This window comes from Thunnus maccoyii, chromosome 20, assembly GCF_910596095.1.
Source record: "Thunnus maccoyii chromosome 20, fThuMac1.1, whole genome shotgun sequence".
NCBI classification, from domain to species: domain Eukaryota; kingdom Metazoa; phylum Chordata; class Actinopteri; order Scombriformes; family Scombridae; genus Thunnus; species Thunnus maccoyii.
This window is the reverse complement of record NC_056552.1, coordinates 20,107,960-20,349,734: the sequence shown is the minus strand read 5'-3', so window position 1 is coordinate 20,349,734 and position 241,775 is coordinate 20,107,960. Positions and strand designations below refer to the sequence as shown.

Below are 241,775 nucleotides of genomic sequence, written 5' to 3'. Positions count from 1 at the left end.
AAACGTTGTTAGACTCATGATGGAAACTTAAATAAAAGGATAAAAAAAATCGATACAGCAGAACAAGAGATATCGTCTTTTTTAAACGTTTTTCTTCCTTGTCAAAAATCTGGTGCCTACGTTACCCACAATGGAGCGGGAGGTCTGGTAACCCCATTTATTTCTAACTCCATGCACCCAGACTTTTTAAATTTTCAAACTTGCAGCCTTCAGCCCCAACCGACACTGACTTAAGTGATTTTATCAATTTATCACATTTTGCACAGCTCCCTCTGGAGTCATATGGCTTTAACTTTACTTTTTGTGGAATCATTAGAGTTTCCCTTTACAATACATTTTACACTGCTATGTGTAGCATTTTAACATTAATCAGTCAGCAGATTAATCTTCAATTGTTAATATCATGACTGAAAAAAATTAAACCATTTCTGTGTATCTACCTCTGTTGGCCTTTAAAGGATAGGTTCACAAGTTTTTCAAGTCTTTGTTAATACTGGCCATTAAAAGATCTCCTTCAAATGTGCTTTCAATGTAAGTGATGGAGGCCAAAATCCACAGTGTGTGCACACAGTCATTTTGAGCAAAAACACATTTAAAAGTTGATGTGAAGGTTATATGAGGCTTCAGCAGTCTGAGTTAGTCATATCGAGTGGATATCTGACACATTTACAGTCTTTTTAGCATCAAATTCCCTCTTTGTGTTTCTTTGGACAGTGTTTGACTGTTGAGTTGTGGTGGAAGTATAGCAACAAAAAGACGGACTTTGGCACTAAAAAGACTGTAACGCTGAAAGATATCTACTTGATTTGACTCATTTGGATGAAGCTCCATATTAGCTTCAGATAAACTTTTAAATACATTTTTGCACAGAAGGAGGACTGTGGATTTTGCCCCTCATCACTCACATTGTAAGTGCATTATGAAGGGATCTTCCAATGGTCAGTATGAACAGGAGAATGATTATGACATGTTGGCACCTGACTGTTGTTTTAAGACAGACGTGAAAAATTGTGAACTGGTCCTTTAAGCTACATTTTTACACTGAGAGGCATAGAGTCAGATTTTAGGGGGAAACCTGCTAGATCACTTTATGGCACAAAACAAGATTTGTCCACAGTTCATACTGCAGCATTTGCAATGGCAACTCCCTTGAGGATGAAAACACAGACGTACAGTATGTACATATTAGCAGTTGCAGACAGTGCGCACATGGCCACAGAAGTTATCATGTAGACAAACACAGAGGTCACGCTGAACCCTTAAGCAGAGGCGGTTTCCAAAAGGAGAAGCTACAAAACTTACAGCAACTAGAGCTTGATGAGGCCTGACTGGCGGTACCAATACCATTAGTGTGATATAATGTCTACAAATTAACTGCCACTCAACTATGTCTCATAATTAGCCACACTAGAGGCATCGCTCTATGGACGGCATTGTTGGTTGGTATGTCGGTCCACCACTTTGGTCCAGACTAAAATATCTGCTAATGAATGGATTGTCAAGAATTCCTGGTGCCCAAAGAATGATGCCTACTAAGTGGAGACTGTATTGTAACCATGACAACAAAAGTCCCCAACCTTAAGGAGGTAGTAATTTTAACCCAAACCACAATGTTCCTTAGCTTTATCAAAACACTCATTTTAACCTAAACCATGATCTTCCCCTAAAATGTCTTTTTCAGCAGTGAATTTTAACAGTTTTGGAAGGCACTAACAAATTATGTCATCCTGATGGTTACTGGCGAGTGGATGGGTGCAAAGCTTCAAAGCGGCAGATCAGAAAACGCTTCTACGTGGCGTTCTAGAGTGCATGGACCAACAACAAATTAATTTGGAGGATTTAACTAACTTTGGTGATCCCATTGCTTTTTTCATAAGTTTTGCCTTTTTGGTTTTGAGTAAAGTATCTCTACAACTATTGGATGGATTACCTTGGAATTTGGTACATACATCCATGGTACCCAAATGATGAATGATGATAATGGTGATCCTCTGACTTAAGATTGAGAGTGAAATACCTTGACAACTGTTTGGTGGATGGATGGATGGATTACCCCTGATACTCTGACTTTTTATCTAACACCATCAGCAGGTCAAGAGTTCAGTTTGTCCAGTACTTTGGTTTATCTATCTAACAACAGAAAAAAATCTATATTGTCCTTGGAGGTAAAATGTCCTCTGATAATCCAATCATCATTAACTCTGCTGTCACACACAACACGCGCACATTGCATGTGAGTATTTTTGCACAGGTTATGTTTCTGAGTTTTAGGCAGAAGCAGCAAATCTCTCTCAGTGCTGAAATTTTTGATGGTTTTAAGGTTTCTGCTTCTACGCTCTTCCCCTCCTCGTCACAGATGTCAAAGCTTTGTACTCCTCTACTAAACCATCTCTCATTCTTCTATGTTTTCTCTCATACACCGATTTTCTCATCTTCCTCATGCAAGTTGCATTCAGTCAGTCCTGTGTGCTTCTGTATCTTCTTCTTCTTCTGTGTTTATGAGAACCAGATTTAATTTAAGACCGTCTGTTGAAACATTCACACTATTTACAGTATTGTCACCTGCATCTGTTTCAGTAGAAATCTAAGACATTTTTATATGGCTGCACCATTACATCAAAAAGAAAACTGTACCATCTCCAACAGACAAACACTCTCTGTGCTGTCTGGACACAAAACAACATTTTCCTGACAAAAAGAAGCTCTGTGATTGGCTGATTTAATGGGAAACGTTGACACCTCGACCTTTTACAGCTACAGGTTAGAAAAGTCCGCAGCTGTGTAGAAATCGATGGCTCGACTTCATCAATGGATTTTATGTCTTGTGTAGTAAGGTTGAGTTGTTCTGGGGTTTTTTTTCCCTTCCTAACAATCAAGATTAAACTTTTGTTGATTCATGTGGAGAAACTCAGTTGTTTAAGCAGCGTCATAGAATTCAAGCAAAAACAATGGAAACAAGCATAAAAAACATTAAGTAAGTATTGGAAATTTCTGCTACATGTTTAAGCTGAGAAACCAAACTCTGTATTATGTCTTCCCTTCTTGTAATCAGTCCATCCACTGATGTGTCCATCCATCTGTCAATGACCTGACACTGGATCACTCAGTACTTACTGTAAGTGTACAGCTGTATTTGTCTATGTTCATGTACCCATTATCTGTCCATCCATCTACTGTATCCATCCATGTATCCATTTGTCAATGTGTCCCATCCTCTTGCCCCATTACCATCATCCATGTTCTGTGGATTTTTATGGACATTGATCTAATAACTGTTTATATCACCACAGCAATAACTCATGACAGAGCATGTGCACTGTATATGAAACAATGATTTGCCCTCCAGGTTGTTGGCTATAAGCATTTCCTGCAGAACTGTAAAGTGCCACTGCCCCATATAAAGTGATGAAGATGTTGTTTAGTCTCTGGAAAACTTTAAACTTTAAAAGGAATGTTAAAGAGGCAGGTTAGATGGCAGGAGTATGTGCATAAAAGGTGATATTTTTTACAAAAAAACAAAAAGTCTCCCTCTGCTCAAAAATGTGTTTTTCTTTTTGTTCCTTCAGTTGGATGTTTGAGCTTCACTGTGTAGAATGATGTATGTGCAGATTTGACACTAGAAAGCTGTTTTCACATTCAGCTGCTAAAAGTGGAAAGTTTCTTGCCTTAAATCTGAGTTTAAGTCATGTACCTACAAGCATGATTTGTGACATCACAATTTGTTTGGAGCCAATCGTGGTCCAATATTCAACTTACACAAGTTTGATGTGGAAACTTGAATCCTCCAGTGCACAAACACTGAGAAGGGACTTTACAGTGATGAAGGAGACATCTTGCATCCAGCAGTTAAACTTTTGAAATGAAAAATATTTGAATAATGAGGGAGAAGGAGTAGATGTGATTTTACCAAGACAATTCTTTTTTAGTTGAGAAACCAAATCAAACACAAATATTCCACACAGAGATTTTTATATATCTTAAAACATGTCTGGGGGGGATCTTTAATGAAACAGAGGCAAAAAATAAACCCTTGGAAATTCAACAAAAATAACCTAAGCTGAAGGAAAAGAAAAAAAACAACCAAACATATAAAATCAGCAGCCTCACAGCCTGCTGCCACCATTTTACCATCACATAACTGGAACCTAACACCTGCTCAGGTAAGTATAGGGTGACCCAACCAAACAGATATATGGCCTCAAATCATACAAAATAATTAAGAAAGCATTCATTTAAGATTTCTTTGTTACTGCTGACATCACTATTCATCTATGGGCAGACACGCACAGTCCAAAATCTCCCAAAATCTTTTGGTGATGCAAGTGTCTACTCATTGGTAACTTTATGAAATTTTCTGCTACAAATAATATTTTACCTGCACTTTGCAGGTTGGTTAATTCCAAATCCTGATGGCATAATGACATTTTTTGGCTAGTGTACAGTACTAGTCAAAAGTTTGGACACACCTTCCCATTCCCTTGAATGAGAAAGTGTGTCCAAACTTTTTAAGTGGTACTGTGTTAAAAAAACATGTTACACCTTTAAAATCACAGGTTGATCTTTTAGAGTATACATTAAATAAGATGACTACTGAGGTATGAGCGGTCTTTAGGTTTGCCAGCCAAAAATGTACAAAAAACAAAAAGAACAAGATTGGACAGGGTGGTAAAGCTCTGAGGGAAGGGAGACAAAAAGACTTTGGGGAAATGAGATTCATTACAGTTCTCTCTAGAAAATGATGTCGGTAATGGACAAGGCAGCGTCAGGGCTGATTTGTATCTGTTGAGGAGAGTTTGGGGGCCGGGGCCGAGGCCCTTCAAATTGCTAATCAAAGCTGGCCAAGAAGACTGACAGCTATTCTCACTGGGTGTCTGCACAAAGCTCATTCACTTCTATAAGTGTGTGTGGAGTTGTAATAGGCCTAAATGAAGCTGGATATTTGCATCTCCTTTGATTTGGTAAAGGTCACTGCTGACAGGGAGGTCCAGGGGGGACTCAGCAAAAAGAAACACACACACACACACACACACACACACACACACACACACACACACACACACACACACACACACACACACACACACACTGCCCTGATTGGAGACAACAGTGTTACATTCTGCTTTCCCTGCCTTGTGTCGAAAATCATCCAAACTGAATCACTTAATATATTCATTCTTCTTTATTTCTCATTGTGCTTTTCAGTTTCCATTTAGCATAACGTCTGTTTAGATAGCGTTCATTTATTCACATATTATTCTTTATTTAGTCTTTATTTACTCCCGAGTCTTCCTTCTTCCCTTTTGTGAATTTGCTGCTTCATTGTGTGGCTGTTTTTCTCAATATGATGACTATTCATCTCCAAAGTTCCTCGACATCTCCCTCTCTCTGCCTCCAACTCTCCATATACTCCATAAAAACACAAAAACTTTGGCAGACAACCAATTTTTCTGTTTGTCGTGTCCCCCTGTCCTGAAACTTCTGTATAAAAGTTGTTTCCCCTCAGGTGCAAACCAATTACTATATAATAAATGAATGTGACCCACAGCAAACAGACTTTAAATGTTCCTCTGCTTATCGTTTTTAAACCATACTTTCTCTATAATATTACTCCTTGAGGAGGGGAAACCACGAAATAGGTTTACTATGCCTGAGTGAATTGAATATTTGTATTTGTGTGTGTTTGTGTGTATTTGTGTCAGGGGATGTTGTGGTCTTCCTGTGCTCTGATTCAGCCCCTCTGGGCTCTGCTGCCCTCTTTGCCTTTCCTTTTCTAATTGGCCGACTGAGTGCAGCCAAACAGTCAGAGGAACATCACTAATGATTCACCTAACCGACTCTAATAACTCTGCTGTCCCTCTCTGTCACCGTCTCTCATTCAACACCTTTGTACTGACTGTGATTTTGTAATCACCTCTGGTTGGCTTTTGATTGTTGGTTATTTGTAATATGTTCATATTAGTTTGGTGAAACTGTCCCATAGACTGTAAAAAAAATAATGGATGTAGACACTGTGACGTCACCCCAACTCCTGTTTTGAAGCCTCGAGTTCGCATTTTGACCGTTGCCATCTTGGATTTTTGGAGCCATAAGTGATGAGAAGTCACCATATTTAGATGAAAGGGTGGAGCTGACTCTAACGCCAGCTGCTAGCTTGGTTAGCACGGTGCATTTACAGTCTATGGTTAACTGTGATAATGTTAATGTTAATTTTCGCTAGCAAAACACAGGCTTAAAACCATTAAAACAAAAATGTACTCACTGTTAAAAACTGAACATCCGACTCCTCAGAGGGTCTTTTAGTACAACCAAACGCTGAGCAAGACTTTTTAAGGGGACCGAATGTTACAATTAACTTTGATGAACTGAAAACATATTGAAATAGGGACGGCTACAGCTTCGCCTATACTCTTTGAATCTGGGGTTATGCTATGGTTACATTACCTAGCCAAAGTTGTAGCTGTGGTAGCAACTTTCCTGTGATCGCATCTACCTGTCACTCAAAGCGACCACGCCCTTAATTATGCATAACGTTAAGCCTGAACGGGGAAATTAGCTATGGAGACCGAAACCGTTTTTGGTACCAAGCTGTTAACATGTTTATTTTCTGCGGGCATTTTAACATGGGGTTCCATGGGGATTGACTCACTTTTGGAGTCAGTCTCAAGTGGCTGTTCGAGGAACTGCAGTTTTTGGCACTTCTGTGTTGGCTTTATTTGTCAACCCCAGAGGTTGCCGCTTGGACTGTCCTCTCAAGAAAAAGGGCAGTATCAGTTGTTTCAGAAAATGCCAAAACAGACCTAGGTGAAAAAGCTCTCTTGTCTGTTAGTAGCAAAGAAGAGAGTAGAGTGATGTTATTATAGATCCACAAAGTAGGGAGGTGATCAGGTTGTATGAATGAGTGAACAAAATGTTGCACTTTGACACCAGAGATTGCTGTCCGCTTACCGTTTCCTACCGACAGTTGACATTTGTTTCTCTTAACCATGGACATGATATTTCCCTAACCTTAACCATGTTGTTTTTGTGCCTAAAACCAATCAAATCTTAACTATAGCAGTGTCAGATCAGACATGGTTTTATTTTTGTAACAGTGATTTGTTTTGGAAGGCACAGAGTAAATGATGTTGTCCTGCCAAAAGGGGCGCCAGATCAGAAAATGCTTCCAGAGGGCAATTACGGACAATGTACTTGACAGTTGTTTTATTTGGAGAACTTGTTGGGTTTGAAGTATAATGGCTAATCTATGTCTTTCTCCAACTAAATTTTGTGCTCAAATCTCCAGTGAGCTTGTTAAAATGAAAGATCTGGCTATGTGAGTGTAGGACATTGGCAATAAATAAAGCAATGTTCTGTTTTTTTTTCCAGGGAACTAGCAGGTTTGGTTTATTTGCTATAAACAGTCTATTACGTGACATAAGTATCTTTGACTGAACTGTAATTTAATGTATCAATGAAACCTGTTCAATCTTTTCAGTATGATTTTACTGTGTCATGCTATTCTGAAAAACTTGTTTGCATTAACATTTCTGCTGCAATAAGGTTTTCTTCTATTCTCAGTACTAACTTCAATTTAGTGCTCCATTCACTGCTCTATGGTGAGAGGCCCGACAGTCATTTAGATTATGTGTAAAGAAACCTCAGTGTTGTGGCTGAGACATTCACATATTCCAGCTACACTATTCAGCTCGCTAAAATTACAGATATGGATATGAGCTCATGCCAGCCATTGTAAACATGATACAGTTTACACGGACCAACCTTTACTTCAATATCAGGGTAAATGCACTCAGCAAAAACAATCAATGTCACAGTTGTTTTATAGATTATGTGCGGCCATTCTGTTAGTTCTGCCTGGTATTAACCAACAGCTGGTCAGCTGGTTAAGTGATAGACATACAAGCCAGTGATCAATATGGAGCTGGGTAAGCCTCAACTTAAAGGTCATTCTGGACCAATTAATATCTCAAAAGTCTGATAATAATATGTAAAGATATACATATGATAATATGTTTTTTTTGATATTATGATATGTCATACTGTGTGATGCAAAACTGCTGAATTACCACCGCACTTCGGAACACATTTACTTAAAAGGGATGTATTATGCACATTTCCAGGTCTATATTTTTATTCTGGGGCTCTACTAGTATGTCTTTGCATGATTTACAGTTTAAAAACCTCCTTATTTATTTTATACTGGCTCCTTATGCAGGCCCTCAGTTCAGCCCCTGTCTGAAACAGCTCAGTTTTAGCTCCCGTCTCTTTAAGCCCCTCTTTCTGACTAGCCCACTCTGTTCTGATTGGCCAGCTTCTGGAAGCTGCCCCTCACCATGGATGTATAATAAGATCTGGAGTTTTGGCGGAAGTCTGCCTTTGACAGACTTCCGCCAAAACTCCCAAGAAGTGCACCACGCCGTGAGCCAATTTGACATTGTGGCCAAACCATGTTATTACAACTTCCAGGTCCATCACGTGATTGCACACTGTCCCATAAAACATTTTTCTCACACACAATCATTGGAAAAGGCATGACTGTAAAAAGGTGAATAATTTTTCCTCCCTTCATTTTACTATCAGAATTTGATCCATTCGGTCTGATAACATTTGAAAAGTCTAAAAAAGCCACATGATTTGATGATTTTATCCCCATTCAAGTGAGCGGAGAGCCAACTGGAAGTTAGCTGGCTCAATCAGCAGAGGTCTGTAGTGCACATGCTCTATGGGCCCAAAAATCATTAAATGTAAGCAATATCTCTGTAATTTCTTTACATCAGGAAGCCAATTTTTTTGGCTTCATGCGTCACTGAGCAACTTTCATAGGAGTGAACATGGCACCATCTTTGTGTCCAGTATCCAGTTCTTCTTAATACATCCATGCTTCTGCCTTCTCCGTAGGCTATGGAAACCAACAGTAGTGGGTTTCATTACTTTTTCTCGTTCTATATTCAAAATGGAAACTTCCAAAATATGCAAGTGGACAACACAAACAGCCTGTGGAACAACCTTAGCAACATGAAAATCTTACCTTGTCCAGCTTCGTAAAAATGTGTCAAAGTGTCTTAATTTATTTTTTTCTGCACCACTATTAAGATAAAGAATCTTCTGCAGAAATCAAATTCATATATGCACAATAAACACAAGAACAGGGACTCCTCTAACGGCCACCTTTTTGCCTTTTGGTGCATAACGACCAAAACATCAAGCGATGTGTCACCTCTAGTTCCCTTATTAAAGCAGCAGCCGACGCATGACCTTATATGTTCTCTGTTGTGTTAATGCGTGAGGGAACAGACAGCAGCAGAGGGAGAGATTTAAATTATTCTCCAGGCAAACAAAATGGAGTCGCAGCAAACAGTTCCCAACGTCACATCTCATATCAACAAATCAAACTCCACCAACCCAACTAGCACTGAGAAGTCAGCAACATTTACTCTGGTCACAACATGTGGAGCACTAAATATCTTTGACTATAAACATTGTGTCAGTCTGTCAGATCCTCTGCTGTATTGCTGTGTGGATGTGGCACCAAACGGGTTCAGTCCTGCAGCATCGGAAACATCAGACTCACTCGTTAGCTTTGTGTTCTGAACTCACAGTGTGGGCTGTCAGGTTTAGCACACACCAACAGTTCACACATGCTGTACACACACAAACAGACTGTATGAGCAGATGAAAGACAAAGGATTGATAGCTGGCACCTCAAAATCAAGCCAATCTAAGAAAGAGGAAAGAAAAAAACCTCATAACTGACACATAAACGTCACATCAATGCAGCATCATCAACAGTGCAAGTTATGCTATTTAATTTCCCACCAAGTTTGTTTTTGTGTGTGTGTTTTCTGTGCATGTTCACACATGAATGCATGCATGCACATATACACACCGTTGCACAAACATCATGTGAAAATGACAAGACGTACACACACACTGAACCTCCCATCCACTGCCTCATAAGGTGATTTTAATTTGTAATTACCAATCCAGCTCCCTGGGGTATAAACTCTTTATATTAGAATGTGGTCCAATGAGACCTGAACAAAGGATAGCACACACGCACACACACACATACACAGTCCAACCTATGAAAGCACAGACTCCAGTGTAGATTCATGATCATATAAATGCAGATAAAGCATTGCCTGAATTAACATATGTAATTGGTATTCATTAAAAGGCTCTTGCATGAGCAAAGCCTTCATCAAACTGAGACCATTAGAATACTAAAATATTGGCATTGCACTGAAATGTTCATCTTGAGAAATCAGTGTAACACAATCATCAGATAACTGTCTGCAAAGAGGCTACATATCATCTCCACTATGATCTAATTTGTTGACAGTTTTCATTTGTCGATCCCATCGTTCGATAAACTGTAAAAACATGTAAATGTATCACCCAGGACTGTCACACAAGCCCTGCATGGTACCAGTTGCTGAATATAAAAGATCCATACACCAAACACACAAGCATGCAGCACATCTCTCATGATGTGGTTGCATGACATTACACTCTATAAGTAGAGATCGATGGGCTGATGTTTGTGATCAATCAGCTTCCTGTTTGAAGTGTGCGGTCAGTCTGTTTTGTCCCGGAGGAGATGACCTTATAATCATCTGACCCAAACCCCTACACCCTGTCAGAGCAGCTGAGAGAGACATCTGTCAGGAGGCACTAATCCAACGGTGTGTGTGTGTGTGTATGTACAGTATGTTACATGTTACATACACAGAATATCCCAGTTCATAAATGAACCATATCCATGTTTTACAGTAATTTAAGATGGACAATTTATGTTTACAGAAATCCGTCAGTTCTCAGTCTCTATGGCCCATAGACTTATCCTTATATACAGTCTCTGCTGTGGCCCAATAGCCAAGGACCTCAATATGTCTGCCTTCATGTTATTACTTCAAATTAACACCTAGCACCACCAGGCATAGGCCTACATGTGTGTATGTTTGCAGTGAGACATTTGACTAAATAATAAATAACTGATGTTGTGCAGACCTTATTCAAAGGAAAGGTGTCTGTTTTACCAATTTACTTCCTTCAGAAAGTGACCTGGGCTAGCCTAACATAACATTGTTATAGCCAAGACTGTAGCATCAATGAAATAACACAATGAAGGCAATTTGGAGAACTTTGTACAGTAAAACCCACAAAGGCGACTTCTTGTTATAATATAACAGGATTCATTCTTCTACTTTAACGATAACAACTATAGCCGAAACTATTGAAGAATAACAAATATCAATATAACTGGAAATCCTAGCTAATGGTGTAATTATATACTGTGTGTGTGTGTGTGTGTGTGGGGGGGGGGGGGGGGGGGGGGGTCTTAGGAAACGATGATCATTTTAGTAAATGATCAGATGTCAGTCTTTTCCTCTGGATCGCGTTGAGCGGGTCCAGCAGCACAGCACAGCGTGTGATCCTGTTGTCCTGGCTCGTCAGCTGGGTCTGAGTCATGTCTCCATCCATTCCCGTGTGTTGCAGAGGAACGGGAAGCGGAGATCTCATTGGAGGATAAAAGGGATTTGATCGCTTCTTATGCCTCAAAAACACTGCATGGCTCTAGTACTGAACAAAGCTGAGTTAATCTTACGCTATACCTTGGCCAAGTGATTAGGATAAGAAAAATGTGGCCCCTTTGTCCTTTGTTCTTGTCTGATCAGAAGGGTATCTCTATCAGCCTTGCAGAAGCGCAGTACAGAAAGGGTGTCTCTCAACAGCAATGGGACATCGCACAGAGAGACTGGATTTGAAATTGCCCACTGGTTTCGTTGTTAAGATGATGTCATTGGTCGCAGGCCACACTCGACCAATCGTAGCTGAAAGCTGGGTCCATGGGCAAAGTTAACATCCAGGTGTGAAGTACCCGGGGGATTCTGGGAGACTGAGTCTCTTAAGGACTCTCTTTGTTCCTTAGGGTGAGAAACATGTGGTCTGGCCTGTAAGGCCCTACACATGTCTACAGCAGTCTTGGGCAAGTTACTTGTTACATATCACTAATTGGAACAGTAATTACATTACTTGACTAATTACTCGACAGCAATAGTGATTTGTTACGTGACATTTCTTTTGTTACTCCCAGCTCCATCAAAGGTGCCTTTAAACATCTCCAAAGCCTCCACACCCACACTTCACATCTTCATGTAAACAATGTAAATAAGACAAGCTGGAGTTACTGTGAGTAGCATCTCTCCTCTTTTGATAGAGGTTAGCCGCTAAGCTAACATGTCCCACACCAGTCTGTCTACTGAACGCACAGATATCAAACTAATCAGCCCTCCGTCAAACCCCCGCTAAGACACAGAACAAGCCAAGCCCCAAATTGTTAAAGAAATTATTAGAATTATTAGAAATGATCACATTAGTTACTAGCAGCTGTGTGAGGCTGATTTCGCACACAGCGGGGCTTTGAACTAAATGCTAACTTTAGCATGCCGGTGTTGATGACGCAGGTAAATGTTTACCATGTTCACCATCTTAGTTTAGCGTATCAGCATGTTAATATTTGCTTGTTAGCATTAATCATAAAGTACAACTGAGGCTGGTAGGAATGATATTAGTTTTTCAGGTATTTGGTCATAAATCTTTTGGACAAACTGAAAGTTTTGACCTGATGATGGCACTAGATGCAAGATCAGGAGATCATCAAAGTGATTATGCTTCATTTTGACAGGGACATGGATGTCTGTACCAAATTCTATGGATCCATTCAATGACTGTTGAGACATTTCTTCCAGAACCACAACGTCAACCTCATTGTGGCTCTAAAGAAAAAGTCAGGGGGTCACCAAAGTCAGTAGGATGCATCCTCTCTGCACCATGAATGTCTGTACAAGATTTCAAGAGAATCCATCCAATAGTTATCCAATATTTCAATCTGGATCAAAGTGAAAAAACAAAATGTTTACACATACTAGCATCAGAAAAAAGCAGAATGCTTCCAGAGTCTCTTGCTCAATTTTTCAGGAGGCTCCTCAAATGGATTTTGTAGTTAAAGTTGACCACATGGGATTTTCCCAAGTAATACACAAGATAATGTCTTGACTTTTTGAAATGTAGCCCTCCAGCGTGAGTTCATCTACTGATTGTAGAAGTTTAAAGGTCACTCTCCACCCCCCCTCCTCCCTTTTATTTCCCAGGACCCCTGAGCACAGCAGCATCAAAGCCTCGCCTGGATCAATTCATTAAGGGGCTTCCCTCTGATCACAGCCCTGCACGGCTCCTCAGCTGGAGTACACTGACAAACACACACACACACACACACACACACACACACACACACACACACACACACATCCACGCAGACAGAGACAAACCAAGTGCTCAACAGCAGCAATTTAAAATGCTTTTTTTATGCTCAAAGTGCTTTTATATAGAAGCGATATGTCATCTTCTGTATATCCTTGTTTTATATCTGCTCAGCTCTCATACAGGTTTATAAATCACTGTAGTTATATGAGCAAAATTTTAAGCAAGACCAATCGAAACTGAGTCAGAGCCTGGCAATATTTCAGCATTGGTTTACCCCTAATCAGATTATTTTTAGGTAGTCTGTGAGAGAATAGAGTGGTAGAAGTGGAACAAACACACAAAAGCAAAGGGAATGTGTATGTATATCATTATATACAGAAATGTAAAATGTATTTCAGCTGCTATTTCATTGTAGAGTGTGAAAGTTCTCTTAACTTACTAAAATTTCCTGGAGCTTTATATCGTGACAACTCCATGACATCTGACCAAACTCCACTGACTATCGAGGAAGACCATGAGATGCTGTTGAAAGCCCTGGAAAAAGCCAGTGAATGGACCTTAAGACAAGATTTTTTCTTTTTCCCATTTTACTTTAAGTTTTTGTTGGAGCCACTTTCTCTGCCTGGTCTCTTTCTACTTCAGTTAGTAATTTACCACATCTCCCAGAATGCCATTGGTAGTCGACAATCTTGAAAATGGAAAAGGAAATATGGTTAAGAGAGGTAAATGGTAGTGATCAATGTAGAAAGAGCAAGAGAAGGAGCTTCTCTATTAGCAAAACATGCTAAAGTTGAGTCTGATTATTAGTGTGCTGGTTGGCTGCATCGCATTCTGGTGTATTTTCTGCATCTGCAGGTGTACTGTAGAAATTAGTCTCTGTGCCTCTTTTACAGTGGTTTCACACACTGTGCCACTGGTTTGGCAGCTCTTGAAAGAAGGCTTTTGATGTTTCAGATCACTGGAAGTTTCTCTACTGTCAAACTCCTTTGTTTCTGCTAGAAATAATCTGAAAGTGATGTTTGTCCAATTATCCATATGAATGAGAAAAATTTACCAAAATAGACCCAAAACCGCCAATAACACCACCAGTAGCTGATGCAAACATATGTTTTAGGATTAAGAAATTTTCCATTAACCCAAAGCCAAAATATGAATATTCATAAATGCTGTGAAGTCATCAAATGAAATATTCAACACATTCGGGATATTCAAAGTGTCTCCTAATGAAGGGGGCAACATTGCTCTAGTAAATCAGAGACCTGCAGGCACTTGGTGAATCTAGTTCAAGATGAACATTAATTCAACAGGATTATTTAGAATTCATTCAAACAGCCTCTCTGCTTTTTAAACCACACTCACACACACACACACACACACACACACACACACACACACAGAAGGGGTACAGATTTGTTTCCCTATTTTTAATCAAATGAAATAGAAAACATAACATGCTTTATTTAGACACGTTGCCCTCTCTTTTCACGCAGGTGCTAAACTGGTAGAAATGGAAATGCAAGTGACATTTTCATTGGCTGCAAGTTCATCTTGTTTGTGCTTGTACCATTTAGGTGAAAAGGCAATTTGTGCAAGTACAGTATTTCCAGAGCTGCCGCCGCACATAACCACAAATCAAGGAGGTGCTAGATGCAAAACATAAAGTAAATGAAAACAAGTCAAAGCACCTGCACACCTATTTCCATGCAAACACCCTGTTTATTTTCTAGGCTTTCGGTCACACAGCACGACACATGCCAAACACACACATAACACATAGTCTGTTACAAACAGAGCAGCGCTCATTAATTATCAGTCAGCACACCTGAGGTGATAGAAGACATCAAACACCCTTCATAGGGTGCAACATTCAAGAATATCACAGAGCATTACATAAAGACATGCTCACTTTCAAATGTTTCTTTGACAGGTAATGTACTGAAACTATCCAAACACAGGAGATATGACACAAGTGCAAACTTAAAGCCCCTAAAAAACTTGGTTTCTAATCTTACATATTTCTCTATAACAATAAATATTCATGACTAAATAAGCAACAATCAAATTAAAAGTAAGTTTGAAAAATATTATTTAAGGGGCACCCCACAGATTTTACCCATGAACTTCAGTTTACTTGTCACAAGGAGTACTACTCAGCCTGTGAAAACAGTTGTTTAATGTCTACTGAGGCTCTGGAGGGAAGTTTCAAAAATCTGAGAAAATAACTCTGATGATGTCATCTTCATACAAATTTATAACACAAGCCAGTGTTACAAACTGGGCTTGTGTAGCTTGAAAGATGTGGGCATTTACCAGGCAGGGGGGGCCTAATTAACTACACTGTCCAGTTGCATTATGGGAAATGAGGTCCAGGGTTTTTGGAGCTACTGCTTCAATTTTGATCATTCTTTAAGATTCAAGTCTACATTGTAGACTACAAGTCCGCAGGTATTCTAGTGGCTCGGTGAGGCTCAGCATAGCGGACCTTTGAGCTAGACAGTGATGTCATCAATGATAACATGCTGTTGTTTAGCAAGTATAATTTTTAACAATGTTCACCATATTAGTTTTAGTATGTTAGCATACTAACATTTGCTAATTAGAAATAAACACAAAGTACAGCTGAGACTGATGGGAATGTCATTAGTTTTGCACTTTTTTGGTTCAACAAACTGAACTTTTGACTCAAGGATTAAGCTAGATGAAAAGTCAAGGAATCACCAAAGTCATTTGAGTTCATCCTGTGGGCACCATGAATGTCTGAACCAAATTGCACGCCAATCCATTCAATTATTGTTGAGATATTTCAGTCTGGACAAAAGTGATGGACCAACGGGCCAACTGACAGTGCCATTCATAGATGCTGCTAGCTTGGCTAAAAAAATCATAGATACAGTAGATGAGTTTATTGCCACATTTTACTAGCTGAAAGGATGTGCAATATTTTCAAATAACCAAACTCTTCCACTAGTCCTAATTATTATGCCCAGCTAAAGTCAGGCATACCTACCTACAGACTATATGTTGGACATTCTCACTCCCGTGAAATTTTAATTCCAAGGAAGGACAAAACACACCAAAAACCTAAATAACTTCCTGGAGCTTCATTCAAATAAAAAATCCTGTGTTTCCTGTATTAATAAAAACAAATTATTTCCATGCCATGAAATCATACGATGAAACTCCTGATGCTCATTCGGGTTGTTGACAGCTCGGTGACCTTCTGCACATTGCCGTCCAATCAATACTCAGTGCTCATTCTTACATAACACACATCTGTCTAGTTATACTGTATTTACACTCTGTATTTCACATCATATAGAATCATATCAGCCCTAATCAGCCATCCTTCACTCATTTGATTTGCTCTTCTTGTCATCATCCCCACCCCCATGTCATCCATCTCTCCCTTCATTCCTCCATCCTGTACCTGTCGCCTCTCTGCTCCCTACACCTTCATCCCAAAACTCCTCTTCATTACTAGTATTTTGTATTTATATTTAGTATATATAGTATATTTAGTAAAATGTTTATGTATTGAAATTTTTGTGTGTATTAATGATGTGTGCATCTCAGCTGGAATTGATTGATTGGCCCTGTAAAGACAAACATATAGACTGAGTTTGGCCAGTTTGGTTACCTCAACATTATGTGCTCATTGTGGTATAACCTTTGCCAAAACTATGATGGATTGAATGTAAGGATTACTGCTGCTTGATTGTGCAATGTGTAATATTTGTGTTCAGGTCACTAACCTCTGTTTTGTCTCGTCTCCAGGGTGTTCAAGCTAAGAGTCCCCAGGGTACCTGAGCACCAATTTAAAGGTTCTGGGAGATACCAAGTGGTAATTAGTGTAGGGTGTAAGTGTGCTTTAATTTGCTGTTCAGGTTTTCTGTGATTCTATTGTAATATGTAGCATAAATTAAGATCCTGCAGACTATTTGACATTAGTGCAGTATAAATGTATTTTAATGTATTTGTTGTGTTTTGTGTAGTTTTGATGTCAGGTGAAGGGCTGCAGTCAGGACCACATGCTGCCCGTGGTCCACAATACTTAAGGTGGTGACTTCTGACTGTATTGTTACTATGTCTTCATTGTGGGTGAAATAAACACCTGGTTGGTCTGCACCTAACTTCTGCCTCAAGCCTCCTGCTTTTAAAGTTCCAACCGCTACACGGCCAACCCAACACCATCTTTCTTTCTCTTTCTCCTCACATCTTTGGTCCTCAGCCAATCGTTTCTTCCTCCAATGTTCCACCTCTCCCTCCCCCACTTCCTTCTTCCTTTTCTTTCCTTCTTTCTTTTCTGTCGGCCTCCTCCCCACTGCCCTACATTTACTCTCTTCCTTTCATTCCCTCTACTACACTTTCCCTCGTCCTCTCTCTCTCTCTCTCTCTTACACTGATATCCAGTATGCAATAGAGTGAAAATCATAGGAAAGTGGAGGAAGCGTGAGTTTTGCTCTGGAATGACAAGACATAAAGGAGGGGATTTTGGGAGAGGCGATTAGCGGAAAGCAAAACAAAAAGCCCCTTGTCAATCTAGCTTATAATTCCATTAAAACTGTACATGTGGTAGTTTACTTTGAGAAAAGCTGTTATAATTGGCCTCAGCAGTGGCATCTGTGTGAGTGTATGTTTGTGAGAGTGAGAAAAGACAGTTTGAGCACATATGGCAGGTTTATCTGCACTTTTATACATTTTTTTCCATGTGCATGTGTGCTGATTTGTGACTGAACGTGGATGTATGTGTGTGTATGTGTGTGTGTGTGTGAGTGTGTGTGTGTGCGTCCGTGAGCTGCAGTCTTTAGCAGTGCGCGCTAGCCTGGATTCCTGGTTTTGGCATCTTCTGATCTCCCGCACAGGTTGGAATTTAAACAAAAGAAGACGGCAAAGCTGGAGTTGGACCCTGCTGACTCCTGAATCTTTGGGATGCAAACAGACGCTCACAACACACACGCACACACACGCACACACACATACACATACACACACACACACACACACACGTAGACACACGCACATACACAGAAATCTGCAAACAAGTGTGTTATCTATGCCCAAGGCATGAGGGGAGGGCGGGGAAGAGACGCTAAGAGACAGCAGAAGAAAGGATGGCGAAGTGGGAACGAGGGGTTGGTGGTGGGGGAGAAGGGGTGGGAGGGGGGGGGCGTGTGATGATGTTCGTGTGTGTGTGTGTGGTGAGGGGGGACGCAGGGAAAGCAGGAGATAGACGGGGACAGGAGGAGCGATAAGTAGATGATGAGCAGGAGTGACCGCAGCAGATGTTGACTGTCCTCCCTCTACCGTGCAAACACATTGGACATGCAGTGACACACTTGCAAACACACACACACACACACACACACACACACACATAAACAGGGATGGAGAGACAAAAAAAGACAAAAAAAAAAGATAAAAAGTGATTCTACTCACTCATCTACAATCCATATTTCAATTTTTTCCCCACCTCTTTTATTTTTTCCCCCCATCTCTCTCCTCCCTCCTCTCTTTCCAGGCTTTTTTCCTCTGGGGATGATGGGAGATGCAGCTGGATATAACTCCCCAACACACACACACACACACACACACACACACACACACACACATATGCACACACACACACACCCCCTCTCTCTCTTTCCTCTCCCTCTCTCTCTCTCTCTCCTATCTGGCACCGAGGAGTGGTAAACAGAGGAGGAGATCTCATTTGGTTCCTGAACTGTTGCAGCGCTCAGTGCAGCCACACACACACACACACACACACATACTATCACTCAATTCCTCTCATATAAACACACATATATATGCACACACACACACGCACACACTCGCACAGGGGTCTTGGCAGCACAAGATCCTAACAGTGCTGGACCGCTCTGGACTCGCACCTGACAGCACTGACTGAGCAGCGCTTACAGAAGAAGAAGAAGAAAAGAAGAAGAAGAAGAAGAGGTGACACAGGAGGAGAAAGGGGGGAAAAAAGGGAGCTAAGAGGATAAGAGGAGCGTTTTGTGTTTTTCGAATCCACCGGATCAAGTCCCCCAGCTGACGATGGAGAACACATGAGGAAGAAAGAGAACTATGGGGACACTCAGGGGAAAAAAATGCTGCTGAGTAAAGTTTGTGGATATTTCTAGAGGGAATTTTTAACCCTTAAACTTTGGGGAAGGATCACAGAGGAGGGTCGACTGTGCGAACAGTGCAAAGAGGAAAAAAGGTGAGAGCACAGTCAGTGATTTTATGCATGAAAACACCAACAAGCTGCTGTTTTATTGTAAATCATGCTGCTCTTTCAAAACTAAAAAAATGGATTATAATCTCTTAGTTTAAAGGTAAGATTTTTTTGCAATAACCTTTCTGCATTTTTTTTGTTTTTAATGTATCATGTGTCTTACTTAAAGCGCAAAACGTCAACTTACAATAATTTTTCTGGAGCTGATTCTAAACACTTCATTTGCTTTGAGTTGCTCTTTTAACATATAAAGTCAGGTGATGGTCATCTGTCAGCCTCCACTAGTGATTCTGACTGACCTGTTTAAAATGTCCTCTGTCCTCTTTTCATTATTGATTCCATAAGCATGTAAGATCAATAGATGCGTCATGTGTTTAATCATTCTGGCTAAAATCAATTATTTCTGAGTTTTTACAGATGCGAATCAGTTTGTTCTTTGATTATCGTTGAAGCGTTGTCGCTTCAGCTTGATGAAAACTGAGAGCAAATGATAGATATTCAGTGTCTGCTGTGGCTTGTTATGTCATCATGAAACTATTTGTAACCTGTTTTGATGGGTTTGTGATGTATAAAAGTCATTTTCTCTTCAGTGACCTTTGCTTGTCTTTAACATTCTCCCACTTGTCTCCAAACATCTCTGCTTCCTGTTCAGAGCCTGCAGGTGGGACCTTTGACAAACGGGCTCTCCCAGCAGCATGGCGTTCATCAACCCTTCCTCCTGCCACCTTTTCCTCTTCTTTCTCTTCTCCTCCCTGATCAACCAGCCTGCCCTCACCCAGGACCCATCTGCCACCACAGTAACAGTAACCAAAGGCGACCTCATTGTCCCCACCACGGTGAACAACCAGACGACTCCCACTTATGTTGAGACGACCCAGAACACCCCTGTAGAGACGGGGCTGTCCACTCCCTCCAGCGGGGGAGACGCGGATGATGAGGACATCCCCCCTGTTGGCGGGACGCGTTGCCAGGGCTACTACGATGTGATGGGCCAGTGGGACCCGCCGTTCAACTGTAACGCTGGCATCTTTCTGTACTGCTGCGGCACTTGCTTCTACCGCTTCTGCTGCCAGTTCCGCCAACAGCGGCTGGACCAGAACATCTGCTCCAACTACGACACGCCCATCTGGGCCAACACCGGCAAGCCCGTGGCCACCATCACAGAGGGCGACGAGGACCAGGACCGGGACCGCACGCAGCTGATTGTCTACATCATCTGCGGTGTGGTGGCCATCATGGTACTGGTGGGCATCTTCACCAAACTGGGCCTGGAGAAGAGACGTGGGGGAAGCGGAGGAGGAGGGGGAAGCGGAGGAGGAGGAGCAGGAGGAGGAGCGGGGGCGGGGCAAGCTGACCTCAACTCCAGGTGAGGAGCATGAGGATGTGTTTAAGTGTGTGTGTGTGTGTGTGTGTGTGTGTGTTTGTCAGGAGGGGGAACACATTGGAAACATTGAATAGATTAGAGCAAAAATCAGAGTTTGTGTGTGCATGTGTGTGTGTGTTTATGTAAGCCTGCATGTATGTGTGTGTGCTTGCATGTGTTTTCTGACGCTTTGCAGGAAGGTTGGAAAGTTGGAAATTCTTCCCAGGAGAAATCAGACAAAAAGGAATCGTAATTCAGAGTAGGAAACTCAAAATGTTCAAGATGTCATTTTGAGTTAGTCGCTAGGTGACACACAACCTGGCAGCTGCGAATTTACAACTTCCAACTTTGAATGGAGCGCATGCGAATCTGTAGGCCTACTAACATGTGTGCATGTGTGTACGTCTAGGCCTTCTCCAACAACACATAACCACGTCTCTCCAGCTCATTCCAACCTGTTTAGCTATTCCCAAAACTTAGTCTCAGAAGCTGATCCATGTATCCTAGAGGAATAACTGGAACTTGTGTTGAACTTAATATTGACCTTGGATACAAATCATGGAAATTTTGTGCACCACCAAATTAGGGAAAAGTCAGACTTTTAAGTTGGAAAAATTCTTGATCTTAAAAATCTTTTAAGAAAAGTAAAGTGTTTTTCTGAGCCATGTAATTCTCTATATCACCCATCAGGTGTGTAAGCATGTTGTGAATGAGACCAGCTCACCCCTACACGCACATTATTCACACCTTATTTTACTTTTGCTCATAATAATTCTTTTAAACATGTGTCTAATTTTTTCATTTTTCTTTGTTTTCATTTCTTTGTGCTTGTTTCTTTGTTTTTCCTTTTTTTTTTTTTTTCTTTTTCATATGTATTTCACCCCTTTTGTACCATTTGCTCTGCTTGTAAGCATGACTTATATTTGAAATAAACATAAGATTAAAAAAAAAAAAAGAAAAGAAAAGTTGAGTTTGCTGCAGTAGGTGTTTAAAGCGCTCTCAAATGAGAAACGTCTTTCTGTGCAAGAATTCCTTCTTTCACATTTGCTTCATGTGTGTTAAGTTTTTACAATGATGCAAATCACTTCTTACAGTTTTGGATTGAAAAACAAATTGTTATGTCATTAGATTTTTGTCTCCTTGAGCTGAGAAAAAAAGATTAAAAACACAACCTGGTGTAGAAAATAAGCTTGTAGCATCTACAGTTGGGTACTTCAGTTTTAAACCACATCTCTCTTGACACATGCACGCACACGTAAACACACACTCCTGCCGCAGTTGGGTTAAATACATGGTCCAGGGTTCAATCTGTTCCCCTCAGGAAATCATTACAGCAAACAGCGCACAGCATGGGCTCAAATCTTCCCGCTTTCATCCCAAACTATCTAACCCTCGCTGCCTCTCCTCATTTTCTTCTCTATCCGTAGCAAAGGCTTTTTTTTTTTTAGCTCTCCGAGCTTCTTGTTTTTGATCTTGTTTTCTTCCTTAAATGTCTGTTTCATCACGTGCCATTTGTTCCTCTCTCACCCTCCGTCTCTCTCTCACACGTTCTGCTGTTTACGTTCTTCAAAGTCTTCTTTCATCCAACCTTTTCTGCTTTCCGTCTCTTCCGTTCCTCCTCTCAAAGACCCGAGGCTTGGTTTCAACCACTCGCATCTTTATTCATTCCTTTCTTTTCACCTCCATCTCCTCCTTCGTTTCACCTTTCAGCTCATCCTTTCTGTCAGTGACGCATCTTACTTGTCTCTCTCCTTCCGCTTTCGCTCACTTAGTGGTTTGTTTTAGCATTTTCAATTGAGAAAGTGGACACACGCAGACAGACGAACTCTCCCCACCGAACCCCCATCGACCGGCAGCTCCGTTTGCGCGTCTCCCATTAACCTGAGCCGCAAACTCATTCGGCGGATAACACACAGCCAGGATTAATATTTCCTGCAGGGTAGCACCTCACCGAAATAGAAACACTCTCCGGCTGCATAAACACCCTCCCTCTGTGAGCCCATCTCGACAGATTACCGCTCCTCCTCGAGATTAAACAAACTTCACCAAGATTACAGCTTTACCGTTTCTGGACTGCTCTGCCTGCACGCTCATTTAGTTATTAGCCTGCTGACATAAATCCCTGGTCCAAAATTGTACGTGTGACTAAGACTTCATGTACTCTACGCACTTCATGAAGTGAAATGCATAAATACGTACATTTAACCACCACCCACTTTTGGAAAAGCACAAAAGGCAACTTCTGCCCTTTGCTCTCATGCCGTCGCATCTCTCACACTCTGTTGTGCACCTACTCTCTTATTATTTTTATTTTTAATTTCCCACCGCCTCTTTCTCTTCATCTCAAAATTCTGCAAGCAGAAGATGATTAACGCTCTAAAATCCCACCAGTTCTCCCGAATCAGCTTTGAAACTTCAAATCCAAAGCGAACCCCCTCTCAGATTACCCTCCTCCTACGCACACACACACACCTTCTAATACATGCCCAACACACACACACACACACACACACACTTCTTCCAACCAAATCAAGTTCAGTCTCTTTGCATGTCGCACTAATCTTCAGCCAACAAAGGGAACGGAGAACGTCGCCTTAGGTCATACGTGTCACGTCTAATGAAAGGCCTCAAATGGAGAGGGGTTGGCTTTACACCGAGAGAGTAAACAAACACCGATGACCTTCATGTTGTTACACACACACACGCGCATACGCACACACACGCGCACGCAATGATTTATAGTTCAATTAACAACAAGAATGATAGTGGTGGCATTTAGGTTGCATGAGCACGGTTCAGATCACCACATTGAGAGGTCGGGATAGCCTGAGGGCGAGATGCACTGCAATACATTGTTCACCTAATGCAAATGCGAGAGGCCAAGGACCAACATGGTGGCAGCAGAGGTCACACGGTCCAAACAGAGTGTGTGTGTCCATGTGCAAATGTGGCAAAGTGGAAGTGCATTCATGCGTAAGTGTGTGCATGTATGTGTCTGGCCACTCCAGCTGCTGTCAACGGGAAAACCTTGTAACTCCAAGTCAAATATAAATAAATATAGTTAAATATTAGACACAGTTCAACACCATCTTATGATTGTGAAACCCGCTCAAACAGCCTCCGTATAGTGTCCAAAACATTTCATAAATATGGATGTTTTTCTTTCCATTCTGGAGGTACGAGGTTTTCACATGGCATCGGCACTTCATGAACATGGATCTATATGTTTGACTGCGTTCGGATGCAGTTCATCTGTGTGTGTGTGTGTGTGTGTGTGTGTGTGTGTGTGTGTGTGTTTGTGTGTGCACTGCAGTAGGCTTTTTAGCCATCATGTTATGTAATGAAGGACACAGGGTCACTTAAAGGGTTTGGCTGCTCTGCCCTGGTTTAAAGCAGATACTCAATACAGTGTGGGCATACATATGACCGCATGCAACAAATGGGATCACTTTCTTTTCCATTTCACCCCCCCCCTCTCTCTTTGCCTTTCACTCACACACACACACACACACACACATCATAATAACACCAGGATTTGGTGTCATACACTATTATTTTTGGACAGTTGATGTGATTTTCAGGGACTTTCAACTGTGAAATCATACATTTGTGTTGCACATGTATTCACATAAACAGGGAAACATACAGAGATATTTCTAGAGCTACAGGCTTCTAGCGAGACTTTAAAAAGTGATGTGTATGTTGTAACTAATGGCTTTACTAATGTTTAAGCAGTGATCCGCCTAAGCTAACAGGTTGGGAGATATCTCTTCGTCTGTCCAGCATAACTTGCTTTGTCTTTTAATAACGTTTTAATTCATCTTGATGGCTTATTAGAAAGTGAGAAACTCATGACCCTTCATTAATGACTTTCTAACATTTATAACTGCAGACTTGATGACTTGTTAGGAAATGATTAAGTCATTGATGAAGGGTTATGCGTTTGCAGTTTTTAATTAGCTATCAGGTTTGCAAATCATTAATCAAGGGTTCCTTCATTATAATAATTTGCAGTTTGATACATAACAATTAAAACAGTCATTTAAATACAGTTGTTCTCTGAGGAAGGTACTGCAATAATAGGAGTCTTTGTTAAGAAGTCTGAGGCTCTGCAAATGGTCAAACTGTTGAGTGGAGGTCTTGGTACATCAATAGACAATGTAAGTTACACTAGAAGAGGATATACACCAGCAAATGGTGTTTTTTCACAATCTGGTAACATAAAATTTGTCTTATCAATTTATTTATGGTTACGACATGTAAGCCTTTATAAAGTTAGTCCTATTAGGAAGTCTTATCCAAATGGTTTCTGACCTCTCATAATAAACCAAAGAGATCCCAGAGTACATTAGTCCTATATGCAGTCTGGCTCTGAAAGCGTCATCAATGTGAAGTTTTATCAACTTCACACTCATATTGGCACCTGATACTTTAATAAATTACATAAGTTCATCTTCTAGGTTACACAAAACAGTCAAATCATGAACAAATGTATTACAAAATCCAGATTTTTGGGGGGAAAAAAAGTACCAAATAGTTCCAGCTCACTACTGAACTACAGATTCCATAAGGTGGATCTTTTTGGGAATTTGCAATGTCACTTCTTCTCGTAGGTTATGTAAACTCACACATGAGCATCAACATACAGTACGTGCACACATACACATGCCTATTGTGCTATCCAACCGTATTTCTCTGGTATGCTGCACCTCTCTGTTGGTGCTATTTTTCTGTGACCTCCTCTGGTTTAAGGAGAGAGGAAAAGACTTGAGTAAGGACACAGATCACACCGATGTGAGCCCTAAATACTTGCCATGTGAGAAAACACGTCTGAATAAACACATGAAAAAAGACAGAAGTTTTCAGTGAGTTTCGTCCTCCTCAGATTCACTTTCGCAGCTGCCCTCCATCTCCCCTGCCTTCTGATTACCTCCAGGGTTGTACTGTCACTCTCTATCACCTCTCACCTGTCACCACGGTGTGTTTCTACATGTATGTTTGCTTGTGAGTAAACGTGTTAAAGTTTGCACACGTATGCGCCCGTGTCACCACTCGCCGCGGTTCTTCCCAAAGTGAAAGGACATATAAGTTGACAGCTTCCTGGCTGAATCAGATGTGACAATTTTCACCCTCCAGCTACTTTACCTTCCTCTGTCCTCCTCTACTTGCTCCTCTTCAGTCCTGCCGGGCTTCGCGTGGGCCCACACACACTTAAATGTGGGTCAGCGCCCACTGACTCAAGGGTTTGGCTGTGCGCTGTTTCTGTGTTTATCTTTGTGGTTGGCCTGTTATCAGGGTGAGGGAAAAATGGTTGACATCTGAAAAGTTCAAAGATTGGCAGCTTGCATCTCTCATGCCTTAAAGGTGGCATTTCCAGCTTTGAAGCCATAGATAATAATTATTCCAAGATGAAAATTCAGTCTGTTATAGTCAAGCCCAAGTTCATAGACCAGCAGACACACTGTGAGTTGGCCCCTGTAGCTCCATTTCATCCTCCTAAACTTCCAAAAAGTAATGTGTTTACAGCTTCAAATATGCATGAAAACCAGCTAAAAACAACCCTGATAACTGTGTGGACTACTTGAAAACTTCTAATTTAGCATACAACGGCGTTGCTTCCATTTTGAAGGTGGCAGAGGAGATAGGCTACAAATTAGCTTGTTAGCATGACAATAAAACCATAGATGCTACGTGTTCAGTATCTAACAACTGAATAATAACCCAGAAAACTATATAGGTGTCTTGAGAAACTCAAAATCACTATAGAACCATGTTTTTGTCATTTTAAGGGTGGGAAAAAAAAGAAAAAATACAGGGCAACCTTTTCTTGATGGAGAGGCTAAACAAGTTAGCTTGTTAGCAGCAGTCAGATGCAGATGTTTACCTGCATCTATCTGCTAAACAAATAACCATATAGGCTACATGAAAACTGATAAATCACCATAAAACTACACTGATTTATTTTAAAAGTTGCTGTAAAAAAGAAAGGAAAACATCATAGGACAACCTCTGTGCTACGGAGATGATGCCTACATCCCATAGCTATATATTAACCTATAAAATTGTATACAAAATGTAGGTTACTTAAAAATAAATCACCATAGGAGCATGTTTCTTCAGTTTTCAAGATGGTTAAAAATACGTATTGAATATACAAGACTCTTGACAGAGGGAGAGGCTATGTATTAGCTTGTTAGCACAAAACCACAAGCACTCTGCATCTAACAGCTCAACAATAACCCACACAGTTATGTAGGCTACTTGAAAACTGTAAAATCACCATATGTGTCACCACTAATCCTGTTTGTTACACATATTATAATTACAGCTACATGCTGTGTCCAAGAAATCAACAGTCAGATGTAAACATAAGTGTAAATGACTCATCGCCTGCATGTTTTTTATGCCCAAAAAGCACATAAACTTGTATGTTTTTATAGATTTGATGCACAAATACATTGAAGAAAGCACAAACAGAAGAGATTCGGTCGACCTGAGTGTCTCATAGATGATCATTTATATAACTGAGGAAAGTTAGATTGTTCTACAACTAAATATGAGATGCAAACTGACAACAAACCAAACAAACAAACCTCAGACAAAAACGTGTGGCTTACTGTTAATGATCTATAAATCTAAGCTTTAATTTGTTTTTGAATGATTTCAGAGACAATGGAGCAGACACAACAAAGAAATCTAAAATAGCAGAAATATAAACCCACTGCAGTGCCACAAAAATACTTGATATTTACAGTATGTGCAGGCTTTTATGTGTGAGTGTGTGTTTTAGATGTATGTTGTCATCTTCTCACTCTTTATCAGTAATCATCAGTGACAGCAAATCTGGTTTTAACTGCACCTTTGATGAAAAGAAAGAGTGATGAGTGATGAGACAGCAGTGACAACGGAGGGGAAATAAAGAGATTGTGACACAAAGATGTTCTCCACAGCCTTTTTCAGTGTAAAGGATTATCTAAAAGCTTTGTTTTGATAGATAAATTGCATGAAGAATAGTGTTAAGAAAGTGGAAAGTGATGACAAAAGAGCAAGGAGACACTCAGGATTGATGAGTCCAATGGACGGACATCAGTTATCTGTGTGTTTGTGTGTGTGTGTGTTTGGCAGATAGAGGTTAACTGCTGTCTTAAGGAAAAGGTCAGAAACAAAACACACTTGCACCACGGCTCCTCAACAGGCTAATCTGGCCGCTGTAGTGGCTTCAGTCTGTCATTATTTGTTTATTATTCCCTCATATTGCTACATAATAATGAGGCTATTGTGAAACCAGTAAATAACTTTACCAGGATGTTATCAGACATAGCGTCAGGGCTACAAAACGTAAAAATGAAACACAAATACAATTTTAAGTTCAGCTGAAGCAGCGCAGAGATAAAATGATGGATGGACATTTGCATCCACATGTGCAGTTACAGGATCAATAATGTGTGCAATAATGCATGAACAGGACATGAGAACTGCACTGTATGTCCTGAACATACATACATACAGGCCTGACTGTATTCAGGACATTTTACATTAGTGCAATCAATGGAGTCATGCTGCAGGGAGACACAGAGATATGCAGAGAGAGAGGATTTGTCTGATTGGTTCAATAGTTCAAAGTTTGGTTTCTATGATATTAGTTGTAACAAATCAGTGTGTGTGTGTGCTCTGATCTGGGTGATCTGGGCATGTAATTGATTGTTACAGGACATTAGCAAAGTCTCATCTCACTGTGGCGGTGATGTGATGGGAGAGCATGGAGGTACTGATGATCTCACAGATCTCGGGCACATTGTTGTTACGTAACATGCTATGGGAAGGCTACTCATGGAAAATATTAGCATTATACACAGTAAAAACATCATGTTCTGTAAGGTTTTTGCAAAAGTAGAAATGAAGAACAACATGAGTATGTATTTTGTTGCCAAAAATAGGAGTACTTTTCTACAGATGCATGTTTTTTTATGTATTGCAGCCCAAAGTTATTAAAAGTTATTCTTGTTTAGTAATTGCAGTAAAACTGCAAGTTTTTCCAAAATTGCACATCAGCAGAGAAAACATCTGTAATTGTTGAAAGAATTCAGTGTCAGAGTGATCACTGCCTGAAGAACTGGATTCTGGGTAACAAAGTCCGGTGGTCATTTTAAGCATTTACAAGGACGTTGGACTGCTGATCTTTGACTTGACCTGGGTTCATAGCATTGGATCATTCTATCTAGGGAAGTGTGGCTACTTTATGCAAGCATGTTATGCAAACTGGTGAATGATGTGAGCATTGGTTGAATTTGTGTAAATTATCACAAATTCCTGGTGGGACTGATTACAGTAATGTAAAGGACAGGCACAAATTAATGCAAATGTAATGCTGCATATTAATGACATCACTCAGTTTGTAAACGCTGTACATGATGGAACAGCTAGAAATACATTTTGGGAGGTTTGAAGGATGTGATGCTTTTTTCTGATGATCTCAGTTGTGGTTCAGTAGTTGGAGTGATGTGTTATCAAAAACTTTTGCAGCATTTTCAACTGTTGCTGGGTTGTGCCTTACCTGAGCAGGTATCGTAATCAAGTAACATTATCCTACCATAATCATGATCAATCGATCACAGCTGTCAATCAACACCCAACACAGCAAACATCAAAGCTACTATGAGTCTTCAAATCTTATAACAGAGCAATCATTTCCAAAATGACCACCAGCGCACTTATTAGAGGGCCTGAATTTAGTGAATGAGACGATAATGACTCGTTGACAAATGGTTGACTTAGTATTTCTAGAGAGAGGGTGAGGCTTTTGAATCCACTGGAGCAGCTGTTGTTTGCATTGCAGTTTAAGATACTTCTGCATTGGTTTCAGCCTCAAGCTCTGGTAGTTGCCACTTGGTTAGACCAAACGAGAAGAACTGAACTCACCCATGTTAATGTATTGCTTTTCATACAACAACTTGGTGAAACGTAGAACTAAAACTTTACCAATAAAACAGGAACAGGAAGTCTGTGGGTACACTGGAAGTATTTCAACTTACGCAGGCTGTACCTTATTGAAAACCTGTATCTACTCATTAAAAACATCATTAATTTGGTGTTCCTTACTTGCAACCACCACAAGCTATTTCTGTCAGTCTACCCCACCCTGTAAGTCTAAATGTTTTAATCAGCTGCACGGCCATCTTCGCTCTTTCAAAGGCATCCACAGAAACTCTCATGAAGCTAAGCCAACGCTCCATAAACATTACATCGCCTGGAGACAGGTGCAGATTTTTGTTGCGGATTAAAAGTCCAAATCAGCAAGTTGTTTGAGCGGCGAGCCAAGAGAAGAGCGCGTGGAGGCCCGAGGCACTGCACAGCGATGAGTCAGAGAGGAGATGAGGAGCAGAGAGAGACTGGAGAAGAAGAAGACAAACGGTATGGTTTAAAGAGCAGGGAGAAGAGAAAGAGACAGATTTAGGGCTGAGTTTAGGTGAGGGGGGAGGGTGGTGGCGGTGGGTGAGGGGGGAGGGGGGGGGGTGAGGAGACTGAAAGAAGAAGAGTAGAGGAAGTGATTTACATCGATGCAGAAGAGGGAGAGAGATCAGGAGGTGTTGAAGGTTGTGTGATGCAAATGTTTAGAAGGGGACAACTTGTGCGTCATAATCTAAAACACACTTTCACATGCGCAGTGTGTGTAAAAGGATTCACAATAAGATGATTAAGATCTGAATTGATTTGAATGAATGAATATAATTTGCTGTTGTAAAATCAGATTCCATAAACAGGGTGCAGCTCAGATACGTAATTCAAGCAGTTTTAAGGCTTCAGAGGGGAAATCCAACAGAAGTCTGTTTTTCAGTGTCTTTTTTTTATTGTAATTTACCTTTTCGGGTTCCCCAACCTCCCTCAACATGCCTCATCTACTTTTAATTGAATTTGTGATTTCCTACATTTCCCAGAAAGCTTTTAATCAACCTCCAAACACCAAAAATAGACCCAGAAATACATCATCAGTAGCTATTATTTAGGGTTTTATTTTAATGTTTCAGGTATGTAAACATGCACACAAACTGTAAACACTTATACCATTTAACCACATGTGATACTTTTGGCTGATAAAACAAGCAGCTTGATCATATCTGACACCAAAACAGCTTCATGCCGTAAACAAAGTCCCCGCAGGAGCCACTTTTTGGCATCTGTGACACCATTACTCAGTTTGTAGATGATCAGAGAAGTGGCCAGAGGGTCTCACTTTTCTATTTGGCAGGTTGAGTGTGAACACGTTGCCCGTGGCTGTCGCTGTCAGGTCGGCCATACTCTAAGTTGTGTGTGTTTTGTATACCCGTGCATGTGCGTGCGTGCGTATGTGTGTGTGTGTGATAGTGGGGGATAAGCGTACGAGTTTCGTTAGTGGAACGGAGGCGTCAGTGTTTGAATTATTGATCAAGGGAGTGAAATAGCATCAACACTGTAAATTCAGCAAATGCACAGGGAAAGGAAATGTGTTTATTCAAAGTGATGAGTGCGTGTGTGTGTGTATCTGTGTGTATCTTTATGTGTGTGTGTGTGTGTGTGTGTGTGTGTGAGACAAAGAGGGAGGTGTCATCAGCTGTGGGAAGGAGGTTTGGGGTGGTCGGGTAGCATGTGTCTTCAGATGATAGTAAATTAATGAAATGAATGGAAAGTCCTTGCACAGGGAAGTGCACAAATGTGTGTGTGTGTGTGTGTGTGTGTGTGTGTGTGTGATCCTGTGATTCCTTTGCATTTCTTGCATCCAAACAAAACAAGCCCTGAGTCCAAACACGACCATATTGCAGGAAATCAGCAAAACATGCCGCCAGTCAAATACAGCCAACTGGAATTCATCCTCAAGGATGAATAAAACCTATATAAATGTTTTAAATTTGCCACTTTTTACTTAAAATGTTTTCTCAGCCAGGAAAAATGACAACACTAAAACTAGGAATTAGATATAAAATGCAGTAGAAAAAACCCCAAACAAGTAATGTGGTTATTTGGCTCAATTTGATAGGTTTAGTGAAGTAAAAGATTCTTCCAGAATATAAGGTCACATGACACAAGTATCAATGCCAAGATACAGGCAGTGGCTTCAAATGTCTCAAACATGGACCACGATTCCTGATTTAGTTCAGTCAGCTTGGAGAGAACAAAGTGCACACAGTGTGTAGTTAGCTCAACATCTGCACAACATTATGCAGAAAATGGCAAAACCATCCCAAAAATAAAATAAAGATGTTTAGATGTTTGCTTGGTATTGATATGGTTACATGCACATGTGATGATTCCATGTGATCTGTACCATTGTCAACATCTGTCAACATCTGTTAACCCAAACAATACATACACACACACACACAGAGTAATCGCCAGATGTAGAATTACACACCCCACCTCTTTTCACACTTGATACATAACAATGCACACACACACACACACACACACACACACACACACACACACACAGGCAGCTCCCACACATAGTGAACACACCCTCCCCTGGGATGAAAGGATGTCCTGTAAATGCAATGCTTGTGTGCATGTGTTTGTTTGTGTGTGTGTGTGTGTGTGTGTGTGTGTGTGTGTGTGTGTGTTTGTGTGTGTGTATGTGTGTGTGTGTGTGTGTGTGTGTGTGTGTGTGCAGGAGTTCCAGCTGTTGGGGAAAGCCCTGTGGTCCTGTGGTCCACATTTGTGAGGACAGCAGATGATTTTTGTTATCGGGTTCACTGACCGTCTGATGTAGTATGCACTATCTGTCTATCTAATCAGACTGGAATGGTGAGGACAGACAGCATTTGTGTGTCACAATGTGAACACACAGAAAGATACTGAGTAAACAAAATGTTTCACCAATCACTGACATCCTTGGTTATTACAATTTACTCTCCTCACTGCCAATCACCTAGGGCCATGACTAAAACTGTGTGTACGCACAAAGCCAGAAATATGCATGTGCATTCTTTTCATCAGATTTGTAAAGCCATGCGTACGCATGGTTCTGTAAGGAACAGTAAGGAACTGGGCGCACGTGCATGATTTTCATTTCCACTTGCACAATTAGCCATAAATGGATGAAGACACACCATTCACCAGCTGTTTTCATATCAATAAGCTGCCTGCTCCACCAGTCTGTACAGCTGTCAGTGAAACAAACAGGAAAGAAGAAGTGCAGTTTCCCAGATTGTGTTGCACCGGCGAGGTTCTCCAACAGCTAGAACAGCTGTCATTACACACAACTATGTGGCTTTTTATAGCAGTCGTTCTCAAAGTGGGGTCCGGGGACCCCCAGGGGTGCCTGAGTGGGTTACAGGGGGTCCCCAGCAAAAAGGGGAATCATTTATTTTCACTGTAATTTCATCCATAAGTAACACAATGACAGAATGTTTGACTGTTTTGGTCATAGGTTTCATATATGTAAAAGCAAAAGTTTTATCAGACAGGGGACAAAATCTTATCAAATGGGGGTCCGTGGTCTAATTTGTGTCAATTTAGGGGTCCATGACGTGAATAGTGTTCATACAATTAATTCATCACATGGACATTTAAACCATTGTTGGCGGTGACATTTCAGAAATGTAATCAATGATTAGTTTGTAGCTCTCTAGATGCAATACAACAATACAGACATAGTACAACACAAGCAAGGATCTAGTCAGGAGAGAACAATACAAGTAAATGCCATAAAGTTGAGTTAAGGTCTGATAGGAGGAAGGTGCCAACAGGCAATGCACTTTACAAGCTGTGTCACAACTAAGGATGTAAGAATATTAACAGCAATATAAAATGTTGACTGCTTTATAAATGAAAAGAATGATCAAATTAATGACACAAAAATGATGAATCAACATAACGTCTGTAAATGTGCCTTTGACCGGCATTTTACAAATCTCTGTGTAAACAAACAAAAAATCAGTGCAGCTGATTATCAACCAAAACAATGTTTTACTCCATCTCTCTCCTTACATTTCATATCCACCACATCACATCACCTTCAGATCACACAAAAAACATGTATGCCTGGTCTGAAGAATGTGTGAGGTGAGCAGATTCTGTGTTTATAAATACCAGTTTATGTGCAGGAAATGGCGTATGAATGCTGTCAACAGTGATACTTTTCTGTCAATCATCTGCTTTGGATTCAAATGTTTTATACTTTTTTTTACAAATGTAGAACTTTCATTCAACCTGGTTTATCATTGGAGAGAAAACTGCAAGCCTTTATATGTTTGTTTGTGTGTGTGTGTTGGCCAACAGGACACTGACAGACCTGCTGAAGCAACAGAGTGGTGAGGTGAGCTCGGTGGAAAACGCCACGGCCGGTTCACCCGGCGGAGGGAGAGCCAACGGCATCTCAGCCAGGATGCTGCGCAGCAGGAGTGGTGAGTAGAGAGAGAGAGAGAGAGCAAACACGCAGGTACAGAGAGGATCTCCACAGGCTTAGTGACAGTCACATACATTAACACGCACAGGCTGTGAGCGCTTAATAAGCACAAAAACAAATGCAGGAACACTAGAGATACACACAGAACCAATCCAAACACAGATCTGTATTTGTGTGTGTGAAGTCAATGAGATCACACTCTCATGCCAGTAATATATATACAACAACAGAACACACAACTTCAAGGAGTTCAGCAAACAACTTCCATGCAGCGGTTTGGTTTCAGCCCATTTTGCATCTTTTTCTCTTATTTTTCTCTATTTGCATAAGAAACAGTATTATATGACACATATAGTGTGTTATTATACTCCCTTTTCTTTTCATGCATATACAAATATGTCTGATATTACCAACACACACACACACACACACACACATTAAAGCAAATATATTCATACAGTAATGTTCAGTAATCTGTGGAAATCTCATTTATTGTAATTGCATGTTAATCTGCCCTAAAGTAAAGTAAGCATTCTAGTGTAAACTATCTGCATGTGAATGAAATCAAACTGTAAAAATCTTTTATTCTTCTCTTATCCTTTTCTTCTTAGAAACACATGATTCACAAAAACTCAAAGAATCTTTATCAGAAAGTTTAAAAAAAATAGTAAACAAAACAAATTGCAATCAAACTCAAGACCTCAATGTTAACTGTATCCAGGATACTGGTAGAGCACAGAAGTGTAAAAGCAGGGCTATAGTGGTAATTGTGAAACCTGTTTCCTAGTATGAACTAAATCATTTAAAAGGTTGAAGGGAAAGAATTATCGGACAAGTGAAACCCTCCATTACAGCAATAGAACTGTCAGAGCTCCTGTAGTTTATTAAAAATAATGTCGGAAAGAAGGTGAAAAACACAGAAGTGACTATTTATCATTAAAAAAGTTGCCCAACAGAACCGAGTCAAGCAAATTTACACCACTGTTTTACACCACATAAAACCCCACAAACAATCCAAATGTTACTCTTCTTTCTTGTCAACTACTGTACACTACACACATGCTACACAAAATCATACACACACACACACACATACACACACACACACATTAAACACAGAGTCAGAGTCAGAGCTCTTCCAGTCTGTCACTCTTGTTTTTCCCAGAGGCTTCCCCCTCTCTTTACCTCTCAAACACACACACACACACACACACTTCATCTCAAACACAGTCTCCAGTTCGGAGTTCCTCTCATGTGTCTTCAAGCTCACATCCCTGGTAGAGTTAAGGGAGAATATTGGCTTTTTCCACATTCAAAACCAGGGATTCAAACTGCAGCTGCGACTCTGGCTCATGTTGGTTTTTCATCTGCTTTTTGGCACGAGGATGATTTTTTTTGGTTGCAGCATTGTGGTTTTTTCAGAAACCTTGCATGCAAGTCTAGCATGTTACAGAATTTGATCTTCAAAATCGAACATTCGCATGACGCCCTAAAAGTGAGAAGACGACAATAAGACACAACAAAGTGTCAAGCCAAGGCTTTCATCTGCTGCTGCGTAGACATGCATCTATCAAAATGATTGCTGTCCACATGCACGATTTCACTCCACAGCCATCATGAGGATCAAGTTTGGCTAAAATCTGCTCTCTGTTCAGACAGGAAACAGTCAAATAAGATGAATCATCTGCAGAATTTCTAACTTTACGTCTGTTAGACATTAGCTGGTGAGTAATGTATTCAGGTACTGTGTGGCAGAGGGGAGAAGACAGAGTGAAAGAGAGTGAACAATAGAGCGTCTTCGTCTGTAAGTAGAACACATGCTTGTTGCACGTGCAACACTGGTGCACTACACACACACACACACACACACACAGTCTAATTACTATGTTAATGTAATCAGGCTGCACCCCTACAGGCAGCATGTGCCATTTTCTATACATCCAGATACAGCAGCGTACATGCATCACAGATCCTGCCCAGGTACAGGCAGCTCATCTAGGTAAAGAGCGACGGTGTCGGCATGTTTTTCACGTCTGACTTGTTTTTAAATTTTGCAAAAGAGCGACTCCATAAAGCTTCAGCTGACTGGTTGTGTTTTTAAGTACGTGAGTGAGTGTGTGTGTAGGAATTTGTATGCGTTGGTGTTCGCCTCCGTGTGAACATGTGAGCGCGCAGGGGTGTGTGTGTGTGTGTCAGAAGGAGGGAGAGGGGTAGAGTGTTTGATACCAGCGACCCCCTGCAGCTTTTATCTCTCATCTCTCGCTATGTAGTATTTCACAGGCTGCTAATGACATGATACGACACACTTTATGCGGTGGATGCTTTAATCCAGAGTGCTTCATTGATTATAGACACTTGAAAACAGACTCATTATGTGGAACACTTTAAACAAGAGGAGTGTTGTTAGCCTCATTATTGTGTCTCCACATTGCTGACTAATTTTTGTTTGTGGGCAAAGAGCTGGAAGTACAGTAAGAGGCAGCAACATTGAAAAGCTCACTAAAGAAATCCACCTAGCTATGATGGAGTGAATGAAAAAGGGAGTTTCAGATCACAGAGGCCAGCCTGTGATCCAGATACCACAGAACTTCTTCCCTACAGTTATCAGATCATAAATATTGATGGAGACATATCAGTTGATTTTGATGGTTAGGATCATCTCTACTGACCAACACTGATTGGTTTCTGTGTGTGTGTGTATGCTTGGCTGGAGAGATTGTCTACAGAATCTTTAATGACTGCTGCAGCTGCTAGTCAAAATATAATTCACACACACATGCACAATAGCTATCAAGAAAAAAATAACTAAATTATATCTGTAAATGAGGGCTGGCAAGACTCAGAGATATTGGTATTTGGCAGTGGTGTAAAGTATCTAGTGTAAGTACATTTACTCAAGTACTGTACTTAAGTATAATTTTTAGGTACTTGTACTTTACTTGAGTATTTCCATTTCATGCTATTTTATACTTCTACTCCACTACATTTATCTGACAGCTGCAGTTACTTGTTACTTTTTAGATACAAATTTTGCTTTTAAAAATGTGTTTTGGCTGGTGACCTCTTACAAAGAAACAGTGTCTGGTTGGGGCCTCCTGTTACATTTCAGGTGTCTGTGGGTTGTTTGCAGTTCCAACATACTGTAGAGTGATCTCCCCTCTAAACTTATCAAAGGGTTTTATTTTTAAAAAGTGTTCAAGATATAAGGGCTCTAGATAAAATGATCCAATATTTGCATACAAAAAACAAGAAAGATTAGATAAAACTCAAAAAAATGAATGTGTGAAGCAGAACTTTGTTTTTTCTTCTTTCCTACACCATTAATCATCTATGACCCCTCATATCCTTCTTGTATATATACATTATTTAGCCCTTCAGCTACAATGACAAAATGCTACTTACACATTAATCAGTATTAAGAGTCTTATCAACAGTCTCATTAACTATCTAATAATATAGTATATAATAATATATCACTCACAGCGGACATTTTTCTGCAGCTACAGTAGATTTTGCTGGTGAATATTTCTGTACTTTTACTTAAGTAGGCTTTTAAATGACGTATTTACTTGTGATGGAGTATTTTACATTGTTGGAATGATACTTTTACTTAAGTGAAGGATCTGAATCCTTCTTCTACCACTGGCATCTGGATCTGGATCTCTCAAGAAGTGAAGTTATCACCTTTTTTTATTTCTTCACCTTCTCCCACCGTTCCTCCTGTTGCGGCCCTTAAAAACATTTAAGTCTTATTTAAACACTAGGTTATTTTAAGTCTCCCCCTGCTGAGAACCACCGACTGCTTGTGGATTGACATGATCATCCCGCAGCTTCTGGGGGGCCAGATGGCGTCACACTACTGGATGGTTTTGAAGCACATGGTGGTAGTTGTGTGAGTCCACTTGACAGGAGTGAAAGGTGGAGGACTTGGCAATAAAATCAGTGTTGATGATGATGATACCTACTGTACTGATGCTAATGTGTATGTCCACTGGCTTTTTGTGATCAATCAACACGGACGGCAAAAAACGTTTGTGCCGATAAAACAAAAATCCTCACCGTGTAGTTTCTGAACACACTGACTGTGTTGCCTGAGAAGAAAAAAAGTTCAAAATCTTTGCCTGAAGACTGTCTGGTAACCTGAAAGCTGTCTACACGTGTTCTTGTTGGTCTTAACATGGTTTTAAGCAAAACTCATAGGTTGACCTTTGAGAGTCAGAACATCAGTGCTTCACATCATGAATCACCTCCCTCCGTCCCAGATCCTCCTTCTCCTAATCTGTCTGAACTCTGCTGGAGTTACATGAATGTTTTTACTTTATTTGTACTTTTTGGACTCCTCTGATCACCTATAATTGTCACAGACTGAGGGTTTAGGTTGACAGACACTGTACGTGTATGTAAATAACGCCAAATGTTCCCTAATTGAGCCACGGGACAAAGTGGAACACTAGATAGATTGCCTGGGCAGAAAACAGATGAACAGTATTGGTTTTTCCACAGCAGACAAGATGGCAGACAGAGGCCTTTGGAAAAAGTACTGCTCATTACACACAGAGTAATTGAACACGCTCTAACTGATCGGAGGCAAGTGTTAAACAGCCTGCCGCCGTTCTGTCTGTGGCTGACATTCACTTTATTGGTTAGAAATGTCAAAAAGCCAGAAATCTTTCAAGTTAACGACAGTTTTTTGAGATCTACAGGAACCATCGGCGGCTGGTGTAAACCGAGGACACTAAAGAAATATTTGATCTAAAAGTCTCCAACATACATGACTCATTGCGTGAAGAAAGCTTGAAGCAAAAACTGATGACCTATTTATCAAAGACGATTGCAGAAGTAGCATGACCCAGTAATGAATCACTCTTCTTAACACATATTCACCTTTCCTTCTCCTGCGTCTCATTTTTTTTTTTTTTTTTTTAAACTCCAGCTGTCAGAGGAGTTGTTTTTTGAGCAGTCATAAGAGGTAACTGACTTATTCTTGTAAATGGATGATCTCTGTATGAATCTGTGCTCCCTCGCTCGTGTCATGTTGATTATTCTGACATCATGTGTAGGTCCAACTCAGCAGATCTCACAGAGCGGGGAATGTAAAGTACGTGGGGGTGGAAGAGAGTTGTGTTTGTCTGCTCCAACTCTGCTGCAGTAAATGATGATGCACACAGACTTTCATTTAGATCTCACTGATGACAGACGCCGCGCTACGCACTCTGCTTTCTAGCTTTATTCTGGGCGTTTGAGTCTGCTTATTCGTACCGTCGCTGTGTCTCAAACAGTCACACAGGGACGTTCATATTTCATCCTGCTGATGACAGACGCCATGCAATGCACTCTCTCCTTTATCACTTTCCCCACGGCACTTAAGACTCCTTTTATGTATCATTTCAAATACACAAACACACACTCAGAGATGCGCATTCATACCAAAAAAAAAACACACCATATACAGAAACATGTGCTATACTCCCTGCTTTTCTTAGTGTCTTTGTGTTTCACGGTCATGAACATTCACAAAAGCTCGCCAGTGTAAACTGCAGGCAGATGGTATAGGTGAGAGAGAGAGAGAGAGAAAAAAACACAAATCCCATTACATCAAAAATTCCTTTAACATTGACTCCTATTAAGTTGCTGACCTGAATCTAAATCTAAATGTCCCGCCTCTCGCTGGTGCATCATTAGTGCTTCTGCTGTGCTTCCAGACGAGCTGCGAAGTCAAAATATCCAACGCTCTATGAGCCTGCGCTTATTGAAATGATAGCCTTGTTCATATGATGAGATAAAAATGTGGGCTATACTCTTCTTCTTTCTCAAAAAAAAAAAGTGAATCAGACAATGTTTCATGTCTTGGTGGTGCTTTATTATTGAATATCATTAGCAGCTTTTTTTTAAAGCCAGCATTTAAATTGTGGTCAATTTTCAGTCCCAGTTCTTTAAAACTTCTCATCACCGTGTGATTGTCTCTGTGTGGATTCTAACCTGGAAGCAGTTTACTATCGTTTAAACTAAATGGTCACATGGGCTTGATTAAAACTATGCTAGAATGTTTTTGTGCACTAATGAGGACTAACGTCCAATATATTTGTTGACTAAAATATCCAGAAATCATCTTGACAAAGAGGGGACAAAATTTTCCCATAAAATAGTATGACTGAGAGTCTACAGCCACACTGAGGCTGTACTAAGCCACATGCTAACTTCAGCATGCTAACTGCTCACAATAACAATGCTAACATGCTGATGTTTAGTGGGTGGGATGTTTAGTGTTAACCATGCTAGTGGACCCACCTGCTAACAGAATGACTTTGACGTCCCAAGAGCCATAACACTAGCATGACTAAAAAATTAATTAAAAATACAAAGGATAAATTTGATTAAATCCCACTAAAATTTAAATGAGCTTTCCATTAAGTTTACCAATAACTCCCCATAAGATTTTATAGTTCTTACAATACTATAATTTTCTTATAAATCTCTGCACAATATAAAAATGTTACAACCCTACTAATTACCAACTGACTGCAGCTGTGACTGTGGCACCAACCCAGGCAGATCAAATTGCATATTTTTTGAAATATGCAATATGATGGCCCCATAACTAAATGCCAATGAATTGCCAATTTTAAGTACCACATTTTTTAAGTGAAGGGAGACTTTAAAAGTTGTCTTCAAAAGACTTACTGTAACTTTCACATGATACATTTCAGAACAAGTACTATTACTTCTTGAGCTTTATCTAAATCAATTAACAACACATCTCTCTGAGTGGGATATTCTGTCTTTCCACCAGGTCACCCCTTAATATTCTGTAATATGCCAGGGAAACACACACTGTGGAAAAGTTCACTCTCTTGCTCCCTCAAATCTGACCGCTTGTTTCAACACTCCTGCATCGTTCAGACAGATCATAGAGAGGAAGGCTCATCTTCATCATTGTACACCTTAACCGCTCGCCGCCTGCAATTCCCACTGAGACAGAAGATATTACATAACTCATTAAGCAGTGTTCCTGCCCTCTTGTTCTGCATTTTAAAGATCCCGATTTCAGACGTTTGCTTAATGGAGAACTTATTACGTCACTAATCCCCCCCCCCGCCCTTGTAAAACCATATATTGTCATTTTTACACTTCATTTTTTGTGTGGATTTAACAAACAAGATATAATATGTAAGTAGTGATCTTTAGAGATGCTGGTAGGTGGATTTTGTCACCTTTAGACATCACCAGGCTAGTTGTCTCCCCATGTATCCAGTCTTTGAGCAAAGATAAGCGAACCAGCTGCTGGTTGTAGCTTTATATTTACTGTACAAACATAAAGAGTGTATTGATCTTCTCATCTAACTCTCCGCAAGAAAGCAAATATGCATATTTCCCAAAATGTCGAACTATTCCTTGAAATGTCATGAGCATTTGCACCAGTGCTATCTGAGGCTGAGCAGAGCATCAATAGCACACACATGCTAACAACATCTGAGACCTCTGAGGTTCTCATCATTACCAGTGAATATACAGTACCAGTATGTCTTGATCTGTCAGTCATGAGGAAAAAATAGACAATGAAGATGCCAATAATGATGAAGATGAAGATAGTGATCATGATGATGATGACAGTATGAAAAGGAATTTTTCCTCATAATCCACTAATCTGGCACATGCTGAGAGGTCAGCACCACTGGATTACACTGGATGATTTTTCTGTATCTGCACACACACACACTGCATATTACAACATATGAAACGTCTCATGAGCTAATCAGCTTAAACTACAGCACATTGATGATAGTGTGTGTGTGTGTGTGTGTGTGTGTGTGTGTGTGTGTGTGAACAGTGATTAAGGTAAAGGCTCAGAGTTGTAAGTGGTGTTACTGTAAAGACGAACCCTTGACAACTCTCCACCTCTCTGGCTTCAACATAATTTTCTAATTTATTCCACCAGAACATCCCGCCTTCCTCCACATTTCTCTCTCTCCCTCTCTGTTCATCTAAACCACATATGACTGTTTCTCTTTTAAGTGTGTGAGTGTGTGTGTGTGTGTGTAGTGATTAGTATTCAGAAGTTGTGCCATGTGTACTTCTGTCTTAGCACTGACGGTCACTGATGTGATGAAATCTTGTGTCTTGGATGCCGCGCTTCAGTGACACTCTGCCACACACAGACATTCACATGCACAAACTCATGCACTCATGCACAAATAGACTTGACTTGTGCATGGCAAATCAGACTGGCGAGCATATCAATACGCTTTACTGTTTCAGTCAGTCAAAAGATCTGTCAATATAACACACAAACAGGCCCTGACGCACATACACAAACACACATTTTATAGAATAAAGACGTTAAAAAAAATAATGCTAAATGCCACTGATTTGGTTGCTGTCTCTCCCAAATGACCTTATAAAGCAAGTTGTGTGTGTGTGTGTGTGTGTGTGTGCGTGTCTCTCCGTGTGAACATTCGTGATTGCTGTATGTGTGTCCATCCATCCCTGAGGCTGACATCAAGTGCACTGGCTGCATCAGTGGACTTCATTAATGCTAATAGCCAGTTCTTTACTCTCAGCTAGTTTGTTCCATTGCTCATTAACCTCAGTTCGTTTAGCATGAGACTGGCTGGCCATCTAATAGATTTGGCTGCGTAATATATTTTTGATATGATGCGAGGGGTTGTGCAATATGTTGCTTGTTCTTATCACTGGTGGTGTAATATGTGCAATATGTGTAATTTTGCTTGTGATGTGCTACATTATGTGTTGCTTTGTTTATATTGTTTGTTTTTTATTAATACTACTATGGAGGCAGGTATCGTATCGTATCGTAAGGTTTGGGACCTCTGTCTCACCCAAAGTTACCAGCCTCAAGGTAAAAGGGAGATGCTTTTTAATCCCTGTTAATCCAGAATTCATATGACGTTTTCACATTACACATTCCCACCTGAGGGATCTGAGTTGTACTTGAACACAACACAAAGACAGCCAGCTGACCACCAACATGCACACGTCCGCACCTGTGTGACAGGAAATAACTAGCTGTATGACTTCTGCATTATAATTAACAAATCAACCTGAAAAGAAAAGAAAAGAAATCTAAATTGTTGTTGAAGTACGACTGGTACTGTAAGGTTTTACTTTGCTTTACACTGGTGTTGTCAGCCTGTGGTCTTTTGCATGGGGAAAAATAAAGAAAAGGTGGAGGCAAAAATAAGGAGAAACTGCACTAAATAAGTGAAATCACTGACTCCACATTATGAAGGGATAATTGTGGGCTACAGATGTTTAATGACGGCCCAGCAGCTCCGACGGCCAACTGCTAGCTTGGTGTGAAGAGGTGCTTGCTTGATAAACAAACATTGAACAGTAGCTGAACTGATGCATACGACAATTTTTGGAACTTTCCAAAACTGACAATCACACCACTGCCATATGTGAGAAGGTGAGATGATATCCAGGGTTTGAACTTCGCTCTCTTATTTTCTTCTTCGCACAACCATGTAATTTGTAACTTTTTATGTATAACTGAGGGCAACATCATGATTGCCTTCCATTTGTCCAAAAAGTGTGCACTGTTATCCGCAGTTGTGCACTTCATTGTGTCTTACTCCGGTCTGCCACCTTTGATTGTGGCAGTGCGTAACAACACCTTTGGCTTCAGACACATTTGGATGATACTTTGTGTGAACTACTTTGTTTCAAACCCTGACCTTTAGTTTTATTGTAGTTTTCTTGTAATTTATCACGTTCACTGCAACCCTTTCACCAAACTTAAAGTTGATTAAACAATTGGACGAATCTGTAAAACCCTACAGTTGCCCCACAGACCCGCAGGGTCCCCAACAGTTCAATGTGTGTAAGTTGGTGTGAGCCCTGTCTTGTGAAAGGGCCCATGTCAGAATCTAGTTGTTGTACCTTTATAAATTCAGTTTATACTGTGCTGACATTGTGCAAATTCCCAAATAAACGTGTGTAGAATCACAAAGACCATAAATCTAACTTTGGCCTACAGTGTTTCAACACACTGTAGGAGCACTGGTTGGATCTGGAGCTGCAGGCAAATTATAATGAAGCTGCCATGTGTAGTCTGCTGTGTGCACTGTACACAATGGGTACTTGAAGATGACAGGGTGCTTACAGACCGCACAGAGTGGAAAGAACTGTTAGTCAGAAAAGTTGCACAGCTCAGTTTTTGCTTGAGGGAATACTCAGGGGTCAATCCAGCCATGGGTTAATGCCAGTGTACAATGTATAGACTCATACAAAAATAATCCCTCTCAATCATCACTTATGACTCACTAGAAGTGTGTGGTGGTCTATTTGTCTGCAGAGACTCTGCCCTCTGTCTGTATTTTCTTATTATTTTGCTTTGTTCAGGACGCTTCTGGGCATCAACCTTTGAGCAGTGGGTGTGTAGCCCCCAGCCAATAACAGTATGCAGGTGTGAGGTCGGGACTTGTAGTGTAGCGACATGGTTATATCGCTGTCTCCGTCTCTCTTCTCTGCTCCACTCTGCTCTGTCTCTGTGTCATGGATGTATAAAGAGCTGCAGGTCTGCGTGTCTGCTTGAGGGCAGCGCTGAGCTACACCGCAGAGCAGAATATTTGTGCTTTAGAACATAACCGCTGTGAAACAATCAGAAAATAACGTTTTATTTAACTGATTCACAGCTTTCTTCTAACCAGCGCTGCTCACTATCTTCATTCGCTCTCTAGCTCGCTCGACCACCACTGCTCTCACTCTCACTCTCACTCTCTCTCTCACTCTCTCTCTCAGGGGAGGAGAGACCAACTTTGAGTGTTGAGTTTGAGTGTTTGCAAACACCAACTACCAAATCCTGCATACTATACCTTTAAAAAGCAAACATTTATTGCAGGCCTGAGATGGGAAACCTGGTCTTCAGTGTAAAATTCAGATATTCTCATCAAATGTGTGCAGTCACTCTGGCAGAATGGGGGTTTTGCAGCAAAGACCCACTACAAAAATGTGTTTGTTTGACCTCCACTTTTCCTCCTGAAGAAAATACTTGTTATGTAATACTTTTTAAAGGTTATGCGTATTACTAAAGATACTGTAAATACCACTAACTGACTGTTCTCTCTTTCTATGTCTTACCAGAGCAGTACCATCTGAATAACGCAGCTTATGGTCCATTTGGGCAAGGACTTCCACACCCGCACAGCAACCACAGCACAGTGGGACTCAACAAATATACCTCCCTAAAAGCTGTGGGTAAGTCGGACACACACTCTCACACATCTACACACGAAATGATGCTGACTCCAACTGACACAGTAACCTTTTAAGTACAGTAGGTTGGCAGTGCAGGAGTTGTGAACTGATGAGGATCTCTTTGCCTCTTGGCAAACAGAGAGTTGATCTTAAAGAGGAGGCCGCACACCGCTTCTTCCAAAACTGTGGTGTGATTGGTAGATAATGTTAATTGTCTGTAAATGTTAATGAGTGATTTATGTAGACTCGGTTTTCTTTTATAGTACACTTACTGCACAACTGGCCTAAAGACAAGCTTGTGGAACTGTCTAAGCAGAGTTATAATACAGAAACCTCACTGTACAGCAATATTTTAGTAGAGTCTAACCAGACACCATAGGTCACTGCCAAGGACAGAGCTCTAAAATACATGTAGTTCATGTAACACAGCCTGTGGGAACAGTGCTAGAGCTCTTGGGCAAGAGGAAACTATTGGGGCAAACATGATGAAAGCTATATAACTGGAAAACGAACCATCCTCCCAAAGAAAATACATTTTTCCCCAACCTTGGTCTTGTTTCCATAGTTTGGGCATCTGATGTCGCTGGCATTAGCAGATGCATCCAAATATTGGATGCGTCTAGTGTTTTTGAGGACAGACCATAAAAAACTACAAGGCCATTATATCACTCATAGTTTTTTAAAGGAACATTCTGGTGCTTGGAAGTTTTACTGCTTCCTACATTGTTAGTTAGTGGAGCCCCAAAATCCAAATTTGGTGAAAAGGTAGAAAATGTAGGTGAAAGATCAGACAGAACCAGCAACCGAGTGGAGGAAAAATGAACAGTAGCTGCTCTGGCCTCTATCGGTTAAAAGGTAGAGGTCTTTTGAAGCCATGACCACACCCATCATCACAGCTGGGAGTGGTAAGGTGTGGTCCACCCCCAGTTGTGATGAAGCATGGTAACCAAGTGTTATGGTACATCACTGCTACACAGCATGTAGGAAAAACTTGTCGCTAGACACTAGACTGGGTGCAGTTACTCTCTAACATAGTTTGGTATTTCACATCAAGTTTACCCCAAACACAATGTAGCAGAGTCTGAGTTTTCTTTTTCACAGCAGCAATTTCTTAACTTTAAAACATTTCTGTACCGACTTCAACATTCAGCCTTGTTGATTGCTAAGTAGAGACCATAGAAATCACTGTGTAGTACACTTAACTTTCCACTATTTTTTTAGTGTTTGAATTATGAATGTAAAATATGCCTCATCTGTAATAGCTCAAAAATTGCCACAATGGAGTGGAAATTGGAGTGTGCTGCTTTACTGCTTTTTGCTAAAATTCCCAAATGCAATGCTTCGCATTTGAATTATGTGTATTCTGTGATCAACAATAAGTGTTTATTGTGTTGGGGATAGTGAATCAGTGATCAACGGAGTGATTTCAGACACAGGCAGAATAATAGCTTGCAGTATCACAGGAACATCTATATGGACATAAATCTACCCTATCAGGCTATTTTCTTCAATGTACAATTTTCCTGAACTGACTGCCATCTACCTCATGTAATCATTCTCAAGTATTTCTCCTTTTCTAATGTTGTTCTCTTTGTCACTATTTGCTTTTTTTACTGGACTTCTATGATGCCTCCACATATGATCTGTGATGTAACAGCAAAGCTACTACAACTTACTACAACAAAGAGACTGGGAGATTTTTACCAGGTGTTTCATGTCAAAAAAGGTCACACGCAAACGTTGTTGTCCTTGACTAGCGGGTGTAATAGTGTGCAAAACTAATTCCAACCTCAGGCACCCCATTAGAACAAAACAAAGCTCTACTAGTCAGCCAAAGGCAAATTGCTGCTTGACAAGGTATTGTTTTTAACCTTTACTATCAATGGAGAGTTGACTGAGCCCTTTTCGAGCAGGAACCTTCTTTAAACTGTATGTACACTTGGGAGATGGCCATTAAAAGCAAAGACTTCTACAGATAGGCACTCTTTACATCACTACGCCTGTTGAGCTTCCCAATCCAGTGATAACGGTGTCAGATTTACAATCTAAAGTCATGATCAATTTTTTAAACAATGCATGCTTGATTTCAGACAGAGCTAGACAAATGTAGGTTGTCATTAGCTGGGCATGCTACCAGTTGCAAATAAACACACTGTTAAATCCATTTCTTACATGTTCGCCCTTTATTTTTGGTTTTGGAAAGGCAATTAAAAAAGACACGATCCTACTCTTTGGTTACCAAGAAGCGAAGTATCACTCTTCTGAATCCAAAGCTTGTTTGGTGGAGAGCGGTCAGAAGAAGGACCAAAAGCAAATATCTCAGACCTCCGGGCTACCACGGTGGATGATGGTGAAGGAGGTTAAAACATAAGAGCATACATCCGTATCAATCCTTATCATCATACAACCGTACCATGCAGTCTACATATTCATGTAAACATTTCTTTCTCAAAAGATCTACAAGTTAAATGTGCATCAGTTACATATTATAAAATGCATCACCTTGGTTAAAAAAATGTATTTGCTTTTGATAAAAGGTGAAAACTGCTGTTTAGATTCAGACTTTTGGACAAAAATGATGAAAGCACACACAAAGACAAGGTTACCGTTCATGTAGCCAAGAAGCTGGCGGCGATGACCTCAGTGTTTAGTTTATTTAAATAATTCTCTGTGACATTCATGCCAGCCCATGACACACATACACATGCACACTCCAGACTCTGGGCGAGGGTATTTATAAACCTTCATTGCTATGTCCCCACATCCTGGCACACATACCTTTACCTCCATCATCTCCATTGCACTCCTTAGTCTCTCCCTGATCATCACCCTCCCTGCCTTCTGCCCTCTCATATCCCAGTGAAAGAGGAATACCGCTAGTATTTACCTGGAGGGCATACACCAATTGGAAATACTTAAATCACCAGCTTTCCCATTTGATCTTCTTCAAACCTTCCCTCATCCTGACCTTCCTTCACTGTCTTCTGACTCTCTCTAAATGTTATCTTTCCACTCATTTTCTTCTGAATGAAGCATTTTATGGACAAGAAAGTCCATTTTATTTATAATCTGAGAAAAATATAACTTACTTTTTATGCCTCTGACAGCTGACACTGACCCTCCCCACAAGGCACTGCTTTTGTCTTTTGTACTTTTTATTATTTTCCATACCATCATATTGTCATCTTATCCTTGTTTTCTATCTGTTTAGGTAGCTTCTTTTAAATTTTCATCTCCTTCTAATCAACCCTTACTTAACCTCACTGTCACTCTTGTTGTCCATCTTTACCTTCTCATTTCTCAGTTCCCTTTGTTAACTAAGATGGCTAACATAAGATTAACTGTTTTGGTATTGTTTCTTGTTATCATTAAGTCCTTGAAACAGGACCATGTCACTTTTGCTGCCACTCAGCAAGAGTGACATTTATGGATAATGGTAAAATGTAGTGTCATAGTAGCACAAGTAGAGTCAGTTATACAGCAATTCCTATCTAATCACTAGTGGTATTTGTACTTCATTTGTAAGAGGAATGCATTTCTTCTTTCAAAAGTTGCATAGAATCGCTTTAAAAGTTTCTAAAATACTTTGAGGAGCAAACGAAGCTGACATTGCTGACAGGTTGACGCCGGGAGGTCCTAACATAAATGCATCATGGATTAGGTGTGATTTAGTAGGCAGTGCTCCTACAATGACATACTCTGTGTTTGCACATTGGCAGTTCATTTAAGGCTTCCTCTGCATATGACTCAGAACTGCATCAGACTGTGACAAATTGAAAATGACTCTGAAATATAAACAAGCTTAAAGTGGCCAAATATAGCATGTGTTTGCTTCAGTGGCCTAATTGTTAAAGGATACAAACAGAGCATTCTACAGCAAGTCATAATAATATCATACAAATTCATACCAAATTTGGTCCTGCTTTTGTTGGTCATCATTTCTATTGGATATAAAAAACATTATTATCACGAAAGTAATTGCTGAGATCTGGGAACAGATCTCTACACAAGCCAACAGTTTTGCCAGATTATCTGAACTATTTCATTTGGAAGTAAAACTCAAAGTTCAATTAAATTCATTCAGTTTTATTTATATAGCGCCAAATCACAACAGAAAGTCATCTCAGGGCACTTATCACATAGAGCAGGTCTAGACTTTACTCTTTAATTTACAGAGACCCAACAATTCCTCCATGAGCAAGCACTTGGTGACAGTGGTAAGGAAAAACTCCCCTTTAACGGGAAGAAACTTCAAGCAAAACCCGGCTCTTGGTGGGCAGCCATCTGCCTTGACCAGTTGGGTTGAGAGAGAAAGTGAGCGCAAAAAGCCCAAAATATCTGTAATAATCTTTTGTTGCACAGGAAAACTATATCACCTCACAAATAAGTATCGTAAGTCAAAGTTGAACCAGGAGGTGGACAGTTAGGGTACTAATTTTACCATTTGCCTCCATTTTTTCTACCAAATACATTTGGCTAACCTGCTCAAGTTTCTTATCTTGTCTGACTTCTGTTTAGCAATATTACTGTGTTCAGAGATCTCAGCATTTAAGTTAGATAGGAAAGATGGCCAAAACCAGGGAAAAAAGAACTATTAAACTGAAATGTTTCTTTTTCACACCAATGAATGCTCTGTTTGTACATTATTCCATGTTTCTTTTTCTCACATGCAATCTCCACATTTTTCTTTGCAGCCGATAGTGCATCTCGTAGCTACTACAAGAGCTTCCCGCTCATGGACTTTTCCCAGTACCAACCCGTGGCGCCTCCTGCCTTCCAGCCAGTGCAGCCCAAAGAGAAGTCATACATCCACCAGCCCCTGCCAGTGCACCATGACCTCCATGCCCCTCTCTCCATCTCCATCCCCTCCAGCCACCTGGAGCACTCACGCCTCCCCAAGACCACCACGCACCCACTGCTCACTAGCTCGGCTTTCAAAGCCTGGGAGCCGAGTGGCCGCCATGTCCAAAGGCAGGCCTCCGCCCCGGGGCACTCCTCTTCCTCCATGCACAGCTCTGCCCGGAGACACGGTTATTCAACCCGTAGGCAACGGAGCATAGAGAACATGCCAGATCTCTTTAGCCAGCCCTACGTAGGGATTTACGGAGGAGTTGGAAGCGGGGCAGGGCACGGGCAGCATGTCCAGGGGCAATACCCATCTCAACCCACCTATTACCACCACACGAGGCAAAAGAGTTACTCCACCCACAGTACGAATGAAGTGACCGTCTGAGTGCCATGGCCTCAGAGAGCGGCCTGCTGCAATGTTAAACATACTAACAAAAAGCTTTGGTGTTAAGTACATGCCAGAGTTTGGGACAGTTGGCCCGACAGTAGAGGGATATTAAACTGGGAGACTCTAGGAAATATGCAGATTCAAGAGATGGAAGGGGTGTTTTGATAAGTGGGAACAGAAATATTCAGGAGGAAAACAGCATAGCAGAGCCACCACTATCACAGACTACGGAGAGAAAACGATAATATTAGACTCAAGCAGCATTTAAAGGGTCTTGTACATTGATCGTATAAAGTTTATAGACTACCTGAAAGTAAATCTACCAAGGTTGTTTGAAACCACTCTCAGGCTCATTTAGGCCATCACTGTTCCTCTGCATTTCAGACCTCAATCACCTCAGTTGTGGCACTACAGTATGGTCTCTTATATCCAGTTGTATAGGTCTTAAGATAATAACTGAACGTTTTTATGATAAAATATAGGGATAACAGCGGTTTGTTCAATTAGTGCAAAGAAAACCAACTTGCACCAACTCTTTTGTCTGTGATGACATTTTCCATATTGGTTTCAGGTCAGACTTGACAGAAATCAACACTGAGTTTGTGTTAGCCAAGTAACCCTGATTAAACTTAGGGACAGTAGGTCATTGTCACATGTGGCTACAAAAAAACAGCCTGACTCATGTTTAGGATTGATTGTTAAAAACATTCCACAATGAGCCTGGAGCTGACTGAACTGCCATACTTTATAGCAGTGTCTATTCAATGAGCCAGTCGGTGCAAACATGCAGATATTGCCATTCAATGTATTTGATGTAAATGTGTAACCTTTAAGATCCATTTTGTGGGTTCAGACTGAATAGTAAAACCTCAAAAACCATTTACTTAAATTTGGTGGAACACTGACTAATATGTGACCTTTTGTGGCAACTAGCAGAAATTGCAACAACATTGATGAAACATGTGTCCTTCGACACACACAGTCCCTCCCTCTTAGAAATAGTGTGACATTTCGGGGAATTGAGAAGATTGATACCACTCTCATGTCTGTGCGGTAAATATGAAGCTATGCCCAGCAGCTATTTAGCTTAGCTTAGCAACAGTGACAACAAGACTCCCAGAAGTCACTGCTTCTGGCCAAAGAATAGTCTGGCACTTAACTATAGGTAAAACCACATCATACTGTCTTTAAATTTTGGATGCAATGAGTTTATTAGTCAGCCATTTCCCCATTTCCAGTCTTTGTGCTAAGCTAAACTAACCACCTGCTGGCAGTAGCTTCATATTTATTGTACAGACATGAGAGTGGCATCAATCTTCTCATCTAACTCTCAGCAAGAAAATAAATAAGTGCATTTCTCAAAATGTCAAACCATTACTCTTAGATACATTGATTAAATCACTACTGTATGTCACAGGTATCTGTACATTAGCAAGCTAATTGGTGCAGAAATTAGAAACATCTACTTAATAGAAACATCAAGTAACAAGGTAATACATCCCCATGATGAATACTGGATTATAAAGCTGTTTAGTCATTTGCTTTTGGCATGAATTTTTTCACTTAATGCGTTGTAGTGGTGGTTGAGAATTAGGAAGTCCTTCATAACTTCAGTGGGTCAGGTGTTTTTACTCATAAACAGCATTAAGTGTGATCGTGAAATCTGGAGAGCTGAGCACCAGGCCAAATATTTATTGATAATTCATATTAGACCTTGCTATGGTCAGTTTGAGCTCTGGGGAAGTAAAAAGCCAACTTATTTTAAGCATGAATAACACATAAAGGTTTCCTTCATTAGAAATATAGCTATGTCGGGCTTCAGAGGACCTTTCAACACTTGATCATATTTAAAGCATTCAACTCCAGCTCCAAGCTGATAAAACTGTTCCTCCCTGTGAGATAGCAACTACCAAATCTAACAAGTTCAAAGGAAAATTATTCCTTCAAAACATGTACATAATATCTAAAGTCAAGGCATTGAAATTTAGATTCAGTTTAGATAAGTTATATATGCTGGAATTTTCTTCAATCTTCAAAGAAATGCCACATAGCATATAGTTCAAGTATAATCATAAATCCTCTAAAGGTAACGCACTTCAGGTTTCATTTCTTTGATAAGTTCCTTCTTTTCCTTCTTGTAAAAACACCTCAGTTATTTTGCATCTCTCAGTCTACCTCCCAGCACAGCTGTTTTCTCCTTCTTCCTTTCTCTCCGCTCTCGGCCTCTCCCACACTCTTTCCAAAGCGAAACGCTTTGCATTCAGTGCCATCAGGCCAAGCAAACAGGGACATCATCCCCGGGGTCACATTAACTTCGACGGTGAGGACAATGCCACCATCATGTCAGCTCCCATCAGCCTCCATCCCAACCAGAGAGAGGGAGAGGAGGAAAGAGAGGGGACGGAGTAAGAGCCAGAGGCTGGGACTCTAGAAAAGACGAGAAAGGGAGGAGAGAGAAGAGAAAAATAGAAAAACAAACCACATGTTTTCCTTCCTCGGGGGAAGGAAAGGCAGGGAGTCACTGTGGATCTGGGTCTCTCACTACTGAACTGTCTGGGCCATAACTCAAAGTGTGTGGAAGTGTGTGGATGCTTCTGTGTAATTTCCAGCCTCCGGGCACCATTGCAGGGGAATTCACGGAGGCATTTCCAGGCCTGGAGCATTAAACATTTCTGATGTCGTCTCTGAAGCCTAGACAGCAAAGGACACTGTGCAGAGCTGCTGCTGGTGCTATGAACGTGCAACAGTTGATGCAATGCTTCCACATTATTTGTTGGTGAAGGTTTATGGCTGCAACACCCTCAGGAACTGCACAAAGAACCAGAAAAGCTTCTGTAAGGTTCTGTAATAACATTTGTGCTGAAAGAAAGAGCTGAGAGGATTTTATGATGCTAAAATTTTGATAGTAGAAGAATCAGTCAAAAAAAAAGATCAATACAGTTGAGACAGAGCCAACTAACACTATATCTCACACGAGGTACACAAAGCACCGTTACTAAATGAGCGCCGACCAAACACCAAACCTCTTTTTGCAGCTAAACTACCTGCATATGAACAGCATGACTCCATTATATTTAAACAAATCAAATTCTGTTGTCTGGTTTAGACACTTTTTCCACCCATACAACATTCTCCTAACAGCAGAAAGTGAATTGTTTTTTTCTTTCCAGAAAAACCTTGACACTGTAAAACTAGATTTCAAACATGTACAACATCTGAAAGCAACCACGATCATCAATGCAACAAGTGAAAACATCTTTAGGGTTCATATCTTCTCTAATGCAGCACGTGTTATCAAGTAAGTCTGGCAAAGTTGTCAAAACACCTTTTTGACATATTACACAAACCTCTTTTTAAAAAAAAAAAAAAAAAAAAAAAAAAGAGTTCAGATTCTTCCATAACTTTTTTATGTAATACATTAAGACACCTAATTATGATTAATACTGTGATTTAAAACTTCAGCCAGTAACATGGTTGATATCTAGAGAGTAAAGCTTGATTAAGGATAGAGGCTACATAATTTCATGACCCCGGCTGCAACACACAGAGACAGAAAACTACTTTTAACTTCATACCTGCAAAACCACTTCTGCACTTTGACTCCTGTACATGAATCCCGTTTTGTTCTTTTGTCACGTGAGAGAATTGAAAACCTGGCCTACTTGTGTAGCTCCAAGAGTAAAGTAAAGTATCAACACTGTCTGTTGCACAGTGGGTAAAAGCATCTAGTGCTTTCTGTTTGAAAGTTGTCACAAACTTAATGGACGCATTCACACCAAGTATTTTAAATTGTATATTTCAACAATGCCATCAGGTGGCACCAAATAACTGCATAGAGATATAAGAAAATATGAGTTTTGAAAATGAGAGAAAGAGTTACAGAGAATGAAACTGAAGGTTAGATTTTCCCTCCATTGCCAAAAAACCTATGAACATGCAGGAAGACATGTTTTGAAAGTTCCTTCCAGTAAACAAGCTACATGTGAGTTATAAGCCTTGTAAATGAGCAGTATGAACATAAACCGAGTACAAAAATGGATCATATTCAAACTTTCGACTGTGGTACCACAAAGAAATCACCTAGATACCTAACATGAGTGCTACTCCACAACAAAGTGTCATATTTGCCCTCATGCCCCCTCCAGACATTCACCACGCAGTGTCTCACCAAGATACAAACACATGGTCACTGTCTTTGTTTCTCACATCTTAATACAATAAGGTATAACCAGTTCTGGTAGATGGAATCACAATGTTACTGATGCTGTGTTAAAGAAACCAAACACTCTTTCACCCTCCTTCTTTTGTTCTCTCGTAATATGATGCAAAAGTGAACTATGTCTGTATTTACCGACTGTTTCTCACTACCCACGCAGCAAAGGATCCTGGTCAGGCATCGTTTCCTCTTAATGCTCGATGTTATGAGTTAGAAATGTTGAGATCTGCTGGTTTATAGACAAAAATCAGCTTTTTATGAGCAATAGAAGTTTAGCTCTTTGCCGTTCTGAGTTGTTTTTGTGTGGAGAGACTGAACAAGTGCTTCCAGTGTTTTTCTTGGTCTAAACATGTTTTTTCTCCGCCTGAAACAACGGCCTCCCCCTGTTCTTTGTTCCATCAGTTTGCGCTAAATGTTTCTTGTGTACATGATGATTCAGTCTTTTTGAACACATGACAGTTTTTTTAGGTTTTATGTAGTGCAAACATCATCTGAAAACCATTTGTTCTCCTTTATTTATGAATATTGTGTAAATGTGTATCTAATGGAATTTCCTATATATTTTGTTTAAATAAGGGCTTTATGAACTAAGTCATTTTATTTCTAAGATTCAAAGAGTATTTATTATAATTGCTGTTGATGTCAGATTTTAACAGAGTATATTATTTCATGTTGATGATTTTAGTAACATGAAACATGATGCATAGAGAGATCTATATTAGTTCAGTTGTGCAATTTTCTAACGTGCAGTAGAGGAGGTTAAAGTAGGCTTACTGTACTGTATGTCACATTATTCCACTGGGTTTTCACATTTATGGCAAAATGCAATGACAGAAATTAACTGCAGTGTAAAAAAAAAAAAGCAACGACAAAGCAGACAGGTTGTCTAAACCATTGATCGTGTTTCTATTGTGTAATTTCACAATGCTGACTGATAAATGGGATGCTGCACAAACGCTAGTACATTATTGGTGAGTATAAATTTGATATGCAGAGAAACATTTGCGAGCATGCAGCAGTTTGCACATGCAGAGAGGAGACTGTGATATTTAGTGCTGTGTCAGGATATTGGGCTATAACTGTATAACTGCAGTAGAAACGGTTTGGCTCTGTGAACTTCTGCAAGTTATCTTGTGGGGTCTGTTAGAGAGATGTAAGAGAATGGAGCTACAATAAATTTATAAACTCCTTAATACAGATATGATAGCCAAGCAAATCCAAAGTGTATTGGTGTGATAAACAGTATGTAGCAAAAATGTGTATATACTGTATGTAACTGTACTTCTTATTACAACAACTCATTTATACCCAGAAATGTTCCAGAGGACTGTTTAGTAACTGATGCCACTTTTGAAGATGAAATATTAAAGATTGTAAAATTACTATAAGGCTTTGGTTTGACTTGTGTTTGTATCAAAGAGAGGTTGGGCCTTTGAATCTTTTGGGCAAAACACTCCAAAAAGCAGCAGGCACCTTAAATGGGTCAGCCAAATTCAACAAACACATTGAACACAGAAAAAAAAACTCCAGGCAGCCGAAAATCAAACAACAACTTGACAACAGTCAGCAGTTCTTTGTTGGATCAAGTTACTTGCACCAGCAAAACATCATAAGCAGTCAATATAGCCTTATTATTCAAAGTGATGTAACTCTGAGATTGGTTAAGATCATTTTTAGCAAGTCTTTGTTAGTAGACAACAGTGTGCATCATTAGTATAAATAATACAACACAATATACAAATACAACAATCAATACAAACAGTAAATTTAATAAGCAGAGTTGATAAGAACCTGATAAGTCATTAGCATCATTAACAGTTACTGTATCTATAACAAAGGGATTCATTCAGCACTAACAGTGAGTCCTGCAGTGAACCAACAGTGTCACCTTGTGGCTGTTCCTGCTATTACATGAAGCCAAAGCTTTCGTCATTATTGTCCTCAGATCTTAATCTACTCAGCTATAATGGCAAAAATAAGAGGTAACATTATCCTTCACAGGTCCATCCTAATCCTGTAAAAACCATCCACAAAACACTTCAGAGCACAACAATTTTAAGGAATAAAAGGATTATTTAATGCCACAACTTGAGTCAAGTTTCAAATGTCACACATTTAACAAAGTGCAGGGTATCAGAGTAAATTTAGTGCTTTTAGGACTATTTAGAAGAAGTTTTAGACTGATACTAGTGCAGATAAAATGCAAATGTTTCTGTTAATTTCTCCATGCAGGTCAATATGTAGAACAAGCTTTTACCGAAAACGTACAGCCGCTTATTATAAGGTTCAGTGCAGCGCTACACCTCTGTTGTTGAAGAAATCCTCCACTACTTATAAATAAAATTAAATAAGCTTCAAATTTTCAGTAAGGAAAATGAAGATTTCACAAATTTAGATTTATTTTTTTTTAATTTAGTGACTTTGGGGATCTTGCACGTTTTATAAAACTGAATTTTGATATTTTTTAATGACCTGCAAACAGCCTTTAAGTGCAACAAGGTGTAATAAAAATGAGAAAAACAATAACAACAATAACTTCATTTTATAACAGTTCATTAAACTCACTTCTGTTTTGTCCTAAAATGAGAATAAAGACACTGATGGTTTTAACAATATGTTTTTCCTTAAGGAGGAATTAATGGCCACACAATAATGGAGGTAAGTGGCAGTTAAGCTTATCATATAAGTCACAATGCCTGGCTGAGTCATGTAAATACAAACAATACAAATTATTAAAACTTCCATGTCATTAGACACATTTCCTGGATATGTCAAACTCTTTATAAACTGAACACATTGTCTGACTTGGCAGATGAAGGAACTGAAAGATGTGCAGATTGAACAGATATTTTAAAAAGCACAATCCTGGCCTATGTGGTCGTTAAATATACCTGAATTAGACAAGTGTACACTATCAAGTCAGCACCTCAGATTTGGTCAAAATGTATTTCATAGAACACTGAATAAAAAGACAAGCCAGCAGAACATTTTACTGAGAGCTCTTTCCTTCCTTTGTACTTTCAATTACGCTGACCTTTCCCGCGGAGTGCAGTCTAGTCATATTAATGACCACAGAAAAATAAAAAAATTTAAAAAATACAGAAAATGCCACCTTACAAAGAAGATAGATTCAAATTGCAAGGAAAACAGTACAACACTAAGTAGTAAGCACACTAACACCTGTGCAGCAGTGAGCTAAATAGCTCTTCCTTAAAAAAACAAAACAAAAAAAACATTAAATTTACATTCACATGACCCTCAGCTCCTTGGGAAAGAAACTGGTCTTTCTGAAATGTACTACCTCTTCCAAGGAGGTTACATTTTTGGTCTTGTATATCTGGATCCAGATGTAGATTTAGGAGCTTTTCAAAGAACTTCTTGCAAGACACTGCAAGATAGAGCACTTTTGAACATTCACACTATTTTCCCAAGAATTTAAATTATTGGAATGACCAAAATTGGGCACTTATTTACTGTATCACTACAGTATTTTTAAAGACGATTCAGATCCAAATGCAGATTAAAAATTCAAAATATTTTCTGTTTTCAAAATAACAAATTTTGTGAATCACAGAGCGTTCATTAAAAAGCAATTTCTCTGAGAGCAGTATAAGATCTATTATAAGATCTCTAAAAACAATGCAAAAATATTGATTTAAGTGTAACGTTGTTCAACATTTGAATTTTTTTTTAGAAATTCTAATGAACTTAACTGTTAAGAAACAGAGGCTGATCATCTCCTAATATCTGAATTTGTATATGTCAATCCATTTCTGGCCTGATGTAATTGTAACACACTTCTTGATCGACTGCCATAGTGACGCATCTCTGTGAATGCTGATAATATGTATTCAAATTCAGTGCCTCCCAAGAATACCAGGATCAATTTATCTGCTAAAAATTACAATTTAAAAAACATATCTGGAGGATAAATAATGATTTTGTTAAAAAAAATTGAAGTATCAACACTTAAAGGACCAGTGTGTAAGATTTAGTGGCATCTAGTGGTGAGGTTGCAGAGTGCAACCAAATGAATTCACCTCCCCTTCCAAGCATGTGGGAGAAACTACGGTGGCTGTAAAAACGGGAAAGGCCCTCTCTAGAGCCAGTTTGTCCGTTGTGGGTTACTGTAGAAACATGGCGGTGCAACATGGCAGCCTCCGTAGAAGAGGACCCACTCCCTATGTAGATATAAAGGGCTCATTCTAAGGTAACGAAAACACAACAATTCTTATTTTCAGGTGATTATACACTACTGAAAACATATTTATGAATATTATGTTCCATTTCTGGCAATAAAATCCCCTAAATCTTACACACTGGTCCTTTAATGAGCACACATGTGTAGCTGCAACTAATATAGCTGTCACATCCCCAACCAGTAGAAATCTTTTTAGTTCACTGGCCACAGAGGCTGGTATATGTTAAAACATTATATAGATCAGGTAGAATGTGTAGAAGAGCTTCCAAATGATGAGTGGTTAGCTGGAAAAGTGACTGGTAGCATATATCAACGAATCATCCACAGGCACAAATGTTATAAAGGTCTGGCTGGTGGTGAATGTCCCATTCTCACCCAAACCCTTAAATACAAATATTTTCTTTCATATGTTCAACCCTGTCTACCGCTGTCCAGTTATGTTGTTGCCTCCAGGATTTATGATGATGGAATCCAATAAGGGACGGAGAGCCTGGCCAAAAGGCCTACAGAGGAAACATAGCAGACAGAACAGTTAGAGTGAAACGAAAAGGCATAAAGAGAGTCTAAACAAACTACAGTATGTGAGCTAGGCGACGGGGAAGGGGAAACAATAACCAGACCACAACACATCAAGACCACAGTCGAGACACACAAGGAAAGAGAGTCAGAAAAAGAGGCTCACAGATCACAGTGTTACAATAATAAAGATTTCAATACTAGTGTTGCAAGCAATTGTGTTTGTAATGTTGATATTTTATAAATGCTTAATATAAATGTTTTAGTGTATTTGGAAAAGAAATAGTGAACTGTACTTTCACTTAAGTATGTTTAATTGGTTTATGTAACATTTGCCAGCTGCACCTTTATTCATGAAGGTTTCTCCTGTCTCTGCTTCACTGGATTTCTCCCAATTCTATAACTAGTGAATACTGATACAAAACAGTAAAACTCTACTGTATCTATACTGTTTTTTTCCCACTTAATGTTATGTTTGTTTTTTTCTGTTAAAAAACTATAAAAACGATAAAATGTGTGCACAAGAACAGTTTTCTGGTGTTTGAAGTTACCCGGGTAGATGAAGGATTGCAGTAGCCTTGCTAACAGTGGAGTCAGAGTAGATCATGTGACAGCATTTGAACCACCAGGACGCCCTGAACTAAAACCGAGTTCACCTAAACTGATTGACAGGAGCCAAATATGAGGCCACTTACCGTACAGGGCAAGCAAAAATGGACGTTTAATTTGCTCAAAAGTCGCAACTGGTTTGGTTTGGTATCAGTTCTTTAGGTACTAACCATAATTTATGAATCAGAGATTCAGTATAGGCGGAGACACTTAAAACTACAAATGCAGAGACTAAGACAGAGAAAAAGAAGAGGTGCTTTGGTGATGTAAGAGCAGCTTTATGAAGCTTATTAGATAAGACTTGACTCACGTGGCTAGAACTTCTGATGGAAGGTCTGTGATGTACGATGGGATCTTTTTGCCCGTGAGGAACTGAGCCACCTCATTGGTGAAGGTGTTGCAGTTGTGTTCAAACAAGTTGTACTTGTCACCTCTGTGCACAAAGAGAATGAGAAACAGTAATAAAGAGGAACAGACAGAGACAGAGAGAGGGAGGAAAAGGCAGAGATGTAAATTCAGTAAAAAGAAAGAGAGGCCAGAGAGGCCAGAGAGGGTGGGGAAGAGCAGATGAGACAACAAGATAGACATTTTGACAGAGAGATAACCGGAGGGGCCGAGGAGTGTGAGACCAAGATGTTTTTGGTTTCTTTTTTTTGTTTCTCCTCTCTTCCTTAACGTATATCTTTAATGTATATTAGAGATAATGTGCCAGAAATTCAAAATCATGTTACAAATAATCATCTGTTACGTGAAATAATTAAGAATTCACAATTTAAGCCAGGGTTTACATCCAGAGTGAAAACATACTGTAGTATTACTGTAGGTTATATGACATAATTCATTGAAAGAGTTTCCAATAGAGAAATTATGGCTTATATCACAACTATGGTATCGTAGACAATTTAAATTAATTTTCAATTAAATGTGACCACAACTTTACCTCCCGAACAGTCTCACTGAGATTTAAACCTATGTTAAAACTGTCTGGTGAGCCTGAGTCTTTACCTGTATGTAGACTCTGCCAGTGAAGTCAGATAGTCCATAAAGATCTCTGCAGGCACCTCAGTGGAGCCCAGGTCCACCACGGAGTCAGGCTCCCCTAAAGGAGTGCTACCCTAGGACACAAACACATTAACACCTCAGTTAATACCTTATACTATGCACTTTTAGAAACACATCCCAATCCATCACTGTTTTCCTGTACAGCAGTAAAAGTTAAAAATATTAATGTGCTGCATGATTGGGGAGAATGTGGGAGATGATTCTTACAGGTGAGCAACTGTTGATGCCCTCTCCAACAAAGAAGAACTCCTTTCCATGGACCACAATAGCAGTGTGCCTGTAAGACACCAAAACACATTAATCCAATAAAACCAGGCCAATGAAAGTGGTTAAACACAGTTAACAGGATTTTTAGGGAAGATTTCCACAGAATAAGCCAGTAAAAAGATGCACTCACCATATCCCATCAATCTGTTTCCCTGTAGTGACCGAAAAACCACAGAATTAGTCAGAGTAAGGCTTACTTAAAAAGCATATAGGTATCAATTATTCTAGTAACAAGGTCACAGCTCAGGCCTGAGAAGCATCCCCGGTCTCTCGTGCTGTCTCTCGCGGGACTAGGCGCGCTCACTGCGGCTTTCATGAGGTCAACCAACAGGTAACAAGACAAAACTCACCTAGCATGAGAGGACTCAGCTGGCGGGCCATTCCTCTGGACAGGTCGTAAATATACACTTTCACCGGGTAAGGACCAGTTTGCTCCATGATTACACAACGGAATTACTTCAATTTTTTTTTTAAAAAAAACTGCAGCTAACCTTGCATAAAGTAAGCTGACTCACACCCAAACAAAACTTTGATAAAAAAGAGTTACATAAAGCAAAGCGTTGAATTGTTACGCATATAAACAAAGGCTAGAGACAATAAAAAATGTAAACGTAAGTGAGAAAGTAGCTAATTTAAGTTGTAAGGTTGAGCTGAGGATTGCCGGGTGCTGACAGTTTATGTTGTGTCACTGTCCGACTTAAAACAATAACATGTGGACCTCTTCCTGCAAGGACCCCCTCTCTGAAGACACGTCCCGCCTCCTTCACTGTGATTGGCCAGTATTATAGATTGGCGTACGAGGGTCCAATAGATGACGAGACGTCCCGCACGCCTCTTTAGCATGCTCATTCACGTACCTCAGCGCGCCCGTCATTGAAACTAGTCCGGACTTTTGTTGTGCTCAAAGTTGCAGGGTACGGTAAGTGACTGTATGCTTCTACAATGATTTAATACCTCCACAGGTTATTCCTATAAAGTGTTTAGTCCATACAGTTTGTGTGCATCATCGGGCGTTTGCAGTTTACAGCTTAGCAAGCCCAAAATACCAGTGACGCTAATAATGGCTAATTACAGGCTAAGCTAACTTGCGTTGCCTGTCAGAAGTTGAAACATCAATTAAACAGTAATAAAATCTGTATTAAACACCAGTAATGTTTGCGAATGGCTCTGTCTTTTACACAATTATTGTTGCCTGATTTAATTAGCACCACTTCTTTATTACGACGCTTAAGTTAGCATCCGATTCAGGGTTGAGGGAAAAGTTCAGGTAAACATAGATAGTGATATTTAGCGGCTGATTTTAGCAGAGCAATATTGACAAGATCTAACACAATAATTGGCTCTATACCTGAGTTCTGGTTACGTTCCTTGGGTGTAACTATTCTTGATGAAGCTCCACTGCAAACAAAACTTGATGAGAGTCTACCCTGCATCGGTGTTATGTCCTGATCCAGGACACCATTAACAAGCTGCCGTCAGCCAAAAAAAGAATTTTTGTGGATACAGTTCATGTACACACACAGAGTTTAACACATTTAAGGGTTTCCAAGCTACTTCAGTTTCCTGTTTTTGTCGCCTAAAACCTGCTTAATCCTTTGACAGGACCAACAGCAGCACCAATGGCAGAGTGGAACGCCTACTACCAGAATGATGAGGAGGAGGAAGAGCAGGAGGAAGGAGAGCAATCTGGAAGTGAGATGAAAGCCCCCTCATTATTTCCTCTGATGTGCTATTAATACATGATCAGCTATCATTGATCATTTTGATTTGGTCATTATATGTTAGCTGATATGATCTAATATAAAAAAGTAAGAATTTAGGCTTAAAGATTCAGTAAAAACAAATCAGGGTCTCTGTTTGTCAGGAGAATACAAGATCACAGGGAGAGACAGTTTGGTGTTCTTGGTTGATGCCTCCAAGGAAATGTTCATCAAAGGAGAAGACGGAGAGCCATCCAACTTTGATATGACCATGCAGGTAAGCTGGCCAGTTGTCTTTGTCTCTTCCTTTGTCTTTGCTGTGTAGTGCTCAACCTGTTAATCTATCAGTCACCTTCATCCTCTAATAAAGAAGCTTCTGCACAGATCAACACAATCTAGAAATGTTTGGTATTGAATTTGATCATGATCTAGATGTTAACAGGCAAAAAGGGGGTTTTGTGGGAAAGGTTGGATTTTGTTACTGAAATGAAGTGAACATCTCTCAAGAATCCCTACTTTAAATAACAGTATTATAGAATAATATAATTTGTCCATTTTTTTCACAGATAAGTTTTCAGTCTCATGATAATTAGCGTCTGTTTGCTAGGTTGTGCGCAGTGTGTACTCCAGTAAAATCATCAGTAGTCACAGGGACCTGGTGGCTCTGGTGTTCTACGGCACAGAGCAGAGCAAGAACCCCAGGAACTCCTTCAAGCACGTCTACGTGTACCACAACCTCGATGAACCTGGTGAGATGCTACATACTTTAAGCTCACGCACAATCGATCATGCTGTGTGTTGCACAGATCTCATGTTTCAAATGTGTTTGGATAAAACAGATTCCCGTTTGTGGCTTATTGTTGTGTTAACATTTTCTTACAATTTTTATATCCAGCTGAAGTACTGTTGTGCTGTTTTCATCCCAACAACACCCTTATCAATTCTGTGTTTCCTTATCTGTCGTTGTACTGTCTTTTATTCTACTCTGTCATTATCTTTCTTTCCACAGGTGCAAAGCGAGTGCAGGAAGTGGACTCCCTGCGCAGGGAAAAAGGTGCCCAGCTCGCGGCAGAGACCATGGGCAGCGGGGAGACGTCATTGGGTGATGCCCTATGGTGCTGCGCCAACCTCTACAGTGACATCAAGCTACGCCTCTCACACAAGCGGCTCATGATCTTCACCTGCAGGGACGAACCGCATGAAGGCGACAGCGCGAAGGACCGGCAGGCTCGCACCAAGGCCAGTGACCTCAAAGAGACCGGTGCGTCTGAAGCAAAGACCTCTGTCATTTTTACGAAAACCTGTAGTAATGTTTCGTATTAGCGCTGCTCTTGGAAACTTCACATAAATCCTGTGAGTTTACAACAGAAATCTGCACACAAAAAGGTTTAGCTTTATCAACCCAGGTAGTCTTTAAAATGTACAATATCTCTGTGACAGTAGCAACACTTAAATGTCACTTCATAGCATTCTTGGTCGCAGTCCCATTTTATGACATAGGCTGATAATACATGTGCAACTGTTCATTAAAAACTTTGCACTGCAGCTTTAAAATATGTTTAACACATAAGTGACCTCATTGACTCATCCCTCCTCTCTTAGGTGTTGTCATAGATTTAATGCACCTGATGAAACCAGGCGGCTTTGACGTCTCACTCTTCTTTTGTGACATCATGAGTCCACCAGAGGATGAGAATGAATTGGGGCTGCAGCTGGAGCCTTGTTACAAACTGGACGACCTCCAGAAGAGGGTTCGCGCCAAGGAGCAGAAGAAGAGAGCCATTGCCAGGTAGCGATACATGATAAGATTTTTATGTATTGTTCCAGATTTTGCTCGATTTTATACACATCCTCAACTTCCTCTGTCTGTGGTTTGTATTTAGGTCTTTTTAACCACTAACTCTCATTTTCTTCACACCAACCTGCCCTCTCTGCCATCTTCAGGCTTAATCTGTGTCTTGGCGAGGGCATAAACATAGCAGTGGGAATGTATGCGACCGCTGTGACTGCTCGGAAACCACCTCCCATCAGACTGTACAGGGAATCCAACGAGCCGGTCCGCAGCAAAACCCGCACCTTCCACACCCAGACCGGCAGCCTGCTGTTGCCCAGTGAGATAAAGAAAGCCCAGGTAAGAGCTGACTGAATGAAGTGCCTGTTTTTTTTAGTTGTTTTATTTATCATCCAACTGTGTTTTGTGAAAGATTACGCTCATTATCCCCTCACGCTTGTGTCCGCTGCAGGTGTACGGTAACAAACAGATAGTGATGGAGCGGGACGAGGTGGACGCCATCAAGAAGTTTGAGGATCCTGGATTTTCTCTGATCGGATTCAAACCTATGGAGAAGCTCAAAGTGCACCACCACATCCGGCCTGCTGTCTTCATCTACCCTGAGGAGGACGAGGTGAAAGGTAACACTGTGTCTGTGTTGTCTGATTTTACTTCAAAACTAATGAGATTAAATCTTAAAACCACAGTTAACAGGATGGATATTTCCACGTTGCACAGGGTTGAAATAGTTATCGATGGAAATGTGTTTAAGCCTAATAACTTGCAACTTTTTTCATAATCGATCATTTAAGTCATTTTTTTCAGGCAAAACTACTGAACATTCTCCAGTTCCAGCTTCTCAATGTTGAGAATTTTAATGTATTACTTTTAATACTTGCAATTTATTGAACAGTGTCATCAAAAGTGTCTTATATCATCAGCCCAGTGGGAATCTAAGCCTCTAACTTCTCTGTTCTCTGAGCTACAATATATTCTGTGTTTTCCACCTCAGGCAGTGCGTGTCTGTTCTCTGCCCTGTTGACGAAGTGCAGCGAGAAGAATGTGTTCGCTCTTTGCCGTTGCACCTCCCGCAGAAACTACCCTCCTCGATTTGTTGCCCTGGTGCCTCAGAAAGAGCAGGTTGACGAGGGGAAAGTACAGATTACACCGCCAGGTAATACGCTGCTGAGCTCAGCAGGAGATGTGATGGATTTAATTAATCCCAAGAGTTCCAGGCAACAAAGGTGAAGCAGTCTTTAAACTCAAACTTTAGTTCCCTCTGCAGTGACTACGACTGCATTTGACTAATCTAGCTTCTTGAAAAAAAAGCTGATCACTTTACAGTAGTGAGCAAGATAGGAAACAACACTATAGTTTCATCATTGTAGTGTACTGTAACTCAGTATCTCTTATGCATATCAGGTTTCAACGTCATCTCCCTGCCGTACGCTGACGACCTGCGGACTCTGGATCCCCCTCAGTGTCCGTCTGCTTCACAAATGCAGGTGGACAAGATGAAGGAGATTGTCTCCAAGCTCCGCTTCAAATACAGGTAGCTGTACATGACATATGTACACAGTATAAAGTCTCAACAACAACTATCTTTAAAGGTTACAATGATCTTTTAGAAGAACACCAATCTATGATTTTATAATTGCTTTATATAGAAAAACTCTAAGAAAGTGTCTTTGTTTTTTCAGGGATAAATATTTAGTGTGACACTTTCTTGTGGAATCTGTGGACACCTCATTGATAAATGTGTAAATAATACGTGTGATTCTGCTTATAACAAGGTAATTCAGTTGTTTTCTTTCCGTAAGGCGTTTTCATTCTTTGTAACAAATTGCAGGAGTGATGCTTTTGAGAATCCAGTCATCCAGCAGCATTTCAGGAACCTGGAGGCCTTGGCTCTGGATATGATGGCTCCAGAAGAAATAGAAGACCTCATCAGTAAGATGCAGACAAACATACATTCATGCAGTCAGATAACCTGGTTTCTCTTGTTTCTTCTACAACCATTGCCTGTTTCTCTTTCTTATACTTTCTGTACCTGTCTGTCTCTCTCTCTCTCTCTCTCTCTCTCAGTGCCAAAGGTGGACCAGATTGACCGCCGTCTGGGTCCTCTGATCCAGGAGTTTAAAGATCTGGTCTACCCTGCCGGCTACAACCCAGAGAACAAACCAGCTGCCAAACGCAAAGCAGGTCAGAGCTTGAATCATCACTGAAATTAAGGAAGACTGTGTATGCTTGTTGGTGCAATAAGTTTAAGTTTGTATTTGATCATTTTTGTGTATGATAAAGGATTAATCTGATTCCTTTGACTAAATGTTAAATTACTGAACCCACAGATGATAACGGAGGCGGAGCGAAGAAGCCCAAAGTGGAGTTGCCAGAAGACGAGCTGAGGGCCCATGTGCAGAACGGCACCCTGGGAAAGCTGACAGTGCCTGTGCTGAAGGAGGCCTGTAAGCAGTTTGGGGTCCGGACCACTGGGACCAAGAAGCAGGAGCTGATAGATGCTCTGACAGCCCAAATGGGATCATGAGGCGTTACATATCTGACTCACTGTGCCTTCATCTGACTGGTTTCAGATCAGTGCTTCTGTGTCCCAAAATTGATTCCAAGTGTAGGAATGTCTCCAGCTACTTTTGCATGAACAGAGTTCTGGTAAATTTAAAAGCTGTTTTAAAAGCAGGGAGCCAAGCATCACTTGGGGGTCCTGTGATTGTTTTAAACTCACTATGCGTAGATTTTTGGACGAGCAGCTGCTGTGTTCAGTGTACAATAGAAACAAGTTCTGCTTGATAAGATGAAACCTGTTGCTTTACCCCCTTTTGAAAGGCAGCAGTGTTATTGCCTGCAGTCAGTGTGTTTGTCCCACAGTAACCTCTTACATTATTAATGTTTGAATGGCTGGATCATGTTGGTTACGAGATTGTAAAAGAAGCGACTGCATTGTAATACCCTGTACTGTAAACATGGTCATCAAAATACTCCAACCAGGAACGACACTTTTTGATAATCTTGTATTTGCATTAATAAAAACAAACCTTTTATAACCTGCATCAAATTTGTTTTATTGTCCTAACTGTATGAGTTGGTATACTTTACATGTTAAGCAGCATTTCAAGTTCTTCTTGTCCCTAGAAAAAAGGTGCGTCCTTCTAAAGTAAGACTGCAGGATTATCAGCATACCAGGACCTTCCTGCTGCATTGTTTTGCTACACAGCACAATAAAGTGAGTGCAGTGTTCCTGCTGAGGGCAGGCCTGTGCAAGCAAATGCTTCTGTACAGCAGCAGAAAGAAGGGATCACACACACTATGACCACATGTCAGTTGCGTCAGGTTTTGACCGACTCAGAGTAGATGGCATTCCTGAAGGAATAAATCTGACTACACAGCAGGTAATGGAGCTTTAGCATAACATTTCTCCATGGCTATGGGTTAAAACAGACTTTTATATTATTATACTGTATATGTGGAGCTGCGTGTTTTCATTTTTGATCTTTTCTTGAAACTTTGCTTAATATTGAAAACACCTGACTGGAAGTGGACTGGATTCCTTCTCAAGTCTAGTTTATGTGTTGTGAAATTCTTGGAAAGCAGTTGTGTTTTTCAAAATGTATTCCAGGTTTTAATTTGTTTGTGCAACCACATTAATGTTGCAAAACAACAATTCAACCCAGGTGTACTTTTAACTTTATGGGTTTTTGTATTGAAAGCTCTGTGCAGAAGTTTAATCACATTTTCTCTTGACACAGACTGAGAGTCTGTCAGCTGCAGAGAAATGGAGTGTAAATGTGAAACAGACAACTCTGAAGATGCTGTTACGGGTGAGAGAGTTTTAATAATTCATCAAACATACCTTCAAAAACATTAAAGATGAGGTGCTTCATAGGATTTTTATATTTAAGCTCTAATGGTATGATAATGCAATTTAAATATGGACTTAATGAGATGTTCATAATACACTTAATGGTCTTTTTTTATCTTATTGTAATATTGTGCCTTTATGGTTACACAAAGCAATGCATTCAACAATAGGGGTTTTCTTGGGTTTTAGAGTGTTTCATTCTGCATGCCACATTTGGGTGAAAGGTGAACCTTATGATAAGTTGTGAACAACACTGCAATACTCATGTCACGCTTGACTTCCTCTCCTCTCTGTTTAGGCTGGTGGCTGAACGGGAACAGCACCCAGATGGGAGTTTACACTGTGGTGGGGTATCTTCTCTACAGATTCTCACAGAGTCAGTCACTCAACAGACACATACATTCACTGACATTTGTAAAGACAAAGATTCCCCGACATATAAGCCACACACTGATTGATTGACTTGTCCTTTACTGAGATAGTGAGTCTAGAAACTTGATAGAACAGCAGATGTGAGACTTGATACATTTGCTAGAATCTATCAGAAAATGGCTTGAAGTTAAAACAATTTTTTAAGCGACCATTTTTATCTCATACCATTTCACAACTTAAACAGACCCGTGTACATTGATTTACTGATCAAATACACATAATATATATCTGTTTTAAATTCAAAGTCGCCTGTTTGAAATCTGTTTGAATTTTCTTTAACTCAGTGCAGGAGAAACCCTTCAACCACAGATGAACATATGAATTATTTATGAATACACACTTGAAGACAGCAAAAGGTATTTTAGTCAGTAGTCGGTGTCTCGACTGCAGCACCTCAGAGTTTTAATTTCAAAGGAACAGGTTGAATTTAGCACTCAAAGGTTTCACGTAATGTGAATATACATTTGCTGGTGGGTTCACTCAGGTATTGATTTACTGAAATCTGTCCAGTCAGGAATGTTTACACAATCTCACTTTGAATTGTCTTCTAACCGGCAGATTCACCTAAGTTAAATTAGAAAAGCTGCTCCTATCAGCCAGGGGAGGTTTTAAAAACAAACTCATGAATATCGAACAATATGGGACCTTCATTTTTATCATTTTATATCATATATATATATATATATATATATGCACACAGTATATGATCAAGTGTATGATGTATGTATGTATGATGACCCCTACAGTAAAACTGATCACTGGCACTCTGTTTTCCCTGCAGCTCTTCCAGCTCTGATCCGATGGCCAATTCGTCTCTTCTGCTCTTTAACTGGTGAGGTTACTTTGAGTCATGTGTCAGAGGTCACAGGTCACTTTGTGCTCCCCCCTTATTGGCTATTTAGGACTGATTCTAAAGGACAGGTTCACAACTTTTCAAGTCTGTCTTAAAACAACAGTCAGGTGCCCCTATGAACATTGAAACAGGTTTTTCTTGCTGTAATCATTCCTCATATTTATACTGAGCAATAAAAATCCCTTCTTAATGCATTTTCAATGTAAGTGATGTGTGACAAAATCCACGGACTTCTTTCTTTGCCAACATACATTCATGTTTAACTGAGACTAAACGGAGGCTTCAGTTGTCTAAATTAGTCAAATCAAAAGGAAAAGTTACAGGCTTTTTGGTGTAAAAGTCCCTCTTTTTGTTACAGTTCTTCCACTGCAGCTCAACAGAAAAACACTTCATCAAGACACCAAGAGGGAATTTTCCACTAAAAAGTTTGGAAGTTGGAACTTTGGAAGATTTCCACCAACATTAGACAAAGTTATTAATACATTTTTGAATGGAAAAAGGTCTTCAAAATCACCAGAAATGTAACATGTTGCTTTTTTGGCCTCAGGTCTATCAGCTCTTTGGAGCTGGGTGAGCCGCCTAGTAGGGACCCTCCGTGGTATGAAACACATCCCTGATTTCACACCAACAAATCAAATGTTACCTAAAAATCTGAAAAGGCATTTGCTGACTTTTCTATCTATGTCTTGTGTTTCAGGAATCCAGAGCCTGTTTAAATGGCTGTCTCGATTTTGGCGGTTTATCGTAGGTAAGCACACTTCCTGCTTTTTTTGAAGTGTTTTGTTTACTCTTCACCGTGAGCTGCAAATTGGCCTTTTAGGAGAAGGTAAACAAGTCAGGAGAAGTTTGCATTTTGAATTGGTATGTTTGGATAGTCAGAGGAAGTGAGAGACTCAGAAGTTCAGACACATGACAGCAATTTAGTATCTGAAGAGACTGGGGTTATTGTAGTGATAGGTCTACATGATGATTATTGGCTTAACAGTTGACTTCCAATCTACTTCTCCATCAGGATTTTCCTCAAAGTGCAAATGGCTGGTTGCTGCCATTAAAGCCATTACAGGTCAGTTCATTTTCCTCTGTGTCTTCTGAGTTCTTTGCTTTCTCTTGTTTCTGTCAAATGAAATATATTTAAACAAGAAAATCCTCCCATTCTGGCATCAGTCCTCATCTGTCACTCATCCATTCAATTCATTCAAATGCCTTTTAATACAAAGATGCAGGGCTATAGTGACCAAGATAGGTCTTCCTCTGCAGGGTCATCCAGTGATGGACCTTTGGAGACAGATCAGAACAGCAGCAGCATGAACATGACTGCTGACTTCTCCAGCAGCGGTCCCATGAAACCTGGCCTGAGACTGATCCTCCTGGGGCCTGCTGGTGGAGGACGGACTTCCCTGGCAGACAGTTTGTTGGGCTGCAGTGCAGCCCCAACTGTGGGACCCCTGATGGAGAGCACCAAGAGAAGGACAGTAGTGAATGGTAGAGAGGTTGTAGTGATCGACACCCCAGATCTTCTGGAGCCGTCACTGGGGGACAGTAAGAGAGCCAGAGAAGCTCTGAGGAGCCTTCAGCTTGCTGGTCCCGGACCACATGCCTTCCTGCTGGTGATCCGGGCACCAGGCTCCAGCATGGGGATCGACCAAGATGCCACTCAGGCAATCCAAGCCGCCCTGGAGCTATTTGGAGATGGAGTCTTGGGGTACATCATCCCAGTGCTCACCCATGCAGACCATCTGGGTCGAAGGCGTACTGTAGAGCAGCTGCTGGATGTGGATGCTGGGAGTCTGAAAAGGGCTGTGTCTCTATGCGGCCAGATGCCTGAGCTGGTGGACAACAGGCCAGATCGCCCTCCAAAGGTACAGAGCGTGATGCGCAGGGAGCTGGTGGAACGTGTGGTGGAGATGGAGGAGCTGAGGGGGCATTTTGTCCACGAGCTGCAGAGGAGGGAGGACCGCGTCAGGGAGGAACTGCTGGCTGACATGGCCTCTGCACTGGCTGGAAAACTGGGACACATGTAAATAGGAGAAGGAGAAGAAGTGGTGATGTTGTTGATTGATGTGTGTCTGTGTCTGTCTGTCTGTCATAGGCTACTTTCAAATTTACACACATACATACAAATAAATACAAATTTCAGACTTAAGATCAGTCAATTGGGGATGGTAAAATTGATTGAAAACTGATTTTTGGGTTAGTGGCTAAGGTTAGGGTTAAGTCTCCAGTGTGTGTGTATGTGTGTGTGATTTGTGGTCTGTCATAGGCTATTTTTGGGGACAAATTTCAGGCTTAAGACTAGTTAATTAGGGACAGCTTGTCCAACTGGGGACAAAAGCCGTGTCCTCAATTGGGAAAAAGCTGATTCTTGGGTCAGTGGTTAAGGTTAGGTTCAGGTTAGGGTTAGGTTTAGGTAAATAGTGGTTATGGTTAGGGTTAGAGTTAAGTCTCCAGAAAATGAATATAAGTCTATGTAATGTCCCAAAAAGTGACCATGCCCTCATGTGTGTATGTGTGAGTGTGTGTGTGTGTGTGTGCGTGTGTTTCTGTAAAAGAACTGCTGGGGTAGTGAAAAAACAAGAAGGCAGGATTCATTCAAGTGTTAAACAGGCAATTTTGAGTTTTAGTGCAAGTGTGCTTCTCTGTCTGAGGTATTTTTGTCACTCTGCTTGGTTCCCACTGTCCAATGAATTTACTACTGCTGGCCTTTTGGTTTTCAACATGCCACAGATGCTTTTGGTTAGATATCATGGTCACACACACTTAATTTTCCTATTTTGAAGTGTTGTAATTCTTTGACATCTGTGAATTCTTGTGTATTGGCCTGTGCCTCATGTTTTCTTACACTGCTCCAGTGCTCCTTCTTCTCTTTCATAATTTATGAGACATATCAAACTTTAAATATGATCAAGGAAAATGAACTGAAGTCATATTGGGACTAGAGTTAAGAAATATGGTTTGATGTACTCTACTGCTTTTCCTAGACTGATGATGTGAAAAAAGCCCCTGAAACAGCATTTAGACAAATTATTTAACAATTGTGAAATAAAATCATTGCTATTTTTAGTTTGCTACCTTTTCATTTGCAAAGTTGTGGTCACCCACATTTTGAGGTAGACAAATCTTAATGGCCTGGAGTAGGCAGGCCCTGTAGTTAATGAGAGACCATTCAACACAGACCTTCAACAGACCAATCAGGTTCATCAAGGGCATGATGATATATAAACTCAAAGGACAAAATATCACCTACTGGTTTGCTGTTCTAACACCAAGCCTGATCTCTGACCTGGGAAAGAGAGAGATTGGACTTAAAGAAAACCGTCAACTCAAAATGGAAAAGCAGTCATTATCTTTAAGCTGATCTGGGAGTGTTCAAGAACCCTCGAGGTAGGGCTGGAGGATGTTGTTTGCACTGCTCTGCTTGCTTTTTTGCCATGGATTAAAAGGTGAATGGGTGGATGGATGAAAGGAGTCCTTATAATTAAACACTACGAGTTAGGATGATTTGCAGTGAAACAAATGTAAAATCCAATATCTACCTCATTAGATTCAAGAGTTTCCACTGTCACTGTAGGATAGCCTGACAATAGAATAAATCTGGGGAAATGAGAGAAGAGGAAATAAGAGGTAATTACTGGACTTTTGAACCCACAGTAATATTGTTTAGCAATAAAGCTTGACCCTCCCTGTCTACACTTAAACCCAACACCAGCATTTTCCTGTGGCTGAACATGACATTAGCAGTGGCCGAAATACACAATTACATTTATCTACATGTCAGTGGACATATCCTGGTAGTCCTAAAAACTTTTTAATATTTTATATACTTTTTATATTAAAACTGAATCAAATAACTCCTTTAAAGTGAAAGTGTCATTCATAGTGCAGAACCAATTATTAACACCAAACTTTACGTTACTTTCATAGCCATTTTTAGTACTGTTTTTTAGCTTTGCTGCCTGCATAACATTTTCGTGAATTTGCAGACCAAACAAAAGCTACAAATCAAGTGAATATCTAACTTTTATTTGTCAGGTAGGCTGAAACCAATAGGATGCTAATGTTGCTTTGTGTCTGCTGGATGTGTAAATCATGGATGTATAACTGGATACAGGAAGAGCGCTGGGCTTTGAAGCAAGTTTGACATAGCAGCCAAACTGTGTAATTATAATGTCTGGTGGTGCACACTGGCCCAAAATGACTTTTTCCCATAGACTTACATTGTGAAAGACACATCTGTAAATCTGCGGATAATTTTTTTTGAGCATCACAACCCCCGCAAAATGACTTGTCTCACTGTCAGAATTTGATCCATTCAGTTCGATCGCATTTCAAAAGCCTAGAAGAGCCGCACGATTGAATTGTTTTATCCCCATTGACATTAGCCGGGGGGCTGAACCAGAAGTAGCCGACTTGGCCGGCGAAAGTCACTAGTGTGCTTGCTCTATGGGCCCCACAAATGCAGAGGCAATGCAGAAGAAGTTGAACTTTTTTGGCTTCATGCACTACTGAGCAACTTTCATAGGAATGAACAGGGCACCGCCTCTAACGTTATATCCAGTTCCCTTTATACATCCATGGTGTAAGTGGACACTTGTTTGCTAACATGTTGAGCTGATAGCTTCTCAAGGTTGTGTTTGTTGTGACCCCTAGTGGTCAAAAACTGCTAAATGCAGCTTTAAGATTACGGTCCTGGTTGCTTAGGCCACACCTGTGGTTACTGGTGGCATGGCAAGTATATTTTAACAATTTTAACAAAGAGTTACATCTGAAATTGCGAGTTGACTACAGGGGGGCATCAAACACGCCTTCAATAGCTACTCCTGTATCTGTTTACAGCGCAACCAAGCAACAATAGGCTGAAAGAGGCATTTCAGTAAAAGAGACTAAAGAAGACCATCAACACTGTCATTTAACAGAGTCATACTGAACTCATAATCCAGTGATGTCTTACACGTGATGTAAAGTATATCTTAATTGCATTGGTTTTTGTGTCCCACCTAGCGTCCAGTATGTGAATCTTTTGTTTTCGGTGAATCCTTTGTGTGTTGGTTTACAATTTGAATTCTACATGGGCAAGGCAGACATTGACATCATTGTATAAACAGGTAATTAAAAAGTGCTAATATATTCAATGGCTATTGCTCAGAAAGTGCCAGCCATAAATACTGGAATCAGAATTGGGACTGAATATAATAAAAATCTTAAGCATTATAACTTTAAAGATGGTGATAAATAAATATTGGCTCATATTCACATCTGAGCTGTAGCTGGATTAACCCACTTGGGAGCCCTGGGGCAAAAATGGGCCTCACCACCACAATCTTTCTGTGTATTGTGTATTTACAGTGTCTTATCATCTTCACCTAATTAAATGAAAAAGATTTATGAATTGTACAGTGTGAGTATAATATAAACTCAGATAATTAAGGTATTAAAACATTTTTTTTGACAAAGGGCTCTTCTATGTAACAGGGTCTCAAGACTAATGCAGGTCTCAGTCAAAGGACCTTGTCATTTCAATTTGAAGGTCTTGGGCCTCGTGACAGTTGCCTGGTTTGCCCAGTTGGATATCCAGCCTTGTTTTTTTTCCAACCCGCATTCCACGAAGACTCACCCTACTCTGCCTCTGATTGGCTAGTACTTGTTGCCTCCATTGGTTAGGTTAGGGGTGGTTAGGGTAAGAATATCATGGTCAGAGCCAATTAGAGTCAGAGTAGGTGTGGGTCTTCACAGAATGCAGGTGGGAAAAAAATAACGCAGATATCCACTATTGGCAATATATCATATTGACTACATTGTAGCCTGCATTAGTAGCTATGTTTGGAAAATCGTAAACAGTGCCCCCTGTTGGCTAAGGGTTCATTTAATCAGTGTTGGCCTTCTGATCATTTTTGCATACTTGTTTTTTAAAACTGCATTCTTTGATTTTTTATTTATTTATTTATTTATTTTGGCTACCTAGAGGCAGCAGACACAAGCTGTAAACACAACAGCTTACAAAGTTGATATGGCAAACAACTGTCTTACATATCCAGTAGAAAAGGAGCAACATAAGATTTATTTGGAGTCATGTTTTCTGGCCAAATGTAGGTCCTAAATTCACAATCCTTTCAACTCTATTTTTGGTCTCCACACTAGCTGTTGAGGTATCTCGAGTTAGTTCTCTGTTCTTTGTTCCTAGTTCCTCCTTTCTGTGCTCATTGAAAATATCTGATCGTGAGAGATGGGCCTACAAGCAGGATTTGTGACATCACAACTAGTTTGAAAGCCAATCCTGGTCCAGTATGCAATGTACAAACTTGTAGCCTCCAGTGCACAAACACTGAGAATGGACTTTCAGAAGTTCAACTTCTGAAATGAAAAATATTTACATATTCATAGATCCTAGACTTTTTTAATGAGGGAGAAGGAGTAGATGCATTTTACAGGATTTTAACAAGATAATCAAACTTATTTGGTGGAAAACACATATCAGTCTTTTGAATCTGTCATTGCAACAACTAATAATTACCAAGGAAAGTTTTATGAAGTTTGGTCTAATTTTCTGATGTATATAAAGGAAGGAACCTAAGAGGAAGTTAATATTCCTACAATTTGTTTTTTGGGGGGTTGTTGTTGTTGTTGTTGTTGTTATTATTTATTTTTTAAGGAAAATGTGCTACCCCACTTATTGAGACACGGTGCCCCCTTTTTTATCTTTCATTTGTCTCCACAGTTTACTGATTGTTTTTAACTGTACTTGTAGCTAATTCTTTTTGTTCTGTTACTTATTTTTCATTGATTTACTGAAACAACTGGTCTTGTGTTTCATTATGTTTGTATATATTGAAAAAGTTAATAAAAACTTAAGTTACAAAAAACCCCATATAAGACACAAATTATTATCCAAATTAGAGTATTTTATATATGTCACTGAGTGACGGCAGCATAATGTGCATTGAATGGATGTTCATATTTTGTTTTGGGGTTTCAAATTAATCTTGTGTGTGTATATACTGTGTTTTGGTGATTTTAACATGTTGTATAGTTGTGGACAACTTTTTTTTAATCTATTGCATGATGCATGTAGAATGAACATTGTATGTTTGGGACTTGACACACCTGCACCTCATTGTGCTGCAAAGTTTAAGAAAAAAAATGTCCACAACAATGCAATATATTAAAAGCACACATTAGATTATTAAAAAAAACACAAAAACACAATATATACACACACATGACCAATAAAAAAACACCAAAACAAAATATGAACACCCATTTAATGTACATTATGCTGCTGTCACTCAGTGACATATACATCTTAAAACATGTCTGGAGGGGATCTTTAAACTTTTTTCTAATAAATATACATAAATGCTGCAAACAGGGTGTAAAGCAGTGTTGTGTTATCTATGTATTGAATCAATCAGGTGAAATTAAAGTGGAGATGTGGGGTTTCGCAGTCTCAGGGGAGGGACTGCTCCGCTGTCTACTGACGCAGGCGGTGACAGCAATACGGAGCCAGGGGGACGCTACTGCGCATGTCCGCGTCTGAGACACTCACACATACACACATACACACACACAGGGAGAGAAAGAGAGAGCTCACCAGGAAAAAAGTGGCAAAGACAAAGGACTGAACAGCCTTTTGGGAAGGAGTAGAGAGCATATTAACGTTTTAAAACCGGTTTATGACAGTCCAGCTGTAACACCACCGGCTGGAAGCGGCTGGGTAAGTGGTCGTTGAGAGAAAACGAAGTTATAAGTCGTAAAGGAGGCGTTGTGGTTGTGTTTGCTGGAGACACGGGAGTCACGTAGAGTAGCCAGAAGACTTAACGACAGATCTCTGTTACTATCATGGATTAATAGCATCTGTACATGTATGTTTTTGAGTATAACAACGGATATCCGTCCCTAATAAGAGCGTAAACCTTCCAGTGTGTGTGTCTTGATTTGTACGGGGCTGTTGTCATATTTTGCTAGCTAACAGAACAGCTTCCTCTATCCAGTCCAAGCTGCTGGAAATGTTTACCTTCTTCTTATTTTGGTGTCTGCTGACCAAGCAGAGATTGTAGCAGCTTATAATGTTATCTCAGCCATCTACCAACTGTAAGTAGTGACTCAAGAACAAAACTAACATTGCTATAAAGTGCTGTTTAAGGTGTTTGGCTGCTGATCAGATTGAGAAAGCAGTTTTAAAAATGTCACTAACTTGTGATGGGCATTTGTAATGTGACATTTTTTTGTGCCTTTAAATGATAAATTAGAAAAATAAGTTAATAAAGGGAAACTTCTTTTCTTCTTTCTTCCAGCAGTTTTCTTCTAGACATTCTTCTCCGCTCAGCATCAAATCCCCGTCACATCTGTTCCAGTGGAAGTGAGGCTTCATGGTCAGCAGCCTGCTGATGGAAAGAACTGCACAGCTATAGGCTTTGGTGGAGTGGATGGAAAGAGCTGTCAACACACACACAAACGCACAGAGGATGGAGGAAGTGGAAACACACACAGAGCCACAGCAGTTTGACTGACAACGCTGATGACTGCGGCGTTGTTGGGGGAGTGATCTTTAATTTGGGATTGTCTCTGTTTGCGAGTTTGACCAGAAATCCCCTCTGGAGTTCCACTGTTTGCCCCCGCACCCTCCCTCCTGTTGAGCTGTCCTCACATCTATTCTTTAGAGGAAGCAGGTGTTTGCTGTGTTAAAACAGCCACAGGTCTCATTTACCTTGCAACCCCCGCCTCCCCCCCTCGAAACACACAAGCTCCTCTCTTCCAAGCGGCTGAGAGGTTGCCATGGCAATCATTGTCATGATGCCGATGTAGTGTCCTGAAGGTGGTAGTTGTGGAGGTAGTGGTGGAGCTGGAGGAGGTGGTGGTGGCGGCGGTGGCGGTGGTGGTGGTGAACGCCCAGGAATGGGAAGCGCTCCGTATCCAGCTGGTGAGTGGAAGGGGAAGGGGAGAGGTGGCCTGCAGGAGCTGGGCTGCATGCCTTGGAAGGTCAGCAAGCAGAAAGGAGGAGGAGGAGGAGGAGGAGGAGGAGGAGGGGAGGTGGTGGGAGCAGAGGAGCGAAGGTGCAAGGATCCCAGGGACTCTCAGCAGCAGCAGCAGCAGCAGCAGCAGGATCTCTCATCCTCCTCTTCCTCCCTCACCCCCCCAGCACCTGCCCAGCCCTCTCTAACACCTCCAGCTATTTATCATGAGAAGCAGCGGAGGGAGCTTTGCGCCCTGCACGCGCTCAATAACGTCTTCCAGGACGGGACAGCCTTCAGCAGGGACACCTTGCAGGAGATCTACCAGAGGTGAGTGAGTTTGTTTATGAAGCTGTACCAATATTTAGCCCGTGTGCATAATATGTTGTGGATAAATCTGTCAAGTCTCTCTTGTCAACCCGTTGCAGGCTTTCTCCCAGCACTCTGGTGACACCTCACAAGAAGAGCATGCTGGGAAATGGGAACTATGATGTAAATGTCATCATGGCAGCCCTGCAGACCCGAGGGTTTGAGGCAGTTTGGTGGGATAAAAGAAGGTATGTCGCTGAAAACTGCCACTGTCTGATGGCTTAATTCTTGCTCTACAAAAATCTAAGGCAGTGATTTTATTTATTTTTAGATTTTTTTTTTCCACCCAATTGCTGATGGTGTTGCTGCGGTATATCTCATGACTGCTGGCCTAGTTGTTTCCCTAAATGGTCACTATGAGGGTCAGGCAGACGGAGCCTGAAAGAGAGAAAAACAATTTGTCTTCATCCCTGGTGCTTTGTTTCTTTTGTTACTTTCTCATCTTTCAGGAATATACAAGGTGACAGGAACATTTCAAATAACCACTGCTAGCTCTGATATCTGCAGTATAGGAGCATCCACTGAAACTGTAAAATGCAAATATAAGGTAAACGTTGTAAAGAGGCTCCCTATGTCCTCCTCTGCAACTCCGTCATCTAATTAGCTGGGTCTTCAATAATCTCTTTGATTAGTCAGCACTTCCATTAGCAGACCAACTCTCAGAGACAGTTTTATCAGCATTCCTACTTCCCACATTATCAGTCTTACATGACTGTTGACATGAACAACGACCGCTGACTTGCTTTTATCAGTCAAATGTTAATGTTATCAGAAAAGCCATATTCCTGTTTCTCTGTCTTTGGCCCAAACAGGAACAAAATCACAGCTACTCTTTATCTGGTGACAAAAGCAACAATACTACTCTCTGCTTCTGATTGGTTCATCACAGTAGGAATAGAACCTATAGCCAGTTCATGAAAGCTTTTACGTTTTTGCTGTTGTAAATATTCAGTGGTGATATGTTTTAAGTTTCAAACCAGATATTAAAAAAACACAATTTACAGACTACTCCTTACACCTCACAGTACAAATAATAAGCCACCTTCATGCGACGTGCTGAAGATTTCCTACAAACGTGTCAGGGGAAAAGATGAAAGACGTTTGTTGCTTGGTAATGTAGCTGCAACCTTTGTCTGATTTTAATCACTCTACTTGTTGGTGCATTCAGGTACTTTTTGGAGACTGTTGACATATTCACAACATTAGTGTTTGCCTATTATACCATACAATTATAATGTAAATTTGACAAAGCTCACAGAACTACATGTGAATTAAGAAAGAGACAGATCATCGATTCTGCAACATATTGTGAAACGCTGTGCAGTTCCAGTATATTTTTGTTATACTGGGAACAATACTGAAAGTGAAACATCTTGACACTGAAACACAGATGTGTCAATCTTTTATTGCCACAGACATTTCAATACTGAAACTTTTCTGATTTGTTGTGGTTTGGCCTTTTGTGAGATTGTGGTTGTTTGGCATTTGATGGATGGAAAGTTTGAACACTGAAATGAATGGTTGGAATGTATATGACTAATTTAAAACATGTAGTGTGCTTTAGAAAATGGTCAACAGTAATGTTAGGCTTACAGAATTTGTCGGTAATGGGTAAAAGAATTTCCACCAGCATTACACATAGACCGTATTTACTACTATAATAAATTGCAGTATGATACAGCTATCTTGTCGACCATTTCTCTATAATGTTTTCTCATGGTCTCGGAAATCTGCCTTATCTAGTTGCTGATCCTCTTGTCTCTCTGCTTCAACACAAAAGGGAAGTTTACAAAAAACAAATGTTGCCTTTGTTCCTCCAGGGACGTAGGAAGCATCGAGCTGTCCAACGTGACGGGCTTCATTCTGAACGTGCCGTCCAATCTACGCTGGGGGCCTCTGCGGCTGCCGCTCAAACGCCAGCACTGGATAGGAGTCAGAGAGGTGGGAGGAGTCTACTACAACTTGGACTCCAAGCTGCGTAGCCCTCAACCTATCGGCAATCCGGATGAGCTCAGGTGAGAGTGATGGGATGTGTGCTCACTATGACAGCGATGATCAAAAACTCAGAATTATTGTTTTGTTGTTGGAGAGTGTTTTAGGGGTTGGGATGATTGTGCCATAGATGTACTCGATGTATCCAGCACATGCATAACATGTGTGAAAGGAATACGCCAGCCAGTGTTTTGGTCTATTTTAGTATGCAATCAATAACCTCTGATACTTAATTAACACACAGTAAAAGCCTTGAAATGGTTTACAGCTGGAAGGCTTTCTACTGTGAAGCAGCTGCAGGAAGTGTTGAGTTTTTCTTTAAAATTTGCTAAATTTACCAGTATACTCCATCAGACTTGCTTGTCAGATGGTACCTCCACAACTTTGTGACTTTGGAGTTGGGGGGCTGTACCCGACAATCTCCATAATTTTCGGAAAACACTTGCGTTTACACCAGAGTGCAAGCCTATGAACGCCTCGTAGGAGAGACTGTCTGAACATGTGTGCCGTTATCCCCATATGAAGGCTAGATTTTCACCCTGCCATCGTGTGGTCGGTCAGAAACGGTTAAAAACACTTTTGCCTTCTGACGTGGTCGAACAACACGTCGTACAGACTAGCTCTTTACTAGCAAACCCAGACACTGCAGTGCAAATCATCACAACTTTTTTAACATAGAAGAATAGAAAAGTGGGTCAGAAAAATGTATAGCTCCAATCTGATAGATAAAAGTCAGAACAGGAATGTTTGAGGAAAACAAAGCTGAAGTGACGCCAAGTGCTACTGAACGTAGCTTGTCATTCTCTTGATTTGCCTGCATGACCACATGCAGACGGGTGACAAATGAAAGGAAAATCCGGTAAAGGCCTGAATGCTTGACCCCCTACAGTGAGGGGATCTGCTGGCTCTGTTATGCTTTGTGGGGTATTTTGCTGGCATGGTTTGGATCCACTTGTCCCCTTAGAGGGAAGGGTCACTGCAAATCAATACAAAGTTGTTCTGAGTCATCAACTTTATCCTATGATGAAACATTTCTATCCTGATGGGAGTGGTCTCTTCCAGGATGACAATACCCCCATCCATAGGGCACGAGGGGTCACTGAATTGTTTGTTGAGTATGAAAATGATGTGAATCATATGCTATGGCCTTCACAGTCACCAGATCTCAACCCAATTGAACAACTATGGGAGATTTTGGACTGACGTGTTAGACAGCACTTTCCACCACCATCATCAAAACACCAAATGAGGGAATATCTTTTTGAAGAATGATGTTCATCTCTCCAGAAGAGTTCCAGAGACTTGTAGAATGAATGCCAAGGCTTAGGAACACTGGTGACTGCGAAGGCCATGATTCATATGCTATGGCCTTTTTCATGCTCATCAAACCATTTAGTGACCCCTCCTGCCCTATGGATGGGGGCATTGTCATCCTGGAAGAGACCACTCCCATCAGGATAGAAATGTTTCATCATAGGATAAAGGTGATGACTCAGAACAACTTTGTATTGATGTGCAGTGACCCTTCCCTCTAAGGGGACAAGTTGACCCAATCCATGCCAGCAAAACGCCCCTCACAGCATAACAGAGCCACCAGATCCCCTCACTGTAGGGGTCAAGCATTCAGACCTGTGCCGGTTTTTCCTTTCATTTGTCACCCGTCTGTGTTCAGCAAGCCAGTTCACCATGACGATGAACACTGCTCAGTTGAAGCCAGGGACCACCATCATTTGCTTGTGAGCAGAGCTATGATTTTCCATTTTTATTGTTTGGTATCGCCCTACTGTGTGGCAAAAGTGAGCATGGTATGTCATAAGCCAGGGGTTTCCGAACATGTAGGTGAGGACCCCAAAGGGGGTCGCAAGATGAATCTAAGGGGTGAGATGATTGCTATGATAGGAAATAAGAAAATCTAAATTCTTTTATTTTATGTTTATTTTTTTCAGGCTTTTCTCTCATCTTTGCTTTTTTCCTGTGAAAAACTGTAGTGTTGCAATATTGTTCCAGTGGAAAAAGGACAGTGGTGTGTTTATTATGGCATGAGCAATCTAGCAGGAACACATGGATTGTTTTAGTGTCTATATTTTAACAGCCATTGTTGCCAAAAATGTTAACCCCTAAAAATGTGTTGTCTTAAAGCTGCACTAATTAATATTTTTAAATCCACAATAGATCAAATGACTATGTATGATGTGAAAAGGGTCACTCATGGTGACAGTGACGAACCCACAGAGAATTATAAGTTTACTCAGCAGTTCCCCTCAGCTCTATGGAGCATTTTAACATCTTTAAGCTCACCATTTTGGTTTTCAGGCCCGTAAAGTGCTGCTCTCATGCTTTCAGGAAAAAAAGCTCTGATAAATGCAATGTATGGTACCTGCCCAGCAACAAACCACAGATAAGATAGACAAAGTAGGTGACTAGCTGGTGAACGTAGCAGTTAAAGAGCCAGACATTTCCCTCAGTCTTTGGTGGATACAAAAACAGAGCTAAAAGGAGAATGAAAATTGACTTACAGTTGTCAGGTGGATAGAAACATGACTCCAAATGAATGCTTATGTTGCTCCGTGTCTGCAGGATGTGTAACTAGGCAACTGTTAACAAACACATTCACCATAACAACTTTAAAGGTAATAATTTTAGTCATTTAAAGTCATTTGTGTGCTTAAAATTGGTTGCACTGCCCCCAAGTGGTCAAAAAATGAATTAGTGCAGCTTTAAAGCAGGTTCCCCCTTTGAAATAGTGATGTTGGGTATCGTCTGGTTTGGCGTTTTTCTTCAGATCAACACAAACAAATTGCTCACCTTTCTTTTCAATATCATAACTATCGCTGTCTTGTTTGCTGTCGATTTCCCAAACCAGGAAGTTTCTCCGCCAGCAGCTGCGAGGGAAGAACTGTGAACTCCTGTTGGTCGTCTCAGAGGAAGTGGAGGCACACCAAACATGGCGGTCTGATGGCTAAGAGTGAACCAGCCAATATCAACTCCAACTAGCCCAATGGGCCAATCAGAGAATAAACATGAGAAGAAGCGGAGTCGTGCACAGCCAATCACATGGATGCACACTTGCATATGTAATTTTTTCCCCCTTTTTTGGGTTTTGTTTACACGGCCATTGCTGGACACTTATCTGACAAGATGCAAAGCAATGAAGGAAGCAAACACTTTACAGGGAGAATCAAAGAATCACAGTCCTTTACTCACAACACAGTTAAGACTTATAAGAAGTTATTATTAAGTTTCTGCTCTTCTTGTGTTTTTATATATTGACTATTTTTCAATGTCAGTTTTGATCCGTTTTATTTTTTTTTTCCTTTTTACTGTTCAAGTCTCCAAAGTTATGGGAGCACAGGCTGTATGGAAAATGCTGTGTTTATCTGTGTGTGTCTCCTTCAGTGATCCTCTCTGCTTCAGGCATGATGTTCACTGATGTGTCTTCGTGTTTCTGTCTCTCCTTTCATTTCGTGAATCCCCCCCCCGTCCTACACTTTCACCAAAGCGTGCCCTTCCTCGCCTCAGTGTGACTCCATCTCACTCCTCTTCTCTGTCGCTTTTTCATATCACAGGTCAAAATCAGCGATTTTATCACATATGCCAACTTTCTATGTCATCCAGTTCCCTGACACCACTGGCACAGATTGAGCCCATACTGTACAGTCTGTGCTGACACAACAGTTTTATATGGCAACAAAGCAATGCAACACCCAAGCCAAGCACTCCCTCTAGTGGATGTTTGTCTTAGTTTCCTTCCAAGGAAGAAGTAACAGCAGCATTCATTTCATTTTTTTTAACTGTTCACATTCAAATGGTTACTACAAAGTAATGAAGTCTGCTCGTCATCAAGGAGATGATGCAATACGAGAGAAAACCTCTTGTCTTAATTATTGATAAAAATCAAACTTATCAAAATCTGTCCCAAAATATAAAATGAGATAAATTGGCCATGTTTTGTATTTCCATGCGACAGTTACATGAAGCAGTCAGCAAAACAATCTCAGCGTAAGGTCCACATACTCACTTGTTCTGGAGTTTTTGACTGTGTCACATGATCCTCATCAGCAGACTGAGTTTACTCTGTTTCCATGGAACTGTAGATATTCAAACTTTCCTGTAGAGCTGACATGATCAGTCGATTTATCGATCAGTTGACCAACAGACAATTAATCAGCAACAATCTTGATCATCTATTAATCGTTCAAGTAATTTTGTAAAACTCTTTCCAGCTTCTTTAATGTGAATAATTGCTGGTTTTATGAGTCATTTATGATAGTAAACTAAATATTTTTGGGTTCTGGGCTGTTAAATGTCCAAAACCTGTTCAATAAAAAAACAGTTAAATATGTAAACTTGGGGAAATTGTGACAGTTTCTTGACATTTTATGGACCAAACTTAATTGATTAATCATGAAAATAAACAGCAGATGAATCTATTATGAAAGATGCTTTGCAGTATCTTCATCATCTACGGTTCCATGGCAACTGAGCAGCCTGCTGATGAGGACCGTGTGATACAGTCAAAAGCTCCAGAAAAACCAAGTAAATGGACTATGAGTTTTGTTTTGCCAATACTGAATGTGAGGTGAGTTATTGTTACAGATCATATCAATAGAAAGAAATATTATTTTTATTTGTCCATATCACCCAGTCCTGCTTAATTAGAACCACAAAAACTTTTTGCCGCAGTGGTAAAATGTCACCACACAGACAGGTGACAAAACAAGGTTACACCACAAGGGGTGACACTTTTTTTTTTTTTTGGCTCCATACCACAGCAGTCCTCTGTAGCACAGGAGCTCAGCTGATGCCAGGCTCCTCATCCTCCTCTTAAATGTCTTTTGTCAAACCTGCCAAACACAGTTCTGAGAGGATGTCCCAGATCGTCCCACTGAGTCTTATACAGTCAGCAGTGGTCTCTAACGTGCAAAGGTTTCAGTCTGAGGAGGGGGTTTGATGATCGGTCGTGTGAAGGGAAGTTTGAGAAAGAAAGTGGAGGAGGTGCCTGAGGAGTAAATCATACAGAAAAAGAAAATGTGATTTTGTGTGCAGACTGGAAAGAGAAGAGAAAGTTGACTAGGGAGCACACGTCCAGCTAGACGTGCGGTAGTGGTTGATTATTGTGAAAATGAGCCTTACGAGAGATTCACTGTTGCTTTGAGATCTATCAGCTTAAAAAGAAACTGTTTATACTATTATACATGTATTGTCTTCTAATGACAGTACTGGCCTTAACTTGTTTACATAAAAAAAATGAATGTTCTGAAAGTTTAAGATGGGCTGTGCAGTTTGACACCGTTTCAGGAGATTTATTCCAAAGCATCAATTTATTGTAAATTTAGAGGAGAATAAGCTTATAGGTTATACAGAGCAATCAATCTCTAATGATGTTTTCACTTTTGCAGCCAAGGACTTTATGTTATGTACGATTGTTTGAAATGATTTTATAAAGACAAAGATCACGTGTTTTTCAACGGTGCATGTCTTTTCCAGCCCGGTCTGTAGACCTTTAATGTCATATTATATCCAAGTGAACCTGCATCCAGACATCAGAGAGGCTGTCACTGATTTGCTGAGATTTGTATCCAATCACATCACGACTGGCGTCTCACAACTTCATTCAATATTTGCTTTTGTTTGCCATGACAATCCATTCAGCCTTTCTTGAGTAAGGAATCCTGATTGTCACTGTATTTTCTTTTTTATTATTATTATTTTTTGCATAGAAATAAAATGCTTATAATGGCACTTTATGTATAAGCTACAGTGTGGGTGTGTTAAATGGGTCTTTATTTGCTCTGCAAGGCTGATTGTGTTATGCACATGAAGCAAAAATTCCCTGTTCTCAGCCTGGATGGGAAGGTTATCGTCAATGGTGGAAAGAAACTAAGGATATTTACTCAAGTACTGCACTTAAGTACCATTTTGAGGTGCTTGTATTTCCATTTTATGCTACTTTAGTCTCCTACTTCACTACATTTCAGAGGGGATATTGTACTTTTCACTCCTCTACATTTATGTGAGAGCTGCAGTTACTAGTTCATTTTCAGATTTAAGAATTTACATTGAAAACATATGAAAAGATTATAAAGTACTATGCATTGTTAAAGATTAAATCAAGGATTTACATCATTTTTGGCTGGTGACCCCTTACGAGAAAACAAAACAATGTCTGGTCATGTTTCAGATGTCTGAGTTGTTAGCACTTCCATCAAAGAGTGATCTCCCCTCTAAACTTCTCAGATGGTTTCATTTAAATCAGTGTTTAAGGTCCAAAGAAGTCAAATCAGATAAAAGTCCAAAAATGAATACAAATTTGTGAAGCAGAACTTTGTTTTTCTTCTGTCCTACCCCATTAATGACCAACCAGATTTATCTTGTGACCCTATAGAGAGGGTCCGACCCCTACTGTAAGTTAGAAACCACTCAGCTACACCATAAACTACACAGTACTTAAAACTATCTCAACCTAAACCTGCTGTAAAAAGCTACTTTTTATTTGATGCATCATTATTATCAATCTAATAATGTCATATATATACAATAATATATCAATCACAGGGGCTATTATGCATACTTTTGCTACTTCAAAGTCCCCATCCACCCAAAAATGTGTTGTGCTTCTTGTTCCTTCACTGAGCGTCATTGTGCAGAGTGACGTACGTGTTTGACAATAGAAGATTGTTTTCATGTTTATCTGCTGAATGGGGAACGTTTCTGAGTTTAAAACATGTACGTACAAACAGGATTTGAAACATCACAACTATTTTTATAGCCAATTATGGTCCAACATTCAGCTTACACAAGTGTGGTGTGGAAACCTTCAGTTTCAATTATTCAAAACAGTCTTTTTATATGTTTTAAAACATGTGTAGAGGAGATCTTTAAGTACATTTTGCTAATAAGACTTTCCACTTTTGAATGTCAGACTTTAACTTGAACCTTTTTACATTGAAGCACTGCAACTTTTACTTACAGATCCCCTCCAGACACGTTTTAAGATGTATATAAAATACTCCACTTTGAATAATAATGTGTCTGATAAGTTTTTTTCCACAAAAAAAGTTAAATTATATGATTATAATCCCTAAAATTACATCAACTCCTTCCTCATTAAACATCCAGAATCTATGAATATGCAAATATATTTCATTGCAGAAGTTGAACTGCTGGACACAAGATGTCTCCTAATTCACTGTTAAGTCTATTCTCAGTGTTTGTGCGCTAGAGGCTTCAAGTTTCCACATCACACTTGTGTAAATTGAATACTGGACCAGAATCGGCTCCAAACTAGTTGTGATGTCACAAATCCTGCTTGTAAGCCCATCCCTTCAAATCAGATTTTCAATGATCACAGAGAAACTTTCCACTTCCAGCAGATGAATGTGAAAACAGCTTCTAGTGTCAAACTCTGCACATACATCATCCTGCACAGTGAAGAAAAACACATTTTTGAGTGTAAGGAGACTTTAAAATAATCATTTGAGTACCTCTTCCAGCACTGGTTTTGGTATCATCCACACCATGGATGTATTATATATACATCCATGATCCACGCATTGACTGATGAGGATGATGAAGCACCCGGTAGCGCGCGCGCGCGCAACAAGGGAGCGCGCTTTTTGGGCACGGGGCCGCGCGAAGCGGTGTGCAGATGTGTCGCAGATTTTGTAAAGTCACTGGACGCACAGAAAGACTCAGCACAAGGAAGTCTCCCCTGATAAATGGGCCTCAAACTGTGAGGAAAACAAGCGGCTGAAGGGGAGAAACGCGGAGCAGAGGACGGAGCCGAGGGACCGCTGTCATAAGCAGTTAACGTTAGCTTAGTTTGTGGAGCAGAAAGACGCTACTTTAACGGACGGCGGCGTGCGCAGAGATGGAGCTGTCCGCGATTGGAGAGCAAGTGTTTGCTGTAGAAGCAATCGTCAAGAAAAGAGTTAGAAAGGTAACGTTTTGACATTTATCACCCCCCCCTCCGAAAAAAATGTGTCAGTCCATTTTGCTACGGGACGTTGTCAGCGTTTGAAGGAGACAGTTTAACACATTATTATTTTAGAGGAGATGACGCTACTTTGGATGCTAATGAAAGCTTGAGAGATTAAATGAACAGAATTGCGCTACTAATCTGGTTATTTAATTGCCGGCTGTAAAAAAAACAAAAACAAAAAAAAGCTAAGAGGGGGGGGTAAGCCAGAGGAGGATGTGTCTTTTAATGTAACGTGGAGTGTGTTGTCATTGCACTACAGCTCACCATGTCAGGTGTTTGGCTAAAGAGGCTGGAGGAGGGACATGTTATCAACCAAATACCTTCGTTTTTGGGCCTGTTCGCTCGCTAATTGGGTTACAGTCTAAGTTACCATATGGTGTTGACAAATGCAGGTGCGTAGCTACAAAACATGGCTTCCCCAGAGCTAGAGGGGCCCCTGTACCCCCCCTCTCCGTTTTACAATAGTTTCCCCACCACTGTTACTACTGTGACAAATGTCTCCCTGAACAATTCAACACTGATAAACTCTTTAAATGTACAGGAGTGGAGAAAATAATTTAAACACTTTTAGGAAAAGGAACTCTAACTCTGTAGTAGTTATAAGCACAGATATAAAGCTTATTAACACTTTAACATGTGAGTTTGTATGAGACAGTAGATAGCTGAGAGCTATATATAGCTAGTAGCAGCTAATCTTCATCTGTAAAGGCAACAGTCTCTCATATGTTATGTCTGCAGCTGCAAGTAACAGTTGATGTGATTATTAATTAAGCTGTCAAACTTTTTTTTTTTGGTTAATCAATTAGGAGTGTTGTCTAAAATGCCCATCACAGAGCCAAAAGTAACTTCTTTAAATTGCTTGTTTTGTCTGATTGACAGTCCAAACTCCTCCAAACTCTTTGAAATAATATGAAATAGAGATAACTTTTTTATAACTTCACATTTAAAAGGCTGCAAGCAGCACATGTCTTCCTTGGTAAATGAATTAAATGGTTAATAAATCATCACAGTTGCTGCCTACTGTATTATTGTTTGATGTTTACTTTGTGTCAACTTGTCTAGACCCTGTGTAACTCGTTTGATGTCAAGCTTAAAGTTGGTCTACATAGAGTATAAAGTGAAACTTTAGTAGACACAGAATATACATAGCCCAATTTTAGACTAACTGCTTCAGCATAGATGTGATGTTGAAACCACAGATATACAGGAACTCTAACTTTGAAGTGGGTTAGGTCATAAGCACAGATACAAACATATTACTGGGTGATACCCTGTTATCGCTGTTAGAGGAGGATTGCTGTACTTATACTGCATTTATAGATAGATATCAAGAAGGAGGTTTTTGTGGTATCAGTAGTATGTTGAGTTAAACTCTCATCCAGATTCTTAATTGCCATGAAGCCAATATTTGCACATAATATTTACATAGTTTACAGGTAAAATTAATGATATAATCAATGCTGCAAGTTATGGAAAATATGGATACTTCTTAAATGTTATACATCCTATGTTTCACTCAGTATACAGTACATTCATGTCCTCTGTACTGTATACGGATGAGTAACCGGATGAAGTCGGGAAAAGTGATGACTTCACCCGCTGAGAATACCTTTGAGAGTGTGGAAGTTAACGGTGGATGATGTCACCGAGGATGACTAACTCTGAGTGGCTTTGCTGTTACATAGAAGACATATATTACATTTTACAATATCTGTTAATTATAGATATGGCTCGATGGCATGGCAACATCCTACAAGTACACTAAACGCTATTCAGTGTTAAGAATATACTGGAACATTGGCATTAAATACATTTTTCCCAAAAAATGAAATATCACCTCCAGGAATTGATCATTGTCATCAGGCAGGAGAGCGCTCATGTTACGTTGTCATGTAATGTACTGTACATCAGTATAATTATGCAGCTTATATATGTATTATAACATTTGTTATTCTTGAAATTTTGTTGGAAACTTTGAGTGTAATCAGGGCTAAACAGGAAACAGGTAAGCATGTCATCTCCCACATATGATGCGGGCACCCTTGGGCCAATCATTAACAAGATGCTTCACCCCTGCAAGTTTCATTGAAATATTAATCAATGTTGAGGCAATTACAGCCTTTCAGAGTTTGACATTATGACCATAACGACCCTAATCAGACTGAAATCTAACCTGTGGTCTCTGAGATATCATATTGTATCTTACAGTTGTTTACTTTGATCATAGAACCTTCATCAGTGCAATCAGGACTGACTTTTTAACAGTAGAACACTAGAAAAAACAAATTCCTTCAATTTTGTATGAAAATCAGGTGTGTAGCATCTGCGATAATGCATCATCCAAGTCTTCCGATGGCATTAGGAAGGCTGTGAAAAGCTACGGTGTATACTGTGATGTTATTTCTGACATGAGCTTCTTGACTAAAGCTGCTCTAAATCTTCACAGGGGAATGTGGAGTACCTGTTGAAGTGGAAAGGATGGCCTCCAAAGTGAGTATGTAAACTTGATCAGAAGTATGGATGGATAACATGAAATATTCACACTGACACGTACAACAGATTATACATATGCACATAAAAGCACCATGACCATATGTAAATCAACTCGAAATCAGAAATATATGCTCTTTAACAATAATAATACAGCATAACATGTGTACAGAATGCTGTCAGATGACTGATGAGAAACTGAATTTATTAACAGCTCCAGAAGATACTGAAAAGTGTGATTTCATTTTTAAAAAATTATTTCACAATATGTTTAAAAAAAAAAAAACAACAACTTTCTTTCACATTTTGTGATTAAAAAGTAATGATTGGTAGATGATATCCTCCACTCTGACTGTTTGCTGAGCACATAGTTATTGTTTGAGTAGAGAGGATGAAGCCATTGTTTGAGCCCCTTTTTCAGCCAACACATAGTGATTAACTAGAAGAGCACGCTCAGTAGAGTGCAGGTCTCCGCCAGGTCTGTACAATGAAGATGGCAGCGAAGATAACAAAAACAGAGATTTATTCATCTCGTCTTGTGTCTGACTTTAGTGGATCATAACATATCAGGTATGGAATTAATCTGCAGATACTCCGGTTCAAGATGAGATCAAACTTTTCTATGGATGTCAGTTTTTGAGCCACGACAAAAGGCCAAAATGTGGCCAGCAACAGACTAGGTAAGCCTTGTTTTTAGCCTAGCCGATTGCTGGAAATGCCTTTTGCTATGTCGTAACACATGTTGTAAAATGGTGAGGACTGCTGAAAAGAGGAAAGTCTCTAAGCTTTATGATAGGCTCATAAGGAATCTTATCAATGTTTATATGAATTCACAAGTAGCTCTCAAGGTACTGAGATTTGGCACCGATTGATCTAACGGGGCAACAAGGATTGATTGGTTGTTCCCAACAGAAACAAGATTCTAAATTGAAGCAGTTGTTGATCCCTTGCAGCCCCTACCAGCCAGTTAAGAGGAGCGAGGAGTCAGCAGTCAATGAAGGTATAAAATAGGTTTTTCAAAAATTGTGAATCACTGCAACCACAAGAGATCCTTGAACACACAGTCATAAATATGCACAAAAATATTAGACTGATGAGTCCAATAGTATGTGAGATTAGCTGCAGACAGATACGCTCACGGACACGGACACACACACACACACACATACACACATACACACACACAGAGACACACACAACCAAATGTGTGATCCCCTCCAGGCTTACGCCTGGCGGAGATAATAAGAATCTTTTTTAATGGAAAATATCAAAGGATGCCACATTAATGGACAGACTGATTTAATTAGCTGACTGAATGCATTAACAAATGAATGAAGGCATTAAAAGGAAAACAAAGTCTTTTATATACTTTTTTTTTGTAATCCGTCACAGGTACAGCACATGGGAACCCGAGGAACACATTCTGGACCAGCGTTTAGTGCAGGCCTACGAAGAGAAGTAAGGTTCCACTCAACAGCTAATACTTGTAAGATGGAAAGCCCAGAAGGTTTGACACATTGTGGAGCAGGAATGTGCAGACTAAAGCGGTTTTCTTACATTTTATGAATCATAAAGGAGATGGAAGATGAATCAGCAGACCAAGACCCAGATACAAGACCTCTCTGCTACTTTTAGTTTTAAAAGATGCAATCAAATTCAATTTGACATAACAGAGTTTAATGTTTAAATCTTATGTCCTGTGAAAGATTGATGTAATGTAAACACATTTAGACACAAGAAACGTGTAACATGTTATGTTATATGTGTGTTATGTAACTGGGCCTGAAGTCAGTACTTACAGTCCTGTTAACAGTTTGCTTGGCTTTCCTAGAGAGCAGAGAGACAGAGCTCTGGGTCACAGGAGGAAAGGATCCAAAGCCAAAAGACTCTTACTGCAGGTAAAGTTTGGAGTTCAATACAAAAAGTTTAAGACAGTTTTTTTTAACAGACTTCACAGTGGTTCATACTTGGGTGTTCAGCTCTCTCTCTGTTTTCCTTTCCTTGTTGGATACTGTCCAGTGATTGTGCTTGCAGTTTCTCAACCTTATGTAGTTTTCTGTTTGTAAGCCACCACCTCTCAACTCTCCTTTGTGACCAGTTTGAACTTTTTTGTACAATTATCCAAATACTTCTAAAAAAATGATTTAATTCTGCTGTGCATGTTTTTCTTTTTGATCCTGATGCAGAATACGCTCTACACCATGGACCTCCGCAGCGCTCACAAGACTCCAGAGCAGCCTCCGCCTCGCCTGCGTCTCTCCCTGACGCGCTCCCTGGACCCCGAGGACGAGGATCAACCATACAGTCCCTGCAAGCACGCGCCACGACCGCAACTGGCACATCATAAAAGCAAACAAAGGAGGTCGCAGTTCAGGTTCTTCAACTCAAACCCCCCAAGTCCTACACAAGAGGACTGGAAAAGTGGGGGAGAGGAAGAGGAAGAGGAGGAGGAGGACGAGGAGGAGGAGGAGGAAGAGGAGGAGGAGGAGGAGGAGGAGGACAATGTAGAAGATGAGGAGGATATGGAAGAGGAGAGGGAGGAGGCTGAGGAGGAGACAGCAGAGAAGAGCAGAGGCATTCTTGATGGTAAGTGTGTCAGTCGGTCAGCCAGTGGACTCTAATCACCATCATGACCCAGTTTACTTGAGTCTGTGTGAACCTCTTAGTAGGCACTGACAGGCTCTCTTCACTGGGCATGCAACCAAAAAACATTAAACTTCCTTCATCCTGAGCTGACTGATGAGAAGATTATCAAGAGGATGAATCCTAATACTTGTGGTGATCCTCTGACTTTACCTCTAGCGAGACTATTAAGTTGACATTTGTGGTTCACGGTGAAAAGTTGAAAACTACAGGATTGCTGTGAAATTTGCAACAGACATTAAAGGACCCAAGAGGATGAAATCAAATAACTTTGGCAATCCCCTGACTTCTCATCTAGTGCGATTATCAGCTCAAAATTTCAACGTGTCTAGTATTTTGGTTCAAGACCAAATTCCTGCAAGATGAATTCTCGTCGGCCTCAGCTGAACATTATACCTGCTAAACATCAATACGCCATTATTGTTAGCGAAGCGCATGTTAGCATGCTGATGTTAGCATTTAGCTCAAAGCTGCACAGCCTCACAGACATTTCTAATCATTTTTATTCAATAATTCAGCCCTGCCTGTCTTCTTAGAAACACTAATAGCTGTCTGTTCACGCTGCCAAATGTGTCCTATCTGCCTTTGTGAGTTTACAACATCTATCAGAGCAGAGATAATCTGTCCAGGTCAGTCCAGGGAGGTTAACTCAATAACAGTACACGTGATAGGCTTGATGCAATCACTGTCTGACTGCAACTCTACCCTTTTCTCCTTCTGTCTCTCCCCGCCTCATTCAGGACAGAAGAGGACAGACGAGTGGAGCTCCGCTGTCGGACCGGACGAGGTCACCGCAGCAGAGAAGCCGGACATGGACTGGAGACCCGTCATCGGTCCGGGAGAGGTGACGGTCACAGACGTCACCATCAACTCCCTCACAGTGACTTTCCGAGAGTCGCGAGTGGCCAAAGGCTTCTTCAGAGACTGGGGGCTGGAGGTCTGAATGAGGGTGAAGTGGACGTGGGTTGGAGGCAGGGAGGGTTGGAGGCGCCGGCTTTTCAGTGTGTGAGTTGTGGTTGAGGGTCAGCGTTGGTGTTTCATTCCCTCTCTGCAACCTCTCACTCTGCTCTTCCACCTGCCAAATACTTCCAGTCTGGTCAGTGGTTCGTTTACATGCACAGAGTCACCTGGATATAAACTCAACTTATTTAGGTTGAGCTGCTTGCGTGTATCTTTGATTGGTTTGGACTTGAATTGATTGTGGTTTCTATGAGAACCACAGAAATGAAAAAAAACATACACAACTCTAATAAACCCAAACATTTTCTCCACAGAGAGAAAGTTGGCCGATTAGAACAGAGATCCAACAGAAACATCTGGTGAAGAAGTAAAACTGTGTATCATCATACTAAATATTAGAATTTAACTTATATTTTGGCTTTTTGGCTCTAGAACAAAAGATGTGACCCCAGTCACATGGCTGATTGTGACTGAGGTGCAATCCCTGGCGCTGGAAGACCAAATGTGTGCAGGCTCTAGCCAGTTTTAGGTAGATTTGGAGCTGCACACTTTGGCTGAGAATCAGTTCAGTTAGCAGGACTTAGGCCAGCTGTGGGCCAGTGGCAGCCCAATGAATCTTCCTTTGTCAAACAGTTGAAAATATGTATACAGTAAGTAGAAGAAATGACTTGTAATTCCCTTAAAAAGGGTACGAGTCATCATCATCATATCACACTTATCTAAGTAATCTCTGAATTTTTGGTACTGGTTAAAATGTGAAGACATGGTAAATGTTTTTTTGGCATGGGTCTTTTCCACATTAAAGGTGCCCTGGGGAGTTTCTTCTAAACAAACACAGTTATGTTAACATTCAATGTCTCTCACCAAAAAGCTTTTTAAGAACCCTACAAACGGGTTGAATACACTTCATTCCTGCCATTTTTTTTTTGACTAAATTGAACCCAACACTGTTCACATCCCAGTCTTCTTTTTCCTCACCATTTGCTTACACATTGCTACTTGGCATGGCACATTTCTGCCACCTGTTGATCAGTGGGATAGTGCGAAACTGGTGGCAGTACTGTGTAGCACATCAAGCACATGCTTGTGTGCGTGAGTCCTCGTGCATCTCCACAGGATACAAAAAAAACAGGGACACACTCATAAAAACATTGCTCCACAGCGCTACTAGTGGTCAAAAACTCCATGGGGTACCTTTAAAGCAGTTAACAGAATGAGCCTCATGTATTAACATTTACTTTTCTTACAAGTTTGCCACGCCAGATTCAACAGACACTCACATTTGTAAATTTCATGCAAAACCTTATTAAATAGCCGTGGTGAAAGAAGTACTTATATTCTTTATTGAAGCAAAAGTAGCAATACCAAAATTTAAAAATACTCCATTACAAGTAGTCCTACACTTAAAATGTAACAGTAATATTATCAGCAAAATGCTCTTAAGTATTAAATGTAAAAGTACTCATTACGCAGAACACCCCCCCTTTCAGAGGTTTATGGTACTAGATATATTATTGGACTATTATTATTGATACATTGAAATGTAAGCAGTATTTTAATGTTGCAGCTGGTTGAACCATTTTAATCTACTTTATACAGTGTTGAGCATTTTTATCTATTACACTACATCATATTTCATAAGATGATGTGTTTTGTATCAAACATTTTAATCTGTAAAGTAACTAAAAACTACAATTTCCCCTCAGAATAATGGGAATACTCAAGTAAAGCGCATGTATGTCAAAAAGTTTAGTTTTTTAGTAGTAGTAGTTACTTTCCACCACTGTTCAATAGTAACTACAGTCGTCAGATTAATGCTCATGTGTTACACTATACAGCAGCACAAAATTGAAATGGAAATTCTCATGAGTATATAACGCCTACAGAGTAAAGACATTTATATTCAATCATGTAAAATGAAGTAACCTGAATAATCATGTGAAGAAGAAGAAGAGTCCTCTGTGCATGTAAACGAAGCCACTGTTTTCCACATCTCTCTTCCACACTACTAAGCTTACCGTTCAATACTGGACTCAAACACACAGTAATATTGTACATACTTCAAACTACAGTGAGGTGGGCATAGCTGTCAGTCCCACACTAACATGCAGTGCTGTACCCGTAAACACATAGACTGTTACTACCTGTACAACACGTGGCTTAGTCCTGTATGCGTTTCAAAATCCTCTGACGATTTGAGATGATTTGATCCGCCTGCATGCCTTTCTCCTCCAGTACAGTTATATCAATGCAAAGACGTGCATACTTCTCTGTCCACCCGGCTCTTCAACAACTCAAAACACCACACGAGCGACAAGTGAATCTTGTACCAAAATCAGAAACTAGACGAAGCTTGATGACAGAATGTATTATGGAATTGCACTGTATTTACATCAAATGGGTTTGTATTTCCATCAGGAGCCTTTTGAGTTTGACCGTTAGGGTTTTAAATGCAGGTATCAATGCTGAGATTTCACTCTGAAGTTGTTAATACCTGATAGTTTGTGCAGATATTCTTCTAATTAGGTCATTTCCATGTTCAGAAGTGACGTGATGAGATTTCAGTGTTTACCCCTGAATTTAATTCTTGTGAAGGTTGATATAGACAATAATCAGACAATAAAAATGCCCACTGAAATCCAGGCTAACAGGTTTAGTTTAGTTACCATGCCATATACATTTATTCAATCATTACCTTTTAGGAATTCAAAAATCACTCTGTCTTTGAACCACTCACAACTTATAGACAACATATGACAGCGGGATGCATGGAGACATTGCATCATATTAATGGGTAACAAAAAAACAAAAACAGAAAACAGAACTACTGCTCTAAGTCTTGGGATGTCGGAAATTCCCAAAGGCACTTAAATGCACCAACAAAGAGAGCTCTCCAAACAATCTCCTCATGGCATTGCATTATCATTCGATTATGTAACGGACTAAAAAAGTAAATGCAAGTGAACGTTCACTGCAGTGTCAAAGTTTCGAGTTAATACAGCATGAAAATCAAGGTGTCAGTAGATTATATAGTATGTTGAAATACTTAAAACTGCCTTAAGGATAAGAAAGTATATGCAAGTGAAAACACTTCAATAATTGCTAAATTAATAATAATAATTACTTCACCAAGAACACAGGACAATAAAAAAAATATGTAAATTGAAGGTGAAATGTTTACCCACAACTTAACAGGCTAATTTCATGTAAGTGCTGTCAGGGGTAAACACTGAAATCATTTAAAAGCGAAAAGGCCAACTCTGAACCCAGTATGTCGGTCTAACCCTGCTGGCTTCCTGCCCATTGGACACAGGAGCTGATGTGATGTGTCATGTCTGTGGAATCTCCCACAGCAGCGTCCCATTGGTCAAAAAGTTGTTTATCCCACAGTGAGGATGATGGGCGAGCGTCTCGTGATCCCAAAACTGTCTGTGTGTGACAATGAAGCTGCAGGGAATGGAAGTGCCTGATGTTGCATAATTTTGTTGTTTTGTCTGTGGAGCTTTTAGGGCTCATGTTGCTCTCTATCCTACACACACACACACACACACACACACACACACACACACACACACACACACATCATTACTGTCCCAGCTTATTTGGTTTCTGTATGAATGCAGGATCCTCCTCTGATGTTATTAAGACTTGAAATATGAGGAGACACTAAAGCGGAGGAAGCAGGAGGGACAGTAAGGAGAACACGTATTTTTAGTCGTTATTTTTCTACATTGACCTGAATGTATATTTATTCTTTAAAGGAGATACCTGTGTGTTTGTCACGCTGAACAGAATCGTTTTTATACAGTTTGTGATAACCGATGCCATATCTAAGTGTACTGACCTGTCAAAAAACAAGCACCTGGATTTTTGACGTCGCCTAATGTGGTCGCTTGTGCTGCTTTTGTCCACCACCAAGCGAAGAACCTTGCACTTTATTGTGATGTAAACCTGCACATTACCCGCTCCTGTCTACAGAAGTGTCATTGTGTATAGAATATTTCTATGGTAATATTAAAATAAATGTTGCTCATGTTTAATATCATTTTTATCTGACTTTATCTTCCTTGTTCACGTTAACGGAGGTGTTTTCAGTTACTAACGGATGCAGCTGTGTTCAGAGATTATTACAGATTTACAAGGTGTCGGCATCAGTTTAACACTAATGAGTGGACTTTTTAAAAAGTTCAACTGAAATGTAAGAAACTTAATGACTGAAACTGAGTAATTGTGACCCGTGAAATCACACGCAAAATAAGTTTCACCTAAAGCCTTTAAATCCTTTTAGGGACTGTATGAAAATTATTAGGCAGGAAGGTCAGAAAAGGAGGGGGACGTTTTTTTTTTTTTTTTTAAGGGAAGGTAGTCTGACTCTTTTGGGAGAGCTTTTAGTCACCCCAAATTTATATTTCAGCCATCGCTTGTGAGATTCTTTTATCTTTAAAAAAGGATCAAATGATGACTTTAATGTGCATCATGGGTCATAATGATGCATTTTGCCATTATATAGACAACGATCTTATTACTGTCTAATATTTCCCAGCACAGTCAGCTAACTAATAGCGCCAATATTTAATTTGTGCGACACACTAGGACATGTGGATCTTTATCAGTATTGGTGATTAAATGTTATCTCTACCGAGGCGTTTCCTCTTTCACTTCACTTCGCTAGTCTGCATCATAACAAAGTTTTAAAAAAAAGTTAATGACTCATGTTAAGTTGGCCTATGGTATAAATCAAGTTTAACCTTGTATTTATCTAAAACAGTGTCTGTAATATTCCTAATTTTATGTTTGCCATAGATTTGGACATGTCTAATTCCACTTCAAATGTCAAGTATTATTCCATTATACTAGTTCTAAGTACAGTATGCAACCTTGAATTCTTTATGCTTTGCCTCTTTAAGTTAATGGTGAGACAAATTTTGACAACTCAGTACTATGTAAGATATTAAAAGGGGGTGTTGCAGGTTTTTATTCCCAAAGTCAAGGGGAGGGCCCAAAAAATATATTAATAATGTTGAGGAGGGTCTTTCTTTTTCAAAAAGTAACTTTAAAAGAAACTTTATTTAACCCCCCTCCCCTCCCAAATAATTTTCATACAGACTCTTTAATGTATTTATGTATTTAAACTTACTTCATAATTAATAAATGGAAAACAAATGTCAAAGTATTTAGATTTTTCCTGGATCTGCAGATACTGAATTTCCATTGAATGATGCTCAAATGTGACAAATGGTCATTTCTTCATGTGCAGATAATATCAATCAATAGCAACAATCAAGTATTTTTCCAATGGTACAAACATACTTTATTGTACAATTAATTTATTGGCAAAAAACAATCAGACCACCAAAATAACTTAAAAAAAGAAACTAATGAAAATGGAGCAACAGTTATTTTTGCTTTCTCTCAGCAAGCACCAAAATTGTTAACAAGAGGAACGAAAAAGTGGTCAAAGATTCCATTTGAATACTAAACAAATATTTAAATAGTCTTATTTCCAGTCTCTTTTTAGGAGAAGAAATGATAAAAACAAAACTATTTGTTCAGTTGCCATCAGTTTGTACAGTGACTCAGTATGTTTACATCTATATTCATGTACATGAAACATTTCTTCAAAAAGGATGGTATAATATACTCCACGGCCTCCCCGGGGCAAACTGAATGACTGTCTGCAGTGTCTTTTTGCATCACCATAACATCTTTAATACAAAACAAAACATGTTTTATCTAATAATTCCTGTAGCTTCAAGTTTTATTTCCAAAAAATAAAATTAAATAATATATCTATATATAAAAGACAGTTTTTCCTTGTTTTTTCTTATAAAATAAGTCTCAAGATATATTGCCACCTGGTTCTGATGCGTTCCCTCCCCATACCCAGCAAGCCCAACCTTTTGAGAAAAATAGTGAGCATGTGAATATTGTCTTCAGTCCTCTCCATAAAAAGCTAAATGACCAAATTTAAATTCTTTCACATCACACCTCTAATCAACCCCTGCCTCGGCTTTAACTTTGTGCGGCTTTCAACGTCTTAAGTTTTGAGATTGTTCAGGTGTGTGACTTGTTGCAATAACCCCTCCCTCCCTAAAACCTTGTCAAAAATACACAGAAAAAGGCGCATTGGTGCTTGTGACCTACTACACCTCATACTGTACCTTTTAGAAAATATCTCAATACTGTACAGTAGCTCAGGAGTACTTTTGTAGTTTTTACAGATACAGCAAATATCCAATCAAACAAGAGGGGAAACAAGCAGCAGAAAATAATTTCTCTCTGCTCATAAGGTTTTAAAGTATGTACAGTTCTTTTTACATCTTTCACTTTCATTACAAAAAAAACAGTATCTAAGTCCACCATTTCTTACTTTGTACAGTACTAACATTGAATTAAACCTTGTGGCTGAGAGGCAGTCATGAGGATGAGGAACAAAGGGGGGAGAGAGAGAAAAAAAAAAGACTAGTGAAAGGGGAAACCGTTGGGGTTGAGGACACAGGCAGGACTTTCTTAAACCTCTGCAGCCCAAAAACATGACAACTTCATCGACCTCTTCTCCATATCACAGTTCATTAACAAAGTTGTAATATATGTACACGCGCAACGTTTTAATATCGGCCAGCTGGAAACGGGCACATATGCCTCCGACAGCCGGACGATCAGGCATTGACAGTTCATCCCTCCAGTTTTGGGGTAGGGGTGGGGGGGGTTTCGGGGTAAGGAAGGTGTGCACATTCATAGGATAAGTGGAGATGGAGGGTGGAGAGGTGGCCCGTGGGTGCAAGGACTTCTATCTGTTCTGCGGATCTGGCCGTTATTTGCAGAAAAGAATACGACCAAACCCGCTGTCGATCTCGACCACCCCCCAAACACTGTTAAGGTTTAATTCAAACCTATAAAGCCTGTCCAAAAAATAAAAACGCACCTTCCCGCCCACCAAATGAAAGTAAAATATTCTATATATATACGTGAATTTTTGCAGTCGCCATACAATGTACATTGCTGCGTAAAACGGTCCAGAAGACGACTCCTGTAACGGAAGATATGTTGATGCTTGTTTTATGATCCATTCAGGGAAAAAAAAAAAATTATAATAATTCAGAAATAAAATATACTTATTCTCTGCAAAATAGATACAATCATGACTGGGTATTTCAGGAGAAAAAACAAAATAAAAAAAAGGTACATCGTGTCAACTCACTTTAATTTTTAGCCACATTTAAAATCTTAAAAATATTGATAAAAAGGCAAAATTTTCAGTCCCCAAAAATATTGTCATAGACTAAGGAAGAAACATCTTCAACCTGAAACATTGCCCTTCCACCTTTTTGTACACAATTGGCAAAAATATATAGATATATATTAACAGCAATAACTTACCATTGTTTTAATTTATTCATTTATTGACTTCTAAGATTTATGTTGCATCTCCCATAGGAAGGAAGCTTCAGTTCTTATTTATACATCACAAAAATATTTAAATAAAAAATAAAAACTTCTAAAACCCCAAAGCTGTAGTCCCGCCTCACTCTCCTTTCATGGCAGTTTGTCATTTGGGGCGACTGATCAGAGCATCAAGACAGAAAGACTGTATGGAGTCAAGGCTACATAAGGTCTAAACTGTTGTGGTTAATGTTCGTTCCCAGCTCCTGGTTGTTGTTGCTGCTGTTGTTGTTATTCCCACCCAACATGTCCGACGGCCCCCCCTGCCCACCGTGCATCCCTGTCATCCCGCTCAGCTGGGACATGATGGAGTTCTGGTCTGAGCTGAACTGACCGGGATCTACAGAACTACCTGGCTGCTGCTGAGATAACGGCTGCTGCTGGGGTTGTGGAGGTTGGGGCGGCGCCATACTGGGGTGATGTTGGCCTATGTGGCCCGGGTGAGGGGAGCCAGTCTGGGTCTGCGGGGATATGCGATGAGGTGAGGGCTGAGGTTGGGAGGAGGGCTGCATGCGTGGGGACGGGCTGGAGTGCGGAGGCTGCGACTGTGGTCTTGGCGAGGGCTGAGGTGACCTGACCTGACTGCTGAGCGACCCTGCTGGACCAAGTCCTCCTTGTCCTTGGAGATGGGGGTGGGGGGACTGAGCCATCTGCTGTTGGGGACTCATAGGACTGCTGTGCTGGGCTGGAGAGCCTCCACCAAGATGCTGCTGCTGCAGGAGCCTCTGGTGGATGTTCTGGTGAAGCATGCCTTGGGACGTCTGTGGGAGTGGGGGCCCACCACCACCTCCGCCAACTACACCTTGCTGTTGTTGCCCCTGTCCTGGTCCGCCTTGTCCAGGCTGGAGCGAAGGTCCTCCTGGTCCTCCAGCACCCCCGCCTGGCCCTCCATCTTGTCCTTGAAGCCCACCCATTGAATTTTGCTGCTGCTGCTGTTGCTGCTGCTGCATCTGGATCTGGTGCTGGAGCCTTTGCTGGAGAGCTGCAGCTACTTGAGACACAGTTCCTGAGTAGCCCTGCTGCTGGCCTATCTGTCCTGGCCCACCCTGTGGCCCTCCTTGCTGCTGCTGGGGAACCCCTACTCCTCCACCCCCAGGCTGGGGTTGGGAAGAGGGGGGTACTCCTGGCTGTCCCTGGCCAGGCTGCATGAAGCCTTGCTGACCTTGCTGCTGTTGGAGTCCTTGAGGCTGCTGGAACTGCCCGTGGTTACCAATCTGCTGCTGCTGCTGTTGTTGCTGTTGTTGTTGTTGCTGCTGCTGCTGCAGGTGTCTTCTCATCAACAGCTCTCTGAACTGTGGGTTCATATTGGACATGTTGCCTTGTTGCCCTGCTTGCATTGCTCCATGTTGTTGCTGCTGCTGCTGCTGCAACGCAGCCATTTGCTGTTGCTGTAGGTTTCCAGGCAACATTGGGCGCTGTTGTTGTTGTTGTTGCTGCTGCTGCTGTTGTAACTGCTGAATCTGAGCCATGGTGGGCATATTCCCTCCCCCTGCTCCACCCTGAGCCATATTCATTCCTGGCTGGCCTGCCTGGTTCACATTAACCTGCTGCTGTCCATCCATGTTGGCCAACTGGTTAGCCCCAGGCCCTCCCACACCAGGCAGCCCTCCAGCAGCCCCCTGGAACCTCACACCTCCAGGGCCCCCTTGTGGAGGCCCTCCTGGTCCTCCAGGACCACCCTGATACCTGGCTGCTCTCTGTCTGATGAAAGCAGCCATAAGGGTTGGGTTGGAACGCAGGATGTTGAGGACTTGCTGCTGTTGAAGGGGTGAGCTTGGGGAGCGCAATGTTCGTAGGAGATCCTGTAGCGCTGCCTGGGGTAGGTTTCCTGATCCACCTGCTATAGAAGCAGGTGCCCCTGCTGCCCCTCCTGATACACCCATTACCTGCATTAGCCCACGGTTTCCTGGTTGTGGTTGTTGCTGATTCATTGGCTGCTGCTGTTGCTGGGCAACTGCTGGCTGCTGCTGTGGTGCCATGTGACTCATCATGCCTGCCCTTTGCTGTGGGTTCATGGCTGGTCCCCCAGCACCCCACTGCTGGTTTGTTGGCTGAAGTTGTCCACCACCTCCTTGCTGTACTTGCTGGAGCTGCTGCTGAACTTGAGGCGGCAACTGAGATTGAGGACCACCTTGCTGCATCCCTGCGAGCATTCCCTGTTGCTGTGGGTCTAACATAGTCCTGCCTACAACTCCCTGAGCCTGGGGGGGCATGCCCTGGGCCCCAATGTGGGGCATGCCCATCTGGGCCTGGGTGTTCTGATGTTGAGGATGTGGGGGTATCATGCCCCCCTGTCCCAAGCCACGGATTTGGGCTTGGGCCTGGACCTGAGCCATCTGTCTCTGGGACTCTGCGAGGCGCTGGATTTTTAGGGCTGTCTCTACAGCAGCCAGAGGGGGCCCTTGCTGCGGGCCTTGTACAGGCATGGACCCCTGGCCCTGGTTGGGTTGTTGCTGCTGTTGGGGTGGGGTGGCTGGGCCCAGTCCAGGTTTTCCCAAGGACTGGTGGAGAGGAGAGGCTCCTGGTGGTCTGGGGTTGTACGGAGGCAAACCACCAGGGTGTTGCTGCTGCTGCTGGAGTTGTGGGACATTTGGAGGCTGCTGCTGGAGTTGAGACACCATCTGCTGCTGGGGAGAGTTCATCATCCCCCCTCCACCTCCTCCACCCATTGGCGGATATTGATGATGTAGATGATGTTGAGGAGGCATGGTACCACCTTGCTGCTGGACCTGCTGTTGCTGTCCCGGAGTTCCCATTCCTCCCATTCCACCCATCCCAACTGCCTGCTGCTGAGGGAGAGCGGGCATGTTCCCCTGGGTGGGTGTCTGTGGGGTGGGAGGCTGCGTACCTACAGATGTAGGTGTACCAGGACCAGTTGCTCCATTGTTAGCTCCTGGAGAGGGTAGGCCATTGCCCCCAGGAGTTCCTCCAGGAGCAGGCTGGCCCGCTCTCTGCATGCTGGCCATCCTCCTTCTTAGCATCTGGGCTTGCTGGAGCCTGTGCTGCAGCTGCTGCTGTCGGAGCTTGTGCTTGATGTTCAGACAGAATGGGACTGGGCACTTGTTCTCCTGACAGTGCTTAGCATGGTAGCAACACAACGCGATAAGCTGCTTGCAGATGGGGCAGCCACCATTGGTTTTTCTCTTGCAGCCTTTTGTGTGCTGAACAACACGTTTCATCTTCTGGCAGGACGGCAGAGAGCAGTTTGCGTTTCGACACTGGCAGGCATGGACCAAGGACTGAATGCAGCGCTGGATGCTGAGGCGACGAGAGTCTCCAGGGCTCTGAGTGGTAGCGGCAGTCTGGTTGCTGCTCTCATCATCCAAACCGAGACCTAACTTCTCCATCTTGTGCTCATGCCCCTTAGTGTTGTAACATGTGATGCAGAGGTCGTAATCCTGTGAGGGATGACATGAATGGCAGTTAAAAATGTTTAGAAGTGATAAATGGTAAGTTTTAGAGTATAATAACTACTACAACCTACATATCATCTTTTGTCAATACCTGTTACCACAAATCAAACCCACCAAAACAACCTCCCTTCCCCAACTCACCTCACAGACGGTACAGTGGAAGCGAGTCTCCACGTGGTGCTTGCACAGATTGCATGTGTAGACGAAACGGTCCTGGCTTTGGTTATGCAACTCCACCAGCATGCACATGGAGCTCCACTTGGACCTCCTCAGCGAGCTGAACTCCAGGTGTTTGTCCCGGGCCAATGTCAGGAAAGCATCACGGCCATCCATGAGATCACATGCCATAAGGGGATCCAGGTCTACAATAGGGGGCAAGGCATTTGCCATGGGGGCTGCGATCAGCCGGATCACAAAGAACACCTAGGACGGGAGAAAGAACAGATGAGGGAGAGGTGAAATGAGGCCATGTAGCTTGATGGGTAGAGGAATGGTGGTTGCTTTATTTTAAAAACGGGAAGAAACAGGAAGCCCATTCACATGATCCTCTTTTATCAATCTGCCAACAATAGTAGCTGCAAGGCAGAAATCAGCTAGTTTGAGAAGGTGTTACTCCAGTCCACTCACTTCAATAAATCATGTGAGAGTGATATACTTATTTTTCTTATACCTCTTTGTGTTTTTCCATAGTGGCATAAAGTTTCTGTGAAAGGTCATTGGAGACGTTGGGCATCCCTGGCTTCTTCTTATTGGCTCTGCTCAGACTGCTCTTGTTCTTACTCGTCTTCTTGTTGTTCTTCTTCTTTGCATTTTTACTGTCACCTTTCGTGTCCTGCACAAAAAATAAGGGGAAAAAAATTACTCAGAGATCACCTAATCAACAAGCTCATGTGTTTACGCATCAACCAGAAACTTCTCTTCATGATACTGACACTTTTTATCCCTCAATCACAACAAAATATATACAGTACCAGTCAGAAGTTTAGACACACTTAAAGGGAATGAATGGGAAGGTGTGTCCAAACCTTTAACTGGTCTTGTATATAGACTCTACATATCATTAGATCACATGATTCTTACATCAATACTCTCATTCGAAGTGCTGTTCTCCTCCCTTTTCCTCTCCTCCTCCTCCTGCTCCAGCTCTTTGATACTCTCCTCCAGCACGTTGGGCCAAAAGTCGCCCTCGAAGTAAGGCAACTCCTTGGCACTGGTCAAACGATCCTCTGTCGCTTGCTTGAAGATATCCTTTTGGAGTAAATTGAAGATAATTATTTAGTTTTGCATAGATATGATCAGAATCAGTCATTACTAGCAAATATGTACATTGATGTTGTGAAAAAATAGAGACTCGAGGTTGGAGAAGTATGCTTGTAAAAGGACGTTCTTTACCTCAAATCCTGATTCTCATAAATGACCATAATTCATAAATCACAACATAAATAAAGGAATTAAGTTAAATGTGGCCTTTCTACCTTGTAGTCGTGCACTATCCGCTCTGCCACGGCTTTGTCCAACATCTTCTTGTACCACTCCTGGAGGCGTTTGGGCTTTGGGATCTTCTGATCTGCAGGGTGACAGTGGAAGATGTAGTCGTCCCCTTCACTAGGTGGACAGGCCCAGATGTGGCCAGTGGTGTAGCTGAGGAGTAAACACAAGAGATCACACAAAGTGAGCATGATGCTAACAGACCAGGCAAACTGAGCGTTGTGATGGAACACGTCAAAACAAGGGTTGGCAAACCGTCTTTGACTGTGCTTTATGTCATTTTCTATATGTTCATACCTCCTGTTTTTTTTTTCCAATAAATGAGACCATGTTCAGTTCCTTATCCACAATGCTGATTATGATGTATCAATGTAAATCAAGCTTAAATCAATAATATAAAAACTATTTCAAAAGATACATTTTGCATAAGCATTCAGTTACACATGACCAAAACGATATGCTTTCTGTGAGCAGCAGCACTTACCCTAACTTCTTGACATACTCCAAGTAGCCAATGAGGATTTCATGGTAAACTGCTGTTCTTAGACTGCGAGGCCGAAAAAAGTGCACACTGTCCAGGTAGGAGATATATACTCGCCTGAGTGGGTGAAAGAGGAGTGAAATTCAATGTAAATGTCTAAAACAACTGAAATTGAATTTATTTGTTCTTTCATTCCATTTTCAAGTAGACAAAAAAAAAGAAAAGTGATATGTAAAATATTGTTTAACATGTACTTACCTCTGGTTGGGCTGAGGACAGTCGGACCCGTACTCTTGAACATGCATACCAAAGAAGCAGACGTCTGCTCCGTCAATGTCTTCAAATGCAAAAAGGGCTTTTGTCCTGTAGGGGAAAGACTCTGACATCTCTCCGCTGTCCACAAATCTGGAGACAAAAACATGAGTGAAACTTAGAAACTTATATAAACTTACCAACAATAAAACCGAGAAACAGAAAAAATAACAGTGTTAATGAAATATTATTTACTTTTTACATCAACAGATTCTTCACTAGATATGAGAAGCCACTATTTAAACTGTACCAGAAAATATTCAGTTGTGTGTCTTCTTGCTTTTCCCCTGAAATTTTGGCATTTGCAAGTAATTTCTACAAGCCAAAAGCTAGAGAGAAAGATCAGCTTGTGTTGAAGTCTGACTGTTTCTACTTCCCATACCTGGACTTCATGCCTGGTTTAACCTCCACCACTTTGTCAGAGACGTGCACCACACGAATGGAGACCTCTCCAGACTCCGGGTGGTTCTGGCGCTTCAGGAAGTCATTCACCCTCGACTCTAGGTAACAGCCCAACTTTGTCTGGGGCAACCCTGTGCCGGAGAGAGCCAGGCAAAGCATTTTTACGTTTAGTTAACAGCTGATAAAAACAGCAGGGAGAAAAATGACTTGAAGCTATAAGTAACCTGTTTATTACACATCTATCAAATTTAAGTTTTCTCATGAAACTCCAGGTGCAACTGGCTCACACTGTTAAGGTAGAAAATCCAGACACAAACTGTATGTTTCAGCAAAATGGAGAAGTTTGTGCTCTGTGTGTGTGTGTGTGTGTGTGTGTGTGTGTGTGTATGGGTGTAGTTGAGGCAGAAAGGAGTGGAACATATTACCACTTACTTTTGGCACAATACTTGTTCTCTTTCCTTGTCTTATTGGTCTTCTTTAAACAGCCATCACATACAAAACTGAGATACAGCAAATAGAAAAAAAATTTAATTAAATAAAAAATATATTTAGCGAATGACATCAGGACTTTCACATTATCCTTGAGAACTGGAAATAAAAAATAGCGACTCACCCCGATGGCCAGATTGTGTCATTGTGCAAGACACAAATTTGGTGCATCCTGCGCCCACAGTCCATACATTCAACAAGCCTGAAGTAAAGAGGGATTGAGATACAAATTATACTCTTTATTATACTCTTTAGAACCAATTTGGTTTCATCTTGTTACCCCATGCTAAGATATTTGAAACATTTGAGAGTGGTCAACTTACAGTTCGGGATCCAGTGTGTCATTCTTCTTCTTCTCAAACTGATCTTTGTTAATGGATCTGAAAGGAATTTAAAAAAGGTAGTGTGACAATATGTAGAATAACAAGAGGAAACTGTCAACACACAAGCAAAACAGGTTCAAAAGTATCAAAGGATCTTATAGTCAAAAATATTTTGCAGTGGCAGTGCCATTGACAATTATCACCTCTATTGATTCATAATATTAAGCCATATAATACAGTGATGATTCTGAAAACGTGTACTATAATCATACTGAGATGGAGCAACTTTTTCAAACATGTCTTCAGATTTTTGGCCAAATTCAAAAACACTTCAAGACTGGGAAATAACCAAACGTATTTTCTATACAAATACTTCACATGCTCATAATTTATTAGACACCCAACTTGCAACATGCAGCATTTTAAATATACTCTTAAAAGATTTTTATAGATATGTAATGCAGTCCAGTTGCTAGTCTACACTTTTTATGTGTGCGTATAGATAAATGCCACAGTGACGTCTTTACAGGATTGTTAAGTAACAACCAGAGCTGCCGGCCAAAAAATGAGTCAGTTGTAGAGTTTTTCAATAGCTGTCAAACCATTCAAATGATGTTATCTTAGCTGGAAGGTCAATGGAGCTAGTTAGTTAATGTAGAGTATATAAATATAATGTTTCAAAATGTCAGGACTTTTCAACCTTTATGTGGAGTTATCTTTCTTGTTAAATGCAGAAATACTTACGTCTGTGGCTGGGTGGGGTCGTCGCCCAGGGAAACAGTCTCTCCCTGGATCTCGTTGAAACACTTCTCGCAATAGTGGTACCTGTTAGCAAGAAGCCCAAATTTTGGTGAACTACACCGTTCCGCCCACAGCACAGTCAATCACAGACAGCGCACGGGAGGGCAGTCACCAAGTGGTACAGGACATGGGCAAGGCAGGGTGCCACAAGCAGGGCAAGCAGGAAGTAGGAGCGCGGGACAGCAGGAAGTCGTCACGCAACAGCCAGTCATGAGTTTGGAGGGGGTGTGGGTAGGGGTGGCGGGGTCAGGGGAGATGGGGGATGGGGAATGGTTTTGGAGGTGCATGGTTGGTCAAGGCAAAAGCAAGCCAATGCGGATATCACAGCCATTGGAAGGGAGGACAGACAAGTCATATAGACCAGGAACAAGACGAGACAAACATCCAAGACAACACACAGCAGAGAGCCGAGGCAAAGCACAGATTAGCAATTTGGACATGAGAGGATGGGCAACAACAATCACCATCACAGCTAACAGAGCAGGAGCAGAATCGACAGGAACTAAATGGGAGAAGGGAACTGGAATAGGAAGTTATAACACAAGACATAATACACACACTGAACAAATGTGAACAAGTAAGCACAGACAACTGCTCAGCTGTTTGTTCATTCCAACAGTTCATTTTAAAGTCGGTCTTTTCACATTCCAGTACGGTTTTCATGGGTGAGTAGCAAGACTGAAGACAGGTAGAGACAAAAAAAAAAAAATAGTGGTGTGGACTTTACAGGTCCACACCACTAAAGAAGAAGATTTTATGCAAAACCGCAAACAGCACCAGAGAAACAAGACATTGTCTTTGGTTTGTCTGACACCAACACCTTCTGTGTTGATTATAGATTTATTCAATCAAACTATGAACAACTGCAGGAATGTGATAAGAGAGGACCAACTGTTAAAATGCCAGTGCATTAGGCACCATATGAAGGTATTAAAAAAAAAGGGGGAGAACATGAAGTGAAGGGAAGCGTTTAGGGAAACAAAATTAATCAGATGAACACTTGGTTTCTACCTCATTATTCTTTGACAGGGTACAAGTCAACTTTTACTTTTTCAAAATGCAACCTGTTTCAATCTTTTCCAATGAATCTCTACTATAATCCCTTCTGCTTTTTACCAACCCATCCATTCATGTAGTCCTCCCTCCACCCTGCATTACATGGGAGTTTTCCCTCCCTCCATACCTGTTCTGGTAGCTGAAGTAAGCAGCGTCTCGGGGAATAGTGCACAGCTGCTTTCCATAGCAGCACAGTGTCTGAGGAGAGAACTCCAGCTGATGGCCAGAAGCAAACAAACAGGATGAAAAACATTAATCATGGTCAACAATAGTAACTTTAGACAAACCCACCTCTGCTAATCAATACTAGTTTACACTAACTGCTACTCCATATGATAGGATTAAAGTGACCTTTAAGTGAAATATAAACATGGTTTCCCCAACAAGACTTTCAGTGGACTCACATTATGATAATATGATTATATTATATATCATTTTATCTCCCTGAAGAGCTGAGTGAAGTCATTTCTGATCGGCTTAATGTTGTGAAAAATAATTACAGCTAAAGTCTCATTGTCAGAAGTCAACCCTTTAGCCAGCCTCTCAGGATAAGGGCCAATCAGTTTTGTTTGCCTGCAAAACCAAAAATAGCAGAGTCTAATGAGATCTGAAATGTGATATGGCGGTGGTGTGTCCAAGGCCAAATTTAGCTATGAACCCACTTCGCTGCTTCCATTTTCAGATGTGAGTGAGGGGAGGTAAATTCTGCATCTACATACTCAAAACATTTATACGCACCACCTTATCGAGACATATTCTCAGTTCTATGAAAATGTCAAACTGTTATTATTTTTTACACCCAGTTAAACTCTGCATTTCGCTGGAAGGCTCCGTTCACCTGTTGATACGAGTCACAGGTCAAACAGTACTAAGAACATGTTTTGTATGTATCGGTGCAGCCTGTTACTTTATCAAGTTAAGATTTACATTGACTTCTTATGTTTCAGCATCTCAACTTAAACATCACCCCACACCAAGAGATTTCCATTTCTATCCATCGAGCATTATATCTCACCTTCCTGCCGCAACAGTAGCCCAGGCCCTGCATGACAGGGTCGATCTCCTGTTCAAAGACCTCAGCCAGTTTGGAGCAGTACTTGTAGACTCGGGATGTTTTTCGATTGTACAGCCAGGCGTTGTTGAACATCAGCCAGATGTCATCCACGTACTGCCATGGATCCTGGTACTGACCTACAACCAAAACACAAAGCATGAGATGATGGAAAGAGAAGGACTCTCCTGGGTCTCATTGGAGAATCTCCTATAAAAGCAGCAAGAAAGTCAGGACTCGCTTGTAGAGATTATTGTTCATTTCCTACCCTGAGTAAAAACCAAAATTAATGTTAAATAAAAATACAGACAGTGTATTCTCCTTTATGCTGTCATTTATTTATTTTTTGCATTTCTTTATATCCCCATTAGCAACAACCAAGGTAGCAACCGCTCTTCCTGGGGTCCACAAAGTGCACAAATAATAGCTTCACCACATCTACACTTATTTTGATTCACTTTGGAAAGAAGCAAAGGACAGTTTAACAAAGCCTGTTGAGTTTCTCAGGAATTACAAAACCTTTTAGCATTAAGCAGCAAATACTAACCTGTGTCTAGCTTTCGCTTGATAGTAGATAAGTCCATGGGGTTCTTCACAATGTCAAAGTAGTCCTGCAACATCACAATGAGCATGTATTAGAGTTGAGCAGTTTAAATCAAGTAAAGCAAGACAAGCTGCTCAGTTCACACAAACTGAGGGAACTACAAAAAAGATGTATAGATTGTGGCAGTTACTACTACGTGGGGAAAAGAATACACACATAGACATGTCAAATACTACACTAGAAAAACCTCCTCGCGGTTGTATGCCTCCTTAAAACAGTCAAGTTACAGTTTACAGCCATATCTGTCCAGATTCATATTATATTTGTAGTGAAGACTAATAAAAAGATATTAAGTGTATTTTTCTTGTATGTGTTCACATGCTGCCAATAAAGCTGATTCTGATAGAACACAAAGTTGTAGACAGTTGTTGACAGTAGACGATGCTTCAGATATGGATGATGCTGCAAAGAAGCTACTGATTTTAAAACTTGGATGCTTCACACACATCTTCAACAAGGCAGCACGAGATCTATACAATCACCACAGTTTCAAGGTGGGCAACTGAGATTAGTGTCATCTATTCACTATCTGACCAAATGTGAAATATGGTCACAATCTGCCCTTCTGTTCCTGAGTTGTGGCGTTGAATAATGGCCAGAAAAGTGTTTTTGCTGAACATGATGATCTCATAGTGAAGTTGACCTTTGACCTTTTGGATATAAAATGTCATCACTTCATCCTATTACATTTGTGTGTCATAATTAGCATATGAATTCTTCAGTTTTGTGAGGTCACAGTGACCTTGACCTTTGACCACCTAAATCATCGGCATCGTTTGTGCCAAATTTGAAGAAATTCCCTAGAGGCGTTCCTGAGATATTGTGTTCATGAGAATGGGACAGACAGATAACCCAAAAACATAATGCTCCGGCTGCTGCTGTCGCCATCGCGGAGGCATAACAAGGGGCACTGTGGTTTATACAAGGCATAGGAACAGATAGTCCTCAACCTCAGCAGGGATACGTACAGGTATGCACAGCAGTTGTGGGTCAACGGGCATTCTGAAGGGCAGAGACTCTGGGTCTTGTCTGTAGAGAGACTCCAGAGTGGGCATCAGGGCCTGACGAAGCTCCTCCGGCTTGAAGACTGGGAAGAGAGTAAGAGATGAAGGAGTGATAAAAAATGGTGCTGCTTTAATTAACCCTTTGGATTCCATGATAAAAAGCCTCAATTTGGATCAATAACAATATACAGTGAGATGTTTAAAAAAGGCATACATAAGATCAGAAGTTCAAGTTTTCTGGTAAAAACTTAAGTTCTCCTTACTCTTCTTTTTTACTGGAGCTTGTGGAACAACCGCATCTGACGTCTCCTCTTCTTCTTTTACCTCCTTCTTCACCTCTGGTTTCCTGTCTTCCGTCTTCACGCCCGACGTCGGCGTTGTTGTTGATGTATCCATGGGAACTCCTTTACCTCCCTCTCCGGAACACTCCTCCTTTTTCAGCTCTGATTTCACAGGTTTTTCTTCCGTTTTGAGGTTGCTGAGCTTCCCTCCTTTGGAGCAGCTGCCGGCGTCACTTTCATCGTCCTCATCCTGCTGCTTGACCTCCATCTTGGAGTCGAGGTTGGCGGCTGAGGTGTTTGACTGCGGCTGCTGGGAGGAAGTGTCCAAGCTGCTGACAGAGGCTGGAGTCAGAGCCTGACTGTCCGCAGCGAATGATCCCTTTTGGGACAACTAGAGACAGAGAAAGAAACAAACTCAGATGCATGGAAATAGGAAACGTGAGATAATGGTGAGATAATGATGCATTCATGGGAACAGGATGAATGGTTTTATCATAACTGTGGCAATGTATGAAAAAAGGAATCAAAAATAATCCTTAAATGCATATAATATAATAGGATTTTCCAACAAAACAATGTGTAGATTCATACAAAAGTTATCCCTCTCAATCATGACTTATGACCCACTAGAAGTGTGTAGTGGTGTATTTATCTACTCTGCCTGTATTTTCTTATTATTTTGCTGTGCTCAGGACACTTCTGGGTTGCAACCTTCGGGCAGTGGGTGTGTAGCCCCCAGCCAATAACAGCGCGCAGAGTGTATAAAAACATGTGACCAGGTGCCAGATCATAAGCACACGTAGAGGAAGCTACGAAAATGGTCTACACAGCGCCAGTGTACTGCCTGTTCAACAGTTGCTTGATAAATTGCTCGTATTGTCTCTCTTACTGCCGGATTTTGTTGCGCTTATGGCAGTGAGCAGTCGTACTCAACTCAAGTAAAGTCCATTTTCATTATGTCTGCTGAGGACTCTGCTCTGCAGAAGACTGCTGTCCCCTCTGTCTGTGTGCGTGTGCGTGTGTGTGTGTGTGTGTTTGTGTTTGTGTGGAGCTCAGCCCCGCACTCGTGCATTCAGAAACAGAGAGCAAAGGAGAGAGACGTTGAGCTGGGGAGGAGTGGAATGCTGTGTTTACAAACAGTAACCAACAGTAACCAACAAATCCCACATAGTCTGCCTTTAAGGACTCGAGTTACGGTTATGGAACACTGACCGGAGTGCGTGGCAGTTGAGCACTGTGTGGCGTTGAGCTGGAGGCCAGTCCAGGGTGAGATGGAGTGGTGGAACCAGCTGCCCCAATATGCGGCTGTTGGAGGGGCTTGTTGGAGCCGGGGCCCTGGCCAAGTTGGTTCTGCTGCGGGGCTGGAGGTGGAGCCAGCTGTGGTGCATTAGGGGTGTGTGGCTGTGGGGTCTGGGACCCAGCTAGTCTGGGGGGTGTCTGGTGAGGGGTAGGGGACCGGCTGTGAGCAGGGGAGGGCGAGCTGCCACGCATGGCTCCCAGGTGGGGGATGGAGTTGGGTTGCTGGTTTGTGTTAGATGGAGTCATTGAGGAAGCAGGGGCTCCAACAGCTGAGTTGGGACCTCCGCCACCCACACTCTGGGGACCCATAGGCCCTACAGAGGGGACCCCGCTGGGACCACTGGCTGAACCTGGCTGCGCTAGAGGACTAGCAACTGGGAGAGAGGGAGGAGTGCCCATCTGCGTCTGAGGATATAAGACAAGGATGAGGGTAAGGACAGGAGTGACAATCATAGGTATATAGAAAGGTATAATTCAAGAAGAACATTAAACACGTATGACATGAGATCACTCTTAAGATCCTTTATACAAGTTGAATAATATGTACTTAAGAAAATCTAGACATTAAAGGTTTATAACAACAACAACAGTGCCCAAGAAGCGGAAGCCGTTTATTTAGTCCTCAGCAGTTCAATTCTACCCATTTTTGATTGAAGAACTTTTCGATGAACCCAGGAACATTTTTTAGGAACTCTACATTTTGACATTTAGTTTCCTAAGCCATAGCTCCTGCCCCATAAATCCCCTGCTGGGTCCCTGGTAATACTCTCAGATTGCCCAGGAACTATTGGGGTGTAGAGTGTTCCTGGTTGGTCAGACACTGGCATTTACACAACATTTTACCATAGCTATTTTTAAAAACCTCTGACAGCAAGGCAGCTGGATTTGCGAGATCACGACATCACGCGAGAATCCATCTTGTCAGGCTTCAAATTATGCACTTGGTGGTTTGGACCAATCAGCGTCCTATGAGGATTCTTGTGTGATCTCACAAATCTAGCTGCCTCCAAGGTAAGATGGTAATTAACAGACGTTTAATACAATCACCTGCCAAGTATTTTTTTTAAAGTGTCTGTCCGTTTCCAAACAGTTTCCAAGGTTCTGTGATGGTTCTGTATAACAAACCATCTGGTGCATCAGATTAGACAGTAAGCACATTTTTGTTAATTTTTTCTGTTTTGGGAAACAGAACCACAGAGAAGACTGAAGAGTTTAATCCAATTTTGAATCCTTCCACCGAGCTCAAATTTATGAAGAGATTAAACAGATTTTATTCATTAATTCTATCAACACCTGACATCTAAAATAACATCTACAGATAACTGTAGCTGCAATTTGTGCTTCCGAATTTTAACGTCTTTCTTTAGTAAAGACCAGTTTGGAGCAACGTGCAGCTTGACACACATCTACTAGCAGGGGATCTCTGACACACAACTACAGGTCACTTTACCTGTGCCATGCCTCCCTGTGCTCCAGGTTGGGCCATCCCAGGTTGAGCTGTTCCAACCCCTGGTCCTGAGCCAGGAAACTGCCCCTGGGACAGATACTGGTTCTGCAGCTGATTGACATTTGGCTGCCCCATCCTGGGTCCAACCATTCCCATCTAGAGGTGTATGAGAGCATGGGCAAAGTTCTTACAAAACGTTTCTACCAAGCAGTTTGATTAAAATAGCGTTTTTGTAAGCTAGTTCAAACAAAACACAGCATGATAGGCAAGAAAAAAAGCCCTCTCAAATATTAGTACTGTTGTATCTACCATTAATGGATATGTTATTAATAAAGTTGTTAATGATAAAAAATAGCAGCAAAGATTAGTAGTAAGTAGTAAGTAACACAAGCCACCACCGAAATATTGGTAAATAATTGTATAAATATTATGTGGTTGGTCATTTTAAAAACATTAAGACTCTTTTGACAGGTGACAATTTGTCCTTTCATAAAACTAATTTTTGAAACCTCTAGACACTGAGGATTAACAAAAACCAATTACATGGATTAAAAACAATCTTCTGAGTTAAAGAAACTAAGGCAGAACCATGGCTTTAAAACAAAACAGTGGGACAAACGCTTTATTCGGTACTGACCTGGTTGCCAGATGTTCCCATGGGGAGAGGAGGCGTGGATCTCTGGCCCATGGACTGCATCCCCATCTGATTGAACTGATTCATACCTGACAAAACACAGAGACTGTTATGATACAACACATAACATTTCATGTGGAAACTACACTACATATTTTGTAAAAGTGTCCTAAACACAACATACTGTCAACACCAGAGCAAGGAAATATTACAAGCTTCCAGTCTGATACCTCTTTTATGTAGATTAACATTTGAGCTGATACAACAGGTACAATGTGTTGATTTGACCATAAAGTGATCTGACTATAAAGCAAGGACTCTCTCTGTCTGTATATATGTCCTTTGCATATCTCGAGGACTGCTCATTCAATCTACTTCACACTTGGTGGGTGTATTGCTGGGGACCCAAGGACATGCAGTGTCGAATTTGGTACAATTTGGACAGGTGATGTCCAATATTAATTTATTTTGAATAAACAAGCGATCAGTGTTCTGTGCAGCATAAACAGAGCTTTTAATCAAGAATGGACAGACTCTCACATGTTCATTCTTCCCACAGGCAGTTCGTCTGGATTAGCGAAATAACCGATAAATTGTATGACAGAGCATATCTATTTTAATTGGCGCAGCTTTTCCAGCCTTTACAGTATACACAGAGATAGAGGGAGAGACGAGACAAGATAAATGCAGTCGGAGAAATCACACTGCATGCTCTAAAAAGGAAACGGTAGATAGCAAAAACAGAGCTTTTAAATCAAGAATGGACAGACTCCTACATGTTCCTTCTTCCCACAGGCAGTTCAAAACTAGTATGTCTCATGTTCTGAGACCGTGGCGATTGTGAAGCGCCACTACGAGACAAAGCACAAATCTATTGAGCAAACGTACCCACTCAAATCCGGCACAGAAAATAAACCATCTAAGAGCCCAATATGATCGATCCACTTTATTTTAGGATGCACATTTTTTCCAAAAGCTCTGTTATGTATTTTATATTTAAATGCGGCCCATATTTTACTTGAAATAAGAACATTTATTTACTATTAGAATATTTATTATTTACAACATCTGTGTAGACTATGACAGAATGTTAGTTTCTTTAATGTTGTTGGTGTATATACTCATTCACACCTCACATCAACTGTATTAATTTTCCTATACATTGAAGCAAGGAAACCAGTGTCCAAGCAATCAGCCCGTTCCGAAAAGGCACATTTTAAACAGGCACTGCACTAGTAAATTTAAATGTTGGGTTTCAGTCCCAAGTGTCTCTTTACCTGGGCCCTGCATCCTGTTGACCATCTGATTTGGTCCAGCAGGTCGCACCATTGATGTGTCAGGGAGAGGACCGTCTGTAAAACAGAGGCAGAAGATTAAGAAAATCAGGAGGGAAGAGAAGTGGAAATGTCCTTCACAAGCATGTGTGAAGACGTTTGCACAAAACTTTTTTTGGTCAGGAAAGATAAGTGGCATTTGAGTGTAAGAGACACCAAATGATGACACAGAGACACCTGAAAAGGTAGTTTGATCCAAATAAACTGTGAAAAATCTGGAGAAGGTGTTTTTCTTACAAAAAGAAACATAGGAAAGAATGAGATTTAGATTAAGAAAATTGTGCCAAATGCAGCAAAAAGAGGACATCAAGATAATATAAATATGATACAAATAATACGGCAGTGACAAATCTGCAATCACGTACCATGTCGTGCATTAAATCTAAAAGCATGAGGTAAGAGATACAAAACAATAATAAAATGTCACAATGTCACATTCCGTCGGATTAAATTATCATTCACATGAATGCGTGCAGCCCAGTGCAACATTATCTCATCCAAGTCTACATGTGCTGCATGTCCACTCACTTGGAGGCAGTCCAGTGGGAGGCTGACCCATGCTGGCAGGCCCGAGGCCCAGACTGTGCTTCTGGAGCCGGGTCCTCCTCTTCTCCTCCAGCTCCTTCTGGATCTTGTAGATCTTCTCTGCTAGCAGGTGATAGTACTCAGCCTGCCAAAAAAGGGTAAAGAAATAAGAGAAAAGGGTAAGAGGGGCAGTAGGAAAAATAGTACACAATAAATACTTGCTGCTATAAAACCACAAAAAGTTTTTTGTAGAACTCGACAGGTCCTGTGCATGATCCTGTTGTCTTATTTTTTTGTTAAATTGACACCAAACTGATTCAAGACTTTCGGTGTGACAAACTTCAATTAAACTTCAAGCCACGTCCCGCACATAAGCTATACAATTTTTCATGTTTGAGACCGACCTATGACTAACTGAGTAACTTGGCAGCTGGGTACAACACAGCTGCAAAATGACAAAATTCCCAGCATTCCCCCTCCTTTTTTTGAGTAATGCCGTGAGCTAAAAGAGAGAGAAACTTACTCTGCTGTTGGCTGACTCATACATGTCTCCTTCAACTTTTCTGGCATAGGCCACCAGGTTCTCCATCCGACGGTCCTTTAGGGCAGCAGGATCTGGAGTCGGAAAGATGGCCTGAACACTGTGGGTGAGAGAACAAACGGGGGGGGACAGAAAGAGGAGAAAATGGGGAAGGAGGTTAAAAATATTATCAATTATATATTATTAAATATTATATGTTATATGTTATAATGATAATTATTTGTTAACTCCTCTCAGTGGCATTAAAGTTCTTAAGTATTACATATGTAAATGTGTAGTAATATGCAAAGATAGATGTTTGTCAAACAGCCAAACATTAGCAACTTAAAACAGGAAGGTATGTAGTCAGAGAGCTGAGATCAAATGCTAATAAAAGTGACTGTGTAAGGGGCTGTATATGTTCCACGGTTAATACTTACAGTTTGTGTACCAAGTGGTTTCGTAGGTCCTGCGTGATGTCCTCATGCCAGCCTTTCCTCATGCCTGAGGCAGAGGGAGGGCCTGCTGTGGGCATGGAGCCAACCCCACCAGCATCATTTATCAGACTGAGAGGAGAAAGGGAAGGCATCGTTTTATTAGTAACTTCTTTAAAAAACATAGATGTGGGCCTTGGTCTGATGTAGAATTGAGAAGAATTCATTTAACAAAAATGTAAAGCTCTTAAAAAGGTGTTAAATGCTTTTGATTATGGTGCGTCAATTCTCCTCACCCTTGGCTGTTCACATTGAGGTGCATCATGGTGTCCTGCAGTAGGCTGGCTTGGTTCTGAGATGGAGCACCTACACCTCCATTGACTCCCATAGTATTCGCACCTACACATGGACAAGACATTATATGTTTGCATTACTTGTGTTCCTCTACTACTAATAATGCAGTTATTGTTGAGGAGTTAATCAGACTGTGTCTACGGGACTATTTTTTTGCCTGGAGCCCTATGACAGCTGACAACTTTTAGTAGGCACTTTTCAGGGTTCTTTCTGATAGTAAGTGAATGCTTAAACACTTCTAGAAACATCTACATCTCTACATAACTCTCCAAATCTTAAAACTCAAAGTTTAATATTCTTGTCTGGGCTCTGAGATCTATCAGGAACAGGGTGTAATACAATACATCTCTTTACTTGAAAGACCTGGAGAGGGAGGCAGGTGAACATGCAAGCTAACTCACCCATCGGGTTCATAGGCCTCATGCCAGCCTGGCCTTGCAGGCCTTGGTTGGGCATATTGGGCTGGGCAGTCTGAGCCTGGATCTGGTTTCCCTGGTAGGTGAGGCCCAGGGCTGCGTAGGCTCTTTCTATGGAGCTCGGGTCAATCTGGCTCGGTGGGTTGAGGTTGGGAGCACTTGGTTGGCCACCAGAGACTGCCCCAAGAGAGCTGCCCAGACCTGCACCGGCCCCCGCCAGTAGAGCTGTGAGGACAAAAGAGGAGGAGGTGGTTGATAACACATCTGATCAGTTTGAGAGCGTATAATTTCCTGAAGCTTGAGAAAACCCTATGACTAAATAATTAAGAAAAACTCACTAAAACCATACTGCAAATCACACTTTCTCAAGTTCCTTTCAAACTGAGGAAGATTCATGCTAAGAATGAAAGTATACACTTGGAGACAATTTAGCATCACAAATCACAATAGTAATAGAAATATTTTTTAGATACATGTATCAAAACATATGGCAAACGTATGCAAACTCATATCTCTTCAAACATTTTAAAACAAAACATGTCATTTTGGTATTTATTATACTTTGCTTGGAATCATTCATTTAAAACATTTTGTATAATAATGGCATAATATGATCATTCATCATTATGTTATTCCACTTAAGTTATCACCTTTCAGATCAAGTGAAATTGCTGTGTACAATAAGGATGAAGATAGTTTGCGTAATGTGAACAAAAGGAATGTATAAGAATATTGTTGTTTGGTCAGATACAGACACTCACACTGCGGGTTCCTCTTGTCCCCAGCATTCTTCAGTGGCAGGCAGACAGGACAGTCATGTCGCGTGCAGTTCTTCCAATGGGAGATGATCTGCCTTGATGATGCACAGTGAGCAACTGAGGATGAAAAAGGGGAGACAGACAGGAAGAGCGGGGAAACAGAGAATGGGGAAAGAGGCAGAACAAAGTGAGGTCAATGTCAATCAACAAGACACAGAAAACTGTTAGGAAGTTAACCTAAGGCTGGTGTTATTTTATATTTTCATTCTTATCAAAAAAAAACATTTCTGTTTAGTCATAACCTTATAAAGCTTATGCCTCCTGCGCCATGTGCCTAAGAGCTATACCGTTTCATTGGGCGACATAAACCTTCATTAGGAGGATTATTTCTCTCAGCTCGTCAACCTAGCAAAGCAGTGTAAATTCTGGACTGCATCCCAGAGCATGCACAGTGATATCTGCCTAACACAGAACTACTCTATATAAAAGTAAAAATGCACCCAGAGTTCCTTTCAGAATAAAGTACCCTAGTCATGTCCGTTGCAGTGAAGGAACATGTTACCTGATACAACCATATGGCTGATTTATGTTTAATAGTTTTTGGAGGACAGTTAAGGTCTATAGCACAGAGACACAAGCTGTGTAAAAGTGAGGATATACAGACAGTATTTGTTAAAAGGATAAAATTATGCTTTTTGTCTCACAATGTTTTTGATAGCAATATAAAAAGTAGGATAACTCCAGTTCTTACGCTGCTGTTATCATTGATACCACTTGAATAATGTTGAAACACGTGTCCTTGTCAGACACATGTAGCATCCCTTCTACTCACCCTGACAGGACTTGCCAGCCTGGCAGTGAGTCATGTGGTTGAGGACGTTCTTCATAGTGCGACAGTGGGGCAGGTTGCACTGCCGGACTTCACCATTGGCCTGCTCCCGCCGCTGGCACTTGTGTGCATGAAGCAGGAGTACCAGTTGCTGCTGGATGAGTTTGCGCTTCTCAGGATCTGCTGTGGGTGGCGCTCCGGCTGCAGCAGATGCTGCAGAAACCTGGGCACCGGGACCCACCAGACCTCCCTGAGCACTGGGCACCATCCCAGGGGCCCCTCCCACAGGTGCACCAGAGGGACCGCCCACACCTGTCTGTGACTGCTGGGAGCCCTGCAGTAAGTGAAGTGAGAGGAATAAGAAGATGTGACACGGATGAGACAAGAGAAGTACATAAACAGGAAATAAGGAAATGTGAGGGAAAAGGTAACAGGGAGTAATGAGAGGAGAGGAGAGGAGAGGAGGCGCAGAATAAGAATAGATAAGGGGTGGTGAATAAATAATAAGAGGAGAGTTGAAAATAAATAGTCACGGTTGGGTCAAATGAAAGGAAACATGGAATACAGAGGAGTAAAACAGTGGTGCAGTGGGAGGCGAGGTTCGTGGGAAGAGGTGAGACATAAGGGAATAATTTTGAGTTGTCTGCCAGTTTGGGACCGGGATTAATAGAGTAGAGTACAACATTTTCTTGCATCTGACATGTGAACATTTCTTCAGGGAGTATATATTCCTTACCATGGCAGCCATCCCTTGCATTGGCTGGTTCTTCTTGTCCACATTAAACTGGGCCAGACTGTTGGCCATCGGACCTTTGTTCTGGAGCTGAGGGCCCAGCCCTGCGCCTCCAAGACCTTGATTCCCTTGCCCTGCATATGGCCCTCCAAAAGGGACCCCTGGGTTGCCCATCATCCCCATCTAGGAGGAGAAATAAGAAAACATCAAGAAGGCATTCAACTATGTAGTTGCAAACACATTTCACTTAAATTATCAGCGGCAGCATCTGAACTGAACATGTGACAGTATTTCTAGTTCTGACAGATTCCACCGTGATTTTGCAGAGTTTCCTATGATCTCAACATTAGCTGTTAAATGAGGAAGTCCTGTGGAGATTTACATACACCGTGAACCCCATCAAAGGTAACGTTAGGGAGAAGCTTTCACCCCCCCAAAAAACAAAAGAGCATAAAATCACATCTGTTTTTAAACCACTTTCCACTTCCTACTGCTCAAGAGCAATTAAGTCACCCACTTCTAAACGGCTAAAATGTACTTCTCAGTCAATTAAAGAGGTTATTTACAGCATCAAGTTTAATTGAATCATTAGAAAATTGCCTAAAAATTACACAAACCTAGATTTACACATCAATCGCTTAAAACAGACAAGCACTGAGATAGACTCAAGTTGTAACTTAAGTGACCAGCAGTGTGGGTAAAAGCAATCTGTTATGAATAGTTCATCTTTTTCTGAGCAGACTGTTCTTTCCTTTTCCCCCCCAATTCCTTCATTCATCTTCACAACCTCCATTGCATTTTTCTTTTACTGCTCCCCAAACATGACCTGGAAATCCTCTCACTGCTTTTGATCTCAACGGCTAAATCAAACATCAGTGCCTCCACCACATTCATTCAGCAGCAGCAGTCTGCTGCTGCAACATTTTTACTGTCACTCCTGTGGGAGTGCCAATCACACAAACACAACAGTTTTCTGCCACTTGAACTGCAAGCATAAGCCCACTATGCATCTCTCGTGGTTGTAAAAAATACATAGATACAGTCATGGACCCAAAGCACTATTTTGTGGTTCTATAGAGAAAAAAGCACATCTTTCACAGGAACCAAAATAAAGCCTGCAGTAGGGTAGCAAATGTTAAAAACGGCAACATTCAGTTTGTGAACAGGTTTTGCAGTTCACATAAACAATAAAGGATCACACACGTTCTTCAGTTATAATGAATCATCAATCATGTGCTAAAAATGATTTGCCATCAACTGTCGTTTATGTCTTAGCAGCAAACTAGTGATGCAATGAAAAGAATTATGTCGCATAATTATATACCTAAGTTCAACTAAGTTAGGAACAAAGTTTATGCTGTAAACAAAATAAGAATGAGTTCTTAATGAACATTTCTAATTTAAAATTAAGTGGGTAAATAATAAAAGGTTCCTGAGCATTAACTACCACATAATTTGAGTCTCACAAGTTACTGCTGAACACAACAACGTAACTACATGTGTAACATGTTTTTTATTTTCAACCACAGCTGGCATTATGGCCTTCTTGCTCCCTGTACTGAAGTCCATCAAATTAAAAGAAATGGGTGAAATATTTCCTGTGGAATGTTAAACTATTTCCACTGAAAAAAGAAAAAAAATTCTATGAAGGAGTTCCTACCTTGTTCAGTGCTCCAGGTTGCTGGCCTCTCATCCCAGCCTGGCCCCCAGCTCCCTGCTGCTGTAGGGTCTCAGCCAACAGGTTGCTGTTGCCACCCATCCCCTGATTCCCAAAACCCATCCTGGGAGAGCCATTCATCACCTGACTCCCAATCATGCCTGGCTGCTGCTGTCCATTATTTCCTTTCTGCTGCGCTCCCATCATGGCCCTATTCATGCCACCCATCATTCCAGCCGCAGCATTCTGCTGCATCATGTTGGCCTGCTGCTGGGGGGAGAGGTGCTGCTGCTGTCCCTGGCCCATCATCTGCTGAGGCCCCTGGCCAGGGGATGCCTTCATGTTTGCCAAGTGTTGCCCCATGGCATTGGGTCCTCCTGGGCTGCCCATAGCTCCTTGGTGTCCCGGTTGGGTCGAGGCGGGTGCCCCTGAACGCAAGAGCTCAGACAGCTGTTTGTGCTTGGCCACCGCATCCTGGCCTCCGCCAACACCACCAGGACCTCCTCCAGGGCCAAGCCCAAGACCCATTCCTCCTGCTCCTCCACCGCCTCCTCCAGGACCCAAGCCTGTAGGGCCTCCTCCAAGGGTGGTGTGCAACTGGTTGAGGTCCCCACCATTGACAAGGCCTGGATCATTAGAGCTGATGAGCTCATCTGGGAGGTCATGCTCCAAGTCGAACAGCGAGCCGAAATCTGAAATGGAAAAGAAATGCACAGTTTAGGAAAGGGGGAGACAACAAGACAAAAACAGGCAAAGGGTTAGAGGAAGACAAAATGGGCCACAGCCATGTAAGCTGGTATAATCCTTCATTTTTTAACATGACAGAGTGAAAATCAATTGCATGCTTGATGTTAAAAACTGATAAAAGCTGTTTAGAGGTGTATGACCAATTTTCCCCTGTCAGAAATAAATAACATTCCACTAAGCGCAACACAGATGAGCACCATACTACTAACTGAAGTCCATACCTTATGTATGTGTGTCAAGCAGTATGTACAAACATATATGCAAACACACACGCCCACATGGTCTGCTCACACAGATAATCCCTGACCAGCGAAGTGATTCAAAGTGTTGCAAAGACAGGTTTATACAGACATGGTGACAAATAGGTTGTTTAATAGAAATAACGCCACAAAATGGAGCCAAGTCGAGACGCATACTTTGTGTGTCAGTTTGTATACAGTGGGTTCAACAGCACACAACTTAGGCAATCAAGACAGATGGACATCATGTATCTTTCTGAATCTTTAAGCTGGACATCAAGACCAAAAAGCACACACAAATTTCTCAAGGTACAGAATCTAATTTAGACCTGACTTATGTTGTTCTGTAAATCACTGTTTTTTCTAACACAGTATAGGTATCATATAGTGTCTAACTCACCCAAACAGCTTCTATACATCAATTATTTGTTCAGCTAATTTTTCAAGTTACAATACATTTGCTCATTACAGATCACAAATGTGAGAAGTTGTTTTTTTTTGTTTCATATGACTACAAACCGAATACTTTGGATTTCTGGTTATATATTAGATTAAATAAACTATCAAGACATCAGTTTCAGCTCAGGATGCTTGCAGTGGTGATTCACCAGTCTTTTTTTACATTTTGATTAATAGTGTATATTAAATGATTGGCCTACAACGAAAATACCTGTAAACTGTACTTGCAGCCCAACTAACATTAAGCAAACTAAATATAAAAATTAACAAATTGCATTTGTCACCAGCTAAATTTAATTACAAACTGCTTTTTGAAGGTAGACGCACAAAAACAAGTAACTTGCATGCAAAGAACTTGTACCAATTTCTCGACATATGCTTTTTTTCCTCAAATTAACTATTGCAATTAACAACCTGCATGACACCGTCGCAAATGATCGTAGGGGAAATACATTCGAGTGCAATAATTTGCAGATTTCGTTTTCTTGACAGCACTGGACCGATCTTCAAAATGTGCCATGCAAGGTAGCGTAACATGTGTGCAATGTCTGAATGATTTCGCCATCAAAGTCCCTTTCCACAGACGCTGACTGACACTGACAGCCTATTCCCGAGTAGACAGCCGTAAAATGCAGCAGTTCGGAGTAAAAAAATGATTAAGTGGTGAAATCTGGATGACCATTTCGTGCTTGGACGAGTGTTTGCTTGCTATCTTGACTCGGTGGTTAATATATTGCAGTGGCTGGACATGTCGCTGTCCATGCTGCACAGTTTTGCTCTCAGGCCACTATTCCAGCTGCTGCCATACGCCATCCACACACAAAAAACACACCAACAATGGCAATTTGAGTTTAACAATCAGTCGGACCCATGCCGTGGGCCTAAATTTAGCTCCCCAACAAGGCAACCTCTGCTTTGGTTAACGCTATTAACGGTAGCTAACGTTAGTTGGGAGAGGGTCCGAGTTATGATGGGGCAAAACAACAGATTGTTTCATACGTTGGGAGCCTTCAAAACTCAAATCCCTGCTTGGGAGTGGCTGTAACTTACTGCCAATTTGGTACAGCTGTAAAACATTTAAAACTTTATCATAACTTGGTGTTGAGCTTATCATCAGCCCGGCTAAAGTAGCCATTAAGACACGGGACCGTCCATTGAAGACCCGCATTCAGCTATCTAGCTTAGCGCTAGCCGAGTGTTGGCTAATCGAGCTACCTCCGGCTAAAATGGCTGTTAGCATGCGAGCTAGCTCCTCTGCACGTATCCGACACTACTAGCGCGCTAACGTTAGCGAGCTACGACAAAAACAGAAGAGTAATCCCGCGTCCTCTTCCTCTTTCAAGTACACCGAAGCCGCCGAAAAACGACAAACTTAACGAATAACACCCTTAACAAATGATATAGTTAAACAATACTCACCGTTTCCATCGCTGGCGGAGGCGGAAAGTGCCGGAGAGGAGAGTTTAGGCCTCTTGGCTGAAGGCGGGCCAGAGTCCAGAACGTTCTCGGCCATATTTTTTCGAAATAAAAATATATAAAGTATCCACAATTGCAGACGTTTTCACGCCCTTAGAAGCTCATTCCTTTTCGTTTCCAATATTGCGACTTTTCCCCCTCCTTTTGGGGGACTAAGAGGGGGAAAGTCCCGTGTACAAATTACTCCTCTTTCCCTGGGTTCGCCTCTCGATTTCAGCCTCGGCGTATATCAACCCCCCTCCCTCCCTCGTCGGATTTTTTGTTCTTTATAAATTTCTGCCAGCGGAGGAGGAGGAGGGGGTCGGTGAAAGTAAAAAGAGGGAGACACACGCTGCGGCTTCCCTCTAAACTTACACAGCCTCCTCCGATGTAAATAAACTGTCCCCGTGTCTCTCTCCCATGGTTGCATCCGTCATTTCAGCCTCCTTTCCAGCGGAGCCTGGATGAAGATAATGTCGGGCAGAAAAGGCTTGTTTGCCTGCGAAGTGATGGTGGAGCTGCTGGTGGCAGCGGGTGAGGATGAGGGGATGCAAATAAAAAAATAATAAAGCTGACAAACGTGCAGCTGCAGTGGTGGATCAAGTGTGATGTTTATTCACGGATAAAAAAAAAAAAAAAAAAAAGTTAGTCATTATCAGATTCCTCCATGCAGCCTACCTGAACTTGCACGTTTTCTGGGTGAGGTTTAGCTGTAAAGGCTGAAGTTGGATTATGTTCAACAGTTACCTTAAATGCAAGGAATCTAATTATTAATCAGTTTTGCAGCCTCCGCCTGTAAAATAGCAAATTAAACATTTACTTTTCCTTTCAAGGGTAGCAGACCAAGGTGGATTCACAAACACTGAGAACTGTTTGGCTGCTCATGATTTTAGAGAGGACCCCATCCCTTTTCTTTCTTCTTTGTTTGCTTTCTCATAAAATGGTGGTAAATGGTCTAAAATCTCTATCATGTAGGGCAGAGTAAAGCCATTTTCTCAGCATGTTCTTGTGTTGGCATGTTTGGCTCTAGTCTTCTCATTCATGAGCCTTCCATCAAAAATATTCTTCCCTTCATGGACCAAAACCTTCTTTGGTCTTTCCTCAATTACTTGTTATTGGGTATTTATTAAGCCTACCGTGCTGCTCGAGTGTCACCCTTGATTTTTGCTCTTTTGGAACACATTCAATTTGGCAATTCAAGGCAAATGTTCAAAATCATCCCACAGACTTGTAAATTTCTTACTGCAGAGCAATGATCTGTTGGCTGAGAAGCCAACATTTTCTCATGTATTTAACTCCAAACTGCAGCACAAGAGCTGCTCGGTTTACAGTAGATATAACTGCTGCACAGCTATTGATTCCGTCTTATTCACACTGGTTAATCTTAAACTATCAACCTTCAGAGTTCTCAGTGTTTCCCAAATAACCTCCATAAGTAGTTTTAAATTAAATTGAAATATTCATATTGTATGACAGTGTTTAACATCCTTTTTTGCTTGGTCCAGGAATAATTTTAAGTAGTATCATGCTTATATGAGTTGAATATTTCAAACAAAAATGTCATTTTTAATGACTACACCAATACATGAAAACATCTTTGTCTTGAGCATTGCTGACATATTTCCCTGCAGTTCGACATGATTTTATGTTTTAAAACTTCAGCTGCTGTACTACAACTTAGAAAAAAAGGTTTTGTGAGAATAAAGTTTTGTGTATCCACTTAGTATCCCTAATGACTGGCCAAACTGCAGAAGCAGTTTGTAAAAGATGAAAGCTAATGTGCTTGCTGTCAGCAGTGTGAAAGAGTGGGAGCTAGAGATGCTCGATGAAGAGGAAAGAACTTATGCACACTATTTGAAGAGATTGTCCTTGTTAAAACCTGCCTGATTCAGGCCTTCTGGGGATGTATGTTGTATTCATATAAGTTATGAAATGGCACATTTGGAGGATAAAATCATTCACTGCATGTGGTCATTATTAGAGAAAACGAGCAATAACACAAAAGAATTTATTTTTTCTTTACCACACCAAATCTATCATCTTTAATGTAGGTGGCAGCACTTTTTGAAGGTGAATTCAATGGAAATTGTAACAATTAGGAGTACAAAATCCTTACAATGGGAAAAAATGCTCCCATAATTTAACAGATTGTAGGTTTTGTGGAAAAAAATTTAACTTTTGCAAATCTGTGTGTGTGCACAGCCTAGGGAGTCAGTGTTACAATCTAGATTTCCTAATCCACAGGACTAGACAAACTCATTACTTCCATAGTGCATAGCCAAGCCATCTACTTGCCTCTAAACTTAAATCTAATGAACAAATAGCAAATATAACTTCAGTCAAATCCCCCATAGATGATTTGTGTACGAACCTAGTGGATATCAATAACAGTTTTCGCATATTATTCTCTGCTTTGTATATGTGAGAGATAAGTTACAATGAACAATGTTGTAATGCCTTTCTGACCTCTCTACAGCTAACATAACTTCACCCAGAAGCCCACCTTGAATTAGATGCATCTATAATGCTGTGTGAACTCCATAAAGCCCTTGGTAACATGAACAAAGGGAAGTCACCAGGTCTGCCGCCTGACCTCTACTTGTCTTTTTGGCCCTAGGTGGGCCTTCATATTCTTGAAATGATTCATACTGCTATCAAAAAAGGATCTTTATCTAATAACAATAACAAGGCTCTTATCTCTCTTATTCTAAAAAAGGGCAAGGACCCATCTCTCTGTTCAGGCTACCTCATCAATTTTGAACTTAGATATGATGCTTTACACCAAAAGACCAGCTTCTCGACTGGAAACATTTATGACCTCTCTGGTACGGGTTTCATCAAAAATCATCTTGTCTCAGACAATATATGTTGCCTTCTCCATGTTATGGAAACTTCACATACTGCTGAAACATCAAATGCTATTCTGTCTCCAGATGTGGAGAAGGCATTTGACCGCTCGAGTAGCACTTCTTATGGGCTGTATTACACTGCATGGGTTTTGGAAATCCTTTTTAGCAATGGTTCAATTACTGTATACCAACCCAACAGCTATGGTGTTGACAGGTATCACTTGTTCCAAAATATTCCCAGTCTCACGTAGCTCTTGCCAAGGCTGCCCTCTCTCACCTCTTGAACCTGTGGCCCAGGCTGTCTGGCAATCATGACCCTATTATTGTTCACAACACCAAACACCACATATCTCTCTATGCAGATGATATACTGCTCTTTATTCAGAATGTCCCCCAATCTCTTCCCCACCTCCTACATATTTCAGCCAGATCTCTGGATACAAAATCAACCAGGGAAAATCTGCACTATTGCCCCTGAACGACTCTACCAGACATTCAGCTACCCCATTAAACATCCCAGCGGCTCAGAGCCTTAAATAATTGAGGGTCTCTATCCACCCCTCAGTTATAAACACTGTGTCAATTAATTACAAGAAAGTGCTCACAGAGGTAAAAACTGATCTTCCAATATTATTCTCCCAGTGGAGTAATAATTGTGTACTCACTCTTTATGATATGTTTGGGGTGGTGGGTCTCCGCTCATTCCAAGACATTCAAAAGCACTTTAATTTAAGCACTTGAATTTACCTGGATCTTTGGGTTTTTTTCTATCTACAACTGCGCACAACAATGTGCACCTATGGTGTACCTTGGGATGGCCCATTGGGTATTCATCCATTTCACACAGCATTGACCAAACCCAGTGGTCTAGTCTCTAGCACTTATGCTCTCCTGGCAAAGGCTTCTTCTAAACCTCTTTCCATTATCCATGTGTGGAAGAGGGGCCTGTCATCTAATGACAGCAATCTGAATTGGCAACTTATTTGGCACAATACTCTGCTATTCTCCCGAAACCCTAACCACCAAGTTATTCACTTTAATTTTATTCATCCAACATCATAAACTTTGGGCACCTTTCTTCACATGGTATGGGAATGTGCAGGGGTTGCAGACTTCTGGAAGAAGGTTTGCTGCATGTTGTCCACCATATTGTCCAAACCAATCCCATACTCACCATCTGTCCTCTTACTTAATGACAGATCTAACCTAGATCTTTCTATCAGACAGAGACGCCTCTGGTTGTCCGGCCTCACAGCTGCAAAAAGACTCATAGCCTGCAGATGGAAGCCTCCCCACTCTCCGTCTGTACAGAAGTGGTTATTAGACTTTATTGATATATCCAACATGGAACGCTGGGTGGCTGATATGCATCATGCAAAATCCAACGATGTTACATGCCGGAATCATATCATCAATACTCTTAAGTCCTTATTATAAACTTATTCTGTTCATCCATGGGGTCCTTGGGGTAGGGTTGGGGGGGTGTGAGGCTGGAGGGTAGTTAAGAAGGGGAGGGGTGAGGGACAGAGTTAGGGAGGGCGGGCAAGATAGGGTTTTGATATGGCTGGTAGTTTGTTTTCCTCTCTGTGCCCCCAACCCCCCACCCACCCATCCATGTCTATTTCATGTCTATTTGTTTATTTTTTCTCTGTTTGTACTGACCCAGGGGAGAGTGACAACTCAGTCTTTCTTTTTTGTTTGTTTGTTTGTTCTGTTATATCTCTTGGGACTTTTGTAATGCAATAGGAAAATGTACGCTTAATTTCTCTCCTCTGTGAATTGAGTTTATAACCACATCCCTGTATCTTTACTCTAAATTCCAATGAAAAATTGATCACAAATAGATTTTTGCAAATGTATTAATTATCACCAGTACATGATCTCAAGGCCACAAAGATCCTATTCAAAAATCCACCTGGAAAAAAAGGTCCCAAACAGATTACAGTCAGAAGTCAATTTACTTTTCTCTAACAGAAATCTACAGACTGTTTTGTTCCTGCTTTGCTACAGGCACTGTGTGCTGTTTTAATATCGAAGGTGTTGAATTCATTGACTTCCTTTATTTATGTCAATAAATGGGATTCCCCTGCATAACAAAACATTATGTTCCTATTTTGGCTTCATGAAACCTGCATGATCCTTTAATAACCATAGTAACGAATCATGACACTTGTGGAAAGGCCCAAAAGAGCATACATCATACAGGGAATCAAACCCTGGCAGTGTTGGTACCATCCCCAGTCACATTACCGGGACCAGGGTTGGATTAAACCACTGGGGGGCTCCTGGGCAAAAATCTACTCTGCCCCCAACTCTGTGAGAGATCAGCCTTGCCCACTTTTTGTACACGTCTTGTTTGTACAGGATCTGAAAATAAAATAATACTTTGTTGCATCTTAATCATGTGTCAGTTACTTTGCCTAAAACTTTACATGCCAGGGTCTCGATCATGCACGGCCTTTTTTAAGGCCTCTATCATTACAGAAAAAAAAGAAACAAGATAAAGACAAAACTTAAAAGATAGGTTCACAATTTTTCAAGTCTGTCTTAAAACAACAGTCAGGTGCCCATATGGAGGCTGAAAGAGGTTTTCCTTGCTGTAATCATTCCTTCTGTTAATACTGGCTATTAAAAGATCCCCTTCAAATGTGCTTTCAATATAAGTAAATCCACAGTGTGTCCATATAGTCATTTTGTGCAAAAATGTATTTAAAAGTTGATGTGAAGCTTATATGAGTTAGTCATATCAAGTGGATATCTTACACATTTACAGTCTTTTTAGCATCAAATTCCTTCCCTGTGTTTCTTTGGACAGTGTTTCCCTGTTGAGCTACGATGGAAGTATAGTAACAAAAAGAGGGACTTTTGCTCTAAAAAAACTGTAACATTGAGAGATATCTACTTGATTTGACTCATTTGGATGACTGAAGCTTCATATTAGCTTCAGATAAACCTTTAAATACATTTTTGTACAGAAGGAAGCTTGTAGATTTTGGCCCCCATCACTTACATGCATTATGAAGGGATCTTCTAATGGCCAGTATGAACAGGAGGAATGATTATGACAAGAAAAACCTGTTTCATTTGGACACCTGCATATTCTTTTAAGACAGACTTGAAGAATGATGAACCCGTGCTTTAAGGAATGTGTTGATGAAGACATACATTAGATTACTTCAGAACAGTGGGTGGCAGTAATGCACCATTACTACCAATACTTAACTGCTTAATCACAGAAGAAACAATTAACCAGAAGATTGAGGCAAGACTTGGACTATCACTGACATGTAGTGGCTGAATATTATTTAGAGGCTGAAGTAATCAAGTTGGAAATGTTTATTGAAAATTAGATGTTTATTTCAGAACATATTTGACAATTCCATTTTTTCAAAAATAATATTTCAAATAAAGATGCAAGCTCTCACTCGTCATTAATATTTTTGGATTATGTTGCTCACAATATGTTGTTATTTTCAGTAATTGAAGTTTGCTTCCTTTCACATGCTTTAATGCTCACCAAAATAACCGACAGACAACTGGTTTGTGATTTTCAGGAGAAATATTCCAAGGCGAAGCTACTAATATTCAAAGGTGCTTTATGTTTGCATGTTGTTTTCAACAATTTGGCTGATATTCAATCCAAAAGCAATGAGACAGTTAACAGGGTAATAGATAAGTGAGATAGCTGTAGGCTGAATTTGAATAGGTGCTTCTTGACACAGTTTGATATGTCTAACAATGATTTTCATCTGAGATAGCACAATTTTACTCACCTTGAATAAGAGAAGTAAAGGATGTAAACACCTATGTGACCCTAAATGGTGTACTGAAAGAATAATTATTATCTATAGCCCCTGACATTTTCCAGAGCCCCTGTCTAGCTCTGGTCTGTGCTAATATGACTCCATTCATACACTCATACTGGCTGTTTAGTGCTCAATATATTACTCTTGCAAATGGAAGTAAATCACATTACTTGCATTAGCAGTGCATTACCTGTGCGTGTGTTGTGTACATATGTGCATGTGTTTATGCATGTAGTACTCTGTTTTTATGTGTATGTGAATATTGACCTGTAGTGATATATGAACTGTCCTCTGTAATTGTTATCTGTGAAATGTGTTGAGATCTGTATTGATGGTAATGTAGAATAAATTAAATAAATTTGGTGATATTATTTGTAATGTTTTGACTTGGTAATGTTGCATATATCACAAATATATTGCTACGGTTGGGTTTGTTTGTGTGGTGGCATACATTCCTATCTAACTGTTATGGCCTATTTATCTTATAGTTCCTTGGTTGATTAGATAAAATCAGGAAAGCACTTTTGGATTGCAGTGTGTTTTAAAGGGTCATATCGTTTTTAGCTATGTAAGCAGTTTTGGGATGGCAGTTGCGGTTGTCTATTGGTCACCACTTTGGTCCAGACCGAAATACCTCAACAATCATTAGATGGGTTGCCATCACATTTTGTTCAGATATTTGAGGTTCCTCCCAGAACCATCCCCTGAAGTTTCCTCCAAATGTTGACATTTATGGTTCTGACTGAAATGTCTTGACAACTATTGGACAGATTGCCATAAATTTTGGTACATAAATTCATGTCTGCCTCATGATGAATTGTGATTTTGCTCAAAATCACTGCTAAGCTTATGTACAACCTCACAGAGCCGCTGGGATGGTTGTAGAATTACAGGTATATTTCACATTCACAATTGAGAATTTTTACTCGCTGAAAAAAATCTCACTTTCTCAGTTGATCTCAATTGAAAATACAGTTTTGCTTCTACTTTGACAATTACTGGTGTAATAAAGCATTTAACAGTATAAGGGAACATTATTAGATTAGATTTAGTTGATGTCTGGTGTAAATATCTGTGTTGAGAGAATTTAGGAGTAATGGCAGGTTCCAGTTTTGTTTAGATAACAGATTTTATTATGTTGGCACAAACTGGATGCTGTCCAGCAGGTGAAGAAAACCATGCAGAGAATGTTTACATACACTTAATTCAATACTATGTGTAGATTAATAGTCCAAAAGTAAAACCCTGCTGCAGACTAGTGCATTTGTGTACAATTCTATTTCTAATGATTTTAATCTTATACTGTATTGTATCTTTTAATTTTTGTGTTGTGGCTTGCTACAGGAATTTCATTGTATATTTCTATACAGTTGACAATAAACTTTAACTTGATCTTAAAGATCCCCTCCAGACATGTTTTAAGACATAAAAATACTCTGATTGCAAGAGTAATTTGTGTATGACAGGATTCTTCCACAAAAGATGTACATTTACATATGTAAAATGACATCATCACCTTAAAGTTACATCTACTGTTTCTCCCTCATTGAAAAATACGGAATCTATGAACATGCAAATATTTTTCATTTCAAAAGTTAAACTGCTGGATACAATATGTCTCCTACTTCACTGAAAATCCTCAGTGTACTGGAGGCTTCAGGTTTCCACATCATACTTGTGTAAGTTGCATACTGGACCACAATGGCCTCCAAACCTGTTGTTATGTCTCAACTCATAATTGTAAGTACATGTCTTAGAATCAGATTTAAGATGTGTTAGAGCACAGAGAAACCTTTTCAACAGATTAATGTGAAAACAGCAAATCATTTTGCCCAGTGAAGCTCAAACATTCAACTGATGGAACAAGAAAAAAAATGCAGTTTTGAGTGGAGGAGGACTTTAAGGGAGATAAGTGCAGATTATAATTACTGTGTCATTGTAATCTTTGTATTAATTGTAATTTTAATGTTGAAAGTAATATGTGATATTGTAATGTTTATATGTCAGGCCCAAACCCTCCCCAAATTCTATGTACGCACATGAAAATAGGCCCTAGGACTTCTTGAATAAGTGAATATTCTTATTTCCTGTTGGGTTCACACCTAATCAGTACCTTTCTCTTTTTCAGTCAGTGGTCAGGTTGGGATTTACTTGAGGTTATACTGGGCTTAACCACTTTCTGTTTTTACTCACAATGGTATAATGGTATAATGTATAAGCACACAAATAAGCGCATGAATAAATGTATGAGCTTCTTTAAATATGATAATGTGGTTAAAAAATTATAATTTTGCAGATACAAAACTAAAGATTACTGGAGGTTCAAAAGGAAGTAGGCTTATTTTACTAGACAAGTGGTTCCCAAACTGGGGGTCAGGACCCCCATAAGGTATCGCTGGATTAACCAAAGGGGTCGTGAGATGATAAAACAGAATAGGACAGAAAAAAACCCAACATATTTTGGACTTCAAATTTTTGCTTTATTTCTTGTGGATTGATGTGTTTTATCTCCTCAAGCCTGTCTCCTGTTTCTAGAGCTGCAAGGTTAGTCGATTAGATAATTAGTCGATTGACAGAAGATTAATTAGAAACTAATTTGATAACTGAATAATTGTTTTAGTCATTTTTTAAGCAAAAATGAAAAAATAAGCCAATTTCAGCTTCTCAAATGTGATTTATTACTTTTCTTTGTCGAACACTGAATCTTTGGGCTTTGGACTGTTAGTCAGACAAAACTTTCGACTGTGGGGAACTTTAAGGGATATTTTTCACTATTTTCTGACATTTTGTTGTCAAAACAATTAACTGATGACTTAAGATAATAATGGGTAACTTAACTGGTAGACACTGCAATGTGTGACAAGGGGTCCCAAGTAGACTTCGCCTTATTTTAAGGGGTCACAGGCGAAAAAGGTTGGGAACCACTGCTCTAGACCAATAAAACTTTACTTTATATTTTTTTTAAAAATTCTACTTTATTCATTAGTGGCTACGTTGTGGAAAACATTTTAACGCTCTTAAACCTGTAAATGTAATTATTTTTGATCAGGAGGATGGGATGACTGACTGGTGAGCCCTTTCCAAGTCTGCTAAAACTCCAACTCCCATAATTCCGTGCGGAGGTAGTAACCGCTATGACGTTCAAGGTAGGTGACCACAATACTGTACCGGGGAACCAAGAAGAAACAGCTGAACAACTTATCCAAGTAGCTTTGTAGTTATTGAAATACTTCAGTGAGTATCTAAATATTATTATCCTCTGTAAATAGTAAATTAAACTATTAATAAGCGAACTGCTGTCATAGAGTTGGATACGTGCCATTAGCAGCATTAGCAGTTAGGTTGTAATATACTGTAAGTAACGATAGCATGTGAGTTAGCCACGTTTGTGTTTATGTTTTGACTTGGTGATAAACCGGTTAGCTGTAACAATTTACTCAACAGTTGGTATAACAGCAAAAATCAATGTAAGTTGTATATTACTGTGCTTTTTGGGTTTACTCTGTGCTCACTTTACCAAATATTTCTGGTTTGTAGAGGTAGAGGTCTGTGTGTTTAGGGCTTAATATAACCGACAACAGCACATATTAACATTTTTAACTAATCAATTGAGTATGAATAATAAAACAATATATTGTAATATAATGTTTATACATGAGAACATTTAGAGAAACTATTTTTTCTGATATGAAGACACTGGCTGTGCAGGTAGAGGCCTATATATTGTTAATTTTTCTCAATTTAAACTGACTGTATCATTTAACTGTAAGCATTCAGACCAAGAAGCAGCATAGATATTATATCACCTGTCATTCTGCTCTACCCGTGTCTGTCCCTGTTTACCAACTGTTTTTCATCCCTTGTGTCTAGAAATTGAGCTTACCTACCTGTAGTATAAGTGTATTTTCTGTAGCACAATTAGAAAATTGTCTGCAGGTTGTAACATACAATCACCACTTCCCTCTGCAGAGCTCATAGAACAACACCTTACTGCTTAAAAGAAGAGAGGATGTTTGGGGTGTAGATCTTGCTTCAGACTCGGTGGCACTCGGTGGAAGACAGGATGCCGTACCACTGTGTGGCCTATGGATGTGGCAAAACTGCTGAAGATGGTGTGACGTTGTTTAGATTCCCCAAAGACCCTGAGGAGTTTCACAAATGGGAGAAGCAGGTCCAGCGCACCCGCAGCCAGTGGCTCGCCACACCCAACTCCCACCTCTGCAGCGAGCACTTTGGCAAGGAGTACTTTGAGCCCAAACCACCCACGGGGACTCTGAAGCTGAGGCCGGGAGCCGCTCCCACAGTGTTTGTCCGTCCTCACTGCTCCTCCTGCAATGGGGATGGTTGTACTAACTGCCTGCCTGCTATACAACGCCGGGGTATTGCGGCTGAGCCAAGAGAGCGTAACATTTCTGTGAGTAGTTATTGTTGTAGATCAGGAACAGTCTCTATAGAGAGAAAGAGAGGCCTTTAAACAATCAAAATCGAGTCTGTCTGAGAGTTTAACTTTTTGATTTTTACCCTTCACAGGCAGAATACAATGAAATGGCGCCCTTACAGTTTGATGATACGGATGCAGGAGGTGACGAAGAACATCTACCGGGAGAAGGGGTGAAGCCGTCGGGAAACCCCAAAGAAGAACGAGGTGCAAATCAGCAGATGAGAGAACATGTTTTGAGAGCAAAAAATGGATTCTTTGTAAAAAAATTCTAATTTCTTTTTTTTTTTTTTTTTTTTTACAGTGGTGTGTGAGATGTGTGGCACCACCGGCAGTAGTAGCAGCTTCTTTTCGAAGACCAAGCGTTTCTGCAGTACATCCTGCTCACGCTCCTATTCATCCAACTCCAAGAAGTCCTCCATACTGGCACGTCTGCAGGTGAGAAAGAGTGTTGCTGCTCGCATGGGTATTTTTCTAAAGTAGAAAATATTTTTCTCTCAAAAAGGAAAATGTGCCTGTTTTTACAACAAGATACTGCTTCATTTATTTGTTCAGTTAAACACAGAGAGCTGGCCAGTACAATCACAGTACTGCTGACCACTAGGTAGAACTAATGTGGCAGTTGTTCATTGAATCACTTAATTAAGAAATTAGACTAACTTATTGGGAGTTTGACACACTGGTAACCTTACTCAATATGTGACAAGAGGTTTTCTGACAAAAATGTCTGTGGGGTGTCTTTTTGTCAGCTCTGCCTGCCAGTCATGTTACTGTTGTATCAGACAGTAAGTTAATTATAAGTGTTAGTAATGCAGAGGTAGTATTGTTTTCTAGTTCTATAACTTGTGAAAATCTCATATAACAACATATATAACACAACTTTTACTTCCTGTTGTACCTCCACTATTGCTTGTAGACCAACAATGATGTCATCAGTTGGGGATCACTGAAGCCTTGTTGCTTGTCCATTAACGTGCGTCTGATGGTGCAGATATGCCTCTCTTAATCAACACAACTGTCTACAGTCAATGTAGTAGCTCACATTTCAGTCATGCTATACACGCATGAAACTGCAACCTGAAGTTTACGCTTCAAGTCTATTTTGTACACATGTAACCACAGTGGTTGTGTATTGGGTGCTGCTGCTCAACTAAAATGCTGCTTTCGCTATGCAGCCTGTGTAGACATTATGTTAGTGATGGGAAGTGGCAGGTTTTTGTTCCTGCTGCCTCTCATTGCTGGTCTTCATCCAGCTGTTCTTTAGTTCTTAGATAACCTCTGTTGTGATTAGGCGCTATATAACTAAAAATTGACTTGACTAGTCTCCATCTCCTGCTCATCCTCCTGAGCCACAGACAGAAGCAGCCCTTCTACTTCTTCTGCGAGCTCCCTCACTGTATTCTACTACTAGCACCACTGCCACTTCTGTTCATATTTCTCTCAGAGGGTAGATTGTCGAGGCTGCCACAAAGCCTCTGCATCCCTCTTATATCGGGCAGAACTTCTATGCAGCCAGCCTGGAGTGCTTGAGACCTTTGCTTTTGTAAGCGGCCTTAACCCACTCTTCCTTTCACAGACTCCATCAGCAAATCTATAATATGTATCTGATGAAGTGACAGTGTATTTTGGACTTATATCAGTACAACAAAAGCTTTTCCACCTGCTTCATATTGATGTTTTAGCTGCACGCCGAGGCTTGAGTTTTTAAAGCAATCTAAGTCAGCACAGCATTTTCTTGCTACACAGGTGAGAGCACATACAGTAGACAAAAAGGAGAAATGTGAAACCGTGTGAAAGGATTATTATTAAGGCTTTAAGGGGATGTGGCTTTAACTTCTTGTTTCAGTGCTAAAAAGAATCAGTATTAAAATATTCTTGCGGTTTCGGTTTTTTGGGATTGTTGCTTAATCAATTGTTTTAAAAAAAAAGAGGGATTATCAGACGCCATTAATCTATTCACATTGTTTCAGTGTGATAGGTTTTAAGATTTTTACAGGTCTGTGTGTAGTGATTAAACCACAAAAAAATACTCTTTGAATTCTTAACCCTTAAATGTGGCACTCCAGCGATTTTTACACATCAAGTTCAGTTTGCTCATCATGAAGAGTAGTATGCAGCCTGTGAAAACGAGAAACGAGAAAACGAGTTACCAAGTGAGGGACGTTGAGATTGAAATGAGGATGACCAGATGGGGAGGGTCTAATGAAAAACACTGATGAGCTGCATTATGGGAATTGTAGGGTCTTGTGTTTTTGGACTCATACTAGGGACTCATAAAAGTCAGATTTAGGGCTGCACCTAACAATTATTTTCATAATTGATTCATCTGTCTATTATTTTTGCAATTAATCTATAAAATGTCAGAAAATAGTGAAAATACCATCACAATCAACTAAAGCCCAAGGTCAATCACATTGTTTCTTTTGTCCTAATCACATGACATGAAGAAAGGCAGCAAATCCACACAATCTTTTTACTTGAAAAATGATTTAAACTATTGATTATCAAAGTAGTTGCTGATTGGTTTTCTGTCTATCTGCAGCTCAAGTTTTAGCAAGATGATATTTCCCACCAAGTGATTTTCAAACCCAAGATTCCTAATATTTTATAGCTGCACTGTTCCATCAAATGGACAATCCTTTGATATCTTGTACATCATTATATAGACTTTTACACACACTACACTTTAGATACACACATGCACTCATGTTTTATACTTGTCTTGTTGCTTATACTCTTATCTATTACCATAGGTCTTACTATTTTAAATATTTCTTTTTTTCCCCTTACTGCATTGTCGAGGAGAAAGTGTTTTTACTCACTTATACTTGTGTAATGAGATTTAACAAGAAAGAAACTTGAAACTTAAATTTACAGATTTACCCAAAACACAACCTTACATGAAATGTATCTTGGGGAATTTTTTGTTCCGGTGTTACACCATATTTGGTGACCCATCAGATTTTATGACCTGCAGTGTTGGAAGAAGTACTCAGATGCTTTATTAAGGTAAAAGTATCTATACTACTATGTAAAAATACCTCATTATAAGTAAAAATCCTGCATTAAGATCATACTTAAGTAAAAGTATGAACGTATTACCAGCTAAATTTACTTAAAGTACTAAAGTAAAAGTACTAATTTTGCAGAAAATCGGGCTGTGACCGATATATTAGCATGCTACTTGTGCACATCAGTATTAATTATGTACTTTGTTAAATGCATTTAATATATCAGATACTTTTACCTAAGTGAAGGATCTGAGCACGGGTCTCATCTCCAGCACTGCAGGGCACTGATGGGTCACCAAATACGGTTGAACACCGGAATTTCTTTCTACTAAGTACACAAAAGGACGTTGCTGCTGAGTGTCTTAATTGTATTTTATACTTTGGGCGTTTAATTGTGTTTAAATAATGTATAATTATGCCCATATATTGGCAGTGTCTGACAAAAAGCTGCCACCATTGCAGAAAGAGAAGAAGAGGCTGACCGCGCCGTGCTTGAAATCTTCGGTCCGACCGCCTTACTTTTTCCCCCCACCCGCAATCCACGAAGACCCGCCCTCCTCTGCATCTGATTGGCTAGTACTCGCTGCTTTCGTTGATTGGATTGGTTAGGTTTACGTACGAGGAGTGAGATTGGCTGGGTTAGTGTAAGAATATAAGGATCAGAGCCAATCAGAGGCAGAGTAGGGGCGGGTCTTCGTGGAATGCGGGTAGAAAAGATATAAGGCGCTCCGACCTGAGAGGCTCCTCTCACGCTTTAATTTGAGGGACATTTCCACTGGTTTTGCATTAAAACAGCTGAAATGGTTCACAAGTGCTGCGTTGAAACATGCTGCAACTTAAAACGTCCGAACCTCGTCTTTCACCGGCTCCCACTCGGGGACCCGGAGAGACTGAGGCAGTGGCTGTTTGCACTGAACATGGATGTAAACACGCCGCTCCACACCCTCAACAAGCTGTTCGTCTGCCAGAAGCATTTTCAGCCCGACGACTACTACAGCAGCCCGGACCAGCCGACCCGACAGGCCCGGCATCTTAAGACCACCGCCGTCCCCACCCTGTTCAGACACACAGGTGACCCCACATCGTCGGTCATTTACCTGGATCCACTGGTAAGTCAGGGTGGTAAAGACAGCACTTCGATACCTGAAGACGTGACCTACATGGCAACTCATAAAAAATACCCCGAATTAGGCAGAAATGTGTTGATCCTCTTGTTCCCTCAATTGGATGTTTGAGCTTCACTGTGCAGGATGATGTATGTACAGAGTGTGACATTAGATGGACGTTTTCACATTCATCTGATGAAAGTGGAAAGTTAATCTGTGTTCACTGAAAAATGTATTTTAAGGGGTGGGCCTACGAGCAGGATTTGTGACATCACAACTAGTTTGGAGCCAGTTATGGTCCAATATTCAATTTACACAAGTGTGATGTGGAAACTTGAAGCCTCCAGTGCACAAACACTGAGAACAGACAGTGAAGCAGGAGACATGCTGTGTCCAGCAGGAAAGCTGCTGTGATTAATATATTTGCATATTTATAAAGTCTGGAATTTTTAATGGAGAAAAAGTAAATGTCATTTGATTTCAAGTGGTAATTATACTTTTTTTGTGGAAAAACCACCAGACACATATTACTGTTCCGAGAAGAGTATGTATATATGTCTTAATACATGTATGGAGGGAGTCTTTAACTGAACCTGCTGAAACAAGATCAATATGTGATCAGATCAGGGCAGCATATTAAGATTATGCTTCCCTCCTTTTTTTCCTTAATATTTATTTGAACTTTTATGAACTTTGTAAGTTAAGTAGATCATTTGTAGCCTAAATAGTGCAAAAACTAAGGAGTGTTCAAACTTGAGCTGAAATGATTAATCACTTTAATTGGTAGATGGAAAATTAATTGTTTTTGTTTTTTAGGATTGATTAATTGTTTATCGTCATCCTCGGTTCCGACTTCTGAAATATGACTATTTGCTGGTTTTTGGCTTTTATGATCCTAAACTGGATGTCTTTGAGTTTTGGACTGTTGGACGTATAAAACAAGCAATTTGAAAACATAAACTTTGACTCTGAGAAGATTTGATGGGTGATTTTTGCCATATTTGGACATTTTACAGACCAATATGATATTAAGGGATAGGTTCACAAGTCTGACCTTAAACAACAATCAGATGGCCAAATAAACATTGACACATGTTTTTCTTGGTGTAATCATTCCGTCTGTTCATACTGATCATTAAGAAATCCCCTCATAATGCACTCTCAATGTAAGGGATGGGGGACAAAATCCACAATCCTCCTTCTGTGCAAAATGTACTTGGAAGTTTATTTGAAGTGTATATGATGCTTCAGTCATCCAAATTAGTCAAATCAAGTCAATATCTTTCACAGTTATGGTCTTTTTAGTGCCAAATTCCCTCTTTTTATTACTATACTTCCTCTGCAGCTGAACAGGAAATCACTGACCATAGAGACACAAAGAGGGAATTTTGTACTAAAAAGACTGAAACTGTGGAAGATCTCCACTTTATTTGACTAACTCGGACAACTGAAGCCTCATATTATCTTCAGATAGCTCAAAACAAGGACAGTGGATTTTGTTGCCCATCACTTACATCGTAAGCATGTTTGAAAGAGGTCTTCTAATGGTCAGTATGAACAGGAGGAATGATTACACCAAGTCAGTGTTCATATGAGCACCTGACTGTTGTTTTGAGACAGACTTGAAAAATTGTGAACACGTCCTTTAATTGATACAATCAGCGATAAGCAGATTAATCAATAATGAAAACAATTATTAGTTGCAGCCAATGTTGTAAGTGTAGCTGTAATTCCTGTGTGTGTGTGTTTTGTATGTCTCTTATATATTAAGACTGGAAGTCTTACTGGAAAAACTGAAAACTGCCATATATTCAATAAAGGAAAAAAAACTGTATTTGTCAGATGTTTCTTTCTATAGTTTTGTATGAAGAGATGTTTCCTGGTGATGACATTAGTCCAAGAGTTTGATTTTTGTCAAATGTTCAATCTGTTTTACCAGTTTTATTGCTGCCTCTGGTGCTCATTTTCACTTTAACAACAATGCTGTGACCTACCTGTGACTACTGCACCAACTTTATATCAAAGCATTTGCATGCAGAGAGCTATCTACTGCAGACGGGTGATTTGGGTGCCACGTCTCTCATTACATTTCAATTTTGTCAAACTCCCAAAATGTTTTCACCTTTGACAGCACTTAATGTATAATGACTCATTCCTGTTGCCAACATTTATGAGCAAAATAGATGGCTAGTTGTCCTTCAGCTTGCTTGTTGTATTAAGTCTTTTCTTTGTGCTCCTCTCTCTTCAGGGAAGACCCTCAAAAAAAGGCACAGTAGCGAACAAGGTGCACAAAGCCCCTCCAGCCCCAGTAGGACTAGATGGTGAGGGCACTGACCACACACACAGACACACACACACACACGATCAAAATCACTTTATTGCATTACAAAAGTTCATGTCATATTAAATTTGTCTCAACATATATCACCATCAAAACCCAAGTTACAAAGTGCTTCTCACGCACATTTTTAAGATATTGCTTCCTCTCTGGTAACTATAGAAACTGTGTACAGTGTTCATACACAGACTTTAACTGTAGCTGTGTGACTCCTCTCTTCTGTAGCATCTGCTGTGGGTTTTGAGTGGGGCGAATACTTGGATAAGGAAACATCTCTGGCTGCATCTGTCTCCTGCTTCAGACATGTGAGTCCTCTCTGCGATGTGTGATAAGAAACAGTTTTTCACTCACAGATGACAAACGTTGGTAAACTAATGTTGGTGGAAGGATCATTATGTGGGCTTATGTAAACGTTCATGCTTGCACACATCACAGGCGCAACATGCTCAGTGTGATGACATTAAATAGAGTAGTGGCTCACATTGTTTCACACACAGTGTCACATGTCCAACCATACCAACCAGAATAGCAGAGTATCTTTAACTGTCAAAAGTTGTTAGTTATTTTCCCCACAGTGTTATTTCTGGCAGGATAGTGGCTTCAGCTCATGAATGTGAGGTGACCCAAGTTTGTCAGTAGTTAAAGAAAACAGTTTGATTGTCATGTTAATTAAGAAGAAAACTGATCACTAAGATGTGACAATGAAAATTAAGATTTATATGCTGTTTATGTAGCTGTATTTTGAAGAACATCCATCATACTGAAGGTGGAAATGGCAACACCTGATATTTACGCAAAGGAACATTATGTGCAAACGAAACAGTTTAACACTAGAAATCAGCTATGAGTGTTGCTGGCAATAACTTTTGGAAAATATCTGAATGTGAAGCACATGAAAGCACCTCACACTAATGATCTGTAAGAAAACATCTGACTTCCTCACTCTACAGGCTCCCCTGTGTGCCCAGTGGGACGACATCGCGGTAGGAATGAAGGTGGAGGTTCTGAATACTAACGCTGTCCTACCCAGTAAAGTTTACTGGATTGCTACTGTCATCCAGGTCGCAGGTGTGTACATCTGGTCTGTCAGTGTTTGTTTTAGCAGGCTGTTACTCCATTGAACCGTCAGCTTCATGATCATGAAGTTTTCTAGTTGTCACATTTATTTTCTTATTCTTAATACATGTTAAGACTAAAGGGCTAAAGCACTGCTAGCATCCCCTAGACGCTCAAATAATCATAACATGATACATACAAAAATGTTAGTTGGGTAAAACCAATACTGGATACAAGGAGTACCTGCACACTAATCTTTTTCAGATCACATTTGAATAAGCTGTGGTAAAGGCTTTCAATAGATAAGCAATGTTATGTTAATTAAAAGTGCAGGTAACTCTTCATCAGACGAAACTGCTTCATAATCCAGTTCTGTAACCCAATATCTGATCTTAAACAAAAAGCACATTTTGGCAAAACAGTAGCATCAATAGTAACTTAAGTCTTTCCCTCCTCCTCTTCCTCGTCTCCAGGATACAAAGCCCTGTTGAGGTATGAAGGCTTCGAGCACGACAGCAGCCGTGATTTCTGGTGTAGCCTCGTTTCAGGAGAGCTGAACCCGATTGGATGGTGCGCCATGACGAGCAAGCTGCTGGTGCCTCCACAAGGTGAGGATTCACGATCACATTCAGATAAGTGGGTAAAAAAGTTATTAAAATCAATTCAGGGTTAAACGATAACGGTTTCTCAAAGGGGTCAGTAGAATATGGCAATAAGAAAGTAAATATGATCAATTGAAATATGTTGTGATCAGATATATTAGCAAAAGGATATTTTTTAATTTGACAAATTGTGTGTTTGTAGATGTGAATCAGAACATCCCAGACTGGAAGGAGTATCTGATGAAAAAGTTGGTGGGCGCCCACACGCTACCTGTTGACTTCTACCTGAAGGTAAAACTGCTGATGACGTTTACTAAAGATGACAGTCTCATTCTCCCCTCTTCTACATTTCTTAGCTCTTCTTTGAATCTCTTTATATCAGGTTCAAAGCTGGAAACAGAAGAAAACTATTTCTATCAGTTTCTCATTGCTATGTAATGTCAATTTTTTAAAAAGATTTTTAGAAGTTAGAAGTTTTGGCAATCTGAGCTTCTGAAGTAGAAAAATATACAGTATAAGTTTTTGGTGAGTGTTTGTTTTTTAGAATATACTTAAGAACAGCTGATAAATGCTAACCAGAGCTGTACATGTGAAGCATTCAATATGATGAATGGCTTAATTTTACTGACTTAATTCATCACAAATTCAACATCTGTGTCCTGGTGCCGCCCTCCTTCTGTCCTCTTCCTAGTTGGCAGAGAACATGAAGCACTCTTTCAGAATAGGCATGCGTGTGGAGGTGGTGGACCCCAAATACGTGAGCCGGACCCGCGTGGCCATCATAGACTCCATTATTGGTGGCCGTCTGCGGCTGGTGTATCTAGACCAAAGTGACTCCCCTGAGAATGTCATCTCTGATTTCTGGTGCCACATGGCGAGTCCCCTCCTGCACCCAATTGGCTGGTCCAGCAAAGTGGGTCATGACATTAAAGCACCTGGTAAGTATAGGATTTCGTTTTTTGTGTTTTTTAAGACCTTTTTGGAGCATTTTTGCCTTTATTTGATAGTGGAAAGTAGAGATGACAGGAAATTAGGTAGAAAGAGATGCAACAAAGGTCCCTTGTTGAACCATGAATGTTGCAGTTCATGTTCAGTGTCTTAGAAACTAACTGAATATTGTATAACAATTAAAATACATAAAAGGAATTAACGCTGATGTGGGGAAGGGTACAAACCAGCTGATCAGTCCGTGTTAAACACTGGGGGAGGGCGGTGACTAGACCTCTACTGGTTACAATTTAGGACCCAAAGCTGTAGTGAAGAAAAGAATAGTGTCAGCCCTACAGAACATTTAGTAGAAAAAAATATTGATGTGGAAATCTGTGAACGGATTGATAAATGGGAACAACCACTCATAGTAGTGTATAAATTAGACACTGCAAGTCCTATTTGATTGTTAATGCATAATTTCTATGTCGTAAAGTACAAGCCAGTGGATGTGTTTTGACGTTTATCGAGTCCTCTAACAATCAGAAAGGAATTGTACAATGGCTAACATGCTGAAACTCGCTTGTTTTCAGTCTATTGAGTACAGCATATGGGATATTACCGTTTTTTCAATATTTTTAACACCAGTTGTAAATAATAATTCCTCGTCTTTATTTATTCTGAATGGCAGATGCCTTTCCCAGAAGCCAGAGTTTCATCTCTTCGCTTGGTTTAGCAAACACGATCACACAGATTCCCATGCCAGACATCAAATGACCCCCAGGGGCCTCTGTACAGTCCAGACCAGCTGGTTGGGTTAAAGGTTTTGTTTTAAAGAAGAAATAGAAGGAGGACAAAAAAAATCACCAAACACACTGGTTTATTTAGGTCAATTGTGTTCACGCTGTCCAATCTCCCTCCTACCTTGACAGGTATTATATGTGGTTAAAGTATTCTAAAAATCACAAGCAGTGATTAAAATAGTTGAAACTAGATCTGTGCTATTTGTTATCTGCCATTTGCTTTGGCTTGTGGATGAAAAAGTTAGTTTCTTCCCTCAGGTACAGGAATACTTGGAATTGACTGGATTCATTTTGCACATGTCTGAACTAAAGCTTTTAACTTTTAAGTATTTTTTATATGCCAATAAAAATGAAGGTTTTGCCTTTTTGTTACAGTAAGCAGTGCGGAATCTGCTGCCGGTGGTTTTAAGGGTAACTCTGACAGTCCGTTCCAGCTCTTTAAAAAGGTAAGGAAATGTTAATGCCTAAGAGACAAGTTATCAAATGAATTCAATTCACAAAAGTAGACAGCTGCTTTATATTGTAACTTTTACTTTTACTAAAGTAATAAAAGACATTGGTGGAGCTACTAGCATTTATCCACACTTGATAGCACTGCAGTTTGTCTTTTAACACACTTGTATTGAGATTCCTTAGCAGTGATGATATTAAGTTTATATGTGCTTCAATCTAAACACCAAAAGTCAATGGTTTGGTAAGTTTAAAACGATTGTGATGTGGTTAAATGAGTAACCAGTAAACATTATATTAGCATGTAACTCTTGTTAGTTTAGCCAAGAACTAAATGTGTATGTTAAAAGAAATAGAAACAACAGATAGAGAAACAATAGAAACATTCTCAACGCTATACTTTGGCTCTGTTTCAAAATCACAAATACTAGTCTCTGTGATTTTATTTAGTTTTTTATTGTCTCTTCACTATGTTATATGATCGTAGCCAGTATTCTGCAAAAATAAAACCACTACACTGCTTTAGCACGACTCTTGACCACCACTGTGTGATCTACAGCCCAGGATCGTCTACATGGAGGGGGGGTTCTTTGAGGAAGGAATGAAGCTGGAGGCCATCGACCCACTAAACATGGGGACCATCTGTGTGGCCACTGTGCACAAGGTAAAGAGGACATGGCAGGTCATGTAAAAATCCCCTAGTTGGATCCAGTCTTTACACACTACTACTTACATTGTTTTTTTTCTCTCTCTCTGTTTCTTTTATGTCTCTCACTCTGCCACCTTTCACACCTCACAGGTGCTGTTAGATGGCTATCTGATGGTTGGTATCGATGGCACCATATCCAACAACGGCTCTGACTGGTTTTGTTACCATGCCTCCTCTCATGCCATCCTACCCATAAACTTCTGTAAAAAGAGCAAGATCCCTCTCACGGTACCTCAAGGTAAATATAAACATGCCTATGTGGTGTATTTGTCACACACTCTGCTTTATTCAGTCTCTAATTCAGCTCACACTCACAGTATACTGTCAATGAAAATACTTACTGATGTTTACCTGGCAGGTTATGACGCCAAGACCTTCTCCTGGGACAAATACCTGAAGGAGACCAAAGCTAAATCTGCACCAGTACACCTGTTCAACACTGTAAGACAGAAACCTAAAAGGAACCAAATATGGTGCAGCATTTGAAATCAACTTGAACATATGAGTAAATGTTTACGTCCAGATATTAGGGGTGTAAACTCTTAACTTAAATTTTGTACAAACTTTATCAAACAGCACATGAACATGCAGTGTGTGATTTTCTTCAGGACTACCCAGGTCATAACTTCTCCCCCAATTTGAAGCTGGAGGCAGTGGACCTCATGGAGCCGCGCCTGGTGTGTGTGGCCACCGTGAAACGCTGCGTGGGTCGACTGCTGCTTATCCACTTTGACGGCTGGGAGGATGAGTTTGACCAGTGGGTCGACTACCAGTCCCCAGACATCTACCCTGTTGGCTGGTGCGAGCTTGCAGGCTACCAGCTCCAGTCGCCCCCTGGACTTGGTAAGCAGCTAATTTAATAGAAATACCGCCTACTGCTATGAAAAGTGAGTGTCAATGTTTTTGACTGTGTATCAAACTGATGGGTATTTTGCTGTGTTCAAGTTGATGCAACCGAAAACCAGACAGCACGGAACAAGACATGCAAGCCACATATGTACGGGAAAAAGAGTAAGTTTTGACTAGAAATCTACATGGAGTTTGTGTTTTGCCACATCAAATTTAGTGTTTTCTTACATCTGATTGTTAAAAATATTCCTTCACTTGTTTTGCTTTATTAAGAAAAGAAGAATGCAAAGAAGAGACTGCTCTCTCATGACCAAAACAAAGATGATGATGGTCAGCACCCTAAGGTCATTGGTAGTAACAGTCCTCCAGGGCTGGTAGGCCTCAGGCCTCAACCAGAGGTGCCCCTCATCCAGCTCAAAAATGAGCCAGAGGAACAGGAGAGTAAGTGGACAAAACTTGTACGACATGCTGTTCACTTGTATGTTGACATGTTCATTTACTGACTGAATTCTGTCTCTTCAGTCTTTGCAGTGCAGGTGAAAGTGGAGGAGGTAGAGATGGAGATGGAGATCCCGAATGATCCTCCAGATAACCCTCGACAAGTCTCTCTGGCTAAGATCAAGCAGGAGAAGGTAGGGAAGGAGGGAAGCCGAGGAGATGACAGTGCCATGGATGAAATGTTGGATAGCAATACCGAGCAGGACACGACAGGAGAGGCTGAAGGATTGGAGACATGACACAAGTATGTCTGTTCAAAGAATGAAGAGGAGAAGTAAAGAAACTGGGATGACTCCATGATGGAGTAATGTGAAGTCTATGTGGCAATGAAGGGACCGAAAGGAAACACTGAAAAAGACCAAAATAAGACAATCAAAAGCAGGCTGGAACATAATGAGCAACATCAAGAGAGAGCCAGTGCACCTTTTAAAGTCTGGTGGTTTAAATACTTTATATACCCTAAAATCATGAACGCATATGGTTCACAAGAAACACTATAGCCAGTTTTGAAGCTACCTCCTTTTCTAATTAAGTTCCTCAACAGACTAATGTCATTTGTGCAGATGTGATTGCTTTTGACTTGTTTAGTTGAGTTAAACTGTGTATAATTAAGTCGAACAAATCTCTTAAATGTGGCTTAAATGAGTGTTTCTTCATTGAGATTTAATGACATGGCAGACAAATGTTTGTTGTAAAGATTTATTTTTCCTGTTTTATATCCAGATGTGTTTTTTGTAAATATGCACTCATAAAAAATACTGTGACTGATTTAATGCTGTTGGGACTTGAAATTCAGTGATTTCAGTACATTGTGCAGTTGTGTAGTGGTTAAGGATTACTAGCATGAAGCCAAGGATTATCATTTTTAAGTAAGTAACAGCAGTGTTGCATTTGACTTGTTGACATTCATTTCATTTGCCTCCTTTCAACAGCTGCTCAGGAGCTCAAAGTTTGAACCAACACAATCTTAAGTGGGAATGTGTATCTAATGCTATGAATGTGAAGCAAGGCAGTGCTGACAAAAGAGCATTTATGCTCAGTCGAGGCTTCCTGGATTTAAAAAAAATAATCTTTTGATGTTTTCAACCCTGTATTTATCAGACAGCAAAGAGGAAATACTGCAAAGAACAGGCTGTTGTGATTGATGGTGTGATTGAAGACTAACCCTCAGCAGCTACAGCTTTCATAGCTGGCAGAGGTTATAGTTTTTACAAGCAGAGCATTCAATCCATGGTTAACTTTCAAAACCTTCAACAGTCGCCTGTTTACAGGAAGTTGTATCAAAAACATCAGTACAGAAACCCGACCAATCTCCAAACACAACATGTTCAAGCCATGCTGCGTCTCTTGGTGGTTCTCCTGGTGGCTGCTGGTTTCATGTTTGGACTCTTGCGAAGTTTTGATTTGGCTTTGAGCATTTTGACCTGCCGAAGGGCGTTGAGGTGCATTGGTTTGGGTTTTGTTGCCTTGGGCGCCTTGGCCGGCTTCGAGGTGACAGTAGGGGTAGAGGGGAGGCTCTCACCTCCGGGACAGGCCTTGAAAACATGGACGTCTTTTACCTTGCGACCCCTCAGCTCAGGTGGGTTGGCACAGGTGGCTCGTACCTTCAGGTTGACTTTCTCAATCCACCTAGGTGAAGAAAAAAGACCAAATTGTAAAACTTAACACTTTTAGATGGTTTGCTCAGCACCTGGGCAGTTATCAGCTAAAATATAACAAGGATGTAGCTACATGTCAGACTGGAGTGTAATCAAGTTTTCCCACTATACTTTTTTAGATTTATTACTGATTTATTACTACTTTAACCAGTATATTCCAGTATGGGCCTTAAAACTAATCAGATTGGCAAAAACATTATTTTAGGGGTAAAATTTGCTTCAGCCTGCGTTAAGGAGCTGCTTTTCCAACTATTCCCCGGACACCCTCAAGGAATAGTTGGATACTTTGGGAAATGCGCTTTTTTTCTGAGTTTGATGAGAAGATCACTCATCTCTGTACAATAAAAATGAAACTACAGCCAGCAGTCTTAGTATTAAGACTGGAAATGGGTGAAACAGCTAGCACGGCTCTGTCAGATGGTGACAAAATCTACATACCAGCACCTCTAAAGCTCACTAATTAACGCTTTTTATCTTGTTTGTTTAATCCGTACAAAAACCAAAGTGTAAAAACAACAGGCTGTGGTTTTCCGGGGGGTTATGTGGGGGACTATTTGCTGGGAGCAGTGACTTGCTGAAATCTTGTTGTCGTGGTGAAGATGCCAGGCAAGTTTTATCAATGACTCAACAAGAAAGTTAATAAGCATATTTCCCAAAAAAAGAAAAAAAATCAGTCTCTTAAAAAATCAACTGCTAGTCAAACCCCAATCCTTTCTGCCTGCTCTTGCAGTGTTGTGAGGAATTTTGACTTACATGCGGAGAGGCAGCAGAGGGCAGTCACACATCAGAGGGTTGTTGGCCAGGTTGATGACCTCCAAAGAGGTGAGTGGGTGGAGGTCAGGCACCTCCTCCAGCTGGTTGCCCTCCAGAAAGAGACTCCTCAACCCTGGACCCAGGCCTGCCAGGGAGTTCTGTGACATCTAGAGTGTGAGGGATTACAAAGGAAAAATGATGAAAGGCTAATACTGCTATTTGATAAGTAAATGGGGAGGTTAGAGAAAGAATAATGTGAAGGTTTGCAGAGAAAGTGATAACACAGAAGTGCCTCACATCTACAGCCCTCACCTTCTCAAGTCCCATGTTATCCAGATACAGCTCCTTCAGTGACCTCTCCAAAGATTGAAAAGCATTTGGCCCCACCCAGCGAATTGGATTCCCAGACAGCCTCAGGTCTCTGAGGTTCCCCGCCTTGCTCAGTGCTTCAGAGGGCAAGTCCTTCAGCTTGTTTCCTCCCAGGTGGAGTGTATCGAGGTCACTGGCCTGGTCCAGAGTCCGGGGTGACATGTGCTCGATGGCATTCCCGGTGAGGTAGAGGGCTCTGAGGCCCTCAGCTCCGCTCAAGATGTCCGGCTCAAGCTTGGTGATAGAGTTGTTCTCCAAATGAAGTGCCAGCAAGCCCGGCAGCAGCTTGAAGGCTCCTCTGGGGAAGCTGGTGAAGCGGTTCTTCTCAAGGTGGAGGTAAGTCAGCTGAGGGAGCCCTGTGAATTAAACACAATGCATTGGACTGAAATGGTGTTTAAACAGTAACCATATAAAGCCATTCAGAATAACGCAACAAAAAAAAGACCTTTAAATGCATCAGGACTGAGGGAAGTGAGGTCATTCTCCGACAGGTACAGGTAGATCAGTCCCTTCATCCCACTGAAAGCTCCGCCCTCCACCTCCACGATCTTGCAGCGCTGCAGATGCAGGGACACGACCTGGGCGACGCCGGGGAAGCTGTTGCTAGGGATGTAGTGGAAGTTGTTGCCACGCAGGTCGAGGAGGCGCGTGTTTGATGAGAAACCCCGTGGTACTTTGGTGTGACCACGGTTCTCACATGAGGAATGGTGTGTCTCTGCCTGAAGACAGGGACGTAAAGGGAGTGTAGTGGACAGACACTCTACCAGCATAAATCATATTTTCTTCCACTGTCTCTCATACACTGTATTCAGGGATGGGCTTTACCATTACGCAAGGTAGATACTGTCTGGGGCCCCGAACTAAACAGCTATAGATTTATTATGATGTTTAGATATGAAAAATATTGAATTATGTTGCCATTCTAACTCATTGTACCCCGAAATAACTCACAAAAGGCCCCCAAAGCACTTAAAAAAATATACAAGTGTATACTTCTTCTTCAGAGGATAACATTGTACCACTACATTTACCTAACAGATAAATGTTACTGGTTACGCTACAGATTCAGATTTACTCACAAAATGCAACAAATAAAATTTGATGCATTATTATTGATTAAACTATCCAGCATTACATAAGAATTAAAAGCTCCACCTTGAACAGATGTTAAGTAAATGTAAGTAAACTGTGCTTTGACTTTTTTGTCCCATCACCACAACTTTTCCCCATTTTATTAGCCATTTGCATGTTCAAATAAAAGTAACCTGATGCTACGCTGCAAAACATTTTGTGAAGAATATGTTCATGCAAACTTTTAACTGAACAAATATTTGTGATGGTGGTAAAAGAATCTGGAATATTAGTCATAGCAGGAAACTGACCAAACTTAAAGCAAGACTTTAACTTTTCCACAGCAGCCACTGTAGCTACAAGGAATGATTATGTGATAATAGTAAATGCTTAAAAAGTAATATACGAGTATTACAAGTAGAGGATTGTCTTAAAGTCAGCTATCTGAATCAGTAATGCCAGTTACACAGCAATATCTATCTAAAGTTAGCTACAATTAGCCACTACTAGCTACTAGCAGACCAAGTAAGGATGTAGCAGCAAAACTGAGCGTATTGAATTGAGCAATTGAGCAGCATTGAGTGTTTTATTGAATATGAAGTCAACTTTTCATTTGTAGGAGGAATAAGTTATTCATACTTTCAAAAGTTACATAGCCTTGCTTTAAGACTTTTACATATTGTTTTATTTCCAACTGAGAAAAGTACTTGACACCATGTGGAGGTATTTCCATCACCTACAGTGGTGATTGGTAACAGAAAATACTTCCAGGATTTAAAACTGTTAGTTAAAGTGATTGTATGTAACTTTTGCTAAACAGCGGCCACAAGTGGCACTTCAAGGATAACAGAAAATGTTAAGTGTAATGTAACAGTGGCACTAGTAGTAAAGACTCAGACTCAAAGAAAGCGCAAATACTAGCTACATAACATTTTGAGCGAGAGGTTAAAATCTTTTGGTGAAAACGACTAACCAATAAAATTTGTCAACCGCATATACCCCACTCACTTACCTCGCAGACACAGTTAGCAGGACACTTGACCTTTTTCTCCGGCTCTACAGTGGGTGGTGGTGTGATCCTGGTTGCCTCCTCAAACTCTGCCTTTAGCATGGCCTCTTGGCTTTGACAACGCAGCTCCTGAGGGTAGACAGCATCCAGGTTCTCTCCAGAGAGATGGGCCGGTCCTCCACAAGTCCCGATCAGCTTCACCTTGCTACGGATCGCCCACTCCCTGTAGGCAGGTCAAAACAAAGGTCAAAGTGAGGATTAGTCCTCTGTGGTTGACAGGAAGTGGTTGGTTCATAATCCAGAAAGGTCTGCTGTACCTGAGTGGACGCAGGTAGCAGTTGCAGTAGATGGGGTTCCCTCCCAGGTTTAGGCGTGCCAGCTTCGGGGAGCCTTCGGAGAAAGGTTGGATGACACGCAGCTGGTTGTGGCTGAGGTCCAGGTGGGCGAGGCTGGGGCATTTTGATACAGCTGTGTTGGCCAAGTCCTGCAGGGACATGTGGTCCAGGAAGAGGTGGGTCAGCTTGGCCATGGACACTGCTTCCTCCCCCAGGTAAGTCATGGGGTTGTAGCTCAGATCCAGACGGGTCACCTCTGGCAGTCTGGATAGCGAGAGGGAGAAGTGTGGAAAGTCAGGATGGAAATTTGAGGTTTCTTTTGTAAATATTACTAATATAGAGAGGTGTCTTCCCTCCAAGACACCAGACAACTGTGAGTTTTACTAGCAATGTTGACGGTTGTTTGGGTGGTTGGATTGAAATTAAATTGTACAGACATTCATGGTTCCCAGAGAATGAAGCTCAATGACTTTGGTGACTTTTGACTTTCTGACTTTTCTTCAAGTGTCACCAGCAGATCAAAGTTTTCACTGGATTGGCACAGAATTTTGTACATTCCTTTGGATCAGTTGGTTCAGATGAATACTATTGATTTTAGAGATCCCTCGCCTTTCTCTCTAGCACCACCATGAGGTCCACATTTGTGGTTTTAATTGGAATGTCTCAACAACTACTGGATTGATTACCATTAAATTTGGTACAAATATTCATGCCCCCCTCAGAACTGTAATAAACTCTGTGATCCCCTGACTTTGGATCTAGCACCATCATCGGGTCAAAATTTTAATTTGGCCAATACTTCATAAGCCACAGATATAGACCTCACTGCTTACTAAGAAGCATACCTGGTCATGGTCTCAGTGGGGAAGAACTGCAGCTCGTTGTTGTCCAGACTTAGACGAGTGAGCGTGAACAGACCAGCGAAGGCCTCAATGTCCAGGTAGTTTAGAGAGTTGTGACTGAGACGAAGCCACTTGATGTTCTGCAAGCCCTGGAAGGAGAAGAGACCGGCTGTAGTATTCACATTCTCTGAGACACTGATGCATTTCTTTAAATCATGTTTGCAGTTTGCAGGTATTTTGTGTGGGTGTGTACCTGGAAGGCCATGTTGGGGATGTAGACCAGCTGGTTGTGTGTAAGGGAGAGCAGGTTGAGGAAGCCGAGCTGAGAGAAAGCTCCAGGCTGGATCTCTTCCACGCGGTTACGGTCTATCATGAGCTGCTTCAACGAGGACAGACCGTCAAAAGACTCCTGGACTCACAGAGCACAAAGAAGGCAAAGTTGTTATCCTGCTGCACTGAAAATGTCTGACCAGAACAGCAGATGGAGAGATTTTTTTGGATTCTAATGAGAAACATAATTTGTGTGTGACCACCTGGTAGAGGATCTCAATGTTGTTATTGGCCAGGTTGAGGAAGACCAGGCGGCCGAGGCCACGGAAAGCTCCCTCTTTCACCCTGCGGATGTTGCAGCGCTGTAGCGACAGGTGAGTCAGGTAGGGAGTGTGTTTGAAAGCCCCGGTGGGAAGTTCCTGGATGTCGTTTCCACGAAGATCCAATTTCACAGTGATCTATAAAGACAGTTAATTACATATTGGATGGAAAAGGATTATAATTTGTCTAAAAGAGTTTAATCTAGAGGTTATTATCCTTTAATATGGTTTGTTTTTTTAAAATGTTTTTCTAATGTTTCTACACACTAGGGGATACACTATATAAATATTGGTTTGTGTGTGAATAAGAAACCTCATCCACTGTAGGAGGGACTTGGGTCAGGTTCTTGTTGACGCAGGTCACAGTGAGCTGGATCTGGTCACAGACGCACTGCTGTGGACATTTTGCTGTGTGTGCTGCTGGGATGCAGAGGAGCAGCAGGCTGAGCAGCCCGACCCAGAGGGTGTCAGGACAGTGCTGGGAGAACATCTGAGACAGAAAATAACAGTGTTTACTTAATTCACACTACTGTGTGTGGTGGCAATTGACAGTCAGCAATGTTGCAGTAAAGAAAAAGGTTGAAATCAGATATTTCCAGAGAAATATTCATGCTTTTTCCATTAAATCTAGAAGGGACAAGTCACCAACATCGGACCACTTTAGTGAGGTAAGATTATTTGCCCCTTAGTGGACATTCAGAGGCGTGGTAGTGTCGTCTACAGAGGAAACACTGAATCAGCAACAGTCATTATTCACTTCTCTCTGCAAACTTTCACATCTACCACAAACTGTTAAGTGTTTCACATCTACTATGAATGTTTTTTTTTTAATTAAGAATGAATGATTTCAGCATCTAAAATGTTCCTTCAGAACTTTAGAGTTATTTTTTGTAGTTTGTGAAAAACCTGCTGGCCTGTCTCTTATTAATAGACCTTATTTCAAATAACTTACACTTGTTTGATACCATGATGCCATGTTCCCTTCATCTAAGTTAGATATCCCAGGGCTCCAGGAGCCAGGGTTTTGGATATAGATAAATGTTTAAAGCATCTAATTTCAAAACAGAATTTGTGCCTGTGCAGGTAATATCAAAATTTAAGAAGTTTTCCAAGTTCAGACACAAGCAGGGGCCCCTTTTTCATATACAGACCCTGTGATGCAACCTGTTACTGTTTGGTGAAGGTATATGACCTCCAGAGTATTAGAAGATATACAGTACCATTCAAAGGTCTGGACACACTCTCATTCAAGGGAATGGGAAGGTGTATCCAAACTTTTGACTGGTACTGTACTATACTATCAGTCTGAAAATGTTTTACTGTATTCCAACAGTTGTGTGTCATTGTTTTACATTATCTTACTGCAGCTCAGTTTGACAAAAAAAATATCTCCATCATTCTGTACTTTTGGGGGATTAGTGTCATTTTGGTCGGATCGGGCAGCCCCAGTCTTCACTGGAATGCCTTAAAACCACATTCCCATGTCGGATCAACTGTCTTGATCCACAGGAATGGACATGAAAAGCTCCACAGCTCCACACTCTGAAATTTGGAGTCTCAGAATGTTGACACGGTGAAATGGTGCCATGCCTGAAACCTTTCTGTGAAAACTGCTGCACCAAATCCTGCCAGAGATGGACCTGACTGAGTCCCATGACTGCATCAATCAGAGCATAGAGAACACAGTTAAATTTCATTAATGAATTTGTTATGCACATTTGGAGTCAACTTTCATCATAAATTTTGGTATGCAAGAAAAAAATGTGTCTTTTTATTGCCTCAGACTGCAAGAAACTGGCTTCTAGTTTGAATCAATCTCTTCAGCTCTATTTATGTTGCAGGGACCCCAAGCTGACTGTGCAGTAGCCAAAATGAAACGTCTTGATGTTTTAGCAGCATAATTTGTTTTGTTCCCAAGATGCCCTGAGCAGAAAGGGGCAAAGAAACTAGAGACGGAGGAATTTCCTCCGGCCGGACTGTTTGTCCGCGTCCCCCCGGGGATCAACACAGCCCAGACCGCAGAGGAGCTGCCGCGCCGGCCGCGCACAAAGACGCACAGTGTCTCTGCCGGTGTTGTGCCAAAATGTGTTTCCCCTGAAAAATGTGTGTCCCCTGGCCAGGGACGGTGAGAGAAGTGCTCCCTCATCAGCTCTGAATACTTCAACCAGAAATAATTCTTACAAATATTTTTCGACATGAATGTTAACCTGTGCGTAAACAGAAATTCAAGAAACTTTTGGAAATGCTCATTTATATAATTAATTGAGCAATTTGGACATTCAACTTTGAGTCTGATTTTGTAAGTGTTCAAATGATCTTTCATTTTTACAGTCTCGAGACATTAATACATGTTTGAAATCATAACGTTTGTTCATTTCAGTCGATGGAAATCCATTTTACGCACATAGAGGACTCACCTTAGTTCCGTCTTGCTGCTGTTCGTTACTGGCCGCCGACTCTCTCACGGTCTCTGCTCCCTGTGCTGCTCTTCCCCCGGCTGTCCCCCATCCAAAACAAACTTCGTTTATCCCCTCATTCACTGCCACTCCCCCCGAAGCACACCTCCTCTAAACCCGTTAAAGGAATAGATCAACCCAAAATCCAAAGTTGGTAGATCCACCTCAGTTTTCTTGTAGGTTAGCTGAGTTACACCTCCAACAAAAAGCTTAACATTAACTATTTTTCTCTTCCAGGTCCAGCATTTACAACAATATCTCCAGATTAAAAACAATATTTACCAAAGATGTTGTCTTTTCTGAAAACTACCAGTAACAAACCATAAGTGGCAGCATCAGTGAGGAAAATGTAAGTTGAAAGAGTTTTAAGAGGTATGTTGACAGACACATTCACAGACCAAGAGTCAGCCTTGTTAGATTAGTTAAATTTATGACAGAGCTTCAGTACAAAACATTAAACAAACATCATGACAATATATATGTGATCCTCATTGTCTATGTTATTCAGAAGATTATCTAAATGTCATTAAAGAATATCCCTTTCTCACCTTATTCCCTTAAATGCTCTATTACATTACCGACAAGCATTAACGGCTATATGAGGTAATGCACTGCGACTGAATGCGTGTAACACAAAGTCGTACAAGAGCTTTCACTAAGACTGTTGAATATGGATCACAAAAAGAAAAGAAAAAAAAAAAAACAGCAGGTAAAAGTGATAGTGGTCCCCTGAGCTGTGCAGTGTTATGACTGTGCTCAGTGCAGGGTGATGCACACATGCGGTGTGTATTCAAGTTCATGAGTGTGTGTATATGTGTGTGTGTGTGTGTGAAGCTCATTCCTGCTCACAGTCTGATGCACACAGCGCTCTGACTTGACTGAACCTTACGAGCAAAAGCAGCGTGATGTCTGACTGGACAGTCTGCCCTAAAAGTTTGTTTCCATTCCTTTTTTATTCTTTTCAGATAAGCAACGACAACAAACATTAACAGTGTGTAATGCATCATATTGATAAAATGGAACAATAAAGCCAGGTCTTTATTTCTGACTGATTTATTTTGATTTAAAGACTTTTTTTGTTCTGTATGATTTACATGAATAATTGTCTTGTGCCTACTGATTATACCTCAAAACTCCAAAGTGAAGTTTTGACAGCGACAAATATCAGAGCATGTGTGATACAAGTTTGACACTACAGCAAATCTGTAGAACATTTCAATAATACCTGCTTTACTTTGCCAATTTCCAAACTCACCGAGACCTGGAAATGACCTCATTCACCTTATTCTGAAAGAGGTGCGCTGCTTTGTTCCAAGATTTAACAGTAAACTTTGAAACTATATAAAATGACTTGCTTCGCTAAATGCAAAGCAATATGCTACACAAGGTGCCAGACTGATATCGTCTAATGTTAGCTCCACTCCAAGTTACAATCAGTTTGATTTTTACACATTAACCTCGAGGTTAACTGATGTGAAGTTCTATATTTTTATCATTTATATGTTTATTTTCTATAAAAATATAAGTCACAAGCGTAAGTAGAAAAATAAAAATTAGAAGACGTCCTGGACAGTCTTTGTCATGTCTTCATAAAATATACAAGTAAGAGTGGAGATCAGTGGTCGTCTTTGTCCCTTGTTCAAGTGTAAAAGCTTCCCTGTTGGTGAAAAGATGGATGTCTGTACAGTGTGTGTGTGTGTGTGTGTGTGTGTGTCGGTGCTGGCAGTGGTTGATCAGTGTTGGTCGAGGCACCTCTTCTCCAGAGCAGAGCTCAGCCTCTCTTTGCTACTGCTGCAGGACTTGAGAGCCTCACCGTTCCTGCAGATTCACACAGAAACATACAACATATAAGACTTTTGTAATATGCATCCTTCTAAAAAAAAACACAGGCCACAATTTCATTAACTTTAAAAAAGGGACAACACATTTTGTCACTAAGTTTGAATGAAAAACAAAACAAAACCCCAAAACAATCACATTGACTGTAAGCCAGATACTTGTGTAGATAAAAGAAAGAATTGTCCTACTTGGACAGGAAGGTGTGAAGCAGCGAGGCGTGGTGCTGGGGGAAGTAATCCTGCTGGACGGCGTGTTCCAAACACAACAGCTGACCTGGGATCAGCGACGCCTTTTTCGTCTTCCCCTCTCCCTGAAACACAGAACAGAAAAGTAAAAAACTAAATCAAGTGACACAGATTGAACTCATACTGTGAGACAGATAAATGTAAAACGGTGCAACATTGTGACAAATGTAAAAATTCTGCGAGGATTTTAAGCCACATGAAAAGAAAATGTGAATGAATGAATCAGCTGTTTTTTTCTTTTACTTCTTACAAGATAAGATGACAAACTGAACAAAAAAAAAAATGCAGTTCATAAGGTTTGACAGCAGGGGGACTCCAAAGGCACACACACACACACACCAGCATGGAAAATCCACAAACACTACTTTACAGAAACTGACTTCATGATTTGTGATCAAGCTTGCACAAAATAGCAAAAACAAACGAACAAAAAAAAAAAACTGGAACCACATATTTTCTGTGGAATCATATAGTGACAGTTCAGTCTCTAAAATCCTTCAGATACACATCAGATTCAGCAACTAGAACTCAAGCACAGAGTTTATCTGAGGAATCAAATGCAAACCCAATCTCTAAAATTAGGGAGCGTTTTCAGCTGCAGATTCAGCACCTTGGAGAGGGAACAGCATGTCAGTCTAATACAGATGAAGAGTGTGTTTCTGAGGTGTTTGTTAAAAAAAGCTCTTTGTGCCACTAGCATGGCAGTCAGGCCACCGATTTGGTCCAGACTGAAACATCTCAAATGCTGCAGTCAATGTAGTTGTTTTAGCCACTTCGATCTGTGGAGGATGTGTGTGGGGGAAGCTGTAACAGCACTGTACCTTAAGGAGCCCCATCCTGACCAGCAGCGTGGAGAGGAAGCAGTATGACGGGAGGGCTGAACCACAGAGGAGCTTCTTCAGCAACGCGTCTGTGTTACACAGTAATACAAGTCACTGAAATGATGCAGTATGGGTAACTCTCATACAAATGACATCACTGCAGAAAGATGAGATCCATCAACTTAAAACAAATATTTGAACCACTAAGAGAACACTTCATACAACACTCTTGTGCGGCCAAATCTGTATAATTACAGTTGTGTTGTTATTGTTTAGCTATTTAAAGAAAGGTGTCGCCTTCAGATACTGTGCGCCTGTATTATATTATTAAAATTACTGTAAAAATTAGAGCTTGGTCAATATAAGAAGAAGAAGGGGAAGTGAGACAGCAGTGTTTTATTCACCTGTAGTTTCCAGAACGGCTACCTTGGTCTCTGGTTCCTCGCTGTACAAAGAAGCGATATTCAGAAGCACATCAGCGGCTTTGTGTGGGTCAGATGCATCCACCTGGTGACAGAGGAGAAGAGTCTCAGCATATCTATTCACTGCAAACTCTGTTTGTACACCCGAACCAGCAGTTTAAACATCACAACGAACACAGACAACCTGCTGGGACACTTTATTTTCACTTTTTTTTCTTTTGAATTCCCACCTGTTGCTGCAGATCTGTCCTCATCTCTCCCAGCTGAAGAAGCTTCTCAGCAGACGGGCAGCTGAGGAAAGACATGACCTCTGCCTGAGGAACCACACAAAGCCAAAATGATTGAAACGCAAACATTTGAGGGTGATGTCAGTATGATGCTTAGTTCACAGTTTACCAACATGAAAGTTTAATATCTTTCTGATGTAAATGATTTTGTTAAACAGTTCATTTACAAGCTATCAATTTATGCACGATATTGCTTGTTAATAAACAAAATAGACCCAAAATCAAATGTCTGTCGCTCTGTGTCTGGTTGTTTGGTAAATACATGTAATGCAACATGTATTTTATGTGGTCTTACTGGGCTCTGAGGTTTAACAGGACTGTCTTCTTTTCTTGTCATGCCATTTTCCTTCACATATTCACTGTCCTCTTCATTATCTTCATCACAGTTGTCACTCGCATCATCATCATCGTTTTCTTCGTCATCTTCATCATCTTCGTCATCAGGTTCTCCTTCGTCATCACTAAAGTGAGGTCAAAGGAATCAAATTTTACCACTCAGTAAATGTTATTTTTTGTGTTCAATGAACTGCTTCAGGAAAGATGTTTTTGTTTACTTGATATTACACAAACACACACACGTGTTACCTGAGTGACGCCAGCATGTCTCCTTTGTCCATGTTGTCCATAGCTGCCCTCAAAGCCTCACAGCCCTCCTCTCCCAGACTATTACCTGTCAGAGTCACAGACAAGAGTCATTCTCAACCTTTACTCATTATTAAAAACTTCAAACAATATGGTTTTACAATAATCATATACTTGGGTTACTATACAGTATTTCAAATTTAACAGCTTTTCCAATATTTTCTTCATATTTAACACTTTTCCAAGAACATTCCATAACTTCTCATTACAATGGGAACCCTGCACGTAACTGCCTCTTCTCCAGTGATATTGAGAAAATCAGTGTGTGTACCGTTCAGATCCACTTTCTCCATGTGTGGTTTGTCCATGACAGCCCGAGCCACCACTAGCGCCGCCGCCTCAGTGATCTCACCAAATGACAGATTGAGCTCCTGAAGACGAGATACATGACAGAGTTGACGGAGCAGACACACACTGACACAGACGCCTGAACTTTGATGATTTGATGACTGACCTTCAGGATGGGCAATCCTTCTCTCAGGACTGCGGCGAGGGCGATAGCTCCCTCACAGCGGACCAGACAGTCGCCAAAGTTGATCACCTGGACGTTCCTCAGGTGCCTCAGAGCCTGCGTGGCCAGGACAGGAGTGAAAAAAGGGTTTGGCTCAAGCACACTGGCTATATTTACCTTGTTTGTAGGTGTTTTCTGAGAATAAACAGGCCTCACCTGTGCCATGGCCAGCGTTCCCCTCTTTGTGAAGGTGTTGTCATTGAAGTTGAGGACACGGAGCTCTGGGTTGTGTCGCATGGCTGAGGCTAACGCCATCACACCTGCGTAGTTGATTCCATTCTGGGGCATGTGGACCTCCTCCAGGCTGCCCATCAGCTTACATGAGAAAACGGAACAGCGTTTAAGGTTAAAGAAACTGTTATTAATAACTTGCTTCTATCAAGGCTGTTATGATTCTTACAAATGTGATTTTAAAACATGTGAACAAATTAAAATGGCCATAATACTTTGTACCTATGATGTAGGTATTAGTCACACTATATCAGCACACATAAAAACTGGATGGAGACACAGATGACGACTATTTCCTCAATTAATCAGTTATATAAAAAGTGAAAAATGGTGAAGAAAGAAACAAAAACAAAACACAAACAGTCCAAAATGAAAAGACATTCAATTCATGAATATATAAAACAGAGAAAATCAGGGGTCTGGAACTGGTTTGTGGCATGTTTTTCTTGTTTGCTTTGCTTGAGAAATGACTAACAATTAAATCAAAATAGTTTTGTTTATTTTCAGAAAATCGTTTCAGCTGTATTTGAAATGTTGCCTTGATTATCAGATGATGTAACAGTCAGTGTTTCATATGTTTTAATTTTTATGAAATTATTAATGACATGGGAAATGTTTGTGTTATGTGTCACTCAGCTGATAACAACTGTACTCACAACAATGACAGTGTTAACAAATATTAATAATGTAAAGCTGTAACGTCATCAGTTTTTGGCTGTCTAGTTATAGTCCATGCATTGTGTGTTTTTACCTGGAAGGCTTTGGCCAGGGCGCTGGCTCCTTCATTCTCCAGGCGGTTCCTCCCTGCGATAAACACTCTCAGTTTGAGTGGAGCTCCGAGGGCCGACGACTGTCTGTGGCACTCGATCAGAGCTTCAGCCAGGATCTACACAAACCATACAACACCGTCACTGTCATGCAAACATGTATGATACCTTTCCTCTGTGAAACATGTTTACAGCAGCTTACTCTTTATTTTTTTGTTTGTTGTGCACTGTCAAATAGCAGATTTCAGTACTTTTATCCCCAAACAGAGTAACGGTGATGAGTCAAAACACATGAAGGCATTCAGCATGGCTGCCTGAGAGCTTACCTTTCCTCCTCCGATCCCCATGCCACAATTGTTAAGCCTCAGCTCTCTCAGGGTGTGGCAGGACGGGCTCTTCAGCAGCTGCTCGATTCCCTTCACACCGTCTGGCCCGAAGGCGTTATCACTCAGGTCCAGCTCGGTCAGCCTGGCCCCTGCACTCATTAATCCATTGCCCAAGGACCTCTGATGAAAGCACAAAAAGAGGACATGTGGAGATTTTTTTTTTAAAAGCAGGAGACTATACATGCATCCATAAAAAACCTTTATTAAACCAGTGAAATTCTCACCAGGGCTGTTGGGATTTCAGAACGTAGCCTCCCGGTGAAAATGTCACTCCAATAGCATCTCTGAAAGACACAAAGAGTTGTTAACAGAATGTAAACAGTAAGGCAGTATCAATACTATGAGGCTGCATATTGAACAATAATGTCAACTTGTAAAAGTACTGTGAAAGTACTGACAGTTGGCATGATTAGTCAAATTCTAAGTTTTATTGACAAAAACATGAAGAGATTTTAGCTGTTCAGCAGTATAATAATCAGCCTACTCCTGACACAAAATGTTTATTATGTTGATATTGTTCTCCTTACATTGATTCAAAGTTCTCAAAGTCCCCTCCACTCAAATTTTTTATATACATCTTAAAACATGTCTGTAGGGGATCTTTAACAATTAAGAGCATCAGTGATGATGACAACTTCCCTGGTTTTAGGCTACTTGATAGATTAAAGCTGAAATTTGTGGTATGGCCCATGATGTTTACTTTTCAGGGACCTGAAACCATTAAGTGAGGAGTACCTGGAGCAGGTCTTTGCTCTCTAGAGCCTTGGCGATGGCTCGGGCTGCCTCCACTCCCACAGTGTTCCCCTCCAGGCGCAAAGCTCTCAGACTGTGGTACTGCTCGATCTCACGGACCAGCTCTTCCACTGTAAGAGCAGAGAGAGAGAGCAGGTTATCAGATCTGAAGAGGAAACACTTACAGGGACCACTCATGTGAAATCGACAGTGCACTGAAATCCATCTCTGCTGTTGCCAAGCATCTGACCTGACTCAGCATTGTCCAGCTTCAGTCCCAGGCCTTTGTAGCTCAACTCTCCATCCCCGACATGGGTCTTGGAAAGAGCATCAGCCAGCTGAGCAATGTCATCTGAAGCCATAACGACTCTATAGAGACATCCAGAAGTCAAATATTAGGGAGAAGAATCACATTCTTCAGCATACAAACCAGTAGAAGTGGCATTTAATTTAGCAGTTAATACCCAAAACTGACAAATGATGTTCTATGACACACTTTAAGCCGATAATTTACTTTATCAATACAAAAACTAATAACAATGACGTTAGCTATTAGCTTTACAGGTGCTAGTTGGTATTAACATACAGTAACAGTTAGCTCAATTAAAACTGGTGTGACTATATCAAAGTTAATTATCGTGTTTCCCAGCCTCCGACTCAGTCATAAAGTTGTCATTAGGACGACAGATAACTGTGAACAAGCATTGTGCCTCACCACAAAGAGTAATTTCCACGGAAATGAAGTGATAGCTTTGACACACACGCCGCTCCTTTTGCGCCGGTTGCTAAACCACGTGACGTCATACTGCCTGGTTTCTTCTTCATTGGTTCCGCTCACCTCATTTAGAATTCATCTACAGGTGTGCTAGCGCCGCCTGCTGGTTTCTCCGTCAACGCTCTTTATTGTATGCTATATATATATATTATCTTTTTTTTTGGTTTGTTCTGTTCTGTTTTTAATTCAGGCTACCTAACAAACCTTTCCATTCTTTACAATCCCCATGAACTAGCCTACTTAGCGTCATTATGTAAAGCTAGGGGCATCGATGCTTTGCTAAACGTGTCATCAAAATAAAATACATGGTTTGAAAGTTTACATTCGCCTAAATTTGCGCCGACGTTACGCCAAAGCGGGAAAAATGCAACACGCTGGACAGGTAACACGTTTCTAGTAGAAGGGAGATTTTAGAAAACACCAGGAAGGTATTTGGTGCAAGTTGTTGTCCTCACTCTGCATGACTGTCACTGAAGTGCCAGTAAAGTTGTTCGAGGAACTTTGACTGCTTTTGCAAGGTTAGGGTCGCTATTTAAAGAAGCATTTGCCTGTGTGTTTGGTTTCCCTACTGTAAAGATGTGGCAGGTGTTTAGGAGGTTCATCTGGACGCCCACTTGTAAGGATGGAGACAGAGAGGAGCCACTCCTGCAGGTGAGCGGAGAAGATGACCTAAAGAAGACTGAAACACAGCTCAAACCTCCTGCAGCCAGAGACACACCTGCACCTGAGAAAGGCTTGATTACTAACTGGCCAAAGCAGGTGACTATCCCATGCCTTTGGGGGCCCTAAAAGCTCTATATTTTCTCTGTGTTAATTGGTTTCCAATTATTGAATTGATTGTAAATTTGTTTGAGAACATTCATCACTTAAGCACAATATCAACTGGAATGATAAAGGCCATAATACAGTCTTGCATTATTACCTGTCATGTTTTATTGTCTTGTTGAGGGGCCCAGTTTCAGAATTAACATGGTGTATATTCCCAAACACATCGTGCAATCTCACATTCACAATAGCGGTAAATTGTTGTTTCTAATGTCAATAATGAATACAAATCAGGTGAAAATTTCAGTTATTGATTTCAATAGCTTTGATATAGCCTCTGAATGGATAAGTGCTGGTCCAGTGTAACAGGACACAGTGTGCCGCACATGTGTTTAATGTTGTTTTTAGTCTCTAAATAAATCCAATACAGATATATTTAATTATAAAGTAAGAACTTTTGCTGATTACCAAGATTGTGAAGGGTAAACCACATAATTACAAACAGGCTACAAATAATTTTTGCCCATTTACTCGAGTACTTTACTTATGTACAATTTGGAGTACAGCTTGGACCTAGACATGAAGTAATTTTATACTGTGGTATTATAAGATAAGATAAGACTATGATCCCAGGGGGGAATTTCACATGTTACAGCAATACAGGAAACAAGCTAATAGATAAGAACTAAGAGGAATAAACACACCAAAATAAAAGTCAAGCAACTGGAATTTAACCTATATACATTATTATCATTATACACATTACAAGTGTGTGAAGTGTGCTGTAATATTTAATAGGCTACTGTGCTTTTTCCATAACTGAAAAATAAAAAGTCATGCAAATGGAATTCAATCTATGTACATTATCAACATTATACACATTACAATACTTAGGCTAAATGACCAAGAGAAGGATTTAATCCTTTTTCCACAACTACAGAATAAAGCTAAATTGGCACATGCAACATGTCAAGTGAAATACAGCTCTGCCAAATCAATGCATAGCGCAGTTTTTGCAGGTTTTGCTGTCCTCTGGTGGTGGAGCTTCTCCTGGATACTTGTTGCGATACTGCACTGTTCAAAACAGCCAGCATCGTGCTCCGTCCACACGTCAATGACAGCAACACTACATTTACAAATATGCGCCTGGATATTGATTGATACTTGGCTGGCTTGTTTTTTCCTATCAATATCGCCATCGCGCTGTGAAGCTGTGTCTGACCTGAAAAAGCGTAATAACTGAACTGTGGGTGAGTCGCTCTGCTAACTGGGGGCTTCACTAGTGAATTAAATAGTGAACCAGCTAACTTATCTAGTAGCTAGTTAATACTGTGTGTGTGTGTGTGTGTGCAGTGTCTGTCAGCTCAACAGCCATTCTTTGTAAACTGTAAACTCTACATGTTCATAAGATAATCTAACTTTATTCATTTCTATGTAGTGAAGCTAAATTTCAGTGATTAGCCTTTAGCCTGAGTAAGAAGTAGTAGGTTAGCGTTAGCTGGCTAATCCTGACCACCGGTAAGTAAAATCAGGTAGTGTTAACTAACGTTACACTAAGGTCAGTGACTGTTAGCAGCTTATCGGATGCAAATTGTTTATTTTAGTTACATGCATTGTAGTGGATGTAACGTTTAGTTGTAACGTTAATTGTCGATCTTTTTCAGCCTGCTTAGCATATGCTACCGTTAGCTATCATTTCCCCAACATTGTTGTGGCTAACGTTTTGAACTTGTGTGAACCGTTCAGATGTCCCCTCTCCAAAACCCCCCCACAGATTATGCGTCAAATATGTCTTTAGTGTCCAGCGTCACTTTCAGATTAACATAATGCTAACGTAGCTGAGGCTAACTAGCAGCCAGCCTCACCGTTAGCTGACCCCGCTGTTTTGTTTAAGCAAGTCCGATGATTGCTCAGCGTGTTTCAATGGCAGGCCTTTGCTTGTCACTGCAAACAGTTAGCAGTGTTTGCAAACATTTTTAATAACTACGAGCTATAATCTTATCCATAAGGATACTAACGATACAGGTGTGTATTGTTACCGTAGCTGTCAAAGTTGTTAATGCTGTTTGTGCAATAAGTTTGAGTTTTAAGCTGCTGCGAGTAGAACTGCAACATCAGTCCATTTATCGATTAGTTGCTAATTATTAAATGAATCGCCAACTACTATGATAATAAGTTAATCGTTTTGAGTGTTTTTTTAAAGAAAAAAGTCAAAGTTCTCTGATTTAAGCTTCTCAAATGTGAATATGTTCTGGTTTCTTTAGTCTTCTATGATAGTAAACTGAAACTGGAGCGAACATTTGAAGATGTCACCTTGTGCTTTGTGAAACAATGATCAACATTTTTCACAATTTTTTGACAATTCAAAAGCCAAACAACTAATCGATTAATTGAGAAAATAATCAACAGATTAACTGATAATGAAAACAATGGTTAGTTGCAGCCCTAGTTGCGAGTCTCAACCTTGTCTTCACCCTCAGGCAATGGATCCTGAACGACAGAAGCGAAGAGAAGAGATTCAGAAAGCAATGAGTTTTATCCAGTAAGTAAATTAATAATATTTAATTTTTAATGTCTCCTTTATGCCTATCACTGCGACTAAAGTGCACACTTCTACTACATGGACAACACTGACAGCCTCCCTATTTTCTCACCATAGGTCCTCGTTACCTTTCCCAGAGCCAGAGAGTTATGAGGTTTGAAACGACCCTTTTCTACTTTTTTTTTTTTGTTTACAATTGTGGATTTAATATAGTGCACCTACTATATACACGTGTGCTTCAGTGCAGCCATCCTCACACACATACACATCCTCACGTTATTTCTTAGACCTTGACATTGTCATTTATCTTGTGCTCAATCTTTTTCTAATTCCTGTCTTCTCCTCTTGGCCTTTCTCATCCTCTCATATTTCCTCCCTGTTTTTTTTTTTTTTTTTTTTCACATTGCCCTTTACCTCCCTCTCTCAACCCTCTCATCATTCAATCTTTTATCTCTCTTTGCCCTCTCTCTGCACGCTCCCTTCAGGCGTTTCTGACTCAGTTGGTGTGTCACTTGCTGGATGAGGGCAATTCTTGCTACCGAGATGGGGACTGGCGTCAGGCCACCCAGCAGTATGGGGAGGGTATCAGTGTCGCCCGCTACGCCCAGGCTGAGGCCCTCGTCATCCCCCAAGAGCTGCTTGAGAGCCTGTATGTCAACAGGGCGGCTGCCTACTACCAGACGGTGAGTGAGAAGGGGTTGTGTCACTTGCAGATGTTTATGTGGACACGTAGAAAACACAGTAGGGAGTGGATGTCTGTTCCACTTTTAAAAGGACAAAAACTGTTTGTTTGGTCAAAAACTGTTTTTAAAATGATGTCAGACGACACATGTGGTGACTTAGTAATTATTACACTACTTTTGCACGCCACCACTCGTAGGATCTTGTTCCATTTAATTTATAAATGACACTCAACCTTTGATTCCTAATTTTCACATTCTGTCTGTTTTTTTCCTAACTCTATTTTTTCCTGTCTCAGAGGGAGTATGAGCGCGGTGTTCAGGACTGTGACAGTGCACTGTGCGTGTCAGAAGGTAGTCGCAGGGCTTTGTACCGCAAAGCGCTCTGTCTGAGGGAGCTGGGACGACTCAGAGAGGCTTACGAGTGTGGAACCAAATGTCTCCTCACAGCACCACACGTATGTCATCAACACTTAAAATATTGATGCCAAAGACATTTTGACAGATAATAAAGAATGTAAAACATCGCCATTAAAATTAAATTTTTAGTGCAAGCAGAAATCTGATAAATAAGATATTCAGTTCTAGTTTCAGTAGAAGTAGTGGTAAACGGCGCCCCTTGTTTTCTTTTTTGTTCTTCCAGGACAGGCAGGTGAGCGACCTGGCCCAGGATCTGGCCAATAAACTGGGCCTCAAGGGCCGTAAAGCTTACGTCAGCCCTCAGACAGAGTCCACGGCGACAGAAGGGGACAGTCATGGGGAGACTTCCCCACCTACAGGAGAGGTGGGTGCTGCTGTCACATTGTAGAGTTAGTGAGTGTTCAGACTGAAAACTGCCGTATGTTTAAAAAAAAAGAGAAAATGCAAAGGGTCGTGTAAAAGAGGAGAGAGGTGGGAGTGTGTTGCTTAAAGGGCTGAAGTCGGCCTGAATATAACCTTACATATTATTGATGTGCTAACTGAATTAGAATCTGCTATTTTCTTTGTCTTTTCTTTAGCTGTCCTCCAATGGGCTGGAATCTCTACGTGACATTGGACCAGGTACGGCAAACTGGCAAACCATAAACACATCCGCTCCCTCCCAGACTCCCATCCGGTTCCCACATTCATCCCCTCATCTCCGTTTCTGTTTTCCTCCTCCTCCTCAGCGGACCTTTCCAGCGCACAGTGCATCCCTGCGCCTTTGGCCACGCCCATCCCCGTCAGCGACGACCCCGCGACCTCAGTGGTGACACCATGCACCGACCTGTCGGAGAGCCCCAGCAGCCAGGCCCTGCCTCCTATGCCGTACTCTGTCCCTGTGTCGGAACACATGGACGAATGCAGCAGCAGCGTCATCAAGGACGAGCTGGACAGCCTGCTGGAATGCATCCCCAAGAAAGTCAGTGAGGTGACTGAGGGGCAGAATCAACCAATCATGCACCATTGTAGGGCCATGGCTGTATATTTTCTGTTTAGTATGTGTTAGATGGAAGGCAGAGTGAGGGTTCTGGTGGGATTTGATTGTCAGCCAGCAGGGTTATATTTGCATTTTTAGTCGGGGTGAGTGAAGTAATCCTCGTCTCTGTCTTGTCTCCTGGTCCAGAATCCAGTCCAGGGTGCTATCCCCACCAACCTTCCCAACACAGCAGTGGGTCTGCGGCCTCCTTACTCCCCCAGCCTTCCCGCCCCGTCACCCCAGCTTCCCCCTGCCTTCTTCAGCTCCACCATCAGTGACATGCCTCCTCTGGAGCCTTACTCGCCGCTGGTCCAGCGGGACCAGGGCTCCACCCAGGCGCAGGACGCACTGGGAGGATTCTCCACTGGGGCCACGGATGGAGAAGGGAAGGCGGGAGTCATCGCTGGCGGGCTGGACTCCTTGTCTGAGTACACTCTCCCTGGTGAGCTAAAGACAAGAAACATTGTGTTTTATCTCATTCAAGGATAACAATCTTTGATATTTTTTTTTTAGTGTTGCAGTGCAGTAACTTGTCATAGCACGTTGGTTGCACCAGATGAGAGAGAGATAATTTTGCACATTTTAAACTTCAATAACCAGAAATCCTGTAAAGTGTTAGTAGATACACATGGATTCATATATGTATTTAAGGTTGTCTAGTGCAACTGTGAAGACACTATGCCTTTCAGCTATATGAATCTTACTGTTGTTTACTCATAAAACATGGTGTTACATGAATTTGAGCGAGTGTTTTTATCTTGATAAGTGTGTCAGCTAAAGCTTAAAAGAAACGACATGCAGTAATACAGCAGTAACAAGAGCAGTATTAGTTTCAGCGTCTTAGCCTTCTCTTGCGTAGCTGCCAGAGCACAGCTCTTAGGGAGTTGGCTTTAACCTGAGACGTGCATCAGCAGCAGCAGCAGGCAGTGTGAGTCAGCACCCTTCAAATACGGTGTCTGACATCAGTGTCCTTGTGTCTGTGGTCTTCAGGGGGACGAGTGTGTCACAGCTTCATCCCTGGAATGCGCAACCACAGTGCCGCACATGCAGTGAGTAACAAACACACATTACTTACATTCTTTGCGTCATCTCTCTTTTTTTTTTCTTCAGATTTTAAATTGTGCTGTTAATGGTACTGCTCCATTATTTAACAGCCTTTTCTGACTATGCAGCTATGTTGCCCTTTATGTTTTATATCACATCTCCTCCTCATCTTCTTCTGCAGAATGGTCCAGCAGGAACCAACCTGTCTCTGCTCTCCAGGAATCCTCTAGCAGCCACGCATGAGTTTCGGCAGGCCTGTCACGCCTGTTACAGCCGAATAGGTTGGTTCAAGTGGCCGACATTTGAGTGTCTTTCTCTTTTTTTCTCCAAATGTTCACAGTAGGATGTTGCAGCATTGCCCTCTCTTTTAGCTCACCAACTGTTTGTTATGTGTGAAATAGTCAAGCATTGTTTTTAAGGAGTGTTAAGTCATTAAAGACATACCGCCTCAAACACTAACCACTAGGACAGAATGCATCTCATCTCACAAAAATCCTAAAGATTTGTAGTTATTGCTCTTTTTTTTTTTTGGTGTAATTTCACCTACTTCTTTCTCCTCTTGCTCACAGGACCGCGAGTGATGGACTACAAATATCAGCCAGAGGCAGCTCATCGATGCAAGAGGGATGTCCTGCTCTGTCGCCTCAAAAACATAGATGACCCCACCTGGAAGAGGATCCGGCCCCGGCCCGCACGGAACAACTTCCTGGGGGCGTTTGTACTCTGTAAAGGTACGTTTACATTCTGAATTAAACACTTGACTGTATATTCTAGGTGGGGAAAATCAAGTTCGAAAACAGCAGCGTGTCCATGTTTTCCTTTTAACATTCTCACTCTCTCCCCTCTCCGTGTCCCACAGAGGTGCAGGAGCGTCAGGAGTGTCAGTACGGGGAGAACTGTACGTTTGCTTACTGCCAGGAGGAGATTGACGTGTGGACCCAGGAGAGGAAGGGAGCGCTGAGCCGAGAGCTGCTGTTCGATCCGCTGGGCAGCACAGAGAGACGGGCGCTTAGCGTCACCAGACTGCTGCAGCTCCACATGGGCATGTTCATGTTCCTCTGTGAGGTGAGATCACAGCCTGTGAAGCAATCCTGTTCTTTTTTTTTTTTTTTTGCTCTCTCTGGATTTACTTTTCTGGAGTGCTGGAACAAGACCGTGACTTATCAGTGTCTTTTTTCCTCTTTCTACAGGAATGTTTTGACAGTAAGCCTCGCATCATCAGCAAACGCAGCAAAGAAAACTTAGCAGTCTGTTCAAACCTCACAGCTCGACACCCGTTCGACGATAACAAGTGAGTGTATTTTTTAAAATCTTGCTCAAATACAACGCCCTCAAATTTTGTTACGCTAAGCTTATCAAAAGCGTGATAAAGACACTCATAATTTCATTTAGTCTTATTGTCCGTCTGCAGAATTTGACAGATGAAAACGTATCATTATGTACCTCTGCTCACTCCAGGTGCCTGGTGCACGTAGTGAGGTCAGCCAATGTGCGCTACAGTAAGGTGCGTCCCCTGCACCCCCTCTGCCAGTTTGACGTGTGCCGCCACGAGGTTCGCTACGGCTGCCAGCGCGAGGACAGCTGCTCCTTCGCACACTCCGTCATAGAGCTGAAATGCTGGGTCCTGCAGCAGGACACCGGTGGGTAAAAAACACACACGTTACATCTTTAGTTGATTTAAAAATGTCTCCATCTGTCAGTCGTATGAATAAACCTTTATCTGGGATCCAGGTTGGGAAGATTATATTCTGCTCTTAACTGAGGCTTCACATGTGATCAAATGTAATCCAGTACAGTGTTGCTTTCTGTGATGGATAATAGAGTTCTGGCATACAAACATTTAGAATATATGTGGTATTTTTAAGATGTTGATGTGCAAAAGGTGCTTTTGGGATTAAGATCATAATCAATACTTGTCAAATAACTGATGAATCACTTAAGGTACTTTCCCTAATGTTTCCTACAGGAATCACTCATGAAGAGATGGTGCAGGAGTCCAAGAGACACTGGCAGAGGCTGGAGCAGAACGCACAAAAGCAGCAGAAGGTGAGGCAGGAGAGTTGGATATTTCACACTTTCCCCCCCCACTGATTAACCGTGGCCACTTCCCCCCCTGAACTGCAGTTGACCCCTGACTCCGTTAGCCTGCGAAGGACAGCACCATACCTCCTCAGCCAGTTTTTCTCACCTCGCATCAAAGAAGTTCACTTGTAGAGCATAAAGAGAAGCAGTGAGAGCTTCTAGCAATGACGAGGACATGATCCTTCATGGCCTTCCCACCTGCAAACACAGCGTGTTTATTATAATGTACATTGAAGCCACAAGGTCCTCTGGGGATTGAACTGTGAATGTTTTAAGTGGCAAAATGTGCAAAGCAAATTAGATTTGCATTATCAATGTTAACTGTTCTCTCTTTTTTTTTTTTTTTTTTTTCAGCCCATCCATATCTCCCATCCGAGCAGCAGCGTACCTGCAGGAGGAGTAGGGGGAATGGGTGGCGGGGGCGGAGGAGGAGGGGGAGATGGTATCGGCGGGGGAGGGGTCAGCCCGGTGGGAGGGCTGGGGGTGGGAGGGTTAGGAGCGGGGGTGGGAAGGGGACGCCCCCTCAACCTGAAAATGAAGTTTGTGTGCGGCCAGTGCTGGAGAGAAGGGCAGGTCAACGAGCCCGACAAGAACCTCAAGTACTGCACCGCCAAAGCACGACACAGGTGAGGCAGGACTCGCACACGCACGGCCGTTTGCGTTTTTTCCCATGAGTCAAAGCGATTTATGGCTGACTGTCTACATTGCAGTTTACATGTCACTGACTTTGATTTGTGCGTTTAGGACGTGTAAATCATTTTAACTCTGGGTTGGTGTAGTAGCGACAGAGTTGTGTGCCAAACTACAAAATAAAACTCTCGATTGTTGTTCAGTTATCGCTGCTGTTTGTTTCCTTCGTTTGAATTCATGTTGGCTCTCCGCTTCCTCAGCTGGACGAAGGAGCGTCGAGTCTTGTTGGTGAAATCATTCGAGAAAAAGAAGTGGGTTGTCGTTCGGCCTCTGCCTTTCTCCCGCACCTATCCACAGCAATATGACGTGAGTTCCTCCCCCTTTTTTTTTTTTCCTGCAGTCCTCAGACACATTTTTCTCTCCCCTCTTTCTGCCCCTCGGCCAATTGTTCTGCCCCTCGACCTCTCTCTCACATGTCGAATCCAACCTCTCTCACATGCTGAATACATCTGACTCTGGTTTTGCCCTGAGGGACAGGTGTCGTAGTAAACGTCCTAACCCCTGCAGTTCTGTCTTCTTCTGTGGTTATATGTGTGTCTATGACCGTGTTGTCACGTTGCTTTCAATCCCAAGAGATTTTTTTTTTGAAGGTTGGTCATTTAAAATAAGTATTAATTAACACAGTCCTCCAGTAACTGTAGGATTACCTCATTCTAGTCATAATTTTAAGGCAAATTTTCATCTAACTCTCACTGTTTACCATAGCAGTTGAGACAGTAGTTCTCCATTGACATTAACAACAACAAAATGACATTTTCACAAAAGAAAGGTGTAAGTTAGTTCATCAGAGCAGAAACATTATCAGTATCACTCTTGAACCCTTCACTCTTAACACCTGTGTGTCTCCTAGATGTGTGTGCATGTGATGAAGCAGAAGAAGTGCCACTATATTGGAAACTGCTCATTCGCCCACAGTCTGGAGGAGAGGGACGTGTGGACGTACATGAAGAACAACAGCCGTAAGCTCCTGTCTGCAGACATACAAACCGCTGCATTTTTTTTTTCAGATCATTTAGAGATTCAAAGTATGAATGACGCTCAGAGTTGTGTATAAAGTGCAAGAGTGATTTATGATCTATTTGATCACTGTGTCGCCGAGCTTTTGTTATCTGACAAGTACAAACTGAGAGACGGTTTCTGTTTATACTGAACATGAATGATGTTCAGTATCAGGAGATGTTTTATTAAATTGACTAGTACCTGCTATACCAAGTCATGCATTCCTAAACTTTTGTTAATTGTAATAAATTGCACTTCATTAAAACTTTGTAGATTCACGTACTGGATTTGAAAATAATATCAAAATACTAATAGTAATTAACACATAGATCTATGTATTGGTTGGCTTTTTTGTAGTTTTAAAATAGTAATTTATGATTTCTAATCTATATATATCTAAAATGACACATTTGCTATGATTTGTTTTATTTATCCAGGCCTGTTTTTCCGTTTTTAATCATATCTTCTGATCTGTTTGCTCACCATTACAATCTAGACAAAAGCCCGATACTCACATTGATGTTTAGGGCGAAGTGCCAACTCCACTCCACTCACACTGATTGTCTGATTGTTGTCGTTCAAGATAACACACCCGCATTCAAGGTCACTCAGCTTTTTTTTTTTTTTTTTTTTCCTTCCTTACCTCGCTCCTCTGCAGTGAGAGACATGCAACAGATGTACGAACTGTGGCTGCAGCTCACCAATCAGAGTAGACGCACAGACAGCTCCGTCGTGACCCCGCCCCCGGAGGACAAGCAGGTCACCATAACAGCAGATTACACAGAGAGCATGGTGAGTGAGATCAAACCTGCCTGCACCTTTCAGCGGTATCAGAATATGTCGCATTTGTCTTCTCCAGAGACGCCTCAGACAATTATGAGGAAGAAACGGATTAATACGTGTTTTTTCAATCATACTACTATGTGAAGGTGTTGTATTCAACTGAGTAAAGATTTGAACTGTGTCGATTGTTCCAGGGAGGCCGGCGGTTGTCAGACGGGGACGACCTCTGAGTGTTGCTGCGTTGACTAGAGGCAGCGGATCGGTGCTGAGCTGCAGACAGAGAGACAGGCCTGCCACACCAGCTACAACTCAACAGTCTGTCATCTTGCCAGTCTGACCTCCTCTAGCATCTAGCCAGCAGCGTGAGAGCAGATGACGAACAGTCAAACCCCCCTCCCCCCCTCCCCTCCATAATCACACACAGGCATACAAACACATTAACACAGCATATAATACACAGATAATAGGCACAGATTAACACGAAGAGAAAAGCTTTGTTAGTGAAAATACCGGACTTGGCTTCAGCATTTTGTTTTATATCATCACGCAGTTACACACAGCATCTTTAGGTTCCCCTCCAGCAGATCACACTGCAGGAATTCCACATACAACTAGTTTTGCTCTGACTAAAATAATCAATTAGCGTTCCCTAGTGCTATTGAGACTGAGCATCTGTGTCCACCAGGTACCTCCTTTTCTTTTTCTTTTTCCTTTTTTTTTTTTTTTTTTTTGTTTTTGAAATCCTTGCAGCACTGAAATGATTCTCGGATGGGCGCGCTGGTCGCGGTTCTTAAATTTTGCTTGGCATTAATTCAAAGCTCGCTCGAAGCAACGGCGCTCTCACGCTTAAAGTTGATATTTCAACTTTCAGAGTGCCAAAAAAAATGCCAAGCTCTCAGTGCTGCTGGTGGCAATTGAGGCTGAAGGAACTATGAATTATGGTTCACAGAGGCTCTTGGTGGACGCTCCTCATTAAGCTACAAAATAACCAAATCCTAATCTCCCTCCTGTTGTGGAAATACAGCGAGAGGGTCAAAATAATTTTCTGGAGATAATTTTTTTTTTTTTTCTTCAATGGGAGTTGTGCTTCCTTGTTATATTGTCTGCCATATTGGTAGAATGCTATGAATGTAACGCCTGCATGGGCCTTTAAAACGAGGAAATCGGTCATTTAAGAACAATGCTGTGGTTGTGGAATGTATGTAATTATACTTACATGCCCAGAACCAAACTTGTGTAACATTACGGTTTTACCCCGCCCCCCCCCCCCCCCCCCCACCACCACCACCTTTATTGGTAGAAAAAAAAAAAGCCCTCGATAGCTGGTGCTGTAATCATACCAACCGTTCCTGTATGGGACGAGCACAGACACGTACACACTCTCACATGTTAACCTTTTAGTCACTGTCAGCCGGTGTCCCGGTGAATCAAAGCAGGCTTCAGCGTCGGCTCCTCTCAGGTTCGCTAAAAGAGGAGTCAATCGACAATTTGGCAACAAAAAAATCGCAACTAAACGTTTGTGGCTAAAGTTCAGAAAGCTACTAGCTTGAAGCAGTTGCCAAAGTGACAAAGGGGCTATTCACCATCACATACTTTACACTGAGCTGGTAAGCAGCTGACAGAGATGTGAAGCTGGTGTAGGAGGGCTACAAAAGAAGTAACTGCAGCACACATATTGAGTCCTGGCTAGAGCTGCTCTCAGCAATAGATCAGATCAGACCGCAGATGCCCATTAAGAAATGATGACCTCACTTGGACTGAAGCACAGTGAAAATACTGCAGAAGACTTAAGTTGTGTAAAAAAAAAAAGAAAAAAAAAAAGGAAGGAGCTTTGTAATAATTTAAAAAAGATGCTCACATGAATGATAATTTAAAGACTGAAAAGCTTAAGGATAAAATGATGAATGAAAAGATTGAAGATGATGAAGAATATATTTTTCTGTAGGTGATGGTTAGAATATTTAAGATTATTTGAAAGTAAGGGCAAGTTGACACGTCTTCAGTCGAACTGGGGGAGGTCATTATTTCACTTAAAACCAATCATGCTCCCACAGCCTTCAAATGGAAACCTGTGTTCCTCATATGCACCCAAATGTCATGTTCCTGATAGCTAACGGTAGGCCCTAAAGAAACATTTTCATAATGGGGAAACCTGCTAGCTTGAGACCGGGAAACAATTCGCACCACATTTTGTGCCTATAAACAACACATCAACATGTGACACGAACACACATGCAAAAACATGCAGAGAGAGAGAGAGAGAGAGAGAAAGAGAGAGAGAGAGAGAGGCAGGATATCTGTGGCCATCTTATTCTAGCCTTTAATGTGGACGGAGACACGATGGAGGTATGTCTATATTCAGATACATATACACACATATTATACATATTTACGAATAATGGTATACTACTAATAATAATTGATAACTTAGCGGTTAAGCTTAATAAATACATAACCTGAAAAACCTGTATTGATTACATAGAACTTCTTGTTATTGAGGTATTGCTATATGACATGTATCGCTGAACTAGATGACTATAGTGATTTTTATTTTTTTCTTAATGATTCTTTTGTAATTTTTCCTTCTGTGTGGGTTGTTCCAGGCAGGGTTAGCATGAAGGGGTTGCAGCAGAGCTCGATCTGAGTTTCACGCCCAACGTGTCGAAACGGAACACAGAAGGCGCCAAAAATCGAGCGAGAATAAGGGAAATTTTTACCGCTCAGCAAGGTGTAGATCAAAATTTCGAAAGAAGCTGCACTTTATATTTAAAATATCAGTCGATGTTTGTGTCCCATCGGCTTAGTGCATAAAATCTATAACGTTACACTCAACCAGCGCTAAAGGAATGTTATGGTCAGTAGGAGCAAAAACGTTTAAAAAAATGTTCAGAAGTTACATTTTCGAACCTTTTAGATGAGGTCTTAAAACCACAGGATAGTCTACACGTGTCTTGTGATGTTCCAGCTTTGTCTGCAGTCCCTTCAATTTCGTCCATGTTTGCGACACCAAAGGCTGCCGTGTTTTTTAATCATCCAGCTCCTGACACGCAGATCTCAGGTCAGTTTCGCTGGACGCTAAGCAGCGGTTTTGGGATTATTGTTAACGAGCCCTCGTCTGGAACAGCCCAGGTATTAGCTTCTTCGAGGGATCGTATTACTACTACTCCTAGTATTATGATGAATATGATGACGATAATGATTGCTATCTATTGACTATTTCTATTTCTCTTCTATATGCTATGGATATATGTATGTTAATTGCAATGTATAACTCTCTCTTTATATATGTATCCATGTATGAATATAATAATTAACAGTAAATATGCGTCTGTGTATGCAGCAGTGCACAGCTCTGTCTGGGAGGCAGTGAGCAGGAAACTTGTGATATTAACTGTAAGGCTCCTGAGGTCTTAATCCTACAGGTGGTGAAGCCAGTTATCAGCCACCAGCAGCTGTAGGTTGTGGATAGTACAACATAATTTACACAGTATGGTAGACCTGCTATATATTCATGCTAATGAGCTCTGTTTGTAAGCATTAGGATAGTTGGGTGCTGGCCAAAGGGGGGGGGGGGGGGGAAAGAGAGTTGATTAAATTTATATATACTGTTAACTGTTTCCCCTTCACAGTGTCACAGTGATATTACCAACAGAGCTGGCTGCTCACTGCCTGAGCTGTGCTTTTTTTTCTTTAAATTAATCCATCAGGCAAAGACAGATCTGGAAACAAAAGCATACATAGAGGCCTATATACTCCCGTATAGCGCCTTATTCGATATACTACACCTATAAGATGATACATACCCCTATTGTATAATCCTGCTTACTATATACAGTATATGATACCTGATACCTATTATAATACTTAGACACCCTTATAAGGTAATTTAGATAAGAGATGGTGGAGCTGTTTTTTCTGTGGCTGTGGAAGAAGTTTGCTGTGTTCAGTAATGTGTTGCCATCTTGTTTTTCAGGGTGTTGGGTTGGAAAGGACAAGTTGTTAGGAGAGTGATACCACACCCAAATGCTCTTTATCCACTGAAATAATGTCGGTTCAGGATAATTTACATTAAAGGCAGCTGAGATGGGAAATGAACATCAGCCGCCACCAGCCAAACATTTGTAAATCTTAATTTTGGCAGGAAAAGCTGTAGTAGGTAAATCATCATCAATTTAATTTACAAAAAAATATACAATTTGGCTTCATGAATTTGTGAATATGGCTGGTACTAGCCACTATGACGAGTGGATTATAAAAATAGTCTATCCGTGTTTGAAATCCTGCAGAGCATTTGAGGGGAGGCTCCTCTTCCGTTGTTGGAGAACGGCCAGTGTTAATGATGTAACTGACATGCACAGAAAAAAACAACAACAACAAAAAAAACAAACTGGATACCTGTGCTGCATGTACTGTGTGTGTGTTGTTAAAGGCGAATCATGACACAAACCTAGAGGGGAGGCACGTCGCTGCTGCTGTGTCTGTACACTCAACGAACCACAGAGTGTGACTTTTACTAGATTAGCCCGTCTTAAACAAACTGGTGCGCAACATGACGTTATGTGTATATCCTGTAAGCCTGCCTTACTAAACACCACTGACCATTCATTTGGTGAGGAAAACCAGTCCATGAGACCTGAAGGTTGCTGGGCAGCGGACATTGACTCTGATGCCAGAATCACTCTGTTACTACAACATATTCAAACTTGCACATTGATAACACATTGATGCGTTAAAGCGTTAAATTGTTCCCTTTTGGTTTATCTTTATGTCTTCCTGAGCGATTCATAGCATGGTCAGGGCTGTCAAGGAAGCAGGTTTCTTTCACTTTAAGGGTTGTAACATAAAAAAATATAAGTTATTTTAGTTAAAGTGTTTTAAGCTTCTCAAGCTTGCTGCAGTATATGATACCTCTGATGTGCAGACGGCCTACTGTGCCATCTTTACATACAGTAATTAAGCTTTGAAGTATGAATAATAATAATAATTCATGTTGTGCATAAGCAGGCAGACATTGTGGCATTTTGGCATTAATCACTTGTTTTCTTTTTAATTTCTCCAAGGCAAAAGGTTCATGCTGACTTTAATGAATTTTTTATTTCTGTTATAGATGTCAAACTTCTGTGCTGGATAAAGCACACACAGCAAAATGTTATTGTGTTCATTCATTTATTCATTCATGAGTTTATGAAGTTATAGCAAACTGTTTCTCCTTGGGTATGATTTTCCTAAATGTCACTTGACTTAAAGGTTGTCTTAGTTCTCTTGACACAAGTGGTTTATGTGTTAAACTAACCAGAGTCTGTGCATCAGTGTTAGTTACTACAAACAAACGTTTTTTCCTGGCTGCATTAAATGAAATATGGAGGTTTTCAGCCATGAAACAAGTTTCTGCTCAGCAAATATTCATGTGACCTAACCCCCACCTCTCCCTTCTGCCCCCTGATACAGTTTGTGTCATTTGATTCCCTGCACCAACACACACCCACACAGCCACAAAAAATCCTTAATGAATCGGTTTTCATTCAATGAGAAGTTATTGGTTATTTGAATTGTTTTCAATAACTTGGATGAAGAAACCAGGGTTGTAAGAAATGGAAAAAACAAGACTTCTTTTTGTACTGTATTTTTACATTTTGTTGTTTTACGTTTTGTTTTATCTTCTTGACTTTGTTTTTTCTTTTCTCCTCCCTGGTTGGAAGTTCATGATCACACAAGTGGACCAAATCTCTTGAAAGCATTTAATAAACAGACTGTTTAAAAAAAAAAAAGCGTTTGTCCATTTTTAGAGGTGATGAAGGACCCTCATGTGTTACTTATTTATGTCATATACATATATAGTCATTAGTTCATTGTTTTCTATTCTAAAACACTCTGTCTTGATCTTGATAGTTTTTTTATCTTAAGCTTCTAGAAGAAGTAATTGTACTGTGCATGAGCAGCAAATGCCGCCATGGCTGAGAGAAGAGCACCTCACTGTTGATTGAGTGGTGGTATACAGAATCCAAGATGGGAGGACCGGGAGGTGGCATGCGATGACAACATCACTGAATACATAGAGGAAGGCACAGGATACATCAGTAGGTGCATTGATTGCCTAGGATTACTATGCAGAAGTTCCCAAATTAAAAACCTTGGATTAACAGCAAGGTTCATGATACCCTCCACACATGCATGGTTCCTCACAAAGGTAGAGATATGTTGAACTATAAAACAAGCAAATATCAAGTCAGGAAAGCCATCAAAGAGGCAGTACAAGGACCACTTAGGCTCCTCCACTAACCTAAGGACAATGTGGAATTGAGCCATGGACTGAGAGCCATTACAGGCTACAAAGGGGGAGCCAGCTCTGTTGGGGGTGCAACTGTCCCTCTTGCAGATGACTTTAACACCTTTTACTCCCACTTTGAGATCAACACCTCCTCTGTGCCAGAAGTGCCAATATGCCTCATCAGAGTAACATCTTTGTACTCCCTCATGGCAGGGTTGTTCAGCTCTGGTGCTACATGGTAAACAAAGTTCTTCCTCCCGTGGGCGTCTTTGATCTGATAGCTTACGTAATTGGCCACTGCAGCATGATGTTGGGTTGCATTTCAGCAAAAGTTGATTCTGGTTTCTGATTCAACTTCTTGAAGGGACAGCAGCTGCTGCTGAACCCCAGACAGTCCCCACCCCCGCAAACACACTCCCCCCATTCAAAGAATGAGAGGACTGCTGTTTTTCCTGTGACTCTGGATCTGGAGTTAATGTGGCCTAAGGCTTCTTGCCCAGACCGCATTCCCAGTTGAGTCCTCAAAGGTTGTGCAGATGAGCTGGCAGATGTTTTTACAGATATCTTCAACCTCTTCCTGGCCCAGTCTGTGGTCTCCAATGTGGCAGTTTTATCTCTGGCTCTTCCTGTCCATGTGTCAAAGTGTCCTTGAGCAAAACACTGAACCCCAAGTTGCTCCCGATGGTCAGGCCAGTCCAGGACCTCTACATCCAGTGGAACTTCTCCAAGTGCAGTCCATTTACCATTTACCATCATCGGCCTGATCACCAGGAGTGACGAGTCAGCTTACAGAGAGGACGTAAGAGCACTGACATCATGGTGTCAGAACAACAACCTCTATCTCAAATTCCAAGATCAAGGAGATGGTGTTGGATTTCAGGTAGGTACAGGAAGCGCACACACGCATCTACATTCAGAGCGTGCCTGTGGAGAGAGTCAGCAGCTTCAGATTCCTCGTGGTCCACATCAGTGTGAACTTGAAGAACTCACACTGAGTCGCTGATGGTCGGTCGTGGTCGGTGGTGATGACCGTGAACCAGCACCTTGTCTTCCTCAGGAGACTGCGGAGGTTTGGCATGGACAGGAGGACACTCTGAAACTTCTACAGATGCACTATTGAGCGTGTCCTCTCTGGCTGCATCATGGCCTGGTATGGGGGCAGCTACTAACAGGACCGCAAAGTCCTGCAGAGAGTCATCAAAGCTGCTCAGCGTATCACCTGTCTCGTCATCATGTCTGAACTACCATCTACGCAGGACCTCTACATCCAGAGGAGCATGAGGAAAGCTGGAAAAATCATCAAGGACCCCAAACACCCCAACTACAGACTGTTTTCACTGCTACCATTAGGAAAACTGTATAGAAGCATCAGAGCTAGATCCAGCACACACACATACAGACACTCTCTCTTCCTGTCCTACACACAGTCTCTTTCTCACTAGACAACATTTATATTTTTATCATAAGTATTTATCACCCATCACTTATGTGCAATACCACACCTGCGCATCAATGTGCAATATGTTGTATATTTATATATATATTTTAATTTGTCTCTCTCTTATCTTCCTCTTCTCTCTCATTTTATTATATACTCTAACTGGAACTAGAGCTTGAGGAAGCCAAATTTCACTGCCTTCAGTGTCTGCTGTGTTGCTGTGCATGTGACAATAAAAACTCTTGAAATCTCTCTTTCTCTCTTGAAGATGTGGCGACGACCTTATTGGAAACCTTATAGTCCACCAAGAAGACAGAAATGACTTCGCAAACAGTTTCCTTGAACAGAGAATGATCCGATTAACTAACCAAACTGATAGACTTGTGAGTATAAATAAAGGGTTAAAGGGTCACTTCACAGGCCCATCAAGTTCTTCAACTGAAAATGTGTCCACACACTTTTGGCCATATAGTGTAGATTTTGATTTGCCTACTCGGGATTTGATATATTCCCAGAAAAATGGAAGTGAAAGGAACATGTTTTTGGTGATCAAAGTTTTTTTTTGGTTTGTTTTTTTAAATCCACTGACCTTCCTCTGGACAACTGATACTCTGGTCTCCATTGCATTGCATAATGGGGGGTGTAACTCCCTAATGTATGTAAATGAAGAAGAACGAAGAGAATTTATATTAGAAACACGTCTTAATTTAACGCAGTACAACAACACTACCTCTCTAATAGTGTCGAGAAAAACTAAATGACAGAATCGATCTGAATGCGCTAGAGTTGCGTTTTAGAGGTTTTTTTTTTCTTTACACGTGTCTACAAAGCTCATAAAAGCAGTCCTGCACGTGTGAATACCCTCAGTGCCCTACACACAGCATGCTCTTCAGCCTGAGGCCCTAACGTGTAAGTACTTTGTACTCACAGTCTGAGTCAAAGCAAGGCTTTTGTGGAGCTGTCAGTTGCCACAATGCCTTGTCAAACTATTGTTAATAACATTAATTAGTATAATTCATGCAGCTGTGCCAGTTTCAGGTGACCACTGGCATATTTCTCTGGCACACCCAAAATGAAATGAGCCATCATTAACTATAATTGGTTCAACCTGTGCTTTTCCTGCAAACATGTCTGCTGTGAGAATTTAAGGTGTATTATTTTAATGCAGGAGTATTATCTACTTTCATCATTTTTATATCATTGTTTAAACATTCTGGGAAATCACGACAACAGTTGGGACTGTCAGCTCAAAGTTGGCAAACTAGTTTAGATATATTAAACTATAACCTAAAATTTATAAACTAATTATATTAAACTCACCATATGATTATTACAGTTCATTTTCATAAAGATATATTCGGGAGGAGCTGTAGACGTTGTTTGTAACTCACTATGTTTAATTGCCCGTCTTACATAACAGTCTGCTACATTTAGGTCCAACACTTTTCCCCTTTTTTTCTTACTTTTTTTTTTTTTTTTTTTTTTTTACCTTAGGTAATGCCGACCTGGCTCCGGGATTGGCTGTCACCACTGTGAGGGACACACCTACTGGCCAATCGGCGCTCTTTCCGTCGATTGCTAGGCAAAGCTCACTGCTGATTGGCCGCGGGGGAGCGAAGGGGGCGGTCTGCGTTAAGTAACTTGTTTAGAGTTCACAACGACTGACCCGTCATATTTGTAGAATTCACACCACTTTTTGGGAGCTGTCCGTCTTGTAAATATCCTGCACGGCCTCGGGATCTCTTTAAATTTTATTCCGCATCCTCTGAGCTGCTCACCTGCTCTGAGATATTTGTTGCGCGAATTGCAAGTTAAAGAAAAAACAAAAACATGACTACTGAGATCCCGGAGATTTTCAGGTCTCTTCTTGAGCATCCATTTACTCTCCCGAACTTTGATGAAAATGGTAAGTGGCGGTCAAACCAAACGGTGAAATTCGTTTTGTTGGAATTTTGCCTCTAATCACATGCAGCACTGTCTTTTCTTTTCATGCAAAGACTGTTGTTCGAGTTGTATCTCAAAACGCTCTGAAATTTCAGCAAAAAACTGCGTGCGTGTTGTGTAATAGTCAGCTGAGCTGGATGGGAATTTGTAGCAGCTGAGAGATCAGCTGGCTTTAGTTGGAATCCACAGGTTATTGGGATTCATTAAATCAATTTCCTTCAGATGTACTGACTTGTTGGACAACTTCAGCAGATAGTTTAAACGATGCAGTGGCACATAATGTAGTGTAGATTAAGTCAAAATGAAGTATCCTCAGTGATCATGTGATGGTGTAAATTAATTTGGAGCAGGTAAATGTAGCTATTTATATTGTGATATAAGACCACATAATGTTTGTGATTTTGGTAATCACAATATATTAATGCAGCCTATTTAAAATGTATTTCTTTTCAATAACTTCATTAACTTTCTGTGGTAACTCAATTTCAGGATTTATCTCAATGACTGCTTTTGCAGAAGCCATGTTTTTTCAGACCATATCCTCCCACAAGCTCAGTAAAATACTGTATAAAAGCTTTAATAATCAGTTAAAAAGATCTGAAGAAGAAATCTCCATTCACATACTGTGTCAAACTGGCATTTACTTCCAGCAGCAGGAACTCTCTCTTCTGTTGCATCTTTGTTAAGCAAATACTACAAGTGTCCTTTAACACCAACTGGTTAAGAGCAACTTAATCAGTGACACCTACTTGGTGAGTAAAGTGATAGTTGAGACGTGCTGCTGGCTCTTTCCTTTAATTAAATCTTGTCCTGTGATGTTTCAATTAGATAAAAATGCAGGTAAGCAAAAAAGATTGTATTCCTGTTATTTCCCTAATGTTTGCTGTTTTTAATAGTGAATGAATGAAGCCAGTCTTGGTAAAAACCAACTGATTGTGCTAGTAATTCTGTGCTGATCTGTGTGTGTGTGTGTGTGTGTGTGTGTGTGTGTGCGTGTGCGTGTGCGTGTGTGTGTGTGTTGAAAGGGGTTAGTGGGCTTTGTAGATTCATGATTGAATCACTAGATTGCTCTGTTTGCCTTACATTTCCAGTCTGGACCATGCTACAAAAATCAGATTAGAGACAAGTAATATAATTACATTGACAGGTGTGCTGCTGTTGGCCACATTTTAACACGATTTCATAATCACTTCTCAGTGTTTGTGTTTTGTTAAATGAACTAAACAACCCTTAAAATCAGACACGACTCTCCAATAGTTCACCCTCATATGAAATGTATATGCTCACCATTATCACATATTTGCAAGTATAATGAGTAGTAGTTTGGTTGAGTTATGTCTTTGACAGTCCCACAAACTGAATGAAATTTAATTTTGGGGGTGAACTGCTCCTTTACTACAATAATTTAGATAAAAAGATTATACCATCTGCTTGCCATGATCATGGGTTGCAGGGCTCACAGGAACCGTCAGTCAAGACCAAAGTATCACTGACCATAATTAGACTCACTATGTGACACATGTCTGAAGTGACCAGTGTGGAGCAGCTTTCATAATTATTTTGGCACATATACAGCTCCAGGACCCCCAGCTTGCCGCTGCACATTGAATTTGCTTTGAAAGGTTGTAACTTTGGCTCCTGTATTTTTAGATTGTGTTTACTATAGCACCTGTGGAAAGGCAGTTAACATATGCACTGTGAGTGTCTCAATAGTTATTACCTTCAAAGTTAAGGTTGTATTTACTGTGTGTGACAATGCATCATGACTTGTCTAGGCAGGAAAACACATACTCTTTAAAAGGTGTCAGCAAAGCAAAACGTGCTGCAAGCATTTTCTAAGTTTGTGCATTTCTGAAAGTTGACAGTTAGGGTTGATCATTTTGTATAATGTTTGAACAGCTAAAAAACCACACAGTCATGCTAACAACAAAGCTTGTTTCTAGAAAAATCCACTTTCACATCCATTTTATTAACTTGCCAGGCAGGGAGTTGGCATTGTAGTCAGACAGATTAAATTTGTTGCCATGCATCCACGTGAGCCAAAACAGCCTGTGGCCGCTGCTTCCAGCCTTCTCTGTACCTGTTGGCTAAGTCACATGCACTGTACCTTGACTATGAGCCACATATTTTATGATCACACCTAGTTTAAGGCTTTCAACAACACTGAATGATTTATTGTTGTTCATTCAGAAAAGAACCAAGGCATCAAACAGTGAAATATTTGCTTGTATATTGTCTGTGTGAATGCATTTGTGATGAAAATATCATTTCAAAGTCTGTCTGTGTTCCCATGAGAAATTGAGCTTCATGGAGGACTAAGATTTTTATTCAGGTTTGCTTTAGACTTTTTTTAAACTGCAAGGTAGAGTGTGTTTATGCATAATTGGCAGGGTGAGAGGACATCTGTCTCACATTCTCACACAGCACAAACACATGATGTCAAGGTGGTTTTCCATAAACCTTGTACTCTACACAGAGCCTGGAACACATAAATACCACTATATCTTCCTGCTTTATCATTTATTTTCCAGGACTGTAAAGGCTTCGAAAACTTGTAAAATGTCATTCAACTATAGGAAAAGTAATCATGTCTTAACAACATAGTTTATAATTTTGGTAAAGTTAGGGATAATATTCCAGGAATAGTTTTAAAAATCATTAGATTGATGTCAGAGGTTTTTTAATGAGACACTGTTGAGTATGTGATGAAGGTGATGTTCAGTTTGACTCCAGCTCACGTGCACTTTTTACTGTAGCAGCCGACCTTGAAGACTTCGCCTCTTGGTTATGTTGTGCCAAAAACAGATTCTGTGTGACACATACAAACAACATAGGAGGCAAACCCCCTCTAAAACCTCAGCTTGTATCAAGGACACTGTGTGCACAGCTGCCTCTTGCCATTTATCATATTGATTTTGGCATATAAACATGCTGAATAACCCATTTAGTGATAAGGATGCACACATTGGAGTAAACACAGGATGATGATGTGTCCTCTTTGTTGTTGTTGTTGTCGTTGAAGATGAAGTGTAGGTTCATCCTGTTTTTTCTTCCTTAATAAATGAAAAAAGGTGAAACATTTTTTTGAATGGGATTAACATTGTATTCAGGATGAACCAGACCAAATGTGATATAGTCCTTGTGGGACAGGCAAAACAAACCTAAAGGTGATGTGGCGGAGGCTGTTTTGACACCAATCACGTGCTTTTTGTTCTTTGCTGTTGAGGCAACTTTGTGAACACATGTGTTACATATGGATCCCTGCCCTTGGGATGTCTGCTAAGCTTCAGCAATGCAACCGCGATGTAACTTAAACCTCAAGGTGGCACCTCTGTATGGCTATTAACTGCAGTGCCGCCCTTCTTGCACGTTTCCGCGTGAGTGACACGGAGCATCTCCATTGGACGTCGCCGGCAGATATGTAAGGTCTGCAACTGCACATGTCTTCGCATGTGAGCGGAGGCATAGAGACAGACCGCCTATATGCTATATGTGCCCCCGAGTGATGTTGTCCGCCATAAGTTGAATAGCGAAGTAAATACCTAGATAAAAATAGAGAAAACGTGTTCAATGTGTAATGTCCTATTTAATGATCGTGTGACGGCACTGTAAATACATGTTTATATTGACTTTTCACTAATCATAACTTGCTGAAAGTTTTGGAGCCTCCCAATCGACGACTGTATGAACAAATAACGCAAAAAAGTTTTGATTAGCTGTATGAACTTAAATGAATGAGACCGATCACTGCAGGAACAGACTGGATCCAGATCAGACAGTGAGATTACTGTATCAATGTTATTTTACTCGTGACACGTTTTTCTGTTGATGTATTCAGGGAACATATATAACTCGGTCAACCAATGAAATCCCAGCTATTTGACACGACGACAGCCATTGGTTCCTCGCAAGAGTGCCCGCCCCTTTATTTATAAATTTTCATTAACATTAATGAGGACGCGACAAAGCCAGCCAATCAGCGCAGGGCTGGGTCGGACTTTTTCCTTTTTTTGACGAGGGGGAGCGGTTTGTTCTGAACACTAAAATCTCTAGATCACCTAATTTTCAGAGGAAGTGGGTCAATACTGCCGGGGATGCATTGACGGTCGTTGTTACACTTTTTGCGAGGATTTAGCTAATTTAAAAGCACCACAGACAGCCGCCGACAGCGACTAAACCGGTCAGAGCGCAAACGTTAACGTTGTCGAGAGACAGGTCCAACCGCCGTTGTGTTCTTTTGGTTTCTACGTTGATAACAGCAACAACAAGGAGGAAAATGTCGGGAGAGCCTATTCTCATCACACTGGAAACGGCCACCGGGGCCCCCAGTGCACTCCCGGTGGTTCTGAAGAAAATAATGGAAATGCCTCCGCCGAATATACTGGACGGCGACGACGGTAAGGCCCGCAACTGTTAAATGGACGCGGAATAAACAGCGAGTAATGTAGGTTAAATACTAACTAAACACGTGAAAAAAATGGCGAAATAACAATGTAATGTTAGCCGCCAGAAAAATATCCCTTAACGCTATGTTTCAAGGGTGGGTTAACATACGTGCAACGACACTTATGTATTATTATTATTATTATTATTATTATTATTATTATTATTATTATTATTATTTTCCTTTATTAAACAAGGACCATGCACAAAAAACATTAACCTTAAAGTGAGAAGAGATTATTTATGCCAGATTTAGCTAATTTCCATTTGCAGTCTATGGGCAGGTACACACAGCAACACAACAATCACCAGATACTGTAAACATTGATTTTACATGCAACATCATTACAGTCTCGATCGACAGTTATACAGTCAAATCTACAAGCACACACCAACATGTAAATACCAGCACATTCATTCAATACATTTATGAAATAACAGATCATTATAATTAAAAATCTTGATCACGGTCAAATTAATCACGACATGATTAGTTGCCCAATATCCATGTTTTTGCACCACAGGAAAATGGTGAAAGTCTGTTCAAGCTGTAAGCTCAGTTGGAAGTATATTTCACTGTTTGTATACACACCATAAACGAAACACTGAAGCTATATGCTGAACACAATGTGTACACTGGCCTCTCTTCTCTTGACCCACCTCACCATACAGAAGTTTCTAGAAATGTCTCAGTGTTTGTGTGTTTTTTGTTAAATGAGCTAAACAACCCCTTGAAAACAGATATGACTCTTAAAAAGAATAGTTCGCCCTCATATGAAATGTATATGTCCACCATTATCACTTATTTGCCACTATTCAGTGTTTTAACAAATAGTATAATGAGATATTTTGATGCTTGTGAACTCTTTCTGTAGTAGTTTGGTTGAGTTATCAAAGTGTCTCTGATTGTCCCACAAACTAATGAGTGAAATTAAATTTTGTGGGTGAACTGCTCCTTTACTACAATAATGAGATCAAACATTGCACCATCTGCTTGCCATGATCATTGGCTGCAGGGCTTCTACACATGCCTCTGACTTTAAATACAGGTTTTGTTGTCATTAAGCTCTTCTCCCCAGTTGACTTTGCATTTTGTTGAGTCAAAAAATAGTCACAAGTATGTGTTGGAAATGTGTGTGACCTGTCAAAGTTTGTTGTATTAAAGGGTGTTTGGTAGCATGTAGCAATATCTGTGTCCAATAATTAAGTCCTCCACATTTCCAATAAATAATAACAAAAATATGACTTTCAATGTGACCCAGCTGAGGTTCATCTGTTTGTGGTTTTATTATGTTGTACCTTTGGGATATCAAACATTGCCAAGCCACAGTGTTTCCTGCGAAGTCGAGATGCTTTGTAGCAGAGTGTGTGTTGAAATTACATTTATAGCAGTTTTGGAAGTTTACAGGTTTTACAATCAGTCCCTTACTTGTTGAAAAACGCAATAAAAGTGCTTGGGTTTGAGTCCTGAGGGACATTTTGGGATGAGATTTTAAATCTTGGTAAGGAAAAACAAACAAGGTTTACCTCTTAGGAAATGATGCACTGTGGCATTATGATACATCAGTCCATTTAACTTGATGGCAGTGTACCCCATTCAGGTCCGTCCAGGGAGTGTACAAAGCTCCAGGGAGCTTTATTAGATATCATCCCCATCTCTCTGTCCCGACATTTCCTGTCTGTCTCTACCGTCTCCTGTCAATAAAGACTGTAATAATCATTGAGAAAAGGGTGCACTGTCAACTGTGTGTTATTTCAGTAGATTTCCTGTTTACCTTCATAAGAACAGACACATATCTGCCTTCTGGTTAAACATGACCTTTTTGCAACTGCATGTTTATCTTTCCTGTGTTGCAGACACTGACAAAGAAAAGCTGTCCCTGGGAGATAATGTCGACTTGGGTGGAGGAGGTAGCGATATGGGGCCATCAGCCGCCCTGACCCCCGCTATCTGGGAGAAGACCATTCCCTACGATGGCGAGAACTTCCACCTGGAGTACATGGAACTTGAGGAGTTTCTTATGGAGAACGGCATCCCAGCCGATGAAGACTCCCAGAGGAGCAGCATAGACGGCGATGCCATAATGAATCTGAAGGCTGCCCCCTCTTCCCAGATGAAAAGTACCAAGCCAGCAAGTTTGGCCTCAGTGGCCTTGTTGCCCATTCAGGAGTTGGATAAGTGTGATGAGGAAGTGGTGATAATCACCAACAGCGAGTCTGAGATTACCTGTGATGTTACCGCAGGTGAGTGGCGGTGGGAGGATCACAGACAAGACAGCTTTACAGTTTCATTTAACTCTCCTGTTGAGTGTATTTTACAAGATAGAAAACCAGCTGTTCAGGTTCAGTGAGATTATTCTTAGAGTTAAAACTTTAGGAGACATAACAATTAACTGCATCAAACCGACAGTAGAGAAGTCTCCATAAACATACATACTGATCTGGCCCAAGATTCAAATCTCTACATCCATTTTCCATGTTACAGTTACTATGTGTTTATGGGCTGTGACCTCAGAACGCCACTGGGTTCTGAAATAAGCCCCGGGGAGGTGCATAGTGGAGATAGTAGAGTTTCATTCATATACTTAAGAAGAACTGTATTAATTGTAGCCTTGGTGCAGGTTTGCAGCTGTATAATATTTCCTTGTGTTTTTCTGCTCAGAAGTGACCACTAATGAGGACAGAGAGACGCCTGAGGTCATCGACCCTGAAGATATTGAGGTTGATATCAACTATGAGCCAGATCCCACTGACCTGGTCCTGTCAAGTGTGCCGGGGGGCGAACTGTTTAACCCACGCAAACATAAGTTCAGCGAAGACGAGCTCAAGCCACAACCCATGATCAAAAAGGCCAAGAAGGTGTTTGTGCCTGAAGAACAGAAGGTATGCTGCAAAATAGACAGATGAAGCCTCTGAAACACAATATTTCAATGCAGCTGTTGCCTGCATGATTTTTGTACACAATTTGTTTTCACTAATATAGAAAGGCAGACGTATCTATAAATCAGGGTTTCAACACTTAGCAAACATTGTCAAAATAGCAGAATAAGCTCCAGTTCTTAGATTATTATCAGTATGTAGGAGCATGAGCATGCTACCTGCATGTTGCAGCTAAGTGCTGCACTGCTAAAATGTTCTACGTGGAACTCAAGCGCTAGAATTATTGTTTGGTACGTCGGAGTAAGTGGATTATTAAAGTGTTTTGACAGTAACTGTTTGGGCCAGGGAGCATACCCAACTGAGGAAAGTTGAGTACCAAACCAAACATCCTGTACCGAATGGTTCGTGACAAATACACAAACCGTTACACCCCTATTGTTTACCCATCTCTAAGCACACTGAAAACAATTTAAGAAGATTAAGATCACCATAAGAACTTGTTTCTTGGTAGAAATGGAAAGTACCATTTTTCCTCCACAATGCACAAGCGGTGTAAGGGCCATAGATGTTAGAATATGTGACTTGCGGGGTAGAAATGAGGCCATGTCACAATGAAACTGTTCTGGCAACTCACTGTGACTCAGCAGTCTGATGATTTTGTCTAAACTGAAATTTTACTTCCTTCCTAGCCTGTGAAAGAACACTGGCTTTGTTTATGTGCACAAGTGAGCCTGGCTGTGGGCCATATTAAACACTTGGCTGGGGTCAGATTTGGGCTAATATGTTGGCAATAAGAAACCCAGTTTTCACCAGTACTGGAAAATTAGATTTAAGAAGGCAGTTTTGTTAAATGAGCTAAACAACCCCTTAACGACTCTTTAAAAGAACAGTTCATCCTCCATCCTATGAAATGTTTATGTCCAACATTATCACATATGTACTACAGTTTAGTATTCTGACAAATAGTATAATGAGATATTTTGATGCGTATGAACTCTCTCTGTAGTAGTTTGGTTGAGTTATCAAAGTGTCTCTGATTGTCCCACAAACTAATGAGTGAAATTAAATTTTGTGGGTGAACTGCTCCTTTACTACAATAATGAGATCAAACATTGTACCATCTGCTTGCCATGATCATTGGCTGCAGGGCTTCTACACACGCCTCTGACTTTAAATACAGGTTTTGTTGTCATTAAGCTCTTTTCCCCAGTTGACTTTGTATTTTGTCGATTTAAAAAAATAATATTTTCACTGTGGTAATGAGCTGAATGGGCATTTAGCAGTATGTGGATGACTTCTTTATAAAAGTTCGATCATAAAGTCTTCCACATTTGCAATTAATGATGACAAAAACACGCCTTTAAATGTGACACTCATATCAGGACAGCGCAACATAACAAAACCACAGACAGATGAACCTCAATAAACATCCATCCAACAAACATCCGTGAGCACGCTACAGCTAAGGGCTGCACTGCCAAAATGTTCCGCTAGAATTATTGTTCTGCACGTGGATGTAAGTGAATTATTAGATTGTTTTGACAGTAATTGTTTTGGTCAGGGAGCAAACCGAGGGAAATCACATACCAAACCAAACATCCTGTACCGAACAGTTCGGGACGAGTACACAAACCGTTACAACCCCTACTGTTTATCTCAAAAGCACACTGAAAACAAGAAGATTAAGATCACCATTCAAAAACTTGTTTCTTTGTAGAAATGAAACATAATATTTTAGCGGTGTAAGGGCCATAGACACGTTAGAATATCCGACTTGCAGGGTAGAAATGAGGCCATGTCACAATGAAACTGTTCTGGCAACTCACAGTGACTCAGCAGTCTGATGATTTCTCTAAACTGAGATTTTACTTCCTTTCCAGCCCATGAGAGAACACTGGCTTTGTTTATGTGCACAAGTGAGCCTGGCTGTGGGCCATATTAAACACTTGGCTGGGGTCAGATTTGGGCTAATATGTTGGCAATAAGAATGCATTTTTTCACTAGTACTGGACAACTGATATTTAAGAAGGCATTGGCCATCTTTACTCTGTCATAATCAGGCTATTGTTAACCAAGACATGTCTCCACGCATCAAACTAAAACCAAGATGTTTCTTAAACCCTGCTGCTTATTTCCCGTCCACCTCCCCTAGGATGAAAAGTACTGGCAGAGGAGGAAGAAGAACAACCTCGCCGCCAAACGCTCGCGTGACGCCCGCAGGTTAAAGGAGAACCAGATCACCGTCCGAGCGGCTTTCCTGGAGCGCGAGAACGCAGCGCTGCGGACGGAGGTGGCCGACCTACGGAAGGAGTGCAGCCGCTACAAGAACATCGCCGGAAGCTACGAAGCCAAATTCGGACCACTGTAAGGGACCAAAGAAAACCACATGAAACTGTAAATGGCCATCCGTAGAGCAGACAGAGCATCAGTCTCTTAGTTTTCAGACATTTTTAAGTCCTGATTGTTAGCCAAACCGACAGGTAACTAAATCTACTGTACTGCTGAGAAGACGCTGTTGGACTGGTGTGTTACAGAGGGAGAGGAGTGGAGAGGAGGGAGAGAATATTTCTTTCAAACCAACAAAGTGATGTGGGTTAAATCTTTGTTCTGTTAGGAAAAAGTGTCATCTGATACTTGGGTCAGAAACTCCCTGACTTAAGTTACTAGGCGTTTCTTTTAGAAATGGTTTTATGATGTAATACATAACAAATGCAAGTTCAGCAGACAAGCGTGCTGCTTCTCCTGTATGAAAGGGTAGAAGTAAAGCTCTAGGTTTTGACCTTAAGTCATCAGTCTCAACTGTAAGACTGTAGGTAATTCCCATATATTCTACCTTACAACATGAATATTCATTGACCTACAGCGGTTTAATACATCAGGGTTCATCTATCAGGTTGGAAAAAGTGAACAATGTGTGAACAGTGTCTCTCTCTCCTCCCTCCTCCCCTTGTCATTCATCCTTCTTCTCTTCTCTTTCAAGTGCGGTGCCAGAAGACCAATAGACCACAGTTGATTTATTCATTTATTTCCCTAATGAATCAATAAATCAAACCCATTTGAGGATTTGACATGTGAAAACATTAGAATCGATCAGATGAAGAAGAGGAGGAAGAGGATGAGTGAGAGCATGAGATGCAATACCACGTTAGGATCCGATATCTGTTTTTTTTTTTTTTTTTTTATTATTAAGAATTCTATTTACCATCCATGTGTGTGAGCTGAGTGTGTGAGGATATTCAAGTGCTTCTTAAGGACACCTGTTTCACGAGGTTTCCTTTTATCATGTTTTGTATGCCTTTGGCCGAAAGAGATCATTTTTGATGTTTATTATGGAGAAACTGTTGGTTTTGTTTAATTTTATTTTATTTTTTAAATAAGATAGTTGATACTTTGGTAGCGGTTGTAAAAGTTTAGTGTTAGTCATCACTAGGGTGTTGTAGAGATAAACTTATTTGCAGGTTTTTTCCAGTTCTTTCCACGTTTTAATGAATACTGATGATATCCACTTTTGTTTTTATTTTTCAAAGTTTATATTCTAATGAGGCAGATTACGTGAAGAGCTGGGCTTTTCTTTTGCCCACAAACACTTTGTGACTGTGACATTTCCAATAACTTAAGCTTCTTCAGGGGATTACAGTGACATGGCAAACAAAAAAAAAACAAAAAAAAAAAAGCATTTGAGCAGCCAGGTTCACTTCTCTTTGTGTAAAACTTCTTCTTACCAGCGGCACAGAGCCGTACATAAACACTCTGTTCTACCTGCCTCAGCGTGCGTCTCCGTCGCTCCGCCTCGCTCTCCATTTACGTCTGTAACGCTTTCGATGACTCATGTACCACTGATGCATGTTCTGTAAATAGTTGTAGCCTAAAATGATACTTTCTGGGCTTTTTTTTTTTCTCCTATTTTATAATGTTTTCAGTATCATGACATAGAAGCTCAGATACAACGCTAGTGCAGGTTTTTGAATCGCCTTCGTTTAGTTTTGAACGCAATGACATTGTAATTAATATAAGCGCTAACCATCTTATGCTAATGCTAATTGAACTATTTTAATGAGTGCCTTATTAAAGGCAGCTGTTGGTGAAAGGTTCAACTTATTAAGCTTGTTATGTTGTCTATTACAGGTGAAGATCTCACTATTGTTACAGTGCTACAGACAAAACAACAAAACTAAACTGGGCTTTCAAAAACCCCCTAGCAGTGTACGTGCATTTAGATTGTATCAACTGTTATTAGGTTTTTAGGATGTTTGCACACATCTTCATCAGACTTCACCCAACTTTTCTAACTCATTTCTGTCTAAGGATTCTCTCTTGAGACATTTAAACTGGTAATGTTTATTGCCAGTTTAGTTTTTATTTTTATTTTATTTTTTTAAATTTCTTGACAAACCAGGAAGTCTCAGTATGTGCAGACTGTATTGGGGTATCTTGAAAATTAGGAACCCCTTAATCTCTTTTAAGTGTCTTCTACGTCTAAAGCCATTTCAATGCAGTGTGCAGTCTGCCAGATTAGAGATGGGGGCATATTATTTCAAGGCATACTATGCAGGATTGTATATGTATAGACTCATACAAAAATAATCCCTCTCAATCATCATTACATCTGAAACTAAAGTTGTGACTCACTCTGGGTTTTTTTCACTGTACACTTCAGATAAAAAAGGGATTTTTATTTTTTTTTTATTTTTTGTGCTGCTGTGCTTCCATCCAGATAAATTTATTTTGCCATTTAGGAAAGGGGGGGGCGATTTCTATTGTTAGGAAAGGGGTTCTCTTATGTTCCTCTAATAAAATTTAAACAAACGTAGGCTCTTTTTTTCTTCTTTTTTAAGATGACAACCTGCAGTAAATACATCTTTCTGTTGTCATGCAGAACAACATTTGTTACGGAGTAAAACTAAACGTCAGGATTATTAGGTGTGTCCGCAGTGATTCTGTGGAAATATTCCAACACGCCTCTCCAGCTCTACAGAGTCAGCAATACTCCCAGCTTCATTCCTTTCAGTCTAAACGAGTCACATTATCCATAAACGAGGTCTCCAAAGTGTAAGTTTAAGCATCATGCTGATATGGATGATTATGAGCTTCCTGACTTGTTTAACTGTTTTTTTTTAATGCTTTCTGCTACAATCCAGATTGCATCTACTTTCTCTCTGGAACAGGTCAATTTGATAACTTTGAGGGGTTGATTTTAAACTTCCTGGTTCAGTCTTTGTATTTATTTGTAAAGAAATGTCTTTGCATTTTGAGTGTGGTTACTCTCTGTGTCTTGTATATACAGTATGTAAAAATAAAAAGCCTTGTTGAGAAAGTCTTACAGTGCTGAAGTCTTTTCTACTGAGATGGTGGGTTGAGATCAATCAATCAACAGGAGAAAATGGAAGAAATATGAATATGACAAGATCTGTTACTGAATGAAAAACACTCATTTAGGGGGTTATGTTTATCACAATGTATCAAACTGGAACTGTCATTTGTCAGATGGCTTCAGTATCAATAATGCTGGACATATTGACTCAGTGATAGTGTGAATAAATATGATCACACTTCTAGAGAAATAGCACTGTATGGCTAGAATTGTGTCAATATGTTGCCCTGGACTAATCTTTCATGTGTAACCTTACAGTTCAAGATACTGACCATGAAAACCTCTCCCAGGCGCTAGACATTCATCTGTCAATGCTTCAACACTATCTTTAATCATCATTTCATTATTTTATCAGTTCTCCCCAGTTTGAACAAATCAACAAAATGGAAAACTGTAGAGCGTTTTCACTTCCTGTTTTACATATCAGGACCTGTGTGTGGTTTCAGAGTGAGGATGTAGAAAGTGGCAAATGTTGAGGAAGAACAGGCGAGGAAGAATAAGCTGGACAGTCTCTTCTCTAACTGGCACATTCACAATTTCTACCAGGAGACTAAATGCCTGAAATCAAAACTGCCACTGGGGACGTTTGGACTGCATCATATTTGTTCAGACAAAAGACAGGATATGTTTCAGGAAGACCAAGCAACCTGATAGTTAGTATTAAATGTTCACCCTTGTTCCATGATAAAAGACAGATTTTGTTTCCTTTATTCATTCAATAGTCATGCCAATATTAGTGAATATATATATTATATTTTTATTAATATCTTAATATAACCATGGTTATACCAGTAGAGGCTAAAGTAGACCTACTACCCAGTTAACCAAAATATGTGCCGTTGTCATGACAATGTAATCACGACTTAAATAAAACATTGTCAGATGGTAAGTCAGAAACTTACCAAAAATAACTATTAGGTGACATCATCAATTAGTCATGTGTTACTCATGTGGTCTTAAGCAGGTCTAGTAATGTGAGTCTTCTTTGTAACTCTGCAACCTCTCAGATTCTTTTCCTTTTCAGTCTTGTTGTCTTCAGCCCCAACCGGCATTATTTATCTGAATTCACACTGCTGGAGCCACAAAAGGCTTTAAACAACTTTCTGTCACACATGCAAACCAAGACCTGTGAACAGAGTTTGATGTGTAAAAAAAAAATCAGAGTTCTCCTTTAATTACACAACGAAATCCCACTAGAATTTGAACTGGAAAGGTGAAGTAGTTACATCACCCAAGCAAGAGTAAAATACCTCCAAATATTTCATTATAAGTAGGGCTGCAAATAATGATTATTTTGATTATTGATTAATCTGTTGACTATTTGCTCGATAAATCAACTTTTAGTCTATAAATTGGTGAAACATGTTGATTATGGTTTCACAAAGCTCAAGATACAACCAACAATGTCTTCTTTTGTCCCGACCAACAGTCCAATCATAGTACTATCATATAGGACTAAAGAAACCAGAAAATATTCACGTTTAAGAAGATGGAACCAGAGAATTTTAACATTTTTTCTTAAAAAACTCCTTTAAACAACTATCAAAAAGGTTGACTAACTTTCTGTTGATCGACTAATTGATAAATCAACTAATCATTGCAGCTCTAATAACACAGTAAGGAGGAGTGTTTGTTAGTGGTGACGCTAAATCGGCCCTGGTCAGTTTCCTGTTTAGTGCCTAATATAAAGCACTGCGTGATCATGAGCAGGCTTACAAAAGCTTAAACAGTTGAACGTTCAAAGCAGTCACACAGAAATGAAGAAAGAAATATAAAAGAGAGTTTTATTGACATATCACAAAAATGTTTCTTGAAGCCTTAAAGTAAACCTGCAAAAGCTGAGACTAAAACAAGGACTGGGCCACAGCGTCTTCACCTCTTCTTGAAGCCGTACTTCTTCCTTTCATAAAACAGATCTGTTTTTGAGCTGCCCAGATTCACAATCTTAGGACAGCCATCTCGCTGTAAAGACAACAGAAAGAGGACAGAGAAGACTTTGTTAGTGTACTCTGAAAAACATCTCACAGAGACTGGGTTCTTGTTTTTATTGCTCAATTTAAAAGTTAAAGTCTATTTATGTAAGTGCATTATAACAATCTAAGGAAGCCAGATTGCTTTTCCTTCCATCATACTTGAACGGCCTCAGCCGCAGCATTTCTTGAGTAGTAAAGCAAGAAGCACTAGCAAGCAGAGACTAGATGACACTCACATCTTTCTCCTGGATCGTGCACTCTTTACAGTAGTAGGCATCAGATACACCGGGCCCTCCGCAGATGACACAGCGTCCCTGATAGGAGCCGTAGTTGCACTCGTCACAGATGCGCACCAGCGTGCACGGCCTCACATAGGAATCACAGATGACACACTTGCCGTCACCTTGGAGGAGCAGAAAAAGGACCAATAAGAAGATTGATGGAGATTAAAGGTGGATTAAAAAAAAAAGTGCACAATGTGGATAAGAGAACGTAAACAGAAGAGAATGATAGTTATCAATGAAAATCTATTCATCAAGTACTTCACAACTGATGATGTATTTGACATTTTTTAAACTAAACTATAGATCATAAGAATAATTGACAGGTGTATTGACTATGAGAACAAACATATAGTATAAAAGCTGAGACAGCCTTCATTATCATTGAAAAACTACAGTAACAAATGAATACTGAAACTATGTATGACTGAAGTCTTTCACAGCTGCAACATGAACTGATAGTGTGTTGAAAAGGTTCAAAAAGCTGTTTTGATATTATTACTATACTACTTTGGTGTGTCTCTGTGCCATAAACGTTTCTATTACAGATTAATATACATTTTTATTCAATGAGTTGATTGATCATTAACTCTCTGAAATGAGTTTTCAAAAGTATTCACAACCCAATGAGATATCTACAACATAGAAAGGTTGATGGTTGCATTAACATAATTTGTAAAGTACTGAGTGTAATAAATGTCATTAACTGTGAAATACATTAATCTATAATTTTCACTCTTCAGCAAAAATGAAATTATCTGATTAAACTTCAGTACAACGTTTCTGTTACACAATCAAAGGTGAAAACAAGTCATAAGGCTGATGCCAGCAAATGTATTGATAATTGGTAACTAATAACTAAACTAATAACTAAAAGCTTGAAGGAAAACACACGACTGTGAATACAATACTCAAACTGTTCAAATCATTTTAGGTGTTAATACTTACATTTCTCGCAAAGTCTTCCAATAGCTGCGGAATTAAAACAAAGCAGTCAGAGTCATTAACAGATATCACTTTGCTACAGTAAAGGACCTTCTTCTGTCTCATGTTCACAGTAAAATCCATTATTAAATACAAAAACATTAATATTTAGTGAAATAATAACGTTGTTAATCCTTAACTTGTAAACATTTCTGTGCTAGCACCACGGCTAACTTTGAATGAAGTCCATGCTGTAACCGTTAGCATTGTAGCTAGCGTTATCTTTAACAAAGCAATCATAAAAGACATCCGGTTAAAGCTGAAATAACAACGTTTGGTTTGACTTCGAGATAAATTAATTAAAACATACCGACACCGGCTTGTTTTCTGCAGAAGATCAAATCTGGATGATGCTTAGCCATTGTTGGCTAACGTAAGGCTGCCGTTTAGCTTCAACTTTCACCTTTGACCTGTAAATCTGAGCGAGGAGTTGCATTACCGCCACCTACAGTCTCCAAAGGAAAGAACAGAAAAAAAAGATTGAATTTTTTTTTTTTTACAGTCTATGGATTGAACGCATCTTTAATCCATTTTTTCTTATTTACCCCACAAAATATAGTTAGATAATTACCTTTCATTGAAAAATGTTTCGTGTGCAGGAATTACAACTCTTTAATATATAAACCATGGATACAGCCATGATAAAAACTACAGATAAAATTAAAACTATCGGTATCCTTTCTGTTTTATAGAAATCAATAAAATCTTAAATCACAGATTTTGTCTGTTTCGAATCTGTATCGATTCTACATTCGAAAAAAATATAGTTTGAATATTTAGCTAAACAAGAATTAATTTTAAGTACATTTTTGTGACAATCTTGATGAAATTTAAGCTATTTAAAATATTTTGTCCTTGAAGGACCTGCAAGACCGCGGCTTATAAGTATGTGACGTCACGACTGACCCGACACATCTTTGTCAGTGAACAAAATGGCAACCTACTGTCTCACTGTCGCCCGGCTTCAGGTAAGAGACACGATTTGCTCATTTTATTATCATATTTAAGAGGCAGAGGAGGATGTCATTTGTTGTTTTATTTAATGTAAACCCAGTCTAATGTGAATCTGGTGTAATAAAAACGTTAAGAGCCGCTGCTGCGGACAAATAAGCTGTTGAGCAGTCACCGGCTAGCTGGCCGGGTCATCGTGTCCCGGCTGCACTGAAGCATCCAGCGGGCAACATCGAGTCACTGGCTTCATTAAACATTAACGGATAGTGTCTCCGTTTATGAGAAGTAAACGCTGATATCCTCAGTCATGAAACGAACATAGCTGGGTGTGTTTAAATGCCGGAGTTTGGTGTTAAACAGCAAGGTTAACCACAAGGTTAGAGCTCTCAGCAGACACTCAGGCGAGCAACGTGAAACAGACAGAAACATGTCTGATCAGTTACAGCAGATAAAACAGAAAACAGTCTTATCCTTTAATGTTTGAGGATTCGATTAAGAGAAAATCATTTATTCTCCTATTTTAAAGCTAACGGGACGGGGGTATGCCGCTCCAATCACAGCAAAGTGTTGTGAATGACTGCAGTGTTAACATATGAATCCACATTTTTTGTCTTTCGTTTTACTGTTTTGTCTTTGTGGACTTTAACTTTGAATTGTATGAAAACACCTTTTTAAAAAAGGCAGATAGTATGGCTTGTTTTACTTTTGATCCACTGAGATGCATATTAATTTCATTATACTATTATTATTATTATGATGTAACTGATTCTCATTGTTAGACATTTTCTCTTCTCATGCACCTCTTTATTAATAAAAAATATTATACTAAAAAACAAACAAACATCTGAATCCAGTAGATTTCTATTAGAGCTCACTTTGATAGAAGAAAGAAGACTGAGAGCAGACAATTCTAATATAGATATAGGCTAATCAAGAATATCTCTCTAGGCTTGAAAAATCATGTTAGTAGTTTATAACACATACCACATTGATGACATTAAAGAAAAAGTCTTACGTGTCAACTGTCCATCAGCCAGGGTGCAAAATTAACTTTTTGTCCACTGGCCAAATGGCTAGTGAATGTTAAAACTTTATCAGCCACTCAATAGATTACCATTGTTTGTTTTTTTTGGCTGATGAGTGACGCAAATCTACCAGCCACTTGCGTCTTTTACCAGCATTTGGCTGGTGACGGGTGCTAATTTGGTGCCCTAGGGCTCTGTAATTGATACATGAACCGTTTTTAACTCAGTTTGAAGTGTTTTGTTGAGTCTTAATTTAGCTCTTAATTGATTGGCAGCTAGAAGCTCCTAGACAGCAGAAGTCACCTGATTAGTGGCTGTAAGTTCAGCTGTTCACCTCCAGTTCTTTTATTGCAGGACTGCTAATCTTTAACACAGATTGTTTAGTCATAAGACACCTTCATCTGGAGAAACTCTACTGACGTAGTGATCTATAATCATACATGAAGACTTATTTAAACACACCTGCCCAGTATTATTAGCTCAGTGTTCTCCTGGCACTTACTCAAGCAGCTTTGCTGGACTGAGTTTGTGTTAAAGTGGCTTCCTCAAGGACACCTGAGCAGTAGTTTGGTCCAGGGGTTTGATCTGGCAAGATTCTGGACACATTATTTAATATGTATGATTTATATCGCACCCCCCTAAGTGGAGGACTTCCACATTGTGTAATAGGATTGGAGGCAATGTATTCACAGGTTGAGAATGTGTTTGTGGTTGGCCTCATGTGGGGGGAGGGAGGGCGGGAGAGCTTCAGATGCATCAGGGAGTCTCTGACACCTGACACTTGTGTGTCCACTGCAAAACACCATTTCATTCACAAGCTCACTTCCTAAAATGGAGTTCAGTTTTACAATAAGAAGGATTTTAGGCTCAATATTCACTTATTCTGCTCTTTCAACTGTATTTTTAAGACAATTTTAAAAGAAAAAATATAATACAATAATCTAAAGTATTTTTGGGTATGGCCTAATGTATTCATTTAAGCTGCCCAAATAAATGTTGTATGTTAGAAATACTGCTGCAGCCTGCATGTGTCTGGTTTTCGCCTCTACTCTGTAATTGATATGCTTATGTTATTAAAAATGCTTGTGTATGCTTTTGTTGTCGTCTCCAGCTGGCTCTGGGCCATGGTGCACGCCGCCTGCATGTATCGGCAGCTTACAGAGCCAAGGCCCAAGTGTCCATGAGCCGCTTCGAGCCAACTTCCTTCGTCAACTACGAGAAGCTCCAATCGAACATCGACATTGTGCGAAAAAGGTCAGACAGCGTCCTCCCTAATCTGCTCCGTGTGTTTACTCTTGCCCACATCACTGTGTTCTCCAACACTCATATCTCTATAATGTTTTATCTCTATCTCTAGTGTTTGTTTGCCCTTTAACACAGTTTTTCCATCAAAGTTGGAGCCTCAACAAACTCTAGTCTGTCATCGTGACTCGTGTGCTGTGCTTGAATTATTGTACAGCTCTCTAAAGTTGTTGTATGGTGTGTCGGGGGGAGACATGGTGCTGTGATGGAAGTGTAGATCACTTGCTTCTCTTTGTTCAGCCCTGTAATTACACTGCAGTTTTAGACTGGTATAAACTGATAATTATAAACCCTGTGATTTCACTGTATTTTAAGCTGAAAAAGATTTATTTTGGATTTATAAAGTAAATCATTTTATTTCAACCAGAGGAGGAAACCCTCAATATGTACTTTGGATCAAACAATCAAAAAAAAAAATCAAACACAATTATTCTGGCCAAAATAATTGCAATTCATGGTATTATCCCGACATTCATCAAAATATGCTTAAAACTCTTAAAATGGAACTTTAACATACTGGAATCACTTAACCTTACATTTTGTTAAGAAACAAATCATTTTTATTGTATCACAGATGGGACACACATCTTTGTTTAGTGAACATCCTTTCTATCAATAACTGGAAAGATGAGGGCTCCCCCTTGTGGCAGTTCAAAATAAATCAGAGAATTAATAAAGAACTATACATTAGCAAGCTAGACAGCTTTTCCAAGTCACTCGTGTGAGGATATTCACAATTATCCTGATTCATGATTATCTCTATAAAGGAAATTCACCACAATCAACTTATCTTGAATGTTCTTTATCCCAATACACAATAAAATCCTTTATACTCTCATCCCTAGTCAGCATATTGCATCTACAAGACCTCACAACTGTCTATACAAATAGTTTCTTTCCTTTATTTTGTCCTCTACTTTTTGTTGGTTATTTTAATATTGCACCTCACATCTCCCCCTTCTGAAACTTCCTCTGCCGTCACAGCGTCCTACAACCAATAATGTTTTATTCCATGTTTTCTTCCCAGACTCAACCGGCCTCTCACTCTGTCAGAGAAGATCGTGTATGGCCACCTCGATGATCCCCACAACCAGGATATTGATCGTGGTCGCACCTACCTGCGGTTGCGTCCTGACCGTGTGGCCATGCAGGACGCCACAGCCCAGATGGCGATGCTCCAGTTTATCAGCAGCGGCCTGCCAAAGGTTGCCGTACCCTCCACCATCCACTGTGATCACTTGATCGAGGCCCAGACCGGAGGAGTGAAGGATCTGGCTAGGGCGAAGGTGGGGGGTCTTTGTTTACAGAAATTACACTAAACTCTCAAAAGTAATGTTGTAATGAGTTGGTAAAATGAGTTGTGGTCACGGTTCACATCCTAGGAAGTCAACCAAGAAGTCTACAACTTCCTGTCAAGTGCTGGTGCAAAATATGGAGTTGGCTTCTGGAGACCAGGCTCTGGGATCATCCATCAGGTATTATTACTCAAAGTTTGGATGCAGTTTTAGCCCTGAAATGACAATTGTTAATCCCACTCTAATTTTAGCACGCTAACATTAAGATTTGTTACCCAAACAGATCATCCTAGAGAACTACGCCTACCCTGGGGTGATGCTAATTGGCACAGATTCCCACACACCAAACGGTGGTGGACTTGGTGCTATCTGCATTGGAGTCGGAGGAGCTGATGCTGTAGATGTCATGGCAGGAATCCCCTGGGAGCTTAAGTGTCCAAAGGTTAACAGAAATTCTACATCTTTGTCCCTGTTTCTCTTTCATTCTCCAGTGTAGCAGTAGCTGTTTTTATTTCTACCCCTGAACTGATGACAGTTGACCTCCCTATCAATTCATTAAGGTGATCGGGGTGAAGCTGACAGGCACTCTGTCTGGCTGGACGTCTCCCAAGGATATCATCTTGAAGGTGGCCGGCATCCTGACGGTTAAGGGAGGCACTGGAGCTATTGTAGAGTACCATGGACCAGGAGTCGACTCCATTTCCTGCACTGGTCAGTAAAAAAGGAAAACTTGTTTTTTATTTTGCCTGTTACTCTTATATGTAGTATTATGTATTACTCTACATTAGAAACAACTTGTTTGTGTCAGAGCCAATGTATAGAAACAATACAGTATGATTGATAGCCTCAATAATGTGTGGTTTTTTTTAAATGTGTGTGCAGGAATGGCCACCATCTGTAACATGGGAGCAGAGATCGGAGCCACAACCTCAGTGTTCCCCTACAACCATCGCATGAAGACCTACCTGGAGAAGACTGGACGTGGACGTATGTGAAGACCTCACAATTAATCAATGTCAACACATTAAAAAAAATAATACTAATACAGAAAAATGGAAAAGTAGAGCCAATGAAACTGTCGGTGTATGTCAATGTATTGTGTCCATTTTCCTGATAGACTTGCTTGTTAATGAGGGTTTGTCATCTCAACACTCCTCCGTCATCCTCTTGTTTCTTCTCAGAGATTGCCGCCCTGGCTGATGAATACGCAGACATACTGGTGCCGGACAAAGGCTGCGAGTATGACCAGGTCATCGAGCTCAATCTGGACGAGGTCTGTCCTTTTTAAGTTTAGCTTTTGGCACTTCTGAATTTATTAAATAGTTCAAAGTGGAGAGCAACAGAAAATACTGGGAGAAGGTGACATGAAACAAAGGTCTTTGGGCAGATTTGAACTATCCGGGGGCCACTGTAGACCTCCAGTGCAGTAAAGGCGCACAACTATTATGAGACGTATCTCAGAGGGAATGTTGGAACTTGATTAAGTCTCTGCAGCTTTTTTGAAATTCAGATTTTTTTAATTTTTAATTTTTTTTGCAGTAGATGGTGTTTTTCGGTTCATGGGAAACCATATTGTAAAAAAATGTTTCATCTGTTCTCAGTTGTATAAAAACTAACAAAGCTGGATCTATGTAAATACTCCACATTAGTCTATAAAGTCAGAAAAGTTACGGATTATTATATCAAAGTCTTAGTTGGATTTGTACAAATAGGAAAGGGAGAGCTTTATTTTACAATATCTATGTTCCTAAGTGTTATGTGGTGTCTTCCTGTAGCTGAAGCCCCATATTAACGGACCATTCACCCCTGACCTGGCTCACCCAGTGTCTGAAGTCGGTGCTGTGGCTGAGAAGAGCGGTTGGCCACTGGAGGTTAAAGTTGGTAAGAACTGACTGGGGATGGATGATGGGATATTCCTGCTTCTTACCTCCCTAAATTACAGAATATGGATTAAAATTACCAGCACTTTGGTAATGACTCCTCTCCCCGTTTTTTAGGTCTGATTGGCAGCTGCACCAACTCCAGCTACGAGGACATGGGCCGCGCCGCCTCTGTGGCCAAGCAGGCTTTGGATAAAGGCCTGAAGTGTAAAGCTCAGTTCACCGTCACCCCCGGCTCCGAGCAGATTCGCGCCACCATCGAAAGAGATGGATACGTGAGTGCTGGCATTGGAGGGGGGAAAAAAAACAAAAAACAAAAGTGGTGACTTGCATCTCCCTTTATACTCAGGCTGATGTGAGGAAATGTGTTTGTGTCTTCCTGTAGTCAAAGATCCTGGGCGATGTTGGAGGTGTGGTCCTGGCCAACGCATGTGGACCCTGCATTGGACAGTGGGACAGGTAGGTGAGGCTGTAAGTTTACGTCATGCAAAATAGCTCAGTTAGACTTGGGTGTTAATACATGATGTGTGTTGGTATTCAGGCAAGATGTGAAGAAGGGAGAGAAGAACACAATCGTCACCTCCTTCAACAGAAACTTCACTGCCAGGAACGATGCTAACCCTGCAACACACGCCTTTGTTACCTCCCCTGAGGTAAACTCACTAAACTAACCCACATTGCTGGATTTTCAGCACTGGGTTCACTGGTTTTGATGCTGCCACACTAGAATACATTTTGAAGCTCTATGCCTTTCCTCAGATTGTCACTGCCCTGGCCATCGCTGGCACGCTAAACTTCAACCCAGAGACAGACTTCCTTACAGCCCCCAATGGTGAGAAATTCAAGCTGGACCCCCCCAATGGAGATGAACTGCCTTCCAGAGACTTTGACCCGGGCCAGGACACCTACCAGCATCCTCCCGCTGACGGCAGCAGCCTGAGGGTGGACGTCAGCCCTCAGAGCAACCGTCTGCAGCTGCTGGAGCCCTTTGACAAATGGAGCGGAAAGGATCTGGAGAACCTGCAGGTCCTCATCAAGGTCAGGTCCTTTTTAAATCAGGTTGGTGCACTTTCTCTGTAAACATCTTCGGGCTGTTTTTAACTTTCCCTTCTGTCTCCACAGGTGAAAGGCAAATGCACCACAGACCACATCAGCGCTGCCGGGCCTTGGCTGAAGTTCCGCGGTCACCTGGATAACATCTCCAACAACATGCTGATCGGTGCGGTCAACAGCGAGAATGATGCCGTGAACAAGGTGAAGAACTACCTGACAGGAGAGTACGGAGGAGTGCCTGATGTGGCCCGGCACTACAAGGTGAGGACTGTAGAGGGGAAAGGTTCAGGTACTGGATTATTGGACCAAAGCTGCTCTTTTGGCAGAATGCTAGTCTGTTTTGTACTATAATTTATTCATGCTCTAAAAAGAAACCCTTGTAGCTCCCAAAAAATACACGTGGGGACTATGGCAGCTACAGAGATACCGTGTGGAGGCTGCAACTGTGATTGGATGCTGATGGGGACTGTTGAGATTGAAGACAATGTTAAGAAAGTTGTACTCAGTAGTCTTCTTCTTTTCAGTAACACACATCTAGCAAAGACATCTCTGATGGCAACTGCATGATAGATAGATGAGGTGAAATAGTAACTTCCTGGATGCAAGTATATCCTCAGCCCGCCGTCACTCTGCATCACAAAGTGAATGAAAGAATGTGAACACAGTTACAGCCTGATTGAATACGATGTGGTCCTCTTAACAGCTGAAATCTGATAAATCTAAACCTACACTGTAGATCTCTGCAGCAGGACTACCGTTAACCTGGTGCGTTAAAGCACAAACCCGGATTAACACTTTTTCCTCTCCGTTGTCTGCAGGCTAACAGTGTCTCATGGGTTGTGGTTGGAGACGACAACTACGGCGAGGGCTCCAGCAGAGAGCACGCGGCGCTGGAGCCCAGGCATCTGGGAGGCAGAGCCATCATTGTGAAGAGCTTCGCCAGAATCCATGGTACTGCATGAACACTGCAGAGGTTGACTGTTGTAAAATCCAGTGCATGAAAAGAAGTCTTAAGCCCTATTCTCAGGGGACTAGTATTACCTGGGGACCTCTAGTAATTTATAATAATTGCGGAGGTCGTATGTGATCTTAATCCCGTGTGAAACTGCCATGTCTGTAACTTGTAAAGTAAATGACCTACCATATTTCACCAAACAAGGAGGTCGCAAAAATATTAGTCCTTTGCGAATCATATATCATATCATATTTCAAATAGGGCTTTAGAGGCGCTTTTATTTGATGTCCAGAGAAGCCTAATAGTATTTTCTCCTGAGTTTACATAAGGTAATCATTGTTTTTACCTGCAGCTAGGACTTAATGAAATCTTACACCTCAGCATTTTCAGATTTTATTTCATCACATTCATTCTCAAAGCTGACATACATGTGTCCTGTCCTCAGAAACTAACCTGAAGAAGCAGGGTCTGCTGCCTCTGACCTTCAGCAACCCATCAGACTACGATAAGATCCGCCCCGATGACAAGATCTCCATCAAAGGACTCGAAAGCTTCACTCCAGGAAAGGTGAGAGTGCAATTTCTTACATTTTACATGTAGTTTGCCTGTTCCAAACTTCTCCGCTGCGTTTAATGAAAAACCCGTAACGAGAACTCCCTCCCCTCCTTTCGCTCTCTCCCAGCCTCTGACTGCAGTCGTGAAGCACAGCGACGGCAGCTCGGATACCCTGGAACTCAACCACAGCTTCAACGAGACACAGATCGAATGGTTCCAGGCAGGCTCCGCCCTCAACAGGATGAAGTCGCTGCAGAAATGAGGAAAGAGGGAAAACGTGGAGGAAGAGGAGGATTTTCAGGGAGGAAACAGGGTGTTAGGGATTGTGGGAAAGAAGGAGGATGAAGAATGTCAACAATTGCTCCATCATCTGCATTAGCATACAGTTTGGACTGAAGTAATGTGTCGGTATACCTCTAAGAGTTCAGCGTTGTCAGTAGGTTACTTCAGACTAAGTGCCAAGCTAATGTCGATGATGGAGCAACAGCAACCGGTCTGTGGTCAGATATCTCTAAAAACCTTCATTCGTCACAGCGCAGTGTTTCCCTGAAGGTACCGTACGCTGCTATGTTTCAAAGTACAACAGTGATAAACAGGTGAAGATAAGAATCTGTGCTGTAAAAACAAAGGGGTCACACACACACACACACACACACTCACTCCGAAACACTAAGCTTTGACCCAAGCGGTGACGTAGTACCCTGCCAGCTGATGTGCTGCCAGTGTGTTTGCAGTCGTTCCAACAGGTCAGTACAGCGTGGAAGCCACTTCACACTGGAGCGCAGCCAGCTGATGGCACTCAGTCTCCTTGTCGCTTTTAGGATTGTGTTGCACACTGCATGGCAATAATCAGCTTTACTCAACCTGCACCAGTGCTATTTAAAGTCCACCCTGGAACAGGTAAACAGCGTCTTTTGGTTTCATCTCTGGGTCTATTTGTTGCTCGTTGTAGTTGCAAAGATCACATACTGTACTTGTTGTTAGCCTGTCCGCCCCCTTGTGGCCATGAGGAGGTACTGTCGTGTCTACGATACATAGAAACCATGCCCACTCCCAAAGCAACACCTCATCCGTTAACGGTCTTTATAGATTGTTTCAAGGTTTTCTGGGAAATGTAGGAAATCCTGCAAGTACATGAGGAAGTGGATTCACTGTAAAATTAAATTAATCAACTTCTGAGATCCATTTAACATCATCTAGGGGTCGTTTTTGTAATCATGTCCTGTATATGTGCAGTACGTTGTCATCCATCGCAGCACATATTGTCCAAGATCACATTTCCTAATATATAAAGGTACTTGTATTCTTTAATACTGTGTAAGAATACAGTAGCTCACCCTCTTCTTCCCTGCCGCCATCACCACTGACATTAAACTTCCCTTCCTCTCTCCTTCCCTATCAACCTTAACCTTCACAAGGTCAAACACACCATATGGTTTCTCCCTTTTGTTTATATATTTATATTTTTTTGCTGCAAAAGGTTCAGATTCTGTGTGCATTTTCATTTTCTTCATGCACAGGGTTAACTTCATCTAGTATTTCATGCCCTTTTTTGTAGGGTAACAAGTCAATTTTTGTGTTACTTTTGCCCAACAAAAATGAAATTGTATTTAAGAAAAGGAAAGACTTGAAAGCAGATTTTAGACTGTAAGTTACCACTCGATCAGAAACAATGACTTTTTTGTCCTCATGTCTATATTCACTCCCTCTGTCCCTGCAGACAAAATGCAGTTTTCATCAAGACCTTAATCAGATGAAGCGAAGTCATATTAAATCTAAAGCTTAAACCAATCTCTTCCTCTAACCCACTGTATATGAAGTGTCTGGTTCCATGTACATTTAAGTGTTTGTGTTTTTTTTTCTCCCAGATCATCTCTTCTGTATTACAGAAATGCCAATGGGTTGTAAAATAAAACTTCACAGATCTCATTTATTTACATCGGCTCCAATGATGTGGCTAAAATCTGTTCAAGGTTGAGTTACTGATATTTGTTCAGATATACGGTGATCCATTCTCTTCATTTAAAGTCATAATGATGTAGGATGTGTGTGTGTTACATGCACCTGGACAAATTATAAAAAGCATTACATCTGAAATCTGGTGATTATAATCATGTTTAATGAAACGGGCTCATTGCAAGGTGTTTAGAGAGCAGTGACATATAAGGATAAAGTGTGTATCATCCTTTTAAATATATGAATATGAGTCCATAGATCCTATTTTGGGCGACATGTTCTCAACAGCTCTGGTGTATCTGCGCAACAGACGACACAGATCCGGGAAAAGTAATCAACAAGGTCTGCATTGCCTCTATGGAGGGTAATTTGTCTCTGACACATTCTGATTATGATATCCTGTATTCTGTAAGTGAATGTGAACAAGAGTCAATGCTGTTTTTGATCTCTTTCAGAAACAGTTTGACATGTCATGGGTCAAATGCAGATTAAAATCAGCACTATTTACAGTGATGAGCTGATGAGCTGTAGGTTAAACTGGAAACCAGTCTGAATTACATTTACGCTGCCTGTTTCTGTGAACATTTAAAACTAGACGAATGTTCTGCGGGAGCATAATAAGACACTTGTCTCCTCTTATCCAATCTGTGCTGAAAAAAAAGTCCAGAGCTCTTTCAGACAAAGTGGTCATTCTGAAATGTCACAGAAAGAAGAAAGCCTGGAAAGAATTTCTGAGGAAGAATTTCAACTGAACTGGAACCAAAGCAAGTTTACAATACCAGAGCTGCAAACAATAGTTTGTAGAGTTTACAGCTTTAAAAAATGGACATGCACAAATAGATTTTAAACCACATGCGTAACATGTCATTTAACCCAATAGGTTTGGGTGCTGCTGTAGGTTATAAGTGAACCACTTTGCTCAAGAGCATCTGGGTGGGATCAGTCAAGAGAACTTTTAACTTTAACTTTATTGTCCCTGTGGGGAAATGTTGTCTTGCTGACAGATAAAACATGTAACATGTGTACATCAAGTGACAACATAAAACCTAAGAGTGTGTCATCACCCCATGATAGTTACATAGAAAACTCATCATGAGCTGAGTCATCATGAATATTTCACAGTGTGATGGACTGAGAGAGAAAAGAAAAAAATCAAACCCCGGAAGGATGTTTTTAGCCATGCAGGAGCTTTATGAATGGTAGTCTGTCCACCACTTTAGTCCAGACTGAACAACTAGAATCATCATTAAAATGTGTTTAGACATTCATGGTCCCCAGATGATACAGCCTCACAGAGCTGCAGGCCGGCCTGTTACAGGTGCTTGTTAGTTTACATCTTGATATAAGTAAAACATATAGAGGATAGTAGCTTTTAGCAAGGCATTTACAACTGTTGATGATGTCACCTAAAACGTCATCATGGATATGGTCAATTGAAATGAATGGGAGACCAGAGGCTGGTGGGGCAAGGGGGGATACCCAAAAACATACATAAATTAATTTTGTTCAAAGCAAAAAACAAACAAAATTCACATCACAATGTGACAAGAGAAACTATATATATATATATATATATATATATATATATATATATATATATATATATATATATATATATATATATATATATATGTCTTTTTCATGTTAATTCTTCTTATTATCTTTATGTTGTATGTTATTAATATTGTAGCACTTTGAGCTTCACTATGAATGAAAAGTACAGTACAAATTTATGTATTATTATTATTATTATTATTATTATTATTATTATTATTAACTGGATAAATAAAATGGGAGAGTACTGTATTTGTAGTTATATTTTATCGACACTAAAAATAATCACAAATTCTATCATGTGTTTAATAATTGATGTGACTTTAATGTATTTATTGTAAAGGACACTGAGCATTCATGTAGAGATGAGTAACGCAAATAAACAAACAGCCAGTCTCAGTCCATTAAACATCTAATTAAATCTCACTATATGCGCCGAATAAAACATTAAAAAACGTGCACGGGCAGAACAAAGACTTGACTGTAGTGTAGTGTTGTTTTTAGCACAGTGACCCCCGGCACCCCCCGCCCCATCTCCCCTCTGCCTCCTTTTCATTTGCTGCTTTCTCATCCCGCCTGTGTGCGCCGCATCCACACCAAGATCCACTGACTTCTCCACCACATGTCCCCGCAGCTTTCACCGGATTCAATTACATAATTACCCTCAGATCGCCTCAAAAGTCGCGTCTGACTTGACAGCTGATCACGGTAAGACGTCGTTTAATCGATCGGGGTTTTTTTTAAGGGGGGAGGGTGATGGGGGGGTGATTTGCAGCTTGGCTTTACACATCCGATCCTTTCATTCTTCCAGCCGGGCAGACGGCGTCGGGTTGTGGCAGTATTGTGATAAAATGCCGGGTGGTTGTCTTTACATCTGAGCACAGATTTACCACCTCAGGCGTCATGTTTTCACGTTTTATCCCGGAGTCAAATTTTATTTTATTGGAGGAGAGGGTGATGCAGTTTGTTGAGCATCCTTCTTTCTGGCTTCTTGTCTGAAGCTGCCACAGTATGTTCTGGAAACAAACCGCCTGGAGTGAATAATTCAGGCTCTGCCAGCTACACTTTCAAACAAATCATACCATTAAAAAAATGCTGTTATTTGTTTTTTAAAAGGGCTAATTTAAAGTTTAAAGACAGGCTCTCTCTCTCTCTCTCTCTCTCTCTCTCTCTCTCTCTCTCTCTCTCTCTCTCTCTCTGTGTGTGTGTGTGTGTATCTGTATCTGTGTATGTGTGTGTGTGTGGAGAGCAGTTGACGTGCCTCACATGCTGATGAAGAGGAGTACAGACAGCCACAGTGCCCTGGTTTCACTGTGAGGTTTTGGCCTTTTGTCTGTCTTTTCAAAGCTCCTCCAGCTCTCTTCTTTCCTTCCCTTCCTCTAGTCCGGCCCCCTATCTGAGCAGTTCTCAAACTTTTTCTTATCAAGGACCCCTAAACTGAGACGAATTAGACCACGGACCCCCATTTGACAAGATTTTGTCCCAGGGTCCCCCATCTGATAAGACTTTGTATTACTTATGGATGGAATTATAGTGAAAATCAATGATTCCCCTTTCGCTGGGGACCCCCTCAAGGACCCCTGGAGGTCCCCGGACCCCACTTTGAGAACCACTGCCCTATCTGGCTTCTGTTTTTAAAGCAGCCCGACACCCTCCTGATTAAGTGTTTCGTCAGCTCATCTGACACAGAAGCACTGCAGACCCATTAAAGAAGTCCATTTCCTGGTGCGCTCTCGGCCTAATAAGCGGGCTAATGAAAGAGGAGCTCACCAGTCAAGTCGCTGAATTATTTAGGCTACATACTTATGCCTTGTCATCCATCAGTCATGGTATCAGTGCTCTCCCCTGTGCCACCGTCATGACAGATGTGCATGTTCATCATCAACACTGTCCAACATGATACCAGGAGGATAAAAGCCTCACTCATCAGCCATTTGCGGTATCTTTTCCCTAAATGAAAATAAATAAATGAGCTTAAAGGATGGAGAGATTAGTGCCACTCCTGTGATGATGACTGTGATCTTTGAACCCTTGTACTGCCAGCTTAAATCTGTGTAGTTTTCTCATGTTACTCAGAGGTACAAATTGCTTGCCCTTTAAAAATCCCATCCCTTAATCTCATTGGCAAAGAAAATATGCTTTTTTTTCCAAATAATAATAATAGCAACATAAGGTCTTTCCAAGGAGACATTGTTTCATGACCAAATATGGCTTAATAGAGATTTACAACGGAGAATATATGAACGCTACCCCACAGTTTCTGAGTCAGGTGTCACATAAGATTATGCAAAATTGTTGCAATGTGCAAACTGCAGTAAAAATAAGCATCATATTGTAGAGTTTAAACCTGATACTGAATCAATATGAACTGTTGCTCCTGTAATGCTCAGTCTGGAACGCTGATACATTTATTTTTGCTGTGTTGACATGTGAAAAGTTTCATATGATGTTGCTAGATTTATTTGCATTTTCTCTGTATTATCATTCCTCTGTTCAATCTATACACATAAGTGCACATGCCGTGATAAATAGTAATGGTTCACGACAGCGGGTGACCTTTGAAATATTTGACTAGTTATGAAAGAGGAAAATCCGATTCCATGATTGTAGTTACGAATCTGAAAAGCATCTGATCAATTGAACAAGAGTTAGACAAAAGTATGAGTGTAGTAACAAGTAAGCTGTCTTTACAAAAATAATGTCAAAGTACAGCTGCAACTAACGATTATTTTCATTATTGATTAAATCGTTTGATCTATAAAATGTCAGATAATAGTGAAAAATGCCTGTTGTAATTTTCCAAGCACATCAAATGTCTTGTTTTGTGTGACCAACAGTCCAAAACCCAAAAGTATTCAATTTAAAGCATATAAAACATAGAAATGCAGCATATCTTTGCATTTGAGAAGCTGGAACCAGCAAATGTTTGGCATTTTTTCTTAAAGACTGACTAAAACAATTAATCGATTATCAAAATAGTTGCTGATTATTTTTCTGTCAGTTGATTAATTGACTTATTGTTGCAGCTCTAAAATTAGTTAAATTGTCCCCATAATGAAACATGCCAAGAAAGAATCAAAGTATCCTCAGTGAAAACATATTAGGTCCCCATGGAAGGTACAACACAGTAATAAATATGATACACTTAAACATATAGAGTCCATAAGAGGAATAAAATATGTGACTGTAGCTCAACAGAAAAAAGAGTAGCATTAGCAGCACGTTAGCGTCAGACAGCTAGCATAATGACAGGTTATCTGATCACAGAAATAGCTGGAATAAATGGAACACCAACAAAGCTATCTGGAGAGTAGACAAAATATTCCTGTTAACATCTGCTTGTTTTACAGTTATGACAAACGACGGATATAAAAATGTCAGTTAAACTGTAACTTCGAGCAACAGAAAGTTCAACTGAAACTGCTGGTGTCAGATATGATATAATGTGCTGTTTGGGTTCCATACTTTCCATAAATCTAAAGAAAAACATTTACCATGTAAGTTTAATTATGTTTTTTTTATCATATGCACATATGCAAATGATCTGGAACAAACAGGAATTTAAAACATCACATTAGATTTACTGAACTGTCAATACACAAGAAAACTTTTAAAACATTATTAGTCTGTAACACTTTAAATAAAGAGAGAAGAAATAAAAAATCTCACTATGAGATATCAGCCATCAACTGACAGATACGTCCAATCAGAATAATTTGAGACCAGCAGGTGAAAGTTGGACCAATCAGCAGAAGCTGGGAAGAGGATGAGATGATGATAAGTGCTAACATAATGCTAACGTCTTCACATGTAGCCACTGATGTTGTCTGAGGACTTGGACTTCATCTCCGACATGTATCTCAGTGGTCAGACAGACAGAACACATTGCATGTCTCAACTCAACCGACCAATGAAATGATCATTGCATCTCAGAAATGTTTGTGAAACAAAAAAACTCCAGTGTGGTATGTTAACCTTTGCCTCAGAAAGTTTTAAAGCCTCCAGCCTGAGACTCTGCTGTCCAGTTTAAAAGACCGCCTCCATCTCACCACACACTGCTATATTTAGACTGACAGAGAGAGAGGCTGAGTGTGATATTGAAAGGAGCCTGAGGGATTCACTCTGACACGCCATCAACTCATCAGTCTTTGTCACACATTCAGACTGCAGATGTCACATCAATACTAAGACTCAGTGGGAGGTGGCTGCTGATAACCCCAATAACACATCCGCCTACGTCAGTGTTGCAGTTAAACCAGGTTTCTGTGTAAAGCAATTTATAACCCTTTGTGTTTGTAGCTACAGTAACGATACACACGTCACTTCCCCCCCCACCAGTTACAAAATGATAACTGGCTTTGTGTCATGGTGTGGAGACGGAGCTCATTCGTCCTACTGGGACTGTCTGAAACGGTTCGGAGAGCAGCTTGCTGTTTGGTTACAGACTATAAAGAGCAATCCTGTAATGGATGTCAGTTTTGTGCGTGCAGAGCTTTTAATATAATAAAGTGTGATGAGCCAAGCCAAGGCCCTCCGGGGCAGGATTGGTATTTACATCATCTTGGGACCTTTTCAAAGCGAGCTAGATCACAGTCTGGCACTCGGAAATCAAATTGCTTTGTTATTCTCACAGAAGCTTCCAGCTGTTGTACGTCTGGTTGTTGCTTCTACCTACCAGGAAAAATCCACTTAAACACTGTTAAAAAAAAAAGAACCAGCTATTGATTCGTTTTTAGAGGCAATGTCTGGGTCTATTAGCTCATCTCTTGATGTAATTTTCTTTCAGTGCGCCTGTGACAACTCCAACATTGTGGGATACTTCCCTGAACACTGACAATGTAGTCTGACAATAAACTTAAAGATCCCATCCTGTCATATTTTTAGACATATAAAAACACTCTGCCTGGAATAATAAACTGTGTCTGATATGTTTTTTTAAAATGGCCTCGACTGCTTCTTCCTAATTGAAAAATCCAGAATCTCTGAATATGTAAAATAAATTTATTTCTAAAGTTTAACTACAAGATGTTACTTCACTGCAAAGTCCATTCTCAGTGTTTGTGCACTGGAGGCTTCAAGTTTCCACATCACACTTGTGTGAATTGAATACTGTAATAAGAAGAAAAACACATCTTTGACTGGAGGGGACTTTAAACAGTAAATACCACAAAGGAAAAAAAACAAAAAAAAAAACAATTTCCACTCAGAAAGGTTATCTTTTGAATGCTGTATTTTTCAGTAAAGTGAAACAGAAATATACTTAGAAAAGAGACTCAAAAGACCAGAATGCAATGCAGCCAGAGGTAATGTTATATTTTGAGTGTTAAATCTTACGATTCTCAATTATAGCTTATCAGTATTGAATAATAATTTCTTAAAAATATGTTAGGTCCTCATCCCATAATATCATTAATATGCCTGATATTAGACACTGAGTTGATATGTGGAAGATTGCACAAGTGTGCTACTTTAGCTTGATGACAGTGCATATTTTATGTAATCCAATAGTTTATTTAGTCTAAGATGTAGAGTATTTTCTCCAAAAGGAACGCCTAATCCCTCTGTTTCTCTGAACATTTTCTAAATCACCAAATATGGTGATACATGGTTTTCACTGGACAGCGATTGTATGTGCAGTGGCCTATTTGGGAAAAAGTTGATCTCTAAGTTCCTGTTTGTTTCTAGAGGCCTGTTGTGATGAGTGAAGGGAGCAGATTTCTACTGTTATATTTAATAAAACGTCAGTTAAGGTAACATGACAGTCAGCATCTTAGAGGGAAGCTTTCAAGGATTCACTAAGTGGAGAAAATACAACAACAATGAGATTTGAAAATCAATGACTAAATAATCGCTACATGTCTCTACATTTAAGATGATGTGATTTTCTCACCTTTCACTCAATCATAGTGCAGTGTTCATAATAATGTAGGGCAGGCTGTGCTTTTAGAGCACAGCAGCTCCCACATCAGCTCCACCGGTGGAAACTTGGCACATTATGGGGTTGCAATAAAATGAAAAATATCTATATCACTATTGGCCTAAATGAAATGAGACTGTTTGGTTACTGGATATTGGTAAAACTTGTGTTCCTGGTGTTTTATGACATTTTTGTCTTTATTAGATAGACAGTAGAGAGCTTACTAGAAATTAAGTGGTACAGATGGGTGACATGCACCAAACCAGGGATGTTGGTCAGCATCTTTAAGTCCTCTACTGTTTTTCTTCTTGTTCTCTCAGTTGAATGTTTGAGCTTCACTGTGCTGAATGATGTATGAACAGTTTGACACTAGAAGACTATTTTCATATTAATCTGCTGAGGGGGAAAAATTTCTCTTTGCTCACCTTGAATTGACTTTAAGACTTGTATAAACGAGCATGATTTGTGACATCACAACTCATTTGGAGCCAATCCCGGTCCAGTATTCAATTTACACAAATGTGATGTGGAAACTTGAAGTCTCGAGTGCACAAACACTGAGTCATTTTAAGTATTATAACAAGGTAGCTGAAAAAACACATCAGACACAATTTAATATTCCAAGCAGAGAATGTTTATATGTCCTAAGACGAGTCTGGAGGAGATTTTTAAATGCCATAGCCACCAGTAAACCAGTGTGTCATACAGGAATACAGGAAATAGAGGAAATCTCTACCTGAAATGAAAGTAAATGTACAATCAAAAAGAAAATTATAGCAATTGAATATAAAAATTTCTTTCCCTTTCTCTCTCATTCTTCTTTTCTTTCAGGATCTCACTGCTGCCCTCCACCTGTAAAACCTCCTCGTTGAGTACCTCCCCTCCCTCACATACATTCTTGCCATGCAGGAGGTGTAACCCTCCTTTCTCTTCTTCCTTGTGTGCCGCCGGAGAAAACCCAAAACAGAAAAAAAAACCCAAACCCCAAGAACTCGCAACAAGTCAAGATGTCTGACCCTGACCCTTCTTCGCCGACTGACCCCCCGCTGCCACTCGCGTCCCCACGCACCCCGCTGCAGCTCTCCTTCCCCTTCCTGAGGGAGGGCAGCCGGGTTTGGGAGAGGGAGAGGAAACCACCTCAACCTGGAGAGCTGCCCAGCCCACTGCCCACCAAACGCACCCGCACATACTCAGCGTGAGTAGGAAAGACACAAGTGTTTGAGTCTCGTTGTACATATTATGATCTTGATAATCATCTTTACACACAGCAAACCGTGGGCATGGCAGTATTTCATGTAATAACTGTTTATGCTATCCCGTTCTCTTTCTCGATCTCTCCCACTGTGCCTCTTTCTCTCTGTCCTGGTCGCTCTCTCTTTCTCTGCAGGACAGTGCGAGCCAAATCAGGTCCCGTATTTAAAGGTGTGTGTAAGAACTTCTCCAGGTCTCAGGGTCATGGATTCATACGCCCTACTCATGGAGGAGAGGACATCTTCGTCCACATCTCTGAGTGAGTGACCATTCAGCTAACTTTTACACTGTTACGGTTTTCCCGGCATCAGATGGTTTTCGGGAGGTTGCCCTGTGAAATTATGATTTTAGCTCAGTTCATAGTATATCATTTTGCTTGTGGAGAGTACAGAAGACCAGCATCTTTCGACATAAAACACCAGATCCTATTAACTCCATAGCTTCCCTCAGAGTAAGCCGATCCATTATTTGCTAAATTACATGAACTTGTCAAATAAAATGAACCAAAACTTATGATAAACACACAATCAGACTATGACAAGCTTTCATTTGAACAATTAAGTTATTAAACATATCAGAAATTATTTCGTTGAAATGAACCGTTGACTTAAACTACAAGGCTGACCATTGCTGGGAAGAATTTAAAGGATAAGGTTTTCTATATTTTTCTTATTGTCAACAAATCTCATGTGCAGAGCCAAACCAACAATGAACTCATCCTACTTACATGTATGGTGTGTGTATCTTAAGCCTGATATATCTTATTCCTCTGTGCCGTAGACCTGTACTGTTGTCCAAAAACTATTAAAAACACATCAATGAGTCACACTGCTGCACTGGTCGTCCTTCACCACAAAGATTATGGTCACAGTAGTTTGCTTAGACAGAAGACTAAAAACAGCATTCATGTTTTCAGTCCCCGGAGAGTAGTTCCTTGTACAGCAGTTATACTCGTCAAATAACACACTGTGCATGTGCAGGACCGTGGTTGTGTTTAGAGTGCTTTGCTAGTTTGTTGTGCTACATATCACAACTTCTTGACTTTGTATTGTATTGTGCATTGTAAATGACTTTAGTAACATGCCCAAACTCTTCATGGTGGAGGAACATATTACCCAGTGTAGCGGTGTGTCTCATTGATGTGTTTTTAATAGTTTTTGGACAACAATGGAGTTCTACAGCACAGAGGAATATGATATGTCACACTTTGGATTCACACACAATACTTGTAAGTAGAATATTAATTAATTGCTGGTTTGGCTCTGCACATGAGATTTGTTGACAAAAAGAAAAATATAGAAAATCACCAGCCAAAACCTTTAAAAAAAATGTCATGCAACAAAAGTTTGACTTGGCTTTTTTGCCATGTAGAGTCTGTTTTGGTACAGTATTTTAAACCTTATTTTAGGGATATGTTCAAATTTTTTCAAGTGTTTCTTTAAAAAAAATACTCATATCCCCATATGTACATTGAAAGAGGAGAGCAATCCTCTCCTAACGCTATAAACAAAGGTAAGAGATACAGGACAAACTCCACAGTCCTCTTTCTGTGCAAAAATACATTCCAAAGGCATTACTTTAAATAACTGCACAGGTCAGATGTAGTGGTCTCATCATTTATGAATCATTCCTTATACCCGAAAGGTTACTCATTTCAGTTCCACTACACTACAGTTTCTCCTGCTCATTGGAGTAAACTAAAATGTATCCTAGGGATAGAGCCAACTCATACTTCATGTTTAAAGAAGGCACTGTCCTTAAATGGCTGAACTATATTTGACTGAGTTTGTAATATTTGTTTCTTTGACAGCATTGAGGGAGAGTACGTGCCTATGGAAGGAGATGAGGTCACGTACAAGGTGTGCCCCATCCCTCCCAAGAACCAGAAGATCCAGGCGGTCGATGTGGTGATCACCCACCTGAATCCGGGCACCAAGCATGAGACCTGGTCAGGTCAGATCATCAGCTCCTAGACTCTAGCGCTCCAGGCTGCAGGGCTGCAGAGGCTCATGAAATGGAGCCGGGGGGATTTGGATTTAATTTGAGGTTTTTTGTTTTCGGGGTGTTAAGTGTGGGACCAGATCAGCAGGATCGGAGCATGGCGAAGTTCAGCCTGAGGTGGCTTGGACTTAGGACAGGCACAGTATAGGTCTGAGGGAGAAGAGAGGGTGAACATTTAAGTATAAAGGATTGGGTTGAAAATTAAGCTTTGAATGTATTTGTTTGAATGTTTTTCTTTGAAGGGCAGGGGTTGGTGAAGTGATGTCTTAGAGGGGGCGGGATGCTGAGAAGAGGCAGCTGGGTCAGAGGCCGAAATGCATTTTGAGCAAATTTGACATAATTTGGTCATACTGATTCTCCATGGGTACACTACACATGAGAAATTGCAAATTTTAAGGGACCAACTCTGTTGAGGTCTGAATTTCACTCCCACTTTAAATTGATTCCCATAATTGCCGGAAGTCATGGGACAAAAATCTATTCCAGCCACATTTTGTCTGTTTACAATGACAGATTTTGATAGTTTCCACCAGTAAAACAAAGATTAAAAGGGGAAAATAAAATTACCTTCATCAATTACCAATCACGATTGGGTTTGCAGTTTTCTTAAAGGTGCAATATGTAAGAATTTTAGTTTACACACATTACATTAGTTTACAAACATTCAAAAATTAACTAAAATTATCAACAGAATCTGAAGAAATAATAAAATTAGACCTTCCCTGACTTTCTCGGTTGCCTATAGCAGCCTGTGGATTGATTTCTATGTAAAGGACTCAGGACGGTTTTGCCAGGAGCCCTACAGCACCAAGAGGGTGCAACACTAGCTAACGTTAGCTCAGAAATTGAGTCCATTAACATCTGACCCCAGGCTGGCTTTCTTTCTACTGGACAGGTAAGCTAACATCACTGCAAAGCATGTGAAATATATGTTGTGATATTGTGGCTTCAGCTGACTAATGTTAGTGCCACTGCTCACTTGGGTGCTGACTGAGCAACAGGATTCTGACTGCAGCTCATATAATGGCCACCGGTGTCATTAATGAGAAGGAATTTCTGATTCTTATATATTGCACCTTTAAACAGAAAAGTTATGTTTACATTCAGTGTTTCTCAACAATACGCATTGTGTACATCATTAAGGTGTAACAAAAGTATTGGAATGGATCATAAATCGTGTATTGTTTACATCAGTCAATGTTTATTAGCTTGCAGTCTTCTTCTTCCTTGCCTTTGTTGCAAGTGCCGTTCTTTGTACATTACCACCACCTGCAGATCAGCTGAATACCATGAAACTGGTGGCAGGAATGTGTATTGCGTTGCCAAACGGGGACCCACTTGTAAAAACATTGTTCATGATGCTACTAGTGGTCAAAAACTCCACATGGTATCTTTAATGAAGGGACAGCTGCTCAGATCTGCCTTCTCAAGTATTTTCAAGGTTGCTACACAATGCTCCTTGTGTGTGGCTGCCAAATGAGCACACTAAAATGGAACTTGTGAGCTCAACATGGGAAGTTATGTACATGATGTGCTTGGCATTCAAGTGGTTAAGTTGTGAGAACACCGCTGCTAAGCAACATGGATGCCAAAAGCTAGCTACATTAGCTAATATTAACATTACTGTTGGTGTAGTCACAAGGCCAACAATTTAGCTAGCTAGCAAGCAGGTAACATAATGCAGGAAATGCACAGGCATAAGGACATAGGAAAAAGATGAGGCTGTTGGGAATATCAACATTTTCCTCAGACATGTAAAATTACTAAGAGAAACTCTAAACGACTAAAATTAAAATATATTAACTTACCATCCACCGAAAAATTAACTTCCATGGCTTCGACTGTTTCTAAAAATGTCAACAACACATCGCAACTTGTGAATTTGGAGCTTTCAGACAATTTCCACTTTCAAAGTTGTGAATACCACAAGAGGGCGGGCATTCATATAGACCCTTCTCGTGAACGCGACCCCATTTGAAGGCAGCATGTGACACATTCAGTTCACTCTTACTGCATTTCGGCCTCCGGAGCTAAGATAAGCTCCACATATAAGGATTTATTTTCCTTTTAAATATTGTAGCACTACTGTATTTTTGTCTATTTGGCAAGTGTAGAAATCCAGTATTATTGTAGCCAGCTCCTATGACGGTCATATGTTTCGGTGGTAGAGGCGGTAGCTGTATGTTGTGTGTGCCTGCCACTGGGAAACCAGGCCAGAGGGTTTTGGGTTGGGGAAGGAAACCGGAAAGGGAGGAGGGTCAGGGAACGGGCAGAGGATGGAGTGACTGTAGATGTACTTGAGCACTGATACATCTAGGTTTGAAATGTTTAAAGCACGTGTATGGAGGAAGACCAAGATTAAAATCAGCAGTTCTCAACTTGCGGGTCATCAGGTGAAAGTTGTAACCTTTAAAATAATTGCTAGAAATTTTGAGAAATATCCTTACTCACTTTCTTGCCAGGAGTTAGATGAGATGCCACTTTTATGTCTTAGAGTGGTATCGTTATTCTCATCTAACTCTCAAGGAAGAAAGGGAATAACTGTGTTTCCCCAAATTGCTAATATTCCTTTAAATCGTTTATGTAATCAGAAAAGAAAAGTTTTAATGCCCAGATTTTTCTCATGTTTTCTATCTTTGTGATAATGACTCCCTCTTGTGAAATGCAGTATTTTCACCCCTCAGGTTTTCCCTTTTCTTTATATCAATCAATTAATAATAAACTAAAAGGTGTTGGGTCAGGCTGAGGAGGATGAACTGCTGATTTAGGTTGAACACGGGGGAGTCCAGTAAGTTTCATACATCACGGCAAATGACTGTGAAAAATAGCAAAACAAAAACAGAGCAGCAAAAGCTTCCTGGTGTAAGTTTTAGATTACTATTTATTTATTGACTTATTTATTTTCATTTGTAACTATGGGAACATCAGGTGTTTGGTAATTAAAGGCTGCATTTATAAGTATTTGTGCAAATTGAAGCCTGTTTGAATACACTGCACACCTCACTCTAATGATACTACCCTGTTAAAATCCCTTTGCTACCGTCATGTCATCATCGACAGGCAAAACAAAAAAAAAACCCTTCAACCTTTCTTGTCACAAGTTTCTAATTTCTACATAATCTTTGTCTAATTTTTAATAACTATGTGACGTTCAAAATAACAAGCAGTTTTGTTGTTTTGGAAATCGGCATGTTCTGTACTGTTTGTGTAATTTTACGTAGAATGTGTTGATTCTGTTTCATCATGCAGTAACGCAGTTGGAGCCTTCAGAGAGGCGTCATCAGCTCTCCTATGCATCTTTGATTTCTCGCCACAAGTGTGACTTACAGTAACATCAGTAACACACTGCATCTGTTTGGTTTCTTTACTGTGAGAGGAACAAGTTTGATTGTGTTCATGAGCATTTTTTAATTTTGTCAAATCACTGTGACATTGTCTTTTGTCATTAAGATAAAGTTTGAATAAAACTTACTACTGTATTCACAGACCTGTGTGTTTATTATTTCATTAATGTGGTGCAAAGACTGTTCTGTGCTCTTTTTGAGTTTAGACTTTCCCTTAGTTTTTCTTCACTGGTGTCTGAACAAAGTAGAATAAATAGGGCAGTTATTTTGAGAGTCCTCCTTTACTTGGATAAAGTTTTTGCTATGTGCTCTGCTTCAGTGTCTCAGACAGCTGTGTGTGTGTGTGCATGTGTGTGATCTTTGGAAATATTCATTTGGGCTTGTTTTTGCACAGACCGCATCCTGTCTGTGCCTTATTGTATCGCTGGAATCCGTTAGAGGACATCCCAGCACAAATAATCTTCAAGTTGACTCCTACATAGTGGGTTACAACACAAGGGTCAATGGCAAAAAAGCCACTTGTGTACATACAAAACAGTTACATTTATTTCTATAGCTGCAAGAATGTTTAAACAGGACTTTACGGAGAAAGATCAATCACAAACAAAGTTGATGCAAGACATTTTGCAACAACAAGTAAAAGAAAACACAAGCAGATTGAGTAAGAGGCCAAATGGACAACACGATTCCAAACTAAACACAGTTTTAAACTTCCTTTTTACTCTGACAAAAAACAGGCCACTGCTGGAGCTGACAGACCTGGTGCCCCTAGAGACAGCAGTCTGGATTTCTATATACAGCACTGTGCAAAGGTTTTAGACACTAAAAGTAAAATGAGGATGCTTTCAAAAATAATGTCAGGAATAATTTTGATTTGTCAATTAACTTCATGCAAAGTTCAGTAAACAGAAGGAACCTAAATGAAATCGATATTTGGTGTGAGCAGCTTTGCCTTTAAAACAGCAGCAGTTCTCCTCAGTTCACCTGCACACAGTTTTTCTTGGAGAACTTGCTACAGTTCTTCTGTTGATTTAGGCGTCCTAGTTGCTTCTGTCTCCTCCATCATATTAATATCAGGGCTCTGTGGGGGCCAAACCATCTGTTGTTGGACTTCTTTTTCTTCTTGTTGATGAAGATAGTTATTTATGACTTTGGCCGTATGTTTGGGGTCGTTGTCATGCTGTAGAATAAATTTGGGACCGATCAGACGCCTCCCTGATGGTATTGCATTATGGATAAGAATCTAAACATCTCAAGTGCTTAAAACCTTTGCACAGTACTGTATATCAACAGCAGTGGTGGAGGAAGCATTCAGATCCTTTACTTATGCAAGTAAAGTAGCAGTACTACACTGTGAAAATACTTGACTGCAAGTAAAAGTCCTGCATTGAAAATGTTACATTAATAAAAGTATAAGGAGCAAAATGTATTTAAAAGTATCGAAAGTAAAAGTATTCATAATGCTGTCTGACTATCATATATTATAGTACTGGATAATTACTGATGAATTACTGTGTATGTAGCATTTTACTATTGTGTTTGGTTGAGATGGAGCTAGTTTTAACTATTTTATATACTGTTGGGTGGTTTAATTCAGCCATCATGTTTTATAAGATCAACCCGGATTTTGCATGTAAAGTAACTAGTAACTACAGCTGACAAATACATGTAGTGGAGTAAAAACAACATTTCCATTTGAAAGGTAGAGGAGTAGAACAATGAAATGGCATGAAAACACTCAATCACCTCAGTTTGTACTGAAGAACAGTAAATGCTGGCTTCCACCACTGATCAAGGGAGGCTATAGAGATGGTTTTGTTACATACTGTAACAAAACAAAAACAAATAAAATTAAAGAGGGTATTATTGGGAAAACATGTCTGGTCTCTTTTCTTTGACCTTTTTCATTATTAAGCCCAATAGCGGCCACTAGATGTCAGTAATGTGAATGTTTAGTCCAACTGCTTTTTGATGAATGAATATCAGGTGAAGGAGACGCGGTGACATCATCTGCTAGAGGACAAATTGAGCTTTCGCTGCTCCATCTAGCAATTACAGTCTCTTTCTGTCTGGACATCTATCTGTCTGTGCACTTTGAGAGGTACAAAGAAGTAAGAGAGTTACATTGAAACTGGAGCCTTTTAAAGTGTCCAACTGCAGCAGAGTCCCTTCGTCACAAACATACAGCAATAGAAAAATGCAAAGACATGCTCCAGTTTTTTTCCCTTTTTTTTTGTGATTTAGAAATGGACGTTTCATGGTTTGTCTATTATGGTCAACCTCACAGACATGCCGACAGTCAGTGGACGTACACACACAGAAGCTCAGTGAACTGCAAGTGATTGAGACTTACTGTAATTCAGACAGATAACATCTGAGCATGCTGCAGGTGCTGGGAGAAAATCGACACTGATAATAAAAAAATCAAGAAAGCAAACAAAGGGAGACACAATGAGGCAGAAAAAATGGGACTTTGGTCAGATTTCTGTTTTCAGACATGACGTCACTGTTTTTTTCCTCACAGGTTTCCCACTCTCTCTGCCCTGCATTAATGTCTCACCTATACAGTATATTGTTGCGCAAAATCATATATAACAGCAAAAAATGCTCAAATGAGATTCAATAAGAAAAAATTAATTAACAAAGATGTCATTGGGAGTCTTAAAATAAAAAAATGTATAAACATAAGAGGCATAAAGGTAAATTATGATTTTAACCCTGATGAAGTACTAAAACAACCTCGAACATGGAATAATATCCACACATGCCCACTGGATGATGCAGGCAAGCTTTGGCAAATTGTTAACAACATACATCATCCCTCAATATGATGCTGATGCAGCAGTTGAAAATGTACAGTTTAAAAATGTGAAATTTTATTATAATGCAATAAATACAATCAGGACATGAAACAGAATCTACATAAAGCCGACAGTTTTTTTCTCCATTTTAAATCTAAACCTACTCAAGTTAATATCCTAATTCTATGACTCAAGTCACCCTTTGGAAGCCAAAAAACCATAACATCTGTCTTTACATTTGACTGATCTGCATCTGAGCACTGATGAGCATCATCAGTTTTTGTTTTTTTTCCCTGATAAAACTATCTTGTACCTCACATGTCATTTCACTTTCAATATAAACTTTGCTAACTTGAATCTTGACAGTCTTTGTTAGCATCAGAGTGTTGTTGTTTTCTTATTTTTCAAAAGTAAATTTAGATTCATAGACTTTTTCTCACAGCAGACATTTTCATTGCAGGAAAAGCACAGTTGAGACTAATACCATTGACAATGGCTCCGGTCCAGCAGTTAGTATGATGTCATGCAGCGATTAATAATGTTAGTTTGACTGTTATGGGCAGTTTTTGTCGTAAATACTGTATGTGACGGTTGTGCACATTACAAGAGCGAAACCACTGGATAAAAAAACAAATAAAATGTATGAGTGTACAGTAACTAAAAGACATTGATTGAGATACTGATTTGTTTTTATTAAGTTTATTGTTAAAAAATCCTTTTATTTTCAGTTACAGTTACCACACAGACATCCTTACAGTCACACACATACACACATGCTTTTACTGCCAGGTTCAGATTGGTTCCCTCAATGTCACAGTGATAGATGAGTAACATTTGTGTTGTAGGGAGCAAACGTGGGAAATCTGGTCACCCACTGATAGATGTGACTGAGTGAATGTGTGTGTGTGTTTGTGTGGGTCTGTCATAGGCTACTTTTGGGGACAAATTTCAGACTTAGGGCCAGTTAGATGGAGACAGCTTGTCCAATTGGGGACAAAAGCCATGTCCCCAGTTGGGACATGGTTAAGGTTAGGGTTATGTAAGTCTCCAGGAAATGAATGTAAGTCTATACAATTTCCCCAGAAGTGACCATGATTTATGATGATTATTGCAGGTAATGAGCTGATAATAAATTCCTGTCATTAAATTGTGTGCGTGTGTGTGTGTGTGTGTGTGTGTGTGTGGCCTACATGTGGATGTAAAGAGTCACACCGCCACTGCTCAGACCATCAGACACCAGAGTTACTTGATCACTTAATGATTTAATTAAGGTGAACAGATTGTACTAATTGAGTGGGGATGCTCTCGTTTGAGAATAATTAGTTTGGGGATTAATTCACTTCATTCAATCGTCCCCATTGCAAGGTGAAACAGATAAACAGTACAAAAAGCTTCCCAAGCTGAATCGCAGATGTGGGTGTGTTTTTACAGCACGAGGGTGTTATCTGTGGTGAGTTTTTATGGCCCGGCCAACCTTTGCTCTTCTCTTTTCTGTCCTTGCTTTACTTTGTCTATTGCCTACATGTGTTTACTTAAATTTTACAAGCTGTCCGTCTGTGTTTGCTGTCTGCCCATTTCTGACACATTCAATTATACGCACAACACGCACACACACACACAGATGCCTTCCTCCGCCTGTCATTTGCAGGGTGGACTCAGTATTTGTCTTTATTTCACCATAAATCACAATAATATGAGTATTTAAAGTTTATTATCTTAACGTTTGTTTATATTCCTTTCCAGTTTAAGCTCATTGTGAACCAGTAAATGGAGATTTTCTGAGCAATCCAGCCTCTTTCCTTCACATCAAATAAAAAATGCTTCTTGTTGGTTTCTCATTGGTATTCTATTATTTTTTTTGCATTTTTTGCCTTTATTGGACAGTTGATAGTGAAGATTCAGACAGGAAACAAGGAAAGAGAGAGAGGAATATGACATGCAACAAAGGTCCCTGGCAATCAAACAGCATATCCTGTAATCATTCACCTGCCAGGACACTCCAAAAATTTTGTTTTTAATGTATTTTTTTTAGGCAGGACTCATCCATCCATGCATGTGTGTATGCAACAGTATGTTCTTTACTGGGAATCCTACCAGTTCAGCATGGAGACCCAAAGTGTTCAATCGTTAATGAATAAATAAGACACTGTCAAATATCTATTATCATTTATTTCCAGCAGTTGTTATTTCAAAGTGTCTTATTTCCAAAGTGTTTTTATTTCACAAAATCATTTTTAGTTCCACTTTTCATCACAAATTATTTCAGTTAAGAAAAACTGGACAGAGCCAGATATGATTGCTGCTGATTTTTTTCAGTTCCCCCCAATCTAAATGCAATCTAGTCATACTAGTTAATTTTGATGAGCTATAGTGAGTTGAGTTAGCCATATTACCCTGTAGCTATGAGGGTAAGCTAGTTAGCTAGCCTGCTTGCACGCGACACCATCAATGGGTTTGAAACAAATAAAAAAATATTAAAGTTCATTTTCACCATATTTTTTTGGTTCTGTGGCTTTGTTTTCTGAGGCAACCAGATGACAACCACCATAGCTCACTGGGTTTTGTTAAGCTGCAGTCCCTCTAATGGCCAGTGTTTGCCGGCTCCAGGAAAACTCAAAACTGTAACTAGCGGGGAAAATCTTAAACAAATTTTTTGCAAATATTTAGCCTAGCTTAGCACAAACACTGGAAGCAGGGAGAAACAGCTAGCCTCAACAAAAGACAGAAAACAATCTTCATACTGCTCCAACGTTTTATATATACGTTGTACAAAAGAGTCACTTGGACTTTGCTAAAAAATGTACAACTAAGTGTTAAATACACATGTACACCATTTAAATATATGTATATGTAGAAGGCACTTATGTTGGACAGAAACATATAGACTATCTGTGTTCCTCTGCTCCCCTCTCTGTGTTTGTGCTAAATTAAGCTGAAAACGGTTAAGTCTGATTGCATTCAGGGACCATGTTCTCAGTTCTGAGCCTGGTAACCATGTGTCTTCAGTAAAAATTAAACTTTGTCATTTTACAAAGGGTTATGTGCCAGAAGTTACTGGTCCTAGGTGGCATATTGTCATTTTCACATTTCGGTTTCGGTTTGGATTAAACAAAAAAGGTAAAATGTGTCAATTTAGTGAGCTTTAGAAGTGCTGATAGGTTACTGTTGGACAGAGCTAGGCTAGCTGTTTCCACATTTCCAGTTTTTGTGCTAAGCTATGCTAACCGTAGCTTCCTATGAAAGTTGTATCAATCCTCTCATCTAACTCTTAGTAAGAAAATGAATAAACATATTTCCCCACAAAGTCGAACTATTCCTTTAAAATCGGATTCAGTCAGAGCCTCTCTTGTAATATTAAATCAGCTGGATAATTACATGTCTTCTAACGTGTTATTAGTGGTACAATATGTTGTGGGGCCTGCTTCCTTGATTGACAAGTATGTCAACACATCATCACCATAGTGGCTTCACCTCACACCTCAGGTCCCCATGAGCACACAGTAAACTGAAGGACTAGTTCCAGTCGACTTTCCAGACATTGCACATGGGCAGGGGCTTGCCATCATCCTGCTGTCGAAGGTCAGTATCTTCTCACAGTCCCCTGCTTTTAAGCCTACATTACAGTGACATCCCAAATACAATTATTCTCTTTTACTAACTAAACCATCCTGAAGGTTTGAATCATTATTGGTATTATTTCACTTTAAAATGCCTGTCTTTTGTCATGGTGTAATCTGTGTATATTACCAGCAAGATCACAACCAGGTTCAATCTGTGCTCTTTGTGTTTGTCTGCGTTTCAAGCTTGTGATTTGACCTCAGCACACCAGCAGTTAGAAGGTTATATGGCCTGCCTCTGTGTCTTTAAAGGTTGTATATTAACAACGTGATGTGGTAAGGACAGATGAGTGCCTACTTAGAGGAAGTGTGAATCTGAGAAGCGAAAGACTCAGAGGAGAAAACAGAAGAGGACTTGGGCACGGGATATTATTTGTGTAAATGAAACCTTTCAGTGAGTCTTTGGTGGATTAGACAGAATTTTATTTCTGGAGGTCTTGGAGTGTGTGGTGACTTTATTGTGCTGTTGACGCACTGGACTCTGGAGTAGGAAAGGTGGAAAAAGCACTGAAAGCCTTCGTTAGACCATGGACTCTAATTGTTAGCTCAGGAATATAAATACTGCAAACTTCTGAGCTGAGAATGGGCCCGGATCACTGGTGGCTGTGTTTGTGCACCTTGGTGATTCTTGCTGCTTCATGTCGGGTCAATGGACAGTGTCCAAATGGGACTACGATCAATGTGATCCTGCTGAAAGACAACACGTCTCTATGGAGCCTTGATTATGTGGAGGGACAAATACTGAAGGCCATAGAGATGGATTCTGCCATTCATGCTGGAGACGGTAAAAAAATAAGAATTACAACATAGAGACATCTGTCACTTACACTTAACATGTGTTCACAGAATTATGGTGCATTATGGATTCAATATTATATTACTATATGCTGTAGTACTAGATTCTACGGTAGAAATTAGGCACACTATTTAGAAGTGCAAAAATCTGAAGAATACACTAGTTTACTGTATCATTATACATAATGTAGTGTAATAAAATGATCATCTTTTTAGGTATTTTTTTGTCTTACAGTTTTAATTTCTTGTCCAGTGCTTTTAAACTAAAAAATACAATAAAAATAAATAAAATAAAATCGCAACCTTTCTTAGATTTCATGGGACAAGTGAAGCAATGACTGCTAACTGATAAGATTTTATTTACTCAGTGTAATAAATAACTAGATATGAGTTGTACCAAAAGGAAACAATTATCCTTAATGCGTACTTAATGTTCAGTGAACATTATCATGATCTTTGGTTTGGATTACAATGATAAAATTCCTTTGACCCACTTAGTCATTGCCAGATTAATCTGTTATGGGCCCTGTGGCAAAAAATAACCAAGAATTAACTACTGTAAGAAACAACCATCATAGCAAAACATATCTTTCCCCAAAGCCTTCAAAATGCCCCTATATGCCCCCTGATAGTGTGTGATACTTTAAATTTGGACCCATGGCAAACATGAACTCAGTAAATAGTTCCATCTGTTAAAACTACATAGGTGGAATTGGGTGTTTTTGACTGGGGTCCCCTAGAACCCCAATACATTGGTATTTTTAAAAAGCACTAATTAAAACAAAAAACAATGATATGAAGTCATTAGGAACAAAATGATTGGCAAAGTCATGAAAAAATTGGAATGATAGAATAAAGCACCTGCGACATAGACAAAAAGTATACCTCTGGGGTCTGCTGGTACCCCAGTTGGTAGGATTAAGTTTAAACACACATTTATTTAGCAGTATGGGACATGTTAGCTTTGGCAGAAGTCCCCTCTACAAGACAGGTAATGATACAGAACCCTGAACCCCATTTTATGCTTTATCCCAAACAAATTTGCACTAATCCAAATTACCTATATTTTAAAGGAGGATATATTGATGACATCAATTTTACTGAAAATCCACAAACTAAACTAAAAGAAAATCCTGAAATGTTTTTCTGCTTTTCTTTCTTTTCACAAACCACAATAAAGACACGAAGATTAATCTCAAACCCAGCTTTGACGGGTTTGACACAAGCATTTTTAAACATAAAGGCTGCTATGGAAGCACGTGCGAGGGAGTGGAAATGCTAAAAAACCTGACGGTGAGTAGCTATAGCATTACATTCCAAACAAATTACCCTCATGATATACATTTACCAACATATATGCATAGATTTGCCTGTATGCTAAAAGCAAGTATATCAGTGCTCTTAACGTTAGCTCTGCACACAAACATGAGAAACAAACAACCACAGAGACACACAGACAAAAACTCACACTTATCACACTTCTTTTCTCTTGCAGAGATCAGGCAGGCTGGGATGTGCTGTGCTTGGGCCCACCTGCACCTATGCTGCTTTCCAAATGGTTGAGTAAGTGCTGGTTTTTCAACGTCATGTCTACACATTTGAAAACACCATTTACACATCGAAACCGGATTTGACATGTATAAATGTTACAGTATGGTGCATGTGTACTCAGCTCATAGATGCATTTCCAAACATTAGGTAGTTTTGTAGTGGACTGTCTTTTCTCTCTCTTCCTCTCTCTCTGTCAGTCTGGAAAAAGGTCTGAAGCTCAGCACACCCATCATCTCAGCGGGCAGCTTCGGTCTCTCCTGTGACAACACTCACAACCTACAGCGCCTCTTGCCGCCAGCACGCAAGGTCTCAGACTTCTTCATCGAATTCTGGAAAAGCCGTAACAAGCTCAAACCTAAGTGGGAGACAGCCTATTTATACAAGAAACAGAACAACACAGAGGACTGCTTTTGGTGAGTCACCTAAGAGGTGTCTTTAAAGAGAAACATTTGTGAGTATATTATATGTACAGTCACTTAATTGAACTATCAAGTGGTTATAGTCTGTGTAATAAAAAAAATGAGTAATATTGTGTCCAAAGCACAAGGCAATATGTCACGCTCTGGGTTTGAATGTATTTTTGGAAATTTGAAGGGCAGGTTCAAGCAACAGTAACAATAAGCTATGAGAATAATCTGTATCTGCTGTATCTTTGCAGAATTTCTAAGTGACTTTCTTCTACAGGTATATAAATGCACTGGATTCACACTTGAGCCAGTTTGCCCTAAAAATTCAGAGAACGGTTCTGCGCAGACCAGAAGAACTGAACACAGTACTTACATCACCCAAAAACAGGACCAGCAACCGTGAGTTAAAAAAAACAAAACAACTTAAAAACATACATCGTGTCAACAGCTCCTTGTCTGATCTCACTGGTCAGCTATTGTCATAGATGGTAATGACTGTACATTAAGCACAAATTAAATACTACTTTAGAGTAAATACTAAAAACACAAAAAGTTAGACTTTCAGAGGTTGAAAATGCCAACTTTCTCATTTTTAACCTTTCAAGTATACGACCATAAATGGAAACAGGACAAATTACTCAGTGTCTCAACAACCATTGAGACCTGTGATGTAGCTCAGGAGACCTATTGCTGTTGAGATGGCTCAATAACAATATTACTTCTATGACAAACAAGATATTAAAAAGACAAATAAATCTGACAGTGTGTAAATGTTTCAAGTCCAACAGTGTCCAAAAAAACTGTCCTTTCCAAGTTTCAAGATGAATAACAGGCAAAGTCACTTATTTTTATTGCGTTAATGCAGCTAAGAGGACATTTTTGGTTTGGTATTAACTTTGGTTTCAAGGTTGAAGTAGACATTTAAATAGAAATCAGAGTCTGGTGGTTAAATGGGGTTTGACTCCCACCAAGGTCACCTATGCTATAAATGCATACACAATCAGACTCTGGTGTTACAAAAAGCTTTTCTGTTTGCAGTGTTCATCATGTGTGGATCACCAAAGGATTTAGCGGAGTTGAAAAATGGCTCTAGAGAGGCAGACAGCAGTGATATAGCCTTCATCCTTATTGATCTTTACAAGTCAGTACTCTCTTTCATATCTTGGTACTTTCTGTATGCATCTGTCTCTATACATTTGCACATATTGTACTTACTTAAGGGCTTTCAGTATATTCTCACATCCTTATAGTATGCACTCACCAAGCACTTTGCACCAAGCTTATACTTTCAGTTTTTGTTGACATTGTCATAAAGTTGATCATTTTACTTCATGTTTATTATTGAGATCGTAGTGGATGGTGGTAGTTTACTGGAGTGTATTTTATTGACAAGTGTTGCTAATATTTTGCCCCCTTCAAGTATGTTAATGGAGTGGTCCTTGTCTCCTCTCATGTCTCAACTGTAGCTATCCAATAAAAGCATAAAATACCCAAAAATATATTAAAAAAATAAAAATATTTCCACATACTGATCATAGCTATACTAAACTATAGTTACCTACCTAGCAAGATAAATAACGGATAAACAGTTGAAATAGTTAGTTTAAAGTAATGAATAAATGGTTGAAACAAAATGAGGAATAAATGATTAAAATAGTTGGCTAAAAGTAATAGATAAAAAGTTGAAAGTTTAAATTAAGGATAAATGTTTGACATAGGTAACTAAAAGTACTACAAAAGGTTGTTCCAGCTTCTGTCACCAGTGGTAAAACTTAGGTTAAGATTGCAAACTTAACCAAACTGACCTAAACAGTTCAATTGTCTTATTGTAACATCATATCCACTTTTATATCAACAATAGTTAAATAATATCCATTTTAAATTAACACATTTGTAACATGATGGGTTGTATCAGTGAAGTGGTACCTGAGTTCAGCTGACAGGGCTGTGGGTAGTATGTCTGACAAAAAGATTTGGAAACACTGATAATTAAGAATTCTAATTTATATCCACATATTGAGTCAGCTGACACCCAACATCACAAGCTCCAACTACAGTGCCTGAAAAATAGTTAACAAGCAGAAAGAAACATTAGCTAACTTGTAAGCTATAAGTAACAAATAAATGGTTGAAACAAAAGTAAGGACAAATGTCAAAATAGTTAGCTAAAAGTAATAGATAAACAGTAGTTAGCTTAAAGTAAGAATAAATGTTTG

The 241,775-nt window shown here is 40.5% G+C and overlaps 16 protein-coding genes across 28 annotated transcripts in view; 11 read left to right on the top strand and 5 right to left on the bottom strand.

Annotated features, from left to right (window-relative positions):
• Positions 1-20,158: 20,158 nt before the first annotated feature.
• Positions 20,159-50,689, top strand: shisa8b (shisa family member 8b). The gene is made up of 5 exons (XM_042397932.1): positions 20,159-20,779; positions 20,813-20,864; positions 34,113-34,237; positions 45,343-45,456; positions 50,151-50,689. Exons 1-5 carry the CDS (start codon positions 20,194-20,196, stop codon positions 50,687-50,689), a joined length of 1,416 nt encoding a protein of 471 aa, XP_042253866.1. The 5' UTR covers positions 20,159-20,193.
• Positions 50,690-59,114: 8,425 nt separating this feature from the next.
• On the bottom strand, positions 59,115-62,284 carry desi1b (desumoylating isopeptidase 1b). The gene is made up of 6 exons (XM_042397623.1): positions 61,914-62,284; positions 61,694-61,715; positions 61,504-61,573; positions 61,240-61,349; positions 60,545-60,667; positions 59,115-59,612 (listed from the first exon to the last, which is right to left on the bottom strand). Exons 1-6 carry the CDS (start codon positions 61,999-62,001, stop codon positions 59,531-59,533), a joined length of 495 nt encoding a protein of 164 aa, XP_042253557.1. The 5' UTR covers positions 62,002-62,284; the 3' UTR covers positions 59,115-59,530.
• Positions 61,909-68,093, top strand: xrcc6 (X-ray repair complementing defective repair in Chinese hamster cells 6). Its single transcript, XM_042397622.1, has 14 exons — positions 61,909-61,980; positions 62,295-62,482; positions 63,166-63,255; positions 63,428-63,540; positions 63,871-64,012; positions 64,273-64,524; positions 64,866-65,052; positions 65,208-65,394; positions 65,507-65,675; positions 66,047-66,208; positions 66,457-66,586; positions 66,884-66,984; positions 67,120-67,236; positions 67,383-68,093. The coding sequence occupies exons 3-14, from the start codon at positions 63,183-63,185 to the stop codon at positions 67,577-67,579; spliced, it is 1,830 nt and encodes a 609-aa protein (XP_042253556.1). The 5' UTR covers positions 61,909-61,980; positions 62,295-62,482; positions 63,166-63,182; the 3' UTR covers positions 67,580-68,093.
• Positions 68,094-68,330: 237 nt separating this feature from the next.
• LOC121887384 (GTPase IMAP family member 4-like) lies at positions 68,331-72,266 on the top strand. 2 transcript variants are annotated; one of them, XM_042398121.1, is made up of 8 exons: positions 68,331-68,438; positions 68,796-68,867; positions 69,207-69,284; positions 70,122-70,172; positions 70,741-70,791; positions 70,891-70,941; positions 71,206-71,256; positions 71,451-72,266. In XM_042398121.1, the coding sequence occupies exons 2-8, from the start codon at positions 68,822-68,824 to the stop codon at positions 72,212-72,214; spliced, it is 1,092 nt and encodes a 363-aa protein (XP_042254055.1). In that variant the 5' UTR covers positions 68,331-68,438; positions 68,796-68,821; the 3' UTR covers positions 72,215-72,266. The 2 variants fall into 2 exon arrangements, with proteins under 2 accessions (XP_042254055.1, XP_042254056.1); XM_042398122.1 differs by lacking the exon at positions 68,331-68,438 and having other exon boundaries at positions 68,752-68,867.
• Positions 72,267-79,051: 6,785 nt separating this feature from the next.
• On the top strand, positions 79,052-87,259 carry josd1 (Josephin domain containing 1). The gene is made up of 4 exons (XM_042398428.1): positions 79,052-79,468; positions 79,567-79,695; positions 81,328-81,522; positions 84,363-87,259. The coding sequence occupies exons 1-4, from the start codon at positions 79,083-79,085 to the stop codon at positions 84,460-84,462; spliced, it is 810 nt and encodes a 269-aa protein (XP_042254362.1). The 5' UTR covers positions 79,052-79,082; the 3' UTR covers positions 84,463-87,259.
• A 1,785-nt stretch (positions 87,260-89,044) lies between these two features.
• Positions 89,045-99,618, top strand: cbx7b (chromobox homolog 7b). Its single transcript, XM_042398469.1, has 6 exons — positions 89,045-89,438; positions 91,927-91,970; positions 93,363-93,428; positions 93,802-93,868; positions 94,157-94,556; positions 95,354-99,618. The coding sequence occupies exons 1-6, from the start codon at positions 89,370-89,372 to the stop codon at positions 95,554-95,556; spliced, it is 849 nt and encodes a 282-aa protein (XP_042254403.1). The 5' UTR covers positions 89,045-89,369; the 3' UTR covers positions 95,557-99,618.
• Positions 99,619-100,858: 1,240 nt separating this feature from the next.
• Positions 100,859-129,032, bottom strand: ep300a (E1A binding protein p300 a). 4 transcript variants are annotated; one of them, XM_042396550.1, is made up of 31 exons: positions 128,526-129,032; positions 125,665-126,353; positions 124,008-124,187; positions 123,275-123,605; positions 122,440-122,559; positions 121,670-121,909; positions 121,211-121,313; positions 120,921-121,046; positions 120,484-120,601; positions 119,964-120,105; positions 119,379-119,453; positions 118,105-118,190; positions 117,471-117,623; positions 115,934-116,425; positions 114,704-115,112; positions 114,405-114,523; positions 113,380-113,443; positions 112,797-112,972; positions 111,909-111,997; positions 110,669-110,779; positions 109,925-109,981; positions 109,726-109,803; positions 109,545-109,612; positions 109,093-109,243; positions 108,657-108,803; positions 108,402-108,515; positions 107,905-108,070; positions 107,510-107,677; positions 107,100-107,261; positions 106,571-106,852; positions 100,859-106,414 (listed from the first exon to the last, which is right to left on the bottom strand). In XM_042396550.1, exons 1-31 carry the CDS (start codon positions 128,617-128,619, stop codon positions 103,178-103,180), a joined length of 8,547 nt encoding a protein of 2,848 aa, XP_042252484.1. In that variant the 5' UTR covers positions 128,620-129,032; the 3' UTR covers positions 100,859-103,177. The 4 variants fall into 4 exon arrangements, with proteins under 4 accessions (XP_042252484.1, XP_042252487.1, XP_042252485.1 ...); XM_042396553.1 differs by having other exon boundaries at positions 110,669-110,749; XM_042396551.1 differs by having other exon boundaries at positions 122,446-122,559.
• A 9,311-nt stretch (positions 129,033-138,343) lies between these two features.
• Positions 138,344-152,776, top strand: l3mbtl2 (L3MBTL histone methyl-lysine binding protein 2). Of its 2 annotated transcripts, XM_042398315.1 has the most exons (18): positions 138,344-138,450; positions 139,186-139,630; positions 139,747-139,861; positions 139,959-140,092; positions 146,020-146,092; positions 146,335-146,414; positions 147,060-147,177; positions 147,639-147,773; positions 147,970-148,058; positions 148,459-148,705; positions 149,873-149,943; positions 150,507-150,611; positions 150,747-150,894; positions 151,015-151,097; positions 151,265-151,499; positions 151,602-151,667; positions 151,779-151,946; positions 152,028-152,776. In XM_042398315.1, exons 2-18 carry the CDS (start codon positions 139,280-139,282, stop codon positions 152,240-152,242), a joined length of 2,433 nt encoding a protein of 810 aa, XP_042254249.1. In that variant the 5' UTR covers positions 138,344-138,450; positions 139,186-139,279; the 3' UTR covers positions 152,243-152,776. The 2 variants fall into 2 exon arrangements, with proteins under 2 accessions (XP_042254249.1, XP_042254250.1); XM_042398316.1 differs by lacking the exons at positions 138,344-138,450; positions 139,186-139,630; positions 139,747-139,861; positions 139,959-140,092 and adding an exon at positions 143,357-143,774.
• chadlb (chondroadherin-like b) lies at positions 152,607-161,158 on the bottom strand. The gene is made up of 11 exons (XM_042398317.1): positions 161,048-161,158; positions 158,944-159,120; positions 158,574-158,768; positions 158,294-158,449; positions 158,044-158,189; positions 157,181-157,462; positions 156,867-157,086; positions 155,229-155,502; positions 154,727-155,139; positions 154,415-154,581; positions 152,607-153,632 (listed from the first exon to the last, which is right to left on the bottom strand). Exons 2-11 carry the CDS (start codon positions 159,118-159,120, stop codon positions 153,332-153,334), a joined length of 2,331 nt encoding a protein of 776 aa, XP_042254251.1. The 5' UTR covers positions 161,048-161,158; the 3' UTR covers positions 152,607-153,331.
• Positions 161,159-161,490: 332 nt separating this feature from the next.
• Positions 161,491-169,447, bottom strand: rangap1b (Ran GTPase activating protein 1b). 3 transcript variants are annotated; one of them, XM_042398319.1, is made up of 17 exons: positions 168,685-168,794; positions 168,220-168,338; positions 167,973-168,100; positions 167,462-167,521; positions 167,178-167,357; positions 166,836-166,970; positions 166,010-166,168; positions 165,797-165,910; positions 165,614-165,713; positions 165,286-165,370; positions 164,996-165,161; positions 164,644-164,727; positions 164,396-164,498; positions 163,992-164,080; positions 163,114-163,235; positions 162,774-162,904; positions 161,491-161,917 (listed from the first exon to the last, which is right to left on the bottom strand). In XM_042398319.1, exons 2-16 carry the CDS (start codon positions 168,329-168,331, stop codon positions 162,820-162,822), a joined length of 1,722 nt encoding a protein of 573 aa, XP_042254253.1. In that variant the 5' UTR covers positions 168,332-168,338; positions 168,685-168,794; the 3' UTR covers positions 161,491-161,917; positions 162,774-162,819. The 3 variants fall into 3 exon arrangements, with proteins under 3 accessions (XP_042254253.1, XP_042254254.1, XP_042254252.1); XM_042398320.1 differs by lacking the exon at positions 168,685-168,794 and adding an exon at positions 169,359-169,447 and having other exon boundaries at positions 161,491-162,904; XM_042398318.1 differs by having other exon boundaries at positions 161,491-162,904.
• zc3h7bb (zinc finger CCCH-type containing 7Bb) lies at positions 169,423-181,039 on the top strand. Of its 4 annotated transcripts, none has more exons than XM_042398313.1 (21): positions 169,423-169,503; positions 171,990-172,051; positions 172,169-172,205; positions 172,537-172,734; positions 173,031-173,189; positions 173,375-173,515; positions 173,730-173,772; positions 173,880-174,121; positions 174,317-174,611; positions 175,160-175,218; positions 175,395-175,494; positions 175,783-175,944; positions 176,073-176,278; positions 176,404-176,504; positions 176,672-176,853; positions 177,180-177,259; positions 177,650-177,921; positions 178,186-178,291; positions 178,836-178,944; positions 179,643-179,776; positions 179,962-181,039. In XM_042398313.1, the coding sequence occupies exons 2-21, from the start codon at positions 171,993-171,995 to the stop codon at positions 179,995-179,997; spliced, it is 2,721 nt and encodes a 906-aa protein (XP_042254247.1). In that variant the 5' UTR covers positions 169,423-169,503; positions 171,990-171,992; the 3' UTR covers positions 179,998-181,039. The 4 variants fall into 4 exon arrangements, with proteins under 4 accessions (XP_042254247.1, XP_042254244.1, XP_042254246.1 ...); XM_042398310.1 differs by lacking the exon at positions 169,423-169,503 and adding an exon at positions 170,522-170,759; XM_042398312.1 differs by lacking the exon at positions 169,423-169,503 and adding an exon at positions 170,848-171,027.
• Positions 181,040-189,132: 8,093 nt separating this feature from the next.
• Positions 189,133-202,057, top strand: tefa (TEF transcription factor, PAR bZIP family member a). Of its 2 annotated transcripts, none has more exons than XM_042398009.1 (5): positions 189,133-189,379; positions 195,718-196,104; positions 196,523-196,743; positions 198,893-199,104; positions 199,721-202,057. In XM_042398009.1, the coding sequence occupies exons 1-5, from the start codon at positions 189,304-189,306 to the stop codon at positions 199,740-199,742; spliced, it is 918 nt and encodes a 305-aa protein (XP_042253943.1). In that variant the 5' UTR covers positions 189,133-189,303; the 3' UTR covers positions 199,743-202,057. The 2 variants fall into 2 exon arrangements, with proteins under 2 accessions (XP_042253943.1, XP_042253942.1); XM_042398008.1 differs by lacking the exon at positions 189,133-189,379 and adding an exon at positions 193,405-193,814.
• Positions 202,058-203,881: 1,824 nt separating this feature from the next.
• On the bottom strand, positions 203,882-205,801 carry phf5a (PHD finger protein 5A). The gene is made up of 4 exons (XM_042397692.1): positions 205,660-205,801; positions 205,314-205,337; positions 204,321-204,487; positions 203,882-204,073 (listed from the first exon to the last, which is right to left on the bottom strand). The coding sequence occupies exons 1-4, from the start codon at positions 205,709-205,711 to the stop codon at positions 203,984-203,986; spliced, it is 333 nt and encodes a 110-aa protein (XP_042253626.1). The 5' UTR covers positions 205,712-205,801; the 3' UTR covers positions 203,882-203,983.
• Positions 205,802-206,224: 423 nt separating this feature from the next.
• Positions 206,225-216,302, top strand: aco2 (aconitase 2, mitochondrial). The gene is made up of 17 exons (XM_042397691.1): positions 206,225-206,317; positions 208,437-208,579; positions 209,655-209,913; positions 210,010-210,102; positions 210,206-210,364; positions 210,483-210,633; positions 210,805-210,909; positions 211,104-211,195; positions 211,698-211,803; positions 211,920-212,077; positions 212,188-212,261; positions 212,344-212,455; positions 212,562-212,840; positions 212,925-213,116; positions 213,674-213,806; positions 214,256-214,377; positions 214,493-216,302. Exons 1-17 carry the CDS (start codon positions 206,282-206,284, stop codon positions 214,625-214,627), a joined length of 2,349 nt encoding a protein of 782 aa, XP_042253625.1. The 5' UTR covers positions 206,225-206,281; the 3' UTR covers positions 214,628-216,302.
• Positions 216,303-218,477: 2,175 nt separating this feature from the next.
• Positions 218,478-230,522, top strand: csdc2a (cold shock domain containing C2, RNA binding a). Of its 2 annotated transcripts, XM_042397563.1 has the most exons (5): positions 218,478-218,583; positions 224,624-224,987; positions 225,180-225,302; positions 226,854-226,996; positions 230,294-230,522. In XM_042397563.1, exons 2-5 carry the CDS (start codon positions 224,800-224,802, stop codon positions 230,374-230,376), a joined length of 537 nt encoding a protein of 178 aa, XP_042253497.1. In that variant the 5' UTR covers positions 218,478-218,583; positions 224,624-224,799; the 3' UTR covers positions 230,377-230,522. The 2 variants fall into 2 exon arrangements, with proteins under 2 accessions (XP_042253497.1, XP_042253498.1); XM_042397564.1 differs by lacking the exon at positions 230,294-230,522 and having other exon boundaries at positions 226,854-227,033.
• Positions 230,523-236,927: 6,405 nt separating this feature from the next.
• Positions 236,928-241,775, top strand: part of gucy2cb (guanylate cyclase 2Cb) — an 18,881-nt gene continuing 14,033 nt past the window's right edge. Inside the window, exons 1-6 of the mRNA XM_042396875.1 lie at positions 236,928-237,590; positions 238,782-238,894; positions 239,097-239,164; positions 239,350-239,565; positions 239,837-239,958; positions 240,598-240,700. Of these exons, the coding sequence (XP_042252809.1) occupies positions 237,389-237,590; positions 238,782-238,894; positions 239,097-239,164; positions 239,350-239,565; positions 239,837-239,958; positions 240,598-240,700 (824 nt within the window). The 5' untranslated portion in view covers positions 236,928-237,388. The remainder of the gene's footprint in view (positions 237,591-238,781; positions 238,895-239,096; positions 239,165-239,349; positions 239,566-239,836; positions 239,959-240,597; positions 240,701-241,775) is intronic.

Excerpts from the sequence above, each read along its gene's own strand:
- l3mbtl2 (XM_042398315.1), top strand. The coding sequence starts at position 139,280 with ATGCCGTACCACTGTGTGGCCTATGGATGTGGCAAAACTGCTGAAGAT. Across the intron at positions 148,059-148,458 it reads CTGTTGACTTCTACCTGAAG|TTGGCAGAGAACATGAAGCA; the intron begins GTAAAACTGCTG and ends TCCTCTTCCTAG. Across the intron at positions 150,895-151,014 it reads CCCTCTCACGGTACCTCAAG|GTTATGACGCCAAGACCTTC; the intron begins GTAAATATAAAC and ends TTTACCTGGCAG.
- chadlb (XM_042398317.1), bottom strand. The coding sequence starts at position 159,120 with ATGTTCTCCCAGCACTGTCCTGACACCCTCTGGGTCGGGCTGCTCAGC. Across the intron at positions 155,140-155,228 it reads CAGTCCTGATGCATTTAAAG|GGCTCCCTCAGCTGACTTAC; the intron begins GTCTTTTTTTTG and ends TTTAATTCACAG. Across the intron at positions 153,633-154,414 it reads CCTCTGCTGCCTCTCCGCAT|GTGGATTGAGAAAGTCAACC; the intron begins GTAAGTCAAAAT and ends TTCTTCACCTAG.
- ep300a (XM_042396550.1), bottom strand. The coding sequence starts at position 128,619 with ATGGCCGAGAACGTTCTGGACTCTGGCCCGCCTTCAGCCAAGAGGCCT. Across the intron at positions 116,426-117,470 it reads CACAGGGAGGCATGGCACAG|ACGCAGATGGGCACTCCTCC; the intron begins GTAAAGTGACCT and ends TTATATCCTCAG. Across the intron at positions 111,998-112,796 it reads GCTACTGTTGCGGCAGGAAG|CTGGAGTTCTCTCCTCAGAC; the intron begins GTGAGATATAAT and ends TCTGGCCATCAG.
- phf5a (XM_042397692.1), bottom strand. The coding sequence starts at position 205,711 with ATGGCTAAGCATCATCCAGATTTGATCTTCTGCAGAAAACAAGCCGGT. Across the intron at positions 205,338-205,659 it reads CAGAAAACAAGCCGGTGTCG|CTATTGGAAGACTTTGCGAG; the intron begins GTATGTTTTAAT and ends TTAATTCCGCAG. Across the intron at positions 204,488-205,313 it reads TGGAAGACTTTGCGAGAAAT|GTGACGGCAAGTGTGTCATC; the intron begins GTAAGTATTAAC and ends TGCTCCTCCAAG.
- josd1 (XM_042398428.1), top strand. The coding sequence starts at position 79,083 with ATGGGAAGCGCTCCGTATCCAGCTGGTGAGTGGAAGGGGAAGGGGAGA. Across the intron at positions 79,469-79,566 it reads TTGCAGGAGATCTACCAGAG|GCTTTCTCCCAGCACTCTGG; the intron begins GTGAGTGAGTTT and ends AACCCGTTGCAG. Across the intron at positions 79,696-81,327 it reads GTTTGGTGGGATAAAAGAAG|GGACGTAGGAAGCATCGAGC; the intron begins GTATGTCGCTGA and ends TTGTTCCTCCAG.
- xrcc6 (XM_042397622.1), top strand. The coding sequence starts at position 63,183 with ATGGCAGAGTGGAACGCCTACTACCAGAATGATGAGGAGGAGGAAGAG. Across the intron at positions 64,525-64,865 it reads CAGTGACCTCAAAGAGACCG|GTGTTGTCATAGATTTAATG; the intron begins GTGCGTCTGAAG and ends CTCCTCTCTTAG. Across the intron at positions 66,985-67,119 it reads AGAAATAGAAGACCTCATCA|TGCCAAAGGTGGACCAGATT; the intron begins GTAAGATGCAGA and ends TCTCTCTCTCAG.
- cbx7b (XM_042398469.1), top strand. The coding sequence starts at position 89,370 with ATGGAGCTGTCCGCGATTGGAGAGCAAGTGTTTGCTGTAGAAGCAATC. Across the intron at positions 93,429-93,801 it reads GTGCAGGCCTACGAAGAGAA|AGAGCAGAGAGACAGAGCTC; the intron begins GTAAGGTTCCAC and ends TGGCTTTCCTAG. Across the intron at positions 94,557-95,353 it reads GAGCAGAGGCATTCTTGATG|GACAGAAGAGGACAGACGAG; the intron begins GTAAGTGTGTCA and ends CGCCTCATTCAG.
- csdc2a (XM_042397563.1), top strand. The coding sequence starts at position 224,800 with ATGTCTGACCCTGACCCTTCTTCGCCGACTGACCCCCCGCTGCCACTC. Across the intron at positions 224,988-225,179 it reads CGCACCCGCACATACTCAGC|GACAGTGCGAGCCAAATCAG; the intron begins GTGAGTAGGAAA and ends CTTTCTCTGCAG. Across the intron at positions 226,997-230,293 it reads CAAGCATGAGACCTGGTCAG|TAACGCAGTTGGAGCCTTCA; the intron begins GTCAGATCATCA and ends TTCATCATGCAG.
- desi1b (XM_042397623.1), bottom strand. The coding sequence starts at position 62,001 with ATGGAGCAAACTGGTCCTTACCCGGTGAAAGTGTATATTTACGACCTG. Across the intron at positions 61,716-61,913 it reads GCTGAGTCCTCTCATGCTAG|GGAAACAGATTGATGGGATA; the intron begins GTGAGTTTTGTC and ends CGGTCACTACAG. Across the intron at positions 61,574-61,693 it reads AAACAGATTGATGGGATATG|GCACACTGCTATTGTGGTCC; the intron begins GTGAGTGCATCT and ends GGTGTCTTACAG.
- shisa8b (XM_042397932.1), top strand. The coding sequence starts at position 20,194 with ATGGCGTTCATCAACCCTTCCTCCTGCCACCTTTTCCTCTTCTTTCTC. Across the intron at positions 34,238-45,342 it reads GATGCTGCGCAGCAGGAGTG|AGCAGTACCATCTGAATAAC; the intron begins GTGAGTAGAGAG and ends ATGTCTTACCAG. Across the intron at positions 45,457-50,150 it reads TACCTCCCTAAAAGCTGTGG|CCGATAGTGCATCTCGTAGC; the intron begins GTAAGTCGGACA and ends TTTTCTTTGCAG.
- rangap1b (XM_042398320.1), bottom strand. The coding sequence starts at position 168,331 with ATGGCTTCAGATGACATTGCTCAGCTGGCTGATGCTCTTTCCAAGACC. Across the intron at positions 168,101-168,219 it reads GCTGGACAATGCTGAGTCAG|TGGAAGAGCTGGTCCGTGAG; the intron begins GTCAGATGCTTG and ends CTGCTCTTACAG. Across the intron at positions 163,236-163,991 it reads TCAGGATGGGGCTCCTTAAG|GGAGAGGGGAAGACGAAAAA; the intron begins GTACAGTGCTGT and ends TCTGTGTTTCAG.
- LOC121887384 (XM_042398121.1), top strand. The coding sequence starts at position 68,822 with ATGGAGTGTAAATGTGAAACAGACAACTCTGAAGATGCTGTTACGG. Across the intron at positions 68,868-69,206 it reads CTCTGAAGATGCTGTTACGG|GCTGGTGGCTGAACGGGAAC; the intron begins GTGAGAGAGTTT and ends CTCTCTGTTTAG. Across the intron at positions 70,942-71,205 it reads ATTTTGGCGGTTTATCGTAG|GATTTTCCTCAAAGTGCAAA; the intron begins GTAAGCACACTT and ends CTTCTCCATCAG.
- aco2 (XM_042397691.1), top strand. The coding sequence starts at position 206,282 with ATGGCAACCTACTGTCTCACTGTCGCCCGGCTTCAG. Across the intron at positions 206,318-208,436 it reads TCACTGTCGCCCGGCTTCAG|CTGGCTCTGGGCCATGGTGC; the intron begins GTAAGAGACACG and ends TGTCGTCTCCAG. Across the intron at positions 213,117-213,673 it reads ATGTGGCCCGGCACTACAAG|GCTAACAGTGTCTCATGGGT; the intron begins GTGAGGACTGTA and ends CGTTGTCTGCAG.
- tefa (XM_042398008.1), top strand. The coding sequence starts at position 193,694 with ATGTCGGGAGAGCCTATTCTCATCACACTGGAAACGGCCACCGGGGCC. Across the intron at positions 196,105-196,522 it reads TACCTGTGATGTTACCGCAG|AAGTGACCACTAATGAGGAC; the intron begins GTGAGTGGCGGT and ends TTTTCTGCTCAG. Across the intron at positions 196,744-198,892 it reads TTGTGCCTGAAGAACAGAAG|GATGAAAAGTACTGGCAGAG; the intron begins GTATGCTGCAAA and ends CACCTCCCCTAG.
- zc3h7bb (XM_042398313.1), top strand. The coding sequence starts at position 171,993 with ATGGATCCTGAACGACAGAAGCGAAGAGAAGAGATTCAGAAAGCAATG. Across the intron at positions 176,279-176,403 it reads TGTTCATGTTCCTCTGTGAG|GAATGTTTTGACAGTAAGCC; the intron begins GTGAGATCACAG and ends CTCTTTCTACAG. Across the intron at positions 176,505-176,671 it reads CACCCGTTCGACGATAACAA|GTGCCTGGTGCACGTAGTGA; the intron begins GTGAGTGTATTT and ends TGCTCACTCCAG.